General features: G+C 54.5%; 12 protein-coding genes, 1 long non-coding RNA gene and 5 other non-coding genes across 26 annotated transcripts; 9 read left to right on the top strand and 9 right to left on the bottom strand.

Annotated features, from left to right (window-relative positions):
- Positions 1 to 8,278: 8,278 nt before the first annotated feature.
- LOC100079193 (transforming protein RhoA-like) lies at positions 8,279 to 14,101 on the top strand. Of its 2 annotated transcripts, none has more exons than XM_029067296.2 (5): positions 8,279 to 8,363; positions 12,722 to 12,879; positions 12,987 to 13,107; positions 13,665 to 13,795; positions 13,903 to 14,101. In XM_029067296.2, the coding sequence occupies exons 2-5, from the start codon at positions 12,724 to 12,726 to the stop codon at positions 14,074 to 14,076; spliced, it is 582 nt and encodes a 193-aa protein (XP_028923129.1). In that variant the 5' UTR covers positions 8,279 to 8,363; positions 12,722 to 12,723; the 3' UTR covers positions 14,077 to 14,101. The 2 variants fall into 2 exon arrangements, with proteins under 2 accessions (XP_028923129.1, XP_028923130.1); XM_029067297.2 differs by having other exon boundaries at positions 8,287 to 8,363; positions 12,676 to 12,879.
- Positions 14,102 to 14,774: 673 nt separating this feature from the next.
- On the bottom strand, positions 14,775 to 29,616 carry UBA1 (ubiquitin like modifier activating enzyme 1). Of its 4 annotated transcripts, none has more exons than XM_029067292.1 (26): positions 29,500 to 29,616; positions 22,188 to 22,304; positions 21,889 to 21,947; positions 21,539 to 21,707; positions 21,282 to 21,416; positions 20,891 to 20,997; positions 20,503 to 20,593; positions 20,267 to 20,399; positions 20,036 to 20,133; positions 19,681 to 19,827; positions 19,369 to 19,545; positions 18,955 to 19,059; positions 18,759 to 18,839; positions 18,493 to 18,648; positions 18,239 to 18,404; positions 17,919 to 18,115; positions 17,750 to 17,814; positions 16,835 to 17,030; positions 16,602 to 16,676; positions 16,299 to 16,488; positions 16,112 to 16,200; positions 15,912 to 16,004; positions 15,578 to 15,769; positions 15,387 to 15,488; positions 15,189 to 15,289; positions 14,969 to 15,104 (listed from the first exon to the last, which is right to left on the bottom strand). In XM_029067292.1, the coding sequence occupies exons 2-26, from the start codon at positions 22,302 to 22,304 to the stop codon at positions 14,969 to 14,971; spliced, it is 3,177 nt and encodes a 1,058-aa protein (XP_028923125.1). In that variant the 5' UTR covers positions 29,500 to 29,616. The 4 variants fall into 4 exon arrangements, with proteins under 4 accessions (XP_028923128.1, XP_028923125.1, XP_028923126.1 ...); XM_029067293.2 differs by lacking the exon at positions 29,500 to 29,616 and adding an exon at positions 24,504 to 24,591; XM_029067294.1 differs by lacking the exon at positions 29,500 to 29,616 and adding an exon at positions 22,659 to 22,769.
- Positions 29,617 to 29,979: 363 nt separating this feature from the next.
- Positions 29,980 to 32,707, top strand: LOC114812958. The gene is made up of 3 exons (XR_003760571.1): positions 29,980 to 30,375; positions 32,093 to 32,467; positions 32,615 to 32,707. It is a non-coding gene; the product is annotated as an uncharacterized LOC114812958 (long non-coding RNA).
- Positions 30,585 to 36,398, bottom strand: LOC100082961 (caM kinase-like vesicle-associated protein). Of its 2 annotated transcripts, none has more exons than XM_029068053.2 (11): positions 36,237 to 36,398; positions 34,690 to 34,884; positions 34,176 to 34,307; positions 33,990 to 34,064; positions 33,581 to 33,719; positions 33,351 to 33,471; positions 32,988 to 33,063; positions 32,560 to 32,702; positions 32,384 to 32,462; positions 32,146 to 32,233; positions 30,585 to 31,554 (listed from the first exon to the last, which is right to left on the bottom strand). In XM_029068053.2, exons 2-11 carry the CDS (start codon positions 34,782 to 34,784, stop codon positions 31,366 to 31,368), a joined length of 1,137 nt encoding a protein of 378 aa, XP_028923886.1. In that variant the 5' UTR covers positions 34,785 to 34,884; positions 36,237 to 36,398; the 3' UTR covers positions 30,585 to 31,365. The 2 variants fall into 2 exon arrangements, with proteins under 2 accessions (XP_028923886.1, XP_028923887.1); XM_029068054.2 differs by having other exon boundaries at positions 34,717 to 34,884.
- A 776-nt stretch (positions 36,399 to 37,174) lies between these two features.
- NDUFB11 (NADH:ubiquinone oxidoreductase subunit B11) lies at positions 37,175 to 43,364 on the bottom strand. The gene is made up of 3 exons (XM_029067022.2): positions 43,153 to 43,364; positions 38,153 to 38,283; positions 37,175 to 37,351 (listed from the first exon to the last, which is right to left on the bottom strand). The coding sequence occupies exons 1-3, from the start codon at positions 43,342 to 43,344 to the stop codon at positions 37,225 to 37,227; spliced, it is 450 nt and encodes a 149-aa protein (XP_028922855.1). The 5' UTR covers positions 43,345 to 43,364; the 3' UTR covers positions 37,175 to 37,224.
- Positions 43,365 to 46,988: 3,624 nt separating this feature from the next.
- On the top strand, positions 46,989 to 73,142 carry RBM10 (RNA binding motif protein 10). Its single transcript, XM_029067193.2, is given in 25 exon segments — positions 46,989 to 47,130; positions 53,855 to 53,997; positions 56,424 to 56,610; positions 61,039 to 61,230; positions 62,827 to 62,896; positions 65,613 to 65,686; positions 67,403 to 67,489; positions 67,920 to 67,980; positions 68,765 to 68,820; positions 68,822 to 68,942; positions 69,068 to 69,228; positions 69,537 to 69,634; positions 69,723 to 69,810; positions 69,917 to 70,100; positions 70,182 to 70,336; positions 70,491 to 70,614; positions 70,780 to 70,871; positions 71,009 to 71,173; positions 71,284 to 71,433; positions 71,608 to 71,673; positions 71,897 to 72,082; positions 72,179 to 72,253; positions 72,360 to 72,463; positions 72,573 to 72,702; positions 72,810 to 73,142. Coding segments are annotated over 25 exon segments (2,931 nt in total). The 5' UTR covers positions 46,989 to 47,094; the 3' UTR covers positions 72,936 to 73,142.
- On the bottom strand, positions 73,072 to 77,026 carry LOC100082883 (nudix hydrolase 24, chloroplastic-like). Its single transcript, XM_029067195.2, has 8 exons — positions 76,903 to 77,026; positions 76,537 to 76,790; positions 75,125 to 75,188; positions 74,366 to 74,493; positions 73,927 to 74,045; positions 73,697 to 73,832; positions 73,407 to 73,503; positions 73,072 to 73,305 (listed from the first exon to the last, which is right to left on the bottom strand). The coding sequence occupies exons 1-8, from the start codon at positions 76,982 to 76,984 to the stop codon at positions 73,259 to 73,261; spliced, it is 927 nt and encodes a 308-aa protein (XP_028923028.1). The 5' UTR covers positions 76,985 to 77,026; the 3' UTR covers positions 73,072 to 73,258.
- A 447-nt stretch (positions 77,027 to 77,473) lies between these two features.
- Positions 77,474 to 97,199, bottom strand: LOC100082853 (rho guanine nucleotide exchange factor 3-like). Its single transcript, XM_039912351.1, has 16 exons — positions 97,071 to 97,199; positions 95,752 to 95,898; positions 92,640 to 92,811; positions 92,316 to 92,502; positions 91,887 to 92,074; positions 91,552 to 91,745; positions 86,156 to 86,221; positions 85,778 to 85,867; positions 84,890 to 85,063; positions 83,789 to 83,851; positions 83,473 to 83,569; positions 81,534 to 81,610; positions 80,803 to 81,060; positions 78,982 to 79,152; positions 77,936 to 78,125; positions 77,474 to 77,822 (listed from the first exon to the last, which is right to left on the bottom strand). The coding sequence occupies exons 2-16, from the start codon at positions 95,884 to 95,886 to the stop codon at positions 77,581 to 77,583; spliced, it is 2,304 nt and encodes a 767-aa protein (XP_039768285.1). The 5' UTR covers positions 95,887 to 95,898; positions 97,071 to 97,199; the 3' UTR covers positions 77,474 to 77,580.
- Positions 97,200 to 104,790: 7,591 nt separating this feature from the next.
- TRNAE-UUC lies at positions 104,791 to 104,862 on the top strand. Its single transcript has one exon. It is a non-coding gene; the product is annotated as a tRNA-Glu (tRNA).
- Positions 104,863 to 105,429: 567 nt separating this feature from the next.
- Positions 105,430 to 105,501, top strand: TRNAE-UUC. Its single transcript has one exon. It is a non-coding gene; the product is annotated as a tRNA-Glu (tRNA).
- A 681-nt stretch (positions 105,502 to 106,182) lies between these two features.
- On the top strand, positions 106,183 to 106,254 carry TRNAE-UUC. Its single transcript has one exon. It is a non-coding gene; the product is annotated as a tRNA-Glu (tRNA).
- A 211-nt stretch (positions 106,255 to 106,465) lies between these two features.
- On the bottom strand, positions 106,466 to 106,537 carry TRNAE-UUC. The gene has a single exon. It is a non-coding gene; the product is annotated as a tRNA-Glu (tRNA).
- A 1,687-nt stretch (positions 106,538 to 108,224) lies between these two features.
- TRNAE-UUC lies at positions 108,225 to 108,296 on the bottom strand. The gene has a single exon. It is a non-coding gene; the product is annotated as a tRNA-Glu (tRNA).
- A 958-nt stretch (positions 108,297 to 109,254) lies between these two features.
- Positions 109,255 to 114,339, bottom strand: CCDC115 (coiled-coil domain containing 115). Its single transcript, XM_029067920.2, has 5 exons — positions 114,152 to 114,339; positions 111,514 to 111,617; positions 111,049 to 111,161; positions 110,289 to 110,474; positions 109,255 to 110,066 (listed from the first exon to the last, which is right to left on the bottom strand). The coding sequence occupies exons 1-5, from the start codon at positions 114,308 to 114,310 to the stop codon at positions 109,942 to 109,944; spliced, it is 687 nt and encodes a 228-aa protein (XP_028923753.1). The 5' UTR covers positions 114,311 to 114,339; the 3' UTR covers positions 109,255 to 109,941.
- A 206-nt stretch (positions 114,340 to 114,545) lies between these two features.
- Positions 114,546 to 121,458, top strand: IMP4 (IMP U3 small nucleolar ribonucleoprotein 4). 2 transcript variants are annotated; one of them, XM_029067677.2, is made up of 9 exons: positions 114,546 to 114,606; positions 116,627 to 116,735; positions 118,500 to 118,583; positions 118,776 to 118,885; positions 119,550 to 119,682; positions 120,011 to 120,165; positions 120,390 to 120,484; positions 120,931 to 121,004; positions 121,156 to 121,458. In XM_029067677.2, exons 1-9 carry the CDS (start codon positions 114,604 to 114,606, stop codon positions 121,266 to 121,268), a joined length of 876 nt encoding a protein of 291 aa, XP_028923510.1. In that variant the 5' UTR covers positions 114,546 to 114,603; the 3' UTR covers positions 121,269 to 121,458. The 2 variants fall into 2 exon arrangements, with proteins under 2 accessions (XP_028923510.1, XP_028923511.1); XM_029067678.1 differs by lacking the exon at positions 114,546 to 114,606 and adding an exon at positions 118,168 to 118,331.
- On the bottom strand, positions 121,396 to 133,558 carry PTPN18 (protein tyrosine phosphatase non-receptor type 18). 2 transcript variants are annotated; one of them, XM_029067675.2, is made up of 17 exons: positions 133,373 to 133,558; positions 130,681 to 130,789; positions 130,216 to 130,292; positions 129,528 to 129,623; positions 129,370 to 129,408; positions 128,838 to 128,906; positions 128,599 to 128,661; positions 127,432 to 127,574; positions 127,137 to 127,203; positions 126,879 to 126,956; positions 126,535 to 126,624; positions 124,677 to 124,771; positions 123,376 to 123,719; positions 123,104 to 123,183; positions 122,787 to 122,814; positions 121,814 to 121,930; positions 121,396 to 121,728 (listed from the first exon to the last, which is right to left on the bottom strand). In XM_029067675.2, exons 1-17 carry the CDS (start codon positions 133,463 to 133,465, stop codon positions 121,661 to 121,663), a joined length of 1,656 nt encoding a protein of 551 aa, XP_028923508.1. In that variant the 5' UTR covers positions 133,466 to 133,558; the 3' UTR covers positions 121,396 to 121,660. The 2 variants fall into 2 exon arrangements, with proteins under 2 accessions (XP_028923508.1, XP_028923507.1); XM_029067674.2 differs by having other exon boundaries at positions 123,104 to 123,186; positions 133,373 to 133,557.
- A 10,952-nt stretch (positions 133,559 to 144,510) lies between these two features.
- On the top strand, positions 144,511 to 155,452 carry MON1B (MON1 homolog B, secretory trafficking associated). 2 transcript variants are annotated; one of them, XM_029067570.2, is made up of 6 exons: positions 144,511 to 144,555; positions 145,648 to 145,851; positions 146,371 to 146,799; positions 147,322 to 148,120; positions 151,913 to 152,060; positions 152,571 to 155,452. In XM_029067570.2, the coding sequence occupies exons 2-6, from the start codon at positions 145,668 to 145,670 to the stop codon at positions 152,805 to 152,807; spliced, it is 1,797 nt and encodes a 598-aa protein (XP_028923403.1). In that variant the 5' UTR covers positions 144,511 to 144,555; positions 145,648 to 145,667; the 3' UTR covers positions 152,808 to 155,452. The 2 variants fall into 2 exon arrangements, with proteins under 2 accessions (XP_028923403.1, XP_001521011.3); XM_001520961.5 differs by lacking the exon at positions 144,511 to 144,555 and having other exon boundaries at positions 145,039 to 145,851.
- Positions 155,453 to 173,607: 18,155 nt separating this feature from the next.
- LOC103169537 (synaptonemal complex central element protein 1-like) lies at positions 173,608 to 208,438 on the top strand. Its single transcript, XM_007665059.4, has 13 exons — positions 173,608 to 173,781; positions 174,874 to 174,936; positions 179,465 to 179,524; positions 182,032 to 182,106; positions 184,504 to 184,551; positions 186,359 to 186,413; positions 189,783 to 189,872; positions 193,511 to 193,574; positions 194,806 to 194,872; positions 195,516 to 195,636; positions 199,688 to 199,777; positions 204,079 to 204,158; positions 208,237 to 208,438. Exons 1-13 carry the CDS (start codon positions 173,724 to 173,726, stop codon positions 208,257 to 208,259), a joined length of 894 nt encoding a protein of 297 aa, XP_007663249.2. The 5' UTR covers positions 173,608 to 173,723; the 3' UTR covers positions 208,260 to 208,438.
- The last annotated feature ends 1,069 nt before the right edge of the window (positions 208,439 to 209,507 follow it).

Raw genomic sequence — 209,507 nt, 5'->3', positions numbered from 1 at the left:
TTCTCCTCCCCCCCAACCTTTCTCCTCCCCCCCAACCTTTCTCCTTCCCCCCAAATCTTTCCCCTTCTCCTCATCCTTTTCCCTTACTCCAAGCCTTTCTCCTCCCCCAAACCTTTCCCCATCTCCCCAAAATTTTCTCCTTCCCCCCAACCTTTCTCCTGCCCCAAAACTTTCCTCGTCCCCCAAACCTTTCCCCTTCCCCCCAACCTTTTTCCTTCCCACCCAAACTTTTCTCCTCCCCCAAAGCTTTCCCCTTCCCTCCCAAACCTTTCTCCTTCCCCCCAAATCTTCCCCTCCCCCCAACCTTTCTCTTCCCCTAAACTTTTCTGTCCCCCCCCTTTCTCTTCCCCTCAAACAACTCGCATTTAAACCCAAGCCAGCTCACCCTAAATCCCAATCTGACTCCTGAGACGGGAGCCGGCCCCCACGGAGAGGAACTGTGTTCAACCTGATTATCTCATATCTAGCCCAGCACTTAATAGAGTGCTTAATAGCTTAATAGCACATAGTAAGCACTGAACAAATACCACAATTGTCATTATTTGCAAGTTATGAAAAAGACTAAACAAGAGTTCGCCATCACAGCTACCTGTTGGCATTTTTAGCAGTGTTGAGGCAAACTTCCTTCATGTAGATGATTGAACCCCAGCATCGATCCCAAACTTAATACTGAAATTTTGATTTAGAGATTGGATTGCTATTTGGGAAAGATAAGAAAAATGGACATTAACCCAAGAAATAAGCCAGAACTAACAACGGGTGCCAGTTAACCAAGGAAATCCCCGACTCTTTAGAGAGTGGGGGGAAAAGGGAAATCCCCTCAGAAAGATAAAATAGGAAGTATTTAAAAATGAACCAACTTCCAAACAGGTCATTCTAGTATATGGCGATTCTACTGGCGACCATGGATTATTGACTTCATTACACAAAATGGGCTAAATTGATTTAATTAATCATTCAATACTGTTCTAAGTCCTTGGGAGAGTACAGTAGAACATCAGTCAGTCAGTCAATGGTATCTACTGACTGCTTACCTTATGTACGGGACTGTACTAAGCCCTAGGGAAAGTACAATACACAAGGAACTTACAGTCTAGAAGGGGGGAGGCAGACATTAACATAAATTACAGCTAGGAGCAAGGATGAAAAGGAGGTAGGGCCATGAGTTAGTACTTACAGTATAGAGTATGTAAGGGAAGCAGCATGGCAGAGTGGAAAGAGCACAGGCCTGGGATTCAGAGGACCTGGGTTTTATTGATGTCGTGCATATATCTGTAATTCTATTTATATCGATGCAATTGATGCTTCTCCACTTGCTTTGTTTTGTTTTATTGTCTGTCTCCCCCCTTCTAAACTGTGAGCCCGTTGGGTAGGGATTGTCTCAATTTGTTGCCAAATTGTACTTTCCAAGCGCTTAGTACTGTGCCCGGCACAAAAGAAGTGCTCAATAAATACGAATGAATCAATGTTTTATAGATGATGTAACTGAGGCATGGAGAAGAGACTTGCCAAGGTCACTCAGCAGACGAGTAGCAAAGCTGGGATTAGAACCTACATCTGCTTCCCAGGCTCCTGCTCTATCCATTAGGCCATGCTGTTTCTAACACAGTTATTATTATTATCATCATTATCATTACATGCGATGAGAGGCTGTGAGTATGTAAAGGTTTAGGAGGTGCAGAAGTGCTGGAGAGGCCTTTGAGGGACATTAACAGGGGAGCTTAGAAATGAACTGGGGAAGACCTCCTAGAGATGTGTTCAGAAAGGCTCTGGCAATTCCAGTCATCTGCAGCAGGATTAGGATGGATTCATTAATTGATTTAAGTCACATCCATCCGATAGCTGTCCTTAGCATGGAGGTATACCTTGATTTACTTGCCCTTATTTTTCTACTTTTCCTGCTGCTACCCACTCCCGCAGTATTGTTCTTTCTCCAGCTCCCATTATTTATAAATCATTTGCGCCCCTCTGTTTTCTCCCTTTAGATTGTAACTTGGAGCTCAGAGGCTGTGTTTTCTACTTTTACTCTACTGTCCCAAAGTCCTGTGCTCACAGTAAGTGCTCTGGAAATACCCCTGATTGATTAAGTTTATTTAGGCAGTGAAAATGTTAATAAAAAATAAACCCATTGTGCATTGGGGGGCCGGGAAATCAGTCTAAATTTTTTTTTAAAGACAAGATTTGAGGGATAGAGCCAATTTCAATCACCTAAAACCCTACTGCATTCAGCCCTACTGCAACTATATAGCTTAGTCTTCGCTGTGAGAGGGGAAGTTGCACAGGAAGCCCAAAATTCCGGGGGCCGACTGTGAAGATCGAAAGATTGCGAAGATTGACCATTTTTGAATCTCACGTTTTAAAGTCTCTTCTGACAACTGCCTGACCGGATCCATGTCCACATGAATTTGAAACCTCCCTCACTTTCCTCTTTTCCACCCCAGTGTAAACTGCGAACGTTATGGAGCTTTCAATACCCCCGCTGTTGATCCTCAAGACATTCCTGCCCCAATGTTCGCACTCTGATCTGACTCCACCAGCCTCCAATTTCCCCACCCCTACAGCCTCCCCTCCCAAGAGAATGACCAAATTTTGGTAATCCCCCCTCCAAACTCTACCCTCCGCACAGCCAACTCAGAACTGCCACTTCCAGACCAGAGCCTCCTAACCTGTTGTCTTCCTCCTAATCCCTCTTCCTCCTCCAAACTCTTCAAACCTTTCTGATTCTCCCAATTGCGCGTCCTTTTCTCCACTTGCTAGTGGCCCTTCCTTTCTGAGCCTCGAAGGTCCTCCTCCTGACTCTGTGACTCCTAATTCTGTGCCCCTGCTCCCTGTTCCTTCAATGTGCCTGCCCCTCCTGTCTCCCGGCCCCAAATATTTTTCCCTCCCCTGCTCTTGTAGAGTCGAACAGTCTCTGTTGAATTCCAAAAGCCACACTGACCGCTGCGACTATAAAGTTTTGCCCATTCAAGTTACAACTTTCGCCAGCCCAACAAGGTTGCTATTCTTCCTTCATTGACTCCCTGGACTATCATCCTTCTGAAAGTCTCCACTGGCACTGCCTATTCCCTCCCTTACTCCCCAAGACATCCCACACTGTTTCCACCACAATCAATCACAGAAGCCATCAAATGTGAGCTCCCTCAAAGACTCTCCATCAGTGTTCTCCTCTCCCCCAACAATCGATCAATCACTGGCATTTTTGGAGCGCTTAGCGTGTGTCTAACCCACAAGGAGAAGAAATTGCAGGAAGTAGAACTCCAAGGTCTTCACCCTAGCGCAGGGCTAGAGTAGTGAGATCGAGGGGAGAGTGCCAGACCCTTCTGAACCAACAGAAGAAGACTTAATGATAGGAATAATATTTATGGTATCTTTTAAATGCTCACTATGCGCCAAGCACTGTTCTAAGCGTCGGGGTAGTTACTAGCTATACAGGTTGGACACAGTCCCTGTCCCACATGGGGCTCGCAGTCTTGATCCCCGTTTTACAAATGAGGTAACTGAGGCCCGGAGAAGTGAAGCGACTCGCCCAAGGTCACACAGTGGGCAAGCGGCAGATCCGGGATTAGAACCCAGGTCCTTCTGACTCCCAGGCCTGTGTTTTCCCCAGTAGGCCATGCTGCTTCTGACCTGAATGGCGCCTTCTGGGTCCAACTGCAGTCTGTAGCCTTAGGCCTGGCCTGCCGCCAAGAACGAAGCTAATTAGATTTCCTCTCTCTGGGGCCTAGAAACCAAAACGAGCGCCAGCCCTAGGGGAGGAGGCTCAGACCCGGCTAAACGGCCCGACCGTCTTGCCTTCGGCGGGACAGAAGTGCCGTTTTTCCCCCAATCCCCACAGCGAAAAGCCTCTCACTGGGTCACGGCGGCTCTGGTGGTATCGGGGAGAAACCCAGATAACCCGGCGTGGGACAGGTAACGCAGAGTGGGCCAAGCGTCAAATGCTGGAAGGGGAAAGTGAAAGAAGCGGCCGAGCACGGTCACCGTCGATCGCCATCTCCACCCTGTCGGGTTCCACCCTCTGTCCGCCGGAATCCTCACTAGGGAGAGCTGAGGTGGAAACATCCGCCAGCAGCTGCTGTGCTCAGCTACTGTTTGAACTTGCCTGCAGCCCCTTCTGTGACTTTGGAGCCAAGCAAGTGTTTCGGGGGGAGAGTTTGTGGCACCACTGGGCATCTTTGAGAGTTGGTGGACCACCTTTTGTTCGTGAGTGGATCTGGTGAACGTCTGGTGAACGACCTTCTGCTCTCCTCTCCCCACTCTTCAAAAACCTCAGATGGTTGCCCTTTCTTTTTCACATCACATAAAAACTCCTGACAGTTCGTTGTCTGGCACCCAGTGGGCTCTCTCCCTCCAAGTCATCCACTCCCTTCTTCCATTGCACTCCAGCTTGCCCCCTTCTTTCTCCTCAAGCCGACCTCTCCATCATGCAACTCTTTCTCATCCCCCCTCTTGCCACTGACCCCTTTGCTCAGGCCTTCCCCGCTGCCTGGAATGCCTTCTGCCTTCACAGTCCACAGACCACAGATGAGAAGCAACGGGGCGTAGTGGGTAGAGCACGGGCCTAGAAGTCGGAAGGACCTGGGTTCTAATCCCGGCTCCGCCCATTTGTCTGCTGTGTGACCTTGGGCAAGCCCACTTAACTTCTCTGTGCCTCATTTACCTCATCTGTAAAATGGGGATCAAGACCGCGAGCCCCACGTGGGACAACCCGAATACCTTGTATCTACCCCAGCGCTTAGAACAGTGCCTTGGCACATAGCAAGCACTTAACAAGTACCATAATCATTATTATTAATAATAATTATAATAAATACCATTAACACCCCCCCCAAAAAAGGTCTCCCCATCTTCAAAGCCCTTTCGATAGCATATCTCCTCCAAGAGGCCTTCTGCAATTCATTTCTAATCTCCCTACCTTACGTCCCCCACTCCTACATGTACACTTTCATACTTGAATACTCCCACGCACACCTCACATCATTTACCTACATCGATCGTATTTACCGACCGCTTACTCTGTGCAGAGCACTGTACTAAGCACTTGGAAGAGTACAACAGAGTTGGTAGACCTGTTCCCTGCCCACAGCAACCTTACAGTCTAGAGGGGGAGACAGATATTAATAGAAATAAATTATGGATCTGTTCACAAGCGCTGCATGGCTGAGGGAGGGGTGAGTAAAGAGTGCAAATCCAAGTAAAAGAGGGATGGAGAAGGGAGTGAGAGAAGAGGAAATGAGGGCTTGGGCGGGGAAGGCCTCTTGGAGGAGATATGCCTTCAGTGAGGGTTTGAAGGTGGGGAAAGCGATCGTCGGCCGGATAGGAAGAGGGAAGACGTTTCAGGCCAGAGGCGGGACGTGGGCGAGAAGTCGGCGGCGAGCTGGATGAGCTGGAGGCCGAGTGAGCAGGCAGGCACTAGAGGAGCGGAGTGTGCGGGCTGGCCTGTAATAGGAAAGCAGCAAAGCTAGGTAGGAGGGGGGCAAGGTGATTTAGTGCTTTATAGCTCTTTTATGTCTTACATCATATCTTTTTATATTTTATTACTTCCTCGTGTCTGCAGTACACTTTATTATCAGTCTCTCCTGATAGACTGTAAGCTCCTAGAGGGTATGGATCCTAGCTACTAATTTTATCTCCAGTTCAGTCCTCCCTTCACAATAGGCGCTCCATAAATACTATTTATCCCCACCTCTTGGGGCTTACAGTGATGAGGAGTTAGCCCTGTGGTTCAGCAGCTCCCCGGTATCACCGGTCCCGGGTTCTTCCCACCTCGTTCTGGACCACGCAGCTTTGAGTCAGTTGGGAACAGTTGAAATGATCTGAACGTTTGAGACCTGGAGGAGACAACGGGCTGCTTGCACTGAACTCTTCTGAGAAACTTTATTACTCTACTCTGACATTTTCAATCAGATTTTCTCCTACACCTGACTTTCCTGTAACGCAGTGTTTGCATTCTTGCAAAATCTTGCGGTAAGGAAAACTCGCACGCTAGTACTCACCTGTTCTCCTGCTGCGGAAAGGCGCAGATCCATTTTTTCCATAATGTTGTATACTGGGTCCACGCTCGCGTTGTCATAAAAACGTTTCTTAATGCCTTAATCGTGTTTTAACCATAGCACATTATGGTAGAATTGAGCGTATGTACATCCACCCATCTTATATTGTGAGTTCCTTGAGGGCAGGGCCTTACCTAATTGGTCTTCTTTTCTCCCTAGCGCAGAGCACGGTTGGTAAAATAACTGCGATGATGATACCTGTGGTCCTTGGAGCAAAGGACCCAGACATTTAGTCATTTTAGGTGGGATGGGGTCCAACTGGAAGGGGGCAGAAAGCATGGGACTAGCCAGAAAGCTGGAGAGCTTCTGGGGGCTAACAGGGGGTGGGACGGAACCTTAAAAATCAAGACCGCCCCTCCCAGAGTGAAGTATCTAGGCTGTTTAGAGAAGCAGCGTGGCTCAGTGGAAAGAGCCTGAGCTTGGGAGTCAGGGGTCATAGGTTTGAATCCCGGCTCTGCCACCTGTCAGCTGTGTGACTGTGGGCAAGTCACTTCACTTCTCTGGGCCTCAGTTACCTCATCTGTAAAATGGGGATGAAGACTGTGAGCCTCATGTGGGACAACCTGATGACCCTGTATCTACCCCAGCGCTTAAAACAGTGCTCTGCACATAGTAAGCACTTAACAAATACCAACATTATTATTATTCACACACCGGCCAGACACCGGTACCCGATGGGGTGGAAGAGCTCAGCTCGTTATGGCCCAGGAATGTTTCTGTTCATTGTAATATTGTAATAATAATCATTACTCCGGGCCAGACACCGTACTAAGGGCTGGGGTGGATACAAGCAAAGCAGGCTGGACACCGTCCCCGGCTTGGGTGGAGCTCACAGTCCCCGTTCCCCTTTCCCGGCTGAGGAAACTGAGGCCCGGGGCAGCGAGGTGACCTGCCCAAGGTCATTCATTCATTCATGCAATCGGATTTATTGAGCGCTTACTATGTGCAGAGCACTGTGCTAAGCGCTTGGAATGGACAATTCGTCAACAGACAGAGACCGTCCCTGCCCAGTGACGGGGTCACGGTCTAATCGGGGGAGACAGCAGACCGGCGGCGCAACCCACGACCTTTTGACCCCTGGGCCCGGGCTCTCCACGAATACAACATGAATATATGAGTATGAGCTAACATTACGCCAAGCGCTGAGGGCAGCGTTTTGCACAGAGTAAGGGCTTGATGAGTAGTGGAAAGAGCCTGGGCTTCGGAGTCAGAGGTCATGGGTTCAACTCCCGGCTCTGCCACTTTTCAGCCGGGTGACCGTGGGCAAGTCACTTCACTTCTCTGTGCCTCAGTGACCTCATCTGTAAAATGGGGATTAACTGTGAGTCTCACGTGGGACAACCTGATGACCCTGTATCTACCCCAGTGCTTAGAACAGTGCTCGGCACATAGTAAGCGCTTAACAAATACCAACATTATTATTATTATTATTATTATTATTAAACGGAGGTCGCTGTCCGTTGTTACCGGGTACTCTCCCAGGCGCAGAGCGCAGTGCTTGTGGCCCAGTGGAAAGAGCCCGGGCTTTGGAGTCAGGGGTCATGAGTTCGAATCCCCGCTCTGCCCCTTGTCGGCTGTGGGACCGTGGGCAAGTCACTTCACTTCTCTGGGCCTCAGTGACCTCATCTGGAAAATGGGGATGAAGACGGTGAGCCCCACGTGGGACAACCTGATTCCCCTGTGTTTACAGCGCTTAGAAGAGTGGTCGGCACAGAGTAAGCGCTTAATAAATACCAACATTATTATAAACACGACGGAAAGAAGAGCCGGGGAGCAGAAAGGACCCCCGCTGTCCCCGCCCCAGGGCGACCCTCGTCACCCCACGGTGCGGCCCGGTGCGGCCCGGCCGGGGTCTCCCTTCGGAGACATTCGGGCCCCCTCGGCCCACCTCGAGAGGAACCCCCCCGGGCGCCCATTGGCCCGAAGGCCTGTCGCTCTCGGCGGCCGCGCCCGCCGATTGGCTGTCGGGGCTGTCGATCCGCCGGCCTCCCGCGTTGGGTCCGGCGCCCCGGCGGTTTCCCCCTCGATGATTGGTCGATCGCGGCGCCCGCCGCCCGGTGATTGGCAGAGACGGCCCCGCCCCTCCCCCTCCCCGGCTCCCGTCCGGCGGCCGCCGGGGCCGACGCGGCGGGGCGGGGCGCGTCCCATTGGCTGCGGAACCCGGATGGCCGGCGGTGATTGGCCGGGGCCCCCGTCCGTCGGGGAAGGAGGGGGGCGGGACCCGGGACTGTCGCTGAGGGGAGGCGGCGGCGGCGGCGGCGGCGGAGGAGGAGACCGACTGCGGTTGGGCTGGGCAGAGGCGAGGAGAGGCCGGTAAGGGGGGGGCAGGAGGCCCGGCGCCGGCGGAGGAGGGGGACACGGCGCCCACGACAGGGAGGAGGCGGCGGGGGCGGGGGTCCGGGCGGCCCTCGCGCGGGGGCGGAAGGCGGGGGGGGGGGGGGGGGGGGCGCGCGCGCCGGAAAGGAGCCGCCCGGGGCCGGGGCCTCCTCCCCCATCCCCCGCCGCCGCCGCCGCCGCCATGGTGCCGGCCGTGCCACCCCACTGACTGGCGGCCTGGAGGTCGGGGGGGAGCCCGGCGGGGCGGGGCGGGGCGGGCTGAGTCAGTGAGGCGGGCCGGGGCCGCGGCCGGGGGGGAGGGGCCGGGGGTCACGCGGGCTCGGCGGTTGATGGGGGCGGGGCTGGGCCGCCAGAAAAACCCGCCCTTCTGAGCATGCGCCGGCCCCCCCCCCCCCGGACGAGGGAGACCCCTCCGCCGCCTCCTCCGGGAAGCGGGCCGGGCTTCCCGGCTGCCACGGAGAGGGAAGAGGCGGGGTCGGGCCCCTCCCCACCCGGAAGTACCGAGCCCCAGCTCCTCCCCACCTCTGACCCCCAGGGCCCCCCCCCCGCATCTCTCAAACGGGGATGAAGACCGACAGCCCTACGGGCTCCACCTCATCCCCCTCTCCCCGCCCGACATCGTTATTATAATATATCCGTGAACATATATACTATGTGCCGGGCACCGTTCTAAGCACCGGGGGACCGGGGAATAATGATGATGATTACAGTGAACAGAAACATTCCTGGGCCGCACCAAGAAGAGCTCTTCCACCCCATCGGGTACCGGCGTCTGGCCAGTGTGTGAATAATAATAACGTTGGTGTCTGTTAAGCGCTTACTATGTGCAGAACACTGTTTCTAAGCCCTGTGGGAGATACAGGGCGATCAGGTTGTCCCCCGTAGGGCTCACGGTCTTCAACCCCCATTTTACAGATGAGGTCACTGAGGCACAGAGGAGGGACTTGCCCAAGGTCACACAGCTGACGAGCGGTGGAGCGGGGATTAGAACCCATGACCTCTGACTCCCAAGCCCGGGCTCTTTCCACTAAGCCACGCTGCTTCTCGACAGCAGATTATAACGTTATCCCAAAAACGTTATTGTTACGGCCGATTTGTCCATTCCAAGCGCTTAGTACGGTGCTCTGCACATAGTAAGCGCCCAATAAATACTATTGAATGAATGACCGCGTGGAGGAGACCGCTGGGGAAGAGCCGATCCCGAGGCCCCCTCCCCCACCCCCCGGGACCAGACCTCCAGATTGGAAGCTCGTGGTGGGCGGGGGATGGCCCTGCTTTGCATCATGGCGTGCTCGCCCGAGCGCTCAGCACACTGCCCTGCACGCAGTGAGCGCTCCGTAAGTACGACTGAACGAGTAGACAGGGCGGGAGGGGACCCCAGTTGAGGCCCAAAGAGACCGTGCTCTAGATTGGAAGCCTGTGGAGGGCAGGGGATGTCTCTGTTTTGCATGATAGCGGGCTGGCCCAAGCGCTTAGCACAGTGCCCTGCACATGGTAAGCACTCCATAAGTACAGTCAAATGATGATGGTATATAGTGTGGGAGAAGACCCCAGTTGCAGCCCAAAGAGACTGTACTCCAGATTGGAAGCTCGTGGTGGGCAGGGGACGTGTCTGCTCTGCATGACAGCGTGCTCACCCAAGCGCTTAGCACAGTGCCCTGCACACGGCAAGCGCTCCATAAGTACGATTGAATGACGATGATGGTATATAGACAGTGCGGGTGAAGACCCCGGTTGCGGCCCAGAGAGACCGTACTCCAGATTAGAAGCTCATGGTGGGCAGAGGATGTCTGTGCTTTGCGTGATAACGTGCTCTCCCAAGCGCTTAGCGCAGTGCCCTGCACACGGAGGTGCGACTGAATGAGTAGACAGTGCGGGAGAAGACCCCGGTTGCGGCCCCAGAGACCGACCGTGGCAGGTCCGGGGGCGGGTCCGTTCTGCCTCTCTGACCACTGGCAGGAAGTGAATCGCCACACCCGACCTAGGTTCCACATCTCTCTCCCCCCCTCAAAAAGATCTGATTATTCCCCCCCCCCCCCCCGGAGGATTCAGGTCTGGCTGTTAGGATGTAGGTCGAGCTCCTAAATTGTTTTTTCCACCACTGGTGAATTAATTTACTGTTGCACTTGTTAAGCGCTCACCCTGTGCCCGGCACTGTCCGAAACAGCGGGGCCGATACGAGATAATCACAGCCACAAGCTGTGAACCTGCCCGGTGTCAGGCTCGAAGGAGAGATTGCTGGGTGTGATAGAATCAGTCGATAGTATTTTACTTGTTTTGCTTACTTATTGAGTGTGATGAGCGCTCGGAAGAGTAGAGTGCAACAGAGTTGGTAGACGCATTCGCTGCCCACAGTGAGCTTACAGTCTGGGAGGGGAGACAGGCGTTCATATAAATAATTTATAATATCTCCATAGTCTCCTCTTCCCCCCACCCCAAGGTGTGCCGGCGTAGCCACCTTAAGTGAGCAAGGACAGCGACTGATGATAATTGTGGTATTTTGTTAAGCATCGACTAGGTTGCCCAACCACCTTACTAAGTGCCGGGAGAGATACAAGATAATCAGGTCGGACATGGTCCCTGCCTGTCCTGTATGGGACCCACGGACTAAGGGATTTTTTTTTTTTACGGTAATAATAATGACGACGATGGGATTCGTTAAGCGCTTACTACGTGCGAAGCACCGTTCTAAGCGCTGGGGGGAATACAAGGTGATCAGGTTGTCCCACGTGGGGCTCACAGTCTTCATCCCCGTTTTCCAGACGAGGTAACTGAGGGCACAGAGAAGTTAAGCGGCTTGCCCAAAGTCACCCAGCTGACAAGTGGTGGAGCCCAGAATTAGAATCCACGACCCCTGACTCCCAAGCCCGGGCTCTGGCCACTGAGCCACGTTGCTTCTCATAATAATAATTATGGTATCTGTTAAGCGCTGACGGCGCGCCAAGCCCTGTTCTAAGCACCTGGGTACATACAGGGATAACAGGTTGTCCCACGTGGGGCTCACAGTTTTCATCCCCATTTTCCAGATGAGGTAACTGAGGGCACAGAGAAGTTAAGCGGCTTGCCTAAGGTCACACAGCAGGCGAGGGGAGGGGCAGGGATTAGAACCCACGTCCTCTGACTCCCAAGCCACTGCTGTGTGCCGGTCACTTTTCACTAAGCACTCGGGTAGAGAGAAGCAGTGTGGCTCAGTGGCAACAGCCCGGGCTTGGGAGTAAGAGGTCATGGGTTCGAATCCCAGCTCCCCCACTTGTCAGCTGTGTGACTGTGGGCAAGTCACTTCTCCGGGCCTCAGTTACCTCATCTGTAAATTGGGGATTAACTGTGAGCCTCCCGTGGGACAACCTGATGACCCTGTATCTACCCCGGCGCTTAGAACAGTGCTCTGCACATAGGAAGCGCTTAACAAATACCAACATTATTATTATAGAAGCTTAACAGGTTGGACCCAGTCCCACCTGGGCCTCACGGTCTTAATCCCCATTTTACAGATGAGGTAACCGAGGCCCGGAGAAGTGAAATGACTTGCCCAAGGTCACACAGCAGACAGGTGGCGGCGGAGCGGGGATTAGAACCCAGCTCCCTCCGACTCCCAGGCACCCGCTCCATCCCGTAGGTCACGCTGCTTCTCAGCAGGATTCGGCCGAGTGAGGGGTCTGGGGTTCCAGAACACGGACTGGGGCTGTGAACTCCTTGCGGGCAGGGAATGCGTCTGTTATATGGTACTCTCCCGAGTGCTTAGTGTAGCGCTCTGCGCATAGTAAGCGTTCAGTAAATGCCATCGGCGACGGTACAGTGAAGACCCGTCCAAACAGGGTCAGGGGCTCCTAAGGGAGGGGGAAGAGGAGAAATCCCATTCTGGATTTTGCCCCTCCCAGACCACCACCTCTACACTCACCCTATCCTCTCTGGCCCAGCCTAGCGCGGGAGATGTCGCCGATGTCACGGCTCCAGACCCGTCTCGGGAACGGTGCCCGCGTGCCGGGGCGGGGGTCCCGGGGACCTCGAGTCCGGGGGCCGGGAATGCCGGCCGGTGGGGAGCTTCCCGCGGGACAGCGAGACCTAGCCCGGACCGCCGGGCACTCCGGGCCGGGAGAGGTCTGGGAGTCGGGATTCCTGGGCTACTGCAACTCGAGGGTCAGTCGGCCTCGAGACCGGAAACTCGTCGCGGGCAGGGAACGCGTCCGTTAAGCGGTTATGGCGTGCTCTCCCAAGCGCGTGGTACGGTGCCTGCAGTAAAAGCTCGAATCCGATCGACCGACCGACCGGCCTGACTCTCGCCCCTTAGCCGGCCCTGTGTGCTCAGGCTGAAGGTGGCTCCCTTGGTCCCTCAGAGATGGCAGCCATCAGGAAGAAGCTGGTGATCGTGGGGGATGGCGCCTGTGGGAAGACCTGCCTGCTCATCGTCTTCAGCAAGGACCAGTTCCCCGAGGTTTACGTGCCCACGGTCTTCGAGAACTACGTGGCCGACATCGAGGTCGACAACAAGCAGGTAACGCCGCTCCCCTCCTCAGCCGCTCGGTTCTCGGCCGTCCCGCTCCCCGGGGTCCCTCCCGGGGTGGGGCCGCGCCTGACTCCCCCCACCCCCGCCCGTGGCAGGTGGAGCTGGCGCTGTGGGACACGGCCGGGCAGGAGGATTACGACCGGCTGCGGCCGCTCTCCTACCCCGATACAGACGTCATCCTCATGTGCTTCTCCATCGACAGCCCCGACAGCCTCGGTGAGCCCCTCTGGGCGCGGGGCGGGCGGGATGGGGTTGTCGTTTAGGGGCCCCGGTTCTCCGGCGGGGAACGGAAGCGGGGCCGCCGGTCCGCGTGGCTCCCCCCCGTTTCCGTCTCCGACGCGAGGCGACCGAGGAATCCCGTGACGGTCGCCCTCCTCGACACCTGTTCCGAAGTCGAAGGATAAACCGTTCCCGTCACCCCTGCCTCTTCCCTCCGGCGACCCTTCCGGGTCCGCTTCGCCCCTCATTCATTCCCAACTTCTCTCGCCCCGTCGGAGTCGTTCTGCCCGAGCAACTTCTCGGGGGCGACGTCCTCTCCTCTGCTGCCCCAAGTTCGCGTCGTTTGGAAACCCACCCCGCCTCGAGCTTCGGCGGGGGCCCCCCGTTCTGGCATTTTGAGAGGGGGCGAGCGGCGGTGTCGTTTCCCCTCGCCCTCCTCGTTCCGTAGATGCGGGTCGCGTCTCCTCGTAGCCTCTCTTCCCGGGTTCGAGCCTAACCTGACCCTTAAAGGAGGGTGGCTGTTGGCGGCTAACCTGGCCCCTCGCTCCCCGCAGAGAACATTCCTGAAAAGTGGACACCAGAGGTGAAACACTTCTGCCCCAACGTGCCCATCATCCTCGTGGGGAACAAGAAGGACCTGCGGCAGGACGAGCATACACGCCGGGAGCTAGCCAAGATGAAGCAGGTGGGCGACGCCGCTCGGTCCGAGAGGCGGGGCCGGGAGGCCGGGGGTGGCGGGGGAGAGCCCGGCGAGGGCCCCGCGACTGACCGTAGGGCGCGGTGTGCCCCCAGGAGCCGGTGCGGCCGGAGGAAGGCCGGGACATGGCCAATCAGATCAGCGCCTTCGGCTACCTGGAGTGCTCGGCCAAGACCAAGGACGGGGTGAGGGAGGTGTTTGAGATGGCCACGCGAGCTGCCCTGCAGGCCAAGCGCGGCCGCAAGAAGACATCCTGCAGTGTGCTCTAATCCAATAAATAGTTCTAGCCCGTTGCCTGCCCCCTCCCCCACCCATCCGCTTTGTTCTGGGCTGAAGAGGGGCGGTGGTGGGGCGGGGGGGGTCTCTCCAGTGCCTCCTCCAAGAGTGAAGGGGCCGGCCGGGGCGGTGGGTGACGGGGGGGAGGGTCTCTCCTTCCTGGAGCCTCCCAAAGGCTGGCTTGACCCAATCCCTTCTCTTCCCAGAACAAGCGTCGGGCAACGTCCCCTACCTCTCCCCCTTTCTCCTCCTCCTGAGCTCCCCGGTCCTGGGGGAGCTGGCCTGCCAGGCCAGCCGTCCCTGCTGTACAGAGTGGTTCTGAAACGAGGCTATTTATCGGGGGCTGGGCCCTGGGGACCCTCTCTTTTAGGAGGGGCCCAGCTGGGGGAGGGCAACGGGGGCCAGGGGGGAGACGGTGCCAGCCCGGGGCTGGCTCTTCCTCTGAAGATGGACTCGAGACAAATTCTTCTGTAATAAATTTGTAGCGGTGTTTAGTATAGACGACTGGCTTTTCTTAGGGGCAAGGGGGAAGGAGGCGGGGCCGCCGGCTCCCTCGGAGCTGCCTTGGCCTTTTCCCTCCCCTCCGCCTGAAAGCACGCCTCGGCGCCTGCCTTCCGGCCCAAGGGTGCCCCCGGGAGCCCGCGGGCCCGGCCGCGCCCGCCCCCACAGACACGCTCCGTCGACGCGCGCGCTCCGTCGATAATTCTTTATTTCTTCTTCGGTTTCCAAACAGTAGAAAGCCACCGCGTCCCCCCCGGGGGAGGCCCTGCCCGCTGGCCCGGCCCTGGGGAGCGGCCCCGCGCACGAGGGGGGGTGGGGAGGGGAGGGGAGCGGGGGGGGGGGGGCAGTGAAGAGACACCGGTCGAGGGGATCCGGCGGGGGAGCTCAACGGATAGCGTAGCGCACGTAGGGCACCTCGACGTCTTCGCCGTTGTCGTCGTTGCAGCACAACTCCAACACCAGCGCCCGCACGTGTTTGCCCAGCTTCTTCTTCGAGACCTTGCTCACGATCTCCGTCATCCTGTGGGCGGCGGGAGGGGAGCTGCGGCCACCGGCTTCGGGACCCCGACGCGCCCGCCCCCCCGGCCCCCTCGCCCCTACTCACGGTTGATCCAGCCTCTCCTTGAGCTTAGCGGCTGGCATGAAAAAGGAGTAAAGCATGGAGACGCCCTGGGACAGCATGGTGATCTCCAGCTTGTGCTCGTTCTGAGTGGGACGCACAGGAAGGGGAAAAGGTCAAGGCGAAATGGGACCCTGCCCCCCGCTTTCCTCCCCTTTGCCCACGTCCTCCCCGATCCCTCACCTTGAAATAATCCAGGAACTGCTTGAGAGTCATCTCTTCCCCACCTGGTTGAAGCCCCTTCACCTCAAAGCGGTCCCACAGCGTCCACTCGTGCTCGTAGTACTGAAAGCACGCGGACGGACGCCCGTCAGCCCCTCTCCGCCCCCGTCCCCCCGCCGCCCTCCGCCCCACCGGCCCCGGGGCCGCGGTACCTTGTGGCGAGGAGCGGCGATGGGCTCCGAGAAGCCGAAGAAGGGCAGGGCCAGGTTGAGGAAGCCGTTCTTGTAGGCTTCCAGCCGCCGGTGGCCCTGTACCACTTTGTAGAGCTCCAGGCACACCAGCCCCACCACCGCTGCCGTCGTCGTGGCGATGGCCGGAATGATCTTCCCGGCGATCAGCTTGCTCTGCGGGGAAGGGACGGGCGGCGGGATTCAGGCCCGAGCCGGGGAGTGCCTGCGTGTGCGCGCGCGCTTGTGTGTGTGTGTCGGGGGGAGGGGGACCAGGGAAGGTGGCGAGAGACAGCCGAGGAAAGGGACGCCCCCTCACCTTGTGCCGATCGGCAGGAGGGATATCGTAGTTCTCGGCGCGCAGGTTGGACGCGGCCACGATGAAGTCCATGTGGAAGTTACTGTCGTCATCCTGCAAGAGGGCACCCGGCCAGCGGCCCGATCGGTCCGGGGTCCCGCCCCCCCTCGCCCCCCGGCCGCCGCCCGGGGGGGGGGGGGGTTCCCCCTTCCCCACGGTACCTTCTCAAAGTCGACGGGGAACATCTTAAAGCCGGACAGCTTCTCCGGGCTCGGCAGTGTGGCCTTGAGCTCCTCCAGACGGCTGTCATCTGGAGACGCGGCAGAGGGAGAAGAGGTCAGGGCCGCCGGGCGGGGGCGGGGGAAACCTCTCCCCGTCCCCCGACCCCGGGGCCCCGGGAGTCCGCACCGACGGAGGCGTTGGCGTTCTGCAGCTCCTGGTCGGAGACGTGGATCTTGACCCCGGACTTGGGGGTGAAGTCGGGCACGCGCACGCTCTGCAGCAGCCCCACCACGGCCGCCCGGTCCTGGGAGCCGGGCAGCCCGTACGTCTGCGCGAACAGGTTGGCGGCAGCCATGATGTAGTCCAAGTGGAGGGGCTGCGGGGAGAGAAGACGACAGTGAGGGTGGAGGAGGGCGTCACCCTCCGGCCCCATCCCTCCCCACCCTCCCCGGGGGCTCCGTTCCCGCCCCGTCGCCGCCGCGCGCTCACATTGCTGGAGTCAAAGGTGAGTGGGTGGGGACAGCGCTTGGGTCCAGACCAGAAAGGGGCGCCTGAGCTAGTCAGCTGCGAAGAGGCACAAGGATGGAAGGAGTCAGGCTGGGGTCCTCGCCCACCTCCCCACCTCCCCGTCTCCCAGCCGCGATCTGGCCTCGGCCCGGCTCCGCGTCCCTCCGCCCGGCCTTCCTCCCGGCTGCTGCGGCACCCGCCCCGCGCCCGAGTACCTGCTCTGGGGGGAAGTTGTGAAGCAGCTGGCGGATGTTGTTGCTGTACTGGGCGTGCCAGTGGTGACAGGCCCAAGCCACGCAGTCGGCCCAGCCGCGGGGGCGCTGGAGCACCAGGCTGCGCTGCACCGCCTCCAGCACCTCCAGGGGCTGGGTCCCCGCCAGCCGCAGCGTCCTCTCCACAAACTTGGGGTCTCTGGGGAAAGAGCGGCCGAGACGGACAGAGGTCAGAAACGGCAGAAGCGGGGGTCGGGGCGGAGGGGAGGGGTGCTCGGTCCGCAGCTCCGAGGCAGGACTCCAGCTCTTCCCGGGAGCTTTCGGCCTCCGCCCGGCAGACGCGGGCCGGGGCCCGCCGGGGCCGGCGAGACCCCGCGTATGACCCGATCGGCTCGGCCCCTAAGGAGTGCTCGGACACCGCGAACGTTACGCGGCCTTCCGCCCGCCTGCATTTTTCGTCCGTTTACTCATTCGCTCGGCTTCGACGCCCGCGGCGTGCGGAACGGTTCGAAGCGCTACGGGGGGAGAACCAGAGAGTCGCGGCCCTTGCCCTCGGACGGCGTGTGATCTGCCGGGAGGCAGGATGGAATCCAACCGCCATCGGCGACCTGGGCCTTATTAAAAGGGGAGGGGGCACGGTGAGAAAGCTGGAAGGGTCCAGCCGCTCCCTTGGACAATCGGTGGAGGGGGAGCGAAACGGAGGGAAGCCGATGGACGGCGGTCGCGGAGCCCCGCCGCTGCCTCCGCTGCTGCGGAACTATCATCCCGGCTGCCTTCACGCGGTCGATCCGAGCACGGGAGCCAGCGAAGGGAGAGCAGGCCGAGCCAGGGTGGGCGCGACAGAGCCGGGTACGAGGAACCCGGCCCCCCACCGTTCTCCGGAAGGACGGCAGAAGCCAGCGGAGTGGGAACACTCACGTGATATACTGATTGACGTTCTCTGCCGGCTGCTTGAAGAGGCCTTCGAACTCATCTCGGGCCCACTGTGGGGGGAAGAGTTGAGTTCAGCGGGGAACAGAGGCCGTCCTCCAGACGCCCGCCCCGGGCCTCGACGGCCCGGCCCCCCGCCCCTCTTCTTCCCCTGTACCTGCAGCGTGTGCTCAATGGCGTTGGGAAAGTTCTTGAGGGTGCAGATGGGGATGGATTTTTCCGGGGGGTCCTGGCTGGAACTGTACGACTCGGTCAGGAAGGGGATCACCACCTGCACGTTGCCTTTGGTGCCCAGGGTACCCGACTCCAACAGCGGCTTCCGGTAATACACGCAACGGCGATCCATGTACATGCCTGGGAGGCGGGGGTCCGGCTCAGGTCCGACTCGGACCCCCGGCGCCTCCCGGGGGGGGAGGGAGGGGAGCCCGCCCCGGACGCCCAGCGTGGTCCCCACCCCCCGACCCTGCCCTCGCTCACGGGCATCCACGTTATCCAGCGCGTTGGCCACGCCATCCAGCCCCTGGAAGAAGTCGTCGTCGTACACCCGCTCCGTGTCGGGGCCCACCCGGTTCTGGTGACTCGTCACGTGGATCTGAGGATTCATCTGCCGCACGGCCGCCGCCGCCGTGTCCGACTTCATTTTCTGCGGGGGCCTTCCGAGGTCAGCCGGGCCGGCCCGCCCGGCCCCGGCCCTCCCCCGGCCCCCCGCCCCAACTCCGCTCGCCGCTCACCGTGACGTCCCAGGGGCGGAAGAGGAACTGGCGGTTCAGGTTGGATTTCTCGATGGTGTCCATGTCGGTGACGGTGACATCGCCGCCCTCCCCGCAGCCCAGGCCTATCAGGGCGAAGTTCTTCAGCAACTCGCAGCCGATGGCTCCCGCCCCGACCTGGGAAACGAGGCCGACGGGGAGTCGGTTGGCACCCGCGGGGCCGGGGGTAGCCTGAGGGCGCCGGGGGGGGGCTCGAGGGAACGGACGGACGACGGTCGCTCACTCACCAAGAAGTACCTCTGCTTGCCCAGCTTCTCCTGGAGGTCGGAACCGAACACGGCCACCTGGCCGTCGTAGCGGTCGTTGCGCTGCAGGGCGGGGAGGAGCCCGTCAGACGGGAGGCCGAGCCCAGGGACGCCTCCCCGCACGCCTCCCGACGTAGCCCGCTCCGCCCCGGGCCCCCCGCCGCCCCGGCAACCTCACCGGGCGGCACTTCTCCTCCGTCAGGGTGTCTCCGGCCTCGGGCAGACACTCGAGCGCATCGAAATAAAGCCACTGCATGATGGGCATGAACTTCCCCGAGCAGGCCTGCCAGGAGGGAGAGGGGGGAGGACGGGCACAGGTTTGGAGGAGGCCCCGGCGGCCCGGGGTGGGGGCAAGAGAGTAGCAGGTGGGGAGGACCCCGCCTGGTACGTCGGGAGGGAGGGATGAAATGAGTCTGGCTTTTGGGAAACCCAGACGTCGTCCTTCCTCCCTCACCACTCTGGTCCCCGCTCGGTACCTCGGACAGCGGCAGCGCGGCGGCCGGCCCCGAAGGGTCAGCGGTTCAATCGCCGGCCGGCTACCCAGAGGGAAGGGCCGCTGCGGTGCGACAGGGGAGGAGGAGGCCCGTTTTACCTTCATGACCTCCTGGGCCGCCAGCCCCCCGATGAAGGCGTTGACAGGAGCCAGGTCTCCGGCGGCCATGTACGCCAGCTGCCGCACCAGGTCCTCGCTCAGCTCCTCCTGCCGCACCCTGGGTGGGGCAGCCGCGTTGACCGTCCGAGCCAGACCCACCACTTCTTCGGCGTCGGCCTGGAGGGGGGGCGGTCCGTCTCAGCCGCCGCGATCTCCCCCTCCCCTCCCCGCCGAGGTCCGCCCGCCCGCCCCCGGCCACCCCGGCCGGCGGGGCGGAGCCGGGCTCCGTCCGCCGCGCCGCCCGCTCCGCACCTGGTGGCGGGGCCGGGGGAGGCGGCCGTGCTGCTTGCAGAACTGATGGAGGGCCTGGAAAGCCACGTGCAACTGGGCAGGGTGGGAGAACTTAGCAAAGTCCGTCATCACGAAGTCTGGTTCCGCGAGGGAAGCTGACAGGGATTTCTGGGAGGAGGAGGAGGAGGAGGAGGAAAGCCCGGTGTCAGGGGCCAGCAGGGGCTGGACGACAATCCCATCTCACTCGGCCACTCCCGTCCACCTACCCCCGGCCCTCCACGCCGGCAACCCCAGCTCCTCAAGGAGCGAGAGACCGGCGCCGCGCCCGCCCGGCCCCCGAGCGCGGGCGGCCCCGGCGGCCCCGACGAGGACTCACAAAGCTGATTTTCTTGGGCACTTTGACCTGGCTGACGATCCCCCCGCGGACGTAGTCCGAGAACTTGGTGGTGTCACAGACGCTGAAGGTGTAGGGCCCTGGAACGGGGAAGAGGAGAGGGCGTCGAGACGCCGCCCTCCGACTCCCCCCCCCGCCCCCCCCCGGAACCCACCTCCCAAACCCTTCCGCCCGCCGGCCGGGACCCGGGCCGCAACCCCTTCCCCGGCTCACCCAAGACTTTGATCTCCACCGGGGGGCAACCGTTGAGCTCGCTCATGCCCTGGACCTCCGTAAAAGACACAAAGTCTCCGCTCTCGAAGCCGTGCCGAGCCTCATCCAAGCAAGTCACCACGCCCGGGTTGTCCTGGGTGCGGGGCGGAGGGAGAGAGCCCGTCGGGAAAACAGCCCTCCATCCGGGGCTCCCGGCGTCGCGTCCCCCTCCCCGGCCCTCCGGTCCCGGATCTCACCTTGGTGATCATAGAGATCATGGCGCTGAGCGGTTGCTCTCCGTTGGAGTCCGTCAAGATCATCTCTTCCCCGAAGTCGCAAAAGAGCTGGCTGTGTGTGGCGAGGAAGGGAGGGGCGGGGGGCGGGTCAGGAGCTCCATCCTCCGCTCTCGCCCCCCCGGCCGCCCGCTCCTCTCCTCGCCCGGTCCTTTCCGGCCACGGCCCGAGCCGGGCCGGCCACCGGGGCCTCCCCGGGCCCGGCCGGACCTTGCTGAGTCACGGGCCGGGCCATGGGCCGGGATGTCCGAGCGCCCCGGCCGCCCACAAGAGGGCACCACCAGGCGGGGAGACCCGGAAGCCGGCCAAGTAGGCGCGCGGGTGCTCAGCGCCGGGCGCCGCGGGCGCTTACCCGAAGAGCCCTCGGGTGTCGGCCACCACCAGCTTGATGCCCCGACTGTGACAGAAGTCGCCCACGCGCAGCTGCTCCTCCAGGGCGGAATCTGTGAGGACCACCACCTGGGCCGGGGGCGCCGGGGAATCAGCTCCCGGCACCCTGCGGGCGAGGGCTCGCCCCGCTCTCCCGGGAGTCGCTCCCGGTCCGGGGCCGGCGGACGGGGAGGCGCGAGCGACGCGGGGGACGGGACACGGGAGAGCCGGGTCACCGCCGGAGGGGAGCAGCGGGGGAGCCGGGAGGACCAGGGGCCGGGTCGGGGCGGTTCGGCGGGTGAGCCGCCGAGGATCCAGGGAGAGGGCAGGGAGCGTCCGAAAGCCTCGGCGGCGCCGGGGAGGAGGTCCCGTACCTGGAAGCCGCCGAGGTATTCCTCGGTGAGGGGGCCGGTGTACGCGCTGACGGGGACGTAGGTGTTGAGCTCGGCCAGGCGAGGCTGGGACACCTCGGCTCGGTTCTTGCCCACATCTTCCTCCCGCAGATAGAACTGGAGCCGCGGGGTGGAGAGACCACAGTGGCACGATGGGCCCAGTCCGCTGGAAAGTCCCCGGGGTCCCCGGCCCCCGCCCAGAAGCCCGGCAGAGACCGGGAGAGAGACCCATGGCGTACCTGGGAAGAGAGGTCGGCCCACTGTGCCACGCCCTGGTCGTGCACGGTCACGGACTTGACCCCCCCGAGGATGATGTTCTTGGCGATCTCTACGCCCAGACCCCGCAGCCCGGACACCAGCACGCTGGACGTCTGCAGCCGCTTCATCGCCTCGTGTCCCAGCACGTACCTGGGGGGGGAGGCCCAGGAAAACGCGAGTCTGGAGGGGTCGGCGGCCCGGCCTTCTGGGGGAAAATACCCGGCAGAGCCAGGCGCTCCCCAGCCAGAAGCCCCTGAATCCATTCCGCCCCCTCCTCCCCTCGCTTTGAGCCGGACCCCCTCCTCTCCCTCCACTGGTCCCCAATCCTTACAGCTGCCGGGAATAGAGGCCCTCATCGATGTCAGCTTCGTTCCCGTTCTTCGCCATTCCCTGTACACAGAGGGATGGGGTCGGGGGGAGCGAGGGTGACGTGAGAAGTGTGTAACAGTGTGTGTGTGTGCGCGCGCGTGTGTTTGAGTGGGTCTCCCAACAACCAGGCACCGGGAACGTCTCGGGGGGGCGGGGGGGGCCGACCAGGGACCCAGATCACGTCTCCGGGTAGTCCCACCACCCAGTCGGAAGCCGCCTGGAACAAGCCCACCCTGGGGGGAGGAAGGGGAGGTCCCTCACGTTGGCAGGTGCTGTAGGCACGTCAGAAGGTACGGCGTTGACGGAGGAGCAGTTAGAACCTGGCTTAGGATCAGCCCCGGACACGCGACGCTTCTTGGACAGCGGCGAGCTGGACATCTGGGAGAAGGAAGGGGGAGTTCAGACCCGGGCTTCCACGCTCTGACCCCGAAGAGAGGGGGAACCCTCGGGCCCAACTCTCCGGCCCCCCCAACCCGCCCCCGGTGCCCCCCCGGTGAGTTTGGATCCTGGGGTCCGTGACGCTTTAGAATACCCTGGGAGAAGGTGATGGGGCGGAGGAGGGTCCGGTGGGAGCCGGAGGGAGGGAAGAGAGCTGTGCTCCAGCCTCAGGTACCGCGGGTAGGTTGGGCAGGTGGGGCTCAGCCCTGAGTCAGAACGAGTGAATCACTCCCTCCTCCCCTCCCAGGCCCGGCTAGACTGACATCACCACCGGGAGCCCGGCCCAGCCCTGACCTGGCCAGTCGGCAACACCGTGGCAGAGCCAGCGTCCGGCCCTCTGGATACGGACGGCGGGCGGGCGGGCGGGCGGACGCGACCGCTCCAACGGCCAGGCCGGGGAATCCCCTGTAGGAAAGGCTGCCCTAAGCTCCGGCCAGAGGGGCCACGGAGCTGCTTCCCCCAAAAACGGCCTAAGGTCTCTCCCTCCTCCTACCTCAAGCCGGCCCCCTGGGTCCCTGACGGGGGCATCAATGAGAAAGCCCGATCCCCTCTCCCGCGGAAGTGGCCGCCCCACCCGGTCGGCCGGAACGCGTAACATGAAACTGGCCTTGGCTGGCTTGGCCGCTTCGGTCTGGATCTCCAGAGGGCAATCTGGGCGCGCGCGCGGGCGTGTGTGTGCGCTTGTGTGTGTGTCTGCTGCAGCAAACCCCGCGACCCCATCACCCTCCCTGCCCCGGGAGGGGCAGTCAGTCTTTCCATTCAGTTCCTCCTGGGTTGGGGGGGGGGGGGGGGGGGGGGCAGGGGGACAAGCCAAAGTAGCTAGAGGAAGACAGATTTACGGGGCCGAGAGCCCCGGGGCCAGAATCGAACCAAGCCGAGCACCGAGCTCTCGGGGGGGAAGGAGGGGCCGCCGGGGGCATCGTGACGGGCCAAGCGGGCGAGGTCCGTCGGGCCGGGCCGCCGTCTCCCTTCCCGAGAAGCGGGATGCGCGAGCGGCACACGCCTCCCCGCCCACCGAGGGAGCGAGACTGCGGCTGAAAAATTCCGCCACCACCCACTGGCGCCAGGAGCTCCCGGACGGGGGGCGACGGCTCCGTCTAAAGGAGCCCCGGTCGAGGCCCGAGCCGCTCCCCGGGCGGCGGGGCCAACCGGGGGCCCCCAAGACGCCGGAGGGAAGCCTCCCGGTTCCGACGGCGGCGGACGGTCGGGACCTCGGAAATCGCCTCTCCTCTCCGACGGGCTCCGGGGACCGGGCGTCGCGACGCCCTTCGGCGCCCGCCGCTCCGTCCGCCCCTCACGCCGGCCACGGCGCCCGTCGGCCTACTCGAGGCTCCCTCTCTCGCCAGCCCATCGGGGGGGGGGGGGTCTCCCCCGACTCTCCCCTTCCGACCCTCCTCCTCCGGGTCGGGGCAAGGATGCGGGGACACGGAGCGGACCGGTGGAGAGAAGGGGAAAAGGGGGGCTGGAGACACTCTGGGGCCCAGCTCCGAGCCTCCTCTTACGTCGACCGAATACACGATAGCTAAGGTGGGGTTGGGGGGCATCGGGTCCCCTTCTCCGAACCCGTTCCCTCCCGTCTGCTTGGCCGCGCTGCAGAGAGGCGGCCTCCCGGCCTCCCGCCACAACGGGGCTGGGGAGGCCAGGCCTTCCGAGGGACGGCACCCCGCCGGCTCCCCGGTCCCCTCTCTCCTCTCGGTGGCCCGCGGCTACAGAGTCGGCTCGGGGCGACTCCGGGCACCGAGGCGCTGCCGTGGCGGCCGCCGGGCCCCTCGGGGGGGGAGGGAGGGGCGCTGCTGGTGCATACGGTTCCCCCGAGGGGCTCGGGGGGGCACCGGAGGAGATGTGAAGGCGGGGGCGGAGGGGTTGCTGGCCCTGGGCCGGCCGGGCGGGGCCCGCTCCTGCGGCACGAGGACCAGCCGCCGCAGCCGCAAGAAGAGCCCGGGGGGCGGGGAGGGGGAAGGAGGCGCGGCCTGGCAGCCCGGGAGGGGGGCACGGCCCGGGGTCCCACCGGGGGGGGGAGCCGCCGCCGCCGCCGCCGCCGCCCCTCCCACGGTCAGGACCGGCCCCGTGGCGAGGAGCGGAGGAGGGGGAGGAAGGAAGGGGAGGAAGGAAGGGGAGGGAGGGGAGGGGGCTCGTTACCAATGCCGGTTCCCCAGGCCCCGGTCACCACAGTCTCCTCCGCCGCCGCCGCCGCCCGAAGGAGCCGAGCCGAGCCGGGCCCGGCCGGGCCGAGCGCCGCGCCGAGTCCTCCCGCCCCCGCTCCTCCCGGGCCCGGGGGTCTCCGCGGCCGCGCCGGTGCCCGCTCCCCACCCGCCGCCGCCCTCGGCCCCGCCGCAGACCGAAGCCCAGACACAAGATGGCGGCCGCCGCGGCCGAGCCCGGAACAAAACCCCGCCGCCCCGCCCCCCTCCCCCCCCCTCCCCCCCTGCGCCGCAGGGCCCGCATGCGCCGCCCGGACACGCCCCCTCATGAATAATCAATGAGCGCCCGCAGCCCCCTCCCCCCGGCCCCGCCCCCCGCCGCAGGCGCGCCCCCTACAGGGACCAGCCGGAACCGCCCCCGCCCGCCCGGCCCCGCCCGGATAATGATCACGTTGGTCAGCGCTGACTATGGGCACGGCACTGTGCTAAACGCCGGGGGGGGAGATACTGAAGCAGCGGGGCTCGGTGGAAAGCGCGCGGGCTGGGGAGCCAGAGGTCGTGGGTTCGAATCCCGCCTCGGCCGCCGGTCGGCTGGGGGACTGGGGGCAAGTCACTACTTCACTTCTCTGGGCCTCGGTGACCTCATCTGGAAAATGGGGACCGAGACTGTGGGCCTCCCGTGGGGCAACCTGATGACCCTGTATCCACCCCAGCGCTTAGAACGGTGCTCTGCACAGAGTAAGCGCTTAGCAAATACAAACAGGGTCATCGGGTTGTCCCATGTGAGGCTCACGGTTAATCCCCATTTTACGGAGGAGGTCACTGAGGCCCAGAGAGAAGTGAAGTGACTTGCCCACAGTCACGCCGCTGACAAGTGGTAGAGCCGGGATTCGAACCCACGACCTCTGACTCCCAAGCCCGGGCTCTCGCCACTGAGCCACGCTGCCGCACACGGCAAATAGCGCACACCAGCCCTGCCCCACCGGAGAGGTCTCCGCAGAGCCCCCCCCCCCCCCGATCCCAGCCCGGCCCACCACGACGACCCTCTTCTCCTCCTCCCCTCCCTTCCCCGGGCTCAGCCCCGGCTCCGCACCCCCCGACCCCACCGCGACCGCCAACCCGAGGCCCAGGGGAGCCTCTACCCCACCCCATGAAGGTCTCCACACCAGCCTGCCAGGTGCGTGTGGGCCCCAAAGGACACATTTCTCCATCGCCCGAGGTTCCCCTATGCCCCCTCTGCCCTCTCTCTTTCCTTCCCAAGATCCCGGCAGCGTGGCTCAGTGGAAAGAGCTCGAGCTTGGGAGTCAGAGGGCCACTTGTCAGCGGTGTGACTTTGGGCAAGTCACTTCACTTCTCTCTGCCTCAGTAACCTCATCTGTAAAATGGGGATTAAGACTGTGAGCCCCACGTGGGACCACCTGATGACCTTGTATTCACACCCCCCCCCCCCCGTGCTTAGACAGTGCTTGGCACGTAGTAAGCGCCTAACAGATGTCATCATCATCATCCCTGCTCCCCAAGCAACCCAGAAACAGACCCAGATCCTGGGCAGTTTAGCCTGACGCCGGCCAAAACGCACCTGCATCTGGGGAAGTCGCGTACAAGGACCGGCCAAACTGCCCTAGTATGGGGTCCGGACGACGATGGGCGAAAAGGGATTTCTCCAAGCTACCGGGCCTCACTCCTTGCAAATCCTAGCAAAGAAGCCAGTGGGTACAGCCGTGAAGGCAACAAGGACCTCTGGTTCTGCTTTGCTGCTGTGGATTGCAAAGCCCCTATCTGTTGCCGGATCGTACATTCCAAGCGCCTAGTACAGTGCTCTGACACAGTAAGCGCTCAATAAATACCACTGAATGAATGAATGGCTCACCTTCCCCTTCTATCAGAGATGCAGTGCTGGTCCTAAATGCTCCAGTGGAGCCAGAAACTCTATCCTTAGGGGGATGACTTCTTGCTGCTCTCTTTCCCAGCTCCTGGGGCTCAGGTTCTGGTTTGCTATGTGTCCCGGACTGGCTGAACCCCACAAAGGCAGTATCATTAATAGAACCTGAAAAAACAGGACTTCTTCTGGTAAAATCCAGGTGAAAGAAGACACTGAGGCAAGAAGGGACAGTAGGGCCAGGCCCCTGGTCAGAGCTTTTTCCCCTTCCTGCACTTTAGTTATACCACCATCCCTTCCCTTTTCTTGGCCATGGTTCTTTGAAAACGTTAAAGAGAAGTAGCATGGCGGCCTTAGAAACAGTAGTGGTCAAATCCTGAGAAAACAATCTTCATCTGGAATGACTCCAGCCTGAGGTGAAGCACACAAGTCCTCCTGCTCCTCCCTTTCCTTTCTCCCCTCCCTTCCCCCTGGTCTCCAGTTGAACACAGTTCGGATAGAAGACCACCCCAGGTCCGGTTTCTAGCTTGGTAACCAAAAGGCAAAGTCAGGGAGATCCAGAAACATTCCAGCCGTGTCCTCTATCTATTCTGACCCAGGGGGTCCCATCAACGATCCAGTCACATCCTCTCTCCTGGGGGAGGGAGGCGTAGAGAGATAGATAGATGGATGGATGGATGGATGGATGGATGGATGGATGGATGGATGGATGGATGATAGATAGATAGACAGATGGTGGTGGGCATTATAGCAACCTACTTGGAAGAATGAACTCCTCAAATCTCATCCCCCCCCTCCCCTTATTCCTTCTGGGGCCCCAAATTAAAGGAATATCCCCCCCCAATCTTATTCCTTCTGGGACCCCCCAACTAGAGGAATAATAATAGTAATTATTATTATGGTATCTGTTAGGTGCTTACTATGAGCCCCACACTTCTCTGAGCGCTGAGGTAGTTACAAGGTAATCAGGTTCACCCCCCAGCTTCACCCCCCCCCATTTTCCAGATGAGGTAACTGAGGCCCAGAGAAGCAGCGTGGCTCTGTGGGGAGAGCCCGGGCTCGGGCGTCAGAGGTCGTGGGTTCTAATCCCGGCTCCGCCACTTCTCAGCCGTGTGACTTTGGGCAAGTCACTTCACTCCTCTGGGCCTCGGTCGCCTCATCTGTAAAATGGGGACGAAGACTGTGGGCCCCACGTGGGACACCCCGATCACCTTGCATCCTCCCCCCAGCGCTCCGAACAGTGCTTGGCACATAGTACGCGCTTAACAAATACCATCATCGTCAGCATCATCGTTAAGTGGCTTTACACTCACTCCCTCGGTGAACTCATCCACTCTCACGGCTTTGACTACCATCTCTACGCAGATGACACGCAGATCTACATCTCCGCCCCTGTCCTCTCCCCCTCCCTTCAGGCTCGCATCTCCTCCTGCCTCCGGGACGTCTCCACCTGGATGTCTGCCCGCCACCTAAAACTCAACATGAGCAAGACTGAGCTCCTCATCTTCCCTCCCAAGCCCGGTCCGCTCCCAGACTTCTCCATCACCGTGGATGGCACGACCATCCTTCCCGTCCCGCAGGCCCGCAATCTCGGTGTCATCCTTGACTCGTCCCTCTCGTTCACCCCACACATCCTATCCGTTACCAAGACCTGCCGGTTTCACCTCTACAATATCGCCAAGATCCGCCCTTTCCTCTCCACCCAAACGGCTACCTTACTATTACGGGCTCTCGTTATATCCCGGCTAGACTACTGTGTCAGCCTTCTCTCTGACCTCCCTTCCTCCTCTCTCGCCCCGCTCCGGTCTATTCTTCACTCCGCTGCCCGGCTCATCTTCCTGCAGAAACGATCTGGGCATGTCACTCCCCTTCTTAAACAACTCCAGTGGTTGCCTATCGACCTCCGCTCCAAACAAAAAACTCCTCACTCTAGGCTTCAAGGCTCTCCATCACCTTGCCCCTTCCTACCTCTCCTCCCTTCTCTCTTTCTACCGCCCACCCCGCACGCTCCGCTCCTCTGCCGCCCATCTCCTCACCGTCCCTCGGTCTCGCCTATCCCGCCGTCGACCCTGGGTCACGTCCTCCGCGGTCCTGGAACGCCCTCCCTCCTCACCTCCGCCAAACTGATTCTCTTTCCCTCTTCAAAACCTTACTTAAAAATCACCTCCTCCAAGAGGCCTTCCCAGACTGAGCTCCTCTTCCCCCTCTACTCCCTCTGCCATCCCCCCTGTACCTCTCCGCAGCTAAAGCCTCATTTTCCCCTTTTCCCTCTGCTCCTCCACCTCTCCCTTCCCATCCCCACAGCACTGTACTTGTCCGCTCAACTGTATATATTTTCGTTACCCTATTTATTTTGTTAATGAATTGTACATCGCCTTGATTCTATTTAGTTGCCATTGTTTTTACGAGATGTTCTTCCCCTTGACGCTGTTTAGTGCCATTGTTCTTGTCTGTCCGTCTCCCCCGATTAGACTGTAAGCCCGTCAAACGGCAGGGACTGTCTCTATCTGTTGCCGACTTGTTCATCCCAAGCGCTTAGTACAGTGCTCTGCTCATAGTAAGCGCTCAATAAATACTATTGAATAAGTGGCTGGCCCAAGGTCACACGGCTGACAAGTGTCGGAGCGGGGGATCAGAGGCCACCCCCAAGCCCGGGCTCTTTCCCCGAAGCCACGCCGCCTCTCACGGCTGGGAACTGCAGCCCGGTGGCTCAGTTTCCCCGCCCTTAAAGGGACAAAACGCCTGGGCGTGGGGGAGGGGGGGCGGCGGTGAGTGGGCGATTGGCGCGGGCGGCTGGGCCCGGGGAGCCGCGACCCGGCATCTGCCCCCGGCCCGGGGCTCAGCTCCCCCTGGGAGGGGGGTCTGCACCCCCAGCTCCCCCCCGGGGCCCTGGAGGCCTCCTCCTCCTCCAGGGAGGGTCCCAGAAGGACCGGCCCGGGGGGTCACGACGGAGGCCCCTCACCGGGGTCACGCCAAGGGTGGGGGGCCCCGCCGGGTCCCCCGCGGCCCCTCGGAGGAGCCCCCCCAAATGGCCTCCGGGTCCGGGCTCCCTCGGAGGGTCCCCCCCGGGGGGGGGGGGATTATTCGACGTGGGTCCCCCACCCACCCTCCTCACCCCCTCCGCCGGGTCGGTGCCACCGAGGCCTCGTCCTGATCCCCCGGGACGGTCGCCGTCGGAGCCGGAGCTGGAGCGCGGGGCCTCCGGGCCGAGCCACCCAACCCGGCCACGGACGGACGGACGGACGGAGGGGAGGGGAGGGGAGGAGAGGGGACCGTACCACCGCCGCCCCGGCAAGGGGGGGGGAGAGCGGGACCCACCACCCAACGCCCACCCAAGCCCCCCGCCCGAAGACGCGCTCTCTCGCTCTCTCTCGGCGCCGAGAAGCTCACTTTGACGCTGCCGAGGAGCTATTTCCACCCCCAAAACGGGCAGCCGGAGAAATGAGCGGAGCCAGGGAAGAACCCCCCCCCCCCCGGCCTTCACGGGAGGGTTTAAGGCGGGCCGGGCCGGGCGAGGCAGGCCGGGAGTTGTAGTCCGGCGAGGCTTTGGCAGTTGCTGGGAGCACGTGGTCGCCCAAGGGCCCGGGGCCGGGGGGAGGGGACGAGGGCCGGAGCCCCAAACGTCCGGGGGGGAGAGGGCGCCTCGGCCCACAAAGGGACCCCCCCTCCCCCAATTCACGGGGACACATCCGGACAAAACGGACGCCGCGGAGGACAAAGGGAGAGGCCGTCTCTGCCCTAGGAAGAGACAGAAGGAGAGGAGAGAGAAACAAAGGGAGGAGCAGGACCCAGCGCAGGGACGGGCGAGGAGAGAGGCCGAGGAACAGCAGGAAGGCCAAAGCGTGGCCGGAGGTGAACACCCAGAGTGAGGCAGAAAGACAGAGGCACCGGGAGAGGCCAAAGATGGGGCGGAGAGCCGCGGCTAGAAAGAGAGACGTCATCCACTGTCCCTCCCGGCCCAGGACCGTCGGGGGGTAGGCCGACATCCCAGGTGCTTCCTCTGACCTTTACCTCCTGTCCCCAGCAGGACTTTCTTGGCTGGGCTTCTCCGGGCCTGCCACCCCCTCCCCCGGGCTCCCCCCCCCCCCCTTTAGGGATTAAACCCAAGTACAGAGATCCACACCAAGAGAAAAATGCAGAGAAAGGAACTTTATTTCTACTCCTGACCCAGGTTTAGGGGACGGAGGAAAGATCGGGGGGGGGGGGGGGGGCAAGAGGGAGGAGCTGGGACACGCACTGGTCAGAAAACAGGTGCAAGGCTGGGAAAGGCATGCAGCAGGTGTTAGCATGCATAGCCCGGTGGGGTGGGCACAGGGTCAGGGGAGCTGGGGACCGTGGAGCGGCCCCACGCCACCCCGCATCCGAAGGTAGGCCCGGCGGGGGTGGGGATGGGGGGCAAACTGGCTCCACTCCTCTGAGGCCTTTTGGGTGGCTTCTAAGGAAACTGAAAGGGAGGGATGTGAACCACTCAACAAACAACCAGAACCTCCTCCTCCTCTTCTTTCCATGCAGCCTTCCTTTCCTCTTCCTCAGCCACCTTCCCCTCCCTCTTCCTGGCCTGGGGTGCAGCGGGGGGAGGGAAGGAGGAAAGAAGCTTCTCCGCTCAGTCCACCGAACCGAACCGTGATCCTTCACCTCCCAGAGCCGCCGGGAGTCCCAGGGGAGTAAAGCGTGGGGATTTGGGGAGGGAAGGGGGGCATGTAAAAGAACTAACCCCAGGGAGGGCCTCTCTTTCCCCTAGAGTTACCAGGGGCTGAGGCCTGGAGGGTGACAAATTGTCGATTCTCAACCAGGGAAATCCGAGGGTGAGGAGAGAACCGCCCTGGTTTTTTGGATTTGTTTTTTCGGGTTTTTTTAGCCGGGGTGGATACCTGTTTGTCCTTCATCTTGGCTCAGGGGTTCCAGTCCCCCCGGGAAACCATGGCAGGGAAAGGGGTTGGGCCCTCGAGAAGGGGAATCGGGAGAAAGGCAGCAAACAGCATCAGTCCTTGGAGGCCTCCTGCTGACTGTCCACCCCAACCTGGTCCCCCATCTCAACCCGATCCCCCCCCTCAGCCTCCACTGTGACCTGGTGGGTGACACTCATGGCGCTGCGAGGGGTCACAGGAAGCCGGCTCCCTGGCTCAGGGACACGGAGACGCTGCATGAAGGTTGTCACACGGATCGCTTTCTGGAATTGGGGATGGGGGTGGCGGGGGAAACAGGTGAGTCAGGGGGCCGGCTGGGAAAACCAAAGCTCAGGGAGGGAACTCTAAGGACACTGAAGCCCCAAGAAATGGGTCAAAACCAATGCCGAGAATTGGGGACACAGCCGGAGAAAGCAGTGGAGCCTAGCGAAGAGAGCAAGGGTGTGCGAGTCAGTGGACCCGGGTTCTAACCCTGGCTCCGCCACTTGCCTGCTGTGTGACTTTGGGCAAGTCCTTTAACTTTTTTGTGCCTCAGTTTCCTCAACTATAAAATTGGGATTCAATACCTGATCTCCCTCCTACATAGACTGTGAACCCCGTGTGGGACGGGTAGTGTGTCTGACCTGATTAACTTGTATCTACCCCAGCATTCAGACAGCGTTTGACCTCCTAGTAAATACTTAACAAATATCATAAGGGAGAAAAAAGGGCCCATTTCCAGTCCTCAATGCCTAGAAATAGGGCAGTTCATGGTAGGGGCAGGGGGAAGGCCAGTGAGAGCTTCCTCTTTCTCCTCTACAGGTCTCGCCACCCCCGGAGGAGGTTGTGGGAGTCACCTCCTCTATAGGCCCTACCTGCCATTTGGCTTTGGCAAAATTCTTCTGGATCTGGGCGCACACACCCTCCCGCAGGTTCTTCTCGGCCGCCATGTTCCCCGAGATCCTGGGGGAAGACGAAGGGGGGCATCTTTCAAGACCGGCCCGGCTCTCGCGACCGTCTCGTCCTGGCCCTCCCGTCCATCTGGTCATCCCTGCGGGCGCTTCCCCCACCACCCGCCCCCAATCTCCTCCAGGCCCCTCCGGGCTTCCCCACCAGACATGGCCGAGCGCTTCCTGGGCCGTGATGCGTTGGTCCTGATCGATCTCCATGAGCCTCATCACCAGCTTCTTAGCTGCGGTAGGAAAGGGAGTGGTCAAGGGGACGGGGGGCAGAGTTAGTGGATTGGGAGGGGGGAGCTGGAGTTAGGATCGTGGACGGGTAAGGGGTACCTGCAGGGGAGATGTCTCCCCAGTACAGGGGGTCAAAGCTGTAGTCTCCCGCCAGGATCTTGCGGAAGATGGTGCGGTTGCTGTTGCCGTCGTCGCCGCCCTCCTCCTCCTGCTCGTCGTAGAAAGGAGGATTCCCAGACAGCCTGCGGGGCAGAGGGGAGTCACGGGGGTCAAGGGTCCTCCACAAGAGTCCACCCGTGGATCAGCAGGTCGCAGTGATCCGAGAGACGGGAGGTCTCCAGGTGTGGCGGGTGAGTCGGACGGGGTGGGGGTCGGGGGGACCTGGGACCCTGGCAGCCTGCGTCCCAGAAGCAAGGGGGGGAGCTCTGCAGAGAGGCCTTGGCCGGTGGGCGGGGAGAATTGAGGAAGGCAGGGGCCGGGCTCCAGGGGGAAATCGAGGCAGGCTCGGGGAGGCGCACATTACTCACAGGATGAACATGATGACCCCGACGGCCCAGCAGTCGATGGGGCGGCCGTATCTTTGCCGCGCGACAACTTCCGGGGCTGAGGGAGAGACCCGACGCGCTGACGTACATAGCCGCACTTTACTGATTTATAGTCACGTCTGTCTCCCCCTCCACACTCTAAGCTCCTTGTGGGCAGGGAATAGGTCTATCAACTCTGTTAAGCTGTACTGTCCCGAATGCTTAGGATAGTGCTCCGCACACCGCTCAATAAATACCATTGATTGAGCCAGGGGTATGGATTTGGGAGCGAGCGGGTGCACTCACACACCTGCGGGAATGAGATCCAGACACGAGCCCCACCCCCAGCCCGGCAGACGCACTCACCCAGGTACTCAGGGGTGCCACAGGGCTCGGTAAGGGCTCCGCTTTCGAAGCGGGACAGGTAGAAGTCTCTGAGCATCACCTTGGAGTGGCTGTTCTGGGTGTAATACATCAAGTTCTCTAGCTAGAGGAATGGAGGGGGAGGCCGAAGATGAATTCAGGGTGGGTGGGGGGAACCCACCCTTTCGTACCTGCCCCAGGTCCCGCCCCCGAGACCCTGCCCTGCCGGTCACCTTGATGTTGCGGTGCACGATACGCAGACCGTGCAGGTAGGCGAGGGCTTCCAGCACCTGCCGCACCACGCCGGATGCGTCTCGCTCCGTGTAGGAGCCCTGCTCCAGGATCCAGTCAAACACGTCTCCCCCGGTAGCCCTAGAAGCACGGGGCGGGCAGGGGGAACAGACAACCCTCGCTCAAGTCATCCCTCTAAGGGGCCGACCCCTAGTGACCCCAGCATGACCCCAGGCCTCGATCAGGTTCTGCTTCCTCTGCTGGGGAGCTCCCACCCGGGGGCCCCAGCCCCAGCCAATCAAGGCTGTGGCCTCTTGGTCAGAGGAGATTCCGACAGACAATACATGGATCTGTGGAAGCTCAGAGCAGGCAGGAGGTCTGGGGTGCGGGGTGGGGAGTCAGGGGGCTCACAGTTCCTGGATGATGTAAAACTCCTTGCGTGTCTCAAAGGTGTCGATGAGTTGCAAGATGTTGGGGTGATTCACCCTGGGGAGGAGAGTCAGGGTCACGACCACCGTAGGAAGACCTGAACCCCGCCCCCCCAACCTCACCCCAAGACCTCCCATCCCCAGTTCCCCCGGCTCCTTCCCGGCTCACATCTTGAGGATGAGGATCTCGTTGCGGGCTGCCCGGCGCACCTGCCGCCCATCTTTCTTCAAAAATTTCTTACAGACAAAGAGGCGCTCCGTCCGGCGCTCCCGGGCCACGCACAATTCGCAGAACTCCTTCCTGGGAGGGGAGGGAGGCAGGCAGGTCTGCCCCACGTCCCGCCGCAGCTCCGCCCCGCCCTTCCCTGCCCCCCCGGTCCGTGCTCCCCGCAGCCCCGACCCCACAATCCCTCCCCATCAACACCTACTTCCCTGCGGCCTCCCCCGGTGCCGTGACCCTTTCGAGCATCCTCCCTCCCTCTCTCCTTCCCTCCATCCCTCCCGCCGTGACCTCCTGGTCCCGGCAGCGATTCCCTCAGCCCAGCCTAGGTGCCCCCGGCCCCGCTTCCCCCTCTGTCCGGCCTCGGCCACTCCCTGCGGCCCAGGCCCACGGCCTGGACTCCCCCGTCGCTCCCATCCCACCCCCCCTCAAGCCACTGCAGCGACCCCACCCTGACACTCACGCCCGCAGCAGCGCCCCGATCTCATACTTGTCGGCGATGTCACTCTCGCTGTTGTAGTTCTTCTCGTGTCGGAGGCCCAGGCAGCCAAACGGCATCGCGGGCAGCCCCGGGGTCAGGCCGGCCCGGGGGTTGGGGTCTGGGACCGAGGGCCCCTCCCGGGCGAGGCAGAGGGAGGCGGAGGGCCCTGGGGGGCGGCTAGAGTAGGGAGCCACATGGAAAGGAACCTGGTTAGCGAACTCCTGTCCCCTTGTCCCCTCCCCTGGCCAGAAGGGGCTGGGGGGGCGGGGGGAAAGACAGGAAATCATCAACTAACCCCTCAAAAGCAGTCCAACACCTGTAATGGAGCTGTCACCATGGCAACTGGGCTACAGGCACTCATTTGGACCAGGAGGAAGGATAAACTAATGTGCAGAGAGGGCCCAGGGGAGTGATAACGTGTGTCTGTTTGTGTGAGTCTCAGATGCTCCTACGCACGCGCGTGAGGAACCCAGAGAGAGAGAGATTCAGAGATGTGGAGGAAAGGAGAGGCAGCGAGAGAGAAAGACCAGGCTAGACAGTGACAGAAGCAGGGATGTACACAATCCCAATCCCGGTAGTTACCCTCCCCAGTCAGAAGGAGGTTCGGGACTCCCATCAGGTGTGAGGTCAGAGGTCACCGTCAGAGACGCACCGGTTGGAGATACTGGCGTCCCAAAGGAGGCTCTGCGGCCCGGAAGATGAGGGGAAAGGGGCAGGGACGAGGGGCATTTTGGGCTGTGGAACACACCGGATGATAAGGTAGCTCTAGGAGGAGCCGAGGCCAGGCCCTCCGTGTCCCGGGACGCCTCCCTCCGGAGTCTGAGTCCCTGGCTACCTTCCAGGGCCCGAGCGGTTGTCCGTGGGTGGGCGGATCGGAGGTGGGGGAGGCTCCCCAAGACCGGGTAGGTGAAATGCAACCCACCGGAGATGGGGGAGACCGTGGAGGGAGGGGGCGAGCGGGCAGACCTTCCACATTTTCGGCTAGGGTGAGCCGACCGCCGGCGTCACACACATCACTCGGAGGGACACGGCGTGAGGCGGTGTACGGCTCCACCCGTCTCTCAGCCTTCACACCTAGGTCACGGCCCCGAGGACGCAGGCGAGGGAGCGGGAGGCGATAAACCGCTCTGCCACCCCCTCGGCCTGACCCTGAACACCGAATACGGAGATACTGGGAGATTCAGCTCTCTGGACTCGGGGCGCAGAGAACCCCTCCTTCCCCTCCCAGAGATCTCTACCGAGACAGAAGGCGGGGAGGGAGGGAACGGAGACCCTCCTTTCGACCGAAGGATCTCAGGGCGGAAGACAGACGGGGAGACCGTGATTCCCCGGACCCAAAGGGGTGGGGGGGGAAGAGTGGACCCTAACCCAGCAGCGCCGGGTCCCAGAGAATATCGGGCGTGGGCGACCACCGCGTCCCCTCCCCGGGGGACCCTAAGGAGCAGACGACCCCGGAGAGCCTGCCCTGCCCCCCCGGGGACAGAGACCCTCCGCGGACTCCCCTGCCACCGGTCCCGCCGCTCCCTCACCTGGGGGGAGTCGATCAGCTTGGCCGGTCCGGGCGGCGGACAGAAGCAGCTGGAGCGGGGAGCGTGTCAGCTGGGCGGGCGCGGCCGTGTGCGGGACCGGGGACCGGGGACCGGAGCCCGCAGCCCGGCGTCCGAGCTCGGTCCGAGCCCAGGCCGAGCGGGAGCCGAAGCCGCAGTGCGGCCGCGCCGCCAGCAGGGGGCGCCGCCCGACAACGCCTCGCCCGCCCAAGTTGGGGCTCGGAGGGGCGGGGGCGGGGCCGGGCCAGGAAGCCCACGGCTGCCAGGGAACAGTCCTAGGGATGGCAGGGACCAGCCTTAAGAGTGGCAAGCCCCAGCCCTAGGGACGGCAGCAGTCCCTCTGGCCTCGGGTGCCCTGGGCAAGGACGCAACCAGCGGTGCCGCTCCGACAGGTCAGCTCGGGTTGACGCCGCCCCGGCACAGTGCGGGGGCGCACAACTGGCCTCCCTTCGTAGGCTCCCAGAGTCCTGACCGGGAGGAAGGCTTGGAGGAAAGCGGGGGCCACCTCGGTCACGCACCCCCTTCCCGCCGCACCCCAAGGGGGGTTGGGGATCTTCGGCCCGGTGTCGGGGGTTGTGAGGCGAGCGGCGGCAGCCGGCGCCACACGCCGAGACCCGGACGGGGGCTCTGGCCGCTAAAGGGCAGGCGGGCATCAGTTATTAACCGCTCGGCCCGGGACGCCGATCCTGCCCTTTCGGCCGTGAGTAGGAGGGATGGGGACCCGGCCGGGGGGACCCATCCTGCCTCCGCCCCGACCCTCGCGATCCCCCCGGCGGCTCGGTCACCGTGGTGGTCGGGGAGGTAGCCTCCCTCGGAAGGAGGGATCCGACGGGTCCAGGGGAGGGGGGAGGGACCGAGGAGGGGGCGGCCCCCCACCCCACTGCCACCCCCTCCTGGGAGAAGAGCCTACGGAGCCAGAGTCTGAGAGTGAATCATTTTATTGGGGGAAGGGGAGGACGAGGAGTCGGGCTCAGTCGTCATCTTCGGGCAACACGATCTTGCTGGGGTCGAAGTAGTTGGAGACCATGAGGGGCAGGCCCTTCGCCTCGCGCTCCTTCACCTGGCGCTCCGCTTCCCGCCGCGCCCACTCCCGCATCCTGTGGCGCCCGCCACGCGGGGGACAGAGGGTCAGGGGTGGGGGGGGGCTGCCTGCCGGGAGGACGGGGAGCAGACCCACCTCCAGGGCCCCGGGTAACCTAGTTCTAGGCCGGCGGTCTTCCTGCCACGGGGCTAATGGGTCTGGGGGGGGGGGGGGGGGTTTTGAGTAGGGGGTGCTCAGCGACCACCCTCAGAGGCGGGAGGGGCTGTGAACCAAGCTGCCGGCGGACGAGGGCGAGGGGACGGCCCCCGGAGGGGAAGTGGGGGCAGAACGGCGGGCGGGCAGGGGCAGGCTGCACAGAGGGGGAGGGCGGTCCGAGGGAGAGGCGAGACGAAGGGAGCCTTGCGTGAAAACAGCCGCGGCGGCAGCCGCCTGGCTCCGCTCCCGTCCCCCACAGCTCTGCCCTACATTCCCAAAGAGCTATTTCTGGCGCATTCCCACGTCAACACTCCTGGAGGGAGGAGGGGAGCGGCAGCCCTGCTGGGCCCAGGGCCTTCTCCCCCCAGCCCTCCCGCACCCCACGGACTTGTGCGTTCCGGTCACCGCACACTCCCAGCTGGGCCTTCTTGCAGTTGGGAAGGGGTCTAGCGGAAGCCTCCCACCTCCCCTTCCCCAAAATGACAAGGAAGGAGAGCTGGGCGCCAGACTCCTACATGAGCAAGCTTCCCCTCACCTCCCCAGGGTCTGAGGGAGGGGGAGGGTGGGGGCGGGCAGCGTCCAGTCAAGAGAAGGTCCGGGGCGGGCTGGGGTCCCAGGGAACGGGGAGTGGAGGGGGAGAGGGGGCCAGGCCCCAGCTCACCGATAGTCAGGCAGATAGGCAACGAAGACCGAGCCCAGCACCAGGGTGATGGAGACTCCACAGAAGAAGACAAGACGCATGTTCCACAGGTCCAAGAAAGGGTCCGGGTGAAAGCCGTGGGAGTCGGGGTTCTGAGGGAATGGGGTGCAGGCTCAGGTGAGAGAGGGAGCTCCCTAGCCTACACACCCCTTCCTCCCCGACAGCTGGGGCAGCCTGAGGTATCTTCCTAAGCGGACAACCGGCCCAGGACTACCCCGGCCCTCTTGCTCACCTCCAGTGACACCGCCCGCGAAACTTAGCTGGTCTGCCCACCCTCCCTCCCCCGGAATGGGAAGCACAGATGAGGAGGCAGGTATGGGGCAGGTGCGGGTCAAGTCCATCATGCAGAATGAATGAAGGAGCAAACGAAGGAGTGAGTGGCTGGACTGTGTCCAACCCGAGTTGCTTGTATCCACCCCAGTGCTTAGTATAGTGTCCCACACATAATAAGCACTTAACAAATGCTACCATTATTATTAATTGTGGAGTAGCCACTGCCACTGGCCAAGTGCCCAGGGTAAGCCATACCTGTCCTTGGCTCACCCTGAGGTCGCCGCTCCCTCCCCGTCTTGGCCCTTCTCCAGCCCGCCCCCCGGGCCTCATCTGTAGTGGGCAGCTCCCCGCCCCGAGGACGGGCTGCCCGGCAGCCACCGAGCGGTAGAGACCCGAGATGCCCTCAGTTTACCCAGCCCAACCCGTGGGCATCCACAGCAAAGTGGTGGTGGTTTAGGCTGGGTTTTTTTTTGCTGAAACAGGCGAACGGTTTGCAGGTGACAGATGGGCACGGGGGCTAAATCGAGTAGCCACGTATCCATGCGGGGCTCCGTCCACCTAGCCTTGCACAGCTGAAGCAAGGACAGCCACCCCCGACCCCCGGCCCTGTTTTGGCAACATCCAGATGGAGCGTGCGTACAAGTGGGCCTGGGGAACCAACAGTTTTAATCAGACCCCAGCAGGCGGAATCCCCACAGAACAACACCTGGAGTCCAAGCTCCGGGATGAGGCGGGTCACCTTGCCTGACACTCCTATCCTCTCCAGCCCCGCTGCTGCCTTCCCCAGCCCACTGCCCCCAGCCCCTGCCCAGGGGGAGAAAAGAAGAGGGAAGGGTTCCAAACATACAACCCTACCCAGCCTTGGGCGGGGGTGGGGATGAAGGCGGCAATAAAGAGAATGAAAGCCTAAACACTCTTTCTGGCTGTCGAGACATCATAAAGGAGAAAAGGGCAATGAGAGAGTGTAACACAGGAAAACAGAATGGCAGATTTAACAGACGAAGAGGGGGCCGAGAATAATAACAGTGGTATCTGTTAAGCGCTTACTGTGTGCCACGCACAGTACTAAGCCTTGGGCTGGATACAAGTTAATCGGGTTGGACACAGTCCCTGTCCCATATAGGGCTCACAGTCTTAATCCCTTTTTTACAGATGAGGTAACTGAGGCACACAAGTCAAGTGACTTGCCCAAGGTCATTCAGCAGACAAACGGTGGAGCCGGGATTTGAACTCAGGTCCTCCCGACTCCCACTAATAATGATGGCACTTGTTAAGCGCTTACTATGTGCAAAGCACTGTTCTAAGCGCTGGGGGGGATACAAAGTGATCAGGTTGTCCCACGCGGGGCTCACGGTCTTGATCCCCATTTTACAGATGACGTAACTGAAGCTCAGAGAAGTGAAGTGACTAGCCCAAAGTCACACAGCTGACAAGTGGCGGAGCCGGGATTGGAACCCATGACCTCTGACTCCCAAGCCCGGGCTCTTTCCACTGAGCCCCGCTGCTTCTCTAGACCACACTGCCCAAGAAAAAGGCCCAGGAAGCCAGGGGTCAGAGAATGGGGAGCACGTGAAAATACTCATTCTCACTACCCACCTCACTGCTAGAGGAAGGAGAGGGAAGGGAGAATGGGATAGGGTATAGAGGGTCATCACTGCCTTCCAGTCTCAGGGAGCAGGACTCAGGGTAGGAAGGGAAGCCGGAATAGCCACCATTCATTCGTATTTATTGAGCGCTTACTGTGTGCAGAGCACTGTACTAAGTGGGAAGAAGGAGGCATGAAATGAGGTAAGGGGAGTCCAGGGGATCGTAGCGACGTCAGCCACTGGCTTAGGAGGATGGCCCCAAGATAGATTCCCCCAGGCTTCTGCGTTCCTTGCCCGGAGGCTCGGAGAAGCAGTGTGGCCTAACGGAAAGAGCCCGGGCCTGGGAGTCAGAAGTTCATGGGTTCTAATCCCGGCTCTGCCACTTGTCCGCTGTGTGACCTTGGGCAAGTAACAGCTTCTCTGGGCCTTAGTTACCTCATCTGTAAAATGAGAACTCATTGCCTCTTCTCCCTCCTACTTGGACTGTGAGCCCCATGTGGAAGAGGCACCATTTCCAACCTGATTAGCTTGTATGTACCCCAGCGCATGGAGCGGTTTCTGGCACAAAATCAGTTCTCCACAAGTACCATAATTATAGGATTTCTAGGGCCTTGGCTACAGGATCTTCCTACCCATCCAATCCCCTGAGAGTGGTAAACCTATTAAGTAGCAAATGTGGGACCTCAAGAAGAGACAGAGTCCCGGGTGGAGAGGAAAGCACCCCATTCCTCCCATCTTCATCCAAACTCGGGAACTTTTGACATTTTAGGAACTCCACATTTCCCAGGAGCAGCCACAGATCAAGTTTCCCAAAAGGGGTCAGGGGTGAGGGAGGCTGGATCGGCCAACCTCCCGGGCGCCATGTTACACATGCCCCCTTTTCCATCTTCCTACTATCTGAAAATTGCTTTTCTGTCTGTCTCCTAGACCGCATAGTCTTAGAGGGCAGGGACTGTGATTATTTGTTCTTTGGTACTCTCCTGAGCGCTTAGTAGAGTGCTCCGCACAGTGAACACCCTGAGCATCCACTTGATCCGAGGGAAGTCAGTCAGTCGATTGCATTTCTTGAGTGCTCACTTTCTGAAGAGGACTGTACTAAGCGCTAGGGAGAGTTCAATAGAACAATAAAGAAGCACATTGTCTGCTCACGACGATCTTACAGCGTGGCTCAGTGGAAAGAGCCCGGGCTTGGGAGTCAGAGGTCATGGGTTGGAATCCCGGCTCTGCCACTTGTCAGCTGTGTGACTGTGGGCAAGTCACTTCACTTCTCTGTGCCTCAGTTACCTCATCTGTAAAATGGGGATGAAGACTCTGAACCCCACATGGGACAACCTGATGATCTACCCTAGCGCTTAGAAGAGTGCTCTGCACATAGTAAGCGCTTAACAAATACCAACATTATTATTATCAATACAGTCTAGAGTCCCTCTTTGACCAGGTTTCCCAGTGGCTGGCAACTGCCTGGGTGGCTTTGCATCTGGCCAAGAGCATGGGAACCTTGAAAACACCAGGAAAATCGGGATCCTCCCCCCACTAAAAAGAACCTATTCCAAAGAAGCTCCCGATGCCAGTTAGTGGCCGGAGAAGCCCCAAGGACAGAGGACGGAAGGCTGGAGAGAAGCAGCGTGGTTAAGTCACTGGAGCCCGGGCCTGGGGGCCAGAAAAACCTGGATTCTAATCCCTCCTCTGCCACTAGTCTGCTGTGTGACCTTGAGCAAGTCTCTTACCTCCTCTGGGTCTTGGCTAGCTCATCTGTCCACTGGGGATCACCACCATGCGGGGGGTAGGGAGTGTGTCCAACCCTATCAGCGGGTATAATGTTGGTATTTGTTAACCACTTACTATGTGCAGAGCACTGTTCTAAGCGCTGGGATAGATACAGGGTCATCAGGTTGTCCCTCATGAGGCTCACAGTCTTGATCTCCATTTTACAGATGAGGGAACTGAGGCCCAGAGAAGTCAAGTGACCTGCCCGCAGTCACAAGCTGACAGGTGGCAGAGCCTGGATTCGAACCCATGACCTCTGGCTCCCAAGCCCGAGCTCTTTCCACTGAGCCCTGGGTATCTCCCCCAGCACTTAGCAGATGCACATAATAAGCGCCCAATGAACACCAGACAAGAAGTTGTCAGCAGGAGGTCAGTGGTGATATTTATATGGGAAGCAGTGTGGCTCAGTGGAAAGAATGTGGGCTTGGGAGTCAGAGGTCATGGGTTCGAATTCCAGCTCGGCCACTTGTCAGCTGAGGGACTGTGGGTAAGTCACTTCACTTCTCGGTAACTCAGTGACCTCATCTGGAAAATGGGGATGAAGACTGTGACAACCTAATGTCCCCCAACCTGTGGGGGGCAAACTAATGACCCTGTATCCCCCCCAGCGCTAGAACAGTGCCTGCACTTAGTAAGTGCTTAACAAATACCAACATTATTATTATTAAGTCCCTTCACTTCTCTGAGCCTCAGTGACCTCCTCTGTGAAATGGAGATGAAGACTGGGAGCCTCATGGGGGACAGCCTGATGACCTTGGATACCAACATTAAGTCCCGTCACTTCTCTGGGCCTCAGTTCCCTCCTCTGTAAAATGGGGATAAAGACTGTGAGCCCCACGGGGGGGGGGGGGGGGGGCAACCTGGATCTCCCCCAGCGATTGGAACAGTGTTCTGCACATAGTAGAAGCTTAACAAATACCACCATTATTATTAAGTCCCTTCACTGCTCTGGGCCTCAGTTCCCTCCTCTGTAAAATGGGGATGAAGACTGTGAGCCCCACCGGGGGGGGGGGGCAACCTGGATCTCCCCCAGCGCTTGGAACAGTGTTCTGCACATAGTAGGAGTTTAACAAATACCACCATTATCATTAAGTCCCTTCACTTCTCTGGGCCTCAGTTCCCTCCTCTGTAAAATGGGGATGAAGACTGTGAGCCCCACGGGGGGGGGGCAACCTGGACCTCCCCCAGCGCTTGGAACAGTGCTCTGCACATAGTAGGCGCTTACCAAATACCAACATCATTATGATTATTAAGCGCGTGTGCCGCGGCAGGGATGGGCCCCGGGGCGCGTGGCGGGCGTTGGGGCGGGTGGTGACGGCCCGTGCCCGCCTTCACCTTCTCGTAGAGATTGACGTCCTCCGGGTCGGGGTCCTCCTGCTGATGGACCACCGGCTCCGGGCTCCCCTTCTCGGCCGGGGCCGCCACGGCGCCCACACCGCCGGAGCGCCAGCGCGACACACCGGCCGGGGCCCGGGCCGCCCCGAGGAGGCGACGGGAGCACGACCCCAGCCACCCCGCCGCCGCCATGACACCCCGCCGCCTCCTCCTCCTCCTCCTCCTGCCCCTGGCGGGACCGGAAGTCGCCCCTTGCGCATGCGCCGTTGGCCGGGACTGACGCGCGTGCGCGACCCTGCCGTCCTCGCGCTCCCTGGCCGAGGCGCGCCTGCGCGCGGGGCCGCTCGTCGTCGGCCAGGGACGGTCCTTCTCCGTTAATAATAATGTTGGTATTTGTGAAGCGCTTACTCTGTGCGGAGCACTGTTCTAAGCGCTGGGGGAGATCCAGGGTCATCAGGTTGTCCCCCGTGGGGCTCCCAGTCTTCATCCCCCTTTTACAGATGAGGGAACTGAGGCCCAGAGAAGGGAAGTTGGGATTTGTTAAGCGCTTACTATGTGCCGAGCACTGTTCTAAGCGCTGGGGTAGACACAGGGGAATCAGGATGTCCCCCGTGGGGCTCACAGTCTTCATCCCCATTTTACAGATGAGGGAACTGAGGCACAGAGAAGTGAAGTGACTTGCCCACAGTCACACAGCTAAGTGGCAGAGCTGGGATTCGAACTCATGACCTCTGACTCCAAAGCCCGGGCTCTTTCCACTGAGCTACGCTGCTTCTCAAGTGACTTAACAATAATAATGTTGGTATTTGTGAAGCGCTTACTACATGCAGAGCACTGTTCTAAGTGCTGGGGGAGATCCAGGGTCATCAGGTTGTCCCACGTGGGGCTCACAGTCTTCATCCCCATTTTACAGATGAGGGAACTGAGGCCCAGAGAAGGGAAGTGACTTAATAATAATAATGTTGGTATTTGTGAAGCGCTTACTCTGTGTGGAGAACTGTTCTAAGCGCTGGGGGAGATCCAGGGTAATAATAATAATGTTAGTATTTGTGAAGCACTCACTATGTGCAGAGCACTGTTCTAAACGCTGGGGTAGATACAGGGTGATCAGGTTGTCCCACATAAGGCTCACAGTCTTCATCCCCGTTTTACAGATGAGGTCACTGAGGCCCAGAGAAGTGAAGTGACTTGCCCACAGTCACACAGCTGACAAGTGGCAGAGCTGCAAGTCGAACTCATAACCTCTGACTCCGAAGCCCAGGCTCTTTCCACTGAGCCACGCTGCAGGGTCATCAGGTTGTCCCACGTGGGGCTCACAGTCTTCATCCCCATTTTACGATGAGGTCACTGAGGCCCAGAGAAGTCAAGTGACTTGCCCCCAGTCCCACAGCTGACAAGTGGCAGAGCCGGGATTCGAACTCATGACCTCTGATTCCCAAGCCCCGGGCTCTTTCCACTGAGCCACGCTGCTTCTCATGTTGCCGTTGCCGAACCGTCCCTTCCAAGCGCTTAATAATAATAATAATAATAATAATAATAATGTTGGCATTTGTTAAGCGCTTACTCTATGCAGAGCACTGTTCTAAGTGCTGGGGCAGATCCAGGGTCATCAGGTTGTCCCAAGTGAGGCTCACAGTTAATCCCCATTTTACAGATGGGGTAACTGAGGCACAGAGAAGTGAAGTGACTTGCCCACAGTCACACAGCTGACAAGTGGAGTCGAACCCATGCCCTCTGACTCCGAAGCCCAGGCTCTTTCCACTGAGCCACGCTGCTTCCCATTCAGTGAACTGCTTAGTTCATTCAATAGTATTTACTGAGCGCTTGCTGTGTGCAGAGCGCTTGGAATGTAATAGTAATAATAATGTTGGTATTTGTTAAGCGCTTAGTATGTGCAGAGCACAGTTCTAATAATAAGAATGGTATTTGTTAAGCGCTTACTTTGTACAAAGCACTGTTCTAAGCGCTGGGGGGGGGGGGCTGCAAGGTGTTCAGGTTGTCCCACGTGGGGCTCACGGTCTTCATCCCCATTTTACAGATGAGGCGACTGAGGCCCAGAGAAGTGAAGTGACTTGCCCAAAGTCACACAGCTGACAGGTGGCGGAGTCGGGATTCGAACCCATGACCTCCGACTCCCAAGCCCGGACTCTTTCCACTGTTACAATTCGGCAACAGATAGAGACAATCCCTGCTTACAATTCGGCAACAGATAGAGACAATCCCTGCCCATTAACGGGCTTAGTTATTTTGTTAATGAGGTGTCCATCCCCTTGATTCTATTTACTGTGATTATGTTATCTTGTTTTTGTCCGTCTGTCTCCCCCGATTAGACTGTGAGCCCGTCACTGGGCAGAGATAGTCTCTAGCTAATGTTGGTATTTATTAAGCGCTTACTATGTGCCGAGCACTGTTCTAAGCGCTGGGGTAGACACAAGGGAATCAGGTTGTCCCACGTGGGGCTCACATTCTTCATCCCCATTTTACAGATGAGGTAACTGAGGCACCGAGAAGTTAAGTGACTTGCCCAAAGTCACACAGCTGACAAATGGCCGAGCGGGGATTTGAACCCATGATCTCTGACTCCAAAGCCCGTGCTCTTTCCACTGAGCCACGCTGCTTCTCTATTCTCTATAGCTGTTGTCGAATTGTCCATTCCAAGCGCTTAGTACAGTGCTCTGCACATAGGAAGCGCTCAATAAATACTATTGAATGAATGAATGACTCCGCCCCTGAGCAGCTGTGTGACTTGGGGCAAGTCACTTCACTTCTCTGGGCCTCAGTGAGCTCATCTGTAAAATGGGGATAATAATAATAATAATGGCATTTGTTAAGCGCTTACTATGTGCAGAGCACTGTTCTAAGCGCTGGGGGAGACGCAGGGTGATCAGGTTGTCCCACGTGGGGCTCACGGTCGTAATCCCCATTTTACAGATGAGGGAACTGAGGCACAGAGAAGTGAAGTGACTTGCCCAAAGTCACACAGCTGACGAGCGGCAGAGTCGGGATTTGAACCCACGACCTCCGACTCCCAAGCCCGGGCTCTCTCCGCTGAGCCTGTCAGCTGTGTGACTGTGGGCAAGTCACTTCACTTCTCTGTGCCTCAGTTCCCTCATCTGTAAAATGGGGATGAAGACTGTGACCCTCACATAGGACAACCTGATGACCCTGCATCTACCCCAGCGCTCAGAACAGTGCTCTGCACATAGTAAGCGCTTAACAAATACCAACGTTATTATTATTATTCTCGTATGTGGCTTCTTCTCAGATGAAGACTGTGAGCCCCAAATGGGACAACCTTGAATCTATCCTAGCGCTTAGAACAGTGCTTGGCACGTAGTAAGCGTTTAACGAATACCAACATCATCATTATTATTATTATCATTATTATTATAGTTACTATTATTATTGACAGCTACTGACTTTCCTTGGCAGCTCGAGGCCGACGGCCTGGTCTAGCGCTTTAAAACGGGGCGGGGCTGACTTCAGATAGACGGAAGAGTCGACCAATCGCTGAGCTCTTGGGGGGCGGGAGGCGGGTCATGACGTACTTCCCGCGAGGCCGCCGGGCGGATGGGGGCGTCCCGGCCGTGACGGACACCCGCGTCCACCAATCCGCGAGGGAGATCCCAGGCGGATGGGGCGTTCCCCCCTGACGGACAGCCGCGTCCGCCAATCCCCGATGGGCTCCGGGCCTGGGGCGGGAGCGGGGGGAGGGCGCTGTCAGCGCCTGGAAAGACGGCCAATGAGGAAGCCCGTGGGCGGGGCCGCCCTCGGCCCGAACGTTGCGGGGCGGCGGGCGCCGCCATTTTGTGTCGGGGCTTGGCGGCCGGGGGCGGGGGGGGGGAGGCGGCGTCGACGCGTCCCGTGTCGGCCACCGGACAGTCGGTCTCGGGAGTGCGGGGAGGAGGAGGAAGAAGAGGAGGAGGAGAGGCGGGGGGGGTGATGTCCGGCGGTTCCCTCCTGGCAGGCGGGGCTGAGGTGAGGACCGGGGGGGGCGGGGGGGGGGGGGGCGGGCGCGCGCAGGCGGGGTGGGGGAGGGGAGCCCGGCCGGATCGGGAACCGTTAAAAACCGTGTCCGTGTGGGTCCGGCGGGCAGCGTGGAGGCAGCGCAACCCTCCTGGTGGGGGGCGGCGGGCCTGCCCACCCGCCGGCGCCCGCAGCCCTCCCTCGGGGATGGAGGGGCTGAGCGGCCCAGACCAGCTTTCCCCTCCCCTCCGGCGGGAAGAACCGGGCCGCCCGCGCCTTCCCCCCACGGGGGCCGGGGCGGGACGGGCGGAGCGGCCTTCTCTGCGGGCACCTCACACAGTGTCGGGGAAAGGAGGGAGGGGACAAGGACCCCCCACCCCAGTGACAGGGAAGAAGCTAAAGGATCGGGGGGGGGGGTCGGGGGGGTATGTACATATATGTATGTGTGTAGGTATGTGTATGTATGCGTTTCTGCACGCGTTTACATGTACATGTGTGTATATGCGCACGTACATGCATGTATGCGTCAGTGCCTCCCTATATGTACATATAGGGAGGCGCCCGTACGTGCCTATATGTACATGTATTTATATGTACGCCTCTACACATGCCTATATGTACATGCATATGTGTGTATTTTTATGCGTGTGTACGTGTATGTTTATATGTGTGTGCATATGTGTATGTATGTGTGTGCGTGTGTGTATTTATATACGTGTGGATATATATATATATATGTGTGTGTATATGTGTATGTGTGTATATATGTGTATATATGCTTGTAAGTGTGGGAAGGCCCATTTACTGTTGATGTAATGGTTTCTGAGCACTGGTATCCCTGCCTCCATACTTAATATCAAACTGTCACATCGCCTAACCAAGGAACTGATGTGCCACCCCCCCCCCCCTTCTTTTTTCTGTCAGTGGGCTCCCTCTTTGGCAGCTGGACACCCTCTAAGACAGGGCGAGGATTCTGACATTGCATCTTTCCTCAGGAGCAGCATGGCCTAGTAGATAGAGGATGGGCCTGGGGAGTCCAGGCAAGGCACTTCGCTTCTCTTGGCCCCAGTTCCCACATCTATAAAATGAGGATTAAGACTCTCGCCCCATGTGGGGCAGCGACTGTGTCCAACCCGATTATTAACTTGTATCTGCCCCAGCCTGGAACAGTGCTTGACACATAGTAAGCGCATAACAAACACCATCCTTCATGAGCCTGGTGATTACTTCTCCATTTCAAAGATTGGCTGAGGGAGTTATGGAGTTGGTTCCTTTTGTTCCTAAATCATCACCATACGATGAAGTCCCCATCCGGGAAGGACAGATGAGCCCGAGTGAAGAAATGGATTATCCCTTGAGAGCAATTTGCACAGGGCCACTCCTACTCTCTCCTCCTGCCAGTAATATTCCTTCTGGGGCCAGATAGCAGTGAGCAAGAAGGCGGGCAGGGGCTTAGACCCTTGCGAGATAAGCGCAAAGCCTTTTTGCGTGTCAGGCCCATCTCCGGCCAAGCGAGTGCAAGCATCGTGCCGAGGCTGGGCCCTCGTCTGTTACCCGCGAGCAGCCCGTTGCTTCAGGAACCGCTGCGGTTTTCGCCGCCCACGTTGGCTACCTGTTTTCCCGCTTTCCCGCGGGGCCTGTCCACCTCGTGGAGTGAGCCAGTGATTCCTGAGTCAGAAACCTTTACCCCTAATGGCATAGCCTCAGCAGGCAGAATTAGGCCTGGAATTCAGATCTCCCGATTCCCAAAGCGGTGCTCTTTCTCTTGGACCCACAGTGGGACTCCTCAGTATCAAGCTGGTGAGGTGTCTGGATATAAGTGAAAGAGCTTACCCTGCTCCCAGTTCCAAGAACTGTGCTCCCCCTCGTTCCCCCCAAAACATCTTTCCGAGGCAGAGTATTTCTGCGTTGGCCAAGGCCACTGACACATAAAGAAGCTAAAGTAACTTGTCCTTGAGTAGTGTCGGATCTAGGAATAGAATTCCCAGCCTTTGTGATCCATCGAGTGTTCTGAGCCTCAGGATCTGTCAGACCCAGATCACGTGAGATATAGCAAACTCTATACTCAACGTGGTTTCCCCAGCCCAAATAGCTAAAGTTGGCCTGGGGTGAAGCGGTCTTGCAGGTTGTCAGGTTCCTCTGCAAGGATCCGGTGCACAGAACCCCTTCCCCCCTTCCCCACCCCCTTACCCTCTCACCACCCACAGCAGGCGACTGAACTGTTTGGGGTATTGGGGCAGGGCGGTGACTAACATCCCTTATCCCTCCTGGGCCAAAGCGAAGCTACCTGGAGGTCATAGAGGAGTCTGCTTGCAGTGTGGTTTCTGTTTTGCCTATGGGAGACCTGGATCATTTTGAGCAAGACTTAATGCTCCTGGATGAGATAATGGGTGGAACATCAAAGCCCAGCATAATAGCCCCTCACTTCTTCTGATCCCTGGGCTTGCTGCAGAAAAGGTGCTGAAGGAAAACCATTTAGCTCAGGGGTAGGGTTTCTGTGACTGCCTGGAGGGACAGAGGGGCAGAGAGAGAAAAGAGCAGTGGAGTAGCTTCTGTGTGAAGGGAGACTGAAAAGAGAAGGCCTTTAAAACCGAAGGCCCAGAGAGGCCACAACTGGAGGCCAAAAGCCAGAAGAGCAAGGGAAGGGCTACCATGGGATTGTTGTTCGCCAAGTCCCGCACCAATAGGTGAAAGGAGCCCCCGCTTTAAGCAGAAAGGCAGTAAGTCCAAGGCAGCCGCAGTGCAACCCTTTTCAACCCAGCAAGAAGCAGTATGACCTAGTGGATAGAGCAGGGCCCTGGAAGTCAGAAGGACCTGGGTTCTAATCCCTTCTTCCCTCTGTTGGAAGGTGTCTACTAATTCATATTTGGTACTCTCCCAAGTGCTCAGCACAGTGCTCTGCACCCAGCACTCAAATACATTTGATTGACTTACATGTCCTCTCCTGGGCTGGGCCAGGCTTCTGTAGCGGCCTCCCTCAGTCACCTGGCGGCTCAGCTGAATCTTCCCTGTTGCGCTCTCTCTGCTTGTCACAGATTTGTTACCCAGCATTGTTTTTTATTTTTTCCTTGCATGTCTTAACTCTTTCTCTTTCCAGCGTTCTGGGTGTTTCGTTTCACGCTTTATCCTCTTCCATTTCAGAACCCTTTTTCAGTCCCTCCCCCCTCTCTTCCGGGCGTAGCCTCTTGGTACTGTATGCCTGCCATCCTTTCCTCCTCCAAGCCTAGAATGTCCATCCCGGGGTGGTGACGTTCTCTGGGTCTGATGGGCAGTTAGGTTTGACCAGGTGGGTAGGTTGGAGGTGGGGGCGGGGGAGGGCAAAGGCCAAGCAGACTGGGAGCCAAATTGAGAGTTGCGAGAGGCCACATGTCGGTTCTCAGACCTCTCACTTTTAGAGGCCAAAGACAGCTGGTACTTAATATAATAGTAATAATAATAGTGATGATGGTATTTAAGAGCTACCAAGTGTACCAAGCACTGTTCTAACCAGTGGGGTAGTTACAAGGTAATCGGGTCGTCTCACGTGGGGCTCACAGTCTTAATCCTCATTTTACAGATGAGGTAACTGAGGCACAGAGAAGTTAAGTGGCTTGTCCAAGGTCACACATCAGACAAGTGGAGGAGACGGGTTCAGAACCACGTCCTCTGACTCCCAAGCCCATGCTCTTTCAACTAAGCCACGCTGCCTCTCCGTTCTCCTTTGGGCAGCTGGGGGGGGGGGGGGGGCGTTACTTTATAATGGGGGTCAATCAGCGGGTCGCATCGTCCCCCAGCACTGCTGGTGGGCCCCGGAATTGTCTGGCCCAGCTCGGAAAACATGCGGATTTGCAATCTGGGGTTCGTAGGAGGGACATTGGAAGCTTAATGTCCATGGCCGTGCTCTGGCCCCAAGGCTGAATATTGGGGGCTTGCGACCTCTCCCATTCCCATTCCCTCTCCTGCCGTTAAGTTTGCTGAGGCCTGGGAGGGAGAGAAGGGGGTGAATCAGGAAACCCACAAGGCGCTCGGCTCCGGCACCACATTCGACTGCTGTCAATGGGAGCCGTTTTCCCGCTGTCTTCGTTGAGGCCTAACGAAGCGTTGGGCTGTCACGGTGCAACGCGCCCTCCCTGGCAAGTGTTTTAATTCACTGAGAGCCCAAGTCGTTTCTCTCAGATTCCTGCTCGGGGCTGCTGCCCAACTGCCCACCTGCCTTCTTGAATTACCCTCCCTTCGGTACACAGGAAGAGCACCGCTGGGAGTGGCTTAAAAGAGGCTTTTTTTTCTTTTTGTTTTTCTAGACTGCCATTTGGAAGAATCCCAAGTGGGCTGTAAAGAGTGGTTGGTATCTCACCCACCTGGGCCAGAGCCTTGCCTTGGAAGGGAGTGCCTTTTGGATCTTCACCCACTCCTCTTGTTAAGTCCTGGTTGGCTTTCCAGGAAGATCCGCTCAGATCCCCGAAATCTGCCCCAAAGAACCGGGGGGCGGAGCCCTTGGGTCGCCAGCTCCGTGACCTCTTTGTCCCGGACCGAAGTCCTCGGTCAGGTTCAGTGGGACGGAGCCCCCAGCGCCCCGGGGCGCTCGGCTCTGCCGTCGCCTCCGCGCATTTTGCCTAGAGCGTGATTAGCGCGTCAGGGAGCGCTTGTCCCACGACGCGAGGCTGTGTGGCTACAGGGCGCCGCACTCTGCGGAGGAACAGTTTACGCCCAGCTTTGGACACAGTGAGTACTACCATGCCAGTCTTGCTTTCCGCAGAGTTCTGCTAGACCGCAGGCCCCCGGTTTATGGGAGAAGTGGGTGTACTCCTGACCGAGGGGGTGGGGAACTACGGGGGAAGGCGAGGCCCAGTGTGCACACCAGGAAGGGAGCCCCATTCTGCCGGGAATCCAACATTTGCCTCGTCGGCCCCGCTGGCCCTTAGCCTCGCTGAGCCTCCTTCAGATGTTCCGACTGGTTGAGGGCTTGCGGAAGTTGGGCTTTAGGGGTCCTCTTCCCAGGTTGCCTAAGCCGACTCGCCAATTTGTGGGGCGGGGGGGCGGCCCACCGGCTCGGGCCACTCTCGAGGCTCCCGGAAGGTGCCGTCCTCAGTTCCGGGTAATCAGAGCTACTGACTTGGTGGAGCCAGGCCCTTGTGCTTCCCGGCTTCTTAACAGAAGCCCAGGTCTTCCCAGCCTACTGGGAACGCTCCAAGGAAGCAGGGAAGCAATCTGGCCTAGTGGCTAAAAGCATGGGCCTGAGAGCCAGAGTTTAATCCCGGCTCCACCACTCACTTGCTATGTGACCTTGGGCAAGTCACTTAACTTCTCTGTGCCTCAGTTTCCTCAACTGCAGAAGGGAGATTTGATAGCTGTTCTCCCTCCTCTTTAGACTCTGAGCCCCATGTGGGACAGGGACTGCATCGGGCCCGATCAACTTATATCTACCCCAGTGCTCAGAACAGTGCTTGACACATAGGAAATACTTAACAACTACCATGAAATTAAAAAAAAATTTAAAAAGTACTAGAGTAGTATGGGGTGTCCAACTTTTGTCATAGAGCCACGTTTGGGAATGGCCCGGTCAGCTGGCTGAAGCTGGGTGGTGCTTGGAGAGGGCCTAGATTTGTGGGTGAGGTGGGATCTGGGGGAGGGGTAAATTCCAGGTAGCTGAAGTTGTCCAGGAAGGATTGGAGGGAGGCTCAGAATCCTGGGACCTGGGTAAAGTCCTCGTCATCCATCCCTCCTTGCCCTCTCTCCCGCCGGGGTGGGACGAAGGCACATCCCACTGGGAATGATGGATGAGCCTCATGCCTGTGAGGGGAAATCGGTCCCTGGCTCTGTTCCTGCCGGTGGGGTTCCCACCGGGGCCCGGAGTAGAGCAAAGCAAGTTGGCAGGTCAGGGGGCAGCACACCGCCCGGGCCGCGGGGGCGGGGGTCGTACCCCGCGGGACTCATTTACGGCCAACACCACTGGGGCATCCATAGAGTCAATGCCGGATCTGGCACCGTTACCCGGCCGGGGCTGTCGCCTTAGTGACCCTGGGACCTCGTCCGCTCCAGGGAATGTTTTCGGAAACCCTTTCGGGTCCATCCGCCTGGTGGAATGTGCCCGGGGGAATTCTTCAGTCAGAGCCACCACCCCTGCACCTCGCCAGCAAACCTTCCCCTGCTTGCCAAGCGTGACCCAGAACCCCAGGACTGGGCCCTTTCTCCCGGAGCCCCAGCAGGATAAAACTCTAGACACTTCCCAGAAAAGTCCCGCCTGCTCCTTCGATCCTCCACCTGTCCAGTTGTAGCTTTACGTAAATCGACTCATGGGAAGTTCTCAGACCTCAGCTCTAGTGAGTCATTCACCCTGTTAATTTTTTTTTTTTTAAAAAGAGTAACTGAAATAACCTCTTGGTCTGGGAAGCGCAGCACCCCGTTGAGCAGCTCCTCCCCAGACCCATCTTTAGAGGTCCTGGATCGAGTTTGAGTAGAAATGAACGGCTTGGGAGCTGCCCGCCTCCTGAGGGGCGGAAGTCCCGCTCGAGACGATGGAGACAGCCAGGTTTAAGTCCATGGAGGCCGGGGGCGGAGTTCGATTTCTTCCTCGGCAGAAAAGGGAAGGATCGGGCCGGCTGGCCGGGAATGAAAAGGAAGCAGCCCCGTTTGAGGGTTAGAGAGGTTCGGCCCTCCTCATTTCTTCTCTCCCCGACAAATGTAGGAGGCACTGTCGCGTCCCGTCCCCCTCCACCTCCGCCCCAGCTGATTCTCGGCTTCCTCCCGGTTTTGGCAGATCCCCGGTGGGATCCCGTCCCCCAGGCTGGCGGAGCATGGTGGCAGCAGCGGTGGCGGCTGGGAACTGAAAAGGAGCCAGCGGCCGAGGAGGGGCCCCTGCAGCCCCCGCCGGCCCCAGCAGGAGATGGAGTATGAGAGACGGTAATGCCCCCGCCACCCGCCCCCTCGCAGCCGGGGGAGCGGAGAGAGGGAGGGAGAGGCAGGGGAGAGTCCGGCAGCCGGGATCTGCCCTATTCCCGGCCTCCCCCTGACCCCGACCTGGAGGTCTGCCCCAGGGACCAGAGCGACCACCGGCCCTGCTCCTTAAGGAGCTTGACGGTGAGCTTGGTGATAGGCTCCTCGGGGCAGGTAATGGCTGCAGCAACCCCACTCCCCCAGCTCCACCCTCCCACCACCAGAGTTCTGCACAGCAGATTTCCAGAGAAGCCCAAACTTCCATCCAGATTTTCCAACCCCTGACGTGGAACTCTGCTCTTTCCGTATGCTCTAGCGGAAAGATCGTGGGCCTGGGAAGCAGAAGACCTGGGTTTTATCCCGGCATTGTGCCTTCCCTGCTGTGTGACCATGGGCAAGTCACTTCAATTCTCCATTCCTCGGTTCTCTCATCTGTTAAGTGGGGGTTCAGCACACTGACTGTGAGCGCCATGGGGAACAGGGGACTGTGTCCAACTTGATGATCTTGCATCTACCCCATTTCTTGGCACATAGTAAGCGCCTAGTAAATGCCATCATTATTTTTATCGACTCCCCGCTCCGGCCCTCCACTTCTTTGTTTGGCAAATAGGAAGGATCACGTTGGGAGAGTGGTCAAGGGAAGCTCTTCATTAATCGGTAGTATTTATTGAGCATCGACTATGTCCCGAGCACGGTCCTAGTCACTCAGCAGAGTGCCGTGTCCCATAGAGAAGCAGCGCGGCCAGTTGGGGAGAACAAGGACCTGGGAGTAGTCCGAGGACCTTGGTTCTAATTCCGGCTCCACCGCTTATCTGCTGGGGACCTCGGTTCTAATTCCGGCTCCACCGCTTATCTGCTGGGTGACCTTGGGCAAATCACTTCACTTTTCGGTGCCTCAGTTCCCTCATCTGCAAAATGGAGAGTCAATACCTGTTCTTCCTCCTACTTAGACTGTGAGCCTCAGGTGGGATCTGATTATCTCATATCTACCCCAGTGCAAAGCCCAGTGCTTGTCACGTATTAATACCACACTTGATACCACAGTTATGATTATTATTCCTGTACTGGAGCAGTTTACAGCCTAATGTCCTCCCAGGCAGGACAGTTAAATAAATGCTTTCCCAAGTAACGAATAGAATACTAGCATGTGGATGGGGGTGAATCCAGATCATCCCCCAGAATTGCTTCACAGCAGTTGCTTCACAGGAACCACCAGAGCAAGTGTTGGTGCCCGGCTGCGCTTCGCCAGGAAGCCGACTTTGGGGCAGGCCGACTGGCTCTTTGGCATGCCAGGGCCTTCGTTGGTCAAAGCCAAGACATGTACCCATGTGAGACAGGGATCGGGCCTGGTCTGATTAAACTACCTCAGCACTTTAACATGGTGCTTGGCACTTAGGAGGCGCTTAACAGGCCCCGCCGTTTACCCCTGCTTACAATTGAAACATGCTGGCGATTTGGCAACTCACTGCTAAATCCGTGGGTTCACCCCAGTGTGCTAAGACTGTTCTGGAGGAGGTAGACCACACAAGGGGACGGATACCCAGCTCTACCGTCCTTCCGGGTCTTAGAAAGAAGTCACCGATCATAGCAGTGTAGAGTCCTCCTTGTTCCTACCAGGATACTCTTCTGGGGCTGCTAGTGGGAGGCAAAATCTCAGGGGACCCCACCCGCCCCCGAGATGCAGAAGATTGGCAGCCACTGGGATTGCTTCCCCACCCCACCACAGCCATTAAAGCCACTGACCCCCACTGCTGGTTATCAGCTGTGGCGGCTCTGCCGGCGGTGATAGCCGCAGCCCGCAGCCTCCCCTGCTTCCACTGCTTCTTTTTCTGTCCCACCTGCCCCGCTCCCGTGGTCTCTCTATGTTTCCCTCTTCCCCAGGCAAAGTAAGGGTCATTTTTCTAGTCTTTAAAGAGAGAGATGGCCTGCAAGACAGACTTCTAAATGGAACGGGAAAGAAGCTGCTGGGGGCTGTGCTGTTGCAACTCGAGGGGAACCCTGTAGGGAAGAGAAGCCTGGAGCCACTTTCCCCACCTAAAACTGCACAGGTTGGGGGCCTGTAACTCCTGCTGCCTCTGCAGCGGAAAATCACGTGGAAACCGGAGCCCGGAGGGTCGTGTGATTGTCGTTCTTCCCTCGTTTACCGATTTCCTCCCTCCCTTCGGCCTGCCTTCCACCATCAGCCGGGAGGTCCATTTTAGGGAGGCACAGATGGAAGTGTCTGTGACGTGTTGGCATGTGGAGTTTGATCCCACTTCTGCCTGCTCACGGCCCTTCCCAGTGCTCCTTCTCGCTCGTTGCCCAGCCGACTTGAAAGATGCCTCTGAAGGTGGGCGGTGGGGAGGGAGCCCTCTCCTGGGAAACTAACCCGCCCTTGTCTCTCCCTCCCCCAGAGGCGGCCGCGGAGACCGAACCGGCCGCTACGGCGCCACCGACCGCTCCCAGGACGACGGGGGGGAGAGCCGCAGTCAGAGAGACCATGACTACCGGGACATGGACTACCGCTCCTACCCCCGGGATTTTGGCGGCCAGGACTCCAAGCACGACTACGAAGACTCGTCTGAGGAGCAGAGTGCAGAGGTAAGGGTTGAGGCGCCGGTCCCCTGTCGTCTTTCCTCCCAGCCGCCCGCTCCGTCAGCGAGAACAGAAGGATGCCGGCACCTCGTCGTGAACGTAACCCGGTCTCTGGGGAGAGATTGGAGATCGAGCAGCTGGGGACCCTTGGGCGTTGCAGTTTGTGGCTTTCTTAGGCCAGTGATCAGTCGCGCGATCGGCCATTGGGGAGTCGGCCCTGGCCGAGGGAGGCCGTTTAGACCCAGCCTAGAGTGATGGGATTAGGGAGGTGGAACCGTCGTTTGCCTCCCACCCAGAGGTCTGACCCAGATCGGCACCAGTGAGGCTCTGGGGCTTCTCCACCTCCTCCGGGGTTGGGGTTCCTGGCCACGCAGGCCTGCGTGGGCGTTTGTCGGCTACCTGGGGTGGAGAACCTCCGGCTGCCAGGTCGAGCCGTCCTTCCCTCCTCTGTCCCAACTCCTTCGCTGCTGTGGAAGTCCAGGTCAAAGAGGGTCAGGGACACGTGCGCTAAATGCCCCCAGCAAGGAAATGAGACAAACGTGGATTGGTGTGGGCACGTTATCCCACCAACCAACCCACATGGACTCATCACGTGCTTTCTTGACAAGTGGCTTGAGCTAGGCCCAGAGAAGGTGGCCTTTTGTCCTATGCCTTAAACTCCAGAGTTGGGAGACTGCGCTAACCCGCCCCGAGTTGGGTTTTGGCCCGGCTGGGCTGATCTCGGCCGATTCTGAGCCTGGGCTTGTCGGAGTGGGACGTCCTTTCCTCAGGGTCCCAGAAATGACATTTGGAGCAGGCTTTCTGGGAAAGTGGCAGGCTAATCAGTCCCTGCTGGTTCACATCACCAGCATCCTCCATCGGGATCTCCAGCCGGAAGTGGGGTTGGGATCTCTGTCTTCCTCCGCAACCGTCCCATGGCCTCGGTAATCTTCAGCCCCCGCTAAACAGTTCTCCCAAAGTTTTCTCCGGGACGAGGTCTTTGTTACTGCAGCGAGACCACCGGAACAGGACCGACCAGAGCTGGGCCTCAGGGTTCTACGGCTTTCCCCACCTGCCGTGCGGCCAAAGTCCCATTTCATCTTCCGATGTCAGGAACTGGCCGAGTCTGCCCTGCTGGGCCGCGCTAGCACCTGGAATGGAGTGGGTCGGGCAGTGAGGCACCTGAGGACCTAGGGACCAGAATGGAGGGCTCCCTAGGGCCCTCACAGCTGTTGCGTGAAGGAAGCCTCCCACTGACCCATGTCTCATCCCTTCCCGACGTCTCGGAGGCCGTCCGTGTGCTTTCTGCTAAGCCTTCTGGGTGAAACCTAGGGCCACTGGGCTTGGGTTCTTCCTGGTTTCTCTCCCTTCCCTTGTATCCATGCAGAGAAGTTTTTCCCCGGTTTCTGCCCACTCCCCCCCACTTCTAGTGTAAGTTTGTGCTCTAAAAGAAGCCCCCCGCCATTAAGGTTCAGCGGCCGGCCTTACCGACCCAAACACTGCCCCAGCCCCACTGCTGGGGTTTGGGACGGGCCCGCAGGGACTGTCCCACCTCTCAGGCTTGGGATCTGGGCTGGGAGGGGCAGGCTGTAATAAACCAGGGACCTCATCTAGATCCTGTGAGGAAGCCCATCTTTATTGGGGTTTTGATACATTTAGTTGGTTTTGGGGGGTGTCAGCAGAATTGATACAGTGGGGCAGGGCAAGAAAGAGGTGTCATTGCCCTGCCCTGGGAAACTGGGGGGGATTTGGCTTCTGCCCTTGACGTTGCCAGGCAGAACTGGGGTGGGCCTGTTGTGCTGAAAGAAGCAGGCAGTGCTTTAGATCTGTCGGGGTGGGGCAGGACCGTCAGCTTCGAAGTCTCTACCCGCCCTCTCTCCCCACAACCTCCCCCCGGAGACTGATCGAAAAGCCCTTTGTCCCGCCCCGCCTGAGACGTTGCACCCGGGAGGCTAGAAGATTCTGTCTCGCTTTACTCTTGGTGGAGGGGGACCGTGGTGGTGGAGTAAAGAGCCTGTCAGCATCTCCTCCGTTAATGCTCTTAATGTCGAGGGTTCGGAGAGGGGGACGTGGACAGTTTGCTTCCAGTAACGTGACTTGGGCGGTCCCCGCTCCGGCCCGGCTGTCGGGGCTCCTGGGACTGTCATGCTAAGGTTGGGAGGCAGGGGCAGGGGAGTAACTGAAACCAACGCGTTCTGCTCCGCCCGACGGCAGGGGACCAGTGGAGAGGAGAGGGGTTAAAGGTTGTTTTTATCACGCACGGGGTGGCGGTTGGCCTGACCCAGCTCGACCAGTCAGTGGTGTTTATTGAGCACTAACTGAGTGCAGGGCACTGTACCGAGTCTTGTAGAATATTGTAAGTAGACTCGGTCCCTGCCCTCCAGGAGCTTACAACCTAGCCGGGGAGACAGGTGTTAGCATCAGTTTACAGGAAAAGGAAGCAGCCGAGTGCAGAAGGGTTGAGGTGGGGTGAGGATGAAACGGCTTAAAAGTGCAGACTCCAATGCAGAGGTGACGCATCAGGGAGGGAAAATAGGACAGGGAGATAAGAGGTTAGGGAAGACTTCCTGGAGGGGCTTTGATTTTAGTGGGACTTACAGATGGGGAAGGTGGCGGTCCGTCTGATTCATTTGTTCATTCGTATTTGTCGAGTGCCTACTGTGTGCAGAGCACTGTACTAAGCGCTTGGGAAGTGCAGTTCCGTAACAAATAGAGACAATCCTTACCCAACAGTGAGCTCAGTCTGTTGGGAAGCGGGAGGGAGTTTCCGACAGGAGGGAAGCCGTGAGCGAGGTTGGAAGTGTGCAAGCTGGGCGCTGGTGGCTGTCGGGGGAGTGAAGCCGATTGAGAGCTCCAAATTGGTAATAGCGGTCGGCGGCCCCAAGCCAGTCATGGCAGGTCCTGTTTAGCAGTTTCGTATCAGGCCGAGGCCATGATTAAGGGGCACTAGCGATACGAGCCTCGCTGCTGCTGTATGTCAAGTCCCGGGATCCTTGGCGAGGAAATCGGACGGGGAGGGGAGACGCCCTCTGTTTGTCGAGGCCACTGACTGAACAGAGCCAAGCTGGGATGCCTAGCTGAATCGGCCCCAGAGGGGAAGGCTGTCAGTGACCAGCTTGATGCCGAACCAGTCTCTGCTCCCATTCATCGCTCTCCTCACCCTCACATCTGGGCAGACGTGTGCCTGCAGACCGACTCCTGCTCCGCTTCCTGCTCTCTGCCTCATCAGAGACAAAGTCTTGCCTTCCGGGAGTCTACCGCAGGCGCCGTGTCACGCTGCTTGTCTCCGGAGCCGGATTCCGCCGGCCCGGTTCTTTTCCCTCCGCGTTCATTGTTCATTTGCTGTGCCTCACCTCCACCTCCGTCCGCCAGCCTGGCTCCAGCAGATGGCACTTGGGGAACCCGCCTGGTTGACCGGGTGTCTGGATCCTGGGAGGGAAAGTGTGAGAAGGAAACCCGCTGTGGTCCGTCATGACGTTCGGGCTGAGGTCGCTAGACAGTGGGAGGAAGGGGAGCCATCAGCAGGGTGTAACCGGCCCCGCCCCGTGGTGCCCGGGCCTCCCCGCTCAATCTCCTTAGGGTGTTGGCTGTCTGCTCTCTACGGATTAAAGCGGGCCTGTATGCCTTGCCTGAGGCCCCACCTGCCCTTCATGAACCGTGGTGGCAGATGGACCTTAATGCCCTCTGGGTTATCAGTGGATGAGGGGCCTCTGCCAGGGCTGGCGGCCCTGGGACTCGACGCCGCGGCCGCCCCACAAATTCTCCCCAGCCCTTTCTAACGGCCGGCCCAGGTGCCAAGTGACCTCTGGTCCCAGCCCCCACCTTTCTCCCTTAGACCGTGGCAGGAGAGTTCTGCTTCTGGGAACAGCCGGGGAGGCCAAAGCAAGGCCCCACCAGGCGGCCAGTCGCTTCGCCGATTGAGCTCGGAAAGATGAGGATGGCGGCCGGCTGGCTTCAAGAGAGCCGTGGGCTTGGCGGTCCGTGAGCGGATGGGGTCCGCGGGGAGGCCGAGGGCGGCCATAGCTGTCTTACCCCTGCAGGCCCCCAAATCCTCCCCTGCAAGGTCCTTGTTGGCCACCTGACCCGGGCGTCACGGTGCTCAGTGAATTGCTCCTCCATCCCTGGGCTGTCCAGTCCTCTCGGTCAGCGCTCGGGTTTGTCTCTGACCCAGCACGTGGCCCCTGCAGGGAGCTGGGGGCTGGGGAGAGGGGTGCGGCGGGACTCCCAGCTAAATTGGGCCTAGGCCTCCCCCCTCCCCCGGGGGGGGCTCCCTCAGGGGCTGCCTTGTTCTCGGCCGGCTCCCCCCACGCCCCAGGCAGAAGACGGTCGGGCATGTCGCCTCCCAGAGCCCGAGAGGGGCTTGTGACTACTGGCTTTTTGGAGCCGTGGGCAGCCTTCCAGTCCCCAGGCCAGTGCCGGGCTCACCGTCCGGTCTCGTCTCATTCTGTTGATCAGGATTCCTATGAGGCTTCCTCGGGTTCTGAGACTCAGCGCAAGCGGGACAGCCCTACCGAGCCGTTGGGTTTCCCCGGAGACGGCGACTACCGGGACCAGGACTATCGGACAGAGCAAGGGGAGGAGGAGGAGGAGAAGGCCAGTAACATCATCATGCTGAGGATGCTCCCTCAGTCAGCCACTGAAAACGACGTACGTGCAGCCAGGGCTTGGCGCGCTTCCCTCCTCCCCGCTTGGTTGGGGACCCTGGCCGTGAACGTATTGAGATTCCGAGCAGCCCCAGTTGGTGGGGGTTGGGACGGGTCCGGGGTGCGGTGGGGCCTGGGGGTGGTGGACGTGCAGGTCCCCAGAGCCGGTCTCCGCTGCTCTGCTGCTCCTCTTACCTCGCGCCGTAGCGAGGGGGCCACGTGACTCGAATTAGGTCCTCGCTGCTCCGATCCCGCCCGCGGGCGGGGGGCTGGCGGGAAGGAGAGGTGACGACTGAGGAGGGAGAGGCCCGCTCGTACCGGGAGAGCTTTGGAATGAAAGCGTCGGTAAAGTTGAGGAATACGGTTTTGTCCGTCTGTCCGCGACCCTCGCCCACACAGACGCACCGGAGGCTGCCGAGGAGAGCGGGGCTGGGGTGTTTGTAGTGCGCCGCTCGAGTGTCTTTTGGCAGGAAGCCGCTCTCTGGGGGTGTCTGAGGCTGAACTTTCCTGGTGTCAGAGAGGAAGTGGGGCCACAAGGGCACTCGGGCATTGTGGGTTTCTCAGGGACCGGGACGTGGCTCGTGATTCCTAAACCCACTCGTCTTCCTGCCCCGCTCCCGTCAGCACAGTGCTGGGGGCCCGCGAGGTCGTCTGCTTCCCCCGAGGGGGTTGCTCCATGTAGGGAAGCTACCTTCGCTCTTCACCCCAGAAACAGCTGTTTGCTCTGGTGGGGTAATCAACCCCGTCCCTTGGCTTTGGTGGTTCTGCTCTGGCCCGGGGCGGGGGTCGATTCAGGTTTGAATCCTGAGCCCCCTTCTTTCTCCCTGCCCCCCGGAGCTTTATCTTGTACGCCAGTGGCTGGGTTGGGAGGAGCCCTGGGCAGGGCAGAGAGCCGGAGGTGTTTGTGGACTGTGTTTGTCCTGGGGCCGCTTGAGACTGGGAGGCTCCCCGTGGTCACTCGTTCTGGTTTGTCAGCAGGACCCGTCCGGACCTGGGCGGGCGGGAGGAGGACGGGGCAGGGGGCAGATAGCAGCCAAACCAGCCCAAGCCTACTTCTCTCTCCATCCCTGGTTTGGAGATGGGGGGAAGGTAGCTGGGGGCTGCCGAGGAAGCGGAGTCGGGCATCGTCTGTCTCTGGGTGGGGGGGTCCCAGCGAGGGCTGTGCCTCCTCGCCAGGGGTGTCGGCAGGAGTCGGGTTGGCGGGCGCCCCGCCCCAGGGACGGGAACCTCTGAGCAAGGAAGGAGCTGTGGAAGCTTTCGCTCTGCTGCCTTGTGGGGAGGGCATTGAAAGAGCTGAGAGGGCAGGCCCGCCAGCGTTCCCCACTCTGACCAGTTCAAGCCACGGTGCGGTTCTGGTCTGCCAGGCGATGAGGGGCCCGGCTGATGGTGAGGGAGGGCCTCGGGGTGGAGCTGGGCAGGGGAGTGGGCGTCAGAACCCCGGGCCCGCTAGAAACAACGGATACCCACCCGAGACTTCCACGGAAGGGCCCAAAAGGCCGTTGGGGGTTTCCTAGATCTCCCCCAGTCGTTTCGCCCGTAGAAAAAAATCACAGGCGTCCACGCATTTAGCAGCCTTGACACCCCTTCTGCTTCTCCACAGATCCGAGCGCAACTGCAGTCACACGGGATCCAGGCGCGGGAGGTGCGGCTGATGCGGAACAAATCATCAGGTGAGCTTTCGTTCGCAGTGCCGCCTCCTGCTGACCTCAGTGCACACATCTCTCCCTTTCCCGCCCTGATTCTTTCCCTTCCACCCCAGTCCTTCTGCCCCAATTCCTGCTGTAGCTGCAACTGGAATCGTGGCCCTCCTCCCCCCACCCCCTTCTCTTCCCCTCTCCTTCCTTTCCCTCTCCACCCAGCAACTCCTGTGAGGGGGACTGTGGAAACTAGTGGCTACTTTGAGGGATGGGGGCGGGGCCCGGTGGGCAGGCACAGGTGTGGAGAGGAGCAGTTTCTCCACAGAGCTTTCCCCGGGCACGGCCTGGGGAAGCTCCCCCTCCACTGGGCCTTGGGCAGCTGACGTGGCAACAGCCTCTGCCCACAAGTCAGAGGGAAGTGTGCCTAGTCGTGCCTGGAGGCACGTGCCCTGAGAAGAGAAAGGGGCGGTCCTGTTCCAGGCCTGTCCCTATGAGAGGTGGCACCCCCTATTCCCTCCTTCCCTCAGTCTGTCAGTTTGGAGCTGATCTCTCACTTTGAAGTGGCTCTCAGCAGGATGAAGCAGAGTGGGGCATCACTCTGTGTTTCCTATCGATTCTTCTCTTTCACCCTGTCACGCTCTCACTCTCTTCTCCAGGTCCCCCTTCCTCCCTCCCCTCCTCCCCCCGCAGCCCATTTCCAGGTTTAGTCCCCCTCCCCGGGTTAGTCATGCCATTTTTTCTCAGAATAACCAAGACTGGCGATTTGCTGCCAGTCAGGGATGGTGTCTGCTTACTCTGTTGTTCTCTCCCAAATGCTTAGAACGGTGGTCTGCAAGCAGTAAGTGCTCAGTAAAGACCACTGATTGGTTGGGGGAGGGCGCGTCCCCTTAACAAGCTCTTTTTTCCCTTCCTCTCCCCCAGCTGAGCGACTTTTAATGGTCCTGCATCGATTAATAATCATCATCATTTCCTCAAAGTACCTCTCTAAAGACTCGGCCTTGACTGGGGGCAGGATTACCAGTTCGGACCTGCGCTCTCCCCTCTTCCAGGAATCACTGAGCAGAACCCCCTAGGGCAGATTGGCGAGCTTTTCCAGACACGGGCTCCTCTTCTTTCCCGGGGGCTTCAAGCTTTCCCCACGTCTCCCCAAGTGGAGATCAGTGGGGCCCGGGACCACTCCAAATGGCAGTTCCCGGCCAGGAGTGCACCTCGGCCATTGCTCTCTGTTGAAACTGTTGGACCCCCACGAGCTTATCCGGTGGTGGTCTTTTGGGCGGCTCTCCATTCCATCAACAAATGGCGGTCCGGGATGGGGTTAGGGTTGATTTAACAGCTCATGGAGGTGTGGGGTCTGAGGGTGAGGTGAGGGGGCCGTTCTGTACTGGAAACAGCTGTGAGGGACCAGGAAATCAGGTCCCTTAAGAAAGAACGGAAAGGGGAATGTCGTCCTTTCAAAACCTGTGACTAGGGCTTGGGCAGGCAGAGGCCATGCTGTGGCCTTCTTTTCCTCCCACACATCATTGTTTGGGCTGAGCCAGAACCCTGAGGGCCTCCAGGATCCCCAGTGGAGCGGGAGCCTGACAAACCCAAGTCAAGTCCCTGCTCGTCTGTCACTTCCATCTTCCCCAACCGTAGTTACCCCGGGGCCAGTTGGGGGGGGTAAGTTATTTGTTTCTGAGATTGGCCTGTGGCATCATCCAGTCCACAACCTAGTACCCCTGCTCTCTGAGCCTGGTGTGATCTGTCTTTCGGTTCCACCCAAGCTTCTGGCCAGCGGTTCCACCCGAGCTTCTGGCCTCCCGGATGATCCCAGGAGCCCTCCCCGGAAGTTGGGTTCGCCATCCCCTACCACTTCATTTGTCTCTTGGCCTCCCTGCCGAGGCAGCCAGAGGCCAGCCGTCGCCTCCCAGCCTCGTCATAGTGCCCTTCTAACCAGAAATCTCGAGGCAAATTAAAATATTAACCCGTCCCCAAGTCCTAGACTCAGAGGACCCCATTATTAGCCCAGATCACTCCCCTCCATCCTTGTTTCTTCAGCTCCATAATTCGAGAGGGAGAGACGAGCAGGTGAGCTGAGTGATTCTTTCAAACCCTGGGCCCCGAGGCCCTGGTTTATGAGTGTGACTGCTGGAGCCAGCCATTCTGGGCACAAGTACCGCCAGCTGATGAGCCCGGGGTCCCGGGCCAACAGGTGGGAGGCAGTGAAACTGGGGATGTGCAGGCTGGGCCATAGAATCCTGAACCCGCTCCTTCTCACCGGGAGAGCAGTTGGGCCCCAAGGAGGAGATAAAGAGAGGGGCTGCCTCCCTGCTCTGGGGTCCTGAGCCTGGGGCAGGGGATGTGGGGCTCATCGAGAGTGGTGAGGCTTTGGCGATGCAGATGGGCAGCAGGGCAGAAAAGGGGTTAGAAGACTGGTCCTCAGACCAGAACTGGGAGTCTCTGAGGCTGGCTCGGGTTTTGGCCCAAATGGAGCAAGAAGGCATATTGCCCGTAGCTGAGCCCCTGTGGGCAGGCAAGGTCCCGTCCCTTCTCCCACTCCCTCCCTCGTCCCCCGCCACCCAACCCCTTGCGTCCCTCCTCCCCGGGCCTGCATCCTCTCTCTTCTTTCTCTTTCTATCTCTTCCCCCTCCTTCCCTGCCCCCTCCCGGCCTCCCCTCCTTCCCCCGTTTCTGGTACAGCCCCCCGGGAACGTGATGTGACCAAAGCTGTTGACTAACCCACTGCGTCTGTATCTGAATGCTGTCTCCAGGTCAGAGCCGAGGCTTCGCCTTCGTCGAGTTTAATCACTTGCAGGACGCTACACGATGGATGGAAGCCAATCAGGTTGCTTTGCCGCACTTGAACCCCACAAGTACTCCTCTGTAAATGACTGCTCCCATCGGCTGGGTCACAGTGATGCAGCTCTCCCCGCCCGCTGGCCCCGGCCCCTCCTCCCCTCGCTGGGCTTTGGGTCGAGAACCCGTGCGCCCACCAGCCCGAGACGGCGGCTTCTCTCGAAGCCGCCGCCTCCTCCAAATTCTCCCCTTCCCTTTGTCCTCCGTCCCCGTCCCCCGGCTTCCTCCCCCACCCCCCAGTCCCTCGGAGTCTGCCAAACACCCACAGAGGAACCTACGGGCTGCTGGTCTTCTCTTCCCAGCCCTCGTTGCGCTCTAGGGTAAGACCTGACCGAGCGCAGGCACCTGGAGAGAGGTGGGCCAGATTTTCCCAGAAGGCCCAAGTTGCCCGGTCTGCCGGGCTGTTCCCCTGGGGCTGGTTGGGAGTTCCCCCGTCAGGAAGACCTCAGAGGAAGGCCCCAAGTTTCATCTCGGTAACTAACGGCAGCCTCTGGTCACGGTTTCGGGCAGTGAGCGGGAGGAAGAGAGGGGCCTTTTTGGGGCCCCGCCGTGGGCCGCAGCTGCCCCTCTTCCCCGGCGGGGGCTGGAGAGTCCCTCTCCCAGCCCACTCCCTGCCCCCTGCGCCTGTCCACTCGGGAAGAACAGCTGCCTGTGGGAGCCAGGTCGTGGAGACTCGCGGGTGTTCGTTACCAGGACTAGTCAGTGTCCTTTCTCTTTGCGTTTGAGTCTGCCGGTCGCTTTCCACCCCTCTCCCCCGCTCCGGGTCCCTAGAGGAGCGGGGACTTACCGCCCGTGGCCCTGGGGCTCCTCGTTGAAGCTGGTTGGCACGGGGCTGGGCCCGGACGGCTCGTGCGTGACGCGCTACTGCTTCGGGGCGCCCGCTCTGTAGTGGGCCGACCGGGGAGCCGTCCCTCCGGCGCTCCCAGGTGGAAGTAGACTAGCGCCCCCAGCCCCCTCCAGGGTCGGACCTGGGTGTCGGGGCCAGGAACCATTTCTGCTCCCAAGCGTATCAGGGCCAGAGAGGTGATCTCTAGCTGATCTCCATCTAGTTTCCTTGCTTCCTGACCCCCCTACGCCCTCCAGTCATCCCAGAGGGAGCAGCGTTTTGCTCTCGGGGACCAGCGGCTCAGGGCGATGAGAGGCTGGGAGACGGGAGGTGTGGCCGAGAAAAGGGGGTCCCGGCAGGGGGGTGAGCCCCGACCGGGCCCCAGCGGTTGGTTGAAAGTAGCCACGGAGGCCGAGGCTGGAACCGACGGCACGTAGGCTAGTGCGGCGGGCCCGGGGCCCAGCCGGTCGTGAAGGAGGTGGCCTCACGGCAGGAGCTTTCGTCTTTGATCATGGCTGCTTTCTCTCTCTCTTTGTCTTCTCTCTCTCTCTCTCTCTCTCTCTCTCCATCTTTCTGTTTCTCTCTCTCATCCCTAAGCGTAGCCGCTGTAGCGTGGGCCCCGGGCCTGGCCAGTTATCAGTGCCAAGCCGGTCCCCCCGCCAGCGGGTTGACGTTGGTTAGACAGTGCGCGCACGCACGTGTGTGTGGAAAAGCAGTGCCCGAGTGCCACACCCCGAGGCTGTGGCCCCTGTCCCTCCGCTCCCTGTCCCTCATCCATTCAGCTGAAGGGCTCGTTCACTCTCTTTTCCTGTGCTGAGGCGGTGTGCCAGGCGCTGCCCCACTGGCCCCGGCCTCATTGTCCTCTACTTCTTCCCCCAGCACTCCCTCAGCATCCTGGGCCAGAAGGTTTCCATGCACTACAGCGACCCTAAGCCCAAGATCAACGAGGACTGGCTCTGCAACAAGGTGAGGTGGGGCCGGCCGGCTCCTGCCCCGGGAGACGCAGGGAGCGGGAACGGCGGCAGAGAGAGGTGGGAGTTCCGGGAGAGGCCCGGATCGGAGACGGGTGGGCTGAGCCCGGCCCCGTGGAGGGTGGCTGGCTTTTCCCTTCAGGGCTCATCCCTGCCTCGGCTTGGAATCCTTGCCCTACCCCGGCATTGGTGAAGCCGTTCCCGGGAGAGCGGCTCCATAATTGGGAGCATCCAGAACCGCGCCCCCAAGGAGCGCCAACACATTCTTTCCCAAAAGAAAATGGCAATCGAGAGAGAGCGGGCAAAGGGACTTAGACCTCGGCGCCGTGGTTATGGCCCCGGGGCCGGGGTCTCGGCGGGCTGGCCCCACTTCCCTCCCTTCCTTCCTCCCTCATCCTCTGTATGGGCTGACCTGTGTCTTGCAGTGTGGAGTGCAGAACTTCAAGCGGCGGGAGAAGTGCTTCAAATGCGGAGTGCCTAAATCAGGTGAACCACAGCCTGGGGAGGGCTCAGAGGAGGGAGGCCCCTGGTATCACCCCAGGGACAGCCTTGATGCTCCCAGCTCATTCATGTTAATTCGATAATATTGAGCGCTTACTCCGTGCAGAGCACTGTACTAAGCGCTTGGAATGTACTACAGTTTGGCGCCCCCATGACCCCCCTCCTCGCCAGACCCCATCCTGATAGGATAGATGGGAGTTCAGCTCAGCACCCCAGGCTGGAGGGTTCGGGGTGGGGCAAAGGAAGGTGCCCCTTGACGTAGTAAATGCCCAAGGGGCCAGGGGGTGTAATACGCCCTCGGGAGGCCAGAGGCCTGGATGGGGTAGGCCGGGGAGAGAGGTGGGGTCCGTCCGTCCGTCCCCCCGTCCTCTGTCCCCCATCCTCCGTCCCCCTGCCCAGCGTGGCTCAGTGGAAAGAGCACGGGCTTTGGAGTCAGGGCTCATGAGTTCGAATCCCAGCTCTGCCACTTGTCGGCTGTGTGACTGTGGGCGAGTCACTTAACTTCTCTGTGCCTCAGTTCCCTCATCTGTAAAATGGGGATTAAGACTGTGAGCCCCATGTGGGACAACCTGACTCCCCTATGTCTACCCCAGCGCTTAGAACAGTGCTCGGCACATAGTAAGCGCTTAACAAATACCAACATTATTATTACTGGCGCTGCTACAGCCCGGGGGCCTCCCCTTCAGGGAGAGATGGGCCTGAGACCGGGGCCCGGTCTTGCTCCCCCTTCCTCTTCCCGCCCCCTCACCTCCTGCCCTCCTGCTTCCAGAGGCCGAGCAGAAGCTGCCCCCGGGCACCCGACTGGAACAACAGATTGTGCCCCTGGGGGGGGCGGGAGCTGAGCCAGGGGCTGCTGCCCTTGCCCCAGCCCTACCAGGGCCAGGGCGTCCTGCCTGCCCAGCCCCTCTCCCAAGGCTCAGAGCCCTGCGCGGAGAACGCCAACGACAGTGAGTGCGGAGCCGAGCACGGGGCCCGGACGGGGGAGCGCGTCGGGGTCCTCCTTGAGGGTACCGGGCGGCAGTCCCGTGACCCCCTCACCCCCCGCCCCGTCTCCCTCTCCCCCGCTGCGCAGCCATCATCCTGCGGAACCTGAACCCACACAGCACCATGGATTCGATCCTGGGAGCCCTTGCCCCCTACGCGGTCCTGTCTTCCTCCAACGTCCGGGTCATCAAGGACAAGCAGACTCAGCTGAACCGCGGATTTGCCTTCATCCAGCTCTCCACCATCGTGGTGAGGGCGGCACAGGGGGGGCCGGGCAGCCAGGGCCCCGGTCCCCATATGAGCGTGTGTCCCCCGGGGGTGGGGGACCAGCTGGGCGCTCCCAGCTCCTGGGAGAGGGCGCTGGAGCCTCTGGCCGCTCCCGGGCACCACCGCTGCCCTTTCCCGAAACTCCCTGCCTTGGGTTGCCCCCCCGGTGGAGCAGCTTTCAGAGAGCTCGCCCCTCTCCCTCCCCCACCCCCGCCCCTCCCCCCGCCCGGAGAAGGCCCAACTGAGCCGGGGGCCTCCCCGGCCTGACCCTCTTCTCCTCCCAACGGCAGGAGGCCGCTCAGCTGCTCCAGATTCTGCAGGCCCTGCACCCTCCTCTCACTATCGACGGCAAGACCATCAACGTGGAATTTGCCAAAGGGTCTAAGAGGTGCGGCCCGTGCCGGGGGCGGCGGCGGCGGCGGCGGGGCCGAGCTCTTCCGCCCCCGGCGCCTCACGCTCACCGTTTCTCCCCACAGGGACATGGCCTCCAACGACGGCAACCGCATCAATGCCGCCTCGGTGGCCAGTACGGCCATCGCGGCAGCTCAGTGGGCCATCTCCCAGGTAACCGCGGGGAGCCCCCGGCCCCCGGCCCGTCTCGTCGCGTGCGCGTCCAGCCGGCCCCGATACCTCTGTAATCCGCCTTCCGTCTCGATGCGTCTCCCCTCAGGCGTCCCAGGGTGGAGACGGGAGCTGGGCGGCCCAGGAGGAGCAGGCCGTAGATTACGGCTACTACCAGCAGGACGACAGCTACTGTAGCCAGAGTGCAGAGGCCGCCCTCTACGCCCACAGCTACCTCAAGGGAGCCAAGCCCCCGGGCACCGCAGGCGGCAAAGGTGACCCTGCCGGCCCAGGTAGGGGCCTTCCCTGGGCCGGGACTGAAGGACTCCCGGAGCAGATCTCCGCCAACTTGCTTCCTCTCCTCTCTCCCGCAGGGACCGAGGCGTCCCTGGAGCCAGGGGTGCCCGGCGTGGACCCCGTGCCATTGCTTCAGCCCTTTCCCCGGGCCCAACCCGGCAACATGCCCAACGTCTACCAACAGCCAGGGGCCGAGGCTGGCGGCCCGCAAGGAACCGCCCCCAACAATCAGGTAGGGAGGAAGACTGAGCCTCTGCCCCGGCTCCCCACGGCCCCAAATGGCGTCTGGCTCCCGAGTCTCGCCAGAACGGGGAGAACGCGTCTGGCCTCGACCGGCAGCTCCCGATCCCTGACCCCCAGTGACCCGGCCACCCCGTCGCCCCTAGGCCCAGCCCTACACCATCGTGTCTCCGGCCGTGCTGAAACCGGAACTCCTGAGCCCCGCCCAACCTGGCAGTGCCCCCCCGCCAGCCACCAGCCCCAACAGCCAGGAGCCCTACGGCCAGTACCGTGAGTAGCCGGCGGGACCATCGCCCCCTTCCCCCCACCGACACCTCCGGGGCCTGGGTGGACGTCTCCCCAGACCCAAGTGATTGTATGCATCTGCCTTGGGGAGACAGGCAGAGTGAGAGACAGTGACCCCCCCCCACTCGCATACCCCCCTTCCCTCTCCAGCCGTCCCCGACGTCTCCACCTATCAGTACGATGAGACCTCCGGCTACTACTACGACCCCCAGACGGGCCTCTACTATGACCCAAACTCTCAGGTGAGCAACGGGGCAGGGGAGCAAGTGATTAGGAGTCGGAAGGGGGGCTGGCAGCCCCAAGGCACCCAGTGAGGTGGCGGGGGAACCTCTCCTTTCTCACCCTCCTCTCTCCCGTGCCTCTCCCCGCTCCGTCCCAGTATTACTACAATGCCCAGAGCCAGCAGTACCTGTACTGGGACGGGGAACGCCGAACCTACGTGCCCGCCATGGAGCAGACTGCCGACGGCCACAAAGAGGGCGGGGCCGGTCTAAAGGAGGGCAAGGAGAAAAAGGAGAAGCACAAGACGAAGACCGCCCAGCAGGTGAGAACAGGCCCCGGCTGAGGGGGCGGGGGGGCACGCTTGGGGCCTGGCAGGGGGTCCCAGAGATGGGTTTGTGATGCGCCACCCCTTTCCCCCCCGCGTGGCCCCAGATTGCCAAAGATATGGAGCGCTGGGCTCGCAGTCTCAACAAGCAAAAGGAGAATTTCAAGAACAGCTTCCAGCCCATCAGCTCCCTGCGCGAAGACGAGCGGCGTGAGTCTGCCACGGCCGACGCGGGCTACGCCATCCTCGAAAAGAAGGTGCCTATCCCCCGTCCCCCCCCCACCCCCCCAACCTCTCGTAAAACCGTCGTCCTGCTCTCGGGTCAGAGTCCAGGTGCTGGACCGCCCATCCGCCTTCCCTAGGGGCTCCCCACAAGCCCGACCCGCCTCGTCCCAGCCTCGCCACTCAGCTGGGAGTGTGTCTTTTCTCAGGGAGCGCTGGCCGAGAGGCAGCACACCAGCCTGGACCTCCCGAAGCTAACCAGCGATGACCGGCTGGTGAGTCTCCCCCCGGAGAACACGGGAGGGAGGGAGAGGCGCAGGCAGGAAGGGGGAAAGCTGCTAAGCCCCAACCCTTCTCTGTGGGACATTGTTTGGGGAAGTTGAAGGTTGGAGTAGGGGTGTCCGGCCGTTCTCGGTTTCCTCCTGCTCCTGAGCCCGCCGGCAAGGTTCCCCAGGGTTTTGCCAACAGGTTGACGCTCCTCCCCTTCCTCCTCCTCAGAGCCCACCGCGGGGGTTGGTGGCGGCCTACAGTGGGGAGAGCGACAGCGAGGAGGAGCAGGAACGCAGCGCCGAACGGGAGGAGAAGCTGACGGACTGGCAGAAGCTGGCCTGCCTGCTCTGCCGCCGCCAGTTCCCCAGCAAGGAGGCCCTCATCCGCCACCAGCAGCTGTCGGGGCTGCACAAGGTAGCGAGCCGGGAGGGCCGGGGCAACTGGGGCCCCGGGCGCTGACGATGCCCGGCCCGAGGGACCGACCCCCGGCTCAACTGTCCCTCTTCGCAGCAAAACCTGGAGATCCACCGGCGGGCCCACCTGTCGGAGAACGAGCTGGAGGCGTTGGAGAAGAACGACATGGAGGTGAGGGGGACCGGCCCGACTGCTCCCGCCGCTCTCCTCGGGGGCCTCCCTCCTGGCGCGGGGCCGGCCCCTCCCGGCCCCACAAATCCCCTGCCTCTCGTCGTAGATGAAGTACCGGGACCGCGCGGCAGAACGCAGAGAGAAGTACGGCATCCCGGAGCCCCCCGAGCCCAAGAAGAGGAAGTATGGAGCTGTAGCTGCCGCCACAGTGTGAGTGTCTGGGAAGGGGGAAGGGCCTTGGGGGCCCCGGAGCCGGCGGCAGGCTGAGGGCGGGCCCGCTCGCTCCCTCACCGGCCCCCCCTCGTCCTCCTCCCGCCAGGGACTTCGAGCAGCCGACACGCGACGGGCTGGGGAGCGACAACATCGGTAGCCGCATGTTGCAGGCCATGGGGTGGAAGGAGGGCAGCGGGCTGGGCCGCAAGAAACAGGGCATCGTCGCGCCCATCGAGGTGAGGACTTGGGCTCCCCTTGCCCTCGAGCCCCGCGCCGTCTCGGGGCCGACTCCTAACGGGCCCACCCCTTTCCCCCCCTCCCCGAAACGGTCTTCTCTCCTCAGGCCCAGACCCGGGTGCGAGGCTCAGGCCTGGGGGCCCGGGGGAGCTCCTATGGCGTCACCTCAACCGAATCCTACAAGGAAACGCTGCATAAGACCATGCTGACCCGCTTCAATGAGGCTGAGTGAGGCATCCCCCGCCTCCAGCGCCCTCGGCAGCAGCAGCAGCAAGGCCAGGAAGGGGCCCTGCGGCCCAGCCCCGCTGCCCCATCCCCCCGCCCCGGGACCTCGCTTCTCCCCCCGGGGTGGGTTAGGTTCAGTTCTATTCAGTTTGCGTCTTTATTGGGAAGCGATGCACTGTCACATTCTTTTGTAATAAAAACCGAAAAGCCCTCAGTCCCTTCTTGGTCCCCAAGGCGGAGCGACGGCTGAGACCTTCCTCCGCTGGCCCCGGCAGCGGGCGGGGGCGCTTGTCAGCCAGCGGGGTTGGGGGAGAGTACACTCCTGGCCAGCTAGGGTACTTGGTGGAGCCCCGAGACCAATTCCACATACAGCGGTTCTGAGGGGAGAGGCCAAAAGAGAGAGAGGGCTGGAGGTGGTCCTGGCTTTGGCCGTGGGCCTGGACTCCTCTCCCCCCATCGCCTCTGTCCTTGCCCTCACCGTGGTCTGGCTCCAGGAGCCCGTGGCGGAGAAGGAAGTCCAGGACCACGAGGGCACAGTTGGGCTTGAAGTTGGTGCTGCTCACGGCCTCTCGGACCTAAAAGGGAGAGAGGAAGGTCTGAGAGGCCACGTGCGGGGGCCAGTTCTCCGGCTCGGGGGCCCCTGGTCCAAGGGTCTGAGAAGAGGTGGGCGAGTAAGTCTGGCGCTCACTGGGGATAGTGCCCCCGCCTCCCTCCACCCACCCCAGTCCTCAAACCGGGCTCAAAAACTCTGCCTCCGGCCCCACTGACCTTATCGATCGGCCAGAGGTAGAACTCCTGAACCTCTCCATCTCCCACGGTGGGCACAAAGTCCGCTGGCATCTCCAGATCAAAGACGAACAGGCATTCGCGCACCACCCCTTTCAACTTGTCCTCGTAGGCGTAGCTGGAGGCAGGAGAGGGTGAGGCCGGGGGAGAGAAGGGGGAAGAGGATGAAGTGGTGCTGACCTCTCTGGAGGCGGCTGACCCCTTCTGCTTACCTGATGCAGCCGGTAGGCAGAGCCTGAGCCGCCAGCTCAGGGTGGATGCGAGCCTCTTCCCAGCATTCCTTTATCAGCGTCTCCTTCACGCCCAGCCCTGAGCTGATACCCCCGGCAGCCTGTGGGAAGCAAGTACACGCGGGCACCCGACAGGCTCCCGGCCCCAGGCTCTCCTCGGTCGTAGAAAGGGCCACTGGCCTTCCCTAAACACTTTCCCCTCCTCTCGGACCCCGATCGCCCCAGGCCGGCTCGGTCGATCCCACTTACCGAGCCCTTAACGGCGTGCAGGGTGCTGTACTAAGTGCTAGGGAGAATGCAATATAACAAAGTTGGCGGGCATATTCCCTGCCCCAAACGGGCCTACAGTCCGGGTGTTGCTTTTCTGTTTTGAGCCAAGGGGATTGCCGAGCCAGCCAGCCCCCTTCCCGGTAGTCCTCACCAAGTTGTCCAAAAGGCCCGGGTACGTGGTTTTGCTCAGGGACCTCCGCGCCAACCACATGAACAGCTCTCCATCTCGCAACACGTAGCCGTTGAGATGAGCCCCGTATTGGACCAAGCCCAGCAGGGCTGAAGGAGAGAGGAAGGCTGGTATATACCCCCTTCTCCCGTGTGCCGCAAGACCCTTATATTTAGGCAAAAGGAATGTTCTGGCTCGGGGGGAGCGGACACAGACGTCCTTGGGGACCCGTGGGCTAAAGAAGACCGCGTTATTACTGGGCAATTTGGGAAGAGATTACTATGTGCCAAGCCCAGGGGTAGAACAAGATGATCTGGTTGGGCACGGTCCCTGTCCCCATATGGGGCGCACAGTCTAAGTAGGAGGGAGTAGGATTTAACCCCCCTTTTACAGATGAGGACACTTGAGGCACAGAGAAGTTAAGTGACTTGACCAGTCACACAAGCAGACGAGGGACAGGGTCAACATTAGAACCCGGACCCTCGGAGTCCCAGGCCCCCCGATTTTCCCACCAGGCCATGCTGCTGCTCCAAATCACGTCATGAAAACCCGGGCTCTGGTGGGACCGACTGCAACAAGCGATGTACTCAGATGAACCTCAAGGGCCCGGAGGCTCCGCGGGAGGCAGGAACTGAGTGGTTTGAAGCCCCCCCCCCCCCGCGCCGGACCCCAAGGGGTGCAGCTTTCCCCCTGCACCCGGTGGGAGCGGATGGGGCTCCTGATGACAACTGGGGGACTCACGGGTGGCAGCTCGCTCCACGTGCAGCAGGGGCGGATCTCCGAAGCGGAGCTTCACCTCGTACAGCTGCCGAGAAAAGAAGTCCTGGCTGCCTTTGGGCCAATCGTTCCCTCAGCCCCAACTTAACGGGCTTTCCTCTTGACTCTCCTGAAGGCTCAGGCCCCTTCCCTAGGCGGAGGGGAGTGTAATAACAAGAACGTCGATGGGATCCGTTAAGCACCTGCTATGGGCCGGGCACTGTACTGAATCCAATTGGACACAGTCCCCTCTCCCACGTGGGGCTCACGGTCTCGATGTCCATTTTACAGATGAGGGAACTGAGGCACAGGGAAGTGAGGTGACTTATCCAAGGCCACACAGCAGAAGAGTGATGGAGCCGGGGTTTAGAACCCAGGTCCTTCTGACTCCCAGGCCTGTATTCCAGCCACTAGGACATATTGTGGGAAGGAGGGGTGGGCCAGTTGTCACCGTCCACCCCGGGGAACTTCTGCCTTAGGGCAGAGGGCAAATCCGACGGAAAGTGAGTCTCCCCAACTTCAGAGCCTTAGAGCCTGGGTTTGGGAGTCAGAGGACATGGGTTCTAATCCCAGCTCTGCCGCCTGTCAGCTGTGGGACTGTGGGCGAGTCACTTCACGTCTCTGGGCCTCAGTGCCCTCATCTGGAAAATGGGGATGACGACTGGGAGCCTCACGTGGGACGCCCGGGCTTGGGAGTCGGAGGTCATGCGTTCGAATCCCGGCTCGGCCACTTGTCAGCTGTGGGACCGTGGGCGAGTCACTTCCCTTCTCTGGGCCTCAGTGACCTCATCTGGAAAATGGGGATGGAGATTGCGAGCCTCACAGGGGACCACCTGATGACCCCGGATCTCCCCCAGCGCTTCGACCAGTGCTCTGCACATAGTAAGCGCTTAACAACCACCAACATTATTATTATTAAAATGGGGAAGAAGCCCGTGAGCCCCCCCGGGGGCCAACCTGATGACCCTGGATCTCCCCCAGCGCTTAGAACTTAGGAGAAGCAGCGTGGCTCAGTGGAAAGAGCACGGACTTTGGAGTCAGGGCTCCTGAGTTCGAATCCCAGCTCTGCCACTTGTCGGCTGTGTGACGGTGGGCGAGTCACTTCACTTCTCTGGGCCTCAGTTCCCTCATCTGTAAAATGGGGATGAAGACTGTGAGCCCCACGGGGGCCAACCTGATTCCCCTATGTCCACCCCAGCGCTTAGGACAGTGCTCGGCACATAGTAAGCGCTTAACAAATCCCAACATTATTAGAGTAAGCGCTTAACAGATACCAACATCATTATTTATTATTATTAGAACAGGGCTCCGCACACAGTCAGCGCTTCACAACTACCAACAGGACGATTATTAGCGCTGCGAGCGTGTGACCGGAGGAGGAGGAGGGCGTCACTCACCTCGTCCCTCCAGAGGGCCAGCGCCGGGAAGGTGTCCCGGGCCCGCAGCTCGGCCAGCACCCGCGCCACGGCGGCGGTGCGCGGCGCACAGGAGGTGAGCGCCTCGCTGAGCCGCACGCAGCCCCGGCCCGGGGCCTCCTCCCACACGGAGAACACCTCGGGGAAGCCGCTCAGCTCCCGCGCCACGGCCGGAGGCACCAGCCCCACCGCCTCCTCCCCCACCACCAACGGCAGGCAGTCCGGCAGGGAGGAGCCTAAGGAACAGACGGGCGGGGCGCTGACGGGCGGAGGGCGGCACGGACCGGGACCGACCGCCCGCCCGCCCGCCCCGGGCCTCCGCTAAACGCCGCCCCACCCGCCCCGCACCTGGCTGGCGGAACGAGGTGAATTTTCGGAGCAGGCGGCGGACGCCCTCGGCCCAGCCCGGCCCCGCCGCCATGGCCACCATGCTGTCTCCTCAGCCCCTCGCCTCAGGCGGCGCGCGCGTCGGCCGCAGGCACCGCCCCTGGCGCGAGCCGCGGCCTCGTCCAATCAGCGACCGCGGAGGGCGCCGAGGCCCCGCCCCCTGGCCGTGCCGCACCAATCCGGGGGCGCCGCGGACTCGTGACTCGGCCGGGCCCCGTCCCCCGCCTCGTCCAATCAGCGACCGCGGAGGGCGCCTCGACCCCCCCTTCCCCCCCTCCGCCCCCCGGCCGTGCCGCACCAATCCGGGGCCGCCTCTTCCCGCGCGCCCGCCGGCCTCGGGCGCCGCCGACACGTGACGCGGCCGGGCCCCGCCCCCTCCCCCCCCGGCTCCAGCCGCGGCCTCGTCCAATCAGCGATCGCGGAGGGCGTCGAGGCCCCGCCCCCTGCCCGCCCCTCCCCGGCCTCGGGCGCCGCGGACACGTGACGCGGCCGGGCCCCGCCCCGTGAGGTGAGGGAGGACGGTGAGGAGGAAGACATGGCCAGCTGGTTTTATTCCCCCCAGACGGAGGGAGGAGGAGGAGGAGGAGCGGGGCCGCCCCGCGGCCCAATAAATACAAGTCCCGCCGCCGCCGCCGCCCTCTAACTGACGTCCATGGAGGAGGAGGCCCGGCGTCCGTCCAGGCTGAGCCGGGCCAGGGGGGCGAGGGAGCAGTCGGCGGCCTCGGGGCCGGGGGGCGAGGCGGGGCCCCGCTCGGGGCGTCCGTCCACGGCCTGGCGAATGCACGACAGCCATTGCTGCTTGTTGAAGGCGTCGTTGGCCTGCAGCGTGTGGGCCTGGCCCAGGCCCGCCTCCCGGAAACTCACCCGGAACATGTTCTTGGCTGGGGAGAGAGCGGGGCGGCGCTCAGTACGGTCCCCCCCACACGCCCGCCCGCCCTCCCTCCCTCCCTCCCTCCCTCCCTCCCTCCATGGCGGCCCCGAAGCGGCAGCCCACCTCGCTCGCCGCCCGGGGTGAAGGCCCCGCGGATGGAGGTCCCCAGCCGCGCCTCCCCGTCGGGCAGGTCCTCCAGGATCAGCTGGTCGAGGGGCAGGGGCTGCCGGTAGACCTGGAAGCCGGGCTGCTCCTCCTGGCTCACCAGCCGCGTCACCACCAGCGCCTCTTCGAAGAGAAACACGTGCAGCCTCTGGAGGGGGCGGAAGATAATCGTCGCGTTAAGCGCTGACTGGGCGCCGACCACCGCCCTGAGCGCTGGGGGACATCCAGGGTCATCGGCTGGGCCCACGGGAGGCTCACCGTCTCGCTCCCCATTTTGCAGATGAGGTCACTGAGGCCCAGTCAAGTGACTCGCCCGCGGCCACACGGCTGACAGTAATAATGATGTTGGTATTTGCTAAGCGCTTACTCTGTGCAGGGCACTGTTCTAAGCGCCGGGGGAGATCCAGGGTCATCAGGTGGTTCCCCCGGGAGGCTCACAGTCTCAATCCCCATTTTACAGATGAGGTCACTGAGGCCCAGTGAAGTGACTTGCCCGCAGTCACATGGCTGACAGTAATAATGATGTTGGTATTAAGCGCTTACTATGTGCAGAGCACTGTTCTAAGCGCTGGGGGAGATACAAGGTCATCAGGTGGTCCCACGGGAGGCTCACAGTCTCAATCCCCATTTTACAGATGAGGTCACTGAGGCCCAGTGAAGTGACTTGCCCGCAGTCACATGGCTGACAGTAATAATGATGTTGGTATTAAGCGCTTACTCTGTGCAGAGCACTGTTCTAAGCGCTGGGGGAGATACAGGGTCATCAGGTGGTCCCACGGGAGGCTCACAGTCTCAATCCCCATTTTACAGATGAGGTCACTGAGGCCCAGTGAAGTGACTTGCCCACAGTCCCACAGCTGATGAGTGGCAGAGCCGAAATTCGAACCCATGACCTCCGACTCCCAAGCCTGGGGGCTTTCCACTGAGCCACAATGGACAAGTGAGGGAGGGCGGAGGTCAGAGGCCACGTGGGGGGCGACGGGGAACGGAAGGAAGGCCGGCACCTGCCCCTTGTTGTTGCGCAGCTCCCCGTGACAGTGTAGCAGGCGGGAACGGGAGATGCCCGGAGCCCGCTGGGCTTCGTCCAGATAGAGGAGCCGCTGCTGGTAGTAGCCACATTCGGCCTCTCCCGTCTTCTGGTTGATGGTGCTCACGATATCCTGCGACAGCGTCATCTGCCCCAGAGGAGAACCCAGGTCGAGAAAGTTAGTCTTTCTTGGGCCCGCCCGACCTAATGATGATAATGTTGGTATTTGTTAAGCGCTTACTATGTGCAGAGCACTGTTCTAAGCGCTGGGGTGGATACGGGGTAATCAGGTTGTCACAGTCCTCATCCCCATTTTACAGATGAAGTCACTGAGGCGCAGAGAAGTGAAGTGACTTAATAATGTTGGTATTTGTTAAGCGCTTACTATGTGCAGAGCACACTTCTAAACAGTGGGGTGGATACGGGGTAATCAGGTTGTCCCACATGAGGCTCACAGTCCTCATCCCCATTTGACAGATGAGGTCACTGAGGCGCAGAGAAGTGAAGTGACTTGCCCACCGTCAGCTGACAAGCGGCAGAGCCGGGATTGGAACCCATGACCTCTGACTCTCAAGCCCGGCCTCTTTCCACTGAGCCACATGCTTCGACCTCTGGAGTCCCGTCCCCCCTTGCCCCTGCGTGGAAACCCAGGTTGGTGACTAAGGCGCTCCTAGCCGCCCAACGAACAACGCTTCTTTCAGTCTATCGGTGGTATCTATTGAGGGATTCCTGAGCGCAGAGCACTGTGCTAAGCGCTTGGGAGAGTTCACGCCATTCGAATCGGGAAGCATGTCTGCCCATAGAAACAGGCCTTTTGGGCAGGGAACGTGTCAACCACCTCTGTTATATTGTACTTGCCCAACACTTAGTTCAGTCAGTCGGTCGTTGGTGTTTATTGAGTGCATGCTGTGTGCAGAGGACTGTACTGAGCGCTTGGGAGAGCACAATAGAAAAGACACATTCCCTGCCCCCAGTGAGACTACAGTCTAGAAGGGGATACAGACAATAATATAAACAGCTATGTTCATAATGGTATTTGTTAAGCGCTTACTATGTGCCAGGCACTGTTCTAAGCGCTGGGGTGGATACAAGCAAATCGGGTTGGACACAGTCCCTGTCCCACGTGGGGCTCACAATCTCAATCCCCATTTAACAGATGAGGGAACTGAGGCACAGGGAATTATGATGGCATTTGTTAAGCGCTTACTATGAGCAAAGCACTGTTCTAAGCGCTGGGGGGGATACAAGGTGATCAGATTGTCCCAGGTGGGGTTCACAGTCTTAACCCCCATTTTACAGATGAGGTAACTGAGGCCCAGAGAAGTTAAGTGACTCGCCCAAAGTCACACAGCCGATAAATGGGGGAGCCGGGATTAGACCCACGATGTCTGACTCCCAAACCCGGGCTCTTTCCACTAAGCCACCCTGCTTCTCGTGAGTAAATAAGTGCTGTGGGGCTGTAGGGGAGGGGTGAATAAAGGGAGCAAGTCTCTGCAGTACCCTGCACATAGTAAGCGCTCAGTAAAGACCACTGACTGGCGGATTACTTAGTTGCTAAATAATATGCACACAGTAGCATCCATTTTTCAATCCTAAGAAACCTGGACCTGGTCAGGTGTCCCCTCTTTTCCCCTTCCTCTCACGTGACTGGAGACAGTTTGGGGGAGCCTGTTTCCTCCCTATCCCCCCCACACACACCAAGCTCCCCCACACCCACCGCTTCCTGCGGAGGGAGGGTCCCAATCAGGGCGCTCTGTTGGGGTCCTCCCCCTCCTCCAGCCTCCCCCCAGACACCCACCGCTTCCTGCAGAGGGTCCCAGTCGGGATGTTCGGCTGCCGTGTGTCGGAGCAGCTCCCGCAGCAGCAGCGGGTACTTGACCAAGCGACTGCGGGGCAGGTCCAGGAAGTTCCAGAGGTCGAGGCGGCGGCTGAAGCTGGACTCCTGGCAGAGCCGCAGGAAGTTGCCCACCGGCCGCTCCCGCTTCTTGTGGTCCAGTAGCACCTTGGCTGCTACCTGATTGCAGCAGTAGGAACTGTAGGTTCGCAGGCCAGGAAGCTGGCGGCCCAGAGGGAGGGAAGAAGAATACGGGGTGTTTGGTAAGCGATTACTATGTGCCAAGCACTGTTCTGAGCACTGGGGTAGATACAAGCTAATCAGGTTGGACACAATCCCCGTCCCACGTGGGGCTCACAGCCTTAAAACCCGTTTTACACATGAGGTAACCGAGGCCCAGAGAAATGGAGTCACTTGCCCCAAGTCACACAGCAGACAAGTGGAGCCTGGATTAGAACCCAGGTCCTTCTGACTCCCAGGCCTGTGCTCTATCCACTAGGCCACGCTGCATCCCCTAATGATGATGAAGAAAGGATGGGAGGCCTGCCTGTGGCCTTCATCCAAGCCACCCCCTCCCCACCCAATCCTGCTCCCCCGACTCGATTCACTGTCACCTGAAGTCTCCAGGGCCGGTTCCCCTCCCACTCCCAACCCATCCCTTGCCCCGCGCAGCTTGGTTCCTCCCACCCACTCACCCAGCCGAGCAGAATACGTCCGGCTTCAGACACTGTTCCGTCCTCCTGCCGCGCACACTGGAGCTGGCTCAGCAAGTCTGCCAGAGCAGGGAGGTGATCAAAATCAAGTGGGACCCAGAAAGGGCTCTTCCTACCCTGCTGCCTTTTTGGCCCTCCCTCCCATCCCAGGGGTCAACAGGGTCTGCCCTAGGTCTGGAAACAGGAAACATACTTCTTTCCAGAAAAAAAGGAAAAGTTTAGAAGAGATGGAAATGGAATACTTGCTTTTTCTGCAAGCCCCTTTGTTACACAAAATAGCATTTGTGGACACTATGAAATATAGAACTCTGTCTTAGAGTAAATCAGGAATTGCAAATAGAGACCCGTAAGCTCGCTGTGGGCAGGAAATGTCTGCCGACTCTGTAGTACCATACTCTCGGAGGTGCTTAATACAGTGCTCTGCACACAGTAAGTGCTCAATAAATTCCACTGATGATGATAAACGAATTGAGGTTTTCAAGAGTCCCCTGGAGAGTCGGCCTTTCCTTGCATCCATCCCCATTCAGTGATGGTGCACTTCAGGGCCCTGTGGGCCCTTTGCAATCTGACAGTGCTTGAAGGGGGGGGAAACTTGGACTGAATGTTTTGGTAGAAAAATGCTCCGGGCAGCAGAATGAAGTCTGGATTGCGATGGGGAGAGACAGGAGGCTGACACAGTTATCAAGGCGGGATAGGATAAGTACTCATATTAAACGCGGTCACAGTTTGGATGGAGAGGAATGGGTGGATTTTAGTGATGTTGTGAAGATGGAACCGACAGGATTTAGTGATACATTGAATATGTGGGTTGAATGACAGAAAGGAGTCAAGGAAAACGCCAAGGCTTGTGGGACAGGAAGAAGGATGGTGGTGCTGTCTACAATGATAGGAAAGCCAGGGGGAAGGACCGGGTTTTGGGGGGAAGGTAAGGAGTTCAGTTTCAGACATGTTAAATTTGAGGCAACGGTGGGATTGAAGGCAGGGGGAAATGTCAGATTGCCGAGAGGGAGAGAGATCAAAACTGGAGAAGGAGATTTGGGAATCATCTGCATAGAGGTGGTGGTTGAAGCCATGGGAATATAGCCAATAAGCCTTATTCCAAAAAAACTACCTCTCACCGTGTCTACGTGGCTGCTTCCTTGGAGGCTACTTGCTGAGAGTGAGGGAGAGTGGCCCCTCTCCTAAACCCCATTCCCAAATGGCACCGAAGAGGCCACACCTTGCACTCGGAATTCAGCAACCCGCCCCGGCCCCTCCCCACCGGGACCTTGAGAAATGCTTCTGTCTTTATGAAAAAGAAGCACAGAACTTGTTAGTACCGTGACAGATGGAGTTGGAGACTGCTTCCTTTATCCCTTAAGACCTTAGTGGTGACAGTACAGTGCTTTACACATAGTAAGTACTAAATATGTACATACTAAGTGCTGGGAAAGCAATACTCAGGTGACATGTTGACAAGGTCCCTGGCCTCAAGGGGCTTACAATCTAAGAATGAAGGGGGAAAGGGAGGAAAGATCTAAAAGACTTAGGCGATGACGAACCAAAAGCCGAAGCCTCTCTAGTTCTTTCTAGTTCAAGAGAAACAGAAAGGAACAAAGAAAGCCATGAACAGTAAACAAAAGATGTTCTTATCTGAACCGGGAAAATCTCCTCCTCCAGAAGAAGAACTGTATAATTTTAGAAAATAAGATCAGGAAAAAAAAAATGAACATGCCTAAAGGGTAGCACCAACAGTGTTTGAAAACCTCACCTGTCTTAAAAAGTGTTTCATTTATCTTTTTAAAAGAAGAGATTTCAAGAAGACCTTTGTGGTTTTCCCTTCAAATTTTCCCATTAAAAAATGGGAAGTTTTGAAAAACCCATAAGGACAGCCAGTCCTCCCACTCTTCCTGGGCCAAGGCTTCCCACTTTCCACTCTCACCTTGGTGGAGGGGAATCAGGTCGTCCAGTGTGCCGAAGATCTGCTGTAGCTCCGTCTCCGACAAGATGGCCAGGGTCTGCATGGGCTCGTAGTAGTTCTGTGGGAGTGGGGGGTGGGGGGGTGGGTTTAGGGGCCAGGGCTGGTCTGGGAGAGCCCAAATTCAACAGGAGGTGAAGTGGAAGTGGCTGAATGGAGATCACTGCAACTACTTGGTCCTAATAACAGGGTGGGCTTCTCCCCAGGACCACCCTCCTCCCCCCAGGAAGGCCAACGCAGCCTGGGCTTTAGCCCTTTGTGCCCCTCCGGCCTCCAGCACCTTTTTCACCAGGGTCAGGTCCTCCACCAGCTGCTGCTCTCCAGTCATCAGTTCAAAGATCACCTGGAGGGGCAACATTGTTCATTATAATAATTCATTTATAATAATAATAATGATGGCATTTGTTAAGCGCTGACTATGTGTCAAACACTGTTCTAAGCGCTGGGGGGATAGTACAGGGTAATCAGGTTGTCCCACGTGAGGCTCACAGTCTTCATCCCCATTTTACAGAAGAAGGAACTGAGGCACAGAGAAGTGAAGTGACTTGCCCAAAGTCATACGGCTGACAAGTGGCGGAGCTGGGATTAGAATCCATGACCTCTGACTCCCAAGCCCGGGCTCTTTCCACTGAGCCTCGCTGCTTCTCATTCATATATAGTGTGACTCACTGGAAAGAGCTCGGGCTTGGGAGTCAGAGGTCATGGGTTCGAATTCCGGCTCCGCCACTTGTCAGCTGGGTGACTGTGGGCAAGTCGCTTCACTTCTCTGTGCCTCAGTTATCTCATCTGTAAAATGGGGATTAACTGTGAGCCTCATGTGGGACAACCTGATGACCCTGTATCTACCCCAGCGCTTAGAACAGTGCTCTGCACATAGTAAGCGCTTAACAAATACCAACATCATTATTATATATTAATGTCCCATTCATTATATTAATGTCTGTCTCCCCCTCTAGACTATGAGCTCGCTGTGGGCAGGGAATGTGTCTACCGAACTCTCCCCCGGCTTTGAATACAGTGTGCTTTGAACACAGGGAGCGTCCAATAAAGACGATGGATTGTAAGGGGCCCGCCCTAAGGTCAGTGATCTCATTTTTCATTCATTCCTTCAATCGTATATACTGAGCGCCTACTCTGTGCAGAGCACTGCACTTGGAAAGGAGAATTCGGGCAACGGATAGAGACCGTCCCTGCCCCGTCGACGGATTGATTTTCGTCTAGACCGTAGGCCTCCGATGGGCAGGGAAGGTGTCTACCTACCGTGTGGTGCCGCTCCCTCCCGGGCGCTTAGTACGGTGCTCGGTACCCAGGGAGGGCTCAGTCAGTGCGCTCTTAGGAAAGACTGCCCGCCCGGAGGCTGGGGTCTCCCGGTCCCCGGTACCTCCTGCCGTTTGACTTCCCGGGCGCAGAGCTGGTGGCGGGTCCCGCGCTCGTAGGTCTCGCTCCAGAGGCGGCTGCTGCCTCCGCGGGGGCGCCGGGACGCTCCGCCGGCGCCGCGGCCGCGAGGGGTGAAGCTGAACAGGCGGGCGGTCTCCGTGCGGAAGCTGATGGACCGCTGCGGGGCCGGGGGCCGGGACCGAGGGGCAGGACCGTCAGAGGGGAGGGGACCCGGGCCCGCAAGACCCGCTCTCAGGACCCGCCCCAAAGAGCTCAGACCCCCACAGGCCTCGCCCCCAGGGCGCTCAGACTCCATAGGTCCCGCCCCCAGAGCGCTCAGCCCCCGTAGTCCCCGCCCCCAGAGCGCTCAGCTTCCATAGGCCCCGCCCCCAGGGCGCTCAGACTCCATAGGCACCGCCCCCAAAGCGCTCAGATTCCATAGGCACCGCCCCCAGAGCGCTCAGCCCCCGTAGTCCCCGCCCCCAGAGCGCTCAGCTTCCATAGGCCCCGCCCCCAGGGCGCTCAGACTCCATAGGCACCGCCCCCAAAGCGCTCAGATTCCATAGGCCCCGCCCCCAGAGCGCTCAGATTCCATAGGCCCCGCCCCCAGAGCGCTCAGACTCCATAGGCCTCGCCCCCAAAACACTCAGATTCCATAGGCCCCGCCCCCAGGGCGCTCAGACTCCATAGGCCTCGCCCCCAAAACACTCAGCTTCCATAGGCCCCGCCCCCAGGGCTCTCAGATTCCCTAGGCCCCGCCCCCAGAGCGCTCAGACTCCATAGGCCTCGCCCCCAAAACACTCAGATTCCATAGGCCCCGCCCCCAGGGCGCTCAACCCCCGTAGTCCCCGCCCCCCGACCCGTCCCCGTCGGCCGCGGCCCCGGGCCTGACCTGGATGGATTGGCTGAGCCTCTGCAGGGGCGTGCCCTTGTGCGGGGGTCCGCCCGACAGCACCGGTTTGACGCGCTTGTGGCGGGGGCCCTGGGGAGACACGGCGGTCGCTGGAGGGAGCGAGGGGCGCCGCTCACCTCGGCCCCGCGTCCTCGCGTCCTCGGGGGGCGGGCCCGGGCCGCGGGCGGGGACCGGGAAGGACCGGGGAAAGGCATCGGCGGGCGGGCGGGCGGGCGGGCAGGCGAGGCTCCGAGCCAGGGATGGGGGCGGAGGCCCGGGCGGCCGAGTGGAAGAAGGGAGAAATCGGGCGGAGGGCCGGGGTCGGGGCCGCGGGTGCCCCCCGGCCCTCCCCCACCCCCTCTCCCCACCGCAATTCACCTTGTCCTCCGGTGGCTGCGGGATCCTCGGCTCCTCCCCCGGGGCCACTTGCTGCTTCCGCTTCTTCTGCAGGGGCGGGCAGGGGGTAGGGAGTTGGTGAGGGGTGAGGGGACCCCGGCCCACCCGCTCCCCTGCCCCCTCCTCCTCCTCCTCCTCTGGGCCCCCGGTGACTCACCCCGGTGGGATCGGGCAGCGGGGCCAGAGGGTCTGTGAGCTCCCTGGGATCCGGGGCCCTGCCAGGCCGGGGCGGAGGAGAGGAGTCAGGGCCCTGCCCCGAGCCCTTCCCCGTCCCACCCCGACCCGCCACTTCTGTCCCTCCAACCTTAACCCAACTCCTCCTCTGCCACTGGGCCTCTCCCCGGCCCAGAATCCGGAATCCCCTCCCACACACACACACACTTGTTAGGATTGTCAAACCCTTTCTCCTAAACCTACAGCAGTCCGGTCCCGTCCAAGTCTCGGGCCTTCGGCTCGTACCTCCCGTCCCTGCGAGAGCTCAGGGATCATCCCTTGTCAAATGGTCAAATGGCTTTGCGGCCCTCCCTTCCCTTACCCCCCCACCCCCCAAGCTCGTCCGTTTTCGGGACCAGAAAGAGGCCTTCCCGATCCCCCGGGTCCTTCTCACGGGTGGGCTCCGGCACCGCCTTACCACGTTTCCTCCCCTATGGCTTCAGGTTTCTCCATGGTGACTGCAGAAGGGCTGTCCAGTGACCATGGAGCCCAGGAACCTGCTGGCTGGTGGGAAAGGGGGAAATGGGGACTGGCCTCTCCCACGCCGGCCCAGAGCTAGCTCCCCGTGAAGGGGTCGGGAGCCCCTGCCTGGCCGGCACCGAGGTACGGCCCTCCGGTTTCCGAAGGGACCGGGGCCTGGGCTGGGGCCTGGGCTGGGGCAGGTGAAGGTCTTTGGCTGAGCTCCGTGTTCCTGAGCCCTGAGATTCGCAGTTCGGCCTCTTCCTCTTGAATTGTGGCTTCCGGGGCGTGGGGGGGGGCAGGAAGTAAGCTTGGTCTCGCCACGGCCGCTTAGGCTGCCTCACTTAGCATCTAGGCCTCAGCTGTGAGGAGGCTCCACCCCAGAGTCAGCAGCAATACTGTGTAACCAGAGGTAGCAACCTCAGAGCTGCCCGAGTGGGATGGGGGGAGGGGGTCCCCTTGGTCTCTCGCCCACCCCGGTCCTTTCCCACCTGTGGTTCTAGGACAGAGGCCCTTGGGGGGCTTGGATGAACCAAGTTGATACGCCACGGCTAAGCGGGCCTCCCAAATGGCAAAGGGTTAAGGCTGGGCAGGGAAATGCCCCAGCAAAAGGAAAGGAAGTCAGTCAGGAAGTGTGTGTGTGGGTGGGTGGTGGGGGCGGGGAGTGGAAGGGAAGGGAATCTGGTGGGAGGAGCAAGGTTGGAGAGCTGGTGGTGGGGTGGCTAGAGATGTTGTGGAAGGGCCAGCCGGGACCGAGAGCCAAGACCCGGGCCGGGCTCCTGTCCCTCCGGCCCCTTGCCCCAGTTGGGCCGGTTTGGGTTCCCTGGAGCATGAAGTCTCCCTCCAAGCGGCCCAGACTGGGGACCATAGCAACCCAAGGGGGTGTTGTGCACCCGCTAAGAGCTCTATAGACACCGTTGAACTGCAACAGCACCCTGAATCATTGAGCAGGGATGGAGGAGGACTTGAAATCTGACACCTTCAAGCCCAGTGTCCTGTGATGCTCCTTGGGGAATGGAGGCTCAGCATTTTAATTAAATGGAAATGGTAGATGTCCAGGACTTACCGTGGATCAAGCACTTTACTAAGAGCTGGGCTAGATCCAACAGAAGGAGATCCGGCACAGTTCCTGTCACATTTGGGATGCTTGATCTCGGAGGGTGAAGGGCGTGGAATCTCCCTCTATCAAAAATGTACCTTGACTCATCTTCCATGCCAGGGGGTCTAGGCTGAAGCTTCCAGGGAACCCGCCCTAATTCCATCTTGGTCTCTGGGCCACAGGCTGGCCTATGGGATTCTGACCCCTTAGCCCAGATTGGAGGCAGAATCATCATCGAGAGATGGGAGAATCTGAGCAACCAGCTCCCACAGCCTCATCCTACTCTACTCCCGGGGTAGAGGTCAGCACCCGGAATTCAGTGTCTGGGGCGTGGGACTCACTTTGGTGGGACCTGTGGCCCCGATAAGGGAGGGGGAGGTAAAGTTCCCAAGCAGAAAGGCGCAGGGTGACGGATGTTTCACAGAAACCCCATTTTCTCACCTATTTCCTGTTCGTCACTGCAGTGTGGGGACCATGGCTGCCATCACCACCTCTTCACCTTCCTAAACCCCAGACGAGCCAGAGCCAGCAAACCAGAAGAGACACTGCTCGTTCCCTCCCTCCCTCATGGGTTAGATGGGGAAGAGAGCCAAGTCAAAGACACACAGCTTGGGTGGAGGGGGGGAGAGAAACACTGATGACCCTCACAGATAACGGACGAGGAAACCCACAAAATGACGTCAAGGCGAAATGAGATGAGGTCACATGGGCTATCGTGTGGAAGTACATCAACTTTTTGTTGTCCTACAGCATTTCTCCGGGGTGACCCCTTCGGTCCCACCGCTGGCTCTAGAGCCTCTGTGTTTCCCTCCCCCATCTACAGGAACTCTGCGGCTGCAACCGAGCCCTGGAACTCAGTGGCAGGAGCCTTGGCCCAGAGGGGCTTGGTGTTAAATGTGTTAAAGGGAAAAAAAGGGGTAAGGGGAGAGACACAAAAGCATCTGGACAGGGAACAGAGCACAGAGCGGTTGAAAGATGCACTGTCCTTTGTAAAAATGGGATGCTGGCGAGCCATGTCTTCGCTAGGCCCTTGCGACCTGAGAGCTTGTCTTCCGAGGCTAGACAGGGGCCCAGAGGGAGGGTGAGAGGGAAGGACCGCGGCCCCCACCGGGATCCCTCTGGTAAGAAAATGAGTGGCTGACAAGGACGAGCAGAGGCAGCTGGCGGGAAAGTGAATTCCTTTTATTCTGCCGATGTCTAAGAAGGTATCCCAATGGGGAGTAAAAAAATAACCAACCTACCCAGAGGAGGTGGTGACGTGTGGGCAGGGGGCTCCTGGGGCTCCGGCAGCCTTGTGGCGGCAGGGGCGTGCGGGGAGTGGAGGGGGCCGCTGCTGTGGTTGGGGGGAGGGGGCAGGCACCCTGGAGGGGAGGGCAGTTCTACCCCAAAACCGCCCCCCGGGAACCAACGGGAAGTGTGTGGTGGGGGGGGAGACGGCGGCCGCCCTGAGACCCGAGCCCCAGCAGAGGTCCCCAGGAGCCTGCCTCCCAGCAGTACCTGCCCTCTCCCCGCTCCCTTTCCAGAGTTGAGCATGGGACCCAGGAGTCCTGGCTTCCAATCCTGGCAGAGGGGGCACTGTGGCATCTCGAAAATAGTAAAACGCTGGTTTGATACTGACTCCAAACCTGCTGTCGTCCTCCTTTGGAAAAGGCGGGGAGACAAACCTCGCCTCCCATTCCCCAGCCTCCACCGCTCTCCCCCCACCCCCCCGCCCTGGAAGCCCCCAGAAGGGCAGATCTTGTGTGAGAGGAGAGAGCGGAGAGGGTCCTCTCTTCGCCTCCCTTGTCCCCCTTCTCCCCACTCCAACATGCCAGCCAGGCCAGAGCGTGGCAGAGGCAGGCACAGGGTGGCGGGCAGTGATCGCTGGCAGGACCGGGGCGGGTCCTGAAGGGGAGAGGAGAAGGTTGTCGGGAGAGTCCGACGGAAGGGATTGGAGGCAGCGGGAGGGAGAGGACGCTGGGAGGATGGAGAAGGGTTCCGGGGCTCCCTCCGACCTCCGTCCGTAGGAGTCAGGGTTTGCGGACGCGACGGTGGTGGTCCAGAGTTCTCAGGGGCTTCGGGTGGCCCTTCCTCTCCCCCCACTGCCCTCCCCCAACCCCACATTCTCCGGCAGGAGGCCTCCTCGGCCTGGGAGGAGCAGGAGGTGCTGGGGGAGGGACAGTTGGAAACTGTGAGGGAAACTAGCAACGGGAAGGGGGACCGAAGCCTGAAATCAAGAAGAAATAAATAACGCTATATACAAGGTCAGGAGCCTAGCTCCTTCTGACCGGAGGACTGGGATGGGGGTTTTTAAGAGCCGAGAGAGCCCCAGCATTGTGGGGGAACTGGTGTTTCCAGAGTTGGGGGGGGGGGGCCTCACACCCGGGGCCAACTCTCCCCCCGTGGCCATTTTGCTCCTAGGAACAGACCAGACCTGCCTCCTTCCTTCAGCGCCGTTTCAGCCCTCGCCCTCCTTCAGGCCACCAGCGAGAAGCCCTCTCTCATCTTGGTCATCTGAGGGTCAGGGCAGGACCATGAGGCTTACACCGGGGGACAAGGGCAAAGCCAGGAGGCTTGGACCAGAGCCTCCCAGACGCCGATCACAGGGGAAGGAAGAAGGGCGGGTGGAGGAGCAGATCGGCTCTGGGAAAAAGTGCTAAAGTGCTTGGGGGCAAAGGGGACTGGGGGAGAAGGAAGTGCTCCCGGACCTTGTTCCCAGACCGGGGGGTGGGGGGGCTGGAACAGGTTCCTTTTCTGCCACGGGCTTTTTCCGTGACAAACTGTGGTCGGGAAGGCCGCACCCCAGGGGCTTGCTCCCCGGAGATGAAGCCAAGTCCTCCGGGGGCCCGCCGCCTCCCTCCTGAACCAGAGCAGCTCCCCCTCCTCCCCCCGCCAGTCACTCGACTGCCCGGGGATGGGGGTGGGAGACGGGGGGAAGAGGGGAGTGGCGCCATGAGACCTGGGGCTAAGGCCTAGGGAGAGGGAAGGGAGCCAGTGTTGTGCCTCGCCAGCCCGTTCGTTCCCCACAGAAAGGACCAGAGAGAAAGCGACGGTGACGGGGTGGGGGGGGTCTGAGGCAACCAGCCCTTCCTCCTCCCGCGTCTCCCGGGGCTGGCCCTGGGGGGAGGGGCGGTGGGGGGCACGACCGGGCCGCGGGCTTCCCCTTTAATGTCCCAGCACAGTGTTTTCGGCACAGTCCCCACCCAGCGAGGAGCGGAAGGCCTGCAGCTGGGAGACCCCGTGGAGGTGCACGCAGGCCGCAGCCACCACCAGCACGTGGAAGATCTGGTGAGAGTGGAACTGAAAGGAAGGGGAGAATCCCCGTCAGAGCCGCCTCCTCCCACCCGGCCTTCTCCCCACACCGAGGAACAAGGGAGAGCGTCAAGCCAGGGAAGCCGCCCAGAGAGGGACGGGGGAGGAAGCAGGGCCAGGCCGGGCAGTGTCCTCCCCTTGGCATTCCCGGGAAGGGAGCTTGGCTTTCCCAACACGGTTGTAATGGAGAACAGAAGCAGTTCAAGTCCTAAAACCTCAGACTTACGAAGCTAAGAGCAAGCGAAAAGAGCAAGAAAAGGGGCCGGGGGGTGAGGGTTAACGGGTCAGAGGGCAAGGGCGTGGGCAGGATGCTTACCCAGATGTCGCACTTCCCTGGAAAGAACCTCTCGGGGACTCGGGCAGCGTACAGGGCGACCCCCAGGATGTAAAGCAAGGCCATGAGGAACAGCCAACCGATCTGGCCCACTGTGGTGGCTCGGAAGAAGCCCTCGGCCAGCATGAAGTGCAGCGTGGGCACCAGCCCGCTTAGGCCCAGCCCCAGGAACACCCCTGCGAACAGAATCGGGGGACGACCGGAGGGGAGAAAGGGCGACACTCAGCGTGAACCCGGCTCCCGTCGCCTCCTCGGGCATCTCCCCTCCCACATCCGGGGCTCCCCCACTGAAGCCTGGCGGCCCCCGGGGTTCCCACCTGCCCGGACGGCCCGGTACTGCGGCGTGGCGAAGTAGTCCCACTGGGAGACCAGGATGGCAGTGGTGCCCAGCACGCAGATGATGACGAGGTAGATGACCTGGGGCTGGGGGTGGCAGTAGAAGGAGTAGTAGAGCCAGGGCACAAAGCTGCCCATGATCAGGAGAGCGATGCCCGAGTAGTCCAGCCTGCAACGAGGATGGCGGCGGGAGGGCAGGGCAGGGGAGGCAGGGGCGGTTTAGACTTGGGAGCACAGGCCTGTCGAGACACTTCTCGAAAACAGCCCGGTCCCGGCATGACGGGACCCCCTCGCCCTTCCAGGCTGCCGCCTTTCCCCAGGACCTCCCCGAGGACCCCTTTCCCGCGCTCCCTCGTCCCTCCCACCCCCGCTGCCCCTGCAGCACGCCCTCCCTCGGGAGAGGGCCTCACTTGGAAAACGTGCGGGAGACCTTCTCGGAGTGGCAGTAAACGGTGTGGAAGAGCCAGGAGAAGCTGAGACACAAGATGGCCCCCAGGAAGAAGACGCCAAAGACCACCCGCTCCTGCACCGGTGCCACGAAGTTGGTGTTGGGGCTGAACATATAGCCGATGCCCAGGACCAGGAAGAACAGACAGCCTACGGCGGGAAAAGTTCGGGCAAGGCCGGGTTAACCGCCCCACCGCAATCCGACTCCGGGGAACCGGGGCCGTTTCCTCTGCGGTTGTCCACCCTACCCTCGTTCCACCCTCTCCCAGCTCGGGGGCCAGACTGACCAAGGAGGTGGGACCAGATGTTGCCGGTCTCTGTGTGCAGGCGGAAGATGCTGCGGAAGCAGGCGCGGAAAGAGGGCATGGGCGGGCGGTGTCCGTGCAACAGGAAGTCGTTGTCCTTGAGCCAGTCGGGCAGCACGTCGTGAGGGATGACCCTCCAGCGGCCCTCCCACACCTGTGGGTCGGCAGGGGAGACGACGGGCTCGGCATCAACCTCGACAGTCCAGCCTCTCCTCGAGACCCGACTCCCCTTCCCACCCTCCTTCCACTTGGCTCACACTCCTTCTCCCAGCTGAGCTTGGGATCCCAAACATCCCTCGGTCCACTCTGCCTCCCCCATCTCTGTTTCATTCATTCATTCATTCATTCATTCATTCATTCATTCATTCATTCATTCGTATTTATTGAGCGCTTACTGTGTGCAGAGTACTGTACTAAGCGCTTGGGAGAGCACAATACAACAATAAACAGACACATTCCCTGCCCACAAGGAGCTTATCCTGCCATGCCATCCCCATCATTCATTCAATTCAATAGTATTTATTGAGCGCTTACTATGTGCAGAGCACTGCCCCAACACTCTCCTGGGCTCTCATCACTGTGCTCCCCTCCCGCCCAAAGTCAAGCAAAGGAACCAGGAGTCCCAGACTCCTGGGAGAGAGGTGGGGAAGGAGAAAAGGTAGTGGGAGGAAGGGAGAATTCCTAACGTGTACATCCAAAGGCTCTGCCCGGCGTAGGGGCTGCTGAGCCTGGGGAAGGAGGAGCTGGACCTGGGGCGGTACCTGGCGGCTGGAGCCGGCGCACCTCACCATGGCTTGCCTTTTCCTGCAGCAGGTGGGTGCTCCCTTCGATCTGTGGCCTGCTCCTCGACATCGTGGGGCTGTAGCCACCTCCGCTATCCCTATCTACCCCTGCCATGGCCACGCCAGCTGTGGCAGACGCGGGTGTGTGCGCTCACACAGATGTGTGTGTGCGTGCACACACACACACACACACCTCACCCCTCCCCACAAACTCTGCTCCAGCAACTGACCCAGGGAAATGTACCCGGTGGGGGACCATTAGAGCTGGGGATGGTGGGGTTGTGGAGGAGGAGAACTCCACCAGGACTCCACTAGCTCTCAGCCCTGGGCCGGTCTTAGAGAGAGTCAGAGCAACAATCTCAGTCCCTGTATCCTAGGTCCCCCTCCTTCTGCCCCAGCCCCTCAAGTAATCACTGGGGTTTATCCAGTGCTTACAGGATGCAGAGCACTGTACTAAGCAATTGGGAAAGTTCGATACAATGGGTGTTCCCTGCTCCCTCCTGGTGTGCAGGACCCTGGAGCGTGGGGGAGGAGAGGGTAGAGCCCGTCATGTACAGCAGACCAAGACACCAGCTCTCCCGTCATCCCACCGTCTCCCCCGGAAGCACCTCTCCAGAGTACCACTCGCTGGGAAGAGGTGACCCTTAGGGCCCAGGGTCTGTGAGCGTCTGGGGTCCTGCCAGGATGAGCGGGGGAGTGGCAGCCAATGATGGCCTGGAGCAAATGGGGTGGGAAGATTTTCACTCTTTCGATCTCTCTTACTCCCCCCCCCGCCCCGGGGTTGAAGGAACATTTCTTCCCAGCACCTCCCAGTGGGCATTTCAAACCATCCGTCTCCTCGTCAAGACGAAGGGCAGCGCCTTAGGGTTGGAAGACCCACTGGACATGACAGTTTGGGTTTGGAGAGGGAACTGGAGGCCAAAAGAAGGCCCCTAAGCCCCCCTTCCCCACTGAACCTGAAAGGCCTTAGCTTCCACTAATAGCTTGACCATCTTTCTTCCTCACCAGGAGTGTGGGTGTGTGGTGGTGGTGGATGCAAAGTGGGGGGAGTTGTAGGGGAGTGAGTGAGGCAAGAGGGGGAAAGAGAAAGCACCCAAAGGCAACAAAAATCTCCCCTCCCAGCTCTAGACCTAATCCTCCTCCTGGCTAGATGATGATCTGGGAGCTCTCCCTTCCGTACCTGTTGGTTGAGCTGTCCCCCACCCTCATGACCCAGACTGTGGCCCTGGTGACTATGCTCCGGGGCCCAGATGGGGAAAAGAGTGATATCACAATGCTGCAGGGCGGGGTGGGGGGTGGGCATCATAGGAAGGAGGGAAAGTGGTCAACTGGGAGAAACGCTCCCACCCCTCTAGGAGTGCTTCACAAGGTGAACCCAATCCTCCCAGGGTCTTGGCTTATTTCTCGGAAGTCAACTCTTTCTAAGCAGAAGAGGGCAATTGCTGCAAGGCATGAATGCTCAGAGTTAATGCTTTCTCCCCAACAAGATGACTACCAGGAGGAAAATTTAGATGCAGGGAAAACCGGATTCAATTTAGCAGCCCTCTTTGGAGAGGTCCAAAGGATAAGAAAATAATGATGTTGGTGATGCTGATAATAAGGACTGTGGTATTTGTTCAGTATTTACTTTGTGCCAAGAACTGGGGTAGATACAATACAATCAGATCAGAAACAATCTCTGTTCCGCAATGAGACTCAAAGTCTAAGGGGAAGGGAAACAGGTATTTAATCCCCATTTTACAGATGAGGAAACTGCGGCACTGAGCAGTTAAACCATCTGGCCAAGGTCACGAAACAGGAAAATGGCGGGGTCGGGATTAGGACCCAGGTATAATAACAAGAGTCGGCAGAGAGGCCGCCCTAGGGAGCGATGAGGTTTTGGGTGAAGATGTGAGGCCAGTTCCCAGTCAGGCCAGCCTCACCGGCTGTAGCTCAGCTCCATAGGATTGACGGGTCAAAGCCCTTGATTATCGGGATGTTGTTGCTAGGTGGAAAAGACACCGGAGCAGAAGACAGGGAAGAGATCGGGCCAGGATCAGTGGGGGAGCCACGACCGGAAGCCACAACCGGAAGCCAAGAGGACCGCCCTCGGGTCCATCGCCAGTCTGCCACCTGCCTGAATTTGGCACAGAAGACCCACGTCCTGCCCTCTGGCTTCCTTCCTCACCAGCTGCAATCCAGGTCTTGGGCCTCCCCTACCCGTCTTCCACCCACCCCCCTCACCAATCTGGGGAGTCACCAGGAGTCAGGTTCAGGGCAACCAAGGGTGAAGGCTCTGGGAGCAGCAGGCTCAGGAGGACTGGGGCACCTACCATGTACATAAACTCCTCCATCTTCTCCATGGCGTGGTGGGCCTGCAGGGGCAGCGTCACCACCCGCACGTTAGCTCGGGCCTCCTCCTCGTCATCCGTGTCCGTGTCCCAGCCCGGAGAGCCCCCGCCCCCCATCTTGATCTCGTCCTGGGGAAACACAAGAGAGGAGAGTCGGGGCTGGTCACTTGGCCCCTGCAGTATCTCCCGCCGACCCCCACCCGTCGACCCGTCCTCCCCGCCACCCCAGGCCCACGGTTCCTCCATGTAGGGTCCCCTCAACCAGAGTTACGGTGCCTTTATAGGGTCTGGTGCTCATTACTTATTAATAGTAACCAAAGAGCCGGGTTGGCGCTCAAGACCCTTCCCGCCACCTACAATTCTCATTATCATCCACAGCTTTTGAACTCTATGAGATGAGCGACGGGCTAAACCCTTGGGGCGCATCCGGAAGAAGGAAAAGTCCAGCGGCTGCCCCTGGAGAACTTACAGATTAACGGGGGAGAGATGAACGGATGGAAACGACTGAACACATCACGGGTAAAAGTGACAGAATAGAGATCCGTGATAGACAAAAGAGAAGAAGGAGATAAGGGAGGCTGATGACATGGCTGCCTAGGAAGCTGGGGGAGGAGGGGGAAGATTGGTAAGGTGATGTCTCGGGGGGGGGGGGGGGGGGGGTGAGGGGGCCTGAAGCCACCCTCCCTTGCCTTCACGGGGGTCTCGGGGTAAACTCCTCGCCCGACTCTACGGCGATGAGGCTCCGATATCGGCCGATCCCAGGGGTCCTCTTCATTCATTCCTTCAGTAGTATTCATTGAGCGCTTACTATGTGCAGAGCACTGTACTAAGCGCTTGGAATGGACAAATCGGCAACAGATAGAGACAGTCCTTGCTTACCGATGCCCCCTTACTTGCATGGATGTCTTCCTCTCCCCCTCCTCCAGACTGTGAGCTCGTGGTGGGCAGAGAAGCCGGGTGGCTCAGGGGAAAGAGCCCGGGCTGGGGAGTCAGAGGTCATGGGTTCTAATCCCGGCTTGCCAGCGGGGTGACTTTGGGCAAGTCCCTTCACTTCTCCGGGCCTCAGTTCCCTCCTCTGTAAAATGGGGATGAAGACTGGGGGGGGGGGGGCCCACGTGGGACAACCTGATCACCTTGGGTCCTCCCCGGCGCTTGGAACAGTGCTTGGCACGTAGTAAGCGCTTACCAAATGCCACCCTTGATTATTTGACGAACGAAAGGGTCAGGGGCATCCCTCCCCCGCCCCCGCCGGTCCTTAGGCCGAGGACCGAAGGGTGGGAGGGCGGGTGCCCCCCACTCACCGGGGTCAGGGCGGGCCCCTGCCTCTCTGCGGCCTCGTCCAGCAGGGGGGCCAGCTCGTCGTCGTCCGCCTTCTCCTCCTCGTCGCCGGCCCGAAGATGGGCGGGTCGGGGCCGGTGGGGCGGCGGGGGCCGGTGGGGCGGCGGGGGCCGGTGCCCCCCGGGGAGGCCGGCCATGGGGCGGGGCGGGCACAGCTTAGGCCCCAGGCGGCCCCGACGACCGAGACACCTCCCCTCCAGCCAACTTTAGATGCCCCTGCCGTCCGGCCGCATCGCCCCGCCCGGGAGGGGATGCTACTGACGGTGACCCGCCCGCGGCCCTTTGCTGACCTCCTCTCCGAATTCCCTCTCTTTTCACGAGGGAGGAGGCTTTCTCTCTTAGTCGCCGCCTTTCCAGCCGGCTCTCTCCGTTTGGAGCCCCCCCCCCGCTCGCCGGCTTTGCTCCCGCAGCCCCCGCAGGGGCGGGAGAGACCAGCAGGCCCCGGGCTGCTCCTCCTCCGCCGCCGCCGCCGCCGCCGCCGCCGCCAGCCGGGGCCCGAGCGAGGCTCGTCTCCAAGTCCCGCCCCTCCCGCTGCCCGGGGCAACGGCGTCCCGGCGCGGGGACTGGCCCCCTCTCCCGTCCGTCTCCGCCCCGTCCGCTTCCGGGGCTCCTGGGCCCCGCCCCCCCGGGACCCCGCCGCCGGCCGGGCTCGGACGCCGGGCGCCGCCTCCGTCCTGCCGTTGCCGTGGCGACGGCGAGGAGGCCGGGCGGAGGGGAGCGGAGCCCCGCCCCCTAAAAGGACACGCCCCTCCCGGGGCCAGGTCACGCCCTCGTCCAATCATAGGCCTCGCCCGACCCAGGCCACGCCCCCACCCCACCCAGGCTCCGCCCAGGCACGGGCCACGCCCCTGTCCGGATCCAGATCACGCCCCGTCCAATCCCAGGCCTCGCTCGACCCCAGGCCACGCCTCCGACCACAGACCACGCCCCACCCTCCCCAGGCTCCGCCCAGACGCGGGCCACGCCCCTTCTCCGATTCAGGCCACGCCCCCGCACGCCGACCACGCCTCCGTCACGTCCAGGGTCCCCCCAGACACGGGATCAACCCCCAGATCAGGCCACGCCCCCTTTCGTCACAGGCCACGCCCACCATCCCGGTCCTGCCCATCCCCAGACCACGCCCCTCTCGGTTCCAGGCCACGCCCACCACCAGACCACGCCCAATTATCAGACCACGCCCCATACCAAGACCACGCCCCACTCCCGTCCTGTGCCACGCCCACGTCACAGGCCACGCCCCCATCACCCTCAGACCCCGCCCATTACCTGGGCCCCGCCCCCTCCCGAGGCAGGGGCGGCCACGCCAATCACCCCAGCCAAGGCTCCCCTCCGTCTGTCCGACCGTCGCTCGGTCATTAATTCGTGCTCGACCCCCTCGGCCGACCCCTCACCCCCGTGGAGAAATAGAAATGAAGAAGTCCCCCTTCCTCCCTCCGAGATCTTTCAGCCGAACGCCGGGACCGATGCAGGTACACCTATGTCCGAGAACATGTCCAATCAATCAATCGATGGTATATATTGAGCGCTTACTACGTACAGAGCGCCGTATTAAGCACTTGGGAGAGCACAGTACAACCGCGTTGTATTGCATCAAACTAAAACTCCTCACCATGGGCTTCAACGAAGCAGCATGGAGTGGCTGGAGTATGGGCTCGAGAGTCTGAAGGTCATGGGTTCTAATCCCAGCTCTGCTCCTTGTTTGGGGGGTGACCTTGTTTAAATCACTTCTCTGTGCGTCAGTTACCGCATCTGTAAAATGGGGGTTGAGACTGTGAGCCCCACGTGGGACAGGGACTGGTCCAACCTGATCCGCTTGTCTTCACCCCTGCGCATAGTCCATTGCCTGGCGCATAGTTAAGTGCTTAACAAATATTATCATTATTATTATTATTAAAGCACTCGACACCTTGTCTTCTCCTACCTCACCTCGCTACTCTCCAACTACAACCCAGCCTGCACGCTTCACTCCTCTAATACCAACCTTCTCACCGAGCTTCCATCTCGCCTGTCTCGCCGCCGACCCCTCGCTCACATCCTGCCTCTGGCCTGGAACATCCTCCCTCCTCAAATCCGACAGATAATTACTCTCTCCCCCTTCTAAGCCTTATTGAAGGCAGATCTCCAAGAGGTCATTCCCAGACTAAGTCACCCTTTTCTCCCAATTCTTTCTGCATCACCTTGACAGCTCCCTTTATTCATTCCCCCTCCCGGCCCCACAGCCCTAATGTTCATATCTGTAATTTTATTTATTTATATTAATATCTGTCTCTCCTTCTAGACTTGTTGTGGGTGGGGAATGTGTTCATTATATTGTACTCTCTCAGGCACTTAGTACAGTCCCCTGTACACTGTGAGGGCTCAATAAATGCAATTGACTGACAGTTAAGCAGACCCATTTTTTGCCCATAATTAGCTTCCAGTCAGAGTCAGTCAAACATGTTTGTGTGTGGTGGAGGTGTAGAAGCGTAGCCCCGGACAGGTACATAAGAGCACAGGTAACAGCAACAAATACTTTTAATTTCAGTGATCCAAGTGAGTACCAGCGTGTAGTCGAAGTGCCTGAGGTCAAATGAGATCAATCTGAGAAGATTTCATGGAGAAGGAGCAGCATTGTCTAGTGGAAAGAGCAGGGGCCTGGGACTAAGAGGACCTGGGATTCTACTCCTGGCCCTCTGTCACTCACCTACTGTGCGACCTTGGGCAAGTCATTTAACTTTTCTAGGCCTCAGTTACATTATCTGTAAATTGGGCATTAAATCCTATCCGCCCCCCTACTAAAACTGTGAGCCTCAATTTGGGAAAGGGACTGTGTCCAACCTGATTAACTTGTATCTACCCCGGTGTGAAGAACAGTGTTTGGCACATAAGAGGCACTTACCAAGCACCAAAAAAACAAAAAGGGCTTGGAAGCAGGGAGGGACCGTGTGGGGTGAAAAGAAGTAAGTGTGGGGAGCAGCCTGGCTTAGTGCATAGAGCACGGGCCTGGGAGTCAGAAGGACCTGAGTTCTAATCCTGGCTCTGCCACCTGTCTGTTGTGTGACCTTGGGCAAGTCACTTAACTTCTCTGGGTCTCAGTTCCCTCATCTGTAAAATGGGGCTTAAGAATGCGAGCCCCATGTGGGACAGGGACGGTGTCCAACCTGATTAATTATACTTACCCCAGCACTCAGAACAGTGCTTGGCACATAGTAATGCTTAATGAGTACCATTAAAAAGTAATGAATACATGGTGTGTGTAATGACTCAAAGTGTATGAGTGGAATGATGTGAGATTTCTTTATCTGGGGTCAAGACCACAAGCACAGGAGTTTTTCTCCACTGTGGGTGAGAGGGAGGAAGCAGTTTTGTGTTTTTGTTTTTTAATGGTACTTGTTAAGTGCTTACTACTTGTCTATTTGTCAGGCACTGTACTAAGCACTGGGGTAGCTACAGTGTAATCAGCCTGGACACAGTCCCTTTCCCACATAGGACTCACAGTCTTAATTCCCATTTTGCAAACGAGGTAACTGAGGCACAGAGAGGTTAGAACTAACTCTTTATCTTCCCTCACGAACCCTCCCTAATTTTTCCATCGTTGTAGACAGCACCAACATCCTTCCTGTCTCTCAAGCCCATAACCTCGGTGTTATTCTAGACTCTTCTCTCTCATTCAACCCACATATTCAATCTATCACTACATTCTGTCGATCCCATCTTCACAACATTGCTAAAATCCTCCCTTTCCTCTCCGTCCAAAATGCTACCAGTTTAATCCAAGTACTTATCCTATCCAGGCTTGATAGCCTGGATATCAGCCTCCTTGCTGACCTCCTTGCCTCTTGTCTCTCCTAACTCCAATCCATGCTTCACTCTGCTGCCCTGATCATTTTATACAAAACTGTTCGGTCCATGTTTTTCTGCTCTTCAAGGACCTCCATTGATTTTCCATCCACCACCACATCAAACAGAAATGCCTTACCATCTGCTTTAAAACACTCCATCACCTTGCTCCCTTCTACCTCACCTGGCTACTCTCCTATTACATACCAGCCCAAACCCAACACTCCTCTAATGCCAATGCACTGTACCTCCATCTCCTGTGTCGGCCCAGCGACCTCTCACCCACAGCTTACCTCTGGCCTGGAACGCCCTTCCACTTCAAATTCGACAGACAATTACTCTCCCTCATCTTCAAAGCCTTATTAAAGGCACATCTCCTCCAGGAGGTCTTCCCAGACTGATCCCTCATTTCCTCTTTCCCCACTCCCTTCTGCATCGCCCCAATTTGCTCCTTTTATTCACTCCTCCCTCAGTCCCACAGCGCTTATGCACGTATCGTAATTTGTTTACTTATATTCATGTGCCTCCCCTTCTAGACTGTGAGCTTGCTGTGGGCAGAGAATGTGTCTACCAACTCTGTTATAATGTGCTCTCCCAAGTGCTTAGTGGAGTGCTCTGCTCGATAAATGCAATTGATTGATAGCCTGATTGACTGAATGACTTACTCCAGATCACTCAGCAGGACAGTTGGTTTTGAGGTTAGGATAGGGAGAGTAGCCAGGGCTGCTGGAAGGGAAGGAGCCCTGGGCTGGGGATATGGAGCAAAAATGGGGGTGGGGAGTGAAGTGGGGGACAGGGGGTTTTGCTTCTGGAAGCTGCAGTTTACACTCACCCTCTCTCCCTCACCACTGAACAGCTCCTGCGGCTTCTGGACCACCTCCAGGAGACTATCTCCGTTGCTTAGTGCAGTGCCCGGCACAGAGTAAGAGCCTAACAAATGTCATCCAAAAAAAAAAAAAAATCCTGGCTTTACTGTTCTATTTGGTAATAATGGGTGGGGCCTGAGGACCTAAAATCCAAATGTTGGGGACAGTGAAATGGGCCAGGAAGGCCCTTTGGGGTAGGGGCAGGGAAAGGAGGGTGCAGCATAGCCTAATGGAAAGAGCATAGGGCTGACAGCACAGTACCTGGTGTATAGCAAGCACTTCATAAATGCAATTTATTTAAAAAAAGTTCTCATGGAATCATTAGCTGTGAACCTTCTCCATGGTTTGTTTATCTTTTTCTATTTAATTGTGAACTTAGAAGTGGACACCAGGCTCCAATCAGGCCCTGACAGATGCAGACTTTTTTTAAAAAATGATATTTGTTAAGCCCTTTGTGCCAGGCACTGTACCAAGCACTGGGATAGATAGATAGAAGCTAATCAGGTCGGACACAGTCCGTGTCCCACATGGGGCTCACAGTCATATCTCTGTTTGCCAGATGAGGTGACTGAAGAACCAAAAAATTAAGTGATTTGCCCAAGGTCACAGAGCAGACAAGTGGCAGAGGTAGGATTAGAACCAAGCTCCTTCTGACATCCAGGACTGTGCTTTATTCACTAGGCCCTGCTGCTTATCTTCACAGAACTTCCATGCTATATTCTTACTGATGCCTCCCAGCCTCACTCATCAACCTAGAATTAGTGCCGTGTTGCTGATTCATGATAAATTTATCGTCCACTCAATTTCTACTTCTTCTGTTCCCATTCATAATTACTCTCTAACCTGCCTGGATCTGCTCAGTTATATTTGATGGTAGGGCAGAGTTAGTGTGTCTTGCTTATATAGTATTCTCTCAAGTGCTTTATTTTGAACAGTGGTTTGACTTGGCAAGTACCCTAAACAACTGGGGGGGCGGGGAGGGTATTACCTTATTGAACTTTATTCTGTTGGTTTCCAAATATTTCTCCAATGTACCAAAGCCATTTTATCCTTCAAGGAGTTTCCTACGCTCCATAAATACCTTCTCTTGAGTGACTCCCGCTCTCTTCCCCCTTCTCCACACTGAATCATCTCCTCACTCCTCAAAAACCTCCAATGGCTGCCCATTCCTTCTGCACCACGCAGAAACACTTGACCTTTGGCTTTAAGGCTCTCCATCAGCTCTCTTCTTCCTACTTAGCCACTCTCTTCTCCCACTCCATCCCAGCTTCTTCTTCTGCTTCCTTCCTCTCTACATTGCTGTACATTGTACATTGTACATCTGTACATTGCTCTGCTCTCTCCTGCCTGGAAATCCTTCTCCCGTCACATCTGACAGATCCCTTCTTGGAAACCCCTCTGAACTCCCCCCCCAAACTCCCACACACCTTCCCCATTCCAAAGAGCTACAGGATTCTGGTAGAAGAGCCAAGCCCTGCCCTGGGTGGCTTCTCATTCTGTCCAGGGGATCCAAGCCAGGCTTCCTGTCCTCCTGGTGTGTTGGCTCCAAAACTAAATAATTGTGGTATTTTTTAAGCACTCACTATGTGCCAAGTACTGTAATAAACATTGGGGTGCATAGAATTAATTGTATTTCAATAAATTGTATTTATTGAGCACTTACTGTGTGCAGAGCACTGTACTCTTAGAAAAGTGCATTGCAACAGACACATTTCGCTGTCCATGACGAGCTTCAGTCTAGCGGGGGAGGCAGATTAAAATAAAAAAATGATAGATACATAAGTGCTGTAGTGCTGAGGGGGGATGAGTAATAATAATAATGTTGGTATTTGTTAAGTGCTTACTATGTGCCAAACGCTGTTCTAAGCGCTGGGGAAGATACAAGGTAATTAGGTTGTCCCCTGTGGGGCTCACAGTCTTCATCCCCATTTTACAGATGAGGTAACTGAGGTACAGAGAAGTGATTTGTCCAGGGTCATAAAGGGAGCAAGACAGGGCGATGGGGAAGGGAGTGGAAGAAAAGGGAAAGAGGGCTGAGACATGGAAGTAGATCCCATAGTTCTAATCCCAGCTCCGCCGCTTGTCAGCTGTGTGACTTTGGGCAGGTCGCTTAACTTCTCTGGGCCTCAGTTAGCTCATCTGTAAAATGGGGATGAAGACTGTGAGCCCCACGTGGGACAATGGGACAACCTGACCACCTTGTGTCCCCCCAGCGCTTAGAACAGTGGTTTGCACCTAGTAAGCGCTTAACAAATACAATCGTTATTATTATTGTCTCCAAAACTGTGGCGGGGTGGGGTGCTGAGAGGGGAGTCTGCCTCCTCTTTCTCGTCAGCATCGAAGGCTGGCTGGGCGCCTCTCTAGTCCTCTCTACTGGGGTCCCCCTCCGACCAGGGCCTGTTGGATCTCAGGACCAGGAGAAAGTCTATCAAAAGTCTATCATTATCTTCATGTTCAAGAATAGTTTTGTAGGCCCTACATCTGCAAGGCAGTGCACTGGGAATGGTGCATTGTGCACGGGGCTCTGAAACGACTCCAAACTGGAGAATCGGGGGGCAGTGGACGGGGCCGTGCTGATTAGGGTCCCTGCCAGGGGAGAAGACCCTGCCCGGACGATCCGCAGCCCCAGAGGGGGGAGAAGGGGGTGGTGAGAGACGGTATTGTGTGCATATGTGTACACTCCCTTTCATTCATTCATCCAATCGTATTTATTGAGCGCTTCCTATGTGCACAGCACTGTACCAGGCGCTTGGAATGGACAGTTCGGCCACAGATAGACCATCCCTGCCCAGTAACGGGCTCACAGTCGAAACGGGGGAGACAGCAGAACAAAACAAGCAGTCTGGCGACAAAACAAGTAGTCTGGCTTCAGACTATACATAGCAAACATGGAAGTTTAAAGAGCTCGTTAGAAATGCAATGATAAAAAAGCAAATGGGTGCAGCGTCTGGTCTACATTCGACCTTATGTGATCTACTGGGAGGCGCTTTTGCATGGTTCCCATATGGTCTAGCGGTTAGGATTCCTGGTTTTCACCCAGGCGGCCCGGGTTCGACTCCCGGTATGGGAAACCTTAGTGTTTTGGGGATTGTGGAGCTGTGGCCCGTCGGGGAGTTGGTGGGGCGTCGTCCCTTCATCCTTTTAGGAGAGAGCAGAGGGAAGGAGAGAGCCGAGCCCGGCTTCCCCTCTGGGCGAGGTGGGACTCAGAGCGGGAAAGGGTTAAAGCGGCCGCCCGCTCCCGGCCGTGACCGCCAGGGGGCGCGCCGCCCCCCGCTCTGGCGCCGCGGAGGGCTCGGGCGGCGGCGCGCGCGCGCTCGGCCCTCCCGAGTGGCCCAGCGGTTCCGAACCCGCCCGGTCCCTCCTCGCCGCTCCCGGTTCGAGTCCCGCGGGGGGAGCGTCGCGCAACAAGCGCCGCGTGACGTGGCCGCCTCGCTTTCTTCCGTGCGAATGTCCGTTTACCGCTTTTTCTAGCAGAGGGAGACTGTGGGAGAGCGGGTTCTAAGGCAAATACCACAATTATTATTCTTCGTAAGCTCTTCGTGGATGCAATAAATCTGTTCCAACCGGTAGGAGGCAGTGAAGAGACAGGTCCCCACCACACTGATGTAGACGTCGCTGAGAAGGGTGTTTTTAGCGCTCCCATATGGTCTAGCGGTTAGGATTCCTGGTTTTCACCCAGGCGGCCCGGGTTCGACTCCCGGTATGGGAACGGTTGTACCTTTTTTAAACTTTAGCCACCGGACCTTTCCTCCGTTCCTACCTCCGAGTTTATTTGTTCTTAAAGTTGCTTGATTTCAGACTAGTGACTTAAAATCAGGAAGTCCCCGGAATAGGAAGATTCCGTTACGACAAAAGAGCGACAAGCCCGATTGCATTGATTACTTAGCACCTCGTGAGCGCTCAACGGACACCATCGATCGATTGACTGATTGAGGGGACTGGAAGCTCGTCGTGGACGGGGGATGAGTGTGTTTATTGTTGTATTTTACTCTCCCAAGCGCTTAGTGTAGTGCTCTGCACACAGTAAATCGCTCAATAAATACAATTAGTGAATCAGTGTGAAGACTGCGAGCTCGTTGTGGGCAGGGATTGTCACTGCTTACTGTAGTGAACTTTCCCAAGCGCTTAGGACAGTGCTCTGCAAAGAATAAGTGCCTAATAAATGATGGAATGAATGGATAAACCGTTGCGGCCTTCCCATCGTGGCACCCAAACACTGACCTGCTCTGAATATGCAAGGCTACTGATGCCTGTTTACTTGTTTTGATGTCCGTCTCCCCCCATTCTAGACTGTGAGGCCTTTGTTGGGTAAGGATTGTTTCTATTTGTTGCTGATCCCTTTCTCCCCCCGCAGCCCCGGCAGCCCCGGCAGCAGACCCTTTCATGTCTTTCCCATATGGTCTAGCGGTTAGGATTCCTGGTTTTCACCCAGGCGGCCCGGGTTCGACTCCCGGTATGGGAAGAGGGCTCATTTTCCTTTTGTCACCCTGGAGAACTAGTGGATCAGCTCGGGAGGCCTGGACGCTCACATCTCCCTCCGTAATGGCGGCCCGGGTGTCGTGGACCCTTTTGGCTGAGCGCGAGTAACAAAATGGGATGGCAAGGAGAAGCGGTCGGAAAATGCGGAGTCAAGAGGTAACAGAGGATTCCCCTCCCCCCAAAAAATCTCACCTTTCCCATACCGGGAGTCGAACCCGGGCCGCCTGGGTGAAAACCAGGAATCCTAACCGCTAGACCATATGGGAGGGCTGTACAGAGAGGGCTCAGAAATGCCACACCAGCCACTTCGGCGGCGTCTTGCAATGTCTTTTAGTGCCTCCTAGTGGTTGAAACCACGTTCCTGCATCTCACCCGAAACCTAGAACCATTTTCCATTTCTCCGCCCCGTCCAGCCAACCGTCGACCATTAGGTATGGTTTTTATTAAGCGCCTACTATGTGCCAAGCACTGAGCTGAAACTTGGGGCAGTGACTGTGGGTAAGTCACTTCACTTCCTCTGTGCCTCAGTGACCCCATCTGTAAAATGGGGATTAACTGTGAGCCTCACGTGGGACAACCCGAGGACCCTGGATCTCCCCCAGCGCTTAGAACAGTGCTCTGCACATAGTAAGCGCTTAACAAACACCTACATTATTATTATCGGACCGGAACCGTTTGCACCCAAATGCGTAGCGTGAATCGCCGTTCCGAAATCTCTTTTTCAGGTGGCTCTTGTTGCGCGACGCTCCCCCGCCGGGACTCGAACCGGGAGCGGCGCAGAGTGACCGGGCGGGGTCGGAACCGCTGGGCCACGCGGGAGGACCGAGCGCGCGCGCGCCGCCGCCCGAGCCCTCCGCGGCGCCGGCGGGGGGTGTCGCCCCCTGGCGGCCACGTGCGGGAGCGGGCGGCCGCATTAACCCTTTCCCGCTCGGCGAGAACCCCTGACTCATTCATTCATTCAATAGTATTTATTGAGCGCTTACAATGTGCAGAGCATTGTACTAAGCGCTTGGAATGGACAAATCGGTAACAGAGACAGTCCCTGCCCTATCGGGGGAGACGGACAGACAAAAACAATGGCAATAAATAGAATCAAGGGGAAGAACATCTCATTAAAACAATAGCAGATAAATAGAATCGAGTGCCTAGTGGCAAGAGGCTTGGGAGGCAGAGGTCGGGGGTTCTGATTGCGATTCCACCCCTCAAAAGGCCTGGACGCATTTGGAGTTCAGATAACCCACTTGTCTGCTGAGTGACCTTGGGCAACTTCTCTGTGCCTCAGTTCCCTCATCTGTACAATGGGGATTGAGACTGTGAGCCCCACGTGGGACCACCTGATTACCTTGTATTTACCTCAGCGCTTAGAACAGTGCTTGGCACATAGTAAGCGCTTAATAAATGCCATAATAATAATAATGCCCCTGGCCCCTCCTCTGTCCCATTTGGGCGAAGCCGCACTCTGGCACACCGCTTACAGAAAACTGGCCTGCACCGGACTCCGCTCGTGGCCATTCCCTGTCCTCTTCCCCCGGGCTTCAGGCAGTGGCAGAGATTTCTCAACCCGGCGTGGGCAGGGATCTCTCTTTATTGCTTTCCAAGCGCTCAGTACAGTGCTCTGCACACAGGAAGAGCTCAATAGGCACGATGGAATGAACAACTAATGGAGAAGTCGGGGTCGGAGGAGGAAGGGCGATTTGACTGTAAGCCCGTCAAAGGGCAGGGAATGTCTCTGTTACCGATTTGACCATTCCAAGCGCTTAGTACAGTGCTCGGCACATAGTAAGCGCTCAATAAATACTATTGAATGAATGAATGAACTAGGCCATGCTGCTCTTCCTCGGGGCCGGGGGCGCTGCCCCGTAGATTGCTCGCCTAAAAGGATGGGCGGAAGACCCACCCTAAGGGCCGTAGTTTGGGGGGGGGGGTCCCCAAAATAAGGATGGGGGGGGGGTCTTCCCATACCGGGAGTCGAACCCGGGCCGCCTGGGTGAAAACCAGGAATCCTAACCGCTAGACCATATGGGAGCCACGGGGAGGCGCTGCTCCGCATCCCTTCACCAGCCTCGCCAGACCGCATGTTGGGTAGTGCGCCTGCGCCGAAGCGCGCGCGCGGGGGCGGGAGGTCCGGGCGCGCGCGCGCCCACGTGCCCCCGCGCGCGCCCTATTCCCGGGCCTGCAAGGCAGGGGATTTTTCCCTTTGCGCCGGTCCCGTCTCTGCTCCTCAACCCGATTCCCATCAGCTTCCCGCCCTTTCCCTCCCCACCTGCTCGTCTTTGAGGTCATGGCCCAGCCTCGACACTCTGGATTTGTTTTTTTTTTTCACACCCTTGCCCCCCCACCCCCAATCTTGGTTGCCCTTGGCAGTGTGCCCGCACCCTTGCCCTTCTCAATGCTAACCACCCGCTTGTTACATCGGCCCCCTCCGGAACCCAATCCGGGCACTGATTGATTGAAGAGTGATGAGGAGGAGTATTGATGAGGAGGAGTATTGATGAGGAGGAGTGGGCAGGCTTCCGAGCTCCAGGAGTCCAGGAAGTCTGCTCCCGGCCAGGACCTTCTGACCTGGTTTGGGATTCTGGTACCTTTGAGTCAGCACCGGGCTCAGACCAGTTTCGGGGAAGGTGAGAGACACGAAAGACAAGCAGGGAGACCATCTGCCCTAGCAGGACGGATACTTCATACATACTCCATACCTACATATTTCACAGTTGACCGCACTGCATTTCCCCTTGGACTCTCCCGTCTCCAGTTGACTTACGGCTTATACCTTTCCCCCTTCATGGAACTCTCCCCCTCAAGTCTACTGAACCACCTCTCTCCCCAGCGTCCACGCCCTTGGAAGAAGCCACCCCAAATCCCTGGGCCTTCTCGTCTCCTCGGCCACCCGAGCGCTCAGGCGTTGATCTGTTATATATGTCCACCTGTTGTCCGTGTGCGGTTTGTGTCAGCCCGTGTCCTCCATCAAACTGTAAACCACATGAGATCCGGAACCTTAGGTGTACTTTTATTTTACATTGCTGTGACTTGTCTGTCACTTTTTGAGAGCTTCCTCTCCATTTTAACACCGGGCCCCCCTCTGCGAACAGCTTAGGACAGACGGTCTTTGCAAACCACTTGGGACTTAACACCGGTGCAACCTCGAAATGGCCAGAAGGCTGCTGCCATCATCCTAGGTCTCTTTGATTCCTCCTCTCAAAATACCTGGAAACATTTGGACTTCAGCTAACTGGACCTGCACCCGCAGTGGAGGTGGGGGTGGGGGGAACGACTACGATACCACATGCCCTGCCCCCTCCCTACAACAGCACCCCCAGTGAGTGGGCCATCAATACTTCCACCTTTGGTGCTCTGCACACAGCAGGCACTTAATAAATGTTAATGACGATGACGGTAGCTCATTTACCCTTCATATCTGTGTTCAGACATCTACGTGCCTGCCTCTTCAGCCTAATAACCTCAAATGGGTCCGCTCCCTGTTCGGTGACTCTCCCTTTTCGGCTGGCGAGCTGAGTCAGATACAGACAGGTGGGATTCAGGGAACATCTGTGTTTAGTGAGGTGGGAGGGATGGCGCAGGAGGCTTGGGCCGTAAGGAGTTTCCAGTCTGGCCCCTTAATAATGTTGGTATTTGTTAAGCCCTTCCCCACCTCCCGGATCCTCTGGAAAAGTTTTCAGGGGCTTTTAGATGTCAACGCGCCCTGCAACTGCCGCTTCTCCTGGTGCAGGGTGCGGAAGCGGGCTCGGCCCTTCTCAATGCTGTTCTGCAGGGTGGCGATATCCCCGGCCAGCAGGATTCCTGTGGGGAGAGAGAGCAGAAAGGGTAGGGAGTCTGAAGCCATTGCAAGAGCACGTCCCAAATCTGTGCTAAGAGGTGGGTGGTCTGGCTTGTTGGTCTGCCCTCCTCCCTTCTCTTTCAGAGGAGGTCCAGGGCCTCAACCTCCCTCCTCCCAGCTGGAGCTGCGATGCCCCCGTCCTGCTATGGCAGATGGTCTCCCCGCTCGGCTTTCGTGTCTCTCACCTTCCCTGAAGGTGCTCTGAGCCTGGCGCAGACTCTGAGGTACCAGAATCCCAAACCAGGTCAGAGGGTCCTGGCGGGGAGCAGACTTCTTGGACTCCTGGGGCCCGGGAGCCTTCGGACTGGATGGGGGGGTCGTGGCCGCAGACGGGGCCGTTCCCTCCGGTCGCCCCTTGCGTTGACGCAGAGCTGGGGAAGGAAGAAGGACGGGTCGGAGTCAGGGGGGCCCATGGGCCTCGGTTGGGAAGTTAGGGAAGGGAGGAGGAGGAGGAGGAGTGGCAAGGCTGGGTGAAGGATGAGAAACAAGGGCCAGAGGGGACCAAAAGGTCAGTTCAGTCGTAAGCCTAGAGAGGGGGAAGAGGTTGGGCTTCCAGGGTTGACCCTGCCCCGAATTCCTGGCCACTGCTGCCCATCCTGGTCAGCCAACTGCACAACCCAGAGTAGCTCTTGGTGCATCCCTTCCACACTGCAGCACTGACTAGTCTGTACCATCCCTTTCTCCTTCTCCCTTCTGTGAATTGTTTTCGTGCTCTACCAGGCTGAGAGCTCCTCGAAATAGCTTCTCACGCTACTGTCCTCTTCCGAGTGGACATTTAGTACAAAGTATAAGTACTTTAGTACATTGCTCTGTACGGAGTAGGTGCTCGATAATACTATTGATGGATGAACCTGTCTCACCAACCCCCCAGCCTGGTTGTTCTTCTTCCTACGGGCCCAGTCAACGCCCCTCCCCGCTGTCCCCCCGGTCTCCTTTGGAACATACCTTGTTCCTGGGGCCCAATTTCCTCTGGAGGAGGAAGGTCGGTCCTCGGTGGCTCTGGGCTATGAGACGATCTGGTCACCACCTGGAATTCCTGCTCTCCGTCCTCGGTGACACTGGGTAGATGGGGGAAGTGAAAAGCGCAGGTTAGCCACTCCCCAAAAACAGAGGAACCCCTCTCCAGCCGGATCCTCGTCCTCCTTCCAACCCATCCCCCTCAGGCCGAAGACACTAGCAAAGGCACACTCTTCTTAGACCAAGGAGCTGGGACCGGTGGGTCAGATAAAGGGAATTCACAGAGAATCCAGAGACAGTTGGGAGAAGGCTATGACTGAGTGCTGGGAGACGAGACACTAAGGCTCTGGGGCTCGCTGCTTTTCATTTACTCAGGTCAGGGAGAGATCCAAAGCGGCTAACCCTCCCGGTGCCCCCTACCCTCCTCAGGAAAACAGATCCCCGAAGTCTCACCTGATGCTGACGTGGAGAAGCGGGGTCATCTGGTGTCCGTACTGCAGAGTGGAGACTGACTTATTGCCCATGGCATAGCGGGCCTTAGAGAGGGAGAACCAGCCCTGGGAAGGAGAAAAACGGGGGAGGCGTGGTCAGGGGGTACACACATCCACCTTGCATCCCCTAAATCACCCCAGAATTGTAAACGCATAAATGCTGGGGCTGGAGGGCAGGATTCCCGAGTTTTGTTTGTGACAAATAGAATTCTAGATAGAATCATAGATATATACACATCATTAATAAAATAGAGTAATAAATAATAGACACAAATATACACAAGTGCTGTGGGGAGGAGAAGGGGGTAGAGCAGAGGGAGGGAGTAGGGGCGTGAGAAGCAGCGTGGCTTAGTGGAAAGAGCCCGGGCTTGGGAGTTGGAGGTTGGGGGTTCATTCATTCATTCATTCAATAATTTATTGAGCGCTTACTATGTGCAGAGCACTGTACTAAGCGCTTGGAATGGACAATTCAGCAACAGATAGAGACAATCCCTGCCTGATAACGGGCTCACAGTCTAAACAGGGGAGACGGACGGATAGCAAAGCAAAAGGGAACTAAACAAAAACAAGACATCATCAAGATAACTAGAAGCAAGGAGATCTACACCTCATTAACAAAATAAATAGAGTAATAATATATACAAAAGAGCACAGTAATGAGGGGAGGGGGAGGAGCAGAGGGAAAGGGGGCTCAGCTGAGGGGAGGGGAAGAGGGAGGAGCAGAGAGGGCGGAGGGGGAGCAGAGGGAAAAGGGGAAGCTCAGTCTGGGAAGGCCTCTCGGAGGAGGTGAGCTCTCAGTAGGGCCTTGAAGAGGGGAAGAGAATTAGTTTGGCGGAGGTGAGGAGGGAAGGCGTTCCAGGACAGCGGGAGGACGTGGGCCGGGGGTCGACGGCGGGATAGGCGAGAATGGGGGATGGTGAGGTGAGCGGCAGAGGAGCGGAGTGCGCAGGGTGGGCAGTGGAAAGAGAGAAGGGAGGTGAGGTAGGGGGCAAGGGGATGGAGAGCCTTGAAGCCAAAAGTGAGGAGGTTTTGTTTCGTGCAGAGGTTGATAGGCAACCACTGCAGGTTTTGAGGTTTTTGAGACATGCCCAGAGCATTTCTGTAGGAAGATGATCCGGGCAGCGGAATGAAGAATAGACTGGAACGAGGAGAGACAGGAGGGTGATCAGAGAGGAGGCTGACACCATAATCCAGATGGGGTTCTACTCCCGCTCCCGGTTCTGCCACTTGTTTGCTGCCTGACTTTGGGCAAATGAAGCAGCGTGGGTCAGTGGAAAGAGCCTGGGCTTGGGAGTGAGAGGTCATGGGTTCGAATTCCGGCTCTGCCACTTGTCAGCTGTGTGGGTAAGTCACTTCACTTCTCTGGGCCTCAGTTTCTCATCTGTAAGATGGGGATGAAGACTGTGAGCCTCCCGTGGGACAACCTGATGACCCTGTATCTACCCCAGCACTCAGAACAGTGCTCTGCACATAATAAGCGCTTAACAGATACCAACATTATTATTTTAGGAGGGCTCTGAAGTGGAAAGGAATTATTATATTGCTAAGAACTAAGTAGATATTAAGTAGTAGGAGATAGCTGGGGCCGATACTAGGTCATCATCCTGGGGCTCCCAGTCTTCATCCCCATTTGACAGATGAGGTCACTGAGGCCCAGAGAAGTGAAGTGACTTGCCCACAGTCCCACGGCTGACAAGTGGCAGAGTCGGCATTTGAACCCATGACCTCTGACTCCCGAGCCCGGGCTCTTTCCACCGAGCCACGCTGCTTCTCTTGCATCTTAGTTCAGCGCTTGGCACAGTGCCGGGCGCCTAGGAAGCACTTAACAAATCCCATCATCATTAAGGGCTTAGTACAGTGCGCTGCACACAGCAAGCGCTCCAGGCTCTGCCGCTTGTCAGCTGTGTGACTTTGGGCAAGTCACTTCACTTCTCTGGGCCTCAGGGACCTCATCTGTCAAATGGGGATGAGGACTGGGAGTCCCAAGTGGGACCACCTGATGACCCTGTATCTCCCCCAGCGCTTAGAACAGTGCTCGGCACATAGTAAGTGCTTAACAAATACCAACATGATTATTATTATCTTCTCTAGGCCTCAGTGATCTCATCTGGAAAATAGGGATGAAGACTGTGAGCCCCAAGTGGGACCACCTGATGACCCTGTATCTCCCCCAGCGCTTAGAACAGTGCTCCGCACACAGTGCGCGCTTAACAAATACCAACATGATTATTATCTTCTCTGGGCTTCACTGATCTCATCTGGAAAATGGGGATGAAGCCTAGGCGCCCCAACTGGGACAACTGATGACCCTGTATCTCCCCCAGCGCTTAGAACAGTGCTCCGCACATAGTGCGCGCTTAACAAATACCAACATGATGATGATTATCTTCTCCGGGCCTCAGTGACCGCATCTGGAAAATGGGGATGAAGCCGGTGAGCCCCACGGGGGGGGGGGGCACCCGATGACCTTGGCTCCTCCAGCGCTTGGGACGGTGCCTGGCACATAGTAAGCGCTTAACGAATGCCATCGTTATTAGAATTATTATTATAAATCCGGCCGAATGGGGAGGGGAGGATGGGGGCGGCTGGCTTCGGCCCACCTGCTCCACCAGCCCGTTGAAGGCGGCCCTCTTGCCTTGGAGCTCGTCCAGCTCCTCCAGCAGGCGGAACACGAGGCGGTCCAGCTCCTCGCAGACGGTCCGGAGCCGCCGGCGGCGGCACCGCCGCCCCTCCCCCTCCCCCTCCCCGTCCTCCGCCATCCCGTCCCCGCGTCACCGCGCCGCCGCCGTCCCTTCCCACGGGCCACTTCCGCCCCGGCCGTCCGTCATCCGCCCTCGTCCAATCGGCGGCCCCCAAGGCGGGGGCCGCGCCCCACCCGGCCGCCTCATTGGTCGGCGTCGCGTTCCCCCCGCCCCCCGCTCCGTCTCGATTGGCCGCCGCGCTCAGGGCGGGACCGAGCGGCCGGCTCCTATTGGCTGCGCGGAGGAGGGCTGGGCCAGCGGGCGGCGCGCAGGCGCGGGGGAGCTCGTGAGGCCAGGAGGAAGGAGCGGTCATGGTAAGGGACCTGCCGGCCGGGTCGGGGGACGGTGATGGCGGGGGGCAACGGCCGAAGGTCCTGCAGAGGACCTGAGGAGAGACCTTCCGACTCCCCAGTGCTCAGCCTGGCCTCAGTGGCACGAGCCCGGGCTGGGGAGTCCCAGGTCGTGGGTTCGAATCCCGCCTCTGCCACTTAGCTGGGGGACTGTGGGCAAGTCACTTCCCCGGGCCTCAGTGACCTCGGTCTGGAAAATGGGGGTGAAGACCGGGAGCCTCGCGTTTGCCGCTGAGCCCCGCGCCTTCTCGAATGAATGAATGATCCCCATTTTGCAGATGAGGTCAGTGAGGCCCAGGGAAGTGAAATGACTCGCCCAGGGTCACACAGTCGATAGGAAGCGGGATTGGAACCGGCGACCCCTGCCTCCCCTTGATTCTGTGTATTGCCATCGTTCTTGTCTGTCCATCTCCCCCGATTAGATCTGTAAACCCGTCAGAGGGCAGGGACTGTCTCTATCTGTTACCGATTTGTCCATTCCAAGCGCTTAGTACGGTGCTCTGCACATAGTAAGCGCTCAGTAAATACTATTGAGTGAATGAATGAAAGAACCTGATTGCCACAGCGCTTAGAACAGTGCTCGGCGCATAGTAAGCGTTTAACAAATACCAACATTATTATTATTGTTATTATTATTACTCCCCCCAGCACTTATTCATTCATTCATTCAATAGTATTTATTGAGCGCTTACTATGTGCAGAGCACTGTACTAAGCGCTTGGGATGAACAAGTCGGCAACAGATAGAGACAGTCCCTGCCGTTTGACGGGCTTACAGTCTAATCGGGGGAGACGGACAGACAAGAACAATGGCACTAAACAGCGTCAAGGGGAAGAACATCTCGTAAAAACAATGGCAACTAAATAGAATCGAGGCGATGTACAATTCATTAACAAAATAAATAGGGTAACGAAAATATATACAGTTGAGCGGACGGGAACAGTGCTGTGGGGATGGGAAGGGAGAGGTGGAGGAGCAGAGGGAAAAGGGGAAAATGAGGCTTTAGCTGCGGAGAGGTAAAGGGGGGATGGCAGAGGGAGTAGGGGGGGAAGAGGAGCTCAGTCTGGGAAGGCCTCTTGGAGGAGGTGATTTTTAAGTAAGGTTTTGAAGAGGGAAAGAGAATCAGTTTGGCGGAGGTGAGGAGGGAGGGCGTTCCAGGACCGCGGGAGGACGTGACCCGGGGGTCGACGGCGGGATAGGCGAGACCGAGGGACGGTGAGGAGGTGGGCGGCAGAGGAGCGGAGCGTGCGGGGTGGGCGGTAGAAAGAGAGAAGGGAGGAGAGGTAGGAAGGGGCAAGTCCAGTGCTCTGCACCCAGTACACGTCCCATAAATGCGCGCAGCCGAGGCATAAGGTTGAATCAATCAATCGCACGTCTCGAGGGCCTACGGGTCGCAGAGCACTGTCCCCAGCGCTCGAGAGAGTCCACACTCAGCGACACGTTCATCCGTTCATTGGGTCATATTTTTTGAGCGCTTACTGGGTGCAGAGCACCGGACTGAGCACCCCACAACGAGGTCGCTGATCGATTGACGGGCCGATTGGGCAAGTGGGGGAAGCAGCGTGGCTCAGTGGAAAGAGCCCGGGTTGGGGAGTCAGAGGTCATGGGTTCAAATCCCGGCTCTGCCACTTGCCAGCTGTGTGACTGTGGGCAAGTCACTTCACTTCTCTCTGCCTCAGTTGCTTCCTCTGTAAAATGAGGCTGAAGACTGAGCCCTGCGTGGGACAACCTGATCACCTTATATCCCCACCCAACGCTTAGGACAGTGCTTGGCGCATAGTAAGCGCTTAACAAATACCATCATTATTATTATTATTCCTGCACGTGGCATCCGTTGGCCGAGCGCAGGCCCGGCTCCCGGGGTGTGGGGGAGAAGGGTCAAGGGGTCGCGCCTCCGCCTCCTCCGTCAGGTCTGAGAGCCAGGAACCTCGAGCCATCGGGACCGGGGCCGCTACCCATCTCGGATTCTCGTTTTTCTCCGCAGTTGCGCCGCGAGGCCCGTCAACGCCGGGAGTACCTCTACCGCAAAGCGCAGGAGGAGAAGCAGCGCGCCATCGAGGATAAAAAGGAGAGACTCAAGAAAGCCTTAGATGGTACAGTGGCCACCCCAACGCACACACAGAATCTCTCTCCATCCATCCATCCCTCTAACCATCCAACCATCCATCTATCCATCCAACCATCCGTCTCCCCGGCCCAGGAAGTCCCAGACGGAGTAGCCAACCAAGGGCCGAGCCAGGATGCCGATCTCCGCCCTGCCCGGGCTCAGCCTCTTTAATCCGACTCACTCAGGGAAAAATCCCCCCTCGCAAGATCAGAGAGGCTGAAACTGAACCCTGCTGGGCCTAGATCAGCCAATCAATGGTATTTATTGAGCACTTACTAGGTGCTAAGCACTTGGGAGAGTACAAAACATCAGAATTAGCAGCCCATAATGAGCTTCAGAAGGACTTCATGTCTGTGTACCTCGGTTACCTCATCTGTAAAATGGGGATTAAGACCGTGAGCCCTGTGTGGGACAGGGACTGTTGTCTAATCTGATTACATGGTGTCTGCCCCAGCGCTTAGTACAGTGCCTGGCACATAGTAAGCTTTTAATAGATGCCACTATTATTATTAATATTATTGTTAATGAAGTGTCCATCCCCTTGATTCTGTTTATCGTGATTATGTTGTCTTGTTTTTGTCCATCTGTCTCCCCTGATTAGACTGTCATTGCCTGACACATAGTAAGCTTCTAACAGATTCCACGATTATTATTATTAATAAAAGAAGTACTGGGGACCTCCTCCAAGAGGCGTTCCCAGACTGAGCTCCTCTTCCCCCTCTACTCCCTCTGCCATCCCCCCTTTACCTCTCCGCAGCTAAAGCCTCATTTTCCCCTTTTCCCTCTGCTCCTCCACCTCTCCCCTTCCCATCCCCACAGCACTGTACTCGTCCGCTCAACTGTATATATTTTCGTTACCCTATTTATTTTGTTAATGAATTGTACATCGCCTTGATTCTATTTAGCTGCCATTGTTTTTACGAGATGTTCTTCCCCTTGATGCTGTTTAGTGCCATTGTTCTTGTCTGTCCGTCTCCCCCGATTAGACTGTAAGCCCGTCAAACGGCAGGGACTGTCTCTATCTGTTGCCGATTTGTTCATCCCAAGCGCTTAGTACAGTGCTCTGCACATAGTAAGCGCTCAATAAATACTATTGAATGAGTGGACCACTTCTGGGCCATTCGGGTTCACCGTTTGATGCAGCGTTCGCTGGACCGAACACTGGGGTCCCAGGGTTTCTCTCAGATAGGCTGGGTTCGAGACCGCGTCCCCGCCGGGAAATACGTGGACTTGACTGGCGCTAGGGTCCTGAGTGGACTCGAGACAGCCTGTGGCACCAGAGCCCGCCCTCGGGGCCGGTTCGGTTGACACAGATCAAGCCCGACTGGGCCTAGGCCAGGGCTGGTTGGCTCCCTAACCCTCTCGTTCAGATGGTGCCGAAGTGGAAGCGCTTAGATACCGGGAAAACTGTGTTTCAGAGCGGATTTCTGGGCGCTGCTTCTTTGCCACCAGTGTTGATGCTGGACCCAGCGTAAGCAGAGACTAAGGCAGATTGATCCAGACTCTGGATTTTTGACCCAGCCAAAGCGCAAGCTGGACTGGTCCTGCCTCTCCCCAGTTCAGCTTTAATCCTCCCCCACAGGTTTGGGGGTTTGGAGGGTGGCAGAGAAGGGGGAAGGGGCCGCCGGGCTTCTCTCAAGGCGAGGGCGGCCGCAGATCCGAGGGAGGCGATGAGGCCCCGATGGGTGGGGACGGGGTCAGGCGAGTCCCCGTAGAGTAGAGTCTCACCTCTTTCTGCTTCTTTTTACAGAAAATCGGCTCATCCCCACCGAGCTCCGGAAGGAAGCTTTGGCCCTGCAAGGGGCCTTGGAGTTTGACGACAAAGGCGGAGAAGGTGAGGAAGGCACGGTAGTGGGAGAGGGGGAGAAGATGTGGGGGGTCCAATTCCCTGTTCTGGAAGGAAGGAAAATGCTAATTCGGAAGTCGACCGAGGATCGATTGCAGTCTCATGGGCCCCTCCCTCTCCTCCTCTCCCCGCCTCCCCACCCCCACGGTCCCCATTAATTCTCCCCTCCCCCGCTCCCAGGTGTGTGCAGCCATGTGGACGATGAATACCGTTGGGCTGGAGTGGAAGACCCCAAGATCATGATCACCACCTCCCGAGATCCCAGTTCCCGCCTCAAGATGTTTGCCAAGGTGGGGAGAACAAGCTGAGGAATCTGGGCTTCTTGTCTGCTGTGGGACCTTGGGCAAGTCACTTCACTTCTCTGGGCCTCAGTCCCCTCCTCTGTAAAATGGGGATGGAGACTGTGAGCCGGACAGGAGATGGGGACTGTGTCTGCCAGGATTTGCATGTATCCACCCCAGCGCTTAGAACAGGGCCTGGCACATACTAAGCACTTAAATACCACAATTACTATTATTATCATTCCGCCTGTTGCCTCTCCGCAGCCTATGCTGGTCTTCGTGATCGGGGCCACCAGGTGCGTAGTTGGTCCAAGACTGACCAAGGAGATGGGTGCGAGTTTTTCTCCCCCACCTTCTACACACTTTGACACCTGCTTTAATGATCGTGGTACTTCAGTGCCAACTAAGCGCCAAGCACTTTATGTACTAAATGCTGAGGTGGATACAAGATAATCCGGTCAGACGTAGTCCCTGTCCCACCTGGATCTCGCAGTCTGAGGAGAACGGGCATTGAATCCCTGTTTTACAAATGAGGAAAGGGAGACCCAGAGAAGTCGCTCGCAGTCACAGGGCGGCTAGATGGCCGGGCTGGGATTAGAACCCACATCCTCTGGCCCCCAGGTCCGTGCTCTTTCACGTGTTTTACCGCTGTCTCTCCTTGTTTGGCATCCAGGAACTGAAGTTGGTGTTCCCAGGGGCCCAGCGCATGAATCGGGGGCGGCACGAGGTGGGCTCGCTGGTCCAGGCCTGCAAGGCCAACGGCGTCACCGACCTGCTGATGGTGCACGAACACCGTGGGACGCCTGGTGAGTCAGCCCCGGTTCGGCCAACTAGGGCTGTCCAGGAGCTTCATCCTTGGCCCTTGACGGGAGAGAACACCCCCAGGTCCCAGTCCTGTCGGGGCGGGGCGTACATCCGGAGGGGTACAGCGGAAGCCCCGGCGGTGGTACGGCTGCCGTCCTAGGCGAGCCCACCTTTATTAGGAGGGGGGTCTGAGGTGGTGGGACTTGGGGTTGGGGTAGGGGCATTCCCTTGAAAGGTCCTTCCCGGGCTAGGATGTGATTTGGGGTAAAAAACCTTCTGCCTCACCCGAGGCCGGGAAGGGGCTGGAATAACCTACTTCTCCGTCACCAGTCGGGCTCATCGTATGCCACCTGCCCTTTGGCCCTACCGCCTATTTCACACTCTGCAATGTGGTGATGCGGCATGACATTCCAGATCTGGGCACCATGTCCGAGGCCCTGCCCCACCTCATCCTGCACGGCTTCTCCTCCCGCCTCGGGCAGCGGGTGAGTCTCCCGGCGGCTTCTCTGTCCCAACCCCCGCCCGGCTTGCGAGAGATTTAGGATCGGCCCCCTCACGTCCCTGCGGTGGGGCCGGAGCCGCAGCCTCGCCCGGGTCCTCCTCCGGGTCGCCGGGGCTCCCCTGAGGACGGGGCAGGGCGATGAACGGGCGACGAGGGGCCGAGGCTCTGTGACCCTACCCTGCCTCTCCCCTATTTCTCCCCTCTCAGGTCTCCGGCATCCTTAAGTATCTGTTCCCGGTGCCCAAGGAAGACAGCCACCGCATCATCACCTTTGCCAACCAGGATGACTATATTTCCTTCAGGTGGGCTCAGGGTGCACAGCCCTCATATCACAAGGGGTTATCCGGGGCGGCAAGGAATCGGTGGTATTTATTAAGCGTTTACTGAGTGCGGACCACTGTATTAAGTACTTGGGAGAGTACAACGCGCCAGAGTTGGTAGACACTTGCCCTGCCCGCAACGAGTTTACGCTCTCGAGGTGGTAGCACCCGGGAAGGGATGGTCTGCATCGTCTCTAGTTGAGACTGGACTTTACAGTCAGAATGAAGGAGGGCGGACCGGTCAAATCTGTGCCCTCACCCCTTCCCCTCTGGCCGGGGTCGGGGGAGTATCCTCTGCTCAGGAAGTACGGGGATGGCTGGAAGGCAGGTTCCGGGCTTCTCTTCTGGCCCCAGCCCCTCACCCATCATCTTCTCCCATTCTTCTCCCTGCACCTGCCTCTCCCTTGTCCTCCCTCTCCTCCCTCCAGGCACCACGTGTACAAGAAGCCCGATCACCGCACCGTGGAGCTGTCAGAAGTAGGGCCCCGGTTTGAGATGAAGTGTGAGTGTCTCTAGGGCAACTGTGTTGGTAGGAGGGAGGCGACCCCTCCCACCTGGGCCTGACGGTGGGGAGGATCTGGGCGGAGTGGGGTGGGGGCCCCCTTTCTTTTCTCCCGGAGCTAACCCCCCCGCCCCATCTTCATCTTCTGCAGTGTACATGATCAAGCTGGGCACGCTGGAGAACGAGAATACGGCTGAAGTGGAATGGCGCTGGCATCCTTACACCAACACTGCCCGCAAGAGGAAGTTCCTGAGTGTGGAGTAGGAGTCTCTCCCTCACCCCCCACACTCCTCTCTCCTCCGCTCCACCTGACTCTCCCGCCCGACGGGGCTCCACCCGGTTGCGGCGGCGGTTCCCCACTTCCCTGCAGGGAGGAACCGGAGCCGCCGTGTTCTGGGACACAGACTTTATTTTCCTTCATTGTCAGTACAATAAAGACAGTCTCTCATTGAAATGTCTCCTGGCCACAACCTGCCTGCAGCTGTGGCCAGTCGTCCCCTTACGAGGGGAAACTGGAGTGGACGGCTCTCTTGGGGAGCAAGGAAAGGGTCTGTTCTTCTGCCTGTCCGGCCTGGGGGCCCCGACACAGGGGCATCCTAACGAGAGGCCCACGTCCTCGAGGCGGCCGGGTGGCGGCCAGAGGCGGGCGTCTTCCTCTACACACGGCTCCACTCAGCTGGAGGGTCTCGGGGACCTTTAGGTTTCCCGATGCGAATGTTGAAGCCTGAGGAGGGAGGGAGGAGGGAGGTCAGGGCGCACCTGGGGCTTCCCAAGGATCCATCCTCCCACCGCTCACCTCCACCGTCTACCTAAGTTGCTGGGGTGGAGCCCAGTCACGTTGCTCCTGGCTGTGATTTCTCCTATGTCTTCATACGCCCCTGATGACGGATTTCCGGAGGTGCCTGGAGAGGAGAAACTGCCCCCGCCTCCCCCGCAACCCACCCAGAAATACGGTTTACGTCTGTTAGCACCTGGCCCGGGCCTGCCTCTTCTACCCTCTCGCCGCCCGGAGCTGCCCACCGCGGCTCCCCCCGTCATGGTGGGGCTGCTGTTCGCATTTGGTTAGTATTTTATGTTCTCTTGTTGGTTATGGTATTTAAGCGCTTACTATGCACCCAGCACTGTACTAGACACTGGGAGACTACAAGATAATGAAGTTGGACACAGTCTGGCCCACCGGGGGCTCACAGTCTAAACAGGAGGCAGTAGATTTAATCTCCATTTCACAAACGAGGAAACAGACACAGAAGTTAAATGACTTGTCCAAGGTCACACTGCGGAAAAAGGGTAGAGCTGAGACTAGAATCCAGGTCCTCTGACTCTGCTGACGCCTCCCCCCACCACCCCCCCTCTTTCTGTACTTCTTCCACCCAAGGGAATGGGGTGGGGCTCTTCAGAGGGAAGGCAGCTCTATTGGTTGGGAGTTCAGTTCCCTTTTCAGTGTCCCTTCCCTTCCCTGCAGTACAAGGGATTCCCATAATAATAATGTTGGTATTTGTTAAGTGCTTACTGTGTGCAGAGCACTGTTCTAAGCGCTGGGGGAGATACAGGGTCATCAGGTTGTCCCACATGAGGCTCACAGTTAATCCCCATTTTACAGATGAGGGAACTGAGGCCCAGAGAAGTGAAGTGACTTGCCCACAGTCACATAGCTGACAAGTGGCAGAGCTGGGATTCGAACTCATGACCTCTGACTCCCAAGCCCAGGCTCTTTCCACTAAGCTACCCTGCTTCTCTATGTGGCAGAGGGATGCCTGCCCCTCCCCACCCCACGTTACTTACCTCTTTTTCCAGCTGAGGGAGTAAAGACCTGCAGAATGGAGCGGGGACAGAATTTAGAAAAACTTTAAAGCCAGGCAGGAAGGGAGCCGAGGTCTCCCAAAGCGGAAAGGCTCCCATGGCCGGGTCCCTTTAGGGAACACGGTCGATCTCATTTTCTCCAGGACGGGGAGGGGAAGGACCAAGCTGGAGCTGAGGCTAGCCAAGAGGGGGTCGGAGGGAGGAAAGCTGGGAAGTGCTGTGCTGGAAAGGGAGGGCAGGGTGTTCCAAAAAAGAGGATGTGGGGGAGGTCTCTGCTCCAGTAGGGGGGCAAGACTCACCGGGGGGAGCAGATTTCTGAGGAGAGTTTTCCCGCTGCCATTGCTGGAGACCGGCGAGGGGCAACAGTGGGAGGGGCTGTCTGCTGCAGTGAAAAGGAAGGGAGAAAGAGATGCCCTTTTCGGCCACCCAGCTCTCGTTCACCCGAAGACCAGTACGAGTGGGACCCAGGAGCCCCGCCTCCCAGCTCAAACTGTTGCCACCCTCCCCACGCCCCCGACTCCTCTTCTAGGCCCGGAAGCTGATGAGCGCCGAGCCGGTCCTCCGACCTCACCTGGGCTGGGGAAGTTCACTTGGGTGTACTCGGTTGTGGGTGTGGGTCGGTGGCTGGGACTACCGGGGAGAGAGTTGGTAGGGCGGGGAACCCTGAGCTCCGGAGGGGCCTGTTCCGGACTGGCGCCCCGCTGGCCGCGGGATCGGACCGTGCTGTACAACGGGACCTCCGCCGGGGCCGAGCCCCCCGCCGTCACGTTGTCGTACTGGGGCTCCCGGGGCTTGGATTCGGAGGAGGGGGGAGGGGGCCCTCGCTTGTGGACTACGGCGTAGGTGTCGTTCATGCCCCGGGCTGGCTCTGTGGGAGGCAAAGGTCCCACGGGCTCCCCTGGCACAGAGATGCTCCTAGGGGAGAGGGGGGAGAAAAGGAGAACAAGATCCAATTGGGTCTGGGAACCTCAGCCTGCGGTCGACTCCCACCGGCCATTCCTTCCAACCCTGGGTTACTCCGGCCTCCGTCCCATTCCCAGAGCCAGCTGTCCCTCATGATTAGGGGCTGGGGGAGGGGGGGCCAGAGTAGAAGGCGGCAGTCCAGCTCTGGGGCCGAGTGAGTGGGAGAGGGAGAAGTAGTCAACCCCGGCTTTTGGAGAACAGAAACTGCCCGGGCCTACGGGCGGAGTTGAGAGAGGTGGAGGGAACCCAGCTGCCAGAAGTCTCATCAACACAAACCCACAGAATCAGAAAACAGTACATTTCCAGCCTGGCCTGCGGAGTGGAGATGGTTCCCGGCCACGACCACGTAGAGCCTTGACGGAGGGAGCTGTGGGGGTCCCTGACGGCCCCTACCCTTCCGGAGCCGTGAAGCTGGCTTGGGACGCCATCAGAGAAGCTCTCCTCCTCTTGAGGTCAAATAACCGGCCCCGCCAGATACCGAGTTTCAGAAAACCCATTTGGGAACTGGAAGGCGGGGCTGGTTTTGAGTCGTGAGAGAAGTAGGGAGGATGGGGGGGGAGGGGGGAGGGCGTCGAGGCCCAGGACCCGTCCTGGGAATGAGCAGCCGGCTTGCGGCTTGCAGCGGCCCTAGGTCGGCTCCGGGTCGGCCCTCGGGCCCGGTCTGTGTGTGGCGGCCCTGGGGTCAGCCCTCGGGCCCGATCGGCCCTGGGTCTGCCCTCGGGCCCCTCCCAGGAGGAGGTGTGGGATTCGTGGGTCCTGACCCTCCGTCCCACCGCCTCTGACCTGCGGGGCGGTTTGGGTCGGGTTGGGGCCGGGGTGGGGGCTGCTGCCTGATTTCTCGGCCGGCCCCTTGAGCCGGGCTCCTCTGCCCTCCTGGGGTCGTGGCCGGAGGGAGGCGGGGGATCCTACCTTAAGATGTTCGGGGGCTGGCAGGGGGGCGAGGGGTGTTGGCGGCGATGGGGCCGTAGGGAGAGCGCGTCGTCATAGAGGGGCAGCAGCCGGCCCTGTGGAGAGGGACACAACGACAGAGACAGAGAGATGGAAAGAGGGCGAGGAGAGCGCGAGGCCCCCTCCCTTCCCCAGAACCAGAGAGCAGGGGTGGCCAGCTGGGATGGGCCGGACTGGGCCGGGCTGGGCCTGGCTGGGCCGAGCAGGGCCGAGCTGGGCCGAGCAGAGCTGGGTTTCCTCTGTCAGGAAGTGTCCCAATGTCACTAACCCGCCCTTCTGTGCCGACAGAGGCACGTTAACCCCTTGCAGCCCGGATGGCGAGGAAGCGGCGGGCGGGGGCGTTTCCGGACCTCCTCGGCCCCTCCGAGCCCACCAGGGAAAATCCCTTGGTGCAGGCCGGCGGGGGTCTCCCAGCTCCCGCCGCGGGCCCACCGGGGTGGAAGGCCGGGGCAGGGGGAAGGGGCGGCACTGGAGGGCATGACTAACTCCGGAGGGGTTTTGGGGTTCTAGCCGTGCACGACCCCCCGAGTGCCTCCTCCTCCGGGACCCCTCCCCCCATCAGCCAGCTAAGGCCTTGAACGAGGGGAGCCCGGTCAGAAGGGCTCCCTCCGGGCGACCGAGGGTGGCGGAGTGGGCGAGGCCATGGCGGGGGTTGGTGGGGAGCGATGATAGTGGTATTTGTTATGCGCTTACGAGTTGCCAAGCACTGTACTAAGCGCTGGGGTAGACACAAGGTGATCAGGTTGCCCCACGTGGGGCTCACGGTCTTCAACCCCATTTTCCCGATGAGGTCACTGAGGCCCAGAGAAGTTAGGTGACCTGCCCGAAGCCGCAGGGGCTCGGGCTGGAGAGGAGAAGGGCGGGCAGCTGGGGGCATCAGGGCATCGGGGGCATCGGGGGCATCTGGGCCCGGGGGTGGAGGGGGGCGGCCGGCGGGGGCAGCGCGCCCCCTGGCGGCGGGTGGGAGAACGGGGCCTGACTACCCCCGCCGTGGAGCCCGCGCGCCCCCTACCGGCCGCAACCTCTGCTTGCAGCCTTGGGCATTGAAGCCGCCGGGGGATGGGGAGCCGCCCCCAGCCTCCATTCGTTCATTCATCGGATTTACTGAGCGCTTACTATGTGCACAGCACTGTCCTAAGCGCTTGGAATGGACAATTCGGCAACAGAGACAAACCCTGCCCGATAACGGGCTCCCGGTCTAAACGACAATGGTATTTGTTAAGCGCTTACTATGTGTCGAGCACGGTTCTAAGCGCTGGGGTAACAATAATAATTATGGTATTTGTTAAGCACTTACTCCGTGCTGAGCACTGTTCTAAGCGCTGGGGGAGATACAGGGTCATCAGATTGTCTCACGTGGGGCTCACATTTTTTTAACCCCCTTTTTAAAGATGAGGTAACTGATGCCCAGAGAAGTGAAGTGACTTGTCCACGATCACACAGCAGACAAGTGGCGGAGTGGGGATTAGAACCCACGACCTCTGACTCCCAACCCGTGCTCTTTCCACTAAGCCACGCTGCTTCTCTAAGTAGATACAAGGTGATCAGGTTGTCCCACGTGGACCTCACCATCTTAATCCCCATTTTACAGATGAGGGAACTGAGGCACAGAGAAGTTAAGTGACTTGCCCAAAGTCACACAGCTAAGTGAGGGAGACAGGATTAGAACCCACGACCTCTGACTCCCAAGCCCGGGTTCTTGCCACTGAGCCTCTAGCCCCCAGCCTCCGGGCCTTGCCCCCCCTCCCTGCCTCCCTTCCAACCTCCCACAGTGTCCCTAGAGTGCCCCGGCAGCGGCCAGGGCCAGGCAAGCCCGTACCTCCTTGAGATTCTCACTGTTGGGGGTGGTGGTGTCCAGCGCCACCCGGAACATCTCTGCCACGATGTGGTACACAAATTTATACTGCTCCTAGTGAGAAGAAGCGGGGACAGATGAGGGACGTCAGGGGGGAACTCATCTTTTCTGACTCCCCTCACCGGGCCCAGGGGGCTCCCAGCCTGACTGACCTCAGTCAGGCTAAAGCCACCGGACTCTCCCCGGGTCAGAGACAGGAACGGGGAAGGGAGGGAGGAGTGGGAGCATCTTCGCTCACTCATGTTGGGGGGTGTTAGGAGGGAAAACCCCCCTTCTCCTAGGCGGGACCACCTCTGTCTTGCTCTTACCTGGGTCTGCACGGCTGAAGGCCGCTGCCGCCGCATCTCCAGAACGATATCAAAGATGCTGAAATTTGGAGGGATCCTCTGGAGTCGGAGACACGGTGGGGAGAGCAGCTGAGAGAAGGGGTCTCCCCCCTCCCCCCGATACAGCTCATTCACACACACACACACACCACACACCCCACACGCATTCATGGACTGGCACCCGCAAGCACGTCTACACAGGTACACTCACACAAACCCCTCAACTCTTAGGACTGGTACCTGCTTGAGGAGGAGATGGCGAACGTAATCGACGGTGCATATCACACCCGTCCGGCCACAGCCAGCACTGAGAGAGAGGGAGAGGGATAGAGTCAGGGGAGGGGAGGGAAGAGGGAACTGAGAGAGAGTGAGGACTCAAGGAATGGGCTGGGGAGAGATTTCAGGAGGTGGAAGGGGACGGTGGTGCCAAGTCAGGAGAGGTGGGCCTGTGATGACCCTGGCCTGGGGAAGGGACTCTAATTCGGGAAGGGCTATGAGTTTGGGGTTAAGAGGAGGGAGAGAGGGGATCTCATACCTGCAGTGTACACAGAGAGGGGCAGGATCATCCCCCTTGGTTCTCCGCGCCTCCTCCACCATGGACAGGAAGTGGCCCGTGTTGTCAGGAATGCCCCGGTCTGGCCACGCCATATAGTGAAACTGGCTCAGTGTTCGCGTGTCCTACCAGTCCCGACAGACAGATTATGGGCCTTTCTCCAGGACCCAGCTCCCACCTTTCCTTATCCCCCGGTCCACTCCCCAAGATCTAGGGGCACCCAGATGGCTTTAACGTAGAAGATAGTCTCCTGGGAGTTGGGACTGGGGACACCGTCCTATGGGACCTCTGCTGAGAAGGCCCAGCTTGGTATGGGGGGCAGTAGCGATGAATGTTAATCCAAAAGTTTGGTCACATGGAAATAATTTTTAAAAATGTACTAACTAAAAACAAAAAGAGTTTTAACAGGGAAGCAGTGTGGCCTAATGGAAAGAGCTCGGGTTTGGGAGTCAGAAGGACCTGGGTCTAGTCCCAGCTCTGCCACATGTCTACTATGTGGTCCTGGGCAAGCCACTTAACTTCTCTAAGTCTCAGGTACCTCATCTGTAAAATAGGGATTAAAAACTGTGAGTTTTATGTGGGACGTGGATTTTGTCCAACCTCATAAGCTTGTATCTACACCAGCGCTTAGTGCAGTGCCTGGCACATAATAAACCCCTAACAAATACCATTAAAAAATAACCCCATTATCAACTGTGTTAGCAATAAAATTCTGGAAGTATAAAGACAAAGGAACGGCAGAGAAAGCTCTTTCCAACAGGCATCAGTCTGCAGTTGGCACATATATGTATAGCTGGCATTGTTTAGTCTTATCCTGACTCCGAGCAGCCCCACTGGCTGCTTGATGACAAACCCTAACAGTTTCAGAATCTTTACACTAGCTTCATTACTTATAACCAGAGAAGAAAATGAGGTGAAGAATTTGGCAAATTTGGCTGCGCATTTCTAGTGAGCTCAGAGCCTTTACCCCTGACGTATTCACCACACGCTTTGAGGTGAAGGGTCCCTATTCGTCAGACTCCCCTCCCCTCCAGTCCCTTCCTCTTGAGTGGGGATTGAGCTCTGACTCCCTGACAGAAGCAGGGGGAGGGAAAGGGCCGGGGATCGGGAGAGATTCCTTGGGACTGGACTGTAGCTTCCCACGCTTACCCTCTGGAAGGTGACGGTCATAGACCGCAGCAGCACATCCGGGTTCAGCTGCTTTTCCCTTGTCTTCCCAGCATAAGAACCAGGGGACAAAGCCACAGAGAGGAAAGGAGAAGAGAGTTGTAAAGTTGCAATGATGCAAACCAGTTTTAGGCGACCTCTTCCTGCCCGCCTTACTCCTCTCCATGTCCCCTGGAGAAACACCCCCCCCACCCCCCACCCAGAGCTCGGTCCCCATTTACCTGGACGACAGAGAACGGTCCGATCTGGAGCGGTTCCTGCTCCAGGGGCCAGTAACGCTCACATTTTTTCTGGGGAGGGAAGGAAGGTGAGAGCTCCAGAGCCCACAACCAAGGTGGATGGTCATGACACTCACTGTCTCCAGAGATGGAGACGGGTCCCCAAGAAGAGACTGGATTTCGGACATAACCGCGAAGGTCCAGATGACAGCCACAGCAGTGATGGAGCAGAGCTGGAGGGGGCCAGCGGCCAAGGAGAAAGGCTGGGGTGAGGAGAATCACACAGAGAAGAGGCCGGGAGGGCAGCGATGAGGACTGGGGGACAGAGGTGAGGTTGTGGGAGAGGGGGGCCAAGGGAATAGAGGTTGAGCGTGGGGGGGAAGGGAGAGCAGGACCAGGAGTCCGTGAGGGGAGCCGGGAGGACTGTTAGGGGGCTGAGGGACATAAAGGGGACCCAGAAGGAGAGCGAGGACAGCAAGAAGAAGAGGGATAGAGGAGAGAGCGAGGCGTGGGGGCGGTGTTGACGAACTCTCACCTTGCCATTCTCAAACTCCCTACAGGCCATGATGATCACCTGAGGAAGGGGTGAGGCATCAGCCCAAGAAGGGAAAGGACAGGCCTCATTTTACTTGGCCACTTCTTGGATTCACCACGTGGTCCCTCCGCCCGTGCCGGTCTCCCAACTACACTGACCTTCACGTGGTACTGCCAGATCATCCTCCAGAATTCCAGCAAGGTGTGAGCCAGTGGTCCTTGAGTGGCTATGTAGCCCTTCCGCCCATCCACTCCCTGAGTGCACAGAAAGGGTCAGCAACATATTGGGAACAAGACATTCTACCCCTGGAGGTCCCCATCCCCTCTCCTGTTCAATGCAGAATAGGGATCGGGGAGGCCCCAGGCTGGTCATCAGGAAGAGAACCCAGTTCCATGGGTCTCCAGCCCCAGCCCTTAATAATTATGGTACTTGTTTAAGCGCTTACTATGCGCCAAGCACTGTTCTAGGCACTGGGGTAGTTACAAGGTAATCAGGTTGGACACCGTCCCTGTCCCACATGGGGCTCGCATTCTTAATCCCCATTTTACAGATGAAGTAACTGAGCCCCAGAGAAGTGAAGTAGCTTGTCCAAGGTCACACAGCAGACATGCGGCAGAGCTGGGATTAGAACCCAGGTCCTTCTGACACTCAGGCCCGTGTTCTAGCCACTAAGACACTCTGGCCTCTTCACAGCTGGAGAGGAGGCAGCTGGTTCAGGAGTAGGGCCTGGCAACCTGGAATGCCTAGGTGGGGAAGTGTTCACGATCAGGGCCTCATCTAGGGAGAAGCTTCCCCTCCCACCATGGCCTGTCCCGGCTTCCCCCAAGTCCTCCAGCCTTGGGAGACCTGGATGAAGTTGGCGTTGATGTAGTCTGTCTGCCCATCCTCCTCCAACAGGGCCAGGGGCACCCGGGTCTGGTCATCTGGCGGGGAAGGGGAAAGAGCTGGAATCAGGCCAGCCGAGGGCTCCCACCCCTACCCGGAGGTGGCCGATCTAGGGTTGACCAGAGTTGTTGAGACTGAGAAACTGAGGAGCGAGGGAGGTGGGGGAGAGAGCCAGTGTGGGATGTGTGTGTATATGGGGCGGGGTGGGGGGTGGAGGACAACTCTAAGGACCCAGTAGAGATCAGGCTGAGGGTTGGTTAAGCTAAACTGAAGATGGAAACCAGCAAATCTTTCCCCATTCCTCCCTCTACCCACACTCTCCCTCCCTCTGGCCCTCTCCAGTGGTCTCAGAGAAGACCAACCCCCATCCACCACCACCCCAACCCAATTTCCCCCTGAACACACAGGAAAGCCCCCTTCTCTTACAAGGCAGGATGTCTTTGTATCGGTTTTTTTTCAGGTTGTCTTTGCTAGCGCCTGTCTCCATGGAGAAGTTACTGTCCCCTCGCCACGCAGCTGAACGGTTCCGGATGTCCTGACCAGAGAACCACCACACGTGAGCTGGCCCTGGGCCAGGGGACAGAAAGCCCAGCGCAGCTCCCCACAGGCCCCACATGCGGCAGGCCCGAGGGGGAGCCCGCTGGGCCGGACTCCGAGAGCGGCCTGGAGGAGTGGGAGATGGAACATCCCCTTTCTGCCGAAGTCATGGTCGAGCCCATCTCGGGGCAGCGAGGGCTCTTCCTCTGCAGCTCTCGAGCTCAGCAACACTGCAGCAACGAGGGCTGCTTCCTCGCTGCTCTTCTCCCAAAACCCGATCCTCGGCGATGTCTCCCCTCCATGCCAGGTTCTGTCCCGTGTTTGTTTTCCAGCCCCTCGAGGGCTCCCCCTTAATCGTAATCATAATCCTGATGTTTGTTAAGCCCTCACTATGTGTCAAGCACCAAACTAAGGAACTAAGTGGGTAGATACCGAATATTCAGAGGGACAGTCTCTGTCCCACATGAGACTTCTGGCCTAAGTAGGAGGAAGAACAGGTATTGAATCCCTATTTTAATGAATCGGTCAACTCAAGAGGGCAGACCACAGTACTAAGAGCTTGGGAGAGTACAATGCAAAATGATTAGTAGACCCGTTTCCTGCCCACAATGAGTTTAAAGTCTCGAGGTGAGGAAATGGAGGCACAGAGAAGTTAAGTGACCTCCCTGAGTTGGGGTTAGAACCCAAGTCCTCCGACTGGCCAGGACTGTGGTCTTTCCACCAGGACACGCTGCTTCCCTCCTTCCCTTCCCTTATCCCAGGGTCCAACATGACAGCCATTTCTGGGCTCCTCTTGTAGTCTGGGGAGGAAGGGAGGGAGGGAGAGGCTGGACTTCTGAATTTTCCGTGCCATGTCGGAGGGGGTTTCCTTGGGGTAACTATCATCGTGGGAGGGAGCGTTTCTCCAGAAGCGGGAGCTGCGGAGGACCCATCCCATTCCCCCATAGGCGTCCCATTCCCCCATAGGCAGCACCAACCTTACCTGATGGCTTAGTGGGGAAGTGGTTTGAGGCTGAGAGGGGACCAGGCGACAGTGGACAGTGGCTAGGTGGCTCCGGAGGAACTCCCCCTCCCAGGCAGGAGCCCCTGCTCTGGGAACAGGAGGGTGACTGAGTCTGGAACCACGTGGAGCTCAGTGTGCCCGTCATGCCAGCGGGAGCCAAGCAGCCAGTCTCCCAACTGCTTTTTGAGATGCTGCCGCCCTCTTGGGTCCCGGTAAAACCGGCTGCGCAGCCCTCCCCCAGGCCAGTTCCCTTCCAACCCCCTCCCCCAAGCACCGGCTGGGCTGGTTCTGCCACCTGCAGCGGGGGCAGAGGAGACGTCGTCTTCCCAATTAGGAGAACCTCAACCTCTAGGGTGGTGGAGGACAGCGGGGTCACGAAGGCCTGGCCAGCCCTGCAGAGCCAGGAGCGCCCACCGCCGAGCGCCCCCTTTTGGCCTCGCAGCCCTTGTCCCCGGCCCAGTTCCCAGGGCACACTCTGAGCCTGCTGCAAAGTGGGCTCTCGGGAGGATCGCCCCGCTCTGCCCTTCTTGGAGCCACAGCTCCCACCTCCTGCCCAGGGGACGTGCCCTTGGAGCAGTCCAGCCGGCGGCCCAGTCACGCTCCCCAGACAGTGAGCTGTGGGGGCCAGCACAGCTTTTCCGTAAGTACGAGCCCTGAGTGATGGGGGCAGAGTCGGTGGGGGAAGGAAGATTCTGGAAACACTGAGGCCGAGCGAAGAATCAAGGTTGGGGGTGGAGGGCGGGGAATCCGGCTCCGATTCCCTGGACTCTACCCACCCCCTCTTGCTGCCCTGTCATGGTTTTGGGACTCCCTCTTGTTTCCCTACTTTTCCTACCACCTTCACCTCCTTTGGTGAGGAGGAATAGGGGGCCCCTCAGAAAGAGACCCCTGCAGAAAATGCCAGCTCAGTAGGCTCACCACTGCTACGTTCACCCTTGGGAACCATCACCTTCTCCCCCAGAGCCCAAACTCCTGCTTCACAGCTCTTTGCAGCCCCCGGCTTCCCACATCTCCACAAAGGCGTCCCTAGCTCCTCCAGTCTCCTCCAGGTCTTCACTGGCAGAAGAATGTCCTGTTCACCCCCAACCCCGTCCCCGTTCCCCCAGGTAAGCTAGAGCCCCTCATCTCTCAGTTCTTTTTACCAGACCGGCTCCCTCCTTGCAGCTCCCAGCCTGAGGTGCTTCGGGTGGGAAGGTGCGGAGCAGCTGGGTGGGGTCCCCAAGAAAGTCACTGGAGAGATGGGAAGGGAGCAGACAAGAAGAATAGAGAATAAAATGGAAAGAAAAAGGAGGAGGAGAACGATGGGAGGAGGAAAAGGGAAAATAGGGTCCAGGGAAGGAGGGAGAGAGAGGGGAAGAAAGCAAGCAGGAGATAGAGGGGGGAGAAGGAAAAAGAGGCGTATCCGAAGAGAAGTATCAGTAAAAGAAGAGAGTATCAGAGCAGGTTGCGAGCAGAGAACTGTGAGAATGGAGGAAACTGGGAAAGGGGCTATGTATCCCTGTCTTGGACTTGAGGGGAGTCAAAGAGGGGAACTGGGGATCCTTGGAGACCCAAGGGGGAGGGGCGGCTAGAACTCACGTTGAACTCCCCGGCGATGACTGCCTCCTCCTGCCCACCCCGGGCGTCCACCTGGGCCAGGAAACCCCGCACGTTCTCCAGGGAGCGGCTCATCGTGGGGGCCCCGGGGCCAGAGGGCGGGCCAGGCGAGTGGCCCCAAGCTGGGGGAGCAAACCAGGAGCAGCCCAGGTAGGCGGGAGACTGAAGGGGAAGTGGAGAGTCTGACAGCGGCCAGAGCTGGGGGACCGCCCAGCCTAGGCCTCACAGCCAATGGGAGCTGGGAGGGGGGGCCAGGAGGGAGTGGGGAGGAGAAATTGGGGTGGGGGGGTGGAGGAGGGGGAGAGGAGGAGGGAGGACAGGCCCTAACCTAGCCAGGGACACCTCCAAAGCCCTGACAGGATCAGAGTGGGAAGGAGTCGGTCCTCAGGGTGAGGGGCTGAGAGAGCTCCAGCCGGCCCCTTCTCCCTCAAGGCAGTCCTGACTCTCCAGAGCTGCCGAGGAGAAGGCTCGCAGGTCTCTGGGGCTTCACTGACCCTGAGAATTGTAAAAGGGAAGGTTCTCACGGCCCCGGAGCTGCCCTCGGCCTGAGGTTCCCGCTCGACCCTGGCGGACGGGGATAACATCCCGGACGGCTCCAGGACCCCGCTCTCCCAACTCGTTCACTGTGCAGCTGTTCGGGGAGCTTTCGTCCTCATCCCGGCAGGAGCTGGAGCTCTCAGACAGGCGAGGAGAAGTCAAAGGATCAGGGCCTGAGGTGGGAGCCTGGGGAGGCAGGCTGGGGTGTGCAGGCAGGCCGGGTTTGGGGGAGGGGAGTTTCTCTCCCCTTGCTTCTCCTTTCAGAATTCCTCAGTAGCACCCTGCTTCTCCACCACTCTCTGGGCTTAGGCTCTTCACCTGCTCCGCTTCTCGGCCTCCCTCCCCGGGCATCCATCACCCTCCAGTTCCACAGTCTCTGCTACCGTAGTAATAATGTCCCCTCTCCTCAGACAGCTCTGCTTACCCTTCTTCACTGCTGTGACACCCCAGGCGAGCTGAAGGAGGCTGATCCCAGAATCTGAACAGGATTCTAGACAACAGACTTGGACAGGGACATCCCTCTAGAAGTCTCTAGAACTCCAGCCATTCTTCCTCCTGTTCTTGGCCTTCCCCAAACCCTACAGAGGTGGGGGGAGTGCTATTACCCCTGTCCCTAATCTACCCTAATATCTGTCTTCCCCCTGTAGACTGGAAACTCCTTGTGGGCAGGGGTCACATCTACCAAACTCTGTTGCGTTGTATTCTCTCAAGCATTTAGTTCGGTGCCCTGCACACAGTAAGCGCTCCGTAGAAAAACACTGATTGGCAGGGCCTTGAGGAGAGAGTACTGGGTGCTGTGAGAGCACATCAGAAATTTGGACAGCATGGTATGAGTAGTGGCCAGTGGGACTCTGATCTCATCTTTCCTCTCTCTTTCTCTTTTTAATAGTACTTGTTAAGCACTTACTTTGTGCCAGGCACTGTACTAAGTACTGGGGTAGACGCAAGAACATCAGGTTGGACACAGTCCCAGTCCCACACTAGGCTCACAGTTCGAATCCCCTATTTACGGATGAGGTAACTGAGGCACAGATAAGTGAAGTGACTTGGCCAAGGTTACCCAGCAGACAAGTGGCAGAGCTGCTATAAGAACCCAGGTCCTTTGACTCCCAGGCCCTTTCAACTCGGCCCAGTTGCCTCTCCCACCTAGATTACACAGCAACATTGAAGCAGTTCTTTGAGCCCAGTCCATCCCCAGAATGAATGGAGGGGATGAGGGAGAGGGTACAACTTGCTCTCTACACTAAAGAAGTAACCCCTACCCCCTCCAATTCCTGAACTCTAATGTCCCACACCTTGTGCCCTTTGAAGCTGGCAGCAGACAAGAAGGTGGGGCAGGGGCTGGTGAAGGTGCAGAGGGCAGTCATCTCAGCTGCAAGCCAAAACAGATTCATTCATTCGATTGTGTTTACTGAGCACTTACTGTGTGTAGAGCACTGTACTAAGCGCCTGGAAAGTACAATACAGCAATAGAGACAATCCCTGCCCACAACGGGTTTACAGTCTAGAGGGGGGAGACCAGGGGTTGGCACGGAGACAGGTGAGATGGAGGCCCAGTGAGAAAGCACCAGAGGAACAGAGTGTGTGGGCTGGGATGGAGAAGGAGAGAAGGGAGGTGAGGTAAGAAGGGGCAAGGTGATGAAGAGCTTTGAAGCCAATAGTGAGGATGAGAAGCAGCATGGCATAGTGGATAAAGCCCAGGCCTGAGAGCCAGAAGGACCTGGGTTCTAATCCCAGCTCCACCACTTGTCTCCTATGTGACCTTGGGCAAGATGTTTCACTTCTCTGTGTCTCAGTTCTCTCACCTGTAAAATGGGGATTAAGACTGAGAGTCCCACTTGGGACACGGATGGAGTCCAACCTGAAGAGCTTGAATCTACCCCAGTGTTTAATACAGCATCTAGCCCCTAGTAAGTGCTTAACCAATACCATAAAAAAAGAAGAAAAAAGCCACAAAGACAGTCCTAGATATCTAGGTGCAGAAGAGGTGGTCCTAAGTCCAGGTCCTGTGAAACCCAAGTAAACAGGAACTGGCTCAGTTGGTTCCCTGAGCAAACAACCTTATCAGCCGGTGCTTTGGTTATGGAAAAAGGGAGTCTCGCCCTCTCTACTGAACAGGGTCAGAGTTTGGCTTCCCTATTTGTGAGCAAGGCCAGGTCTGCGTCTAGAGGAACGTGGGACTGTGAAGTTCCTCTTCCAGGCTTTCAGCTGACCTCAGAGAAACCACTTCCCCTCTCCAAGTCCCCACAGCCACACAAGAGGTGAAGGAAGAAGTAAATGGCCCCAAACCCTTGTGGGAATGGGGAGAGGCAGGGAGTCTCCCCTCCTCTTTAGATGGGATCACTCAGCCGAACTCCCTCTCCAGACTGTTGATGGCTGCTGTCAGTTTGGGAGGTGGAATGGAGGAGGGGGCTAGCAGGGTCGATCAGCTGGTAGAGGTTTCATGTCAGCTGGCCTTCGGTTGGCACACCTTCAATCTTCCCGTTGCTCTCACCTGTCATCAGGTAACTCATTCAAAATTTCTTTTTTTTTTTTTTGTCCTTACTTGCCCTGCTTACCCCAAGCCTCTTATCCCCTCCCTCTCCAACTGCCTTTCAACTTTCTGTTACTCTCACCACGATTTTTTTAAGCATCACCCTCCCTATCTCAGTCTCCTGCTCTCATGCCCGCTTACTTGATCTACCATCCTTTCCCTTCTGCATCGTCTACGCCCTTGGATCTGTGACCTCCGGGCACAGGGACAGATATTTGCCCCACTCTCATCTCTGCAGCACCTATGGACATATCTTTAAATTAAAAATTACTTCTTTATATTAATGCCTGCCTCCCTGTCTAGAACTTAAGCCCCATGTCGACAGGGAATGTTTTTGCTAACTCTGCTGTACTCTACTCTCCCAAGTGCTTAGGACAGCATTCTGCACTTAGTAAGTACTCAATAAATACTATTGAGTGACTGATCCTCGAAACCAGCACTTATCACAGTAGTCTGCAGACAGTAGGGGCTCAATAAATATATCATTGATTGATTACATTTCTAGCTCCTCAGGGAGCCTATGTCTCTTCTCTCCCCATCCTCTGGCATGATCCCCTAAAGCTCAGGCTGTGACCCCTTTAAAAAAAATTTGGTCCTGCCTTCCCTATCCCTTTTCAGTCTCACAGTTCCTGCCTGAGACCCTCAGAGTTGCAGGGATGGATTGGGACCGAGCTGGGGGAAGGGGAGTGGTTATCTCCTTCCAGGCCACACAGCTCCTTGCCCTGTCCCTACGGCTTGGAGGGCCTGGGTAGCGTGGGCTGAAAGGGAATAACTGTGTGAGAGTGAGGGGCTTTGACAGAAAGGGACAAGTTTACAGAAGTAAATGTCGGTGAGTTTGGAACACCTGAAAAGCAGTGTGGCCTAGTGGAAAGACCACGGGCCTGGGAGTCAGAAGGACCTGGGTTCTAATCCTGGGTCCGCCACATTTCTGCTCTGTGACCTTGAGCAAGTCACTTAACTTCTCTGGGCCTCAGTTACCTCATCTGTAAAATGGGGATTAAGACTGCGAGCTCCATGTGGGACAGGGACTCTGCCAACCTGATTAACTTGTATCTCCCCAAGTGCTTAGTACAGTGCTTGGCATATAGTAAGCATTTGACAGATACCATAATTATTTATTATTGATTTAACATCTGGTATGACCAATTGGAGAAGAGGAGGAATGTGAGCCGTTGTTGGATAGGGATTGTCTCTGTTGTCGAATTGTACTTTCCAAGCACTTAGTACAGTGCTCTGCACACAGTAAGCGCTCAATAAATATGACTGAATGAATGAATGAAAATGGGAGAGCCATGCGTACAAAAGTTTAAAGGAAGGTGGGTTGAGAGAAGGAGGATACGTTTAGCCTAGTGGAGAGCATGGGGAACTGGGTACTAGTCTCAGATCTGCTACTTGCTTACCGTGTGATCTTGGGTAAGCCACTGGACTTTTCTTTGCCTCAGTTTCCTCCTCTCTAAAATGGGAATTCAGTATCTGTTCTTTCTTCTATTTAGACTGTGAGCCCATGTGGGACAGGGACTGCATCCAAATTAATGATCTTCTACCCACCCAGTGTTTAGTAGAGAGCTTGGCACATACTATGTACTTAAATATCACAATTATTAATAATTAAAAAAATTGTTTTCTTCTGAGCACGGTCCAGCTGAGCAGATATCTCAGTTTCTTGGCTCTTAGGAATCCTTTATATCTTCAACGGTTGGGGTAGGGAGAAATCAGCCTTTGCAACCATCCTAGGGAGAGAGGGGAGAGATAAACCCCAATAGTTGCCTTTCCCAATCACTCAATTCATCAATCACTCATATTTACTGAGCACTTATGGTGTGCAGCACACTGCACTGATGGCTCCCAGATGCTACCTGCCAGGCCTTCCTTTATTGCTTGCCCTTTCAGCTGTGTGACTGTGGGCAAGTCACCTCACTTCTCTGTGCCTCAGTTCCCTCATCTGTAAAAAGGGGTTTTAACTGTGAACCCCAGGTGGGACAACCTGATGACCCTGTATCTACCCCAGTGCTTAGAACAGTGCTCTGCACATAGTAAGCGCTTAACAAATACCAACATTATTCATTATTATTAAATGTATATTTCTAGGTATGTTCCTATGGGGCTTATCTCCCTCATCAGATTTTAAATTCTTCAAGGGCAGGGATTTTGGATTCCAGTCGATCATATTATCAAGCGCTTACTGTGTGCAGAGCACTGTACTAAGTACTTGGGAAGGTATAATATAACCGAGTTGGTAGACGCGTTCCCTGCCCACCGTGAGCTGACGGTCTAGAGGGAGGAGGCCGATATTAATATAAATAAATTATGGACGTGTACACAAGTGCTGTGGGGCCTTGGAAGGGGTGAATAAAGGGTGGAAATCCAAGTGCAGTTTCCACCTTTTGAGGACTTCTGCGGTGTTTAGTGAGGGGAGGCAGTGCGATCCAGTGGAAGGAACACAGGACTGGGTTTCAGGAGACCCGGATTCTAGTCTCAGTTCTGCCACTTGCCTTCTGTGTGACCTTGGACAAGTCATTTAGCTTCTTTGTGCCTCAGTTTCCTCATCTGCCCAGCAGAGACCAAATACTTGTTCTCCTACCCTTTAAATCCGTGAGCCCCATGAGGGACAGGGACTGTGACTGATCTGATTACCTTGTAACTACCCCAGCTCTCAGCACAGTGCTTGACACATGTAGTCAGTGCTTATCGAATGCCATCATTATGTGCTTAGTGTTCAGTCAATACTGTTGAAGGTGATGACCCAAGGAGAAGCAGAGGAGGTTCCTCGGTCAGGTTCCTCATTCAGGCTGCAGCAAGAAGATGCTTCTTCTGATTCAAGGACAGGTAATAGCAGGAGCCTTCCCATTAGTGAACTTCAGAGGTAAAGAGGGAAAGTGAAAGGGACCTGGGGATAATGTAGGGCCTGCGCGTGGCTTTCAAGCAAAAGACTGTTTTCCTCTTTCTGGACTCAATTCCTGGAAGGGTGGGATTGGCAGTTTTGTTTAGTCAGTCAATGGTTACTATGTACAGAGCACTCTTCTACTTCCAGGGCTTCCAGGACCAGGACGCTCATTCTTGGAGGGCTCCATTCCCTCTGCCTTCAAACACACTCGTCTCTCCTATACTAAAAAAGCCTTCTCTGGATCACAGTTCCCATCATCTTCTTTCCCAGCTCATATTGCTGCTTAAACCCCTTGACAGGTGGAAAGCGGCCTCGCGTGACCAGCTTATCTTGCATCTCCTCATGCGCTTAGTACAGTGCTTGGGACAGAATAAGCGCTTAGCAAATTCCACAATTATTATACCCTACCCCCTCCTCACTGTCCTCATTTCCTCTCTTCTTGACCCAGGACAAACGGGTCTTTATTTCCTTAGCTGTACAAGGTCACCAATAACCATCTCAAAGCCAAATCCAACGGACTCCATTCTGTCCTAACCCTCCTTGACCTGTCAGCCACCTTTAACACAATTAATCGCGCTCTCCTCTTCGAAGTTCTATCAGACCATGGTTTTGCCTTTATGGCACTCCCTTGGTTCTCTTCCTACCTCTGACTGCTCCTTCTCACTTTCCTTTACTTGTTCCTCTTCCTCTGTTAGGGATTGAGAAGCCCCAGCCTTTGTCCACCTGGATCTCTCACTGGGCCTAAAACTGAATTTGTCTTCCCTTTTAAACCCACTTCTCCCCTGCTGACATTCCCCCTGCCGCTGATAAAACCACTCAGAGGACTCTCTTAGTCCTCACGGTCCTTGTGTTCACATTCAATCAACTGCTAGATCCTGGGTCCACCCTCTTCCTCTCCACCCATCAACCATCACTTTACTTCAAACTCTTGCCTTATAAAGATCAGAATCCTGTATCGGTTCCTCACTGTTCTCCCAGGCTCCAGCCTCACAAGCACTCAATAGTATTTGAGGACCTACTACATGCAGAGCACTGTATGAAGCACCTGCGAGAATACAAAAGAATTAGGAGACACGATCCCTGCCCTCCAGTAGCTTGTAAATTAGTGGGAGAGATAGACACTAAGTAAATTACAGCTAGGAGGAGGTAATTTATATAGTATAAATATAAATATAGTATAAATGTTGATATGGTAATTTACCAACACAAGTGCTAAGGGAGAGGGAGAGGCGATGAGCACCCAAGGGCTTAGGTGACTGTTGAAATGTCAGTCGAAGAGATACTGAGCGAGGGATGAGAAATTAATAATTGGAAGCCTGGTTTCAGAATGTCTTTGATGATGGACAGAGCTGTGGCCTGCTGGATATGAAAGGCGAGGGAGATCCAGGGAGAAGGGAAGGTGTGATCAAGAGGTCAGTGGCGAGAGAGGAGAGCAGGGCAAAATGAGTATTTTAGGTGGAGAGGAATGAAATGGGTGAGCTGGGGTGTAGTGGAAGAGAAGTTTGTAGAAATGAGGGGGACGGGAGCCCCTGAATGGTCAGGAACTTCTGCTTGATTTGGAGAAAAACGGGAACCATTGAAAGTTTCTGAAGAGCGGCAGGGGTGTGTGCAGAATCAATCAATAAATCATATTTACTGAGCGCTTAGGAAGTGCAAAACATTGTGCTAAGCTCTTGGAAAAGGACAACAGAGTTGGTAGACGTGTTCCCAGCTTACGGTATGGAAGAGACGGACATTTATATAAACAAATCTATCATTTATAGATACGTACTTAATGGGTTTGGGAATTTTCTCTCCTCCCCTATTTTCAGGGCGGCTCTGGGGTTAGTGGAAACTTTTGGTCAGGCCAGGGAAGTCCCATCCCAACTTCGCTCAATCAGTGGTATTGACTGAGCGCGGAACATGTCTACCAAATCTGTTTACACCGTACTCTCCCAAGTGCTTAGTACAGTGCTCTGCTTCCTGAATACAGTAAGCGCTCAATAAATAAGATTGATAACCAAGGCACCTGGGTCTCTCTCTTTAGCACTTTATCATCCCTTCCCGAGCCCCAGAGCACTTATGTACATATCCATCTGTAGTTTATTTTAATGTCTGACGCTCTCTCTGGTCTGTAAGATCCTTATGGGTAGGGATTTTGTCTGCCTACTTCATTTCACTGTACTTTCTCTAGTGCTAAGAATAGTGCTCTGCACTCAATAATAAGCACTGAAATACCGTTGACTGATAAAGGGAAATTGACATAAAAGTCATTGACAACAGGCTGCCTGGAGAATGATGATGATGTTGGTATTTGTTAAGCGCTTACTATGCTCAGAGCACTGTTCTAAGCACTGGGGTAGATAAGGGTAATCAGGTTGCCCCACATGGGGCTCACAGTTTGAATCTCCGTTGTACAGAAGAGGAAACTGAGGTACAGAGAAGTTCAGTGACTTGCCCAACGTCACACAGCAGACAAGTGGCGGAGCTGAGATTAGAACCCATGACCTCTGACTCCCAAGCCCGTGCTCTTTCCACTGAGCCACGCTGCTTCTCATGTGAAGCAGAAGGAGAAGGAGCATGGCCTAGTGAAAAGAGCATGGGTCGGAGAGTCAGAAGGCCTGGGTTCTCATCCCAGCCCTGCTCCTTGCCTGCTGTGCGACCTTGGGCAAGTCACTTCACGGGGCCTCAAGTCACCTCATCTGTAAAATGGGGATTAAAGCTATGAGTCCCATGTGGGACATGAACTGTGTCCAGACGGATTATCATTTATCTATTCCAAGACTTAGTACAATGCATGGCACATGGTAAGTACTTTAATACCATAAAGAAATGTTCAACGAAAGATGAGGTTTCATACTATTTAACACTCAATGAGGGGTGGTATAGGAAGGCTTGGGGCACCGTCACAGCTTGCTCCCCGGTAAACTCAAGCCAGTTGAAGGTTTTTAGTGCAAAAATTCTCCCACCTTCCTTCTGCTCCCTTTGAGAAGCAGCGTGGCTCAATGGAAAGAGCCTGGGCTTGGGAGTCAGAGGTCATGGGTTCAAATCCCGGCTCAGCCACCTGTCAGCTGTGTGACTTTGGGCAAGTCACTTTATGTTTCTGTGCCTCAGTTACCCCATCTGTAAAATGGGGATGAAGACTGTGAGCCCCACGTGGGGCAACCTGATCACCTTGTATCCCCCCCAGTGCTTAGAACAGTGCTCTGCACATAGTAAGCGCTTAACAAATGCCATCATCATTATTATTATTATTGTGGAAAGGACACAATCCGATGATGCACAGTGCAGAAACCCAGCCTCCTCTTCGGGGGGAAGACTCTCCCCCGATTAGACTGTCAGCTCGTTGTCGGGCAGGGATGGTCTCTCTCTGTTGCCTTGAGTCGATTTATTGCTATTGTTCTTGTCTGTCCGTCTCCCCCGATTAGACTGTAAGCCCGTCATAGGGCAGGGACTGTCTCTATCTTTTACCGATTTGTTCATTCCAAGCGCTTAGTACAGTGCTCTGCACATAGTAAGGGCTCAATAAATACTATTGGATGAATGAATGGACCATTCTAAGCACTCAGTCCAGCGCTCTGCACAGAATCAGCGCTCAATCAGTACGCTTGAAGGAACAAACGCGACACCGGTATGACATCGAAATTCCACAGCAAACGCCAACGTCCAAACTTTTCTACCTCTGAGGGCGGACCAGCTGGGGCCTTCACATCCAGTTCCCTGAAATCTTGCCGCGCCCGCCATTAAACGGTGGTCGACACCTAAATGATGCTTCTGGCCACCCATCTCCGCCCCACGGGACCGGGGCACCGAGTGGGTGATGGCGACGGGCCCAGGTGGCCACCCTGGCGACCTTAAGCAAGTGGCGTCCCAAATGTCGGTCGCCCACAGCGCCGGGCCGTTGGAAAGAACGCGGGCGGCTTCGTGGCAAGGCTGCCTTGTGAGAGGCCGCAGCGTGGCTCAGCGGAAAGAGCCCGGGCTTGGGAGTCAGAGGTCATGGATTCTAATCCTGGCCCTGCCGCTTGTCAGCTGTGTGACTGTGGGCAAGTCACTTCACTTCTCTGGGCCTGTTCCCTCATCTGTAAAATGGGGATGAAGACTGTGAGCCCTCTGTGGGCCAACCTGATTACCCTGTAGCATGGTGTAGTGGCTAGAGCCCAGGCTTGGGAGTCAGAGGTCATGGGTTCAAATCCCCACTCTGCCACGTATCTGCTGTGTGACCTTGGGCAAGTCACTTTGCTTATCTGGGCCTCAGTTCCCTCATTCGTAAACTGGGGATGAAGACCCGTGAGCCCCAAGTGGGATTACCTGACTACCTTGTATCTCCCCCAGTGCTTAGAACAGTGCTTGGCACATAGTAAGTGCTTAACAAATGCTATCATTATTAATTATTATCATGACCCCAGCGCTTAGAACAGTGCTTGGCACATAGTAAGCGCTTAACAAATGCCATCATTATTAATTATTATCATGACCCCAGCGCTTAGAACAGTGCTTGGCACATAGTAAGCGCTTAACAAATGCCATCATTATTAATTATTATCATGACCCCAGCGCTTAGAACAGTGCTTGGCACATAGTAAGCGCTTAACAAATGCCATCATTATTAATTATTATTAGAACAGTGCCCTGCCCATAGCAAGTGCTTAACAAATACCAATCAAATATCATCGTTATGATTTTTTTGTCCTGACGCCACCCAGAGGGCCGAGGCGCGGGCGGGACCCTTTTCGACCGGCTCGGAAGCGCGGAGGGTTGCCGCGGTCAGAGGGAGGGAAAGGGAGCGGGAAAACGGAGACGGGACGATGGGCCTCGCCTTTCCCGCCTCTTCTCTCCAGAGCGGGCTGCCCAGGCGGCGGCCGGTCCCGTGACGTCACCACCTCCTTCGCGGCCCCCGGCAACGCCGACGCCTTGGGCGGCCGGCCGCTCCCCATTGGCCAGCCCGCGGGCTCCTCGGCCTCCGATTGGCGGAGCCGAAAGGCCGCTCGGGGCCGGATTGGACGGGAGGGGAGGCGGGTCCCGCGGAGGCGCGCGAGGAGTGGCCGCCGGCCCCTAAGGTCCCGCCCCTCTCGCTCGGTGATTGGCTCAGGGGACGAGGCTCCGCCCCCCCGCGCTGTCGGGAGCAGGAAGTGGTGGCGCCGGCGGCCGCTGCGGGCCCCAGGTCCCCCCCCACCCCCTCCCCCACCCCTCCCGCACCCCGGAGCCGGACCCGGGACTCCCCTCCCCCACCAGGTGCGGCGAAGGCGTCGGAGGAAATGGGGGCCTCACTCAGGGACCCCCCCCCCAATGGCTCCCACACTGCGGGGACGAGAGGATGGAAATGGCAGTTTAGGCCTGGGGGGTGGAGACCGTTCCACCAGGGGAGGGTCTCCCCCCCCCCCTGCGGTAGACCGACAGAAGAAGGACCCCCCGCCTCTGACCTTGTCTCTTTCCCACCAGGATAATAATAATGTTGGCATTCGTTAAGCGCTTACTATGTGCCGAGCACTGCTCTAAGCGCTGGGGACATACAGCGTAATGGGGTGGTCATGTTGGTATTTGTTAAGCGCTGACTATGTGCAGAGCACTGTTCTAAGCGCTGGGGGAGATACAGGGTCATGGGGGTGCCCCACTTGGGGCTCCCAGTCTTCATCCCCATTTTCCAGATGAGGTCACTGAGGCCCAGCCAAGTCCAGTGGCTTGCCCGCAGTCAGCTGACAGGTGGCGGAGCGGGGATTAGAACCAGTGTCCTCGGACTCCTAAGACCGGGCTCTTTCCATAAGCTTTAACGGGATGGATTTACCTCTCAGGGATAAAAGGAAGTCCCTGATGCTCCGGGAGGGAAACTGAGGCACAGATAAGAGGCTCACTCCCGAGATCGAGGGGACGGTGGGCGGTAGATTCATCCCTACGGACCAAATTGGCGTGTGGCCCCGGTCGCCATATGACTTGGATTATCGCGTCTCCCGGGCGTTCCACGGGCAGATTAACCTGGCCGGGTTTTCTCACTCTCTGCCGCCTCCGAACCCCTTTCCAGCTGGACTTTTGTGAGGCTAAGTGAGATCGGGAGGTAGGATGCGGGCCGAGTATTAGGTGGGGGGCGTCTTCCTTCTACGTTTGCCTTTCCGCGTATCGTAGAGTCGGCCTCACTCTTCCCGAAGTGGAAAACGCACGAGGAGTTTCAAGCGTTTAAACGGCTGCCCTGTGGAGATACCCCATCCGAAGGACAGATGACATTCCCAGGACCTGGATGTTCATCTAGCCTTCCCAACCACCGCTTGATCTCCCAGTTTGCCACGCTTGTCTTCCAAGAGGCTGGTAGTTACAGCGGCCTTCTCTCCCTAGGGTCGTCCTGGAATGCGGAGATGGAAGCCGGAGATCCTGCTGCCCCGGACGCAGAAGAGATGGTCCCCGAGGAGACGGGGTTGCCCTCGGGGGACCCTCCCGAGGCGGGGGAGCCTTCGGGGGACCCTGCCGAAACGGAGGAGCCGGCTGCGGGCCTCGAGGAGGCCTCGAGAGATTCTGCCGAGCGCGGTTCGGTGGAGCTAGGTTAGCAGGATTGTGTTCTGGGCAGGTGAAGAGGGAAGTGGCACGCGGTTTAGAGGACGAGATGGAGGAAGAGGTTGATGGAGCTGGGCCGAGCGAATCCTCGGGACAGAAGTATTCAGACCACATCTCCATTTGGCTCGTCCCTCTCTGAGAGAACATTCATCAGCCGAGCAACTTTCTCGGGGCGCCATTGAAGTTAATAGAGAAGTTGGGTGAGGTGGGGGGAGGGGTTGCAGTTGGGAGTCTGTTTTTTCTGCAGAAGGTCCGCTCTTAATTGGCTGATTTTTTTCCCCTCTAAATCCAAGATTCAGAGAGTGGGAGGGCTGTGCTCAGACTCACAAGAAATTGGCAGAGTTGGAATGAAACTCCCAGGACCCCAGTCTTGGAGGTCACGAACCCGTGAAACTAAGTGTAGATAGCGCAGTGGATGTATGCCCGGCTACCTGGGTGGCGGGAGAGAACTGGGCGTCGATAATAGGGTGACGGAAATGAGAACTGATGAGAGGTCTGTTTTCCCAGGTGCAAGTGAGAGTGACCCTACCCTGGAGGGGAAAGAGGTGGTTCAGAGTAATGGGCCTGTGGAACTGGGTCCTGGCCCCGGACCCCCTCAACCCGAGGGGGCCAGTGAAAAGGAGCTCTCTGATTCTGCCTCAACTGACAACACCCTAGAGGACTCCAGCGAGTACTCCCGGCAATCCTTGGGAGTGGGGAGTAGTGTGGGGCTAGAGAAGCCCCCGGGACCTGTTGCCTTGGGGCAGAGGGATGAAGACGTGACGGCAGAGAGCTGGCGGAGCCGCCGAAAGCACGTGTTTGTCCTGAGCGAGGCCGGAAAGCCCATCTATTCTCGCTATGGCAACGAAGAGGCCCTCTCTTCCACCATGGGTGTCATGATGGCGCTTGTATCTTTCATCCAGAGCGGTGATAATGCCATCCGCTCCATTTTCTCAGGTGGGCTTGTCTCTCATCCGCACTCTTCTTAGGGTAGCCCTATTGAGGGCCTCCTGGGGTGGGGTCCTTACGACAGAAGCACCATGGTTTGGGATGGTAGCTCAGGTGGGTCCCTGCACTTTTCAAGCTGGCTGTTCTGTACATCAGATAGTGTTTCTAGGCTGGCCCTTTAGCTTCCGATCTCTCGGCTTTACTGGGAATCCCTTTTTAGACTGGTCTTTTGCGGACAGCGGATTTTGAAGGTGGTTCTCCACCATGAATCCAAAAGTGGCTATAGTTGCCTTGGCAAATTTACGATTCTGTTGCCGAATTGTACATTCCGAGCGCTTAGTACAGTGCTCTGCGCATAGTAAGGGCTCAGTAAATACTAATGAATGATTCTCTTGCCTGCCACCCAGTAAGGGATAAACGTCCTCGCTACTGAATATTTTACCTGCCTCTAAAAAATCAGGTTTAGTCGACAGACTTGGTGACTAACTATCTCTCCCCTTCCCCCCAACCCCCTACCCGCCGCCTCAACAGATGACCACAAGCTGGTGTTTGTGCAGCAAGGTCCGCTAGTGCTGGTGTCGGTATCCCGAACGCTGCAGTCAGAGCAGCAGCTCCGCCAAGAGTTGCTCTATGTCTACTACCAAATTATCAGCATGCTAACCCAGGCTAGCGTCACCCGGATCTTCGAGCGCAAGAAGAACTACGACCTGCGGCGGTTGCTGGCCGGCTCGGAGAAGATCCTGGACAGTTTGCTGGACTTGGTGGAGTGGGACCCCAGTTTCCTCCTGGGGGCCGTGCAGTGCCTGCCTCTGCCCTCCTCCCTGCGGGACGCTCTGGGAGCCCTCCTCCAGAAGGCCATCACCCCCAACCTGGTCTTCTCCATCCTGGTGGCCCGGAGCCAGCTGGTAACCACAGTGCAGGAGCGGGCTGTCATTGAGGATTGCCGCTTGGACCCTGCAGATCTGCATCTGCTGCTCAACCTGATTGGCGCCTCCTCGGCTTTCCAGGCGGGTGAGATCTGGACACCCATATGCCTCCCTCGTTTCAACCCCGATGGCTATTTCTACGCTTACATCTCATACCTGGACCCTGACTGCACCGTCTGCCTCGTCTTGCTTTCCACCGACAAGGAGGCCTTTTATGCCGTGGCGGACTGCAAACGGCGGGTGGAGGAGGGCATGCGGACTCAGAACGCCCTGCAGGCCATCGCCGCCGGCCTGCGCAGCCCCTCCTACAGCGTGGGACTGGTGGGCGTGCCCGACCTGCGACACTTCATGTACAAACCCCTGGACATTCCCGATAACTACCGGCAGCTCCCTCAGTTTACCAGGTACGGTAATCAGTAAGGTGGGGAGACTGCAGGAGAGAACTGGGTTCTGCTCCCTCCTCCTCCTAAATGTGGAGAATTCTGGGCCTCTCCTCACATCCCTAGACTCCAGGAAGCCTGATTTGTCGGATTCTAAATGCCACTGTCAGAATAGAATAACCCACCTCTTTTTCCTCATCTTCTCCCCACCCTTGCCGTGTGGTGAGAGGTAGCCTGAAGTAGGGGTGATGCCACTGGCTTCTTTCAGTTTCTAGCAAGTGTCGTTGTGATGTGCTGAAAGTGGGCGAATGGAGGAGTTGCTGGAACTCCTGGGTTCTGTTCCATCTGGGTCACTCATTTTGCGGGAGCCTGGGTTGGTTACTTCTCTTCTCACTCCACGGCACAGTCATCCCCTACTTACGGAGGGAGGAGGCATGGGTGTTGTGAAAATGAGTGGCTATGTTGACCATCCTAAAATGCTGGAGTCGCGTTCTCACACAGCCCTTGTGAAGGAAAACTCTCACTGGTGGACCTGGAGTCCCCCGCTGTGCTTCTGCCCACATCTGTTTCTTCTGACATTCATTCAATCGTATTTATTGAGCGCTTACTGTGTGCGGAGCACTGTAGAAAGGTAGACGTCATGTTCTCTAATCCTGCCGTGCCATTCTCTCCAAAGCACACATTCTCACAGAAGGAGTCTCTCTCCCCTGACTTTATAAATGGATAGATGAGCAGTGTGCAGTCAGGGCATATAAGCCAGGCAGTGCACGGCCACCCGGCCAAAGGGTAGGGTTCATTCTTCTCTCACAGGTGGCCGCAGATGAGATGAAATAGTCTAGTGTTTGGACACGTGGCCATTTGTGCATTTTTGTCTGCAGCAGCCTGACTCCAAAGGAGAATTTTGACCCCAGCCTTCTTTGAACCGCCTTCTCCTCTGAACTCTGGCTCAGGAATGGAGAAACGGGTGCTCCTGGGAGCTGGGGGTTAGAATCCCCCACCCTCAACCTGCCCAGGCACCCAGACAGGAAGGAAGATCAACTAATTGTATTTACTGAAATAAACCCAGTGGCTTCCCCGCATCACATGACTTTTTTTAAAAACCAGCACATGAAAAGTGGGGTGGGGGAGGACGGGGGGATGTGTGTGTGTGTGTGTAACATATATTGCCAAAATATAAACACTTGATGTTAGTACTGTTCTCTCCATCCTGTCCTGTGCAGGCAGTCGGAATGTTGTTACTGAGTGTGGCGGAGTAGGTTCTCTGCTCGTGGCCACCGCTGGCTTGCTGCATGACTAGGGGAAAGGTCTGTCCCAACTCTTGGCCTCAGTTTCCATGCTGAAACATTCGCTTTCGGCTAATCTGGGTCTAAGCGCAGCAAGGACCTCTGGGTGCAGAGGCTGGAGACATCTAAGGCAGTGTTGCTGTGTAGGTTTGGGGTGGGGCTGCAGGAGGCTACCAACCCTTGATTAGATCCTATGAGGTTGATGCAGATTAAAGCTCTCCATCACCCCTTCCCCCTGCATTTTTATTTTTTTTTTTACAGCTTGGAGCCCATGTCCCTCCCAAGCCATTGTAGATTTATGGGTCTGTCAGAGGATGATTGTTACTAGGGACTCAGATCTTAGCCACTAAGCTCCACTAGACTCTCAGCCCCTTGAGGACAGAGATTGTGTCTGTCAACTCTATTGTACTTTCCCAAGCACTTGAACAGTGCTGTACACACAGTAAGTGCTCAATAAACCCCACTGACTGGGTGGCACAGGAAACGTGAAGTGCTTGACACATAGTAAACGCTTAATAAATATCATAATAGTAATAATATAATAAAGCCAGGTTTCTGCTCCTGTGGATTTTCTACAAGGATGAGCAGAACTTGGATCAGAAAAGTATGGTGCTTCTGCCCAATTTCCCAGACCCTTTGGGTTCATTCCCCTCTCCGGACCTCAGTTTCTTCAGCTGGAAATGGGGAAAAGCTGATCCTTACTTTTTGCCCGCCCTCAGAGAGGATAATATGGCAAATGCAAACATTGGCTTCACTGCCACTGTCCTCTCTTATTTCTCCTCCTAACTCTCTGGCCGCTTATTCTCAGTCTGTTTTGCGGGTTTCTCCTCTGCCTCCAACACCCTAACTATGGGTGTCCTTCGAGGTTCAATTCTGGGGTTCCCCTTCTATTCTCCATCTACACTCACTCCCTTGGAGAACTCATTTGCTCCCATGGCTCAACTACCACCTCTATGCGGACGATTCCCAAATCTCCATCTCCAGCCCTGATCTCTCTCCCTCTCTGCAGTCCTGCATTTTCTCATACCGTCAAGACACCTCTACTTGGATGTCCTGCTGTCACCTAAAACTTAACATGTCCAAAACAGAACTCCTTATCTTCCCCCCAAAACCCTGTCCTTCCCTTCACTTTCCCATCTCGGTAGACGGCATCACCATCGTTCCAGTCACACGAGCCCATAACCTCGGCATTATCCTGGACTTCTCTCTGTCGTTCAGCCCACACGTTCAACTTATCGCTAAATCCTCTCCGTTCAACCTTCACAGTGTTGCTAAAGTCCGCCCTTTCCTCTCCATCCAAACTGCTGCCACCTTAATCCAAGCACTTAACCTATCCCATGTTGAATACTGCAGCAGTCTTGTTGCTGACTTCCCTGCTCCTGTGTCTCCCCACTCCAGTTCGCACTTCACTCTGCTGGCCGGATCATTTTTCCACAAAAATGTTTAGTCGTGTTTTCCCACTTCTCAAGAACCTTCAGTTGTTGCCCATCCACCTCCACAATAAACAGAAACTCCTTGCCATCGGCTTTAAATCAGTCACCGTGCCCCCTCCTACCTCACCTCGCTACTCTCCTACTACAATCCAGCCCGCACACTTTGCTCCTGTGATGCTTCTCAGTGTACCATGATCTTGTCTATCTCACCGCACACGTCCTTCCTCTGTCCTGGAACGCCCTCCCTCTTCATATCCGACAGGCAATTACTCTCTTCTCCCCTTCAAAGCCTTATTGACGGCACAACTTTTCTAAGGCCTCTTTTCCTTTTCTGCCACTCCCTTTTGCGTCGTCCTGATTTCCTCCCTTTATTCACACACCCCCTTCCCAGCCCCACATCACTTATGTACATATTCATCATTAATTTATAATAATAATAATAATAATGTTGGTATTTGTTAAGCGCTTACTATGTGCCGAGCACTGTTCTAAGCGCTGGGGTAGACATAGGGGAATCAGGTTGTCCCACGTGGGGCTCACAATCTTAATCCCCATTTTACAGATGAGGGAACTGAGGCACAGAGAAGTTAAGTGACTTGCCCACAGTCACACAGCCAACAAGTGGCAGAGCTGGGATTCGAACTCATGAGCCCTGACTCCAAAGCCCGTGCTCTTTCCACTGAGCCACGCTGCTTCTCATAATAATGTTGGTATTTGTTAAGCGCTTACTATGTGCCGAGCACTGTTCTAAGCGCTGGGGTAGACATAGGGGAATCAGGTTGTCCCACGTGGGGCTCACAATCTTAATCCCCATTTTACAGATGAGGGAACTGAGGCACAGAGAAGTTAAGTGACTTGCCCACAGTCACACAGCCAACAAGTGGCAGAGCTGGGATTCGAACTCATGAGCCCTGACTCCAAAGCCTCCTCCTCGAGTCTGTAAGCTCGCCATGGGCAGAGAATATGTCTATTGTTATATTGTGCTTCCCCAATTGCTTAGTACAGTGCCGGGCACACAGTGAGTGCTCAGTAAATATGATTGATTGATTGATTGGAGTGTCAGAGCCAACCCTTGAGCCAGCCATGTCTTGCTTTTGCAGCCCTGAAATGGAAGGGCCCTACTGCAGCCAGAGCGAGCGACAACGCCTCTTTGATCTCTATCACTACTTGCACAGCCGCCTCCACAGCAACTCCCGGCCTCTCCGCCTAATCTATCATGTGGCTGAGAAGGAAACCCTGCTGGCATGGGTGAGACCTTGGAGGAAGTGGTTGTGGGGTGGGAGTGGGGCTAGATGAATATATATCTATCTCTATAGCTATAGATATATATATCTCTATCTCTATCTCTCTATATCTATATCTAGATATATATAGATAGATGATCTTTCTCTCTCCATATAGCTCTATATATACAGAGAGGGAGATAAATATATATATAGGGAGGGAGAGAGAGAAAGAAAGAAACAAAGAGATCACTGGGTTGGAAACAGGAGTCTTTGGATTCCATTTCTATTTTCCTTCAGGTTTTTCTCCTTGAATAACAGAAAAAGGACGTGCCGGGGGTGGCCATTAATGAGAAGCTGGGTGGGTTGCTGACCTCAGTTTAACCTGGGGTGATATAACTGGACCAGGATTCAATCAAGGTTTAAGGCAGAATTTGAGAGATTGCCTAGACCTGGGGGTGATCCTGCCCAGCTACATAGGGAGGGGCTGGTGGGAGGGGCTCTGAGGGTTTTGACTTCCATCTTCCCTTTCCAGGTCACCAGCAAATTTGAGCTGTACACCTGCTTTAGCCCTTTGGTCACCAAGGCTGGTGCCATCAACGTCATCACCAAGTTGTTGCGCTGGCTCAAGAAGGAGGAGGACCGGCTCTTCATCCGCTATCCCCTGAAATACTCTACCACCCCCACCCCGGGCCGGGGATCACGGGGCGGCCGGGGAATGGACAGAACAGACGCTGCTACTGCAGAGAACGGTTTTTTCTCGGGACTCTAGGAATGGTTCGCCTTTCCCTTACCCACTGGTCAAATGCCCTGGAGGTCCCCCTGGCCTTTCCCTTTGTCTTCTCAATCCTTCCCCCTTGGTGAAAAGGGCTTCAGGTGATCTGCCGTGTCCCCTGCCTCTGCCTGCTTCCCTGTTGGGTCTCAACCTGGTGTGGGAGAGAGTTGCTGCTTGTTGGTTTGATTTTTGTCTGTTGCATGCTTTTCTGGGGAAATATGGTCCCCATCAGTAAGTATCCTATCGTCCTCTCCGGTGACTCCACAAAGAGCACTGGGCCTGGCTACCCTGACTAAGAAGTCTCTCTGGAGCAGGGACGCAGAGGGAAGACTCCCTGAGGCCTCTTCCTGACTCTACCCCACGTAGTCTGTTGTTTTTTCCATCTCACGGCCTTTGGGTCTTCAACCATAAAATGGAAAGAGGAATGCTTTGGATACCTCAGGGAAAAGGTTCAGTGTGAAGATGAACTCTCCTGATCTCATGCCTGACTCCTTCCTGCCATCCTGCTGCTCAGAAGCCATAGCTGGTGAAGGAGTGCAATGCTTATCTAAGCCCCTTAATTTATATTTTCCTGTTTGCTGTTGCTGGCTAATTGGTTTTTCAAGACTTCCTTCCTGGGGGCTCTTCTCCCCATTTGGAATAAATGAGCAAATGGATTGCTAGATCGCCGGGGGCAGGAGTGGTGAAAGAGAAATCATGGCTGAACTCATCGACAAGATTAGTAGTCACTGTGCTGGTGTGCAGAGGGGACTCCAGCTCGAATGTGGAGATTACGGAACAATAAGATGAGCGGGAGATTCAGCTAATATCTCTCTTCTCAGGAAGTCAGTGGTCAGCTTTTCTTTCCAAAATGCGTATTCCTCGTGAGTCTGAAGTTCTCAGCATCCCTAGATCTCTGCTCTGACTCAGCCCATCAGTATTTTTCATTAGGAGGTCTACACCCTCTCTGCCCCCCCCCAAGGTTTTACTGATGTCTGCATCAGAGGAGTGCCTGGCCCAGTACTGAGAGATTATTCCCAACAAAGTTAGAGTGAAGCCTTCCTTTCAGCAGTGCTTTTATTCCTGGAATTGGCCCTGGAGCTCATCAGGGCCCTGCTAATCCTAACTCTTGATTAGCACTTTGGAGAGCCCTTTCCTTCCTCTTACCCTTCACCATGAAAAGTTTTACTTTACGAGCTGTATTGGAGGAGATTCAGGAGCTGGCCATGGGCTTTGACTTAGCATTTTGACTATTCAGGGTCCATCCAGATAAAAAAAAACACCACAATCCCACCCCCACCCCTGTGACCCTTGGTTCTGTGGTGGTTTTAGACTGTGAAGGTTTTCCAGGAGCAGGTCTGTGGCCAGACCACTTCTTAAAGGTGGCAACTCCTTCTCCCTTTCATACACCCCTCTCCAAGCTTGAGAGGGTGGGGGGCGGTTTGCCCAAATTTGGCTCTGTCTGCTGGATTAAGTTCTATATTAACAGGGACTGGTTCCCCAGCCTTAGCCTCTAAGGAAGAATGGGTGGAACAAGATGTCTCCCTTACACACAAATTTACTCGGGAAATATAATCCAAGGGGTAGATCTATTCTTCCTCATTCCCCTTATTTTGCCTTAGTGTGGAGAGGGGCGGAAAAGAAGACTTTCTGTCATATTCCCTGAAATCTGGATAGAGAGGCAGCAGGCATCAAAGTCCAATAGTTTCTCTGGGCAGGGGCCTTCCTAATGTTTCCCTGAGGCCCAGATAAGAGGGCATGGGGAGAGGGAGATATGGAATTAGCTTCTTGATTGAGGAGGAGCCCTGAGTTTAAGGAATCCCAACTTAAGTTTGTTGATCATTTGGCTAAGGTTTCTGAGCCCGGGATGAGCCCCGTATCCCTAGGGATGTGACTGTCCTCTTGGGCAGGATGCCCATCATTGTAGTTGGGGCAGAGGAGGTAATGTTCCCCCGAGTAGCTCCCTGCAGGTTGTTTCATGGGCTGTCATGGTAGAGGAGAGGCCAACTGTCACCATATAGATGAGCAAGCCTCCTCCTCGCTTCCAAGTCACTACTATCTGAGTTCTAGTGTCATCCTATTCCCCAGCTTTTGAGGTCACCAATGTGTTTTTCCAATCTCTTCCCCCTAATACTGTTTTTGGGTGCATCTTTTGAACACCGAGGTTTCTCTGGGCTCTGCCTTTTGGGGCTCTACCAGGAGGACTGGGTTAAGGGGGGGTTACAGAAAGGAGGGTTGTGTTTCTTTGCATGGCCTGTGGTCTCGGGTTGGGGGCAGCTGCTTCTGGGTTGGGCTGGCTCAATTCCATTTTCTTTTTCCATGGTATTTGTTAAGCCCTTACTATGTGCCAGGCACTCTACTAAGTACTAGGGTAGATACAAACTTATCAGGTTGAACATAGTCCCTGTTGCATATGGGGCTCACAGTCTTTTCCCCCATTTTTATGATAAAGTAACTGAGGCATAGAGATGTGAAGTGACTTGCCCAAAGTTACACAGCTGAGAAGTGGCGAAGCCAGGATTAAAACCCAAGTCCTTCTGGATCCCAAGCCTATGCTCTCTAGCCCCGAGGCCACGCTGCTTCACTATCTTTCTTTGAAGAAGGCACTTTTTTGTTCCCCTGAGGTACTGACTTTATGTGTATTATAAAAAGTTTTAAAAGAAGGCTTGAATTTTGTCTATTCCTTAACCAGGTCTCACTCATAGGCTAAGGTGGAAGGTAGGGACAGTGGACTAATATAGAAAAAGGGGGAATTACTTGATGGGGCAAAGGAAATGGCTAACACCTGGACCCCAGCTCTTTACACTGGATTATTCTGATACTTATCAAGCATTTACTTTAATAATTGTGCTTATTATGTACCAAGCCCTGAACTAGGCACTGAAGTTATACAAGACCATATCCTAAACACAGAGAGATACAAGACAGCCAGGTCAGAAACAGCCCCTGTCCCATACAAGGCTCACAATCACAACGGAGAGCAGGGATTTTATCCACATATAACAGATGAGGAAACTGAGGTTGTGACTGCCCAAGGTCCTTCAGTAGGCCAGGGGAGAGCCAAGATTAGAACTGGGGTCTTCCGCCTCCCAATCCCATATGCTTTCCACTAGGCCACACTGCCTTCTGCCTTCTCAGCCCTGGATCAAGACATCATGAATTAATCAGTCATTTATTGAGTGCTTACTATGTACAGAGAGCACCGTACTAAATGCTTGGGAGAACACAATACAACAGAATATGTACAGCAGACATGTTCCCTGCCCTTAACGAGCTTACAGTCTAGAGGACAAGACAGACATTAATATGACTAAATACATAATTTATAATATATAACTTTATGTACTAAGTGCTGTGGGAGTAGGGGTGGGGCAAATATTAAACGTTCAAAGGTCATAGATTGAAGTGCATGCGCGATGCAGAAGGGAGAACAAACCAGGAAAAGAGGGCTTAATCAGGGAAGGCATTTCTTGGAGGAAATGTGGTCATTGGATGGCTTCCCCCCCAAAAAATTAGAATGGGGCATGTTTTCATTTCTCTTTAGAGATTCTTTTTTCCAGCTAGGTTTTGGGTGGATCTTCATTCATTCATTCATTCAATAGTATTTATTGAGTGCTTACTATGTGCAGAGCACTGTACTAAGCGCTTGGAATGTACAAATCAGCAACAGATAGAGACAGTCCCTGCCCATTGCAGTGGTGTTTAACCTCCCTCAAATAGTACTTGCTTTTGACCTGAACATATTCTGTCCAAACCTACATTCTATACAAGGGGGATGAATGGAGGGAGCAAGTTGGTGATGAAGAGGGGAGTATGAGAAGAAGAAAGCACTTAGTACAGTGCTCTGCACACAGTAGGCGCTCAATAAATACGATTGAATGAATGAAGAAGGGCTTGGTTGGGGAGGGCCTCTTGGAGGAGATGGGTGTTCACTAAGGCTTTGAAGGGGTAGGGGGCAGAGGGGAGAGAGAAATTGTCTGTCGAATATGAGGAAGGGTAGGTGTTCCAGGCCAGGGGCAGGAGGGTAGGCATCACCCGGTTTCTGGAGTGTAAAATAGTGCTGTCCCTGTTGGGGTTTTCTTCTCTGAATCCACTCTGCCCTGATCCAGAAGGGGTTTCCTTGACCTAGGAGCTTTCTCCTCCCACAGGAAGTGTGTGGAAACAGGTCACCATCGTGAGTAACGTCTATGGTCTGTACCAGGTTCTCCGCCTCCCCTGTTCCCTTCACTATTAGAACTAGTGCCCAGCTTGGCGTTCTTTTCAAAAAGACAACGGACGAGCTGGTGCAATCACCTGCAGCTTAGGTTTCCTGCCAACTGTTACCACTTCCAGAGAGTTTAGGTTAGAAAATGAGGAACAGCATCACATTGGTGGATAAGCAACTTTATTCCCACATCCTCCCGGATGCCTCAGCACATTGCCGCAGGTCTAGGTGCTGAGTGAGTACATCACGGCCTGCAGAGCTTTGAAACCATTCAGCCATTTGCATATCCATATCATAAAATCCACCCTAGAGTTGATGCAGGCAGCTTCTGGTCCTTATGTCTGTCCTTCCCGTGTGAATCTTTCATGGCCTGGCATTTGCCTCTGAGTGCTCAGTCTATATTTACAGCTTGCCACTGGGTTCTTTAGTCAGTCAGCTCCCCACGGTCTTTTTTTAACTCCTCAAAGTTTTCCCCTACTGCACGAAAAGTCCTGAATGTTGGTTCCAAAAGTTACTTCTGGCTCTCCATCTTCTGTCCAGATCCACCAGCCTGGCACTGCTGCGATCTCCCACAGATTGACTGGGGCAGTCCCTACGGCCAAGGTTTTAGGGGGATGCAGGGTGCTGTGGGGTGCAGAACCATCCCCAGGCTGGGAAGGACTAAGAGGGAGAAGGCAGAGGCACTGCAGGAGTCCTTCTGCGGCAGCACCTCCACCTGCAGCTGTGCACTTGGGCCATGGGCTGGAGTTGCACCGTGGCATCAGCGGTGAGGAGCAGGGACCACAGGAGCCAGTCCCCAAGTGATCCAGGCGTGAAGACTGCGGGGTGGTAGGGAATCGGCGGCGGCGTGCCCTGCAAAACCTAGGGGGCTTAATGCTAGGCCGCAGATCCTGACTCCAGGCCACGGAGTGGGGAGGAGGGAACACCGACATACCTGGAAATGAGCTGTTGAGGCTCTTTCAAGAAGTGCATGCGGCTCTGCCGAGAGCCTCTGGGTTTGGTGCACGAGGGATCTCACAGGCATCTCTCTTCTAGGCGTTGTACCTGGTGAGGGCCTTGGTGCCCTCGGACACCGCATAGCTGGCCAGCTCCCAGGGAAGTATCAGGCACACAACCACTATGATCCCCCAGGACATGACGGTCAAGTTCTTCTTAGAGCCCGCCAGATGGGAGGCCTTGCTGGTGATTCACTCGAACATGTCGTTGACAAATGAATCCATGATTTCTATGACCTTGATTGAGATGCTGGTGAAAGAGTGGACCTGCTTCAGGACCTTGTACACGTAGATGGAGAGTTCTCCTGGCATCTACACTTGCGCTTCTTGCGAGTCTTCTGATCCTTGGTGATCGTTCATTTATTCATTCATTCAACTGTATTTAGGGAGTGCTTACTGTGTGTTCAGCACTATACTGAGCACTTGGGATAATACAAAATAATAGACACATTCCCTACTCACAACGAGCTTAAAGTCTAAAGGGGGAGACTGATATTAATATAAACAGATAAATTACAGATATGTACATATGTGCTGTGGAGCTGGGAAGCGGATGAATAAAGGTAACAAGTCAGGGTGACGCAGAATGGAGTGGGAGAAGAGGAAATGAGGGCTTAGGGAAAGGCCTCTTGAAGAAGATGCACCTTCATTAAGGCTTTAAAGGAGGGGAGTCGGATGTGGAGAGATTGCGAGGGGTCGGTGGTGAGAGATGAAGTCGAGGAACTGATAAGGTTAGCATTAGAGAAGCACAGTATAAGGGCTGGGTTATGGTAGAGTAGTGAGGTGAGGTGGTGGGGGGAAGATGATTGAGTGCTTTGAAGCCAATGGTGAGGAGTTTTTGTTTGATGTGGAGGTGGATGAAGTTTCTTGAGGAGTGGGGAAACAAGTCCTGAATGTCCTTGTAGAAAAATGATCCAGGCAGCGGAGTGAAGTATGGATTAGAGTGGGAGAGAAAAGAGCCTGATACAGTAATCGAGGGAGGATAGAATAAGTGATTGTATTAACGTGGTAGCTGTTTGGATGGAAAGGAAAGGGTGGATTTTAGCAATATTGTGAAGGTGGAACTGACAGGTTCCTAAGAAGCCACAGATTCCTACTCTGGTTCCATTTAGAGCCAGCATCTGGTCTCCCACTTTCTATTCCAACTACATCAGGTGTTCCAGAGTCTCCCTTCAAGATGGTCCTTAAAAATCAGACCTATTAGGATTTGACAGGTCGACCTATGGGACAGGTCTTCATAATGGCTGGATTTGCCCCAGATGCAAGGCAGAGTTGACTCTAAGCTATGAGAGAGGCAGCATGGCCTAATGGATAGAGCGCGGGCCTGGGAGTCAGAAGGACCTGGGTCCTCATCCCAGCTCTGCCACTTGTCTGTTGTGTGACTCTAGGCCAGTCACTTCACTTCTCAGTGCCTCATCTGTGAAATGGAGATTAAGACTGTGAGCCCCATATAGGACAGGGATTATGTTCCACCTGATTTGCTTGTATCCACCCCAGTGCCTGGCGCGCTGCCTGGCACAGAGCGAGTGCTTGGTAAATATGACAATTATTATTATTATATGAAGCAGCATGGCCTAGCGTATATAGCCCTGGCCTGGGAGTCAGAAGGAATCAGGTTCTAATCTTGGCTCCATCACTTGCCTGCTGGGTGAACTTGGGCGAGTCACTTCACTTCTTTGCGCCTCAGTTACCTCATCTGTAAAATGGGGATTAAGACTATAAGCCCCATGTGGGACAGGGAATGTGTCCAACCTGATTAGTTTGTGTCTAGCCCAGTGTTTAGAACAGTGCTGGACACATAGTAAGTGCTTAACAAATACTATTTATTATATTATTATTAATAATAAATGTGTTTGTATGTAGCACGTAAAGGACCTTTGCTAAGATTATGGCTCGAAGCAAATTCATTCCATCTCCTCTTTAATGTCTGGGTGATTCTGCCCCCTCTAAGGCTGTTTTGGGTTTATGCGAAGTTGTGGAGATCTGCCTTTCGAGGACCTTGGATATTAACTGGCAAGGTCAGTGATTGTATAATCCAAATCGGCTCTTTCTGATCCTCTCTGGGCCCTACTTAGCCTGTGCTTTCCTACAAGTGAGAAACAAGAGCAGGCCTAATTTGCCTGAAGTCATTTTAGTTTAATAGCCAGTTTTTGCTGCCTTTGAAGAACTCCTGGAGACCTAGCAATTGCAATTTTTTTTTTAACACAAAGCAGATAGCATGACATCAGTCTGGTCACTCTCTGCATGACCCTGGCCTGGCCACTGAACCCAAGGGGCAATCTGAGAAACTCAGATCAGCTTTGGAAGGAGATCACAGAGACTGTGGAAACCTCAAAGGGTTTCTGCGAGGAAATGTCCACAACCACGATATGAAAATGCTAAAAATGTCAAACAGAAACAGCTTCCACTACCGAGCTGCAGTTGTTCTTGATTTCTGTTTCAGCAGTACCTCCAGACATGTCTGGTCTGACGTAGGGTAGCACAAAGCTAACCAGGGAAGGGAACTGTCTTACGAGAGCTGTCCATTTCCCGTAAGCACTCTCTTCTGCCTCCAGGAAGTAGTTCCCTGGCAGGTGTGGGTAGGGGCAGCTGAAGTCTAATTCTAGTCAACTCATGGCAAAGCATTGACCAGACTGGTTAAAAGGGTCAGGGGAGAGAGAAAGAGAGAAACTAATGGGGAATATCCATTCATTCAACAATATTTGAGCACTTATGGTGTGCAGAGCACTGTACTAACTGCTTGACAGAGTACAATATAACAGTAAACAAACACATTCCCTGCCCACGATAAGCTTACAGTCTCTCAGGGGGGCCCAGACATTAATATAAATAAATTACAGATATGTACATGATTCTGTGGGGCTGGGAGGGGGAATGAAAAAAGGGAGAAGTCAGGGCAATGCAGAGGGAGTGAGGGAAGAGGGAGGGTTTAGTCAGGGAAGGCCTCTTCGAAGAGATATGTCTTTAATAAGGCTTTGAAGGGGGAGAGGGTAATTGTCTGCCGGATTTGAGGAAGGAGGGTGTTCCAGACTGGAGGCAGGATGCGGGAGAGAGGTCGGTGGCAAGTTAGATAAGATTGAGGTACACTGAGAAGGTTAGCATTAGAGGAGCTTAGTGTGCAGGCTGGATTCTAGTAAGAGAGTAGCGAGGTGAGGTAGGAGGGGGCAAGGTGCTTAAGTGCTCTGTAGCCAATGATGAGGAGTTTTTGTTTGATGCAGAGGAGGATGGGCAATCACTGGAGTTTCCTGAGGAGTGGGGAAACACGATTTGATCTTTTTTTGTAGAAAAATGATCTGGGCAGCAGAATGAAGTATGGACCGGAGTGGGGAAGGAGGCAGGGAAGTCAGCAAGGAGGCTGACAATAATCACGGCAGGATAGGATAAGTGATTGGATTAATGTGACAGTCTGGATGGAGAGGAAAGAGTGGATTTCAGCAATGTTGTGACGGTAGAACCGACAGGATTCAGTGATGGGTTGAATGAGACAGAGGAGTCATGGTGGAGTGGATAGAGCATGGGCCTGGGAGTCATAAGGTCCTGGGCTCTAATCCATGCTCCAGCACTCATCTATGGTGTGACCTTGGGCAAGTCACTCACTTCTCCGTGCCTCAGTTACTTCATCTGTAAAACGGAAATTGAGGCTGTGACGCTCCCTATGGGACAAGGACTGTGTCCAACTCCATTTTCTTGTATCCACCCTAGTGCTTAGTACAGTGCCTGGCACATAGTAATTGCTTAACAAATATCAATAGCATTAGAATGAGCACCCAGAGAGAAAGGAGGAGAACCAGGAGAGGACAATGTAGGTGACCTCAGTTTGGTCACCATTTTTCTTTACTTCTCCTACCCCTACTAGTTATGTTTCCTCCCCTCATGTTTTGTGCTTCTCAAAACTGTGTCCCTCTTCCCTTTGGCTTTGGAGAGACCCTACCACCACTTTATCAGTCCCCTGTTCCAAAGAAGCCAGCCCTTTTTCACTTCTATCCGAACTTGTCATGTGCCCCCACCCCCTCCCCTATCCAGTCCCACTAGTCCTGGCCTCAAACCCACATGGTAATGGATGTGGGCGGAAGCCATCCCTGTCCCTGCTGCTCTACTCTCAGCTGTGCCATGTAAACTGGTGGCTGATTGCACATAAGTGCACACTGAAGCAGCATGGCCTAGTGGAAAGAGCACGGGTCTGGGAGTCAGAGGACCTGGGTTCTAATCCTCGCTCTGCCACTTTCCTGCTGTGTGATCTTAGGCAAGTCACATAACTTCTCTGTGCCTCAGTTTCCTTATCTGTAATATAAGTACCCATTCTCTCTTCCCCTTACCCCGAGATTCCCATGTGGCAAGGGGCCTTTATCCGACCTGATTATCTTGTCTCTAGCCCAGTCCTCACAGTACAGTGTTTGGCACTTATGTGCTTACCAAATATCGCTATTATTATAGTTACTATGTGAGCAACTCAGAGCCAGGTTGATTTGCCTTTCATTAGACTCATATGTGGAATTTTTAAAACTTTTTCTTTAAGAGCATCGGCAGACTAGCTAGCCTCCCGAATCTCCTCAAGGTCTGAGGGCACAACTCATATACCTAATCATTTCAGGAGTGAGAGTTGGGTGCGTTTGTTTAGTCTGGGTGACTCATTTGCGAGATGGATAGAGCATGGGCCTGGGAGTCTCAAAGTCATGCATCTATTCCAGGGTCCACCACTTGTCTGCTGTGTGGCCCTGGGAGAGTCATCTCTCTTCTCTGTGCCTCAGTTACCTCATCTGCAAAATGGGGATTAAGACTGTGAGCCCCATGAGGGACAGGGACTGTGTCCAACTCGATTTCCTTATATCCACCCTGGCACTTATAACAGTGCTTGCCAAATAGTAAGTGCTTAATTACCACAATTCCTATTATTTATTTAGGGAAAGTACCTAAAAGTGGTTTTTGCTGTAGAAAAAGCCCAGATGAGGGAAGAACCTCTAAATGTGTTCGTGTCTTAGTGCCCAAATAAGGTTAAGACATTCGAACAAATATCATTTCTTATTTTCTCTGTCTAAAAGTGCTTTGAAATCCTCAGAGTACAAGGTTTAGAGCGGGGATTTTCAATCTCTTTTTAGGAATTGCATTCCAATCCCTTCACATTAGGTCACCCTCTGGGGGCCAGTTGGCACACACACACGCACGTGCACACACACACACGGAGAATGTACCCGTCTGAGCGTGAGCACCAAGGCCGAGTCCTGAAAGTGAAAGCTGAACTGAAAGCCACACTTCCCAAACATTTAGAACATTGGGAAAGTCCTGAAGTTTGGACTTTGACTGATCAGCCTTTTGCCATGTATATAATCTCTCTCTGCTGTCCATTTTTGGTTTTTATTATATCAGTATTTCCTTGTTCCTCTGTGGCCATCCCTCCTAACCCCATCCTTACACTGTGAACCCCAGGATGGGGCAGGGGCTATGTCTAAGTCTTAATTCTTGGACTTTGCCCCAGCATTTAGTTCAGTGCTCTGTGCACATCAGGTGCTCACTAAATACTACTGAATGAAAGAATGGAATGCAGAGCAACAGCAGCAGAGATCAATCAATCAATCATATTTGAGTGCTCACTTTGTACAAAGCACTGTTAAGCTCTTGGGCAAGTACAGTATAACATGATGCTGGAGAAGCAGCATGGCACAGTGGATAGACCTCGGACCTGGGAGTCAGAAGGTCATGGGTTCTAATCCCGGCTCCACCACTCGTCTGCTGAGTGACCTTGGGGATGTCACTTCACTTCTCTGTGCCTCAATTATCTCATCTGTAAAATGGGGATTCAGACTGTAAGCCCCACATGGGAGAGGGATTGTGTCCAACCCAATTTTATTGTATCCATCCCAAAGCTCAGTACAGTGCCTGGCACGTAGCACTTGACAAATACTACAATTATTATTATTAACAATGTATCAGACACATTCCCTGCCCACGAGGAGTTTACAGTCTAGTGGAGGGAAAACTGCAAGTTTATGCCACAAAGTCTCGGACAGTGAGCAAGCTGCTTCTTGCTGCCCCGAATGACTGTCTACTAGAATGGCTCCATCCCCAAAGTTACAGTAAACCCTCTGGAAACCTCTGGTTAAGAGGATTTTCACCATTCTGGGTCACAGTGTAAATACTGCAGGGGAAGGTATTTATTGACTGCCCAGTGGATGCAATATACTGTATTGGGCGCTCCAGAGTCTTCCCCTTTCTCTCCATCCAAACAGCCACCAGGCTGATCCAAGCACTTGCCACAGCCTGATTCAACTCCAGCATCAGCCTCCTCACTCACATTCCCTCGTCTCATCCTCACCAGTCCATAGCAGAAACTCTTCACTTTTTGCTTTAAGTCCCTCAATCAGCTCTCTCCCCATTATTTATCCTCGCTCCCCTCCTACTACGACCCATTCCAAACATTTTCACACCTCTTATACTGACCTACTCATATTCCTTGCTCTCCTCTCTCAGCATGGCCTAACGGATAGAGAACGGGTCTGGGAGTAGAAATACCTGAGTTCTAATTTCAGCTCTGCCATGTGTCTGCCGTGTGACCTTGGGCAAGTCATTTAACTTTTCTGGGCCTCAGCTGCCTCATTTGTAAAATGGGGATTAAGACTATGAGACCCAGGTGGGACAGGTTTGTGTCTAACCTGATTAACTTGTATCTACCCCAGAGCTTAGAAAAGTGCTTGACACATAGTAAGTGCTTAACAAATACCATCATCATCATCACCTTCAATTCCTTGCTCGTGCCCTCCCTTCTGTCCAGAACTTACCCTACCATCAAACCTGACAGAACATCATTCTCCCCATCTTCAAACCTCGCTTCCAGGAAGCCTTCTCTGACTAATCTCCCCCTTTCTTCATCCTATTTTCCCTCCCTACTGTCACCCATGTTCTTCAGTCCATAACCCTTAACCCCTTAAGTACTTCCCATTCTCAAAGCACTTGTACCTGTTGCTTCTCCTGTTTGTAATGTATTTTAATGTCTGTCACCCCCACAGGATTGTAAGCTCCTTGAAGGCAGGGATGTGTTTATTGTATGCCCCCAAGCAGTTAGTACCCATACTGTGCTCAATAAATACCACTGATTGCTCGATTTTATTAAATGATTAAATCACACACCACGGATTTGAGTATCTAGATTTTGCTTCTGCTCTTTCCCAAGTGCTTACTATGCTGCATACACTCAATCAATACACAATAGTACTATTACTGGACAGACCTTACAGTGTACTAGCCACAGACCTGTACTACTTTCAGTTGCGTGCTGAAGGAATAGATAGAGAACAGCGTGGCCCAGTGGAAAGAGCCCGGGCTTGGAAGTCAGAGGTCATGGGTTTGAATCCCAGCTCTGCCACTTGTCAGCTGTGTGACTGTGGGCAAGTCACTTAACTTCTCTGTGCCTCAGTTACCTCATCTGTCAAATGGGGATTAAGACTGTGAGCCTCATGTGGGACAACCTGGTTACCTTGTATCTCCCCCAGCGCTTAGAACGGTGCTCTGCACAAAGTAAGCGCTTAACAAATACCAACATTATTATTATTATTAAGAAGACAAATGTCTGGTCTCTACCACTGCAGCTTTTCTTGCTGCAGGACTCCCGCATTGTCCATCATACTGAAAGCAGAACTCTTGCCAATCCCCCTTCCCGGGAACCAGAATAAGGTTGGCAGATGGGAGAAAGAAAGGTCAGTGACGGCCTTGTCTCCAAATCTTCTCACCGCTCCAGAAATCGGGCAGGCCAAAATGGAGGGCAGAAGGGGATGATAGGAAGCTGAGTGTTGGGGAACACCACAGTCTTCCCAGCCCTTTGCCTCCTGGGACAGCCTGAATGCAAGCCAATTAGAACATTCAGAGGTGGTCACAGTTATTTAGCATGAATCTGAGAATTAGCAAGGTGAGTGAAAAAGAAAATCAAATTCAGTCCATCTATTATTTTTGCGAGGCACACTTTGTGATTTTCAGGAGCTGCAAGATTTTTGGTCATTATTCCTTATTCTACTTGGACGAAACTGCTGGGAGAATGCATTCAGCAGAGCAATCAAAGAAATCAACCAAAGGAGGGGCCTAAAACAGGGTCTTTTTTTGAACAAGGCTGTTTAGCTGGGGGGTAAAACAACCACAAAGAACCTGCCAACAAGAACCCAAGACTAAAATCCAAAAGCTACTGTAAGTAATTGGGTGCTGCAAACCCCAAGAGGACCTGAATAGTATATAGCTGCCAAAGTTTATAGCTGCTGCTATCACACACACTTCAGATGTCAGCGATGAGCACTGGCTGAAAACAGTGACCATACAAATAGGCGCGGTTCTAAACAGAGAAACAACAGGGTTTTTTTGTACTTGGCTAATTTAGTGCTAATTAAATATAGTTGGTTTAAAATTAGAACTAAAACCAACAACGAAGTAGCTAACTAAAAGTGAAATCTGTTCACTTACTGTGAGCCCCATGTGGGACAAGGATTGTGTTCAACATGAATAACTTGTATCTAACCCAGCCCTTAGAACAGTAAGTGACACATAGTAAGCGCTTAACAAATACGATTCCAAAAAAAAAAACCAAACCAAAAAACACTAAAGTCAGGATGTTGGATTGAGAATTTTCAGTCAGCTCAACCATTTCCCCCACCAGTTACTGCAGAGTTTACCTGATTTCTCCTATCTTTGTCAAACGTTTTTTCCCTTTATTCTCTTTATCACTCAGCCAAATTTTAAAATTGGACTTTCCTTTGTCCTTCTGGGAAGTCAATTTTCAAGTTTTAACTGCTGCTTTTGGTTTTACTTACTGAATATTTTACATTTCCTTTTGCTCCTTAAAGTGAATTATTTGAGAAAGGAACTCTTCAATTAAAAATAAAATCAATGAAAAAATCTTTGGCAATCCGACAGGGATCATGTATCTCAACGATGGTTCCAACGTTATGGAAATCTGTGACACGTGGATCCAGGTGGAGGTGAGGGGAACAACTAATGTATGGATGCTACTGGAAAAATCTGGGGGAGAAATAGGGAAGTCTCTTTAATTTATTCTGCTTAAGTATTTTAGACAAGATGCTATTTAGTGGATAGGGTGAAGAAACTTTTTTTAAAACTTAAATATGAAAAATCCATCATTTATGATGACTGAAATCTGGTATTTCCTGTCTTACATGTCCTCGGGGCGGGGGGGGATCTTGGGATGCATTTTCTCAAACTCTCTCCATGAAATCCAGATGTAAGGACAGCAGCTGACTTCTGCAAACACTCTCAAGTCCCCCAGAGCAGGCCAAAAACCATATACTTCTTCAGTAAGGCAAAGTTATCAACTTTAGTACCTGCCCTGCTAAATTTACTCCAGAATAGCCACACATTGAATAAATCCTCTCACTAATCGAGTAGGAGGACTGTGGAGATTGGAAGTTGTTTAGTTAATCAGAAGTTTTAACTTAGCTAAAAGATAGCTATTTCAAAGGTTAGCAGGAATCAGTAGTATTTAAAAAGCACCTAGTATGTCTGTAAAGTTCAATGGATGACAGGACACCAGCCCACAATGAGGTTACAGTCTAGCAAGGGAAGGAGACAAAAAATAATTTACAAACAAGAGAAAGGAGTGCTCAAATAGAGTAAGTAAAATACCTACCGGAGAAGTAGTGAATGTAAAGGTGAAAAGATGGTACAAAAGTGCTGATGACAGTAAGGAGGATGTGACCTGAGGAGAAGAAAAACGAATCAGAGAAAAATCTCAATCAAAAGTATTTATTGAATGCCTACTGTGCATAAAGCAGCGTACACCTTCAAAGCCCTCTTAAAGCCACAGCTCCTCCAAGAGGCCTTCCCTAAGACCCAATTTCCCCTATTCTCCCTCTCTTCTGCTTTGCCAATGCACTTGATATTCACTCCACAGCACTTGTGTCCCTATCCTTATACTCTGCCACTTTCCCTATCTGTAATTTATTTTAATTTTGTCTCCTCCTCCAGACTGTAAACTCCTTGTGAGTAATACAAACTCTATTGTACTGTAATCTCCCAAGGGTTTAGTATAGTGCCCAGCACACAGTAAGTACTCAATAAATACCAATGACTGATTGATAGTAAACAACTGAAAGAGTCCAACAGACTATGCAGATATGATCCCTGCCTTCAAGGAGTTTACAATCTAGTAATTAAGACAATACTAAAATACATGATCAGAGGGAGTGGTAGGGTATAAGTATATATACATAAGTGCTATGGCTGGTGTGCATGCCCAAATTCTTGGTTGGCAGAGAAGTACTGAAGTGAAACTGGGACTAGAAACCAGGTCCTTCTGACTTCCAGGCCCGAGGTCTGTCCACTAGGCTATGCTGCTTGTATCTACCCCGGAATTTAGTACAAGCACCTGGTACATAGTAAATGCTTAATAAGTACCATTAAAAAAAAGGTGGAGAATTGGAGTTGGGAGGAAAGATAAGTTCAGCACTGGACATATTGAACTTGAGGGAAGTCCTTGCATAGTTACAGGAAGCAGTGTGAGATTACAGAGGAGAGAGATCAGGCTTATATTGGTAGACACTTAAGAGAGGTAGGTGGAAATTTAAACTGTGGGAGCAGATGAGCTCCCCAAGGGAATGTGTGTAGTATGAGAAGGCACTTGAACAAAGCCTTAAATAAGACCCATAGATAGGAAGTATGAATCAGGGGAAGAAATGGTGAAAGGCTATGAACCCTGTGGGACAAGGACTGTGACCAACTTAACTTGAATCTAACTCCAGGCTTAGAATAGTGTTTGACCCTTAGTGTTTAACAAATGCCATGTTTAACAAATGCCACCCTCTAAAAAAAACACCCCCAAACCCTGAGGTTTGGTCAGAGAGGTCAAAGGAGAGCTTAAGAGAGGACTATGTCTGCGAAAAACAAGGTTTGATGGTTAGATGGTGTTTCCAGAGAACACAGGGTAAAAGACACCAAGAGGCCAAGGAAGATTAGGGTGGAATAAAGTCAGTTAGATTTGACAGAATAAGATCACTGGTGACTCTGGAAAGAATGGTCTCAGTGGAGTAAAGAGGACAGAACCTGGATCATAGTGGGTAATGAGGGAGGAAGAGGAGGTGTATAAAACCTGTTCAAGGAGTTTGGACAGAAAATGGGAGGAGGATTATGGGGTGATAGCTGGATGGTGCCTTGAGGTCTGTTTTTTTTAGGAGAGTTGAGGTCTGGGGAGGCGAGATTTCAAAAGGTTGAAGAGAGGGCCTGTCAGATTTCAATGGGGTGAGATTCCTAGGCAGGAGGAAAGGCTTGAGCTAAGGGTTGGGTGAGAGGTGAAAGATGAAAGTTTTAACCAGCCCCACTTATAAAGTTCAATATACAGCAAATATTGTTTACTTTATGCCCTGCTCTGTAATATAGCATCCTCTATTCATTTGGAAAAGTACTGTATTTGCTGGATTGAAAATGAAAACCTCTCAAATCCTCCAAGATTTCCATATTATAGGTGGAGGCAACACATAAAAAAGTGGAATTCCCAACACTCCTATTTGGCCCTCCAGTTTGAAGGCTTTTCCAAGTCTGGATTGTGCTTTGGCTTTTGCTTTGTAATTCTACTACATAAGGGTCAAATTCCTCGAATAATGACATGGTAGGCTTCTGAGGAATTAAATATTCTTTAGTGCTTGAATTTTTCTTTTTCTATAAATGTTTAGAGAAAAATCTAAGTAATGGGAGAACTTGCTATAAGGAAAAGTTAGTGATTAAACAAATATTTGGGAGGCAGTCTACTGGAAAGGGCATGGGTGTGGGAGTTGAAAATTATGGTTTCTACCCCCAGTTCTGCAATTGGTTTGCTACGTGACTTTGTTGCTCTGTGCTTCAATTTCCTTATCTATAAAATGGGGATAACATATCTGTTCTCCCTGCCTTAGATAGTGAGTCACTGCATGGCATGGGAACTGTCTCATCTAATTATCCTGCATCTCTCTGAGCATTTGATATACATTAAGGACTTAATTATATTGAGAATTGAATTAATTGAAAGCAGCATGGCATAGTAGATAGAGCACGGGCCTGGGAGTCAGAAAGTCATGGGTTCTAATCCCAGCTCTGCTACCTGTCTGCTGTGTGGCCTTGGGCAAGTCATTTCACTTCTTTGGGTCTCAGGTACCTCATCTGTAAAATGGCGATAGAGAATGTGAGCCCCATGCGGGACAGGGATTTGTCCAACCCAATTTGCTTGTATCCACCCCAGTGGATAGCCTGGCAGTGCCTGGCACACAGTAAGCACTTAATAAATACCACAATTATTATTATTATTATTCTTTATGCCTCTGTTACCTCTTCTGTAAAATGAGGATTAAGACCGTGAGCCCCACCTGGGACAGGGACTGTGTCTGACCTGATTAGCTTGTATCCATCCCAGTGCTTAGTACAGTGACTGGCACATAGTAAGGATTTAATAAATCCTGGCTCTGCCACTTGTCTGCTGTGTGACCTTGGGCAAGGCACTTCTCTGTGCCTCAATTCCCTCTTCTGTAAAATGGGGTTTAAGAGTGTGAGCCCTACGAGGGACTGGGACTGTGTCCAACCCAATTATCCTGTATCTACCCCAGTGCTTAGAACAGTGCCTGGCACATAATAAGCATTTAAAAAATACCACGCATTATTATTAAGCACTTAGTACAGTGCTCTGCACAGAGTAAGCGCTCAATAAATATGATTGAATGAATGAACACCATAAAAAACTGATTTTGATAATGTTTAGTACAAAAGAGGCTATACAGATACTTATAAATGGTGATGTTTTAATGCAATTTTAATTTTAGAAATGCAAGTGCTCTAAGTATAGAGTCCAGTCTGACAGATACAGAAGACATTATTCTGGATCGGGTACACCCGGAGAAGCAGTGTGGCTCAGTGGAAAGAGCCCGGGCTTTGGAGTCAGAGGTCATGGGTTCGAATCCCGGCTCAGCCACTTGTCAGCTGTGTGACTGTGGGCAAGTCACTTCACTTCTCTGGGCCTCAGTTACCTCATCTGTAAAATGGGGATTAAGACTGTGAGCCCCACGTGGGACAACCTGATTCCCCTGTGTCTACCCCAGCGCTTAGAACAGTGCTCTGCACATAGTAAGCACTTAACAAATACCAACAATATTACATTTCTCTTCTCGCAGAAGGCTGTGGGTCACAAGTGACTAGGACACGCTGTCAGCCCCTTAAACCAATTAGCCACCAAGTAAATGGAGGAATGGGGAGTTTTTGCTCCTCAAACTCCCATTCCCTTGGCTCCCTCACTGGGTTTTACCATTAGGAATTTCTGAGTCCATCTGGCTCTGGGCTTTTGACCAAGCAGGGCTAGTGGAATAAGGTGACTTTACTCAATGTTAGAATGCTTTTTATAATTCAAGAGAATAGGATAAAGAGATGGGAGATTGGGCGAGGGTAAAGTTTCCCACTATGTGAAAATAATTATTTGGGATTATTTTTATTAATGCTTTTTGTTTGCCAATTTGCTTTGTGTTAAAAATCTAATTTTCATTTTCCTTTCCAACACCGCACCCCACCTTTAAAGAGTTATTCTTGGTACTCCTAGAATCTGAATATCCAAACGGGCACATTTTTACTAACTTGCTTTTTCTCTCTCTCCTTTTATGAGCATCAGCTGAGTGTGGAAATAAAAACACACCATTCCGTATCTTTTAAAATTTCCAAAGCTCTTCCCAACTTACTTCTCTGCCAATATTAACGCAGAGCCGCCAGGTCTTTGGGAAGAAAATGTATTTCCCAGTTCTACGGCCCGTCTCACCCTTTTGAAAATTTAACTTGTTGATTTAAGTTTTTTTTGTTACTTTTCTTAAAAAAAGGAGTATACCTTTCACACAAAAACACCCATTTACAATTTTTTGCAGTAATTTACATTTTAACCAGCGCATTCCCTACCCATATAGGAAGAGAAGCATTGTAGCTTAGTGGCAACAGCACGGGACTGGGAGTCAAAGGTCATGGGTTCTAATTCCAGCTCTGCCACTTGCCTGCTGTGTGGCCTTGGGCGAGTCACTTCACTTCTCTGTGCCTCAGTTACCTCATCTGTAAAAATGGGGATTAAAAAATGTGAGCCCCATGTGGGACAACCTGATTACCCTGTATCTACCCCAGTGCTGAGAACAGTGCTCAGCACATAGTAAGCACTTAACAAATACCTTATTATTATTAAGGATTACCAGAAACTCTGAGGCATTTCAGGTCCATTGGCGGTGTGCAGTTAAGGGAGGCTGAGGCATGAGCCCGATATCAGCTGTGTGACTCTGGGCAAGTCACTTAACTTCTCTGTGCCTCAGTTACATCATCTGTAAAATGGGGATTATGACTGTGAGCCCCACATGGGGCAACCTAATTACCTTCTATCTACCCAGCACTTAGAACAGTGCTTGGCACATGGTAAGCACTTAACAAATACCACAATTATTATTATTATTGGACAGGGATTGTTATCTGTTGCCGAACTGTCCATTATAATAATAACAATAATGATGCTGGTATTTGTTAAATGCTTACTATGTGCAAAGCACTGTTCTAAGCGCTGGGGAGGATACAAGGTGATCAGGTTGTCCCACATGGGGCTCACAGTAGCGTGGCTCAGTGGAAAGAGTCTGGGCTTGGGAGTCTGAGGTCATGGGTTCGAATTCCCGCTCCGCCACTTCTCAGCTGTGTGACTGTGGGCAAGTCACTTCACTTCTCTGTGCCTCAATGACCTCATCTGTAAAATGGGGATGAAGACTGTGTCCCTCACGTGGGACAACCTGATGACCCTGAATCTATCCCGGCGCTTAGAACAGTGTTCTGCACGTAGTAAGCGCTTAACAAATACCAACATTATTATTATTAATCCCCATTTTACAGATGAGGTGACTGAAGCCCAGAGAAGTTAAGTGACTTAATAATAATAATGTTGGTATTTGTTAAGCGCTTACTATGTGTCGAGCACTGTTCTAAGCGCTGGGGTAGACACAGGGGAATCAGGTTGTCCCACGTGGGGCTCACAGTCTTAATCCCCAGTTTACAGATGAGGTCACTGAGGCACCGAGAAGTGAAGTGACTTGCCCCCCGCCCCCCAGCTGACAAGTGGCGGAGCGGGAATTCGAACCCGTGACCTCTGACTCCCCAGCCCGGGCTCTCAGCGTGGCTCAGTGGAAAGAGCCTGGGCTGCGGAGTCAGAGGTCATGGGTTCGACTCCCGGCTCAGCCACTTGTCAGCTGTGTGTCTGTGGGCAAGTCACTTCACTTCTCTGTGCCTCAGTTCCCTCATCTGTAAAATGGGGATTAAGACCGTGAGCCCCACGTGGGACGACCTGATTCCCCTGTATCTCCCCCAGTGCTGAGAACAGTGCTCTGCACAGAGTAAACGCTTAACAAATAGCAACATTATTATTTCCACCGAGCCACGCCAGCGCTGAGGACAGGGCTCTGCACATCACAAGCGCTCAATACATGGTATCGAATGAATGAAAAGCGGGATCAATCGAGGGCCCGCCTCGAGGGGAGGGTAGGCCGCCCCTCCCACGTGACCGGCCAACGGTCGAGGGCGGCGCGCGCAGGGAAGCTGACGTCTGAGTGGCTGCTTCGACGGTTGGGGAAAAGCGCGGGAAAGTCACGGGGCCGGGACACGTGAGGCAGGGCGGAGCCTCCCCCTTCCGCCCCCCCCCCCCCCCCCGCCATAGACGCTGAGGGCGAAGGCGCCTCAGCCCAGAGGCCTCATCTTTTGCCCCTCCCGCCCCTCGACGCCAGACTGATGGAAAAAAATCAACAGGACCAAAGGAGTGGCCTCGGGATGAGGGAGAAGGCCATGGGTAATGGCCGCCGTTAGTCGCCAAAACGCAACACAGGCCGTGCATTTTTTTAAATTTCCACTCTGGTCCAGCGATTTGGAAAGCAGTAGGGGAGAGGCCCAGTTGATCCTAGCCGGCCCCAACACATTCAACCTTAACAGAATCCTGGCTTCTTAGTTGGGGTGGCCATGGTGCTAATCTTGGGCCTCTAATGTCCTTCTCTGGCTCAATTTAGTGTCACCTTAAATTGGGGAGTCAGAGGTCATGGGTTCGAATCCCGCCTCGGCCACTTAGCTGTGGGACTGTGGGCAAGCACTTCTCGGAGCCTCAGTTACCTCATCTGTAAAATGGGGATGAAGACTGGGAGCCTCACGTGGGACAACCTGATGGCCCTGGATCTCCCCCAGCGCTTAGAACAGTGCTCTGCACATAGTAAGCGCTTAACAAATACCCACATTATAGAGAAGCAGCGTGACTTAGTGGAAAGAGCCCGGGCTTGGGAGTCAGGGGTCGTGGGTTCTAATCCCGGCTCTGCCACCGGTCTGCTGTGTGACCTTGGACAAGTCACTTAACTTCTCTGTGCCTCAGTTACCTCATCTGTAAAAATGGGGATTAAAAAAAAAAATGCGAGCCCCACCTGGGCCGATCTGGTGACCCTGTAGCTATCCCAGCGCTTAGAACAGTGCTCAGCACATAGTAAGCGCTTAACAAATACCATAATAATAATATTATTATTATTGGGAGTCTTTACATTTGGCCACGATGTGAACCCGGGCACGGTGGACATTCAGGCAGGACCGAAGCATTAAAATTATTTGGAGAGGAGCTGCTGCTTTCCCGTAATTTAATTTATTGCCCTTTTTCTCCAGCTAAATTGTAAACTCCTTCGGGGCACTCTCCCCATCGCTCCTTTCGGTGCTGTGCACACAATAGGGGCTGAGGGATTAGTTAATTAACATACCGACCCCAGCATTAAGGAAGAGTCGGTAGTTAATTGTTTTTTCCGGCAGGGTACTTTGGAAAACGGCCCATTAACCTGGTTGCATCTTATTTTGATGAGGTGAAAATCAGCGCACAGCTCCTCAAAGTCTTGCTTTTCTTCTCCTTTGGCAGAGCACACCGAGTATAAAGTGGAGGCGGAAGACCTGGTGATGTTAGTGGAAAAATTGCAGAAAGGTACCCGTGGAGAGATAATAAAAGTAGTCCTCGGCGAAGTGTTGGGAGGCACTAGTAAATTGCACGTGACGCATTTGTAGAGCGAGAAAAAATATAAGTCGGGCCCCACAACGTGAAATTATAAATTTGGAAAATGGATAAATTCAGAAGGAATTAAAAAAAGTGGGGCTACAACATGGTAGAAAAGGAGGAGGTATGTAATGCGTGGCATAGTGGAAAAACCCCAGGTTTGGGAGTCAGAGATTGTGGGTTCTAATCCTGGCTCCGTCACTTGTCAGCTGTGTGACTTTGGGCAAGTCATTTAACTTCTCAGTGCCTCAGTGACCTCATCTGTAAAATGGGGATTGACTGAGAGCCCCACGTGGGACAGCCTGATTACCTGGTATCTACCCCACCTAAGGAACAGTGCTTGGCCCATAGTAAGCGCTTAACAAATACCCATCATTATTATTATCATATAAAAAATCATCCAAGTATTGAGAACTATTAACTAGAGCAACATCTTTTTTTCAGTACCTATTATGTAAAAGCCAAAGTATTTTGTGAAACATTCACATGCCATCAATATCATGCCCATTAAAATTAATGTCATCCCTCAGTGATTTACAGATGGGAGGGAAAACCAGAAATATCTCCAAGCTCATTTCTAGCTCAAAAAATCCAGAAACTCCCCTGTTCAGGGTCTACTCTGTTCTTTTTTTTTTTACTGGTGATGAGAGTTGTTCTTTGCTAAACATCTCAAGGCTATATCTTTGCAATATCATGCCAAAAGCACCCTTCATTTTGACTGCTTTCAGCATATGTTCTCAATGTTTTAATTGGAATTGTAACATCAAATATTGAAAACCCAAATTTGCTTGTTTTTGTCCATCCGTCTCCCCCAATTAGACTGTGAGCCCATTAGGCAGGGATTGTCTCTATCTGCTGCCGAATTGAACATTCCAAACGCTTAGTACAGTGCTCTGCACATAATAAGAGCTCACTAAATAATATTAAATGAATGAATGAATGAATGAATGAATGAATGAAGTGTGCTTGGAGGAAGGGGAGTTAAAGTGCATAGGCATCTCTCTGTGACAAATCTTAAGGATTCTTGCGTTGTAGAGGAATCAATTTGTTTATTGGCCCCATATATCTAATAATTTTGGTGTAAGAAAATATCAGGTGAGCTAAACTTGGATAGTTTGATCTTAGTTGTATTTTTTTTTTAGTGATTTACACAAAATGTACCTGGTCAATTTGCAAAAGAAGCTACCATATTTTTGTAATTCTGATTGAAAAAAGTGTACACAATGTCAGAGAGCCCACATGGAATTGGATTTTCATTATGGCATGTAATGATTAAATTGGATGTAATCATGCCTTTTCAGTCTTAAACTACCTATGTTCTCTTCAAAAAAAAATGCTTTTGCATTCACATTTCCCCAAAATTTACAGTCTAGTAGGGGAAGTCAGGAAGAAATCAATTCTTGGACAGTTATTTTGTAGAGTGCAAATATTCCTCTCTGAACTATAGCAATTATTTATGGAAAAAGTTTATACTCAAATTAAAATCCAAGTTTACAGGGATCAGTGTAGTTGGTATGCCTTGAATAGTGCTGTGTGTCAAGAGATTTTAAAAAGTGCAGAGCCATCCTTCTGTGAAAAATGTTAGAAGACAATATTAACACCTTAAAATGTATAGTTTTGTAAATTTATCCTATATCCCCAAATAACAAAACAAAAATGATTCCTAGGAGCTTTTATACTGTTTTTAGTTTGGACCCTATATTTTCAGAGGTCGTGGGTTCTAATCCTGACTCTGCTGCTTGCCAGCTCTGTGACTTTCGGCAAGTCACTTAACTTCTCTGTGCCTCAGTTACCTCCTCTGCAAAATGGGGATTAAAACTGTGAGCCCCAAGTGGGACACCCTGATCACCTTGTATCCCTTATTGCTTAGAACAGTGCTTTGCACATAGTAAACACTTAACAAATACCACCATTTATTTTTTCATGTATTCCTATCAAGTTTTGCAGTTACTGAACCAGAAAGTGTACCAGCAGGGGGAGTCAAGATTTATTTATTTTTTTTACTTTCAATTTTGCATTAAGGGTGTAGAAACTACTACTAGGAAGAAGAAACAGGTGGTTGTGACAGATGTGGGCTCTTTAGTAAAATGTCCATCCCATCGCCAATGGGTGAAATAATTTGGATGACTTGTCCAGTGCCTGAAAAGACAGGGTTCTCCTGTTGGCGTGAGGTGGCGAGAGGGGACCGGGAGCAGCAGCAAGTAGGGGAAAGTCTACCCAGATTCCTCCTTCTCCTCTTTCTCCACAGCTGCAGCAGTTGTGGCATTCAGTCGTATTTATTGAGCACTTACTAGGTGCAGAGCACTGTCCTAAGCGCTTGGAATGTACAATTCGGCAACAGATAGAGACAGCCCCTGCCCAATGATGGCCTTAGAGTCTAATCGGGGGAGACAAGACAGCAGAGCAAAACAGAACAAAACCAGACCACATCATCAAGATAAATAGAATCAAGGAGATATACACCTCATTAACAAAATAAATAGGGTAATAAATAATATAATAATAATGTTGGTATTTGTTAAGTGCTTACTAAGTGCAGAGCACTGTTCTAAGTGCTGGGGTAGACACAGGGTAATCAGGTTGTCCCACGTGGGGCTCACAGTCTTAATCCCCATTTTACAGATGAGGTAACCGAAGCACAGAGAAGTGAAGTGACTTGCCCACAGTCACACAGCTGACAAGTGGCAGACCGGGATTCAAACTCATGACCTCTGACTCCAAAGCCCGTGCTCTTTCCACTGAGCCACGCTGCTTCTCATATATACAAATGAGCAGCAGGGCCATCCGGACCATGGCAACACTGTTGCCTGCTAGGTTATTGCAGCCATCTGGTCCTCGGCAGCAGGCTTTGGCAACACACGCTGCCCAAGTCGGGACCGTAGTACCTGTGGTTCTTGCTGCTGTAGCTTGGGTAACAGAACAACCATGCTTCCTGCTGCCTTTCAGCGTTGCTTTCTATTTGGCCCTGGGGCATCGTGGTTTAGACAGCGGCAGTGACCCAACAGTAATGATCGAAAACGTTACAGCAGGGATTGTGAATACACCTCAAAGACAGAGAGAATAATAGTGGAGTGGTTGGGGAGCGGAGAAATGCAACCCAGACTATCCCCTATCCTCTTTGTCCCCATTTTGATTCCTCCGACCCCTTCTGATTTTCTCTTTCTCTTTCCTGCGTTTTTTCCCCCCTCTTGTACCGGGGGTTATGGTGGGGCATTAGGGGCGAGGCTCTGAGGAGGCTGGGGACAGTAAGGAGAGAGAGGAAGGGGAAAGGAGAAAGAGGAACGACAATCCAAAACAGGTCCTTGAGGTCTAAAACAAGCCTATCTGATGGTCTTGTTTTATGAGTTTTACTATTAGCTAGGCCTTTAGCAAATGGCCCTGGCAAGTTTGAGATTGCAAATGGATTTTTAGACTTCACAACATTTGTTTGGGGTTCTATTCCCTCTTCTGCCTTCAGCAGAATCCCTTCTTCATCGTCATTATTATTAAAGTTTCTACAATAGGCTGCGTGATGGAGTCTCCTGTCAGGAATGGCAGGCGAGCCCCAGTCCTTCGGGACTGAGACCCTGTGCAGAGGAATTGATCATAGCGCGAGTGGTTTTGCCCAGGACCACTTGCTGTTTCCTATCTCCGCCATTCAGATTGTCACTGGGGCATGGAATGCAGCGAGTGAATAAATAGGCAGGACTGCTGCATATTGTGAAGTCCATGTGTGGTCTTTGCCCACATTAGGCTCTGCCCACGGTAAGCACTTAATAAATACGATCAAATTGAATGGAATTAGCCAGATACAGCCAGCTACAGTTCTTAATTCCCAGAGCAGTGCTCTGGCTACTGGACCAACAGTAATAATAATGATGGTATTTGTTAAGTGCTTACTATGTGCCAAGCACTGTTCCAAGCACTAGGGTAGATACCAGCTAATCAGGTTGTCCCACCTGGGGCTCACAGTCATAATCCCCATTTTACAGATGAAGGAACTGAGGCCCAGAGAAGTTAAGTGACTTGCCCCAAGTCACACAGCTGACAAGAGGCAGAGACAGGATTAGAACCCATGACCTCTGACTCCCAAGCCTGGGCTCTTTCAACTAAGCCATGCTACTTCTCCAGGTAATGAGCAAAACACTATACTAGGCTCTTGGTAAATATACAGTATAAATTAGCAGACACGATCCCTGTTCTCAAGAAGCTCACAATACATGCAATTAAACTCTCAAGAACAATGGTTAGTACTCATAATATTAAAGTAATAATAAAGGCCCACTGGAAGCATTCTATTTCTTTTTCTCATTTCATCTGGAAATTAAGATGCTTAATATTATTCGTGTTTTGGAAGCATTGCTTAATGAAGCTGCCTATTCTGAGTATTTAATTCTGCTAATTATTTTATGCCACTTTTAACTTTCATCATACGAATGGCACGGTAACCTCAGTGTTAAATCTCTGCTTCTTTCTGTAGCAGGAACTCTGGAACCCAGAATTGAAGATTTGATAATCAAGATTAAGGATTTACAGCGAGGTGAGGTGGAAGAACAAAAAGACTACAGCATTAATGTTAAAATTAGCTTTTTTTCTTTAGTTGTAATTTCTAAATATAGTGAGTCCTTGCGTTCTAACAGTGAGACTGTATCTATGTGTGAATGTCTTTGAGAGAATCTCTGCAAACTTGCACTTTGTTTATGAAAATTCAGTCGTTCATCTTTTTGGTCCCTAGCCATTCAGAAATGGGATTGCTTAGGCACCAATGATTATAAAAGGGTAAAAGTACACATCACTACCAGCAGATCAGATATTTGCGTTTCTTTGGTAGTTGTGATGGTTTGCCCCGAGTCATCCTCATTCCCTCACTCTTGTACCCAACTGTGTTTTCCCAGAAGCTTTCCTTTCCCATGCTAATCTAATGCAAGGACATGGCAATTGGTGAAAAAATTAATATTAAAAGAGAGGCAGCTTTCCCTCCTCGCTCTCCTGTTGCCTGGATTTGGGTCATTTGGGAACGTTCCTAAAAATAAGAATGGTTTTTTCCCTCAATAACCTTAAAGTCTAATAGGGCAGAAAGGCAGATAGTAATTTTTTATACAAATAGTGGAACTAGGAAGCAGGTTATACTAGTAGTGGTAAGAGTACAGAAGGATGAAATCGATGAAGGAATAAATACATACGTCTCAATAGTATTTATTGATTGTTGTATGTATATGTACACACATATATGTACACCATATCAATACATACATCCTCAAGATGGGAGTAAGTGCATAAATGCTACAGATGGTGGTTGCATAGATTTGATTTGGGGAGGGGAGAATTAATCAGGGAGGGTTTATTGGAGAAGGCAGTTTTTTAGGACTTTGAAAATGGCAAAAGCTGGTGGATTTGAGAGGGGAGGGAATGTCTCCCTGGAGCCCACCAGGTCAGCTGCTCTGACTGCTCATTCATGTATTCATTCAGTCAGTCGTATTTATTGAACGCTTACTGTGCGCAAACCACTGTACTAAGTGCTTGGGAGAGTATAACAATATAAAGATACATTCCCTGCTCACAACGAGCTTACAGTCTAGAGGCTCTGGACCTGTGGCCTATATAGCCAGGTTCTGGTTCAGCCTGTGTAGATCCCTCTTCTCCAGTGACCCTCCCATATTCATACTACATTGGGTAGGATTGTCACACACTGCTCTTCCTGTCCCAGCCATACAAACAGAAAAGTTTTGCTATTGGTTAGGATGGAAATGGCGAGAGAAGAAACCCGTGGGGAACTGGTGGGAGTGTGGGAACCAAACACCATAAAGCAAAATTAGAACAGGAAGAAAACAAGGCAAGCAGCGTGGCCTAGGGCATAGAGCACGGGCCTGGGATTCAGGACCTGAGTTCTAATCCTGGCTCTGCCACATCACTCAACTTCTCTGTGCCCCAGTTACCTCATCTATAAAATGGAGATTAGGAGTGTTAGGCCCATGTGGGATTTGGGCTGTATCCCACATCATTAGCTTGTATCTACCCCCCAGTGCTTAGTACAGTGCCTGACACATAGCAAATGCTTAATAAATACCATTTTTTTAAAAATTAAAAAACTGTGGCTGTAGCTCCCAGAATTCCCATTGCTCTTTTCAGTCTCTGTTAGCTTCAGAGAGACTTTCTACTGACTTCATGCCAGACAGCTGCACTGGGAAACTCTGGGGATTCAGTAATGACTGTATTTGGCTGCTGCTCTTTCTTTTCAAATCCTGCCATTTCATCAAGCATGTTTGTGTAAGTTTACCAATCTACACTACTGAATATACTTACTGTGTGCAGTAGGTGCTAAGCACTTGGGAGAGTACCACAGGATTAGTAGACATGATCCCTGTCCTTAAGGACTTACTCTCTATTTAGAGTGCTAGGCATTAAAATAAATTGCAGATAGGAGGAAATAATGGAGAGTATAAATTGCATATCTAAGTGCTACTGGGAGTTTTGAGTATTTAAGCGCATAGGTGGTACAAAGATGCTGAAAAAGTGCTGGAGAAGCAGCATGGTCTAATGGAAAGAGCATGAGCCTGGAAGTTAGAGGATCTGGGTTTTAATTGCTGAGTGGCTTTGGGCCAGTCACTTAACTTCTCTGTGTGTGCCTCAGTTACTTCATCTGTAAAATGGGAATTAAAGACTGGAGCCAGGGCCTGCATCCAACATGATTACATGCTAGTACAGTGCCTAGAATATAGTAAATGCTTAACAAATACCACTTTAAAAATAGAAGCCTTTCTGTATTTTCCCCTATTAAAGTGTAAACATACTTTGGGCAAGTCTGCTGTATGACTTTTCTGTGCCTCAGTTACCTCATCTATAAAATGGGGATTAAGATTTAATACTTGTTTCTCTAACTCTATCCGTTTCTCCTTCCTCTCTTTGTTTTCCTTGTGTTTTTCTTCTCTTCATACTCCCCACTCCTCCATTCTGCCCCATCCTATTTTGAACTAAAGGAAATACGATAGCTTGAAGTATGAAGCCTCCGGGGATATTCAGACAGCAACTCTTTGATTTTTTTTCTAGTCAGGAAGAATGCAAATGAAGAACTCCTCAAGACCAGGGCCCATAGTGAAGCATTGCAGAGAGAACTTGATGAATGTAAGTAATAATTTTGCAATTTTCATTACCGTTTGGATCCCATTACTGAGATTTTTAAGATTTTAAAAATTTTCTTCCAACAAATTTTGCATGGTGTATGATTAAACAGCATGAGAGGCAGTGTGGCCTAGTGGAGAAAGCACAGGACTGGGATTCAGAAGGACCTGGATTCTAATCCTGGCTCCGCCAATTGCTTACTCTATGACTTCAGGCAAATCACTTTCCTTTGCCTTAGTTTCCTCAACCCCAGTGCTTAGAACAGTGTTTGACACATAGTAAAAGCTTAACAAATACCATTTAAAAAGTATACATACCCCAGTTTAGAAGAAAGCAAGGGAAACAAGATTGCTAAATTGGCTAAATCAAGGACTTTGAGGGGCATGAAGGGATTGTAATCTTAGGACTAGAAAATAGAAAAATTAGGGGTAAATCACTAAAGAAAGTTACAAATGGTGGGATGTTATAAAGGAGAAGACTGAAAAGGAGCTGTCTGAGACATACAAGGTAGCAATATGATTATATAATTAGGCAAAAATGTACATGTGAGGCCTGTGAATTTGTCAAACACCCCTGCCCTCAACCCTCACCCACCTTAGGAAGGTTAGGAAAACTAGTAAGAGAGTACTGTGAAAAAGACAAAATTTTAATTTTTTCCCTCTTCTGACTTTTCAAAAATGAACAAAATGAAGAGTTAGCTAAGCCGAGTTAAGTCTTCCTTGGGAAAGAAGGTTGGGAAACCAAATTAGAATGCTGGGATAAACAATAGAAGGATTTGAAAAACGTGGTTGCTTTTAAACAACAGGGCATGATGACAAGCATTGTATGGTACAAAAGTGAAGAATGTTAATGCTGAACCACTGACTATTATTTTTGAAGACCGGTGAAAGATAGGAAACTCTCGAGGTTTGGAAAAAGGCAAATCTGCACATCTTTAGTCATTACCAATTGGTCATCTTAGTATTGATCATTATGAGAGCATTAGAACAGATGATCTAAGAATAAATTGGCAACCACCTACAAAAACTAAAGATGCCAAGGATCAGTCAATGCAATTTTTTGGAAACCAGTCATGCTAGGCAAATCTAAGCTTCTTTTAAGAGAATAATAAGCTATATAGGCAAGGCAGAAGCAATATATATAAAAACTATCTAGACTTCTGTATTAGTTGATTCCATCTCATATTGTATCCTTTTGGCAGTCTGGCAGAGGGAAGCAGCATGGCCTAGTGGATAGAGGACAGGCCTGGGTGTCAGGAGGACCCAAGTTCTAATCCCAGCTCTGCCATTTGTCTCCTGTGTGACCATGGGCAAGTTACTTCTCTGTACCTCAGTTACCTCCTCTGAAAAATGGGGATTAATAGCGTGAGCCCCACTGGGCCATGGACTGTTTCTAACCTGATTAGCTGGTGTGTACTCCAGCGCTTAGTACAGTGCTTAGCACAGAGTAAGCACGTATCAAAAGTCTTAAAAAATCTTGGAAAGTAGTCTCTACCATTCTTGATCAGATATGTGCACAGCTGACTTCAGAGTTGCATTCAGAGGTTTAGTCTCAAACCCAGGAGGGTGGATCGAGTGATGTTCTGCGGGGTTCAATTCTGGGGACAGATTCTATTCATTACCTTCACCGAGAATCTCGACGAAAGAATTAAGACCACGCTCATCTGATTTGCAGATGATTTTAATTGGGAGGGATGGTTAGCCCTTTGGGAGACAGGAATGAAATTCAAAGTAACTTCATTATCATTAACAGCATCTTTTGCACCCCTGTGGCTGAACAGCACTGTACTAGGTACTTGGAAATCAAAATTAAAGTAAAAGGCAGACCTTTCAGGGAGTTTGCAGTCTTCGGGGATACAAGTGGTCACCATTTGCCAAATACCCAGTTGGTAAAAGAGCAATAGCATAGGTATAAATGATAAAAACCAAAGTAAGCAATTAAATAGTAAATAAATGGGCAACACATGAGTGAGAGCTAAATTGGCCAAGGGAGTGGGATAATTAGAAGAGCTTCTGAGTTCCAGAATCCTCTGCTCTAGGGATACTTGATGCAGCTTGTTATGATATCCAAAAATGACCCTTCTAAATGAACATCTGGGTTGAGCTGAAATGATCCAGAAACAGTTTGCATTTATATATGATCAACAAGCAAATATTAGAAAGTGATTTGTAGCTTTGAAGATGTCCTTCAGAAAGTATTATGACTTTGTCACCAGTTCCAACTGAGAGCTTGCTAGGTATAGCTCATGGGAATGGCAGGAACGCCTGGTAGCCTTGCTGATGTGACATGGTACCCGTAAGTATTGTTCAGGTGGCATTTTGGATTTTACATATTCCGAACCTTAACACGTAAAATGAGTTTAGGAAAATGACTCAGAATGGGGGGGTTTCTCTTTTACAGTGAATGCCGAGAAGGCTCACCTGGAGGAAATTTTAAACCAAAAGCAAGGTACAGTAACTCGAATGTACTGTTCATTCTTTGACTTTGGAAATCTCACTAGCGTTTAGCAGAGCTTGATTTCTGCAGTGATGAGTGTGACTTCTTTTTTTTAATGGATGACTGTTAAAACCCATGTATTAGAGAACTCTCATTGGTAATTGAGGATTGATGTCCTAAAATTGCTGGTGGTAGACAGGACTTAAGGACTCCTGTGAGAATTGACATTGATCTACAGAATATGAAGAAAATCTATCCAGCTGTTACTTTAAGCAAGGCAGTTATCAGCAAACTAGAACCCTTTTTAGCTGCTTCGCCAAATCAGTGTTTTGTTCCTTTTGCCCTGGTAAAAGCCGTGTGAGTGTGCATACACGTGTGTGCTAGGAACATCTTTTTTAGTATTTTAAATAGCATTTCCATCATTTTAAAGAAAAAAATTAAAGGATCCTATTCTTTACCCTCAAATGCCTAGACAAAATACATAAATTGTATAACTTCCTTTAATTTTTTTGACTCTTGAGGAATATGCAGTAAAATGGGGATGTACTACTTTAACATTTATTGATACTTTGAGTAAATGTCACCATGTTCTTTCTGCTCCACAGTGTGGATTTTTCGAAAGCAGTAGACTTCACATTTTTATAAATGTCAGATAAATTTGGGAAGAATGAGCAGTGTTCATGCTTTTTACTTCCTCCATTGAGTCTCCTCGGATAAACATGTGCTTGTTTAGAAAAGTCAGTGTTGTAATTTGGAAGCGTTTTTGTTGCCAGCACAAAATAGCCTGTAGTGTGGTGGTATGCAAGAATTCTGAATGTGCTGTTGAGTAACAAAACAAGTGAGAACAAAACTGACCCCAGTCATTTGCCTTGGGTTATTGAAATTCAAAGGTAAGCAAATAGAAGTTACAAATTTGGATATTCCTTTGGACATTTAAAAATCAATTCTTTGTTGTTACAATATAATTTATCTTAATCTTAAGAGATAACAGTTCAACTCAATTTAGCTATTTAAAACTTCGCCGGGGCGGGGAGATAAAGAACCTAGGTTTTAATCCTGGCTCTGTCACTTACCTTCAGGGTGACTTCAGCCAAGATCCTTAACTTCTCTGGGCTTCAGTTACCTCATCTTTAAAATGGGGATTTAATATGTGTTATCCCTCCCTCTTACACTGTGAGCCCCCCCATGGGACTTGTCCTGTGTTCAACCTGATTACCTCCCCCAGGGTTTAGTAATAATAATGATGATGGTGGTGGTATTTGTTAAGCACTTACTATGTGCAAGGCACTGTACTAAGTGCTGGGGGATAGAAGGTGATCAGGTTGTCCCACGTGGGGCTCACAGTTTTAATCCCCATTTTACAGATGAGGGGACTGAGGCACAGAGAAGTGAAGTGATTTGCCCAAAGTCACACAGCTGACAAGCAGCAGAGCTGGGATTCGAACCCATGACCTCTGACTCCCCAACCTGGGCTCTTTCCACTGAGCCACGCTACTTCTTTAGTACAGTGCTTGGCATGCAATAAGCACTTAACCAGTACTATCACTGTTATTTTAATAGTCACACAAGATTTTTAAATATTACTGTGCAGGATTTAATTTTAGTAATGACCTGTTAAGATTATGTATGTATCTTTCGCTTACTTCTTGAGTTACATTCTGTGAAAAGGAAATAAAAAGTGAACTCAGCTTTACAGAGCTCCAGGTCAGGTGATTGAAGAACTGTGCTTGGTGCACATTTGCTTATGAAGAGCAGAATAAAGGAAATGAATTTTGAAAACTCACCAGACAAATAATTCCATGTTTGAATCCTCCCAAAGAAACCCTGATGATGCTAAGATTGCAGTGTGAGGAGAAACAAGCTGAAGCTCAGAGGTAAAACTTTAAGCCGTATCCTGTTCCATTGTTAACAAAAGATTTTTTAAAATCATAAGAATGGTCAAACAATTCAGAATTATCAAAGATAAGTATTGATTGGCATGGCAGTCATGTCAAGCAATAATAAAAATTGTACTACTGGCAATTAAATACTATTTTTCCATGTGTTTTACAGTACCATTCCACTTGTGTGTAAAATTTAGCCAATATTTTTCCATGTGTTTTACAGTACCATTCCACTTAAGTGTGTAAAATTTAGCCAAAATTACATTGAGAGCAAGGGACTGGTTTAAGTGGTTTTTCATTTGGGGAGAAAAATCAATCAGTAAATCAGTGATATTGATTGATTGTTTACCATGGACAGAACATTTAAAGTAAGTATACAAGATCCCTGCCCTCAGGGATTTTACGGTCTAAGGGGAAACAGTCATAAAGATGCATTTTCAAGTATTAAAAAAATACAGGTAGGGGAAACAACCGAGTATGAGAATGTGTGCCTAAATGGTGTGGGCAAGTTGGGGTGGGATGGAGTGATTATCTAAACGCTTTGGGGTATGGATTCAATTTCATAGGCAATGCAATGTGGAGAGAATAGAGTAAGGAGAAAGCGGGACGGGTTACACAGCCCCTTATATGAAGAACCTAACAAAACAGAGAACTTTGAGTGATAAAAGATAAAGCAATAGGTTCTGCTGGTGGAGACAATTACAATTACATAAACAGAACATATTAGTCACAAGTTGCATAAGAAGCATGGAAAGTTGCAAACAGTTCAGAGTGAAAACTGTTCCACTTTTGCCAGAGCACTTTATTTTAGTTGGCTCATGTAGACACAGCAGAACTGATCTTGACAAATCATCCAAATTCTAAGGAAGGAAACATTTCTCTGATAGGTTTTTTGTAGTATTTGTTAAGCTCTTTACTATATGCCAGACACTGCACCAAGCGGTGGAGTAGATACAAACTAATTAGGTTGATACAGCCCATGACCCACATGGGGTTTTCAGTCCTAACCTGCATTTTACAGATTTGTTCATTCAGTAGTATTGAGCGCTTACTATGTGCAGAGCACTGAACTAAGCACTTGGAATGTACAATTTGGGAACAGATAGAGACAATCCCTGCCCAATAATGGGCTCACAGTCTAAACGGGGGAGACAGCAAAGCAAAACAGAACGAGGTAAATGAGGCACAGAGCAGTTCAGTGACTTGCCCAAGACCACACAGAAGACAAGTGATGGAGATGGGATTAGAACCCAGGTCCCTTTGACTCCGAGGCTTGTGGTCTATCCACCAGGCCTTGCTGCTTCTCTAGTCAGAAGTAATTGCTGATTAACCTTCCGTCTCTTAGTTCTTCTGCTGTTTGTCTCCCATTTATCAGTGAAATAATTGAAAACATAAATCCTGGCTATTTAATCTCATTTTCTCTCTGTAGACGTGTCTGCTTTCAGAAGGCGAATAACAGGCTAAGAGAAATTTTCTGTGCTCTAGTGTCCTCCACATAAATTTGTTTAATTATAGCTTCCACTCAAACCAAAATCCAGATTCTATGGATCGATTAGCGTTTGAATGCTTACTCTGCACAGAGCACTATAATAAGCACTTAAAGAGTGCCAACGCTATTATATTCTCCCAAGTGCTTAAAATTGTATTTAGCACACAGTAAGGGCTCCGTAAATGCAGTTGATGGATTACAGTAGAATTAGTAGACAGAGAAGCAGCGTGGCTCAGTGGAAAGAGCCCGGTCTTGGAAGTCAGAGGTTGCAGGTTTAAATCCCGGCTCAGCCGCTTGTCAGCTGTGTGACTTTGGGCAAGTCACTTAACTTCTCTGTGCCCCAGTTACCTCAACTGTGAAATGGGGATTAAGACTGTGAGCCCCACGTGGGACAAGCTGATCACCTTGTATCTACCCCAGTGCTTAGGACAGTGCTTTGCACATAGTAAGCACTTAACAAATGCCATCATTATTATAAGAGAAGCAGCGTGGCTTAGTGAAAAGAGCCCGGGCTTGGGAGTCAGAGGTCATGGGTTCTAATCCCGGCTCTGCCACTTGTCTGCTGTGTGACCTTGGGCAAGCTGCTTGACTTCTCTGTGCCTCAGTTACTTCATCTGTAAAATGGAGATTAAGACTGTGACTCCTATGTGGGACAACCTGATTACCTTGTATCTACTCCAGTGTTTAGAATAGTGCTTGGCACATAGTAAGCACTTAAAAAATGTCATTATTATTATAGAGAAGCAGCATGGCTCAGTGGAAAGAGCATGGGCTTAGGAGTCAGAGGTCATGGGTTCTAATGCCGGCTCCACCACCTGTCAGCTGTGTGACTCTGGGCAAGTCACTTGACATCTCTGTGCCTCAATTACTTCATCTGTAAAATGGGGATTAAGACTGTGAGCCCCAAGTGGGACAACCTGATTACCCTGTGTCTACCCCAGCACTTAGAACAGAACATAGTAAGTGCTTAACAAATACCAACATTATTAGTATTATTATTATTATTGTATCTGCCTACCACTTGGGAAAGATGGACATTAAAATAAATTACACGTAGGGGGAAGCAACAGAGATTAAAAATATATACTGAGGTGTTATGGGGCAGGGGTAGGGGGTAAGTGTCCATCCAAATGCTTAGCTGAGGAGGAAATGTGGAAGTGGCAGAGGAGTGAAAATTGGGTGGGAAGATAAAAGATTAATCAGGGAAGTCCTCCTTGAGGAGATATGTATTTTAAAGGGCTTGGAAGAGGAAGAGGGCAGTATTGATCCACTGGATGTGTTGGGAGAGTGAGTTTCAAGTAGAGGGGTGGGTGTGAGCAAGAGGTTGAAAGCAAGAGAAACAAGAACAAGACACAATGAATAAATCGGCCTGAGAAGAGCAAAAGCAGGCGTGTTGGATTGTAGTGGGAGAGGAATAAGGATAAGTAGTGTTAGGGAAAGAGCGATTAAGTGCCTTCTAGCCAATAGGCAGGAGTTTCTGCTAGCTCTGAAGGGAAATGGGCATACACTAGGGATTTCAAAAGATTGGGGAAGCGTTTACAGAATTATATTTTAGAAAAATGATTCTGACAGCTGCGCAAAGTATGGACTGGAGAAGGAAGAGGCTGATGCAGAAGTCATCATCATCAGTGGTATTTATTGAGTGTTTACCAACTCTCTTATATTGTACTCTGACAAGCACTTAGTACAGATCTGTGCACAATAGGGACCCAATAAATACAATTGATTCATTGATTACCTGGTGCAAAGAAGACTTACTCCTCACACAATTCATGGTTTTCTGTGTTGACCAAAAGATTAGAGGTGGATCAAGATATGGGATGTTTAATAGCCAAGAGGGTAATGTTCCACTGGTTTGTTTGTTTTGCTAGGCAACAGGAAGTCTCTCAGGGTTGCAAACAGAGAATTGAAGAGCTCTCGTCCAAGATCCAAGAGGAGAAACTGAAACAAAGGAAGCAGAGGTAAGTGTCATTTTGCTTAATACAAATAATGCATTTGTCAGATAGGAAAGATAAGCAGGGAAAGAGGTATACACCAAATCCTCCTGTGACCTGGGCGTTGTGCTCTTGCATAAATATTGCACTAAGGAAAACTTGTTCTGTAGAACTCACCTTGACTGGGGATGCACACATGCATATAAACTATTTCTTTTAATATTATGGTGCTCCGTATCTCCAGGCTCATGTTTCTGGGTTAAATGCCCCCTAATTTTCCTAACGTTGTTCTAGACAGATGCATAGTAGAAACATACATTATGACAGACCTGAATATTCCATGGAATGAGAATATTTTAGACGTCTCCAAGACAGTGTCCTCACTGGTGGTCAATAGTTTGGGCAAGCTTTCATCCCATTTTCCTACAGTTGAAGCCGCCAGTATAAATATGACACGATGACCTGATATGCTGAGGGCAAGAGCGTGAATTAATACAGAGCTTTAACAATTTACACTGCTTTATTAATAATTATAGTTAGATCAGACCAGAAACCTCTTCCCGTTTTAGCCAGCACTTGATTTCATGACGTTAATGTTGTTTTTGCAATTGGACAGCAAAAGAGAAGCAGGTGGCCTAATGGAAAGAGCACAGGCCTGGGAGTCAGAGGACCTGGGTTCTAATCCCAGCTTCATTACTAGTCTACTGTGTGACCTTGGGCAAGTCACTTAATTTCTCTTCAATTACCTCATCTGTAAAGTGAGGGTTAAGACTTTGAGCCCCATGTGGGATATGGATCTAATCTGATTATCTTGCATCCACCCCAGCGCTTAGTACAGTGGCTGGCACATATTAAGCACTTAACAAATACCAAAAAGAAAAAAAGAGCCCTTCTAAAATTTCACTTTGTAACTGATTTGCAAAACCATTCTTAATGCTAAGACCAAAATTAATGTTAGAATACTGAAACCTTAATCAGGGTCTGTCTGCTTTTCCTTTCAGTCAATAGTAAATGGTATTTTTTTGAGCACTTACTGTGTGCAGAGCACCATACTAAGAACAGTCAAGAGGAAGGAGAAAATGATCTTGTCAGTCCCTGTCATAGAGGGATAACTTAGTTTTCTAATGGCTCCGTCTTGCATTATAAAGTGTGTTATGTCAAAGGCAGACAAATGTTGGAGAAGGATTAGAGTGGAGGAGAGTCAGTTAGTTTTGATGAAAAGGAGGTCATTGGTGAGCTTGGAGGGAATGTCATTTCAGTGGAGGGAAGAGGGTGGAAGCTGTATGCAGAGCATTCATTAATTCAATCGTATTTATTGAGCAATTACTATGTGCAGAGCACTGAACTAAGTGCTGGGAAAGAATGCATAGTTGAGACTTAGGCATGGTCCCTGTCCCTCAAAGGGTCAAGGAAGAAGTTGGAGGAGAGGAAATGGGGACTTTTGGGGTAAACAACCTGTTTAAGTAGTTCGGACAGGAGATGGGGAGATGGGGTGATAACTGGATGTGCAGTAGGGTCAAGAGCAGGGTTTTTTTTAGGATAGGGATATTTGTGCATGATGAAAGCAGAAAGGAAGGAGCCTTCAGAGAGTGAGTGGGTGAATATGCATTCAGGGAGGTAAAAAAGAGCAGGTACAATCAGCAGCTGAGCTGTGGCTGAGGGTGGCGTGGTGCTGAAAATGTAAAGGTCAAACTTGAAAGTGCCTAGTTTCATATCAGGATAATAATAACTGTGGTATTTAAATGCTTCCTTACTATGTATCGAGCACTGTACTATACTCTGGGGTAGATACTGATTATCTTGTACACAAGATACACAGTCCATGTTCCACAAAGAGCTCATAGTAGGTGGAAGAACAGATATCGAATACCCATTTTACAGATGAGGAAACTGGAGGACAGAGAAGTGACTTGCCAAAGGTCATACAACAGGCAAGAGGCAGAACTGGGATTAGAACCCACGTTCCTCCCCGGAGTAATAATAATAATAGTATTTGTTAAGCGCTTACTATGTGCCAAGCACTGTTCTAAGTGCTGGGGGAGATTCAAGGTAATCAGCTTGTTCCACGTGGGGCTCAAAGTCTTAATCCCCATTTTACAGATGAGGTAACTGTGGCACAGAGAAGTTAAGTGATTTACCCAAAGTCACACAGCTGACGAGTGTCAGAGCTGGGATTAGAACCCCCGACCTCTGACTCCCAAGTCCAGGCTCTTTCCACTGAGCCACGCTGCTTCTGGCCAATTGAAAACTGAACTGCCCCTACAAAATGAGATGAGTAACCAGCCTACCCGGGACCCACAGCCTACAGATTTAGCTCAGGCCAGGCCAGGATTAGGGTTGGAAATGGTTAGATCTGGCCGAGCAATCTGTGCTCATGCAAGGCTCTTGGAAAAAAGTGGGGGAGCTCTGTGTGTGTGTTAGTATTCATTATTGGATGCCTCTTTTCATGACTTCTTGTTACACACTGCATTTTTCTCGGATCTTTTACCATGGAAAGCACAACAGGCAGTCCATTGTATTGCAGCATTAAAAACTAGGATGCTTGTTTACAAATACTAGGATGCAGATACTAGGATGCATCTTTACTCTGGTGTCTCTGAACTTCAGAGGCTTTCAACCCACTGCTTTAAGTGGACCTACACCACAATTATGAGTAAGGGAAGATTTTTCCCAGTGTCTTTCAGTTCAGGAGGACATGGAGTGGGGCAGCTGTCAGTCATTGCAGCCATCAGGTCCTAGTTTTTTTCCAAATATGACCGTAGTTCTCCAAACAAGCCCATTTCATGAAAAGGACCACCTAGACATTTTTCCAGAGTCCCTTCCCTCGGAGTTGCAGGTGTCTCAGCAGCTCATACTCCCTATCTTTAAACCCACTGGGCCACCTGTTCCTTCTAAAAACAGCCCTGGCCAGACTGAGAAGGAAAAGGTGTTATGGTGTTATGTTATACTCCGGGGGATCAATCAAGCAATAATAAACTTTATTCTTTGGGAGTCTAACTGGCAGATGCTCCCCATAACTTACAACTGGACCTCCATTTTACCTGGAGCACCATTTTGAGAGCAGGATTGGAAACATAAAGCCAAAAAGCCTTGTGTAAGGAAGGGCTCATTAGTTTAGGGAAGGGGCTGGCAACCAATAGGAATTTCCCATCCTCTAAAGTTGATCCCTTTTCCCTTCCCTGATGTGGAACTGGGAGCTCTTGGGAGGGGGCCAAATTAAAGGGTTAATGGGCCAGTGACCCAATAAAATCCCCTGGGGCTGTGATGGATAATGCTGTGGTAGTTTATTTGCACAGTAGTCATGCTTTCCTCAGAATAGGAACGGCTCCTGCCTGGAATGACATTGGGGGTGCAGATAGTACACTTCACTTTGCGGAGGTCTTGTGTCAGGCAAGGCAAGCTGAATGAAAGCAGTTCACCTATAGTTGAGAATTGTGGAAGAAGTATGTACTGCGGGCAGTAACCCCAAACCTGGCTAGCCTTGCTTCTTTCATCTATTCAATTGTATTTTTTGTGCGCTTACCGTGTGTAGAGCACTGTAATAAGCGCTTGTAAAGTACAATTTGACGGCATCTGACGGGCTGGCCTTAGATTACAATGCAGATCTTTTTCCCAGTGAAATTGGAAACTGCCTCCAATTTCAGTCTGTGATTTTTGGCTTCTAGGATGGAATTTGATCAACAGCTGGAAGAGATGATGGAGAAGCACAAGAGCCTTTGGGAGTTCCACGTAAGGATAAGTTGAATTGAACCAAAAAGAGAAGCCCTTAATATTAGGCGCTATTTAGTGAGCAGTCCCAACAGCAGAAGCTATATAGTTTGTATTTCCAAAATCAGGAATCCAGCCTGTTATTTAGTCATGCAGCTCTGTTTCTGATCTCAGTATTGGAGTACAAGTTTTTTCTGTCCTAAAGACACACGTGCTCATTATGAATTCCACTGCCTTCCTTTTCTCACAAAGTGAATCTCCAATAGTGTTTGTAACTCAAAGGAATATTTTGAGCTGATTTTGTTTTCCTGATTTCAGTGTACAGACCAGGCTCTTCTTTGGTGGCTTACTTATTTTCTAGTGGGTAAAGCCCTGGGTTGGTGACTGACTGGATGTGGGGAGAAGGGTATATTCTAGTTATAACTGTGCCTTACTCATTTAGTGACCTAACATAAAAGTCTAGGAATGTGAAAGCACAGAAATGATTTTATTGAGACTAACCAATGTTTTGTCTCCCACTGTGGCATGCGTGGAGTTACTGTGAAAAATGCTTGCCTTCTTTGACACTAATGCTGTTAGAGATATTCTATCTAGCATGTCTAACTTTTTCCCTCCACATTCCTAAATTGCTGCCTGCAAAGCTTCCTATAGTGACAAACTCCATATGTCTACCACCCACAGTTGAAGAATCATTTCCTTTTCTTTATTTCCAACGTACTTCCCTCAGTGTTAATACATATGCTCTTATTCCGGTGTTATGGCTTGTGGTGCGTCTGCTGCATCTACATCCTGCGGGAGTTTGGAAACTTCAATCTTATCCTCTCTCAGCCTGCGCCTTTCCAGAGGAAAGAGCCTTCTTTCAGACTTTCCTCCTAAGGAAGTTTCTACATTCCCTTAATCATCTGAAAAAAAAGTAAGATTTCATTTAATAGGGACAGGAACAATCGGAATGGAGTTTAGAGAGCTTGACAAGCTTTGAAGACCTAGCGGTCCAGAAAGATCCAATCTGGGGTCTTTTCATTCCTGTTTAGGAACTTTCAGTTCTTTTTGGAGGCCAGGGTTGAATGAAACTGAATTCTTCCCCCAAACCTTGTAAGGGCAACCCTGAAAATGGAGAGAAAGGAAGGGAAGCTGTCAGAACACCTCAGGCTGCAATCTAAAGATCTGCAAGTGAAGATTTTAGGCCCTGATAGTATCAAAGGGTGGCCAGTTGAATTTGACCTGAGTTTTGTGCCTTTTTCTCATTTTTCAGACCTCAGAAAGTCTGGCCAGAGAGATTAGTAACATTGAGGACAGCAAAAAACACTTACTAAATGAAGGTAAGGTTTGGTGAAGGGGCTCTGTTGAATTCGGTGCAAACTGTAAACCCTAATGTCTCTGTAAATCTCCTAGCCAAGAAATCTTTTAAGAACAAGAACTCTCTGACTAGGCTAAAAGAGGGATTAACTTCTTTAGAAATGTGGGAGGTCAACAACTGCAATAGGACCCTTCAGGACGGCTGATGTTAAACAAGTAGAAAGAGTGACCCAGCTCAAGGAATAGGACCAGAACAGCAATGAATATTCTTTGTGTAATTATTAACTCACATTGATCCATTCTCCACCTTCCTCTTGCAACCTACTAAAGAGTGTGCAGCATTTTTGAAATATACCGAACACTCTGACACTGCCCCAAATGGAAGAACTTTCTGAAATTGCCAGGCGGTTTAAAATTTGCCAGATGACAAATTAGTGAGGAGCCTGCTCAGCAGTAAGGAGTTGGGCCCCTATTAAAGAGAATGCTTGTTAAACAGTGCCAAGTTCTTTCCAGGGATTAGAAGTCCGAAGCTGTGTACAGTACGATTCGAATACATTACAAATAAATTTTCAGAGAGTACTGAGGGAACCAGGAGATCCTTAAGAAAGAAAAATGTGGGTTTTTTTCCCCCTTAACCCCACATCCTATTCTGCTTTTATGTACTAGAGAAAGTAGTTCAGAAGAAAATAGAAGACATTATGAAGCAGTTGGAAACACTCTCCCAGCCTGGTGCAGCATTTGACAGTGAAGGGCTCTTTTTAAGGAGTGAAGAAGCCATTGCTGCTGTGTAAGTTGGAAGTCCAATTAGGTCTGTAACAATAATAATAATGATGGCATTTGTTAAGCACTTACTATGTGCAAAGCATTATTCTAAGCACTGGGGGATACAAGGTGATCAGGTTGTCCCACGTGGGGCTCACAGACTCCATCCCCATTTTACAGATGAGGTAACTGAGGCTCAGAGAAGGGAAGTGACTTGCCCAAAGTCACACAGCTGACAAATGGTGGAGCCGGGATTAGTACCCATGACCCCTCACTCCCAAGCCCATGCTCCTTCCACGGACCCATGCTGCTTCTCTGTACACAGGCTGTATTCTTGAGAACCTCTCTTTAGAGGCACTTACACATACCTCCCAGCCCTACCTCATGAGCTCAAGAGGAAGCTTACTGTAAAGAAGAGACAGAAAGGATAGCTAAACCTATCAAGGGGGTTTTCTCCCCTCTGTTGACGAGGCCCAGTTGCACGGTCCTTTCCAGATTTATAAGATTCTGGAAGTTGGCTCTACCAATCTAATAGACCTTTACTTTCTCTGCTCCCGTCCTTTACCAAATGAAGATAAGGATTAGTGAAGGGGCTTTGTTGAATTCGGCGCAAACTGGATTCTCTAATTCTCTGTAGTTCGCCCTCATTGGGAAACAGCGTGGCTCAGTGGAAAAAGCCCGGGCTTGGGAGTCAGAGGACACAGGTTCAAATTCCGACTCTGCCACTTGTCTGCTGTGTGACCTTGGGCAAGTCACTTAACTTCTTTGTGCCTCAGTTACTTTATTTGTAAAATGGGGATTAAAACTGTGACCCCCACGTGGGAAAACCTGATTACCTTGTATCCACCCCAGCACTTAGAACAGTGCTCGGCATACAGTAAGCGCTTAATAAATACCATTATTATTATTATTCATCTCACCACTCTCTCTGCCCCTGCAGTTCTCTTCTCCTGCATCTTCTCTCACAGGCTTTTCACCTCCACCTAAACCATCTTTTCTTTCAATCAAAAGTATTTTTGACCATCCGAATGCAGAGTTCTGCATTCCCTAATCGTACATTCCAAGTGCTTAGTACAGTGTTCTGCACACAGTAAGCGCTCAATAAATACGATTGAATGAATGAATGAAGTGCTCATGGAAGGCCTCTTAAAGGAGATAGGATTTCAGAAGGGATTTAAAGATGTAAGAAGCAGTGATCTATCAGACCCGAGGGGGAAGGGAGTTCCAGGCAGGTGGGAAGGTGTGAACAAGTTGGACATTGGTAGGAGAGGCAAGGACAAAACAAGAAAACAGGAATCAATATAAATAGAATTCTAGTTATTTACACATATACATAAGTGCTGTGGGGCGGGCTGGCGGGGGTGGGGAGGGCAAAGGGAGTGTGTTGAGGTGACCCGGAAGGGAGGGGGCTGATGAGAAGGGGGCCTTAGCTTGGGAAGGCCTCTTGGAGGAGGTGAGACATTAGTAGGACTTTGAAGGGGAGAAGAGTGATTGGCAGATTTGAGGAGGGAGAGCATTCCCCAGAGGTGGGACATGGGCCAGTGGTTGACGTGAGACAGGCGAGAAAGAGGGACAGTGAGAAGATTAGCACCAGAGGAGTGGAGTGTGCCAGCTGGGATGTGGAAGGAGAGAAGGGAAGTGAGGTAAGAAGGGGCAAGGTGATGGAGAGCTTTAAAGCCAATAGTGAGGAGTTTTTGTTTGATATGGAGGTTGATAGGCAACCACTGGAGATTTTTGAGGAGCAGGGGGTGACCTGCCCAGAACGTTTACATAGAAAGATAACCTGGGCAGTAGAGTGAAGTATGGTCTAAAGTGGGAGGAGACAGGAGGTTGGGAGGTCAGAAAGGAAGCTGATGCTGTAATCCAGTCAGGATAGGATGAGTGATTGTACTAACGGGGTAGTGGTTTGGACGGAGAGGAAAAGGCGGATCTTGGTGATGTTGTGAAGGTGAGACCAGCAGGCTTTGGTGAAGGATTGGATTATGTGGGGTGAATGAGAGGGCAGAGTGAAGGATGACTCCAAGGTTGCGGGTTTGTTCATTCATTCAGTCGTATTTTATTGAGTGCTTACTGTACGCAGAGCTCTGTACTAAGCGCTTGGAAAGTTCAATTCCGCAATAAAGAGAGACAATCCCTGCCCACACTGGGCTTAAAATTTAGAAGCGGGGAGACAGACATCAAAACAAGTAAACAGGCATCAATATAAATAGAATGGTAGATACATACACATCAAAACAAGTAAGCAGGCATTAATATAAATAAATAGAATTATAGCTGTGTACATAGATACACAAGTACTGCGGGGCAAAGGAGGGGGTAGAGCAAAGGGAATGAGTCAGGGCGATGCGGACGGGAGGGGGATCTGAGGAAAAGGGGGGCTTAGTCTTAATCTCTATTTTGCAGATGAGCTAATTAAGGCCCAGAGAAGTTAAGTGATTTGTCCATGGTAACACAACAGACAAGTGGCAGAGCTGGCTAGTGAAAAGGGAAAGAGCTCAATTAATCAGTAGCATTTATTGGACACCTACTGACGGCTAGCCATTGTACTAAGCATTTGGGAGAGTACAGTAATTCCTTAGGAGGGAATTAATCATTAAACAGTAATTATAGAGCACTTACAATGTGCAGAGCACATTTGGGAAAGTAATAGAGCACTTACAATGTGCAGAACACATTTGGGAAAGTACAACACAATGGAATTGTTGGACACGAACCCTCCCCACAAGGAGCCTACAGGCTATGGGAGAAGGCAGACATGAAGGTAATTTAAGATAGAAAAAATAGTCAAGTACGGAGATTTGTTGGAGAAAGCCGCGTGAATGAGGTGAAACCACAAATACCAGCTACGCCCAATAGTAGCTGCACTTAATCATATTTATTGAGCACTTACTGCACGCAGAGCACTGTACTAAACTTTTGGGAGAGTAGAATCTAACAGAGTCATATATTAAAGAACTTAAAGCCCCCAGAGAAGCAGCAGGGCTGTGGCTGCTCAGAGCCAACAAGTCGGCAGGGAGCAAGCCTAGAGGGAGCCAAGGGACTATTGTAGAACTGTAACAAGACATAATATAACAAGACATAATAATAATAATAACGTTGGTATTCGTTAAGCGCTTACTATATGCCAGGCACTGTTCTAAGCACTGGGATGCTTTCCCTGCCCTTAGAGACCTTGCAGTCTAATGCAAGAGGCAAGCAAAAATTTTCTGTAGTGAAAGCTGGTGAAAGAACAAGTATTAAACAGAAAGCAGAACATTCACATTAGCCAAACGAACAATTGAATGTATAGATATATGTGTATATATATATATTTAAATGCATACTGAGTACTGAGATCGGGACCAAGGTATGCAAATGCCAAGGTTGGGTCTTGGTTTAATGCATCTGAGGTCCCTTGAATTAATTGAGGAAGGTCTCCTGGAGTAGGTGGAATTTTTGAGGCTTTGAAGTTGGGGAGAACCGTGGTCTCTTTAGTGGACCTGGGGAAGAAGGAAATTCCAGGTTGGGGGAATAGCATGAGTTAAAGGTCAGAGGCAGGAGAGTTGAGAATGGGAAGCAGTTAGATGGTTCATTTGGGAAGAGCCAAGAGTATGCCTTGGGGAGAAGAGAGTGAAGAGAGCCAGTCAGTCACTTGTATTTATTGAGCACATGCTATGTTCAGGGCACTACTAAGTGCTTGGGAGAGTACAGTATAACAATATAGCAGACACATTCCCTGCCCACAATGAGCTTATAGGCTAGGGAGGAGCTGCTGTGTAAAATGGAGAGCCTTAAAGGTCATTGTAAGGAGGCTCTGTTTAATGTGGAGGGAGATGGGAAACGATTTGAGACTTTTTGAGGAGTTGAGAGATTTTGCTAAGTGATGCTGCAAGAAGGTAAACAGCGTGGAATTTCAACTGAAGTAGAAAGATGCTAGAGGCAGGAAGTCCAGCAAGAACTGGGATAGGACCAGAGCTTGGACTAGGGAGCTAACTGAATGGAGAGGATGGAGTAGATCTGGGAGATGTTCTGGAGGAAGAATCAGTGAGATGGTGGAGTTTTCTGAACGTGAGGCCTAATTACCTCCTGTCCCCCAGGCACCTATTTGAAGAAGAAAATGAGAAAGCAACAGAGTTTCTGGAGGCAGCCTCCCGTCACCACCTTGAGTTGCAGCAGAAATACCAGAGGTAAGTGGGGGTCGGGCCATTTTGGGGGCTAGCGATGCCCCCATTAAATATTATTAGATTACTAGGTGGTATAGGGTGGGTTTCCCTTGTAAGCAGTACCCATCCACATTATCAGCATTCCTGTCCCTCCCCAGCAAGCACCATCTAGCCTTTCTGTCAGCTTCTCAGTCTTGGGTCCATTCTTCTCAAACTTTCTGATTACTGACTAAGGTGCTTACTCCTTGGGAACAACATCAGCTCAGCATGCCACTTCCGCAGGAGTCAATTTATGTGACATTTCAAAGCGCCAACTGCCCATCTCAAATTAATAATTTCCTACTGACATCTTGATTAATGCAAGAAAACAATGGATTGGCCTGATCACTTGAGTCCCAGATGACTTTGGCTATGGAAGGAGATGTCAATCATTCAGTGGCATTTATTGAGTGTGTACTGTGTGCAGAGCATTCATTCATTCAGTGGTATTTACTGAGCGCTTACTATGTGCAGAGCACTGTACTAAGCGCTTGGAATGTACAATTCGGCAACAGATAGAGACAATCCCTGACCAATAACAGGCACGGTCTAAACGGGGGGAGATAGCAAAGCAAAACAGAACAAAACAAAACAAGACAACATTATCAAGATAAATAGAATCATTGAGATATACACCTCATTAACAAAATAAATAGAGTAATAAATATGCACAGTGCTGAGGGGAGGGGAAGGGGGAAGAGCAGAGGGCGGGAGGTGGGGGGAAGGAGAGGGGAGAAGGAGCAGAGGGAAAGAGGGGGGGCTCAGTCTGGGAAGGCCTCCTGGAGGAGGAGGTTCTTAGCCCTTGGGAAAGTACAATACAACAGAGTTGGTAGAGGTCTCTGGTCCCTTCCCACAAGGATATTACAGTTAACAGGAGGAGACAAAATAAAATAAAAATTTTGGATGGGGGAAATTGTAGAGCATAAGGATCTTTATGTAACTGCTATGGGGGTGGAGTGAGTATCAAAGTGCTTAAGGAGTCCACAGCCCCTCCACAATACAACGATCACATAGAAATTGATTCATTTGTATTTACTAAGTGCTTCCTGTGTGCAGACCACTGTATTAAGCTTTTGGGAAGATACAATACAAGAAGAAATAGTGACATTCCCTGCCCACAGTGAGCTAACACATATGAACTGTATTGCTTGAGTATTTGCCCCAGAGTTGCAGCTAACACTGCGTGTTAATAAATTCCCACCCAGCATTTTACACAGCCTCATTCTACTTCTTCAGTTCCCTCCGCTTTTTCCTGGTAGCTTTCCTGCCCACCCCGTGCTGCCCTCCAAAGTCATCCACACCTCCTGTGTCTCCCCAGGGCCCTCTGTGATTTTTACAATTGCTTTTCTTTTCTTTAACTTTAATTGTAACTGTAGTGGCTGAAATGTCCATCTTCTACCCCTTCCCTGACTTGCAGCCCAGCCTTTCTGTCCAGACCAAAGCTGGAAGCCTAGGGATGAAACAGGGCAGTATGGAGGTAGGGGGGTGGAGGGATAGGCGGAGGCTGTGGAGGCCTACGAGGGCACCACCATCCTGACCTAACCTTATATCTATCCCAGTCGCTTCAGCCAGTAGGGGAAGAGGCACTGCATTACAGAGAAAAGGGGAAGCAGTGGCCATCATTAAAGGTCACGAAAATATAGAGGAGACTGAGACTAGAGGGAGGGGCTGGAAAGGTACCAGGATTAAAGGAGGGTGGAATGAGTGGTGATGGGGAGAAGCAGCATGGTATGGGTCTGGGCATCAGAGGACCTGTGCTCTAATCCCCACAGTGCTCTGCACATAGTAAGCGCTCAATAAATACTATTGAATAAATACTATTGAATAATCCAGGCTTCCCCATGTCCCTGCTATGTGACCATGGGAAAGTTTCTTAACTTTTCTGTGCCCCAGTTCCCTCACCTATAAAATGGGGATTCAATACCTTGTTCTCCTTCCTCTTAGACTATGAGCCCCATGTGGGATCTGATTATAATAATAATGTTGGTATTTGTTAAGTGCTTACTATGTGCCAAGCACTGTTCTAAGCACTGGGGAGGATACAAGGTGATCAGGTGGTCCCACATGGGGCTCACAGTCTTAATCCCCATTTTACAGATGAGGTCACTGAGGGACTTGCCCAACCCATGACCTCTGATTCCCAAGCCCGTGCTCTTTCCAGTGAGCCACACTGCTTCTTTCTTGTCTCTACCCCAGCACTTTATACAGGGCTTACCACAGAGTAAGTGCTTAACAAATGCTACAGTTATTAATGCTTGGCCTTCATAGCAGGATGAGTTCTGGATGGATCCTAACTTTATAACATGTAAATATGTGGGAAAATATATCTTCATTCATTCACTCATATTTATTGAGTGCTTACTATGTGCAGAGCACTGTACTAAGCGCTTGGGAAGTATAATTCAGCAATAAAGAGAGACAATCCCTGCCCACGACGGGCTAGAAAGGGGAGAGGAGACAGTCATCAAAACAAGTAAGCAGGCATCACAAATAAACAAGCATTTTGTATAACTCCATAACTCATTGTATCTTGTACTTCTGAACTGAAAAGTTCCCGTCACCTTCTTTCCATGTCACAAACGTAGTTGGGAAGCATTATAATCATATGATTGGTAGGCTCTCTGAGCACACCCCTCTCAAGGACGTTTTCTGGTCTTTCCAACCCTGAGGGCTGCCTGCAGGATCTCTGAAGAATTGAGAAAGGGCGACAGGCCCAAGGCCAAACTAGCTCTTGGGTTGAGGAAGGGTGAGGGGCAAAGGGAAGAAGACACCAGCTCCTTGTCTGCTTGCTTACATTCGGGAGATTAGAAACTGAGAAACAGCTCCTGGACCTGGTCCCAGCCCACCCAATCTGAGCCTGACCCCAGGGTGACCAAGCCTAACCCAGGTCAAGTCAGTGTCCAACTTCCATGCAGTAGTACCCCCAACTCAAACTTAGTCTGAAATAAGGGGTGCAGAGCCAAAGGGGAGCCCACCTGAATTCCCCAGATTATGGAAGGGGGAAATAGCTTGTAAGGTGAGTTAGGCTCAAAGGCCTGACCTATATTGGACTCCACTCTTCACTCTGAGGTGGTAATAATAGTCATTATGGTACTTGTTAAGCACTTACTTATGCACCAAGCACTGCTCTAAGCACTGGGGAAGATACAAGTTAGTCTGGACACAGTCCCTGTCCTATATGAGGCTCACAGTCTAAATAGGAAGGAGTAGGATTTAATCCCCATTTCAAAGATGAGATAACTGAGGCACAGAGAAGTTAAGTAACTTGCCCAGTGTCACACTGCAGGCACATGGCAGAGCTGGGATTAGAATCCAGGTCCTTATATTTTTATTACCCTATTTATTTCGTTAATGAGGTGCCCATCCCCTTGATTCTATTTATCGTGATTATGTTGTCTTGTTTTTGTCCGTCTGTCTCCCCTGATTAGACCGTAAGCCCGTCATTGGGCAGGGATTGTCTCTATCTGTTGCCGAATTGTCCATTCCAAGCACTTAGTACAGTGCTCTGCGCATAGTAAGCGCTCAATAAAGGTTGCAAACCCTTAGTCTTCTGATCCGGAATCAAAGGTCCAGTCTGAGCTGAACCTGTGGATTGTGGAGCCTCATACTTAACCCAGCACCTAACTGAACCAAACCTAACTTCCACGGGGAGCAGGTTTATGGGTGTGTGTTACATTTAGTGTGCATCTCTGTCGACTGTTGGGACTTGGCATGGTGGAGGTTTAGGAAATCTCGTGCTTGTTAAACATTGCTGCAACTGCTAAACCGGGTAAGAGCTTCTGTTATCCCCTGACCCAAAGAATCGTAAAATACTCACTGTGGAGGCAACATGGTTTGGAAGGGGATGGGTCTGGGAGTCAGAGGACCCGGACTCTGTTTTCAGGCCTGCCAAATGACCTGACCTTAGGCAAGGCTTTGAAAACTCTATACCCCAGTTTCCCCTTTGAGTAATAGGAATAATAATGCCTGCCTCTCGCTACTTTGCGGGGATGTTGTGAGAACAAAATAATAATTATAATTACCGTATTTGCTAAGTGCGAATAAGATAGGTAATGTGAAAGTGCTTTGGAAGAAAAAAGACTATACCAATTAAAGTTATTATTTTCTTTCCTCATCTTGAGCTTTTCCATGGGCCGGCCCCAGAGCGCAAGACACATTCAGTGGCAGTTATTTTTGGATCGAGTTTTCAGAATACAGGCTGGCAGAAATAGAGGGAACTGGCCCAAGCCTTTTCTCTTGTGCCGAGGCATATGTTCATGTGGGTTATTCTCTTCTCTTTGGTACAGGTTGAAAACCGAACTGGAAAGTTATGGGTCTGGCTCAGAGTGGAACCATGTCAGGGAGGAAACAAGATCTACAACTGAAGGTACTATTTTTTAATAGTCTGATCTCTCTTGGGGCGGAGCTGGTAACGGATCAGAACTGACGGAGGCCAACTGATTAAAGATTTTGCTGCCCCAGTTGGGTTCCATAATTCAGTCAAATATGTTTTCATAAAAGCAACTAATAGTTGGCGGGTGATTATCGGACCATCAAAAATCCCTCGGTCTTGATGCTGGGAAGCAGAGCCTGGGATAGATCTGTTCTCCATTAGGTTCAGCAAACTTGTTTCTGTCCTTCACATTCCTAAATCATCCCCTTCCTGTTGTAGACAGGGGATTACCCTCCATCCCCCCATATCTTTTTTGGAGAGAATTCCCCGCTAGTGGTGGCGTGCACTGCTGCCAGCAGAGGAATATTATTACGTGATTTTTAGAACTGTGGTTCTTGAATTGTGCTCAGTGGATCCGAGTTGTGGTTCTTGAATTCAGCCCTCAGGCTTGTTCATTTTCAGCTAATGACTGATTACATCCACCTTAAAGTGGCCATAAAGCAAACTCCTCACTTAAAGCAGCATTTGAGGCAGCAATCTCAGTTACTGTGAGACTGAAAGCATAAAAGTGAGGAACAGGAAGGCTAAGAAAAGCAGGTGAACGGAGTAGTGAGGGAGAGGAGAGAATGAGGGGCAAGTGGATGGTGGAAGAGAAAGGGATAATTGTGGTAGTTGTTAAGTGCTTACTATGTGCCAGGCACTGTACTAAGCGTAGGGCTAGATAGAATTTTACCAGTTTGGACACCGTCCCTGTCCCACCTGGGGCTCACAGTCTCAATCCCCATTTTAGAGATGCAGAAACTGAGGCACAGAGAAGTGAAGTGACTTGGCCAAGGTCACACATCAGGCTAGTGGCAGTACCAGGATTAGAACCCATCACCATTTGACTGTCAGGCCCATGTTCTACCCACTACGCCGTGCTGCTTCTCTACAAGGAGGGTACGAGGTTACAAAGTATCTAATATAAGTGATCTCAGACCAAAAATGTTTGAAGCATTTCATCGATGCCCCTGCCTGAGAGCAGACCAAGATTCACTTTGGAAGCAGTAATTCTGCCCCTTAGTATGCCTTAGCCATATCACCCTGCTTTAGTAGTAATAATAATAATCGTTTTTGTTAAGAGCTTTCTGTGTGTCAAGCATTGTGCTAAGCATCCTCGGTGTCAAGCATTGTGCTAAGTACTGAGGTAGAAACTGAATAATCGGATAGGACATTGTCCCATTCCTGTGTTCGTTGTGTAGTAGCTGTGCTGTTTACTTTTAACAGTGCCCGATGTACTTAGATCATGCAACACAGTGTTCCCTTTTAGCTTCCTTTGGCCCACTGTCCTCCACCTCCTGCTCCTTAACCCCAGGGTGAGGACCAGAATTAAGTTGACTTGTCTTCAAAATGTGCTTCTCAAGGATCTTACAACTGCACTATTAGCTTTTCTGACCACCAACATGGTTCTTTTGTTCCTAGATTGAATAGCGCTGTTTTGTTCGTTCTCAGTTAAGCAGGCTCCAAAACCTTTGAGGAAGGTCCTCTTGGCCATCAACAGCCCCTAGATCAGGCCACACAGGAGACCAGCCCACTAGAATTTTCCAGAGATCCTGGTGGGCCACTCCAGCCCTGGAGAGAATAAGCCTTCACACAGCCAAGGGTGCCGAAGGAATAGGGGATTTGAATGGGGGCCTTTGTCCCTATGGAATTTGTACTGTGGGCCAAAGCTATTAGGCTTTTCCTGTTTTGTCCATCTTGTCTCTATCCTCATTCTCTTAATCTCTTTTGCTCCTAATCCCACTGGGCTCTGGTGATGGCCTGTGCCTTTTTAATCTTTTTTTAAAAAAATAAGGCATTTGTTAAGCACTTATTGTATGCCAGGCGCCGTGCGAAGCTCTGGGGTAGATATAAATTGACCAGTTTGGACATAGTCCCTTTTCCATATAGGGCTCACAGTCTTAATCCCCATTTTACAGATGAGGGAACTGAGGCACAGAGAAGCTAAACGATTTGCCCAAGGTCACACAACAGGCAAGAGGTGGAGTCGGGATTAGAACCTTTTTGGCCTTCTTCCAGACTCCCACTGGGGAGACTGGGTGAGAAGGATTTCCTCCCCAAGAAGTCATACCTTATGAATCCACATCCCTTCAAATTCTCCATCCTGTTGAAGCTCCACCACCATACAGCTCTGACTCAAGTTCACTTCCCCTTTCAAAGTGCAATATTGGCACTAGAGTATGGTTCTTATGCAGGTACTCATTTTCTTTCAGCTCATTCTCTGCAGACCTGTTTCAAGAATGGGCATTTGAATCCTAGTCAACCATTTATTCATTCATTCAATAGTATTTATTGAGTGCTTACTATGTGCAGAGCACTGTACTAAGTGCTTAGAATGTACAATTCGGCAACAGGTAGAGACCATCCCTGCCCAATGATAGGCTCACAGTCTAACTGGGGGAGAGAGATGGACAAAAACAAGACAACATAATCACGATAAATAGAATCAAGGGGATGGACATCTCATTAACAAAATAAATAGGGTAATAAAAATATATACAAATGAGCACAGTGCTGAGGGGAGGGAGAGGGAGAGGGGGAGGAGCAGAGATAAAGGGGGCTTAGCTGCGGGGAGGGGAAGGGGGAGGGAGCAGAGGGTGGAAGGAGAGCAGAGAGGGAACAGAGCCTCTGGAAAAGGGGTAGTTCAGTCTGGGAAGGCCTCTTGGAGGAGGTGAGCTCTCAACAGAACCAAGGGCCTGTTATGGGTGTAGGATTGTAGTCGGGAAGTTGTGCGTGGGATATAGTGTGAGGAAAGGGGATTCGAAATCCTAGAGAAATTGCTCTGCTCCCATAATCCCTGGGAAGCCTGGGAACCCCCCTGCCTCTCTAGGTTATAACATATACTCCAGGTCCATTTCCTCCCATCAGAGCTTTTTCCAGCATCAGTACCTATTTTATTGCCTTTTGGGCATCTGGCAAGTCACCGGTAAGCTCAGAGATGTCTGTCACCACCAGGCAATCACAGACCTCATCCCTAAGGTCAGAAAGCTGGGCCCCCTCAACTCTGTACTCGGTGCTACTGGCTACGAACGGACAGCAGGAGATGGATGTGGGGACCGAGTTTACTTTCAACCCCGACTCAGATTTGAAGTGGAAGGGAGTTCTGGGTAGGATATCAAGTGTGAGCAAGATGTCAGTAGCGGGAATGAATAAGGCACAGTGAGTAGGTTAGTGTGAGAGAAATGAATGCGAGCTGGAGTGTAGTGGGAGAAGAGAGAGCGGTTAGGTAGGAGTGAAAATGCTGATTGAGTGTTCATTATTATAATAATACCCTCAGTGTCGTTTAGATCCAGAAAGGAACCTGATTGTGGTCTGAAGGGTTGCGGTCTGTTAACTACACGAGACCGCAATTCTCCCCACCTTCAAAGTCTTATTTAAGGTAACCTCTCCTCTGAGAGGCCTTCCCCGATTAAACCCTCTTTTCCCTGGCTTCCTCTCCCTTCTGTGTCATCTATGCAATTGGATCTGTGATTTGGGGGCATTTGATGTTCACCCCACCCTCCCTGCACAGCACTCAAGTCTGTACCTATAAATTATGTTATAAATTGCTTATTCATATTACTGGCCATCTTCCCCTCTGGACTGTAAGCTTGATATGGGTAGGAGATATGTCTGCCAACTGTTGTATTGTCCTCTCCAAATGCTTAGTACAGTGCTCTGCACAGAGTAAATGCTCAGTAAATACCATTGACGGTGATGGTTGATGGTGAATATGAGGCATTGAAGCCTGATGGAAATGATGAATACCTTAAGGGCAGGCTGGAGGTTTATTGCTCTAATCTGACCTGGAAGAATGGGGACTCAAAGTTCCCAAGCTTTCTTTGTCTCTTCCTCTCTTTTTTGCCTTTGGAGTTAATCTGAGCTGGAAAAAATGGCTTCTGGGCATGTTTGAGGTAGTCTCCGAGGTCTAGAACAGGACAAGACCCAAGCGCCAGATAGTAAGTTCCCAAAGGTTTTCCTTTGAGGGTTACCGTGCCTCAGTCTGTCCTCTATGACCCTCCGGCCGAGGGAACTAGTTCTTTCTGTTCTCCAGGTGCCAGAAGAGGAGGCGAATGAAGAGCTATCCTTCCTGGAAATGGCTTCATAGAGTCCAAAACTGTGGAATCGGAGAAATGGATTGAGGGGTCTGGAAAGTGTCTTTTGGTTCATCGAAAGAACTGTTGCTGGAATCTAAACTAAGATGCTGGCGTTGTTACGGTTTTTCCGAAATAATAAACTAACGTTTATTCTGTGCCTGTTGGAATTAAGTGTGTGTCTGTACAGCTGTAGGACAGCTGGGATTTTGTCCCCCACTGTTACACTGGTTTCCCAGACAGCAGTTGTAGGATTTCATTTGCCCATGCCTAAGCCCTCTGAGTTACAGAAGACCAGTTTCTGCCACGGAATAGAAAATGGTCCATCTACTGCCCCTTCCCCTTGTAAATGCAGTAGGAGATTGAGAGCTTATCTCCTCCAGGAGGCCTTCCCAGACTGAGCCCCCCCTTCCCTCTGCTCCCCCTCCCCTCCCTCCCACCCTCTGCTCTTCCCCCTTCCCCTCCCCTCAGCACTGTGCTCATTTGTATATATTATTTATTACCCTATTTATTTTGTTAATGAGGTGTATATCTCCTTGATTCCATTTATCTCGATGATGTTGTCTTGTTTTTGTTTTGTTCTCTTTTGCTTTGCTGTCCGTCTCCCCCATTTAGACTGTGAGCCCATCATGGGACAGGGATGGTCTCTGTCTGTGACCCAATTGTCCATTCCAGGCGCTTAGTCCAGTGCTCTGCACATGGTAAGTGCTCAATAAATACTCTTGAATGAATGAACAAAGGCCTGCCCATTGGGCCAACTTTTCCCACACGAGGGTGGCCGGAGGCATCCGGTCTTGTGTGGCTAGAATTTCCCACCCCCCCGACCCCCTCTTTTAAAGTAGATGACTCTACTTTAAAGTGTAGGTATTTGAAGATAGGGTAAGAACGAAGTCTATTCGGATGGGCCTGAACCTATCAGAAGCAGCGTGGCTTAATGGAAAGAGCAAGAGCTTGGGAGTCAGGGGTGGTGGGTTCGAATCCCGGTTCTGTCACTTGTCAGCTGTGTGACCTTGGGCAAGTCACTTCTCCTTGCCTCAGTGACCTCGTCTGTCAAATGGGGATGAAGACTGTGAGCCCCACGTGGGACAACCTGATCACCTTGTAATATTGGTATTTGTTAAGCACCTACTGTGTGCTGAGCACTGTTCTAAGCGCAGGGGTAGATATAGGAAAATCAGATTATTCCATGTGAGGCTCACAGTCTTTATCCCCATTTTCCACAGAGAAGTGA

The sequence above is a fragment of the Ornithorhynchus anatinus genome, chromosome 6 (genome assembly GCF_004115215.2).
Source record: "Ornithorhynchus anatinus isolate Pmale09 chromosome 6, mOrnAna1.pri.v4, whole genome shotgun sequence".
NCBI classification, from domain to species: domain Eukaryota; kingdom Metazoa; phylum Chordata; class Mammalia; order Monotremata; family Ornithorhynchidae; genus Ornithorhynchus; species Ornithorhynchus anatinus.
This window is presented reverse-complemented; position numbering and strand designations above follow the sequence as displayed.

Coding starts and splice junctions, on each gene's coding strand:
- LOC100079193 (XM_029067296.2), top strand. CDS start 12,724: ATGGCAGCCATCAGGAAGAAGCTGGTGATCGTGGGGGATGGCGCCTGT. Junction 12,880..12,986: donor TCGAGGTCGACAACAAGCAG/GTAACGCCGCTC, acceptor CGCCCGTGGCAG/GTGGAGCTGGCGCTGTGGGA. Junction 13,796..13,902: donor AGCTAGCCAAGATGAAGCAG/GTGGGCGACGCC, acceptor GTGTGCCCCCAG/GAGCCGGTGCGGCCGGAGGA.
- UBA1 (XM_029067292.1), bottom strand. CDS start 22,304: ATGTCCAGCTCGCCGCTGTCCAAGAAGCGTCGCGTGTCCGGGGCTGAT. Junction 17,815..17,918: donor CCATTGAGCACACGCTGCAG/GTACAGGGGAAG, acceptor TTCCCCCCACAG/TGGGCCCGAGATGAGTTCGA. Junction 17,031..17,749: donor AACGTCAATCAGTATATCAC/GTGAGTGTTCCC, acceptor CTCTTTCCCCAG/AGACCCCAAGTTTGTGGAGA.
- LOC100082961 (XM_029068053.2), bottom strand. CDS start 34,784: ATGCCGTTTGGCTGCCTGGGCCTCCGACACGAGAAGAACTACAACAGC. Junction 34,065..34,175: donor GAGATCCTCATCCTCAAGAT/GTGAGCCGGGAA, acceptor TCTCCTCCCCAG/GGTGAATCACCCCAACATCT. Junction 32,234..32,383: donor GAAGCGCTCGGCCATGTCTG/GTGGGGAAGCCC, acceptor GTCTTCCCCCAG/GATCTCGGGGAACATGGCGG.
- NDUFB11 (XM_029067022.2), bottom strand. CDS start 43,344: ATGGCGGCGGCGGGGTGGCTGGGGTCGTGCTCCCGTCGCCTCCTCGGG. Junction 38,284..43,152: donor ACGTCAATCTCTACGAGAAG/GTGAAGGCGGGC, acceptor CCATTCCCTCAG/AACCCCGACTCCCACGGCTT. Junction 37,352..38,152: donor GCCTATCTGCCTGACTATCG/GTGAGCTGGGGC, acceptor CGGGCGCCACAG/GATGCGGGAGTGGGCGCGGC.
- LOC100082883 (XM_029067195.2), bottom strand. CDS start 76,984: ATGGTGGCCATGGCGGCGGGGCCGGGCTGGGCCGAGGGCGTCCGCCGC. Junction 75,189..76,536: donor TGGCCCTCTGGAGGGACGAG/GTGAGTGACGCC, acceptor TTTTCTCGGCAG/CTGTACGAGGTGAAGCTCCG. Junction 74,494..75,124: donor CGTGGAGCGAGCTGCCACCC/GTGAGTCCCCCA, acceptor TCTCTCCTTCAG/CCCTGCTGGGCTTGGTCCAA.
- LOC100082853 (XM_039912351.1), bottom strand. CDS start 95,886: ATGGGGGGCGGGGGCTCTCCGGGCTGGGACACGGACACGGATGACGAG. Junction 92,503..92,639: donor CATCTGGTCCCACCTCCTTG/GTCAGTCTGGCC, acceptor TTCCCGCCGTAG/GCTGTCTGTTCTTCCTGGTC. Junction 85,064..85,777: donor GGCTCAGCCAATCCATCCAG/GTCAGGCCCGGG, acceptor CCGGCCCCGCAG/CGGTCCATCAGCTTCCGCAC.
- CCDC115 (XM_029067920.2), bottom strand. CDS start 114,310: ATGGCGGAGGACGGGGAGGGGGAGGGGGAGGGGCGGCGGTGCCGCCGC. Junction 111,618..114,151: donor TCAACGGGCTGGTGGAGCAG/GTGGGCCGAAGC, acceptor TCTCCTTCCCAG/GGCTGGTTCTCCCTCTCTAA. Junction 110,475..111,048: donor AATTGGGCCCCAGGAACAAG/GTATGTTCCAAA, acceptor TTCCTTCCCCAG/CTCTGCGTCAACGCAAGGGG.
- IMP4 (XM_029067677.2), top strand. Junction 116,736..118,499: donor ACTCAAGAAAGCCTTAGATG/GTACAGTGGCCA, acceptor TTCTTTTTACAG/AAAATCGGCTCATCCCCACC. Junction 118,886..119,549: donor GCCTCAAGATGTTTGCCAAG/GTGGGGAGAACA, acceptor TTTGGCATCCAG/GAACTGAAGTTGGTGTTCCC.
- PTPN18 (XM_029067674.2), bottom strand. CDS start 133,465: ATGAGCCGCTCCCTGGAGAACGTGCGGGGTTTCCTGGCCCAGGTGGAC. Junction 130,293..130,680: donor ATACAAAGACATCCTGCCTT/GTAAGAGAAGGG, acceptor CTTCCCCGCCAG/ATGACCAGACCCGGGTGCCC. Junction 122,815..123,103: donor TCAGAAATCTGCTCCCCCCG/GTGAGTCTTGCC, acceptor TCCATTCTGCAG/GTCTTTACTCCCTCAGCTGG.
- MON1B (XM_001520961.5), top strand. CDS start 145,533: ATGACATTCCCAGGACCTGGATGTTCATCTAGCCTTCCCAACCACCGC. Junction 148,121..151,912: donor CAGCTCCCTCAGTTTACCAG/GTACGGTAATCA, acceptor TTGCTTTTGCAG/CCCTGAAATGGAAGGGCCCT. Junction 152,061..152,570: donor AGGAAACCCTGCTGGCATGG/GTGAGACCTTGG, acceptor TTCCCTTTCCAG/GTCACCAGCAAATTTGAGCT.
- LOC103169537 (XM_007665059.4), top strand. CDS start 173,724: ATGGAAAAAAATCAACAGGACCAAAGGAGTGGCCTCGGGATGAGGGAG. Junction 179,525..182,031: donor GATTAAGGATTTACAGCGAG/GTGAGGTGGAAG, acceptor TTTTTTTTCTAG/TCAGGAAGAATGCAAATGAA. Junction 199,778..204,078: donor TTGCAGCAGAAATACCAGAG/GTAAGTGGGGGT, acceptor TCTTTGGTACAG/GTTGAAAACCGAACTGGAAA.